This window comes from Ranitomeya imitator, chromosome 5, assembly GCF_032444005.1.
Source record: "Ranitomeya imitator isolate aRanImi1 chromosome 5, aRanImi1.pri, whole genome shotgun sequence".
Lineage (NCBI taxonomy): Eukaryota > Metazoa > Chordata > Amphibia > Anura > Dendrobatidae > Ranitomeya > Ranitomeya imitator.
Genome location: NC_091286.1, coordinates 578473405 through 578710374, shown reverse-complemented (window position 1 = coordinate 578710374; position 236970 = coordinate 578473405). Strand labels below are relative to the sequence as shown.

General features: G+C 44.9%; 3 protein-coding genes across 9 annotated transcripts; 2 read left to right on the top strand and 1 right to left on the bottom strand.

Moving 5' to 3' along the window:
- Nucleotides 1–21914: 21914 nt before the first annotated feature.
- Nucleotides 21915–145420, top strand: LOC138638498 (mitochondrial fission factor-like). Of its 7 annotated transcripts, none has more exons than XM_069727841.1 (8): nt 21915–21933; nt 119120–119337; nt 119859–120031; nt 121078–121166; nt 138461–138619; nt 138781–138843; nt 140433–140517; nt 143113–145420. In XM_069727841.1, the coding sequence occupies exons 2-8, from the start codon at nt 119121–119123 to the stop codon at nt 143242–143244; spliced, it is 918 nt and encodes a 305-aa protein (XP_069583942.1). In that variant the 5' UTR covers nt 21915–21933; nt 119120; the 3' UTR covers nt 143245–145420. The 7 variants fall into 7 exon arrangements, with proteins under 7 accessions (XP_069583942.1, XP_069583947.1, XP_069583943.1 ...); XM_069727846.1 differs by lacking the exon at nt 21915–21933 and adding an exon at nt 83311–83359; XM_069727842.1 differs by lacking the exon at nt 21915–21933 and adding an exon at nt 106746–106927.
- An 8249-nt stretch (nt 145421–153669) lies between these two features.
- LOC138638497 (large ribosomal subunit protein mL44-like) lies at nt 153670–167806 on the top strand. Its single transcript, XM_069727838.1, has 4 exons — nt 153670–154081; nt 158624–159092; nt 159177–159355; nt 167416–167806. The coding sequence occupies exons 1-4, from the start codon at nt 153933–153935 to the stop codon at nt 167585–167587; spliced, it is 969 nt and encodes a 322-aa protein (XP_069583939.1). The 5' UTR covers nt 153670–153932; the 3' UTR covers nt 167588–167806.
- A 6633-nt stretch (nt 167807–174439) lies between these two features.
- On the bottom strand, nt 174440–234815 carry LOC138638496 (transmembrane 4 L6 family member 20-like). Its single transcript, XM_069727837.1, has 4 exons — nt 234606–234815; nt 202369–202434; nt 201830–201981; nt 174440–174891 (listed from the first exon to the last, which is right to left on the bottom strand). The coding sequence occupies exons 1-4, from the start codon at nt 234786–234788 to the stop codon at nt 174567–174569; spliced, it is 726 nt and encodes a 241-aa protein (XP_069583938.1). The 5' UTR covers nt 234789–234815; the 3' UTR covers nt 174440–174566.
- Nucleotides 234816–236970: the final 2155 nt, after the last annotated feature.

Sequence of the window (236970 nt, the reverse complement as noted above, 5' to 3'; positions counted from 1 at the left end):
GGAACAATCTTCAGCCATGGAGGCGGGGTTTTTGGGTGTTTCATTCACCCTTTCCTTACCCGCTGGCTGCATGATGGCTGCAATATTGGATTGAAGTTCATTCTCTGTCCTCCATAGTACATGACTGCGCAAGGCAAGATTGCCTTGAGCAGGCATGTACTACGGAGGACAGAGAATGAACTTCAATCCAATATTGCAGCCAGCATGCAGTCAGCGGGTAAGGAAAGGGTGAATCAAACACCCAAAAACCCCGCCTCCATGGCTGAAGATTGTTTCCTCCAAATTCAGGTGACAGTGTCCCTTTAATATTTCATTGCACAACCTTTTGAGGCAATCACTGCAATCAAACAATTCCTGTAACTGTCAATGAGATTTCTGCAATTCTCGACAGGTATTTTGGCCCACTCTTCAAGAGCAAACTGCTCCAGTTGTCTCGTGTTTAACGATTGCCTTTTCAAGATGGCATGTTTCAGCTCTTTCCAAAGATGCTCAATAGGATTTAGGTCAGGGCTCATAGAAGGCCACTTAAGAATAGTCCAATGTTTTCCTCTTAACCATTCTTGGGTGTTTTTAGCAGTGTGTTTTGGGTCATTATCCTGTTGCAAGACCCATGACCTGCGACTGAGACCAAGCTTTCAGACACTGGGCAGCACATTTCTCTCTAGAATCCCTTGGTAGTCTTGAGATTTCATTGTACCCTGCACAGATTCTAGACACCCTGTGCCAGATGCAGCAAAGCAGCCCCAGCACATAAGAGCCTCCTCCATGTTTCACAGTAGGGACAGTGTTCTTTCCTTGATATGCTTCATTTTTCCGTCTGTGAGGATAGAGCTGATGTGCGTTGCCAAGAATTTCCATTTTTGACTCATCTGTACATAGGACATTCTCCCAGAAGCTTTGTGGCTTGTCAACATGTAGTTTGGCAAATTCCAGTCTGGCTTTTTTGATTTTTTTTTTTTTTTCAACAATGGTGTCCTCCTTGGTCGTCTCCCATGAAGTCCACTTTGGCTCATACAATGACGGATGATGCGATCTGACACTGATGTTCCTTGAGCTTGAAGATCACCTTTAGTCTGTTTAGACGTTTTTCTGGGTTCTTTATTTACTATTCGTATTATCCGTCTCTTTGATTTGTCATCAGTTTTCCTCCAGCCACGTCCAGAGAGATTGGCTGCAGTCCCATGGATCTTAACTTTCTGGATAATATGTGCCCCTGTAGTCACAGGAACATCAAGCTGTTTGGAGATGGTCTTATAATTTATACCTTTTTAACATGTTTGTCTATCATTTTCTTTCTAATCTCCTGAGACAACGCTTTCCTTCGCTTCCTCTGGTCCATGTTGAGTGTGATACTCACTGTGTTTGGTGACATGGTGTGTACCTGTAGCCCTATATACAGGCCCACTCCCTGATTTCAAGATTAGCCAAAAACAGCAAGTATGACCAGGACACATGGTACAAATTAGTCACCTATCATATAGCCTCCCCAAGTGTCTATAGGATTAACAGACCTATCATCAATTATCACATAAAACTAACCAAAGAAAACGATGATCAAAGGGTAAATTTTGTATAAAAAAGTCATATACATTTTATTTTATCACAAACTTTAAAATCCATACAACCAATTAGGGAAGAAGGTGAAAATAGACCAACATGTTAACATAATGTGCTACATATAAAGCGACGCCTACATCTGGGCTAATGGTTTACATTAATCATATACAGTCATGGCCAAAAGTATTGACACCCCTGCATTTCTGTCAGATAATACTCATTTTCTTCCTGAAAATGATTGCAAACACTATTTGGTATTATCTTCATTTAATTTGTCTTAAATGAAAAAACAGAAAAAGAATTGTCCTAAAGCCAAATTGGATATAATTCCACACCAAACATAAAAAAGTTCGAAAAATCATGTGATGCTTCTCTAATTTGTGTAATTAACAGTACCTGTAACTTACCTGTGGCACCTAACAGGTGTTGGCAATAACTAAATCACACTTGCAGCCAGTTGACATGGATTAAAGTTGACTCAACCTCTGTCCTGTGTCCTTGTGTGTACCACATTGAGCATGGAGAACAGAAAGAAGACCAAAGAACTGTCTGAGGACTTGAGAAACCAAATTGTGAGGAGGCATGAACAATCTCAAGGCTACAGGTCCATCTCCAAAGACCTGAATGTTCCTGTGTCTACCATGCGCAGTGTCATCAAGAAGTTTAAAGCCCATGGCACTGTGGCTAACCTCCCTAGATGTGGACGGAAAAGAGAAATTGACAAGAGATTTCAACGCAAGATTGTGCGGATGTTTGATAAAGAACCTCGACTAACATCCAAATAAGTTCAAGCTGCACTGCAGTCCGAGGGTCAACCCGTACTATCCGTCGGCGTCTGAATGAAAAGGGACTGTATGGTAGGAGACCCAGGAAGACCCCACTTCTTACCCCGAGACATAAAAAAGCCAGGTTGGAGTTTGCCAAAACTTACCTGAAAAAGCCTAAAACGTTTTGGAAGAATGTTCTCTGGTCAGATGAGACAAAAGTAGAGCTTTTTGGGCAAAGGCATCAACATAGTTTACAGGAGAAAAAAAGAGGCATTCAAAGAAAAGAACACGGTCCCTACAGTCAAACATGGCGGAGGTTCCCTGATGTTTTGGGGTTGCTTTGCTGCCTCTTGCACTGGACTGCTTGACCGTGTGCATGGCATTATGAAGTCTGAAGACTACCAACAAATTTTGCAGCATAATGTAGGGCCCAGTGTGAGAAAGCTGGGTCTCCCTCAGAGGTCATGGGTCTTCCAGCAGGACAATGACCCAAAACACACTTCAAAAAGCACTAGAAAATGGTTTGAGAGAAAGCACTGGAGACTTCTAAGGTGGCCAGCAATGAGTCCAGACCTGAATCCCATAGAACACCAGTGCAGAGATCTAAAAATGGCAGTTTGGAGAAGGCACCCTTCAAATATCAGGGACCTGGAACAGTTTGCCAAGGAAGAATCGTCTAAAATTCCAGCAGAGCATTGTAAGAAACTCATTGATGGTTACCGGAAGCGGTTGGTCGCAGTTATTTTGGCTAAAGGTTGTGCAACCAAGTATTAGGCTGAGGGTGCCAATACTTTTGTCTGGCCCATTTTTGGAGTTTTGTGTGAAATGATCAATGTTTTGCTTTTTGCTTCATTCTCTTTTGTGTTTTTTCATTTAAGACAAATTAAATGAAGATAATAATACCAAATAATTTGTGTTTGCAATCCTTTTCAGGAAGAAAATGAGTATTATTTGACAGAATTGCAGGGGTGTCAATACTTTTGGTCATGACTGTATATTTGTAACAGTATGTACCAATATGAGCAATGCTCTACCTCTATCCATAGAGAGATATATAATATATATATATATATATATATATATATATATATCCAACAGGAGTGCAACCTATCACTGTAATATATACATGTGTGTATAGACCTGGCCATTTACCACTGATTATAATATCAACAACACTCCCAGCCTATACATGGATAGAGGTCACGACTCTATACACATCACCGGCTAAAAGCTACCGCCACCGTGTCTCCCATAGTGGCGGGGAACCACGCCAATAACTCCTGTTATATTTACCAATAAATGGTTGCCGGGGTTTTGGGGGCAAAACCGATGTCCAGACAAGTGCGTCCGCCCCGATGCGCATTTCGGACCTCTCCTTTCTCAAGGGGCCTGGCCGAACTAGTGCCGGCCCATCTTAAATACTGCCCATTCACTCTAAGTATCAAAATTTCCAGCTTCATTTTGGTGACCGACATCAGTCACAAACAATCACAAATACCTCCATATAACAATCAGATATGAAACAAGAGGACAAATGGAAGCTTATTAAAAAGGTATGAACACGAACTTTATTAACAACAATACCCTATATAAAATACACGCAGCCGTCACCTAATGACACACAATATTGGATTGGGAGGTGCAAGCAAAAAATGTCCCCAATTAAGTGTCCCAGCAGTATAAGTCCTATTAGGAATACACCATAAGTATGGTATATAGATAAACGGGAGACCTAACTCACAATTAGTGCCTCACATCAGACTCTATAGAGGTAAAAGAGTAAAGGGGAACATGAAAAAAGTATACTGTCTGATGATCCAAATTAGTATTTAGCAAAGAAAACGAAAAAACTAATATATCCAAATAACTTTATTTCTACAAATTCGGATTAAAAACTAACACAACACCCAAACCCAATATAGCGGGAGTGGGTAATAAAAACCTGGCCCGAAAGTATCAAGGGCAAAGGGTGGGAGTAAGTGGACTAAAATACAATACTATATGTCCCTAAACTGCTCCCTGCCTGTCTGCGGAGGTTGGCACCCTCTTGAACGCAATATGGCGCCCCCGATCCTCGTCGGCTGACCCTTAAGACCCTATAGGTCCCTATATCTAGGTGGGGATGCTATACCACTACCGATATTACTAATCAGCCCACAGCCTAGGGCCCAAAGAATAATACCTACACCAAACCGATGCCAGGTGGTAATTCACCAAAAACAGAAAACACAACAACCGGTCTGACCGTACAAAGCCCTATACACTTGTACACCACCCTATGGAGTCCCTAACCAGACATCCCTGCCTACCAGCGGAGGTTGGCACCCTCTTGAACGCAAATGGCGCCCCCGCTCCTCGGCGGCTGCCCCTTGCTTACCCTCACACAATCCCTGCAAAAGTTAGGGATGCCGTACCCGGGTGGTGCCTAAGGGGCTACACTAGTGACCTATAGTGACGGTACCCTGTAGCTCGGTCAGACCACGGAAAACTATATAAATGGCTAAAGGGGAACATGCCTCACCTAAGTGCAGGTAGACCTCTGTACACACCCCGACGCGCGTTTCGCCACTATTCGCCTCGCTTTTTCCTAATAGGACTTATACTGCTGGGACACTTAATTGGGGACATTTTTTGCTTGCACCTCCCAATCCAATATTGTGTGTTGCAATTGTGTACGTTATTTATGTGTGGTAGACCCATTTGTCTGGTGTCTTATGCAATTTGTGTTTGTGTATTGCACTGTCAGGTCACGGCTGCATGTATTTTATATAGGGTATTGTTGTTAATAAAGTTCGTGTTTATACCTTTTTAATAAGCTTCCATTTGTCCTCTTGTTTGATGCCCATTCACTCTGCAGTGAACCGCACTTACCGGAAGTTGCGCTCCCGGCCCGGAAGTGACGCGACCCGTTGCCAAGGCACCACAGCAACAACCAGCACCGGCGTCACATGGAAGGGGAAGCCGAACGGGCTCCACCCCCATATAGTGACACCGGCAGCGGCAATGTCAAGGGGACGAGCGCGTGCAGGACAGGGATACCAACTTGCATAAATATACTGTGTATACACCAATGTGAATAACATTAAAAGCAAGAAACATCATAGAGGAACAAGATATCAATAAATCAATGAAGTATACAAAGGTTCATAGAGATCAAAACATATAAATCCCTATATAATAATAATAATAATCTTTATTTGGGGCGAAACTTTATTTTCATTGAGTCCCGATGGATGGACTGTGCCAAGTGTCCATATCCATCTGGACTCCAATTGTGCTAATCTTTTAGTGGTCCCTCCGCCCTGGATATTCACATCTAGCATATCAATGCCCCTAACCCTAAGTAGGCTACCATCACAGCCGTGAAATCTCCTAAAGTGGCGGGGAATGATTTTCAATAACATCTCATCATTAGCAGTTGCTGCTGCCTCAATGCCCAACACGTGCTTGCGCACACATACCTTTAGCTGTCTGGTAGTCATGCCCATGTAAATCATATTACATGGGTAGACAGCGTAATAAATAACATTCATACTCGTACAAGTTATAAGTTTCTTGATCTTAAATTCCTTAGTACCTTCCTGATTTGTAAAGGTATCCCTACGGTCCATATTTGGGCAGGCCCTGCAGTGCCCACACAAAACACTTCCACAACGTCTCTCCACTTGATCTAAAAATGTGGTAATTGGCTCCCCGGTATAGTGACTGCGGACCAACTGGTCCCGCAGATTTCTTGAGCTCCTAGCTGCTATGGTGGCGCTCTCAGGGAGGAATTTCGAAATGATTGGATCTACTCTGATTGGATCCCACTCCATCCCAAACCTCACCACAGTCTTCATCCCAACACTAACCCATCTCTTCAATCACTAACAACTGGTGTTTTCCCCTCAAACTTTAAACATGCCTCCATCACCCCTATCCTCAAAAGGCCTCTCTTGACCCATCCTCTGTATCTAGCTATCACCCTATATCACTTCTCCCTTATGCCTCCAAACTACTGGAACAACACGTCTACCTTGAACTGTCCTCCCATATCTCTTCTTGCTCCCTCTTTGACCGCTTACAATCTGGCTTCCGGTCACACCATTCCACTGAAACTACCCTAAGGTCACCAATGACCTCTTAACCGACAAGAGCAAGCGACACTACTCTGTCGTCCTCCTCCTCCTCCTCTTTGACCTGTCGGCTGCCTTTGACACAGTGGACCATTCCCTATTATTACAGACCCTCTCATCCCTTAGCATCACAGACTTGGCCCTATCCTGGATCTCATCATAGCTAACAGACCGGACATTCAGCGTCTCCCACTCAAACACCACCTCCTCACCTTGCCCCCTATCTGTCAGAGTCCCACAAGGTTCAGTCCTTGGGCCCCTGCTCTTCTCCATTTACACCTTTGGCCTGGGACAGCTCATAGAATCTCATGGCTTTCAGTATCACCTCTATGCTGATGACACACAGATCTACATCTCTGGACCAGATATCACCTCCCTACTAACCAGAATCCCTCAATGTCTGTCCACTATTTCATCCTTCTTCTCCGCTAGATTTCTGAAACGTAACATGGACAAAACAGAATTCATCATCTTCCCCCCATCTCACGCGACCCCCCCAACGAACCTATCCATTACAGTAAATGGCTGCCCACTCTCCCCAGTCCCACAAGCTCGCTGCCTCGGGGTAATCCTTGACGCTGATCTCTCCTTCAAACCACATATCCAAGCCCTTTCCACTTCCTGCCGACTTCAACTCAAAAATATTTAACGAATCCATTCATTCCTCAACCAAGAATCTGCAAAAACCCTAGTCCATGCCCTCATCATCTCTCGCCTTGACTACTGCAACCTCCTGCTCTGTGGCCTCCCCTCTAACACTCTCGCACCCCTCCAATCTATTCTAAACTCTGCTGCCCGACTAATCCACCTGTCCCCCGGCTATTCCCTGGCATCTCCCCTCTGTCAATCCCTTCACTGGCTCCCCATTGCCCAGAGACTCCAGTACAAAACCCTAACCATGACGTACAAAGCCATCCACAACCTGTCTCCTCCATACATCTGTGACCTCGTCTCCCGGTACTTTCCTGCACGCAACCTCCGATCTTCACAAGATCTCCTTCTCTACTCCCCTCTTATATCCTCTTCCCACAATCGTATACAAGATTTCTCTCGCGTATCACCCCTACTCTGGAACCCTCTATCACAACACATCAGACTCTCGCCTACCATCGAAACCTTCAAAAAGAACCTGAAGACCCACCTCTTCCGACAAGCCTACAACCTGCAGTAACCACTGATCGACCAAGCCGCTGCATGACCAGCTCTATCCTCACCTACTGTATTCTCACCCATCCCTTGTAGATTGTGAGCCTTCGCGGGCAGGGTCCTCACTCCTCCTGTACCAGTTATGACTTGTATTGTTTAAGACTATTGTACTTGTTTTTATTATGTATACCCCTCCTCACATGTAAAGCGCCATGGAATAAATGGCGCTATAACAATAAATAATAATAATCTGCTTTAAGTATATGCCACGATTTATGCAGGATCTGTCTCATATGCGAGAACGGTGAATGAAAATTCGTAGCAAATCTTATATTACCCGACTCATTTGCCTGCCGTGTCCCATACAATAATCTATTTCTAGAAGAGTATTTGGCGCGGTTGTATGCCTTTTTAATCATACGGTTGCTAAACCCACGTTCCAGCAGCCGTTCCTTCAGATCCTCTGCCTTTCTGAAAAAGTCTTCATCGGTAGAACAAAGTCTGCACAATCGTAGGAATTGCCCGGTGGGAACAGATTGGATCATGTAACCTGGATGGGAGGAGCAAGCATGTAATAACATGTTGGTAGAGGTCGGCTTGTGAAAAATATCTGTCTGTATGTATATGTTTTGATCTCTATGAACCTTTGTATACTTTATTGATTTATTGATACCTTGTTCCTCTGTTTTTTGCTTTTAATGTTATTCACATTGGTGTATACGCTGTATATTTACGCAAGTTGGTATCCCTGTCCTGCACGCGCTCGTCCCCTCGACATTGCCGCTGCCACTGGCATCACTATATGGGGGTGGAGCCCGTTCGGCTTCCCCTTCCATGTTACGACGGCGCTGGTTGTTGCTGTGGTGCCTTGGCAACGGGGCGCGTCACTTCCATTTATAATCAATGGTAAATGGCCAGGTCTATACACACATATATGTATTACAGTGATAGGTTGCACTCCTGTTTGAATTTTTATATATATCTATGGATAGAGGTAGAGCATTGCTCATATTGGTACATACTGTTACAAATATATATGATTAATGTACAGTACAGACCAACGTTTGGACACACCTTCTCATTTAAAGATTTTTCTGTATTTTCATGACTATGAAAATTGTACATTCATACTAAAGGCATCAAAAATATGAATTAACATTTTAATTATGTAGAATTATATACTTTAAAAAAAGTGTGAAACAACTGAAATTACCGTATGTCTTATATTCAAGGTTCTTCAAAGTAGCCACCTTTTGCATTGATGACTGCTTTGCACACTCTTGGCATTCTCTTGATGAGCTTCAAGAGGTAGTCACCAGGAATGGTCTTCCAACAATCTTGAAGGAGTTCCCAGAGTTGCTTAGCACTTGTTGGCCCTTTTGCCTTCACTCTGCGGTCCAGCTCACCCCAAACCATATTGATTGGGTTCAGGTCTGGTGACTGTGGAGGCCAGATCATCTGGAGTAACACCCCATCACTCTCCTTCTTGGTCAAATAGCACTTAGACAGCCTGCAGGTGTGTTTGGGGTCATTGTCCTGTTGAAAAATAAATGATGGTCCAACTAAACGCAAACCGGATGGAATAGAATGCTGCTGCAAGATGCTGTGGTAGCCATGCTGGTTCAGTATGCTTTCAATTTTAAATAAATCCCCAACAGTGTCACCAGCAAAGCACGCCCACACCATCACACCTCCTCCATGCTTCACGGTAGGAACCAGGCATGTAGAGTCCATCCGTTCACCTTTTCTGCGGCGCACAAAGACACGGTGGTTGGAACCAAAGATCTCAAATTTGGACTCATCAGACCAAAGCACAGATTTCCACTGGTCTAATGTCTATTCCTTGTGTTCTTTATCCCAAGCAAGTCTCTTCTGCTTGATGCCTGTCCTTAGCAGTGGTTTCCTAGCAGCTATTTTACCATGAAGTTCTGCTGCACAAAGTCTCCTCTTAACAGTTGTTGTAGAGATGTGTCTGCTGCTAGAACTCTGTGTGGCATTGACCTGGTCTCTAATCTGAGCTGCTGTTAACCTGCGATTTCTGAGGCTGGTGACTCGGATAAACTTATCCTCAGAAGCAGAGGGGACTCTTGGTCTTCCTTTCCTGGGGCGGTCCTCATGTGAGCCAGTTTCTTTGTAGCGCTTCATAGTTTTTGCCCCTGCACTTGGGGACACTTTCAAAGTTTTCCCAATATTTTGGACTGACGGACCTTCATTTCTTAAAGTAATGATGGCCACTCGTTTTTCTTTACTTAGCTGCTTTTTTCTTGCCATAATACAAATTCTAACAGTCTATTCAGTAGGACTATCAGTTGTGTATCCACCAGACTTCTGCACAACACAACTGATGGTCCCAACCCCATTTATAAGGCAAGAAATCCCACTTATTAAACCTGACAGGGCACACCTGTGAAGTGAAAACCATTCCTGGTGACTACCTCTTGAAGCTCATCAAGAGAATGCCAAGATTGTGCAAACCAGTCATCAAAGCAAAAGGTGGCTACTTTGAAGAACCTAGAATATAAGACATAATTTCAGTTGTTTCACACATTTTTGTTAAGTATATAATTCCACATGTGTTAATTCATAGTTTTGATGCCTTCAGTGTGAATGTACAATTTCATAATCATGAAAATACAGAAAAATCTGTAAATGAGAAGGTGTGTCCAAACTTTTGGTCAGTACTGTAAACTGTTAGCCCAGATGTAGGAGTCGCTTTATATGTAGCACACTATGTGAACATGTTGGTCTATTTTCACCTTCTTCACTAATTGGTTGTATGGATTTTAAAGTTTGTGATAAAATAAACTGTATATGATTTTTTGATTAAAAAAATTGACCCTTTGATCATCGTTTTTTTTTGGTTAGTTTTATCTGATTTCAAGATTGTAGACACCTGTGATGCTAGTTAGTGGACACACCTTGATTTAACATGTCCCTTTTGTCACATTACTTTCAGGGGTACCATCATTTCTGTCCAGGCCTATTTCATGATTTATTTTTTTTTTAAATTCTGTGAAAGCATGGCTGAAACGCAATGTTTGACTTTCATTAGTTCATTTTCTTAGATCTTTTATTATTACTTTTGTCAGATTCAAGTTATTTATGTGACCATTTGGGTTTTTCTGTCATTAAACGAGCGGTACCAACAATTTTGACCACTTGTGTAAGTGCTCAACGTAGAGCGCCAGATAAATGTGATCCCAAACGTAAAATGTTCCTAATAATAGCTTCAACTTAATCCACAAAAAAAATGCAAGCCCCCACTCAGATCTGTCATGTGTTAACGGAAATATAGGGGATTCCACGTTACTGGTAGTAAAAAGGTTCTGGAAAAGCTAAATGGATCCTAACCCACCAAAAGAAATCCACTGCTGCTTGTTTCTGGTAAAAACCAATGCAGTTAAATTACTACATCTGTAGATAAATTCCCAAAGATGTATAATTTCTGTGGCAAATTTTGATGCCATTTTTACCCATTTCCCCTTATATAAATATAAAATCTGGGGTTAAAACAGCATTTTTCTGGTAAAAATGATTTTTTTTTCTTCACTGCCCAATTGTATAAAATTCTGTGACACACCCGTGGTGTCAAAATGATCACTGAACCCTCAGATGCTGTCATTGAGAGGTGTAGTTCATAAAATTGCATCACTTATGGGGTGTTTCTGCTGGTCTGGCACCCCAGGGGTTCTGCCAATGTGACATGGCACCTTCAAACCATTCCAGCAAAATCTGAACATCAATATAGCGCTTCTTCCCTTATGAACTTTGTATTGTAAAAGTATACTGCTCAAAAAAAATAAAGGGAACACTTAAACAACAGAATATAACTCCAAATAAATCAAAGTTCTGTGAAATCAAACTGTCCACCTCGGAAGCAACACTGATTGACAATCAATGTCACATGCTGTTGTGCAAATGGAATAGACAACAGATGGAAATTATTGGCAATTATCAAGACACACTCACTAAAGGAGTGGTTCTGCAGGTGAGGACCACAGACCACAACTCAGTTAGTACCAATGCTTTCTGGCTGATGTTTTGGTCACTTTTGAATGTTGGTTTATTGAGGAGTTATTGCCAATAATTTCCATCTGCTGTCTATTCCATTTGCACAACAGCATGTGAAAATTACAAAATTGCAGCATAAATTGACTTTCTAGGATGTCAAATCCGCAGCGTATTTTAATTTCTATTGCAGATTTTCTCTGAAAAATATATAATGCTGGTACTGTAATACGTAGCATAATTCACAAGAGTGAAGAAATTCACCGGCACTCCCAGTTCACAGTGGTACACAGCAACAGGTATGGAATATAAAATGATTTGATTTAGGGCTCATACTCCTCTGCGAGGAAAATGGACGAGTGCGATCCGATAAAAAAAAAAAAAAATTGGACTGCACTCTGACCAATGTTAAGCTACGAGTCACAGGTCAGCTGCAGTTTTTTCTCAGCTAAACTCAGACTGAGAAAAAAAATTGCAGCATGCTGCAATTGTCCTCATATCTCGGCCAAGACTCGCCAAGTCCCCTCTATAATTTGTAAAGCGCTGCGGAATATGTTGGCGCTATATAAATAAAAATTATTATTATTATTATTATTATTATAATGCAGGTCTATGGGTTCAAGAAAAAAAAAATGCATGACACTCAGACCATGCGAGTGCCGTTCGATTTTTACACACCAATGTCCTTTAAAAAGCTGCCAATTTATCTGCTGCGTACAGTGAAATCGCAGTGTGACCCGACAGAATAAAATAGATATATACACACAGAATAGATAGATATAAAGATGTCAGTGACATATATATTTAGTGCAGTGCTTGTGTAGCTTACTGTACATGGTTTTTTTTACTTCCTAAATTATTTTCTGAAAAAAATTGTGAGATCCCGTGACATTTTATTAACCAGCAGAGGGAAAAATGATAATTACTTACGGGTAATTTGATTTTCCAGATCCATGACAGCACAGGTACATGAGAGATGGTCCCGCCCCCAAGAACAGGAAACCTGCAGAGGAGATAAAAGATGGGGGCGGCACCTCTCTCCTCAGTTTGTTTACAGAGAATGTAAGGTAACCGCTTTGTTAGTCTTAGGCATATATTAATCTCTGAAGACTATTTATTTATTGTTATATAACTTGGTTATTACCCCATCTTACGTATGTATATTATATTTTTTTTTTTGTGAGTCACACAACCATCACCAAGAAAGGGCGGGAATTAGAGCGGTGCTGTCATGGATCTGGAAAATCAAATTACCCGTAAGTAATTATCATTTTTTCCCTTCCCCATGACAGCACCGCTACATGAGAGGAAGAAATAGAAAGAACCTCTAGGGTGGGATAACGGCAGATAGCACTTTTCTCCCGAAGGCGAGATTTGATAGCCCCAGATTTAATCTATAATGGCAGAAGAAAGTAGAGGGTGAAGACCATACTGCTGCATTACATTTATAGACGCATTTGCCCTTTCTGCCCAAGATGTGGAAATAGCCCTAGTGGAGTGGGCCGTAACGCCAGGTGGAGGGACCTGCCCCGAAGAGGAATATGAAAGTGATATAGCCATACGGAGCCACCGTGCAATGGTTGATTTTGTGGCCTTTTTACTCCTGTTTGCCCCCTGGAAGGAGACAAAAAGGGCTGAAGACTGTCGCCATGGATTTGTTACTTCTATATATTGAAGTAGGCAACGTCTGACGTCCAAGCAATGGAAGGTTTCTTCTCCCTGGGATTTTGGGTTAGCACAAAAAGAGGGCAAAACTATCTCCTGGTCCCTGTGGAATTTTGAGTTGACCTTTGGTAAAAAGGCCGGATCAGATTTTATAATTACCCTGTCCTCCAAAATTGTAGTGTAAGGAGGGTCTATAGATATAGCCTGGAGCTCACTAATGCGTCTGGCTGAGGTAAGGGCAATCAGGAGAACAGTTTTTAAAGTTAGCGCTTTTACTGATATGGAGGAAAGAGGCTCGAAGGGAGAGGTGGTTAAAGCATTTAAAACTAAATTTAGATCACAGGGAGCGACCTTTGGACGAGGTTTGAATGGTCTGGCTGTAAAGGAGGCCCGAATGAACCTATACACCCAGGGGTGATCAGCCAATTTTTGGTCAAATAGAGCGCCAAGCGCCGAGACTTGCACTTTTAGGGTGCTGGAAGATAATCCTCTCTCCAGACGCTTTTGGAGAAATTCTAGGATTTCTGATATCAGAACTTTCTGAACGGTATCTGTTATACTTCGGCCTGAAAATTCTAAAAATTTTCCCCATACTTTTTGATATTTATCAGATGTGATCTTCTTTCTGCTGGACATCAGAGTAGTAACTAACGGGTCCGAGAATCCCTTCGCTAGCAGCAGTTCCAAGTTCTCAAGTTCCAAGCAGTGAGGTGTACACTGTGTACTTGAGGATGTGTTACTGGACCCTGGTGTAGCAGGTCTGGAACATCTGGAAGGATCCATGGGTCCGAGATGGACATACGTCTGAGCCAAGTGAACCAAGCTCTCTTTGGCCAGAAGGGTGCGATCAAGATTATGCGTGCTTTCTCTTCTCGGATCTTCTTCAGGACTGTAGGGATTAATGGAATTGGGGGGAAAGCGTAAGCTAGTTGGAACCTCCATTGGTGTAGTAACGCATCTACCCCTTCCGGGTTCTCTTTTGGGTTCAGAGAGTAGAATCTTTCTACCTTTCGGTTTTGCTTTGTGGAAAAAAGATCCACTTGAGGAAGGCCCCAGATGGCACAGATTTCTCCAAAAACTTTTTGATTTAGAGACCACTCGCTATTGTGCAGCACGTGACGACTCAGAAAGTCTGCAACAAGTTTGTCCGACCCCTTTAAGTGTGTACTTGTAAGGGATAAAAGATGGTTTTCGGCCCAACGAAATAGCCTTCTTGCTTCTTCCATTAGGGGACTCGATCTTGTTCCTCCCTGTCGATTTATATACGACACCGCTGTGCTGTTGTCGGACAATACTACCAGATGTCTTCCCTTAATTTCCTCTTCCGTTTGAAGAATCGCTTGCCTTACCACTGTTAATTCCTTCAGGTTTGAGGAGGCTAATTGCATTTGTGGATCCCATAGACCCTGTAGGACCTGCCCTGATAGGTGTGCACCCCAACCTAACGGGCTCTCATCTGTAGTCAGTACTACCGGAGTTTTGATTGACCATGAGACCCCTTTTTTTTTAAATTTCGGAATTTAGCCACCAGTTTAGAGAGTCCAGTACATGTTGTGGCAATACGATTTTTCGATTTAAGTTGTAGGGTGTTTTTGTTTGTTCTGACAGGATCTGCCACTGTAGGTCCCTTGTATGCAGTTGTGCCCATTGGACCGACGGAATTGTTGCTGTCAGCATACCTAAGAGGGACATGGCTTCCCTTACCGAGACAGATTGGGCCGCTTGTATCTGTCTTATCCTCTGTTTTATGGTTTCGATCTTTCTGTCTGGAAGAATACAGTCCTGTCTGACTGAATTTAACTGAATCCCTAGGAACTCCTGTATCTGGACCGGAACCATTATTGACTTTTTTAAGTTTATTATCCACCCCAGCGTGGTCAGCAACTCTCGCACCCTCGTAACTGCCTTCGTACAATCTTCTTGACTGTCCGCTATAAGGAGGAAATCGTCCAAATAGGGCACTAGTAGGATATTTTCTCTCCTCACGAAGGATGCTATTTCTGAAATTAGCTTTGTAAAGATACGAGGAGCCACTGATACCCCGAAGGGGAGACATTGGTATTGTAGATGGGTGAAGACCTGACCCAGCTGCACTACCAACCTTAGATATTGTTGATGCTCGATGCTGATTGGTACATGGTAGTAGGCATCTGTAAGGTCTATGACTGCCATGTAGCATCCTGGATACAGCAGTTTTACCTCCAATTTCAGAGTCTCCATCTTGAATTTTTCTACTCGGATGAACTTGTTTAGCTCTTTTAAGTTGAAAATTGTTCTTAACGACCCATCCGGTTTTGGCGCGAGGAATAGGGTGCTGTAAAACCCCTTCCCTACTTCTTGTGGAGGTACTCTTACCAGGACTTTTTTGTCTAGGAGAAGATGAATTTCTTTTTCTAGTACTATTTGGTTCTTTTTGGCCACACGAGTAACTTTTATTCGGTGAGGAGGCAGGGAGATAAAGTTTAATCGTAGGCCGTCGGATAATAGGTTTATTATCCATTGAGATGGCTGTAAGCTTACCCACTCATGGACAAAAAACCGTAGCCTTCCTCCCACCTGGAATATGGTGTCATTGTTTAGGGTCTGGTTTTGTCTTACTGAATAGGAACCCTCTCGCTCTTCTGTCACCCCAGGTTTTCCCTCTCGTGGCTCTATCTGATGGGCGGCCCCGGCCTGCTTTACCTGATCCCCGAAAGGACCGACGATTGTCATACCAACGGCGTTTAAAGAAGGGAGGTGGAGGGAAATGTTTTTTCTTATCCGCCGCTTTCTCTAGAATTTTATCTAACGCCTTCCGGAATAAATATTGCCCCTCACAAGGTACGGCACAGAGCTTCACTTTTGACTGGAAGTCAGCATTCCAGTTTTTTAACCATAACGCTCTCCTGCCCAAATTAGCGAGGGAACTTGCCCGGGCAGAAAATCGAACTGAATCAATGGCAGCGTCTGCCAAGAACCCTGCTGCATTTTGTAGTGAAGGGATGACCTCTAGAAGTCTGTCTCTTGGACATTTGTCCTTTATTTGGTCGCTTAATTCATCTAGCCATCTAACCATGGCACGGTCAGTGCAAGTAGCCACTAACCCTCGTTTGAACGCCCAAGTTGAAGCTTCCCAGGCTGATTTTAGAAAGGCATCTGCCTTTTTATCTAGGGGGTCTTTTAGGGCACCCATATCTTCGAAAGGAAGCGCTATGCCCCTGGAGGTACTTGCAATAGCTGCGTCCAACTTAGGTGCCTTTTCCCATTTCTCACAAATTTCCTCATCAAAGGGATATTTGCGTTTAAGGGCCTGGGGAACCAAAATCTTTTTGTTTGTTTTTTTCCATTCCTTCTTTATAAATTTTAATATATTATCATGGAACGGAAAAACTTTTCGTTTCTTCCCTTCCAAATTACTAAACATGGAGTCCTGGACCGTTTGTTTTTCGTTTGGTGTCTCCACCCCCAAGGTGGATCTAACCAGCTTCAATAATTTCCCCACATCTTCTGATAACACATATGGCCGACCACACTCTTCATCTGAAGAGTCCAGGTCCGAGTCCTCCTCGGGCGGAAGCTCTCCCGGTTCACCCTCAGATTCTATATCCGATGTTTGGGCAGGCGTAGAAGGCGGATTTACGGAGCTCTGCAACCCATGCTGTCTTAATTGCTCCTTTACAGTGCTTTGCACTTTGTCTCTAACAATAGCCTTTATATTCTGAAGAAATGATGATGACTCTTCAGTTACGGTTTTCTCTATACATGAGCGGCACATTCGCTTCTCATATGTCTTGGGAAGGCTTTTATCACAAAGTGCACACACTTTAATCTTTTGTTTAGAGGTAACTTTCTTTCCCTGCATACATATACAGAAAACACAGTGTTACTGACATGGTTTGCCTTACAAAGGCACTCACCCACTGGAACCTCAGTACCACGACAGGCTGTGGGTTTTCTGCTGGGATCGCTGATTCCACAGGATCTGCCATCTTGCAGGAGGCTTTTACCAGCTTCTGCTTGCCGCCTTGCAGTTTAAAAATCGGTGGGCAGGAAGCGGTGTGTGCGTCCCTGAACTTCCTCCCCCCCGGGGAGTGTCAGCACACCGCTTCTCCGGCGTGTGGCATCACTTCCGGTTCACAAACCGGAAGTTCTCCCATTCACTTGGCGCCAGCGTCATGATGGGAACACCTCTTGCTGCCTTACTTTCGTCTCCTTCCCTGGCCCAGTCTCCGGCCAGGAGCGGACACCGGGGACTCTGCAGCAGGGAAGGACGCCCTCGCAGCTCCAGGTATGCGGGCGACGCGCGCACGCCGCCGCCGCTGCACCCACCGCGGACCTCGGTTCATGACCGGACAGCAAAGGGAGATCCCCTCCCCATGCAGCACCGCAGGTTCCCCGCAAGAACAGGAAACCAAACTGAGGAGAGAGGTGCCGCCCCCATCTTTTATCTCCTCTGCAGGTTTCCTGTTCTTGGGGCAGGACCATCTCTCATGTATCGGTGCTGTCATGGGGAAGGGAAAAGTGGACAGCTGGGGCAGGTGTTTATAGCCTGGGAAGGGGGTAATACCCATGGAGCTTCCCAGGCTATTAATATCATCTTACAGCTGTATACGTAGCCTTTACTGGTTATCAAAATGGGGGACCCCCAAAAAAATGACTTAGGGTCCCCCTATATTTAATAATCAGAAAACACTTGGCACATAAATTGGTCCCTCAGCCTTTGGTGGTTTTAATTACAGCCGGATCGTGCCTTCCCTTAAAAATGTAGGCCATCAGCCCATGAGAGGAGTCCTCACAGGATAGGGCGATTCTCATTGCTGGGACCTATCGTGGCTGCCGTGTACACAAGAATTGACCAATTTGTGCGCTAAGTATTCTCAATTTTTCTTATTTTCTAGAGCACTAGTGCAATTCAAATTTCATGTATTTCATGGTTGCCTGCTATAGCGCTACAGAGAGCTACTTTATTTTATTGGTTACCGAAGGAGATATGTCACAGTGGCACTCGCCATATAACCCAATTCTTTATTATTTTTACAATAGTAGGTAAAAGTCTGAGGACTGGTGATCCCAGGTGGCTAACTAGGTTTCACATGCACTCATGCTCTCTCAGGGCCTCCTGAAATGCTATTTTGTGCTTGTGACACTCTGGTGGCCATGTGAGATCACCAGTTCTCTTGCTTTTTTACTTGAAAATGCTGACTTTATAAAAATGATATAAGTGGCGCTGTGACAGATCTACAGTAATATGCTGCATATTTTGTGACTGGAAAATCTAGTTCACATCTGAGCCATATAAACTTACCTGTAGGGACTCCATGTATAGCCATACACCGTCTGCAGTAATGCTATTTGTCTGACTCTCTAAACCTCATCTAATTTAAAAAAAAAAATTTAACATATTTTTCTTTTTTATTAAATTAGCAAAAATTTCTACATTTCTATTTTTTCAGTCAAGATGGGGTGCAAAGTGTACATTAATGAGAAAACAAAATGAACTTGCTGCAATGAAGCAAAGCGTGAAAAATCTAAAGGGGTCTGAATACTTTCCATACCCACTGTATATGAATAAGTAGGACTCATTATGGCCAGGCGGTATGAAGCATCCCTTTGTATCATCACACAATATGCTTCCTTAAGGGTAACACATTCTCTTATGAAAAAATTATCCAATTTTCAAGATTGCTTAAGCTTTTTTGTATTTTAACAAATACCAGTTTTAGCATTTAGTGAACAAAAAACTAGTGTGGGATTGCACTTTTTCTGCAATTTCACTGCACTTGGAATTTTTTTCCCCATTTTCTAGTAGACGACATGGTAAAACCAATGGTGTCGTTCAAATGTACAACTCATCCCGCAAAAAATACGCCCTCACATGGCAACATTGACTGAAAAATATAAAAGTTATGGCTCTGGGAAGGAGGGGAGCGAAAACCGAAAGCGCAAAACTGAAAAAACAAACTCTGGGGTGAAGGGGTTAAAATTTCAAGGGACCCCAGGCCATTTTTTTCTGTTATTGATTGATTTATTAATGAAATACATGTACAGTAAGTCTCACAAGAACTGTACTAATTATATGTCACTCACATTTTTGTAGCTATCTACCGTATCTATCTGTCAGTCTATCGTTCTATTATCTATCGATCTGTCGTTCTATGTATTGAAGAATATTTACATTGAAAATTATCTTTAAATGATATACAGAACTCCTCTATATGAAAGCTAATGTTAAAATCGCTTTGCATATGGATTATATACGCATGTCATATGGATGCTAGGTGAGAAAAATCACATTGTACTTCCATGACACTTGTCCAACTTTTCATGAACATCGGAGCGATTTTATTCACACTGATGGGTATGAGCCCTTTTGTGTATTAACATAATAGTTGGTAAAAGTAGGACTGGTATTAAACATTCAGAGATATTGAGCCAAGATCTAAATCTGCTCATGCACCGACACCGGCAGCCATTTTCCTGAAGTTGGGAGATCAATTTGCGCAGTGGGATCTCCGCTCCTGCCTCTCACCACCAAAATTTTCTGAAAGCCCACCACCGGGAGATCATTGACTCCTGCCTCACACCACAGGGACACCCCTTCCTCCCAGCGCACGGCCTGCAGCATCTCCTGTCGCTGACGGCTTCCTGCAGCAGCGATCCCGCCTCCTGTAATGACGCTCCACCTCTGTCCCCCTGGTAAGCTACATTCTGACTATAAGACACCCCCCAATTTTTATCCCAAATTTGGTTCACAAGCATTGGAAAATTTCCATTTTGATTACTAGTCTGCTACATTTCTGTGTCCATATGAAATGACAAAAAGTTTAAGAAAGAAGTACCAACATGTGTTTCACAGAAGCTTAGGGCTCCACTTGGGGTTTGTATTAATCCCATTTTTTAAAGGGATTTGGAGAGAACTTTAAAACACACGAGCCCCGATTCATCGGGGTGTTTACGTAAAACACTTTTGAAAATTTCAAACTTTTGGCATATAAACACCGGGCGCAAAATTATGACAAGTCATAATTGCTCTGTGCTTGCCTTCAGGGATACTGTAAGAATGAAAACCATGACACCAATGTGAGCAGAGCTTTGGTTATTGAAAAGTCAGCCATATTATGGCTCCATTTTGTACAGTCATAAAAGTGCTCCAGAAGATATATACTGTATGATGATTGCCTCTGATTCCCAAAGGAGTCATATAAAAATAAAAATGTGGCTTGCTCCACCCAACTTTCTAATACCCTTTACACAGAGCACAATGGACCCTATTTGGCAGTATCAGGAGATCACGTGTAAAATGTCATATAGGCAGCTCTGTGTGCAAACACTTGTGCCACGAGCTTGTTTTAACCTTAGGTGTGTGCAAACACTTGTGCCACAAGCTTGTTTTAACCTTAGGTGTGTGCAAACACTTGTGCCACAAGCTTGTTTTAACCTTAGGTGTGTGCAAACACTTGTGCCACGAGCTTGTTTTAACCTTAGGTGTGTGCAAACACTTGTGCCACGAGCTTGTTTTAACCTTAGGTGTGTGCAAACACTTGTGCCACGAGCTTGTTTTAACCTTAGGTGTGTGCAAACACTTGTGCCACGAGCTTGTTTTAACCTTAGGTGTGTGCAAACACTTGTGCCATGAGCTTGTTTTAACCTTAGGTGTGTGCAAACACTTGTGCCACAAGCTTGTTTTAACCTTAGGTGTGTGCAAACACTTGTGCCATGAGCTTGTTTTAACCTTAGGTGTGTGCAAACACTTGTGCCATGAGCTTGTTTTAACCTTAGGTGTGTGCAAACACTTGTGCCACAAGCTTGTTTTAACCTTGGGTGTGTGTAAACACTTGTGCCACGAGCTTGTTTTAACCTTAGGTGTGTGCAAACACTTGTGCCACAAGCTTGTTTTAACCTTAGGTGTGTGCAAACACTTGTGCCATGAGCTTGTTTTAACCTTAGGTGTGTGCAAACACTTGTGCCACGAGCTTGTTTTAACCTTAGGTGGCATTGCTCTGAGTTTTTAGGCACCCTTACATGACTGTGTTCACGCCATTCTCTGCATTAATTGTAAGCCCTCCCTAATCAGCATGGTGGCTCAGTGGTTAGCACTGAAGTTTGCAGCACTGTGGTCCTGGGTTTAAATCCCACCAAGGACAACATCTGCAAGGAGTTTGTATGTTCTCCCCAGGTTTGTGTGGATTTCCGCTGGGTTCTCAGATTTCCTCCCACACTCCAAAGACATACTGATAGGGAATTTAGACTCTGAGCCCCGATGGGGACAGTGATGGTGATGTATGTAAAGCGCTGTGGAATTAATGGCGCTAACTAAGTGAGAAAGATAAATAAATGTTTCATGAACCAGAATTGTGATGCCTGAAAACTACCAATGAATTAGTAAAGCAGTGATTGCCGCTTTAATTGCAGCATGGGAATAGGGACAGATGGTTACAAATAAGTTTCAGACTCCATTATGTTCTTGTAGACAAAACTGGAAGCCGAACAGATAAAGCAACAACAGAAGAAACATTCAACAAATAAACTGAGCGAAAACCACATCATTAATGGCGCTAATTTCATCAAGAATCCGGAGACGGGCACAATTAACATTTTCTGCTTTAGACTTTCTGTTTTTAACTTTCATCATCCATTAACTGGACTGTTATTGAATGTGATGGATCCAGAACATAATGAAGCCTTCATGAACCACGGTATCTATTCTGTATCGCCATTTCCAAAATATTGATCTTAATGTATTTGTTGGCTGATGACATTATTTTATGACTACAGCGGCTGAATATTCATTATAACAATTTGACACATTTGGAAAGAAGAAAGCAAAGGCTTAAATGTTACAGATGCAATAATAAGGGATTAGCGTTATTTGGCAATAACCATCTGTATTAGTCACTGGGTAAAAAGTTTCCACATACGGCAGAATGATTGAAGACCCTTCATTATAGCAAAATGCATCAGACTCTGTACTGTCAGAGTGGATTCACATGTGGTGTATTTTTATGTGATGGATTTAATGAATTCACAGCAAACTCCGCATGTCCTATGGATCAACCGCTGACTTACTACAGGTTTCACCCTGTGCAATGCAATCCGCATAAAAGTCCACATGCAGATTATTTGACAAGGGATGGCTGCTGCCAAATCCATGGTGAAAAAATGTCATATGTGACTAAACAAACAACCTACAGCAAAAAGAAAGAAAGGAGCCGGAGCATAAGTTGGTATACACGCAATGTGTAAGAACACGTTCACACTGTGGTTATTTCACAGACAAAACCCACGGGGAAAAAAAGCATATAGCCTGTAGTAAGTAAATAAGTATAAGCAGAAAATGGGATTAAAACGTAACATTTAACAAATGATCAAGAATACATATGGAATTGGATACAATGGAACTAGAGAGAGTACAAAGGAGGGCAACAAAATTAATAAAGGGGATGGGAGAACTACAATACCCAGATAGATTAGCGAAATTAGGATTATTTAGTCTAGAAAAAAGACGACTGAGGGGCGATCTAATAACCATGTATAAGTATATAAGGGGACAATACAAATATCTCGCTGAGGATCTGTTTATACCAAGGAAGGTGACGGGCACAAGGGGGCATTCTTTGCGTCTGGAGGAGAGAAGGTTTTTCCACCAACATAGAAGAGGATTCTTTACTGTTAGGGCAGTGAGAATCTGGAATTGCTTGCCTGAGGAGGTGGTGATGGCGAACTCAGTCGAGGGGTTCAAGAGAGGCCTGGATGTCTTCCTGGAGCAGAACAATATTGTATCATACAATTATTAGGTTCTGTAGAAGGACGTAGATCTGGGGATTTATTATGATGGAATATAGGCTGAACTGGATGGACAAATGTCTTTTTTCGGCCTTACTAACTATGTTATTATGTTACTATGTTACATAGACACAACAGAACCAACGCCAAAGATCCTATTGTGTACCTGAATTGGGCGAGATCATTTCAATTTATTTCTTATTGATCTATGACTCACTTATTGCACCCTGTCAGGTCTTTCCATTACAGGTCAGTGGTCAATTACAGACAATTGGTGCTTCATTTGACCTGGTAATTTGCAGGTCTTTTAGAGGTTCTAATTACCGTATATGTTTTGTTGTGTATGTATTTTTAATAATTTATTAAGTGTTACTTTTTAATAACATTGTCTGCTTATACTTACCTTTCACCATTATGGGATCACTAATTTTCTTTTAATTTCTTGTGTAAATCAAATCTGCTATATTGTAAATAAGTAAAAAGTAATAATACTTGTAAATAACATAGGACATTTAATTAAAACTATTTTGATCAAAACAGCATAAAAGCCATTCCCCCTCAACAAGGTGTACAGTTCTATACTGTCTCTAGTATTAAAACCTTATCTTGTGTCAGCCGACCTCAATGTAGATAAAGGCAGCGCAGGAAAGGGGCCCAACTGTTCAGACACCTGCACATGTCAAACTACATTGACGAGCAAAGGGGAAACAATGTTTTGAACTTTTGACTTTCAGGTTCCATATCTCACCATACACTACTGCTTTGAACTCGAGACTACCATAATTTTATAGAATATCACCTTGGCTATATGACTTGCAGCTATTTTGCACATGATTAGTGTAAAGACAAGGGAGGTTGGAGGGCGCCCCAGTCCGCTAGGCGAAACCACATGGATCGGGGATCGTCCCATTGAACGCCCGCTCTCCCTTTAATGTAGGCATAACGCTACTCAGACAACAAAGGGTGAGGGTAAAACAGTGTGGCAATACTTAATTGAACCACAAAAACAGGCAGCTAACATGTGGAACAGTCCCAGCAAAAGTCTTGCTGACTTGCCGGAATACTTGCTGTTACTTCAGAGCTTCCAGGGTCGACAACCCCAGCTGTGACACGCACCGAGAGGAGGTAACAGCAAGTGCAGGAAGATGACAGTCCATTCAGGTACAAGGCCAGTTGACTGGAGGGTCACAACCAGGCATCTTCAAACATATCCATGAATTTGCGATGGTTAATGGAGCAGGTCTGTAGTCTTCCAACCGGGGCCGAGGTCTCCTAGGTTGGCATTCTGTAGAATGATAAGTCCGTGTCCCTTGTGATGGAGCCATGATGTCTTGGCTGCAGTCTCGTAGAGTCCCTGGGTGTTTAAGGTACCTTCACACTAAGCGACGCTGCAGCGGTACCGACCACGATGTCGATCGCTGCAGCGTCGCTGTTTGGTCGCTGGAGAGCTGTCACACAGTCAGTTCTCCAGCGACCAACGATGCCGATAACCAGGGTAAACATCGGGTTATTAAGCGCAGGGCCGCGCTTAGTAACCCGATGTTTACCATGGTTACCATCGTAAAAGTAAAAAAAACAAACACTACATACTTACCTTCCGCTGTCTGTCCCTGGCGCTGTGCTTTCCTGCACTGACTGTGAGCACAGTGGCCGGAAAGCAGAGCGGTGACGAGCTGTGCTTTCCGGCTGGCCGACGCTGACACAGGATGCAGGAGGAGTGCAGAGAAGCAGAGCACCGGGGACAGACAGCAGAAGATAAGTATGTAGTGTTTGTTTTTTTTACTTTTACGATGGTAACCAGGGTAAACATCGGGTTACTAAGCGCGGCCCTGTCACACTGGACGATATCGCTAGCCGGGATGCTGCAACGTCACGGATCGCTAGCGATATCGTTGTGAAGTTGTTTAGTGTGAAGGTACCTTTTAGATGTCTTTGCTGAATCTTTGTCTCTCTATATAAAGGCCTGTAACCTAGTTTTATAATTAACAAGTGTCCTTCATTCAGTATTTACATAAATGGTAAGAATGGAGATGAGATCAAGTAACATTACTTGATTATTTAATCTATTTGCATAGTTTTTCCACCTCTGTTTTCGAAGTCAACAAAAGCATCTGGCCTAGAAAATGCATAATTAGCATATCAAAACACGAAGAAACAAACCGAAAAAAGTCCAATAATGGCGTACATATCACAAAATGTATTAAAATATATGATAATGTGGTAGAGTGGGAACAGATACCCAAGATGGGCACTACACCAGGGACATACAAACTTCAAAAAGCAATGACAGGCATAGGTAACTAGCTAGTAAGTTAAAACAAGAATTCAACATGTGTGCATGACTATGTATACATGCCATATAATCAGTAAATAATCATGACCATGCTACACATACTATACCAAGCAGAGATACCAGAAGGTGTGTGACTGAATAAAGTGCATGTGCATATTTACTGGGGTGGCAGGAGAATGACACTAGACAGTGTTCAAAAACATCTTACAAACAATGATCAAAATAGTGTCACCGTGGTACAATCCATATGCAATGAGATGGAGTCTGGACATAGAGGCAATAGTGGAGAAAAAAAAAAGCCACCTGGTATTTACCTGCTGAGGCTGGTGGGAGTACTGGATGTGCCTTTCGAAGGAAAACACAACATGAAGAGCAGACTCAGCACAAACTTGTCAAACGACAAATGCACTCGCAGGGTGCAGCAGGCCCCCGATAATAAATGCTAAAGCAGCACAGGTGCAAGCTACTGATGAGAGAAACCACACACTCACCCAAACATTAGAGGGGTTGGCTGCCTTTTTTTTATTTTGAGTTTTTCTATGTTAGCTGTTTTGATATTAGAGTAGGACTTGCAAGTTGATGAGGACCCTTGACGTTGGGTTGCAAGCTTATCCATTTTGGCCAAAATTGTAACTAATGCCTCATCTAATGTATTATATACAGTATTTAATTTTTCATCTTTTTTGCCCTTTTTATCATCTTTTTGCAGGGTGCGGCAGGGCCCCTTTATGTTGTTCCCTGTGTGTTGCATGTATATATATAGTGCTGAACGGCCCGCCTGCTAATACTATGGGCGTGATCAATAGGTTGTTCAGACACTGTGCATCACATTTATCTGTGTGAATAGTGTCTTATGCAAGCCTTACCTATGTGCATTTTTGCTACTAGGCAGCCAACCCCTCTAATGTTTGGGCGAGTGGGTGGTTGCTCTCATCAGTAGCTTGCACCTGTGCTGCTTTAGCATTTATTATCGGGGGCCTGCTGCACCCTGCGAGTGCATTTGTCATTTAACCCCTTAGTGACAGAGCCAATTTGGTACTTAATGACCAGGCCAATTTTTGCAATTCTGACCACTGTCACTTTATGAGGTTATAACTCTGGAGCGCTTCAACGGATCCCGCTGATTCTGAGATTGTTTTTTCGTGACATATTGTACTTCATGTTAGTGGTAACATTTCTTCGATATTACTTGCGATTATTTATGAAAAAAACGGAAATATGGCGAAAATTTTTAAAATTTTGCAATTTTCAAACTTTGTATTTTTATGCCCTTAAATCAGAGAGATATGTCACGAAAAATAGTTAATAAATAACATTTCCCACATGTCTACTTTACATCAGCACAATTTTGGAAACAAAATTTTTTTGTGTTAGGGAGTTATAAGGGTTAAAAGTTGACCAGCAATTTCTCATTTTTACAACACCATTTTTTTTTAGGGACCACATCACATTTGAAGTCATTTTGAGGGGTCTATATGATAGAAAATAATGAAGTGTGACACCATTCTAAAAACTACACCCCTCAAGGTTCTCAAAACCACATTCAAGAAGTTTATTAACCCTTTACGTGCTTCACAGGAACTGAAACAATGTGGAAGGAAAAAATGAACATTTAACTTTTTTTGGCAAACATCTTAATTCAGAACCATTTTTTTTTATTTTCACAAGTGTAAAAACAGAAATGTAACCATAAATTTTGTTATGCAATTTCTCCTGAATACGCCAATACCCCATATGTGGGGGTAAACCACTTTTTGGGCGCACCGCAGAACTTAGAAGTGAAGGAGCGCCGTTTGACTTTTTCAATGCAGAATTGGCTGGAATTGAGATCGGACGCCATGTCACGTTTAGAGAGCCCCTGATGTGCCTAAACAGTGGAAACTCCCCACAAGTGACACCATTTTGGAAACTAGACCCCTTAAGGAACTTATCTAGATGTGTGGTGAGCACTTTGAACCCCCAAGTGCTTCACAGAAGTTTATAACGTAGAGCCGTGAAAATAAAAAAAATCGCTTTTGTTTACACAAAAATGATATTTTCGCCCACAAATTCTTATTTTCACAAGGGTAACAGGAGAAATTAGACCACTAAAGTTGTTGTGCAATTTCTCCTGAGTACGTCGATACCCAATATGTGGGGGTAAACCACTGTTTGGGCACACCGCAGAGCTTGGAAGAGAAAGAGTGCCGTTTTACTTTTTCAATGTAGAATTGGCTGGAATTGAGATCGGACGCCATGTCGCGTTTGGAGAGCCCCTGATGTGCCTAAACAGTAGAAATCCCCCACAAGTGACCCCATTTTGGAAACTAGACCCCCCATGGAACTTATCTAGATGTGTGGTGAGAACCTTGAATGCCCAAGTGCTTCACAGAAGTTTATAATGCAGAGCCGTGAAAATAAAAAAATTTTTTTTTTCCACAAAAAAGATATTGTAGCCCCCAAGTTTTTATTTTCACAAGGGTAACAGGAGAAATTGGACTGCAATAGTTGTTGTCCAATTTATCCCGAGTACGCTGATGCACCATATGTGGGGGTAAACCACTGTTTGGGCGCACGGCAGAGCTCGGAAGGGAAGGAGCGCCTTTTTGGAATGCAGACTTTGATAGAATGGTCTGTGGGCATTATGTTGCGATTGCAGAGCCCCTGATATACCTAAACTGTAGTAACCCCCCACAAGTGACCCCATTTTGGAAACTAGACCCCCCAGGGAACTTATCTAGATGTGTGGTGAGAACCTTGAATGCCCAAGTGCTTCACAGAAGTTTATAATGCAGAGCCGTGAAAATAAAAAAAAAATTTTTTTTCACAAAAAAGATATTGTAGCCCCCAAGTTTTTATTTTCACAAGGGTAACAAGAGAAATTGGACCCCAGAAGTTGTTGTCCAATTTATCCCGAGTACGCTGATGCCCCATATGTGGGGGTAACCCACTGTTTGGGCGCACGGCAGAGCTCAGAAGGGAGGGAGCACCATTTGACTTTTTGAGCGCAAAATTGGCTGTCGTGTTTGGAGACCCCCTGATGTACCTAAACAGTGGAAACCCCCCAATTCTAGCTCCAACCCTAACCCCAACACACCCCTAACACTAATCCCAACCTGATCCATAATCCTAATCACTAGCCCTAACCATAATCACAACCCTTACCCCAAAACAACCCTAATGTCAACCCTAACCATAACCCTAATCAAAACCCTAAATCCAACACACCCCTAATCCTAATCTCAACCCTAACCTCAAACCTAACCCTAATCCCAATACACCCCTAATCCCAAACCTAACCCTAATCCCAAGCGTAACCCTAATGCCAACCCTAACCCTAATACCAACCCTAATCCAAACCCTAACCCTAATCCCAGCTCTAACCCTAACTTTAGCCCCAACCCTAGCCCTAAGTTTAGCCCCTACCCCAACCCTAGCCCTAAGGCTACTTTCACACTTGCGTCGTTTGGCATTCCGTCGCAATCCGTCGTTTTGGACAAGAAACGGATCCTGCAAATGTGCCCGCAGGATGCATTTTTTGCCCATAGACTTGTATTGCCGACAGATCGTGACGGATGGCCACACGTCGCGTCCGTCGTGCACTGGATCAGTTGTGTTTTGGCGGAGCGTCAGCACAAAAAAAGTTCAATGAAACGTTTTTTTGTACGTTGCATCCGCCATTTCTGACCGCACATGCGTGGCCGTAACTCCGCCCCCTCCTCCCCAGGACATAGATTGGGCAGCGGATGCGTTGAAAAACTACAGCTGCTGCCCACGTTGTGCACAATTTTCACAACGTGCGTCGGTATGTCGGGCCGACGCATTGCGACGGCCCTGTACCGACGTAAGTGTGAAAGAAGCCTAACCCTAAATTTAGCCCCAACCCTAACCCTAAATTTAGCCCCAACCCTAACCCTAAATTTAGCCCCAACCCTAGCCCTAACCCTAGCCCTAACCCTACCCCTAACCCTACCCCTAACCCTAACCCTAATTTTAGCCCCAACTGCTGTTCTCCTGCCGGCCGACAGATGGAGACAGATGGCGGGCGCACTGGGCATGCGCCCGCCATTTTCTTCTGCCGGCGGCCAGGAGGAGCAGCAAGAGGATCCAGGGACACAGGTGAGTATTGTAGGGTCCCCGAATCCCCCTATTTCTCTGTCCTCTGATGTGCGATCACATCAGAGGACAGAGAATTACACTTTACTTTTTTTTTTTTTTTGCGGTCGCAGGTAAACAGTTAATTACCGGCGATCGCAAAACAGGGGTCGGTAAAACCGACCCCGATCATGCTCTTTGGGGTCTCGGCTACCCCCAGCAGCCGAGACCCCAAAGATTCTCCCGGTGCCGGCCGGCGGGCGCACTGCGCATGCGCCTGCCATTTTGAAGATGGCGGCGCCCACCGGGAGACACGAGGAGCATCGGGGGAGCTAATTACCGGCGATCGCAAATGCGCAGTGGGTTAAAAAAAAACAAATCATGTTCTCTGGGGTCTCGGCTACCCCCGGCAGCCGAGACCCCGGAGAAAATCGGCCTCTGGGGGCGCTATTTACTTTTTCCACAGCGCCGTTAATTAACGGCGCTGTGGTTTAAGTACCCTTAGCGGCCGCCGTTAAAAGGCGTATCGGCGGTCGCTAAGGGGTTAACAAGTTTGTGGCGAGTCTGCTCTTCATGTTGTGTTTTTGTTTTTTTTTTGGCCGAGAGACTGCTATCGATGAGCTGGATGATGCTTTTTTATCTTTTCTCGGGAAATTGTGTTCTTTGCTGCTCCTCGATTTGAACCAATGACCTTTCGCTTTGGAATTGCCCAATAACACATTGAGCTATTAGGGAATGTGAGTACAGGTTGTACTTTGAAGTTTATAAAAACAAAAAGATTTTTCCACCACCAGGAGTAAAACAGTAACAATGCAGTGACATAACAAGAATCTGCATAAGTAATCATATGCTAAATAGTTGCAGGCAAATTTATGTATGAGATAACCAAGATGATTGTCTACAAAATGAAAGTAGTCTTATGTATGAAGCAGTAGCGGATGGTGAGATATGGCTCCTGAAAGTCAAAAGGATGTGCCCCCCATTTACTTATTTGCTTACTATGGGATATATACTCATTTTCTTTTTGCTTTTTTCCTTGTCTTTTGTTTTGACACAAGCAACTTAGTAGTAAAATATGGATACATGAAAACTCTACGACCATGAATATTCTTTCATAGTAAAAATATCTGAAATATGACTTTAGGTATTATGATGAAGATGCATTAAATTGGATCTGTCATCTGATTTTAGAATACAAGCTGTATAAATTATTATATAGCTCTCTTAGGCATGATGAGGATAGTGTACTTACTTTGTAAATCCATGTCGCAATGGCTGTATAATCCTCATATTAGACTGGACTCATAAATTGATCATTTTAACATTCAGTCCAGATCACTTGAGTGTTGTCAGCACCAACCTCTTAGCAAGTTACCAATTTCTCACAACTGTTCACATCTGCCTGCCGCAATCAAGGTAATGCATCTCTTCAAGCAAATTTCCACTTTGCTTATATTCCATTGCATTTACTTCTCTGGTACATCGCTGCTATTGACCATGGGTCTTCTGAAAGATTCCCACACTGCATTTACTTACACCCCTGCTCTTCACCATTGCCCTTCTGGAACAGATCTTCTTTGCTACACTGCTGCCATTAACCATTGTCCTTCTGGAAGATACCATACTGTATTCCTATTTTTCACTGCTTCCCTGCTGGAAGATACCAGTTTTCTATACTGATACAGTTTCTGTGTATATTCACATACCTTGCTCTGTTTATCTGCTTTACCAGGTCTGCTTCGTTGTCTGTTCTGCATAGCCTGGTGCCCTGGTCCTCGCTGATCCACGTGTCGTTTGTCAAGACCTTCTCCGCTGTATTTTCACCTCTGTTTTGTGCTGCTCACCAAAACTTAGGCTACTTTCACACTGGCGTTTTTTGCCAGACGTCGCAATGCATCGTTTATGGCAAAAAACGCATCCTGCAAAGTTGTTTGCAGGATGCATTTTTGCCCCATAGATTAACATTAGTGACGCATTGCGACGCTTTGCCACACATCGCAACCGTCGTGCAACGGTTGCGCCGTGTTGTGGCGGACTGCCGGGAGCAAAAAACGTTAAATGTAACGTTTTTTGCTCCTGACGGACCGCTTTTTCAGACTGCGCATGCGCGGCCGGAACTCCGCCCCCACCTCCCCGCACCTCACAATGGGGCAGCGGATGCGCCGGAGAAATGCATCCACTGCACCCGTTGTGCAGTGCGTCAAACGCTAGCGTCGGAATCTCTGCCCGACGCATTGCGACGGGGAGATTTCGACGCTAGTGTGAAAGTAGCCTTACTGCTTAGAAAATACACCTTACCAGATGAATCCATAAGGGTTCTTTGCACTCCTATTTTTTGTTTGGTTTTCTTTTAAGGGTCTTGCATGGTGTCCCAGAGTATGGGGATGAACTGATATGGGTGGCAGTAAACCGAACAGATCTGATTATAAGGTGGCATACAGAGTCTGGATGGTAGATCTTTACCATTCACAAAGTGTAAGAGGGCAAATTTGCTCGCTGATTATTGTGAGTGTTCTTTTTCCTCAATAATTGTGCAGTGTAAACAGGCTATCAATCACCCGATTAATGAGTAAAGTGCTCATTTATGAGCTAAAATTATTTTTACCTTTAAAAATCATTGTTCTCGACAGCATATTTCCCTATGTAAACAAGACGTGCTGCCAAGAAGACGGACAGCCTAGGCTCACAGCACAGTCTATCACTGAAGTGTGATCTGTCAGCTCAAGTTTAAGCAATCAGCTTCTTTAAATCCACCTTGACAGGATTGAGTTTCATAATACAGTACTTTCCACACACCATTATACGCTTTGAGATTTTTTTTCTTTTTCTTGGTAAGCTCAAGCTTGTAAAAATCCGTTGCTGATGATCAAGAAGATTTGTTGTTATTCAATAAGTTATGCAATTTGTAAAGTTGCACAACTTTTTAAAACAGATTCTATGTATAAACTCTAGTTGTGCTCCATGGTGGACTTGTGATCGTAGAGTTATTGTTTGCTCTTAGTTTCATCTATTGCTTTGTAACTTTAGGTATTTTGCAATGATTTGTGAGATTTTGGCTCATACAGCTGCTATTCTGAGCAGAACATCTGCTTCTGTTTTCTTACACTACCTTTTCTGAGAAGTGTAGAAGCTTGTTTTTTTTTTTTTTTATTAGCTTAAAGGATTTAAACTCAAAGAGGAAACAACAAATGAAGAAGTAAAATCCTCGGCAAAACTGCTCACTAATCATTATTACCAAAAATTCTGTTACCAGCACTAATGAGATTAGCTGCACGCTCCAAGAGGATTGATGCAGCCCACAAAATTCTTGCTACCATCAATTGTGTGAGAGGGGTACGGCAGCGGGATAAAGAATGGAGTCTGAAGGAAAAACAACGTTTTAGCAGTCTGTAATGTGATGTATTACACGACTAACACTTGAGAACCTATAAAATGCATTGGATTAATGTTTATCAATGAATAGACTTGGAACAACTCATGGTAATGCTATGGCTAGGAGAAGTTACAGGAAAGTCCTAATATTGATAAAAGGTCCAATTAAATGTTGGCAAGAAAATCCACAATTGGCATAAATAAGTCTGAATGAACATTAATTCTCGTCTATAGAAGAGGCATGAAGCCTTTAGAGCAGTGGTTCTCAACCTTTCTAATGCCGTGACCCCGCAATACGGTTCCTCATGTTGCGGTGACCCCCAACCCAAAAAATAATTTTGGTGGCTACTTTAAAACTGTAATTTTATTAGTTATGATTCGGAATGTAAATATCTGATATGCATTATGTATTGTATTCTCATTGCTACAAATCAAACATAATAAATAATCACAAAAACAATTACCGTATATACTCGAGGAGGCTGCGGCACCGAAGATCAGCTGTCCGGGGGAAGGAGTGGGACGCCGGGAGCAGGTAAGTATGTCATATTTACCTTCCCTCGTTCCACACGCCGGGCGCCGCTCCATCTTCCCGGCGTCTCTCCGCACTGACTGTGCAGGTCAGAGGGCGCGATGACGCATATAGTGTGCGCGCCGCCCTCTGCCTGATCAGTCAGTGCAGAGAGACGCCGGGAAGATGGCGCCGAGGAGCTGCAAGCAAGAGAGGTGAGTATGTGTTTTTTTATTTTTTTATTGCAGCAGCAGCACAGATTTATGTGGAGCATCTATGGGGCAATGGTGCAGAGCGCTATATGGCAGAGCTATGGGGCAACGGTGCAGAGCACTATATGGCACAGCTGTGGGGCAATGGTGCAGAGCACTATATGGCAGAGCTATGGGGCAACAGTGCAGAGCACTGTATGGCACAGCTATGGGGCAACAGTGCAGAGCACTATATGGCACAGCTATGGGGCAACGGTGCAGAGCACTGTATATATGGCACAGCTTTATGTGGAGTATCTATCTGGGGCAACGGTGCAGAGCATTGTATATGGCACAGCTTATACTCGGGTCGGCTTATACTCGAGTATATACGGTATATGTTGAGAAATATTTATTACGAATTCCAATAAATAACATTTCACCATGGCATACCATGGGTTTAAATATAACAGTCTGATGCACACACATGTCGGCACCACATGTTTAATGCGGCTGTCAGAGATTGACAGTGGCATGGCATTTAACATGCGCCATACACAGGGCTGCCACTAGAAATTTCGGGGCCCCATACTGGCAAAATTTTCGGGGCCCCCTTGAAACTCCGCCCAGGCTCCACCCCAGCCCCGCCTCCAGGCTCCACCCCACGAACTGTCCACAGTCCCACCACTCTCTCTTGGAAAATCTCCACTTCTCACCTATCACACATTGACAGTTCCCATCACCAGATCACACATATAGCCGGCAGCTTTTGTTTTGGCCAAAAGATTTTTTAAGCCGCCACCACAACAAGGTAGACACTTTTGGCCGGGCCCTACTCTACTGTAACCTACTAAATATTTGTTAAAATATGCAATACAATTTAGGTATATTTTTATTTATTTTTCAATTTTTAAAATGACCTATAATACTACATACAAGGAACAAATACCACAACACTATGACCAGATGACATATTACCACCACAGTGATCGAATAATATAAAATACAAGGAACAAATACCGCTACACCATGACCAGACCACAAAACCAGGGATTCAAGCTTCAGGAGGCTAATTTGCATATTCCAGGTGCCTTCTGGGAGAAGCGAAGTCTCCCTAAGCTAGAAGATCGTTGGGTACAGCCGGGACCAGCTGCTTCGAAAGCATCACCAAACCAGGGATTCAAGCTTCAGGAGGCTAATTTGCATATTCCAGGTGCCTTCTGGGAGAAGCGAAGTCTCCCTAAGCTAGAAGATCGTTGGGTACAGCCGGGACCAGCTGCTTCGAAAGCATCACCAAACCAGGGATTCAAGCTTCAGGAGGCTAATTTGCATATTCCAGGTGCCTTCTGGGAGAAGCGAAGTCTCCCTAAGCTAGAAGATCGTTGGGTACAGCCGGGACCAGCTGCTTCGAAAGCATCACCAAACCAGGGATTCAAGCTTCAGGAGGCTAATTTGCATATTCCAGGTGCCTTCTGGGAGAAGCGAAGTCTCCCTAAGCTAGAAGATCGTTGGGTACAGCCGGGACCAGCTGCTTCGAAAGCATCACCAAACCAGGGATTCAAGCTTCAGGAGGCTAATTTGCATATTCCAGGTGCCTTCTGGGAGAAGCGAAGTCTCCCTAAGCTAGAAGATCGTTGGGTACAGCCGGGACCAGCTGCTTCGAAAGCATCACCAAACCAGGGATTCAAGCTTCAGGAGGCTAATTTGCATATTCCAGGTGCCTTCTGGGAGAAGCGAAGTCTCCCTAAGCTAGAAGATCGTTGGGTACAGCCGGGACCAGCTGCTTCGAAAGCATCACCAAACCAGGGATTCAAGCTTCAGGAGGCTAATTTGCATATTCCAGGTGCCTTCTGGGAGAAGCGAAGTCTCCCTAAGCTAGAAGATCGTTGGGTACAGCCGGGACCAGCTGCTTCGAAAGCATCACCAAACCAGGGATTCAAGCTTCAGGAGGCTAATTTGCATATTCCAGGTGCCTTCTGGGAGAAGCGAAGTCTCCCTAAGCTAGAAGATCGTTGGGTACAGCCGGGACCAGCTGCTTCGAAAGCATCACCAAACCAGGGATTCAAGCTTCAGGAGGCTAATTTGCATATTCCAGGTGCCTTCTGGGAGAAGCGAAGTCTCCCTAAGCTAGAAGATCGTTGGGTACAGCCGGGACCAGCTGCTTCGAAAGCATCACCAAACCAGGGATTCAAGCTTCAGGAGGCTAATTTGCATATTCCAGGTGCCTTCTGGGAGAAGCGAAGTCTCCCTAAGCTAGAAGATCGTTGGGTACAGCCGGGACCAGCTGCTTCGAAAGCATCACCAAACCAGGGATTCAAGCTTCAGGAGGCTAATTTGCATATTCCAGGTGCCTTCTGGGAGAAGCGAAGTCTCCCTAAGCTAGAAGATCGTTGGGTACAGCCGGGACCAGCTGCTTCGAAAGCATCACCAAACCAGGGATTCAAGCTTCAGGAGGCTAATTTGCATATTCCAGGTGCCTTCTGGGAGAAGCGAAGTCTCCCTAAGCTAGAAGATCGTTGGGTACAGCCGGGACCAGCTGCTTCGAAAGCATCACCAAACCAGGGATTCAAGCTTCAGGAGGCTAATTTGCATATTCCAGGTGCCTTCTGGGAGAAGCGAAGTCTCCCTAAGCTAGAAGATCGTTGGGTACAGCCGGGACCAGCTGCTTCGAAAGCATCACCAAACCAGGGATTCAAGCTTCAGGAGGCTAATTTGCATATTCCAGGTGCCTTCTGGGAGAAGCGAAGTCTCCCTAAGCTAGAAGATCGTTGGGTACAGCCGGGACCAGCTGCTTCGAAAGCATCACCAAACCAGGGATTCAAGCTTCAGGAGGCTAATTTGCATATTCCAGGTGCCTTCTGGGAGAAGCGAAGTCTCCCTAAGCTAGAAGATCGTTGGGTACAGCCGGGACCAGCTGCTTCGAAAGCATCACCAAACCAGGGATTCAAGCTTCAGGAGGCTAATTTGCATATTCCAGGTGCCTTCTGGGAGAAGCGAAGTCTCCCTAAGCTAGAAGATCGTTGGGTACAGCCGGGACCAGCTGCTTCGAAAGCATCACCAAACCAGGGATTCAAGCTTCAGGAGGCTAATTTGCATATTCCAGGTGCCTTCTGGGAGAAGCGAAGTCTCCCTAAGCTAGAAGATCGTTGGGTACAGCCGGGACCAGCTGCTTCGAAAGCATCACCAAACCAGGGATTCAAGCTTCAGGAGGCTAATTTGCATATTCCAGGTGCCTTCTGGGAGAAGCGAAGTCTCCCTAAGCTAGAAGATCGTTGGGTACAGCCGGGACCAGCTGCTTCGAAAGCATCACCAAACCAGGGATTCAAGCTTCAGGAGGCTAATTTGCATATTCCAGGTGCCTTCTGGGAGAAGCGAAGTCTCCCTAAGCTAGAAGATCGTTGGGTACAGCCGGGACCAGCTGCTTCGAAAGCATCACCAAACCAGGGATTCAAGCTTCAGGAGGCTAATTTGCATATTCCAGGTGCCTTCTGGGAGAAGCGAAGTCTCCCTAAGCTAGAAGATCGTTGGGTACAGCCGGGACCAGCTGCTCCGAAAGCATCACCAAATTTTTGCCTGTAGGACATTATTGCAAGAGAGCTTGGCTGAGTAGATTACACAAGAAGGAAAACACACAGCAAGTCAGCAGGATCTAGGAGCAACATGGCAGATGTGACAACCTACATGGTGAGCTGCAGCATGTGCTACATGTTCACAGATCGACCAGAAGAAGAATCCAATTTCACCTGTCAGAAGTGTAGACTAGTGGCCCTTTTAGAAGAAAAGGTGCGGGGTCTGGAAGAAAGAATAGCAACTTTGAAACTCAAAGAGAATGAAGACTTTCTAGACAGAACAGAAGCATCTCTACTGGTCACAGAAGGTGCAAAAAGTTTCAGAGAACCTCCAAAAGCAGATGAGTGGAAGCATGTGACCAAAAGAAGCAAGAAGACCATGGAGAAATCACCAACCACACAACTGAAGAACCGATATCAAATCTTTGTAGAGGATGAAGATGGCACACCTAAGAATGAAGCAATACCAGCAAGCAAAAAAGAAAAGGGCACACAGCAACAAGTAACAGCAAAAAGTACAGCCAAGAAGCAACGAAGAGTGGTGGTGGTGGGAGACTCACTACTGAGAGGCACCGAAGCAGCCACCTGCAGACCGGACATAACTGCAAGAGAAGTATGCTGCCTTCCAGGTGCGATGATCAAGGATGTGACCGATAGGATACCAAAGCTCTTCAGCTCCAAGGACGTCCACCCATTTCTTCTGATACATGTTGGCACCAATGACACGGCAAGGAAGGACCTACCGACAATCTGCAAGGACTTTGAAGAGTTGGGGAAGAAAGTAAAGGAACTGGATGCACAGGTAGTTTTTTCTTCTATCCTTCCAGTAGACGGGCATGGCACCAGGAGATGGAACAGGATCCTTGATGCAAACAACTGGCTAAGACGATGGTGCAGACAACAAGGATTTGGATTCCTGGACCACGGTGTGAATTACTGGTATGATGGACTCCTCGCCAGAGACGGACTACACCTCAACAAACCTGGGAAACACACATTCGCCAGAAGACTCGCTACACTCATCAGGAGGGCGTTAAACTAGAAGAAGAGGGGACAGGAAGAAAAACATTAGACTCGAACAAAGACGACCCAGGAAAACATACTCAGAAGGGAGGTAAGAACATTTCTAAAACAATCCACAGTGAGGAGATTGGAACAAAACAAAATCCTCTAAACTGCATGCTCGCAAACGCCAGAAGCCTGACAAACAAGATGGAAGAACTAGAAGCAGAAATATCTACAGGTAACTTTGACATAGTGGGAATAACCGAGACATGGTTAGATGAAAGCTATGACTGGGCAGTTAACTTACAGGGTTACAGTCTGTTTAGAAAGGATCGTAAAAATCGGAGAGGAGGAGGGGTTTGTCTCTATGTAAAGTCTTGTCTAAAGTCCACTTTAAGGGAGGATATTAGCGAAGGGAATGAGGATGTCGAGTCCATATGGGTCGAAATTCATGGAGGGAAAAATGGTAACAAAATTCTCATTGGGGTCTGTTACAAACCCCCAAATATAACAGAAACCATGGAAAGTCTACTTCTAAAGCAGATAGATGAAGCTGCAACCCATAATGAGGTCCTGGTTATGGGGGACTTTAACTACCCGGATATTAACTGGGAAACAGAAACCTGTGAAACCCATAAAGGCAACAGGTTTCTGCTAATAACCAAGAAAAATTATCTTTCACAATTGGTGCAGAATCCAACCAGAGGAGCAGCACTTTTAGACCTAATACTATCTAATAGACCTGACAGAATAACAAATCTGCAGGTGGTTGGGCATTTAGGAAATAGCGACCACAATATTGTGCAGTTTCACCTGTCTTTCACTAGGGGGACTTGTCAGGGAGTCACAAAAACATTGAACTTTAGGAAGGCAAAGTTTGAACAGCTTAGAGATGCCCTTAATCTGGTAGACTGGGACAATATCCTCAGAAATGAGAATACAGATAATAAATGGGAAATGTTTAAGAACATCCTAAATAGGCAGTGTAAGCGGTTTATACCTTGTGGGAATAAAAGGACTAGAAATAGGAAAAACCCAATGTGGCTAAACAAAGAAGTAAGACAGGCAATTAACAGTAAAAAGAAAGCATTTGCACTACTAAAGCAGGATGGCACCATTGAAGCTCTAAAAAAACTATAGGGAGAAAAATACTTTATCTAAAAAACTAATTAAAGCTGCCAAAAAGGAAACAGAGAAGCACATTGCTAAGGAGAGTAAAACTAATCCCAAACTGTTCTTCAACTATATCAATAGTAAAAGAATAAAAACTGAAAATGTAGGCCCCTTAAAAAATAGTGAGGAAAGAATGGTTGTAGATGACGAGGAAAAAGCTAACATATTAAACACCTTCTTCTCCACGGTATTCACGGTGGAAAATGAAATGCTAGGTGAAATCCCAAGAAACAATGAAAACCCTATATTAAGGGTCACCAATCTAACCCAAGAAGAGGTGCGAAACCAGCTAAATAAGATTAAAATAGATAAATCTCCGGGTCCGGATGGCATACACCCACGAGTACTAAGAGAACTAAGTAATGTAATAGATAAACCATTATTTCTTATTTTTAGTGACTCTATAGCGACAGGGTCTGTTCCGCAGGACTGGCGCATAGCAAATGTGGTGCCAATATTCAAAAAGGGCTCTAAAAGTGAACCTGGAAATTATAGGCCAGTAAGTCTAACCTCTATTGTTGGTAAAATATTTGAAGGGTTTCTGAGGGATGTTATTCTGGATTATCTCAATGAGAATAACTGTTTAACTCCATATCAGCATGGGTTTATGAGAAATCGCTCCTGTCAAACCAATCTAATCAGTTTTTATGAAGAGGTAAGCTATAGACTGGACCACGGTGAGTCATTGGACGTGGTATATCTCGATTTTTCCAAAGCGTTTGATACCGTGCCGCACAAGAGGTTGGTACACAAAATGAGAATGCTTGGTCTGGGGGAAAATGTGTGTAAATGGGTTAGTAACTGGCTTAGTGATAGAAAGCAGAGGGTGGTTATAAATGGTATAGTCTCTAACTGGGTCGCTGTGACCAGTGGGGTACCGCAGGGGTCAGTATTGGGACCTGTTCTCTTCAACATATTCATTAATGATCTGGTAGAAGGTTTACACAGTAAAATATTGATATTTGCAGATGATACAAAACTATGTAAAGCAGTTAATACAAGAGAAGATAGTATTCTGCTACAGATGGATCTGGATAAGTTGGAAACTTGGGCTGAAAGGTGGCAGATGAGGTTTAACAATGATAAATGTAAGGTTATACACATGGGAAGAGGGAATCAATATCACCATTACACACTGAACGGGAAACCACTGGGTAAATCTGACAGGGAGAAGGACTTGGGGATCCTAGTTAATGATAAACTTACCTGGAGCAGCCAGTGCCAGGCAGCAGCTGCCAAGGCAAACAGGATCATGGGGTGCATTAAAAGAGGTCTGGATACACATGATGAGAGCATTATACTGCCTCTGTACAAATCCCTAGTTAGACCGCACATGGAGTACTGTGTCCAGTTTTGGGCACCGGTGCTCAGGAAGGATATAATGGAACTAGAGAGAGTACAAAGGAGGGCAACAAAATTAATAAAGGGGATGGGAGAACTACAATACCCAGATAGATTAGCGAAATTAGGATTATTTAGTCTAGAAAAAAGACGACTGAGGGGCGATCTAATAACCATGTATAAGTATATAAGGGGACAATACAAATATCTCGCTGAGGATCTGTTTATACCAAGGAAGGTGACGGGCACAAGGGGGCATTCTTTGCGTCTGGAGGAGAGAAGGTTTTTCCACCAACATAGAAGAGGATTCTTTACTGTTAGGGCAGTGAGAATCTGGAATTGCTTGCCTGAGGAGGTGGTGATGGCGAACTCAGTCGAGGGGTTCAAGAGAGGCCTGGATGTCTTCCTGGAGCAGAACAATATTGTATCATACAATTATTAGGTTCTGTAGAAGGACGTAGATCTGGGTATTTATTATGATGGAATATAGGCTGAACTGGATGGACAAATGTCTTTTTTCGGCCTTACTAACTATGTTACTATGTTACTATATTACCTCCACATCATGACCAGACCACATATTACCAACAATGACTGAATACTACAATACTGATCAGTAATACAAAAAAAACCCACAATACTATCACCATCAGTGCCATTATGCACAGGAGATCTGTAATTAGTAAGCAGTGTCTGTGTACAGGTAATACAGTGATCACTGGTGACATTACACACAGGAGCTCTGTATATAATGTATAGATAATACAGTGATCACTGGTGACATTGTACACAGGACCTCTGTATATAGTATACAGTGTATAGTGTAAGTGTATAGGTAACACTGACTCACCAGTGACGTCTCTAGGTGAAGTCCTTCATCTTTCATCCAGCACAGACCACCATCACTTTATCCAGCCAGGACTCGTCTCTGCAGGAAATAAAACAGTTATCTCGAGTTCCGCTTGTAGAACACATTACTTAATTTTCCCAACTTCTACATTACACCACATGAAGAAGGCAACATAGTATCACTCTACACAGTAACAGGACCGCCCCCCCCATTTAAAACAGTATACTCAAAAAATAAAATAAATACATCACTGCAATAATAATATCCCTTAATTAGCCCCTATGGTAATATTCGCCATCCTGGCCACCGTGTGTCTCATTTCAGGCTCCAGCCATATGTTCTCTCATCCTGCCCTCATGAGTATCCATTCTACCCCATATGATCTCCCCATCCTGCCCCATCTGTCTCCATCGTATCCATCCTGCCCCATCTGTTTCCAATCCTGCACCATCTCTGTCCAGCACTCTGCCCCATCTCTGTCCAGCACTCTGCCCCATCTCTGTCCAGCACTCTGCCCCATCTCTGTCCAGCACTCTGCCCAGCACTCTGCCCCATCTCTGTCCAGCACTCTGCCCCATCTCTGTCCAGCACTCTGCCCCATCTCTGTCCAGCGCTCTGCCCCATCTCTGTCCAGCACTCTGCCCCATCTCTGTCCAGCACTCTGCCCCATCTCTGTCCAGCACTCTGCCCCATCTCTGTCCAGCACTCTGCCCCATCTCTGTCCAGCACTCTGCCCCGTGTCCAGCTTTCTGCCCCCCATGTGTCCAGCTTTCTGCCCCCCATGTGTCCAGCTTTCTGCCCCCCATGTGTCCAGCTTTCTGCCCCGCCCCCCCCTGTCCAGCTTTCTGCCCCCCCCGTGTCCAGCTTTCTGCCCCCCCCCCCGTGTCCAGCTTTCTGCCCCCCCCGTGTCCAGCTTTCTGCCCCCCCCGTGTCCAGCTTTCTGCCCCCCCCGTGTCTAGCTTTCTGCCCCCCCCCCGTGTCCAGCTTTACTGCCCCCTCTGTGTCCAGATTTACTGCCCCCTCTGTGTCCAGATTTACTGCCCCCTCTGTGTCCAGATTTACTGCCCCCTCTGTGTCCAGATTTACTGCCCCCTCTGTGTCCAGATTTACTGCCCCCTCTGTGTCCAGATTTACTGCCCCCTCTGTGTCCAGATTTACTGCCCCCTCTGTGTCCAGATTTACTGCCCCCTCTGTGTCCAGATTTACTGCCCCCTCTGTGTCCAGATTTACTGCCCCCTGTGTCCAGCTTTACTGCCCCCTCTGTGTCCAGCCTTCTGCCCCCCCCTGTGTCCAGCTTTACTGCCCCCCTGTGTCCAGCCTTCTGCCCCCCGTGTCCAGCCTTCTGCCCCCCGTGTCCAGCTTTACTGCCCTTCTGTGTCCAGCGGCCTTCTGCCCCCCCCCCCCCGTGTCCAGCTTTACTGCCCCCGTGTCCAGCGGCCTTCTGCCCCCTCTGTGTCCAGCTGCCTTCTGCCCCCTCTGTGTCCAGCTGCCTTCTGCCCCCTCTGTGTCCAGCTGCCTTCTGCCCCCTCTGTGTCCAGCTGCCTTCTGCCCGCTCTGTGTCCAGCTGCCTTCTGCCCGCTCTGTGTCCAGCTGCCTTCTGCCCCCTCTGTGTCCAGCTGCCTTCTGCCCCGTGTCCAGCTGCCTTCTGCCCCCCTGTGTCCAGCTGCCTTCTGCCCCCTCTGTGTCCAGCTGCCTTCTGCCCCATCTGTGTCCAGCTGCCTTCTGCCCCCCTGTGTCCAGCTGCCTTCTGCCCCCTCTGTGTCCAGCTGCCTTCTGCCCCCCTGTGTCCAGCTGCCTTCTGCCCCCTCTGTGTCCAGCTGCCTTCTGCCCCCGTGTCCAGCTTTACTGCCCCCCTGTGTCCAGCTGCCTTCTGCCCCCTCTGTGTCCAGCTGCCTTCTGCCCCCCTGTGTCCAGCTGCCTTCTGCCCCCTCTGTGTCCAGCTGCCTTCTGCCCCCTCTGTGTCCAGCTGCCTTCTGCCCCCTCTGTGTCCAGCTGCCTTCTGCCCCATCTGTGTCCAGCTGCCTTCTGCCCCCTCTGTGTCCAGCTGCCTTCTGCCCCCCTGTGTCCAGCTGCCTTCTGCCCCCTCTGTGTCCAGCTGCCTTCTGCCCCCCTGTGTCCAGCTTTACTGCCCCCCTGTGTCCAGCTGCCTTCTGCCCCCGTGTCCAGCTGCCTTCTGCCCCCGTGTCCAGCTGCCTTCTGCCCCCTCTGTGTCCAGCTGCCTTCTGCCCCCCTGTGTCCAGCTGCCTTCTGCCCCCTCTGTGTCCAGCTTTACTGCCCCCTGTGTCCAGCTGCCTTCTGCCCCCTCTGTGTCCAGCTGCCTTCTGCCCCCGTGTCCAGCTGCCTTCTGCCCCCCTGTGTCCAGCTGCCTTCTGCCCCCTCTGTGTCCAGCTGCCTTCTGCCCCCCTGTGTCCAGCTGCCTTCTGCCCCCTCTGTGTCCAGCTGCCTTCTGCCCCCCTGTGTCCAGCTGCCTTCTGCCCCCTCTGTGTCCAGCTGCCTTCTGCCCCCCTGTGTCCAGCTGCCTTCTGCCCCCTCTGTGTCCAGCTGCCTTCTGCCCCCCTGTGTCCAGCTTTACTGCCCCCCTGTGTCCAGCTGCCTTCTGCCCCCGTGTCCAGCTGCCTTCTGCCCCCCTGTGTCCAGCGGCCTTCTGCCCCCTCTGTGTCCAGCGGCCTTCTGCCCCCCTGTGTCCAGCTGCCTTCTGCCCCCCTGTGTCCAGCGGCCTTCTGCCCCCTCTGTGTCCAGCGGCCTTCTGCCCCCTCTGTGTCCAGCCTTCTGCCCAAACCCCCCCCCCCCCCCGATTGCCGCTCTCCGCTCTTAATAGAAAAAAAAAAAAGTTCTACTTACCTGCCGCGCTCCTCTCTCCACGCAGCTGCACTGTGCACTCGCCGGCGACTGACAATGACGTCAGACGCCGGCGACCTGCACGCTGCGGCTGGCGGCTGTTAACTATTGACGTGCGGGCGCGGGCCGATGCGGGCCCCCTCTGCTCACCGGGCCCCTTACGCCAGTCACGGCTGTAATGCCCTGATGGCGGCCCTGGCCATACATGTAAGGCGGATGTTGTGAAGGGGTCAAATATCTGAGGGCGCCTTCCCCACTGTGTCACCTAATTTTCTGTGTGCCCCTTTCTCCACAGCGTCACCTAATTTCCTGAGTGCCCCCGGGCCCTTCCCCACTGTTTCATCTAATTTCATGAGGGCCCCCTTCCCCAGAGGTGAAATGGTGGGAGAGGTGATCCACAGTAAATTAGGAGACAGTGGGGAAGGGGGAGGGGACCACAGGAAATTAGAAATTTTCTATGGGGGACCCCCACCTTGTTGTGTCACCTTCAGATTGCAGGGGGGCCTCCCATAACTGTCTCAGTGTCTCAAACTATGCTGCAGGCTGCCTGCAGGCATATTTTACTTACACCTTACTGACTGGCTGCGATCATCCAAAAAAATGTGACGTCCCTCAGCTCCAGGCAGCCTCCAATCATAGTATTGCAGACAGTGCGCGCGCCTGTGTGCCTGACCTGTGGTGTGCTGCTTGGGCAGGAGGACAGATGACCAATCACAGCACAGCTCATTGAGGTGTGCTGTGACCTGTGAGGTCACACAAAGAAAACTAATGCTGATTGGCTGCTCCTGCCTGCATCTGTCAGCCAATCAGCATTAGAATACATCCTTAGTCCAGACTCCAGTCAGACCACAGAGTTTTATTGATGAAGAGGCGGAGTCGAGGGCGGGCAAAGTAACAATAAACAGGTCGGTGATGATGAACAGTGCAGACAGTGTGTCGTGCGGGTGCGTGTGTCCCTCCCCGTCTTCTCCTCTCTGACTCTGAGTCACACAGTCAGCTGTTTCCTCGGAGTGTGCTGGCTGAAGTCAGTGAGGTCGGCACTCGCACTACGCTGCACACGGGCCGCTCTTATCAAGAGCCTCTGAGCACAGACTCGGCGTCGCCGTCGCAGGCCAGTGCGAGATGAGTGTGTGTGATCATTTCAGATGTGAAGGAGCGAGCAGCTGCCGCGCGGCTGCTTGCACAGCACTTCACATTCTTCAGTACAGCATGTGCGCCGACCGCCGGCTATAATAATAAACTGTGCACCGCCGCATGCAGGGCAGGGACAAATGAAGGAGGCAGGGGCTGGGGGATTCTCCGGTGTCCCGGTGCCCCAGTCCGAGCCTGCATACGGGGGAAGGTGGATGGAGAGGTGGCGACCCCTGTGTTTTGGTCGTTCGACCCCCCTCGGGGTCGCGACCCCCAGGTTGAGAACCGCTGCTTTAGAGCATGGGTGAGCCTTAAGAATTCATATTGGCCTATTGGTTCGGCTGTTGTGGAGGGCCGAACCAATAGGCCAATATGAATTCTTATCAATATTAATATCAATATATTTTAGTTATTATATTATTGGTAATTACATTAATATTAACTCCTTCACGACATGCGCCGTACTAGTACTGCGCATGTCTCCCCCTTTGATGTGGGCTCCGGCGGTGATCCCACATCAAAGTCGTGACATGTTAGTTGTTTTGTACAGCTGACATGTGCGCGCAATAGCGGTGGGTGAAATCGCGATTCACCCACTGCTGTTAACCTGTTAAATGCTGCTGTCAAACGCTGACAGCGGCATTTAACTACCGCTTCCAGCCGCAAATGAGCGCATCGCCGACCCCCGTCACATGATCGGGGTTCGGCGATGCGTCAGGATGGTAACCATAGAGGTCCTTGAGACCTCTATGGTTACTGATGCCGGGCTGCTGTGAGCGCCCCGTGTGGTCGGCGCTCATAGCACAAATGCATTTCTGCTGCATAGCAGCGATCTGATGATCACTGCTATGTAGCTGAGCCGATCGAGTTGTGCCAGCTTCTAGCCTCCCATGGAAGCTATTGAAGCATGGCAAAAGTTAAAAAAAAGTATGTTTTTAAAAATATGAAAAGAATAAAAAAAAAATATAAAAGTTTAAATCACCCCCCTTTCGCCCCATCCAAAATAAAAAAAAAAAAAAAAGAAAAATCAAACCTACACATATTTGGTATCGCCGTGTTCAGAATCGCCCGATCTATCAATAAAAAAAGCATTAACCTGATGCTAAACAGCGTAGCGAAAAAAAATTAGAAACGCCAGAATTACGTTGTTTTGGTCGCCATGACATTGCATTAAAATGCAGTAACGGGCAATCAAAAGAACGTATCTGCACAAATCATTAAAATATCATCATTATGATACGGTATCATTAAAAACGTCAGCTCGGCACGCAAAAAATAAGCCCTCACCCGACCCCAGATCACAAAAAATGGAGACGCTACGGGTATCGGAAAACGGCGCTTTTTTTTTTTTTTTTTTTTTTTTAGCAAAGTTTTGAATTTTTTTTTCACCACTTAGATAAAAAAATAACCTAGACATGTAATTACCTGGAGAATCATAATATAAGGTCAATCTTACCATTTAGTGAACCTAGCAAAAAAGCCAAACAAAAAACAAGTGTGGGATTGCACTTTTTTTGCAATTTCACCACACTTGGAATTTTTTTCCCATTTTGTGGTACAAGACATGGTAAAACCAATGGTGTCTTTCAAAAGTACAACTCGTCCCGCAAAAAATAAGCCCTCACATGGCCATATTGACGGAAAAATAAAAAAGTTATGGCTCTGGGAAGGAGGGGAGTGAAAAACGAGGCCTGGCGGGCTCGACCAATCAGAGAGGCGGGATTTCCAGGACAGACAGACAGACAGACAGAAAAACCCTTAGACAATTATATATGTAGCATGAGCTCTAAACAGCCTCCCCTGTATGCAGCATGAGCCCCACACAGCGTCCCTATATGCAGCATAACCCCCAGAGCCTCCCCATATACAGCACGAGCCCTAAAAAGCCTCCGTATACACTGCATGAGCCCCACACAGCCTCCCTATATACACTACATGAGCCCCACACAGCCTCAATATATATGTGAGCAGGTTTCGGGATGCAGTGATGGACAGGAGACAGAGCAAGGGTTAACAATTTTAATGCACACTGGGATAATCCATGCAGGGACGTTAGAGGTTAACTCAGGGGGTTGGGTAGGCAGTTCAAAAATATGGATAAGATGCTAAGGTTAAGAAACAGTGCAAAAAGGTATTAACAGTTCTTGGTGTGTTAACTTATCCTGTCAGATGTTTTCAAGACGTGGTCGTCCCGGAATAGGTGATGGCGCCAACAACGGCTGACGCAGCGCTTATCCAATATGGTCCTGGAAGTAATGTTGATCCGTCTTCTGGTGGCAGCGGTTGGTCTCTGGTACCCAGGGACGCTGCTTCCATTAGGCGATTTGAGCCCTTTGGCTCAGGCGGCAGAAGAGAGGGGGTGGCAGATTCCGTAGTAACTGGATTTGCGCTGCTAGGTTTTTTGTTTTTTTTATAAAACTCCGGGGTCAAGTGCCCGCCCCCCCTCCTCCCTCCCTCCTTCCCGCCCCCCTTCCCCCCGCCCCCCCTCCCTGAAGACGTAATACTCACCTTCCTCCAGCGGTGGCTGCACTGTGTCTCAGCGCCGCCAGCGCGACCTGTCTTCAGCGGTCACATGGTACCGCTCATTTAAGGTCGTGAATATGCGCATATTCATGACCTTTTAGCGCTATCATGTGACCGCTGAAGACAGGAAGGAAGACGCTGCAGAAGAGATGCCAGGAAGTTCTGTTCTGTGCCGCGCGGTGAGAGGTGAGTATGACAGGGAAAAAGGATGGGGAGCCATGCACGCAGGGTGGGAGGATAGGGGAGGCATGCACGCAGGGAAGAAGGATGGGGGAGGCATGCATGCAGGGAAGAAGGATAGGGGAGCCAAGCACACAGGGGAGGATGGGGGAGCAATGAACGCAGGGGAGAAGGATGGGGAGCCGCGAACGCAGGGGAGAAGGATGGGGAGCCGCGAACGCAGGGGAGAAGGATGGGGAGCCGCGAACGCAGGCGAGAAGGATGGGGGAGCCGTGAACGCAGGGGAGAAGGATGGGGGAGCCGTGAACGCAGGGGAGAAGGATGGGGGAGCCGTGAACGCAGGGGAGAAGGATGGGGGAGCCGTGAACGCAGGGGAGAAGGATGGGGGACCCATGCACGCAGGGGAGAAGGATGGGGGAGCTGTGAATGCAGGGGAGAAGGATAGGGGAGCCGTGAGCGCAGGGGAGAAGGATGGGGGAGCCGTGAATGCAGGGGAGAAGGATAGGGGAGCCGTGAACGCAGGGGAGAAGGATGGGGGAGCCATGAATGCAGGGTAGAAGGATGGGGGAGCTGTAACGCAGGGGAGAAGGATGGGGGAGCCGTGAACGCAGGGGAGAAGGATGGGGGAGCCGTGAACGCAGGGGAGAAGGATGGGGGAGCCATGAACGCAGGGGAGAAGGATGGGGGAGCCATGCACGCAGGGTGGGAGGATAGAGGAGCCATGCACGCAGGGGAGAAGGATGGGGGAGCCATGCACACAGGGTGGGAGGATGGAGTATAAATATGGAGTATAAATACTAGGCCCTATAGGGGGGACACAGTGTGAGAGGACAGTGTGAAGAGGGGGCCGGTATAGAAAGGAGAGGTCAGTGTGAAGAGCATGTACCAGAAGAGGGACAGTGTGGGGGTCATATTTTGTGCAGACAATATAGTGAGGGGCAATTTTTTATTGCGGAGCATTATAATGACACTTGTATCTTTAAGGGCGTCTTGTAGAGATTTTCTGCAAAAGAGCGGAAAAGATGGAAGTCTGCAGAGACGGCTGTGGCTGAGGAAACTCATCATGGGGCCTGGACAAGATGAAGAAAAGAAGAACGGCTCCAGAGTCAACACCATCTATAAGGTACCTGGATGTAAATGTTATTTGTGATACTAACTAATTCTCATGTTTTTATTTATGTTAGGAGCTTTAAAGGGGTTGTCCAAGTCTGTAATGAGTCTGCAGTCATTCTTTGTGACTGCAGACTTCTGACTTCTCACAGTGCGAACTGCACGCTGTCAGGATTCTCTTGTGCTGGTGATTTACATACACGCGGTCACGTGCTGACTAGACATGTGTAGCCTCTGTCATTGAAAATGAACTAAGCGAGGCCGGGCACGTCTAGTCAGAATGTGGTCAGAAGTATACAAATCACATGCTTGTGCTGACATGACCGTCCACCGGCAAGGGAGAATCCTTGTAGTGTGCAGTGCATGCGTTGTGAGAATTCAGAAGCTGCGATGTCAGGATTCAGCTCTGCAGGTTCCAGTAGTCGTCACATGGACACTTCACTCATATGCGATTTTCATACTTATGGTCCTGTGACAACGAGCTTCTCTTCTGCTTCTCTCAGTTTTTCACTGAACATTGAGAGCATTAGGGAATTAGGGAGAGGAGCTCGTGGGTACATGACTAAGTGTGCAAATCGCATATGTCCTTGCTGGAGGGGGGGCACCAAAATGAATTCTTGTCCCTGGTGCCAGAAACCCTAGATACACCTCTGCCGGTATGCCACTGCGAGCGTCGATTCCCGGGTCCGGTGGAGGGATGTGTGTGCACAGGCAGTGAGGCAGGGACTGTGGGGGGGGGGGGCGGGGCGCCATTTTTCCGTTCGCCTCAGGCAGCAGAGAGGCTAGGTTCACCCCTGCTGGTACCTGTAATGTATAAGAATTAGATCTGTCTCTTTAAGAAAGCATGTAAATGTATAATAATAAAAAAAGCGAGGGCGGGAATTGAGAGGAGTTTCAGTTTCAGTTCTGGCCTGAGGAGGAAATCTTATGCTGCTGTATGTTGTGTGCTGGAGGAAGAAGAGAAGAATAAAATACAGTTAAAGCTTACTCTCTCTTAAATTCCTTACACCGTGTGGACATTACAACTGGCGACGAGGATGGGATTGAATCACCTGCTACTGTGAGTACTGACCCCTGCTTTACTGCTTCACACGCCAGCGCCACTGAGAGACTCCATCATGGCTGAATACTTGCACATGTTCCCACAGTTTGATATGACTGATGTCACTAATCTCTCTCATAACTGGAGAAAATGGTTAAATCGATTTGAGAATTTCCTGGAAGCAATAGATATGAGAGGAGAACAGAAAAAAAGCCGTGCTCCTGCATTGTGCTGGCACAGGAGTCTATGACATATACAGCACATTACCAGCAGCGGAGACAGACACGTACAGCAAATGCTCCAAAGCTCTCACTGACTACTTCAACCCTAAACAAAACATCAGATATGAAAGATACGAGTTCAGGATTGCTAAGCAGCTTCCAGAAGAATCCATAGACACCTATGTCACCTGGCTAAAAGAACTAGCACATGGGTGTGCATTTACTGACGTAGATGATGAAATCCTAACTCAAGTAATTGTCACCTGCTCGTCTAATACCATAAGGCGTAAAGCTCTGCAGCAGGATCTCTCTCTGCATGATTTACTCAAGATGGCCCGTGCTATAGAGATAGCAGATCATCAGGCAACTGCAATGGAGAGTGGGGATAATTTACATGTGCATAATCTCAAACATAACAGTGCACAAGGCAAGCAGGCCCCGCAACAGAAGAAATGTTATAGATGTGGACAAGATTTCCCTCACCACATGAACAAATGTCCAGCTATAGGACAAACTTGCAGTAAATGTGGAAAAGGGAACAATTTTGCAGTTGTCTGCAAATCAGCACCCAACAAGTCTCCTCTGCCAATGACAAAGCCTGCAAATATAAAAATGGTAAATCAGGATATAGGAGAAGTGTCTGTGGCTGAGAACTATGTGTTCACGACGTCTGCCACTGGCTCAGTGCAATCTCCATGTATTACACTCACCATCTGCAACACGGATATCACCTTTACAATAGATACAGGAGCTTCGGTGGATATCATAGACAGCAATACTTATGAACAATTGAAAACAAAGCCAGTCTTACAGCAAGTGCATACTAAAATCTTCCCATATGGATCTAAAACACCTCTAGTTACAATGGGACAATTTGATGCTGAACTTAGCTATAAAGAAAATAGGCAGAAAACCACGTTTCACACATTACAAGGATCCGGAGGCTGTCTTCTCAGCTATCACACTGCCTTGAAGCTAGGACTCATCCAGATTGTTCATACCATAACCGACCCTGCGGACCTGGATGTACAAGCCATGGTGAACAGTTTTCCCTCCCTATTTAGTGGATTAGGAAAATTAAAGGACTCTCAAGTGCATCTTCATGTGGATGACAGTGTCCGTCCAGTAGCCCAGGCTCACAGGCGTATTCCATTTCACCTGAGAAAGAAGGTAGAAAAGGAACTCCAATTACTCATGGATGATGATGTCATTGAAACTGTTTCTGGTCCCACTCCGTGGGTCTCTCCACTTGTGGTAGTTCCAAAACCAAAGACTCCAGAGCAGGTAAGACTGTGTGTTGACATGCGCCTGCCCAACACTGCTATTCAAAGGGAAAGACACATCTCACCCACAATTGATGACATTATCAATTTATTAAATGGAGCAACTGTTTTTTCAAAGCTCGACCTCAATAAGGGCTATCATCAATTAGAATTGAGTCCAGAATCCAGATACTTAACAACATTTTCCACCCATGTGGGTCTCAGAAGATACAAAAGATTGACGTTTGGGGTCTGCTCAGCAGCAGAAATTTTTCAAGATACGATAAGGAGCGTCATTCAACATATTCCAAATGCCTTTAATTACAGTGATGACATACTGGTTTTTGGGAAAACTCAAGCTGAACATAATCGTGCTCTATATGCTATCTTTGAATGTCTGCTCTCTGCTGGACTCACTTTAAACAAAGAAAAATGCGAATTTGATAAAAATTCATTGGAGTTCTATGGTCACATTTTCTCGGCGGAAGGAGTACGACCTGATCCCAAGAAAGTGGAATCCATCAGAGCAGCTTCAATTCCACAGGAAGCCAGTGAAGTGCGCTCTTTTCTTGGAATGGCAAGTTACTGTGCTAGATATATTCCAAATTTTTCGACAATCAGCACTCCATTAAGGGAACTTACGAAACAAAATTGCGTTTTTCAATGGTCCCAAGACTGTCAGGCCTCTTTTGAAACAATCAAAAACGAACTCTGCTCAACAACCACTATGGCCTATTTTGATCCAGCTCTTCGAACCGAACTGATTGTGGATGCTAGTCCCGTGGGACTGGGTGCAATTTTAGCACAATACAAGGATGACAATCAAAGTCCCCACATCATTTCCTATGCAAGTAAAAGCTTAACAAGCACTGAAAGAAAGTATTCACAACCTGAAAAAGAAAGCTTGGCAGTCGTCTGGGGATGTGAACACTTTCACTTATTTCTCTATGGCGCTCCCTTCACTATTGTCACAGATCATCAAGCTCTCCTTACAATTTTTGGAAATCCCCGAGCTAAAATGCCAGCACGGATTGAACGATGGGGTCTACGTCTACAGGACTATAATTACAAAATTGTTCACAAACCTGGAAAATACAGCAATCCGGCTGATTATCTCTCAAGACATCCCACGAATGATGATTTACCTGTGCATTCCTCCATTGAAGAATACATCCACTTTGTTGCAGCTCACGCTGTGCCAAAAGCACTTTCTGTTGATCAGTTTGTGAATACAACAACAAGTGACAAGACACTCTGTGCCTTAATACAAATTATCCAAAATAGAAGGTGGCATGAAATTCAAAAGAAAAAATTTCCTGAAGATGGGATTGATCTGAAAGAGTTAAAATTATTTTCAAATGTACGTGAGGAATTATCAGTCACTGAAGATCAACTCATCCTTCGTGGTACCAAACTGGTTGTACCTAAGGCCTTGCGCAACCTAGACATACAGATAGCACACGAAGGTCATCTAGGAATTGTTGGCACAAAAAAGTTACTCAGAGAAAAAGTGTGGTTCCCAAATATGGATAAATTGGTGGAAGAGAAGATTGGACATTGCTCCACTTGTCAATTAATTACTCCATCATCAACTCTAGAGCCATTACAAATGTCTCCGTTACCCACTGCTGTATGGGAGGAAGTGGCAGTCGACATATATGGACCATTACCAAATGGCCAATACATTCTAGTAACAATTGATGAATATTCTAGATACCCTGTAATTTCATTCATCTCTTCAACGTCTGCTAATAGTGTCATACCAGAACTGGACGACATATTCTCTGCATATGGCATTCCAAGAGTGGTCAAAACAGATAATGGACCTCCATTCAATGGACATGTGTTTGCACAGTTTTCTGAATACTTGGGGTTCAGCCACAGAAAAATCACACCTTGCTGGCCGCAAGCCAATGGAATCGTAGAACGTTTCATGCGCACCATGGGGAAACGAATCAAGGCAGCTAGCCTGGAGCACACCCCACTGAAACAGTCACTATACAAATTCCTGCGCAATTACCGCAACACGCCACATTCCACCACTAATGCTGCGCCATCTCATCTAATGTTCAGCATAACTCTTCGTACACGGATCCCTGATGTGACCAGTCATCCCTTACCAAATGACTCTTCAATGCGATCAACGGATTTCTTTAACAAACAAGCCATGAAACATTATGCAGACAGAAGGCGACGGGCACAGCCATGTGCCATCAAAAGAGGTGATATGGTTGTTGTGCGTCAAAAATCAACCAACAAAACCTCACCTGTATATAGTCCTGCAAAATATAATGTTACTGAGAGAAAAGGCAGTATGGTCACGGCTGAGCGAGACGGACACTCCATCACTCGAAATTCCTCACATTTTAAAATCATACCGCAGAACAATGATAATGAACTCCCACCAGTGGAAGATTTGATACCCGACGGTGGAGAGGACCAACAAGAGGTGACTGATCCGTCAGCACTGGACACCCCCAATGAACCCAGACATTACCCTACACGGGAAAGAAGGGCTCCATCAAGACTTATTGAAGAGATATAGTTTAAAAAAAAAGGGGGAATAAGACAATACAGACATATGGTTTTTCTTGGACATTTTTGTATTGTTACATTGTCAATATTTGTTTTAGGTTAGCATATATATATATAAAAAAAAACAAAACAAAAAAAAAAACGGGATGATGTAATGTATAAGAATTAGATCTGTCTCTTTAAGAAAGCGAGGGCGGGAGTTGAGAGGAGTTTCAGTTTCAGTTCTGGCCTGAGGAGGAAATCTTATGCTGCTGTATGTTGTGTGCTGGAGGAAGAAGAGGAGAATAAAATACAGTTAAAGCTTACTCTCTCTTAAATTCCTTACACAGTGTGGACATTACAGTACCTTCTGCTGAGCCCCTAGTCCATGTACTGATATGGCCGGAGGAGCATGGGCCACGGCACTGTCTGAGGCCGACGGGATCCAGCAGACATACATTGGTGAATTAGGGCAAAGATGACAGTCCTCCACCCGATCTCTCTCTGGCAGCACGCGCGCAGTAATCACTAGCCCGGAACGCCCAATACCGCGCTTTGTGGTCATTAACGGGTACACTGCATGTCCCTCCTCACAGTCTCTGTCAGCAGTGGCGGGGAAGCTCGAACGCGGGCCTGCGCTATACTGATACTCAAGGGCCGGAGCACTCACGTCCCCCTGCTGGACGCTGTCTCTTCCTGCTAAGTTTCCGCGCGCGCTGGGTCTGTACACCCTTAGTCACACACCCTGTTTCTGCCTGCAAAGATTATTCTGGTCTCTTAAACTTTCCCCCGGAAAACAGAGGAGACAGCCCTAACAGTTCCAAAGCCGGTACAAAAAAGGTACTGGTGGCACGGTCCCTCTTCTTACATATACACTGCATGAGCCCCACACAGCCTCCCTATATACACTGCATGATGCATAACCAGCACCATGTGCCGCATGTCACCCCCATATGTAGCACCATGTGCCGCATGTCACCCCCATATACAGGTCCATGTGCAGCATGTCACCCCCATATGCAGCACCATGTGAAGAATGTCACCCCCATATGCAGCACCATGTGCAGCATGTCACCCCCATATGCAGCACCATGTGCAGCATGTCACCCCCATATGCAGCACCATGTGTAGCATGTTACCCCATATAATAATAATAATTTTATTTATATAGCGTCAACATATTCCGCAGCGCTTTACAAATTATAGAGGGGACTTGTACAGACAATAGACATTACAGCATAACAGAAATCACAGTTCAAAACAGATACCAGGAAGAGTGAGGGCCCTGCTCACAAGCGTACAGACTATGAGGAAAAGGGGAGACACGAGAGGTGGATGGTAACAATTGCTTTAATTATTCGGACCAGCCATAGTGTAAAGCTCAGGTGTTCATGTAATGCTGCATGAACCAGTTAACTGCCTAAGTATGTATATACAACAAACAGGAAACTCAGTAGGAATTAACCCCTGAGCCCAAAGAAGAGAACCAAGAGTTATCAAAAATATAACTTATTTTATTGAAAAAATAAAAGAAAAAAGGTACGGTACATAAAATACAAAAAATACCCAGGGGAGACACAGAGTTAATACCCTAATTCACATTGCTTAAGTATACAAGCAAGAAGAAGCTAAGGGCGAAACGCGCGTCGGGGCAAAAGGGGAGCACAAAATCACCCTACACCATCTAATTTATTGCCTACATACCGGCGATTCACTGCTGCCAGGTAATACCTTCTGATATTTTTTCTTTATATGAGGATTGTCCATGATGTACGCCCTGTCAGGGCACTACTAAATGTTTAAATTCTACTGCATATACTGGGCATATACAGCAATGCCTTGATAGCACTTAGTTACATAGTTACATAGTTATTAAGGTTGAAGGAAGACTTTAAGTCCATCTAGTTCAACCCATAGCCTAACCTAACTTGCCCTAACATGTTGATCCAGAGGAAGGCAAAAAAACCCATGTGGCAAAGAGTAAGCTCCACCTTGGGGAAAAAAATTCCTTCCCGACTCCACATACGGCAATCAGACTAGTTCCCTGGATCAACGCCCTTTCAAGGAATCTAGTGTATATACCCTGTAACATTATACTTTTCCAGAAATGTATCCAGTCCCCTCTTAAATTTAAGTAATGAATCACTCATTACAACATCATACGGCAGAGAGTTCCATAGTCTCACTGCTCTTACAGTAAAGAATCCGCGTCTGTTATTATGCTTAAACCTTTTTTCCTCCAAACGTAGAGGATGCCCCCTTGTCCCTGTTTCAGGTCTATGATTAAAAAGATCATCAGAAAGGTCTTTGTACTGTCCCCTCATATATTTATACATTAACATAAGATCACCCCTTAGTCTTCGTTTTTCCAAACTAAATAGCCCCAAGTGTAATAACCTATCTTGGTATTGCAGATCCCCCAGTCCTCTAATAACCTTGGTCGCTCTTCTCTGCACCCGCTCCAGTTCAGCTATGTCTTTCTTATACACCGGAGACCAGAACTGTGCACAGTATTCTAAGTGTGGTCGAACAAGTGACTTGTATAGAGGTAAAATTATGTTCTCCTCATGAGCATCTATGCCTCTTTTAATGCATTCCATTATTTTATTTGCCTTTGTAGCAGCTGCCTGACACTGGCCACTAAATATGAGTTTGTCATCCACCCATACACCCAGGTCTTTTTCATTGACGGTTTTGCCCAGAGTTTTAGAATTAAGCACATAATTATACATCTTATTACTTCTACCCAAGTGCATGACCTTACATTTATCCCCATTTAAGCTCATTTGCCATTTATCAGCCCAAGCTTCTAGTTTACATAAATCATCCTGTAATATAAAATTGTCCTCCTCTGTATTGATTACCCTGCAGAGTTTAGTGTCATCTGCAAATATTGAAATTCTACTCTGAATGCCCCCTACAAGGTCATTAATAAATATGTTAAAAAGAAGAGGGCCCAATACTGACCCCTGTGGTACCCCACTGCTAACCGCTACCCAGTCCGAGTGTGCTCCATTAATAACCACCCTTTGTTTCCTATCCCTGAGCCAGCTCTCAACCCACTTACACATATTTTCCCCTATCCCCATTATTCTCATTTTATGTATCAACCTTTTGTGTGGCACCGTATCAAAAGCTTTTGAAAAGTCCATATACACTACATCTACTGGGTTCCTTTGGTCCAGTCCGGAACTTACCTCTTCATAGAAACTGATCAAATTAGTCTGACATGAACGGTCCCTAGTAAACCCGTGCTGATACTGGGTCATGAGGTTATTCCTCTTCAGATACTCCAGTATATCATCCCTTCGAATGTCCTCAAGGATTTTACCCACAGTAGAGGTTAAGCTTACTGGCCTATAGTTTCCGAGTTCAGTTTTTGTTCCCTTTTTGAATATTGGCACCACATTTGCTATACGCCAGTCCTGTGGTACAGACCCTGTTATTATGGAGTCTTTAAAGATTAAAAATAATGGTCTATCAATGACTGTACTTAATTCCTGCAGTACTCGAGGGTGTATCCCATCCGGGCCCGGAGATTTGTCAATTTTAGTGATTTTTAGCACTTACTGCTGGGTTAAGCAGGTGACATTTAATGGGGAATTTTTATCACTAGTCATTTTGTCTGCCATGGGATTTTCTTGTGTAAATACTGATGAAAAAAAGTAATTTAGCATATTGGCTTTTTCCTCATCCTCATCCACCATTTCACCCAGACTATTTTTAAGGGGGCCAACACTATCATTTTTTAGTTTCTTACTATTTATGTAGTTGAAGAATATTTTGGGATTATTTTTACTCTCTCTGGCAATGAGTCTCTCTGTCTCAATCTTTGCTGCCTTGATTTGCTTTTTACAGAATTTATTTAATTTTTTGTATTTATTTAATGCCTCCTCACTACCTACTTCCTTTAATTCTCTAAATGCTTTATTTTTGTCACTTATTGCGCCCCTTACAGCTCTATTTAGCCATATTGGTTTCCTCCTATTTCTAGTATGTTTATTCCCATACGGTATATACTGTGCACAGGTCCTATCCAGGATGCTAATAAATGTCTCCCATTTTCTTTGTGTATTTTTGTGTCTCAGGATATCGTCCCATTTAATTGCACCAAGATCCTCTCTCATCCGTTGGAAATTTGCCCTCCTGAAGTTTAGTGTCCTTGTAACCCCTCTATTACACATCTTTTTAAAGGATAGATGAAAGCTTATTATTTTGTGATCGCTATTTCCCAAGTAACCCCCAACCCTAATATTTGCTATGCGGTCTGGCCTGTTGGTTAATATTAGGTCTAGCAGTGCCCCCCTTCTTGTTGGGTCCTCAACCAGCTGTGAAAGGTAATTGTCTCTCACAGTTGTCAAAAACCGATTACCTTTGCTGGAACTGCAGGTTTCTGTTCCCCAATCTATTTCAGGGTAGTTGAAGTCCCCCATAATAATGACTTCTCCTTGAGTCGCAGCTTCATCTATTTGCTTTACGAGGATATTTTCCATTGCTTCCATTATTTTTGGAGATTTATAACAAACCCCTATCAGTAATTTATTATTTTTTCCCCCTCCCCTTATCTCCACCCACAGGGATTCTACATGTTCATTAAATTCACCTATATTATCACGCCGGATGGGTTTTAAGGACGATTTTACATATAGACACACCCCTCCCCCTCGCTTATCTGTACGGTCATTTCTGAACAGACTATAGCCCTGCAAGTTAACAGCCCAGTCATGGCTCTCATCCAGCCATGTTTCAGATATCCCCACCATGTCATAATTATGCTCCAACAACATTAGTTCTAATTCGTCCATTTTGTTGGCGAGGCTTCTGGCATTAGTATACATGCACTTGATGTTCCTCTCTGTACCTCTACTCTTTCTTAAATTATTAACTGTTCTAACCCCACCCCCCATGCCACCGCCACCCCCAACTTCCTTATTTGTGCCCAGGTCTCTGTCTGCACTATCTTCCCCTCCTATAAATTGAATACCCTCCCCCCAATCCCTAGTTTAAACAATCCTCCAACCTTCTAGCCATTTTCTCCCCAGCACAGCTGCACCTTCCCCATTGAGGTGCAGTCCATCCCTAGCGTAGAGCCTGTAGCCAACTGAGAAGTCGGCCCAGTTCTGCAGGAACCCAAACCCCTCCTTCCTACACCAATTCTTGAGCCACTTATTAACCTCCCTAATCTCCCGTTGCCTCTCTGGCGTGGCACGTGGTACAGGGAGTATTTCGGAGAATACCACGTTGGAGGACCTTGCTTTCAGCTTGCAGCCTAATTCCCTGAAATCATCTTTAAGGACCTTCCACCTACCTCTAACTTTGTCATTTGTGCCAATGTGCACCATGACCGCTGGGTCCTGACCAGCCCCTCCCAGTAATCTGTCCACCCGATCAGCGATGTGTCGGACTCGAGCGCCAGGTAGGCAGCACACCGTTCGACGATCCCTGTCTTCGTGACAGATTGCCCTATCTGTTCCCCTAATAATTGAGTCCCCCACTACCATCACCTGTCTGGCCTGCCCTGCTCTCCTATTTCCCTCCTTACTGGAGCAGTCACTCCCCCGGCTTTCAGAGGACATGCCTGGCTGCAGCAGTGCTACCCCTGTACTGGCACCCCCCTCATCTGCCAACTTAGCAAACTTATTGGGGTGTTCCAGATCAGGACTAGCCTCCCTGGCACTCTTCCCTCTATCCCGCTTCCTAACTGTCACCCAGCTTGCTACTTCACCATCCTGCAGCTCCATTCTACCATCCCCCACCTCATCTGTCCCATTGAGCATCTGCTCCGTGAGCAGAAGACTCCTCTCCATATTGTCAATGGATCTCAGTGTTACCAGCTGCACATTTAGAGTCAGAATCTGGGTTTCCAAATGCACAACGTGCTCACATCTCGCACAGCAGTATGCACCCTCGATCGGCTGCTCAAGGACTGCATACATGTGGCAAGATGTGCACTGGATGGCATTAACAATAGTGGAGCACATTTCCTAATGGGGATTGCACCAGACAGAAAAGTTAAATAATAAAAAAATAAATAAATAAATACAAAGTATTAATACAAAAAAGACAGCAATTCAGTAATTCCTCCCCTGGAAACTCCCTGAATCCAAAGTCACTGAATCACAAGTCACACTTACCGCCGTCCACACTTACGCTCTGGTCACACTCAGCTCGCTCACACTCGCTATGCTGAAGATTTATAGATTTTTTTTTCTAGTTCTCCTCAACAGCAATCCACCTTGCTGTTCAAATGCACTTCCAAAAAGCATTACGCTCTTATTGTTGCGTTTTTTGGCATATACCTAAGCTGTCAGGTAATACCTCTTGAGCCTGGTGTTGTATATGAGAATAGTCCATGAAGTACGCCCTGTTCAGGGCACCATTTGAATATTTGCATATTTAATCTCAGTATACAATCCGCATACATGGCAGTGTTATGATAGCACAAGTTAATTTTTAATGGACATCATTCTCTTTTCTACGCCGTGTTTTGTGGCATATACATAAGCAATGTGAATTAGGGTATTAACTCTGTGTCTCCCCTGGGTATTTTTTGTATTTTATGTACCGTACCTTTTTTCTTTTACTTTTTCAATAAAATAAGTTTTATTTTTGATAACTCTTGGTTCTCTTCTTTGGGCTCAGGGGTTAATTCCTACTGAGTTTCCTGTTTGTTGTATATATGTTGTGAAGTTCCAAACCAATTTTGTAGGACATTTGTTGAGTAATTGCAGTATGTAGCAGTATAGACACAGACAGCTATTAACTGCATAAAGTGTATGAGAACATGATGCGAGGAACCCAAATATGATTTTTTTTTTAATGGGCCACACAGGGATAGTTAGGTTAATGCATTGAGGCGGTAGGCCAATCTGAACAAATGAGTTTTTAGGGCACGCTTAAAACTGTGGGGATTGGGGATTAATCGTATTAACCTAGGTATTGCATTCCAAAGAATCGGCGCAGCACGTGTAAAGTCTTGGAGACGGGAGTGGGAGGTTCTGATTATTGAGGATGCTAACCTGAGGTCATTAGCGGAGCGGAGGGCACGGGTAGGGTGGGAGACTGAGACCAGAGAGGAGATGTAGGGTGGTGCTGAGCCATGGAGTGCTTTGTGGATGAGGGTAGTAGTTCTGTACTGGATTCTTGAGTGGATGGGTAACCGGTGTAATGACTGGCACAAGGTAGAGGCATCGGTGTAATGGTTGATGAGGAATATGATCCTGGCTGCAGCATTCAGGACAGATTGGAGCAGGGAGAGTTTGGTAAGAGGGAGGCCGATTAGTAGAGAGTTACAATAGTCCAGACGAGAATGAATAAGTGAAACAGTGAGAGTTTTTGCAGAGTCGAAAGTAAGAAAAGGGCGAATTCTACAAATGTTTTTGAGATGCAGATAAGAAGAGCGAGTCAGTGATCGAATGTGGGGGGTGAATGAGAGCGCGGAATCAAGTATGACCCCAAGGCAGTGGGCATGTTGCTTTGGAGTAATGGTGGAACCGCACACGGAGATGGCAATGTCAGGCAAAGGTAGGTTAATAGAGGAAGAAAACACGAGGAGTTCAGTTTTTGACAGGTTCAGTTTCAGATAGAGGGAGGACATGATGTTAGAGACAGTGGTAAGACAATCACTGGTGTTTACTAAAAAGGTTGGCGTGATAACAGGAGAAGTGTATAATTGGGTGTCGTCAGCATACAGATGGTACTGGAAACCAAATCTACTGAAACCAATCTTGCCTTGTGCAGGCATGTACTACGGAGGACATAGAATGAACTTCAATCCAATATTGCGGCCAGCATGCAGCCAGAGGGTAAGGAAAGGGTGAATCAAACACCCGAAAACTCCGCCCATATGACCGAAAACCGGTCCCGCCAAATTCAGGTGACAGGTTCCCTTTAAATGAAAAAACACAAAAAGAATTGTCCTAAAGCCAAATTGAATATAATCCCACACCAAACATAAAAAAGGGGGTGGACAAAAGTATTGGCACTGTTGGAAAAATCATGTGATGCTTCTCTAATTTGTGTAATTATCAGCACCTGTAACTTACCTGTGGCACCTAACAGGTGTTGGCAATAACTAAATCACACTTGCAGCCAGTTGACATGGATTAAAGTTGACTCAACCTCTGTCCTGTGTCCTTGTGTGTACCACATTGAGCATGGAGAAAAGAAAGAAGACCAAAGAACTGTCTGAGGACTTGAGAAACCAAATTGTGAGGAAGCATGAGCAATCTCAAGGCTACAAGTCTATCTCCAAAGACCTGAATATTCCTGTGTTTACTGTGCGCAGTGTCATCAAGAAGTTTAAAGCCCATATCACTGTGGCTAACCTCCCTAGATGTGGACGGAAAAGAAAAATTGACAAGAGATTTCAGCGCAAGATTGTGCGGATGTTGGATAAAGAACCTCGACTAACATCCAAACAAGTTCAAGCTGCCCTGCAGTCCGAGGGTACAACAGTGTCAACCCGTACTATCCGTTGGCGTCTGAATGAAAAGGGACTGTATGGTAGGAGACCCAGGAAGACCCCACTTCTTACCCCGAGAAATAAAAAAGCCAGGCTGGAGTTTGCCAAAACTTACCTAAAAAAGCCTAAAACATTTTGGAAGAATGTTCTCTGGTCAGATGAGACAAAAGTAGAGCTTTTTGGGCAAAGGCATCAACATAGAGTTTACAGGAGAGGCATTCAAAGGAAAGAACACGGTTCCTACAGTCAAACATGGCGGAGGTTCCCTGATGTTTTGGAGTTGCTTTGCTGCCTCTGGCACTGGACTGCTTGACCGTGTGCATGGCATTATGAAGTCTGAAGACTACTAACAAATTTTGCAGCATAATGTAGGGCCCAGTGTGAGAAAGCTGGGTCTCCCTCAGAGGTCATGGGTCTTCCAGCAGGACAATGACCCAAAACACACTTCAAAAAGCACTAGAAAATGGTTTGAGAGAAAGCACTGGAGACTTATAAGGTGGCCAGCAATGAGTCCAGACATGAATCCCATAGAACACCTGTGGAGAGATCTAAAAATGGCAGTTTGGAGAAGGCACCCTTCAAATATCAGGGACCTGGAGCAGTTTGCCAAAGAAGAATGGTCTAAAATTCCAGCAGAGCATTGTAAGAAACTCATTGATGGTTACCGGATGCGGATGGTCGCAGTTATTTTGGCTAAAGGTTGTGCAACCAAGTATTAGGCTGAGGGTGCCAATACTTTTGTCTGGCCCATTTTTGGAGTTTTGTGTGAAATGATCAATATTTTGCTTTTTGCTTCATTCTCTTTTGTGTTTTTTCATTTAAGACAAATTAAATGAAGATAATAATACCAAAGAATTTGTGATTGCAATCATTTTCAGGAAGAAACTGAGTATTATCTGACAGAATTGCAGGGGTGTCAATACTTTTGGCCACAACTGTACTCACCTCGGTTCCTGTTCCCCGGCGCTCTGCTTCTCTCTCTGCCGTACACAGCTGACGCGATGAAATGATGTCATCGCGTCAGCTATTTCACACGCTGATTGGTGGAGGAAGTGGCCAGAGGCCCCTCCTCCACCAGAGAAGTCAGCACAGATGGAGACAGCGATTGGGTGGATGGGCATGGTGCGGCCCATGGACCTCTGGTTTCCAGTCCCATGGCTTGACCAAACAAGCACTTCTGTGTATGGGAGAGCCGGCTAAGTTGGCTGAACAATCATTCAGCTGACAGCCATCTAATGTTTACGACAACCCTTACACCCATTTTTAAGACCTAGTCCTGTGTTACTTCCGCATCCTGTGCTACCATTTCCAGTACTGGGTATAGAATGATTGCATTTACTGACTCTTGCTGTTGATGCTGTACTCACCATGTCTGGTTTGCTAAATATAACTTCAAAGAAATGCAAATCCTAGGCACAATGTGAAAAGAACAAACAGTCCACACAGTCATCTTTACCAATCGACAATATGGCCTTGATTCATCAAAGCAATTTTGCCAGAATTCTGGTATAAATTGCAACTTGGAATTGCACAAAATATTTGTGATTTTTTTGGCTTTTTCATGGCAAAATGGGCAGAACTGGTCCGGGATGGTGATACAGGATGTTACAGCTTATCTAATTCATGACAAACTGGTGCTTTCTGCTCATCAGAAATCTCATTTCAGTCCTTGAATGGAGTAAGATTTCTGCTGTGGTGAATTGAGACTCCTGCCACTAGCCAGAAGCCCCAGATTCATGAAGAGGCGTTTGAGTTCACCATGTCCCCTCATCAAGATCGTCGAGAAAATCAAAGGTTGTGATTAATTGGGCCTCAGCCTTTCAATTAGAGGAGCTAATCCCTGCTTGATATTTATTTTTTTTAACTCAATCTCCCTAAGGGATTGAAGCCTGCGATCACTAGATTCCTATGAAGGCCAGTCACAGGCATTGCAGTTCACTATCGAGATGTTACGGGCTCCTCTGGTGAGGTGGATTCGCTAAGCCATAGGTTAGGGTTAGCAACTCGGAACGAAAGTGGTGGCACAGGAGACAAGACTTACCAGGTAACACATGGATCCCCAAGGTCCAGGTCAGCAGAATATGCAGGATAGCAGGAAGACATGTGGAATAAAAAACACAAGTAGACTCAAAGCCAGGAGTTTATACATACAGAGGAACTGTAGATGTTTAGTCAGTTCCAGAATGCAGCAAATAAATTTGTGAAACATGAAGTTGTATGCAATCAGCAGGAACAAACACAAAAGAGATTAACAGCCAAACTGAACATTTGCTTATAAAGAAGATAAACTCCGTTACAGCAACGTTTGTAGTGTGAACAACACCTGAGAAGAGTTCAATATGTTTACAGCAGACAAACAGCTAATCAGCAGGTCTGAGCAAGGAAGTTCTTACAGATAATAGGAAAACAAACAGGGATTTGCTGGAGAAAAGATCGCCAGCTGGGTGGAATGCATGGTTAGACAAAGTCCAAAACACATGGTAAGTGAATACAAAACTTACTGAATACTCAGACGAACACAACTGTCTGAGTCGGCCTTACAGAGTCTAGGGTGATGATGTTACAGGAATTTGCCAGGCAGCTTTAGAATCCCAGAGTGGACCACAGCAAAAGGTGGCAGCTGTAGGAGAAGGGAGCAGGGTCCGGCACGGACCCGGGACCTAAGAATTAAAAGCTATTAAAAAGTATACATTGACCTTAGGCCTATATGTCGTATAAAACACATTCATGTGACTTGCACAGAATGACAGTGACCTGAACTCCAGTTTCTGAACTATACATTTTTTATAGTGGCTTGGAGTTCATTGTCCTGGCACCATGAAAAGTCTGAGATAATATCATTTAGGACAGTGAGTTCAGAGCACATGACTTTCACACATATTGACTCGATTTCATCAACTGACACATATACATTTTTCTATAAAATTGATGTTCACAAATGTTCCCAATTGTATTTTTCCAAACATTTTTTCTCTAAAGACAACTCCCAGACAGCAGGATTAGATGGAAGTTGTAGTATAAAAGCCAAGAGGAGAGCTACAGGTGGCAGCAGTATGTTCTCTGTATTTTTGCATGGTTCTTGAGCCCTAACATTTAAGCCATGTAGACACAGGACGTCTGGCTGACTCTGATCAGAGACGAACAAGCTTGAAGCCAGGCCAGCTGTTGTGCAATGCTTCATCACAGCCGAAACATTTTTAGATTTTGCACTGATTAATCAAATATGTGACAGTCTGCAACAAGGCAAAATGGTTTATTTTTCACTGCAGTGTTAGAAAGAAAAAAAATCTGCATAGCTAAAATCCCCAAAATACAATGAATTATGTGTGTCTTCCTTTTAGTTATTTTCTGGCATTTCTGTGTATTGTTTTGTGCACATTTATTACAATATAAAGCACGCCTATCGCTTGAAGTGACTTTATGGAATAAGCTGTTATGTGTCTACAAGAGGAATAACACCATTCCTGGCCATTATACGACTTGTATCCTGCATTTTTCATCAGGTTTTTCCTCTGAAAGCTGTCTCTAGCTTTATTTGTCTCTGAAGGATTCCAGCTCTTGTGTCTCCATGTAACACATTTTCAGTAGCAGCATGGACGACATTATACAGCAGTACTGGGCAATGAAGCTGTGAATACAACACTACTGTGAGAAAGACACTAGAAGGAAGCAGCTTATTTGTCTCATCCCTTCTCCTCTACCCTCCATAGACCAGTAGGCAGCTGTCATGTAACTGCAAGGCAGTTGCACACAACCTCCACCAGGGGGCGCAGGTAAGGGGAACAAAGTAGACCTCACTGTGTAGCACCACAGTGCAAAGCACGGAGCACCACTAGGAGGCGGCAGAGTAGTCAAACAGGCGGTTAGCAACAAACAGGAAGACGAGGTACCAGAGGTCACAGCAATGCACGTGGTCAGAGACAAGCCAGAAATCGGAACCAGACGGGAGTGCGGGATCCAAACCGTGAGACAGAAGACGTAGTCAGAGTATGAGCCAGAGAGTCAAAGCCAGACGGGAAACACAGAGACAGAAAGCAAGAGGCAGGGTTCAGAATTCAAGCCGAGTCATACACTGTAGGAAGCCACCAAACACACACTAAGTCAGGGATAGGGAACGGGGCAGGCTCAAGTACAGGTAGTCAGAGGCAGAAGGATCACTAGGGAATAAGAGTCAGCTGCTCAAGCCAGAGACTGGAACTATCACTGACAAATGCTACCAGGAATGGCACCAATAAATAGCCACCCACGAACAAAAGAGAGGCAGGAAGTTAACCCCACCATAACCTGGCCGGGGAAAGAAAAGAAGTAAACCCCGACCTGGATCATAAAAGCAGCTGCATTTTGATTCCTAGGTGAGTTGGCAGTCCTTTTCTTGAGCATAACAGTTTTTCAGAGCGAGTGATGAGTTCAGGAGACAGGAGAAATGGCTCATATGTGGAGAAAAAACATATTGCTTTGATTAGATATATTACAAAGTTTCTTATATTTGCTTGTACTCCTAATTCATGTAATATTTGTTAAAATGACAGTGACCATTCAAGAATTACTCGTCACCTGCATTCTGCATTATATCACAGTGAACAGAGTATGAATGCATTTGTAGTCTGTGACCACAGAGATGCTTACAGTGAACCATACATGGCTGGCATCATACAGTCAGTACCCGATACTTGCTGCCCACAGATTGGTCAGCGTGCATCAGCTTACAGGTTCACTTTAAGACTGTATGAGACCTGTAGACACACAAAAAAACAACATATTGGATTTTTTTAATTGTAATTTTTATTGAAATACATCTTTCAATTTTTGCAGAAAAAGAAAAAAAATTTAGCCATTTAATTTTTTTCATTATCATTTATAGGCTGTCAACCAATCTTATTCTATAATAATACTTTAAAAATCAAAAACAAGTGTAAAAGGGAACCTGTCAGCAGGATTGTGTACAGTAACCTATAGACAGTGTCAGATCGGCACCGTTATACTGATTAAAATGATACCAGGGGATGAAATCCATCTTGTGGTTGTTGTTTAATCTTTTCAGTTTTGAGTTAATGATATGCTCGTGCTTTGCCGTTGCCTGTGTGGGGTCCTCATGTGGTGCTCTGATTAGGTATTCATCAGTATGGCTTCATGATCATGATTAAAACTAAAGGTACCGTCATGTTAACCCCTTCCCGACCCATGACGCCACGTAGGCGTCATGAAAGTCGGTGCCAATCCGACCCATGACGCCTATGTGGCGTCATGGAAAGATCGCGTCCCTGCAGATCGGGTGAAAGGGTTAACTCCAAGTTCACCCGATCTGCAGAGACAGGGGAAGTGGTAGTTTAGCCCAGGGGGGGTGGCTTCACCCGCCCGTGGCTACGATCGCTCTGATTGGCTGTTGAAAGTGAAACTGCCAATCAGAGCGATTTGTAATATTTCACCTATTAAAACTGGTGAAATATTACAATCCAGCCATGGCCGATGCTGCAATATCATCGGCCATGGCTAGAAACACTGGTCTGCACCCCCCCCCCCCCGCCACCGATCTCTCCCCCCCCAGTCCTCTGATCAGTCCTGTACACAGCTCCGCTCCCCTCCGTCCTCCTGTCCGCTCCCCCCGTGCTCTTGTCCGCTCCCCCCGTGCTCCAATCCCACCCCCGTGCTCCAATCCACCCCCCCTGCACTCCGATCCTCCCCCCGGTGCTCCAATCCACCCCCCCGTGCTCCAATCCACCCCCCGTGCTCCGATCCACCCCCGTGCTCCGATCCACCCCCCCGCGCTCCGATCCATTCCCCCATGCTCCGATCCACCCCCCGTGCTCCCTGTTATAACCTGGTGGTCAGGACAATAATGGACCTGGTGGTTAAGAGCACACGGAGTGACCTGATAGTTACTGATAATAAGGACGAGCTCTGGGACGTGGGAACTCTGCTGACCGCAATCCCTAAACCTATCAAACACACTAGAAATAGCCGTGGATTGCGCCTAACGCTCCCTATGCAACTCGGCACAGCCTAAGAAACTAGCTAGCCCTGAAGATAGAAAAATAAAGCCTACCTTGCCTCAGAGAAATTCCCCAAAGGAAAAGGCAGCCCCCCACATATAATGACTGTGAGTAAAGATGAAAATACAAACACAGAGATGAAATAGATTTAGCAAAGTGAGGCCCGACTTACTGAACAGACCGAGGATAGGAAAGGTTACTTTGCGGTCAGCACAAAAACCTACAAAAAGACCACGCAGAGGGCGCAAAAAGACCCTCCGCACCGACTCACGGTGCGGAGGCGCTCCCTCTGCGTCCCAGAGCTTCCAGCATGCAAGTCAACAAATTAAATAGCAAGCTGGACAGAAAAATAGCAAACCAAAGAAATACAAGCTGGAACTTAGCTTCTGATGGAAGACAGGTCACAAGAACGATCCAGGAGTGAACTAGACCAATACTGGAACATTGACAGGTGGCATGGAGCAAAGATCTAAGTGGAGTTAAATAGAGCAGCAGCTAACAAATTAAGCTCGTCACCTGTGAAACTCAGAAACACCCACCAGAGGAAGTCCATGGACAGAACCAGCCGAAGTACCATTCATGACCACAGGAGGGAGCCCGACAACCGAATTCACAACAGTACCCCCCCTTGAGAAGGGGTCACCGAACCCTCACCAGAGCCCCCAGGCCGACCAGGATGAGCCAAATGAAAGGCACGAACCAGATCGGCAGCATGAACATCAGAGGCAAAAACCCAGGAATTATCTTCCTGACCATAACCCTTCCACTTGACCAGGTACTGGAGTTTCCGTCTCGAAACACGAGAATCCAAAATCTTCTCCACCACATACTCCAACTCCCCCTCAACTAATACCGGGGCAGGAGGATCAACGGATGGAACCACAGGCGCCACGTATCTCCGCAATAACGACCTATGGATCACATTATGGATGGCAAAAGAAGCAGGAAGGGCCAAACGAAATGACACAGGATTGATAACCTCATAAATCTTATACGAACCAATGAAATGAGGTTTAAACTTAGGAGAGGAAACCTTCATAGGAACATAACGAGACGACAACCAAACCAAATCCCCAACACGAAGTCGGGGACCCACACAGCGCCGGCGGTTAGCGAAACGTTGAGCCTTCTCCTGGGACAATGTCAAATTGTCCACCACATGAGTCCAAATCTGCTGCAACCTATCCACCACAGTATCTACACCAGGACAGTCTGAAGACTCAACCTGCCCTGAAGAGAAACGAGGATGGAAACCAGAATTGCAGAAAAACGGCGAAACCAAAGTAGCCGAGCTGGCCCGATTATTAAGGGAGAACTCAGCCAACGGCAAAAAGGACACCCAATCATCCTGATCAGCAGAAACAAAGCATCTCAGATATGTTTCCAAAGTTTGATTAGTTCGTTCGGTTTGGCCATTTGTCTGAGGATGGAAAGCCGAGGAAAAAGACAAATCAATGCCCATCCTAGCACAAAAGGATCGCCAAAACCTTGAAACAAACTGGGAACCTCTGTCAGAAACGATGTTCTCCGGGATACCATGTAAACGAACCACATGCTGGAAAAATAATGGCACCAAATCAGAGGAGGAAGGCAATTTAGACAAAGGTACCAAATGGACCATCTTAGAAAAGCGATCACAAACCACCCAAATGACCGACATCTTTTGAGAGACGGGGAGATCCGAAATAAAATCCATAGAAATATGCGTCCAGGGCCTCTTTGGGACCGGCAAGAGCAAAAGCAACCCACTGGCATGAGAACAGCAGGTCTTAGCCCGAGCACAAGTCCCACAGGACTGCACAAAAGAACGCACATCCCGCGACAAAGACGGCCACCAGAAGGATCTAGCCACCAAATCTCTGGTACCAAAGATTCCAGGATGCCCAGCCAACACTGAACAATGAATCTCAGAGATAACTCTACTAGTCCATCTATCAGGGACAAACAGTTTTTCCGCTGGGCAACGGTCAGGTCTATCAGCCTGAAACTTTTGCAGCACCCGCCGCAAATCAGGGGAGATGGCAGACAAAATTACACCCTCTTTGAGAATACCCGCCGGATCAGGAACACCCGGAGAGTCAGGCACAAAACTCCTTGACAGGGCATCAGCCTTCACATTCTTAGAGCCCGGAAGGTACGAGACCACAAAATCAAAACGGGAGAAAAATAACAACCATCGAGCCTGTCTCGGATTCAACCGTTTGGCAGACTCAAGATAAGTCAAATTCTTGTGATCTGTCAAGACCACCACGCGATGCTTGGCTCCTTCCAGCCAATGACGCCACTCCTCGAATGCCCACTTCATGGCCAACAATTCACGATTACCAACATCATAGTTACGCTCAGCAGGCGAAAATTTTCTAGAAAAGAAAGCACATGGCTTCATCACCGAGCCATCAGAACTTCTCTGCGACAAAACAGCCCCTGCTCCAATCTCAGAAGCATCAACCTCAACCAGAAACGGAAGCGAAACATCTGGCTGGCACAACACAGGGACAGAAGAAAAACGACGCTTCAACTCCTGAAAAGCCTCTACAGCCGCAGAAGACCAATTGACCACATCAGCACCCTTCTTGGTCAAATCAGTCAACGGTTTAGCAACAGTAGAAAAATTAGCGATGAAGCGCCGATAAAAATTAGCAAAGCCCAGGAACTTTTGCAGGCTCTTCACAGATGTCGGCTGAGTCCAATCGTAAATGGCCTGGACTTTAACAGGGTCCATCTCGATAGTAGAAGGGGAAAAAATGAACCCCAAAAATGAAACCTTCTGAACTCCAAAGAGACACTTTGACCCCTTCACAAACAAGGAATTCGCACGAAGGACCTGGAACACCATTCTGACCTGCTTCACATGAGACTCCCAATCATCCGAAAAGACCAAAATATCATCCAAATACACAATCAGGAATTTATCCAGGTACTCTCGGAAGATGTCATGCATAAAGGACTGAAATACTGATGGAGCATTGGAAAGCCCGAATGGCATAACCAGGTACTCAAAATGGCCCTCGGGCGTATTAAATGCTGTTTTCCATTCATCGCCTTGTTTAATACGCACAAGATTATACGCCCCTCAAAGATCTATCTTGGTGAACCAACTAGCCCCTTTAATACGAGCAAACAAATCAGACAGCAACGGCAAAGGATACTGAAATTTGACAGTAATTTTATTAAGAAGGCGGTAATCAATACAAGGTCTCAAAGAACCATCCTTCTTGGCCACAAAAAAGAACCCTGCTCCTAACGGTGATGACGACGGGCGAATATGGCCTTTCTCCAAGGATTCCTTTATATAACTCCGCATAGCGGCGTGTTCTGGCACAGATAAATTGAACAATCGGCCCTTAGGAAACTTACTACCAGGAATCAAATTAATTGCACAATCGCAATCCCTATGAGGAGGTAGGGCACTGGCTTTGGGCTCATCAAATACATCCCGATAATCCGACAAAAACTCTGGAACTTCAGAAGGAGTGGAAGACGAAATAGACAAAAATGGAACATCACCATGTACCCCCTGGCAACCCCAGCTGGACACAGACATAGATTTCCAGTCCAATACTGGATTATGAACCTGTAGCCATGGCAACCCCAAAACGACCACATCATGCAGATTATGCAACACCAGAAAGCGGATATCCTCCTGATGTGCAGGAGCCATGCACATAGTCAATTGGGTCCAATACTGAGGCTTATTCTTGGCCAAAAGCGTAGCATCAATTCCTCTCAATGGAATAGGATACTGCAAGGGTTCCAAGAAAAAACCACAGCGCCTAGCATACTCCAAGTCCATCAAATTCAGGGCAGCGCCTGAATCCACAAATGCCATAACAGAATAGGATGACAAAGAGCAAATCAGAGTAACAGACAATAGAAATTTAGACTGTACCGTACCAATGGTGGCAGACCTAGCGAACCGCTTAGTGCGCTTAGGACAATCGGAGATAGCATGAGTGGAATCACCACAGTAAAAACATAGCCCATTCCGACGTCTGTGTTCTTGCCGTTCAGCTCTGGTCAAAGTCCTATCACATTGCATAGGCTCAGGCCCATGCTCAGATAGTACCGCCAAATGGTGCACAGCTTTACGCTCACGCAAGCGTCGATCGATCTGAATGGCCAAGGACATAGACTCATTCAGACCAGCAGGCATGGGAAACCCCACCATGACATCCTTAAGGGCTTCAGAGAGACCCTTTCTGAAGATTGCTGCCAGGGCACATTAATTCCACTGAGTGAGCACAGACCACTTTCTAAACTTCTGACAATATATCTCCGCTTCATCCTGACCCTGACACAGAGCCAGCAAGATTTTCTCTGCCTGATCCACTGAATTAGGTTCGTCATAAAGCAATCCAAGCACCAGGAAAAACGCATCAACATCACGCAATGCCGGATCTCCTGGCGCAAGGGAAAATGCCCAGTCTTGAGGGTCACCACGTAACAAAGAAATAATGATCTTTACTTGTTGAACAGGGTCACCTGAGGAGCTAGGTTTCAAGGCAAGAAACAATTTACAATTATTTTTGAAATTCAAGAACTTAGATCTATCACCAAAAAACAAATCAGGAATTGGAATCCTAGGCTCTGACATCGGATTCTGAACCACAAAATCTTGAATGTTTTGTATCCTTGTAGTGAGATTATCCATCCAAGAGGACAGACCTTGAATGTCCATGTTTACACCAGTGTCCTGAACCACCCAGAGGTAAAGGGGAAAATAGAGACAAAACACACTGCAAAGAAAAAAAAATGGTCTCAGAACTTCTCTTATCCCTCTATTGAGATGCATTAGTACTTTGGGCCACCTGTACTGTTATGAACTGGTGGTCAGGACAATAATGGACCTGGTGGTTAAGGGCACACGGAGTGACCTGATAGTTACTGATAATAAGGACGAGCTCTGGGACGTGGGAACTCTGCTGACCGCAATCCCTAAACCTATCAAACACACTAGAAATAGCCGTGGATTGCGCCTAACGCTCCCTATGCAACTCGGCACAGCCTAAGAAACTAGCTAGCCCTGAAGATAGAAAAATAAAGCCTACCTTGCCTCAGAGAAATTCCCCAAAGGAAAAGGCAGCCCCCCACATATAATGACTGTGAGTAAAGATGAAAATACAAACACAGAGATGAAATAGATTTAGCAAAGTGAGGCCCGACTTACTGAACAGACCGAGGATAGGAAAGGTTACTTTGCGGTCAGCACAAAAACCTACAAAAAGACCACGCAGAGGGCGCAAAAAGACCCTCCGCACTGACTCACAGTGCGGATGCGCTCCCTCTGCGTCCCAGAGCTTCCAGCAAGCAAGACAACAAATTAAATAGCAAGCTGGACAGAAAAATAGCAAACCAAAGAAATACAAGCTGGAACTTAGCTTCTGATGGGAAGACAGGTCACAAGAACGATCCAGGAGTGAACAGACCAATACTGGAACATTGACAGGTGGCATGGAGCAAAGATCTAAGTGGAGTTAAATAGAGCAGCAGCTAACGAATTAACCTCGTCACCTGTGAAACTCAGAAACACCCACCAGAGGAAGTCCATGGACAGAACCAGCCGAAGTACCATTCATGACCACAGGAGGGAGCCCGACAACCGAATTCACAACAGCTCCCCCCCCATCATACTTACCAAGCCTCCCGGGGTCCGTCCGTCTTCTCCATGGGCGCCGCCATCTTCCAAAATGGCGGGCGCATGCGCAGTGCGCCCGCCGAATCTGCCGGCCGGCAGATTCGTTTCAAGTGCATTTTGATCACTGTGATAAAACCTATCACAGTGATCAAAATAAAAAAATACTAAATGACCCCCCCCCCCCTTTGTCACCCCCATAGGTAGGGACAATAATAAAATAAAGACATTTTTTTTTTCTTCCACTAAGGTTGGGGTAAGAACTAGGGTTAGGGTTAGGGTATGTGCACACGTATTCTGGTCCTCTGTGGATTTTTCCGCAGCGGATTTGATAAATCCGCAGTGCTAAACCGCTGCGCATTTATCGCGGATTTACTGCGGTTTTTCTGCGCATTTCGCTGTGGTTTTACAACTGCAGTTTACTATTGGAGCAGTTGTAAAACCGCTGCAGAATCCGCAGAAAGAAGTGACATGCTGCGGAATGTAAACCCCTGCGTTTCCGTGCAGTTTTTCCGCAGCATGTGTACAGCGATTTTTGTTTCCCATAGGTTTACATTGAACTGTAAACTCATGGGAAACTGCTGCGGATCCGCAGCGTTTTCCGCAGTGTGTGCACATACCTTTAGAATTAGGCTATGTGCACACTGTGCGGATTTGGCTGCGGATCCGCAGCGGATTGGCCGCTGCGGATTCGCAGCAGTGTTCCATCAGGTTTACAGTACCAAGTAAACCTATGGAAAACCAAATCCGCTGTGCCCATGGTGCGGAAACGCTGCGTTGTATTTTTCGCAGCATGTCAATTCTTTGTGCGGATTCCGCAGTGTTGTACACCTGTTCCTCAATAGGAATCCGCAGGTGAAATCCACACAAAAAACACTGGAAATCCGCGGTAAATCCGCAGGTAAAATGCAGTGCCTTTTACCCACAGATTTTTAAAAAATGGTGCTGAAAAATCTCACACGAATCCGCAACGTGGGCACATAGCCTTAGGGTTAGGGTTGGAATTAGGGTTGGGGTTAGGGTTGTGGTTAGGGGTGTGTTGGGGTTAGAGTTGTGATTAGGGTTATGGCTACAGTTGGAATTAGAGTTAGGGGTTTGTTGGGGTTAGTGTTGGAGGTAGAATTGAGGGGTTTCCACTGTTTAGGCACATCAGGGGTCTCCAAACGCAACATGGCGCCACCATTGATTCCAGCCAATCTTCTATTCAAAAAGTCAAATGGTGCTCCCTCCCTTCCGAGCCCCGACGTGCGCCCAAACAGTGGTTTACCCCTACATATGGGGTACCAGCATACTCAGGACAAACAGTGCAACAATTATTGGGGTCCAATTTCTCCAGTTACCCTTGTGAAAATAAAAAATTGCTTGCTAAAACATCATTTTTGAGGAATGAAAAATGATTTTTTATTTTCACGGCTCTGCGTTGTAAACGTCTGTGAAGCACTTGGGGGTTCAAAGTGCTCACCACATATCTAGATAAGTTCCTTGGGGGGTCTTGTTTCCAAAATGGGGTCACTTGTGGGGAGTTTCTACTGTTTAGGCACATCAGGGGCTCTGCAAACGCAACGTGATGCCCGCAGAGCATTCCATCAAAGTCTGCATTTCAAAACATCACTACTTCCCTTCCAAACCCCGACGTGTGCCCAAACAGTGGTTTACCCCCACATATGGGGTATCAGCGTACTCAGGAGAAACTGGACAACAACTTTTGGGGTCAAATTTCTCCTGTTACTCTTGGGAAAATAAAAAATTGCGGGCCAAAAAATCATTTTTGAGAAAATAATTTTTTTTTTTTTTCATGGCTCTGCGTTATAAACTTCTGTGAAGCACTTGGGGGTTCAAAGTGCTCATGACATATCTAGATTAGTTCCTTTTGGGGTCTAGTTTCTAAAATGGGGTCAATTGTGGGGGGGTTTCTACTGTTTAGGCACACAGGGGCTCTCCAAACGCAACATGTTGTCCGCTAATGGAGCTAATTTTCCATTTAAAAGGCCAAATGGCGTGCCTTCCCTTCCGAGCCCTGCCGTGCGCCCAAACAGTGGTTTACCCCCACATATCAGCGTACTCAGGACAAACTGGACAACAACATTTGGGGTCCAATTTCTCCTATTACCCTTGGCAAAATAGGAAATTCCTAAAATATAATTTTTTAGGAAAGAAAAATTATTTTTTATTTTCATGGCTCTGCGTTATAAACTTCTGTGAAGCACCTGGGGGTTTAAAGTGCTCAATATGCATCTAGATAAGTTCCTTGGGGGTCTAGTTTCCAAAATGGGGTCACTTGTGGGGAGCTCCAATGTTTAGGCACACAGTGGCTCTCAAAACGCGACATGGTGTCCGCTAACAATGGAGATAATTTTTCATTCAAAAAGTCAAATGGCGCTCCTTCCCTTCCGAGCCTTACCATGTGCCCAAACAGTGGTTTACCCCCACATGTGAGGTATCGGTGTACTCAGGAGAAATTGCCCAACAAATTTTTAGATCCATTTTATCCTGTTGCCCATGAGAAAATGAAAAAATTGAGGCTTTTTCATTTTTACGGATCAATTTGTGAAGCACCTGAGGGTTTAAAGTGCTCACTATGCATCTAGATAAGTTCCTTGGGGCGTCTAGTTTTCAAAATGGGGTCACTTGTGGGGGAGCTCCAATTTTTAGGTGCACGGGGGCTCTCCAAACGCGACATGGTGTCCGCTAAAGAGTGGAGCCAATTTTTCATTCAAAAAGTCAAATGGCGCTCCTTCCCTTCCAAGCCCTGCCATGCGCCCAAACAGTGGTTTACCCCTACATATGAGGTATCAGCCTGCTCAGGACAAACTGGACAGCAACTTTCAAGGTTCAGTTTCTCCTTTTACCATTGGGAAAATAAAAAAATTGTTGCTGAAAGATCATTTTTGTGACTAAAAAGTTAAATGTTCATTTTTTCCTTCCATGTTGCTTCTGCTGCTGTGAAGCACCTGAAGGGTTAATAAACTTCTTGAATGTGGTTTTGTGCACCTTAAGGGGTGCAGTTTTTAGAATGGTGTCACTTTTGGGTATTTTCAGCCATATAGACCCCTCAAACTGACTTCAAATGTGAGGTGGTCCCTAAAAAAAATGGTTTTGTAAATTTCGTTGTAAAAATGAGAAATCGCTGGTCAAATTTTAACCCTTATAACTTCCTAGCAAAAAAAAATTTTGTTTCCAAAATTGTGCTGATGTAAAGTAGACATGTGGGAAATGTTATTTATTAACTATTTTGTGTCACATAACTCTGGTTTAACAGAATAAAAATTCAAAATGTGAAAATTGCGAAATTTTCAAAATTTTCGCCAAATTTCCATTTTTATCACAAATAAACGCAGAATTTATTGACCTAAATTTACCACTAACATGAAGCCCAATATGTCACGAAAAAACAATCTCAGAACCGCTAGGATCCGTTGAAGCGTTCCTGAGTTATTACCTCATAAAGGGACACTGGTCAGAATTGCAAAAAACGGCCAGGTCATTAAGGTCAAAATAGGCTGGGTCATGAAGGGGTTAAGCGACGCTGCAGCGATAAAGGCAACGATGCCGATCGCTGCAGCATCGCTGTTTCGTCGCTGGAGAGCTGTCACACGCTTTACGGCCGGCTGGCCGGCGCTCACAGTCAGTGCGGGAAGCTGACTGCGAGGGGACAGACACCGGAATGTAAGTATGTAGTGTTTGTTTTTTTTTACACTTACAATGGTAACCAGGGTAAATATCGGGTTACTAAGCGCGACCCTGCGCTTAGTAACCCGATGTTTACCCTGGTTACTAGTGAAGACATCGCTGGATTGGTGTCACACACGCCGATTCAGCGATGTCTGCGGGAGATCCAGCGTCAAAATAAAGTTCTGGCCTTTCTGCTCCGACCAACAATGTCACAGCAGGATCCAGATCGCTGCTGCGTGTCAAACACAACGATATCACTATCCAGGATGCTGCAACGTCACGGATCGCTAGCGATATCGTTGTTAAGTTGTTCAGTGTGAAGGTACCTTTAGGCTGAAAAGCGTCGATCTTCCTCACTGGTGTGCCAGTGCCTGACATCATGTTTTTGTACATATATTTTTTAAGGTTGGTGATTTAAATAAAGATATATTTTTTTAGCCACCTCCGCTTCCAGCTGGATATTTTTTTCTCTTCCTTATTTTTATATTGCCCACACTTGTTACTTGCCACAGGTGAGTTTGAACGAACATCACATGCTTGAAACAAAGTTGTTTACCCACAATTTTGGAAAGGTGCCAACAATTATGTCTGGCCCATTTTCCTCATTTTTTGTATTGTTCCAATATACACAAAAGAAATAAACACGTGTATAACAAAATGAGTAATTGCAATAATTTTGGGGGAGAAATACTTTATTTTCTGGAACAATTTCAAGGGTTCCAATACTTTCGACCATGACTGTATTTCTTGGCCCAGTCCTGAATTTTCACGTTCTGTGTTTTGTTCAGTGGTGGTCGGGTTTCAGTTTTCATGTCTCTGAGCACTGAACACTTTGTACTTCTGGCCACACTAGAGCGGTTGCAGATCTGGAATATGGCAGCACTGGAGGATAATGGCTTCCTGATTGCTTCACAATTGATTCTTCTCAAATTTTTGGCAGATAATGTGCGTCTTTTTTTCCTCAACACATTTTTTTGCAACCCCGTTGACTATTTGCAACAATTTTTGACTTTTCAGAATCAGTTATCTTTTTTTTTGTTCCAAATTGCTGGACAAAAACAAGCTGCTTAATAATTCTGCACACCCCCACCTTGATAAAGGGCGTTGTATCCTTAGGCCTCACCCTCCTCATTATACAAATACACATCACCTGATCTGCTATATCCAATATGTAATCAAGTTTATACGGTTTGGAGTTGGAAAATCTACATAAAATACTCACTTACCTAAGTGTGCACACAGCGTGCAATAGCTGCAGCCAGAAGTGAAAAGATATATCAACCTACAAATGACCAGACAAAATATCTTGTGACCCAAATGAGCTGCTTAATATTGAATTGTTATAAATTGCAACAGAGTGTTTTATAATAAGTGATTTTATTCATGCACCTGTCTACAAAAATCATTTCGCTGAGCTCTAATTTAGTGCTAATTATGGTCCTACAGACACATTTTGCCTTGCTGAATATGTAAACCACAATATGACCTAACATGCCCCTGCTTGTAAGCACAAGACCAGGCTTGTCATTACTGCTGCACTATTACTACTCAGCAGTGCAGAAACATCATCCACCATATTGCTTCTTATAAAGAGTTTATAATACATACTCGGAGTGACACATTTCCCAAGTTTTATAACAAGCAGTAAATAAATGTAGTTAACTATGAAATAGAGAAGAAGAATAAAACAAGTTCTGGCAGAAAAACCACAATGAATACAAATGAAGAGAAATGCACATTGTCAAAGCGGTGGCTCTCCAGGAGCTCGGAGCAAGTAGCAATGCAAGTTTTGTTGGCCAATATGATATGTGGAATGACAAATGAAGCAAAAAACATTTCTGTGTTAGGATCCAAACTTGTTCTGAAAAGATAAAAGAGAACATAGAAGTAAATTCAGACATGAGCAGTGAGGATTAGTAACACAGATATAATGTTGGAAATATATTTTTACTCATTTCCCTTACCTTGTGTAAAGATGGAGAAACAATTCTTCAGTTGAAGATAAAGGCAGATCTTAACCCCTTAGTGACAGAGCCGATTTGCAGCTTAATGACCGGGCCGATTTTTCCAATTCTGACACTGTCCCTTTATGAAGTTATAACTCTAGAACGCTTTAACGGATCCCACTGATTCGGACACTGTTTTTTTCGTGACATATTGTACTTCATGTTACTGGTAAAAAAATATTTCGATATGACTTGCATTTATTTATGAAAGAAAAAGGAAATATGATGAAAATTCTTTTAATTTCACACTTTTCAAACTTTTTACCGTATATACTCGAATATAAGCTGAGAATTTCAGCCCATTTTCTTTAGGCTGAAATTGCCCCTCTGGGCTTATACTCGAGTCATTCCCAGGGGTCGGTGGAGGGGGGGGGAGGGGAGCAGCAGCTGTCTAATAATTCTCACCTGCTCCTAGCACGGTCCCTGGTACTCCGGGTGCCGACAGCTTCTTCCTGTATTGAGCGGTCACATGGTACCACTCATTACAGTAATGAATATGTACCCGACTCCACTCCCATAGGGTGGAGCCGCATATTCATTACTGTAATGAGCTGTACCATGTGACCGTTTCAATACAGGAAGAAGCTGTCAGCGCCCGGAGAACCAGGGACCTGCAGGGACCGCACCAGGAGCAGGTGAGTTTAACGGGGGCATATTCACCTGTCCCACCGTCGGCGCCGCTCTGTCTTCCGCGTCCTTTGCAGTGACGCTCAGGTCAGAGGGCGCAATGACGCGATTAGTGTGTTAGGTGTCGAGTTCCCGCCTCTGCAGAGGGGGAATCTCGAACCATCTCTGCTGCAGTCTCCCATTCTTCTCCAGCCGCAGTGGAGTCTGCTCAGTGGAGACGTCATTCCCAGCGTCTTGCTCAGTCTCACTCTGTGCATAGGATTACTGCTGCTTTGCCTGCTTCTGCCATTGAAGCCAGTGCTGGGCAGCGGCGAGCAGACGCTTTTGGGATCTAAGTCCTGCTTTTTCCCTTCTGAGCATGCCCAGGGTGAGATCTCCCATTGGAGATCGAGGGTCACATGCTCAGATGCTGCAGCGGTTCCCATTGGTCCTTTATTGGAAGGTCCTGAACGAGCTGCAGCTTTAAAAGCTGCGCATGACCGCACGGCTATGCGCTAGTGTACATTTGTAAATGTGTGTGTGTTGTGAGTGAAAGTCGTTCATTAAAATCCCCTCCCTATTGGATGACTGTTCGCGGAAGGTGGGTGATTGCTATCTAGTGCCCGACTTAGCTACCAGCACGTTACACACCTTATAGTACAGCGTCTAATTGCTGTGACCGCCAGTGCGGCGCCGTGCGCTTCCACAGCGCTTTCCTGACCCAAGCCTGGGTGGTTAGTGGCGTCCGCCAGTGCGGCACCGCATGCACTCTCGTGCATCTTTTATTATTACTTTGGTTACGCTGACACCCCATTAGCAGTGTCGAGCGCAAGTAGTCTAGTCGGACTCGGATCCCAAGTCTTGGGACTGAGCTTGGTGACTCCTTGCTTGCGCTCTTGTGTGCGGTACCGCGGCCCTGTGACTTAACAGGGTTCGCTTCCTTCACACAGGGTGAAGTTAACCCGTGTGTGTATTCACATTGTACCGCCATATAGTCCGTCATTACTTGGCAGCAGGTTCCATCTCTGCACGGTGGACCCCGGGCTGCGAACGCACCTTAATCTATCTTATTATTTGGTGCGTTCCGCTAGCCCTTACATTGTGTGCGCGCCGCCCTCTGCCTGAACAGTCAGTGTAGAGGACGCAGAAGACACAGTGGCGCTCGGCGGTGGAACGTGGGACAGGTGACTATAGCAAGTGCTGGGGGCCTGAGCGACGAGAGGGGAGCATCTGATTTTTTTTTTTTATCGCAGCAACAGGATAAGGGCACATATCTCTATGGAGCATCTTATGGGGCCATGTGCAGCGTTATATGGAGCAAATATTTCTATGGCGCATCTTATGGGGCCATGTGCAGCATTATATGGAGCAAATATTTCTATGGCGCATCTTATGGGGCCATGTGCAGCGTTATATGGAGCAAATATTTCTATGGAGCATCTTAAGGGGCCATGTGCAGCGTTATATGGGGCAAATATTTCTGTAGAGCATCTTATGGGGCCATGTGAGCATTATATGGGGGCAAATATCTCTATGGAGCATCTTATGGGGCCATAATCAGCATTTGTGCAGCATTGTATATGTGTGTATGGAGCATCTTATGGGGTCATAATCAACATTTGTGCAGCATTATATGGGGCATTTTTTAATATGGAGCATCAGCATGTTGCAGTTTATTATGGGGCCCATCATAAACTGTATTGGGCATTGTATGGGGCGTATTTTGTATGGCGCATTATATGGGGCCAATCATGAACTGTATGGAGCATTATATGGGGCTCCTGATTCAATATAGATATTCAAAAACACTTAACCTACTGATGTCTCAATTAATTTTACTTTTATTGGTATCTATTTTCATTTTTGACATTTACCGGTAGCTGCTGCATTTTTCTCCCTAGGCTTATACTCAAGTCATTAAGTTTTCTCAGTTTTTTGTGGCAAAATTAGGTGTCTCGGCTTATACTCGGGTTGGCTTGTACTCGAGTATATACGGGTAATTTTTATGTCCTTAAAGGGAACCTGTCACCCCCAAAATCGAGGGTGAGCTAAGCCCACCAGCATCAGGGGCTTAGCTTCAACATTCTGTTGAGGGCAGAGCAAAGTACTGCAGTGCGCAAGTGTCGGGAAAGGTCACAGAGGCCCAGCGCCTGCGCACTGCAGGGCAGACAAAGTATGCCTGTGCCGGAGCCGCAGCGTGAAGACCAGAAGAGGACGTCATCCTATGAAGATGGGAGGCCCCCGGACCAGACCGCGACGCCCACCGGATCGGACCGCCCGCCCAGGTGAGTATAATATAACCTCTTTTTCTCAACCCTCATTCCTCTTGGTATCTATTTTTAACTGTGATTTTTGTTATGCTGTAATGTCTATTGTCTGTACAAGTCCCCTCTATAATTTGTAAAGCGCTGCGGAATTTGTTGGCGCTATATAAATAAAATATTATTATTATCTTTCAGGATACGTCGGGGGCTTATCTACAGCATTACAGAATGCTGCAGATAAGCCCCTGATGCCGGTGGGCTTAGCTCACCCTCGATTTTGGGGGTGACAGGTTCCCTTTAAATCAGAGAGTTATGTCGCACAAAATAGTCAATAAATAACAGTTCCCACATGTCTACTTTATATCAGCACAATTTTGGAAACAATATAATTTTTTTTTGCTAGGAAATTCTAATTGTACTTTTATATTTGCAGCCATAACGTCAGCGGACGCAGCTCTCTCTCACATTCAGTCGCTGTCCCCCCAGCCAGGTTCTGTAACGCACGGTGAGTGACTATCGGTTCACTAGAGGGAAGTCAATAGCGTGCATGGCAGAATTATTTTGGCTGCACTGTGAACAGAAAGCAGCATGCAGCTCATTACATGGACCTGACCATTGCTTTACACTTTAAACACTAGGTGGCGCCATATCATGTAAGAAAATGTAACTATGGATCTATTTTTTCATCCAAGAGAATCCGGTGGATTATGCAAATGACACTGATCACTGTGTGATCCGATTCCCCCCGATGTGAAGATGGAGAAAAAATGTCTCCATCTTCTCCATTCTGTTAGTCGGCTGAAGTCACACTTCACTGAGATGACATTTGAGTGCAGTCCGCTGTGCCCACCTTCTTGACCTGCACCGCTGAGTGCGATCCGAATATCAGATCAAATTCGGGCATGCAGCGAAAAAAATCAGCCATGTGCACAGCCCCATAGACTAATACTGGTCCGAGTGCGGTCCAATGTTTTGTCGGATCGTACTCAAAGTGAAAATACGGTGAAGTGCACGAGCCCTAAAGGGAACCTATTCCTAGACTTATGTCGCCAGAACCGCGGGCAGCATAAATCAGAGCCTGCTGATGTAATCACAACCAGGTATGTTTTACCTAGTTTGAAGATCCCACGTGTGTCCAGTTGTGGCCAAAAGTGTAAGACTGACACAAATTTTGGCTTTCACCCAGTTTGTTATTTTACCGCTTTTAGGTCTTACCGATTGCTCTGGGCCCCCTAATGCACAGAGCAGCCGCAGGTCTCCCACCCGATCATGACCGCTCCATGGAAACACAGGAGAGCTGCGGCCAGTCTGTGCAGTAGAGGTCTGTGCTCGGACTGATGGGCACAAACGTCTCAATGAACCTTTACTGCAATGTTTCTATAGTTACTGAGGTACAATTGCAAGGATTTCATACGTTTTTATACTTTTGACAAATACATCAAGTTATACAAAGACTGAATATTTTCCGGGTGGGTCAATACTGAGTCTTTCTATAAACCTGACGTATTATTCTGTAAGACTTCCGCTCTTCGTCCTGGCAGCTGGATATCCGCTTCTGGGCCAGATCCTGGCTGATGGCAGCACATTGTTGTATTATCAGGGTTAGTAGTTGATCACAACTTCTGTGTTCTTGTTTGTCCACCTGCTTTTAAGGATTGACAACAGGTTCTCAATGGGATTGAGATCTGGGGACTTTTTCTTGCAATGAATCCAAAGTTTCACTGTTCACTGAGCCACTTAGGCTGGTTTCACATTTGCGGTTGTGTCCGCAGCGTTTGTGCCGCAATTTTCCGCATGTGTCGTGTATTCCTATCTTTAACATTGGGGACGCATGTGTCTGCGATCGGCTGCGTTTTGCTACGTTTGACGACGCATGCGTTGTTTCGTCGTCTGCGGTTTGGCGTGATAAATGCTACATGTAGTCATTTAGGAGGCGTCAATTTGCCGCCTAGAAACGTATGCGGTTGTTAGCAGCATGAATGTGGAAAAAAAACGCATTGCTGTCTATGTGAACGCATGCGTTCGCAAGCACATACGTTTGCTTGCGTTTGTGAACGCATGCGTTGCACCACAGGAAAACATGTCTAGACACTGATTACCCACCCCCCACTCACACTTGGACATTTGCAGATCACTACCCAGCAGACAGACAAGCAGAGCAGACGCAGGCAAGAACCTTAGAGCAAACAAGACAAGATATGAACAATGTGAGCATATCCTAGCCAATGTCTTTATTTTCTATTTTCTGTCTCTATATGTCCTAATTTCTGCCATTTTTTTCTTTCTGCATGCATCAGAATGTCATCTTCTTCTGAGGAGGAGCAACGTCCTGGGCCTGCACAAGCCGAACATGTCAGTAAAGTGAGTACTCCCCTCCTCAGATTGGTATTTACTGTCACATCTACACATATGACAATTTTGTTTTTTCCTTTTTTTTAGAGCACTTCTTCCACTGCGGCAGAGGCTGAGCAGGAACAGCGGGGTCACAGTGGGTGGCAAGGCGGCAGCATGTATGTATATGTGGCTGACTGTTTATTGTATCCTCACTTTACTATTCTTGAATATTCATTTCTTTACTTTCCTCTTTCTTTACTTTTTTCTTTTTGACTCCTTTCTTTTCTTGAGTTTCAATATTCATGCCAGTTTTCTGTCTCTGTTTTCTTTCTTTTCCTTATGTTAATGTCTCCAACATTAATGTCTTTATTATTTAGGTTCCAGAACAGGATGAGAACCTCATTGACAATGACATCCTTATCTCCCTGGTCTATCAGAGAGTCCCGTTGTACAGTGTGATGCAGCAGTGACCTTGTCCGTGATCACACAACTGTGTGTGATGACAGAAACTCTCAGGAGTGTGATCCCGGCCAAAAGTCCATTGTCTAACCATTTTTTTTTGTTTTTTCAACAGTTCTCAAAGTCAAAACACGTTGCCGTTCGATGAAGGATCGCTTCAACAAGGACCTTCGTCAAGAGAGCCGAGTTCCTAGTGGTTCTGGAGCAAGGATCCGAAAATATAAATACCAAGGCATTCTGGCATTTTTGAGACCGGTCATTGCCCAGAGAACGTAAGTATTTTTTTGGTGTATTAGGTTGTGTTGTATTGCCTTAATCTGTATGTTTCTATTTCACAGGAGTTGGCGCTTAACTTTTGTAAATGTTTGGTATTAATTTTTTTTTCTTCTTTTTTCAAAGCACATAGAGCAGCACTCTTGACCCTGGTTCTGGAGTGGTCCTTCATCAGACAGCCACGGACCCGTCCCAGCCATCCAGCAGCGCTGCAGCAAGGAGGCCTGCCACACAGACTGGAGACCAGGAAGCTGGTCCATCAGGTGTTCCCCTGTCCCAGTCCTCTGCCCTTTTTTTTGGGCTCTTCCCGGCAGCGGGCCTCGGACAGGTCACTCATGCCCGAGTTTTTGCACTTGAGCTCGGTTTTTCATGATGGACTCAAGGCAAAGGGTGACCGACTGGATACTGCCATTAGCCATATGAATACACGTATCCAGGAAGTTACCAAAAGCCTTGACCAAGTAAAAGCTGACCTCCAGAGGCCAGCACATAATTTTTTCAATCAAATTGAACAGGGCATGTCAGAACACCTTACTCCTGATCTCCAGCTTAGTGTCATGCAGGCCTGCAATGCTGCTTACGTGCATGCTATGCAGCAGATTGGGTATTTTCAGCAGATAGTGGCGGCATATCCACCTGTGCCTACACTGTCACGCTTGACGTCAACGCCGAGCTCTGCTGCATACCACTGCACGGCCACCTCCATTCCAAACACTGCCGGACACCACTACAGCACCACCACCATGCCGAGTGCTTGGACCTCCTCCTCTGCCACCAGCATGCAGCAGCAGCAGCAACAGCAGCACCCGGACCCTGGAATGGCTTTCTCTGCCACCACCATGCAGCAGCAGATGGACCCTGGCGTGGCCTTCCACACCACCACCATGCAGCAGCAGCAGCAGCCGGACCCTGACATGGCTTTCCCCACCACCACCATGCAGCAGCAGCCGGGCCCTGGCATGGCCTTTCCCACCACCACAACCATGCAGCAGCAGCGGCACACGGACCCTGACAGTTCAGCCACCATGACCAGGCTGCAAGAAATGAGCACACCGAGGCTCCCCAGACTGCAGTGTCGATCGCAAAAAGGGAAAAAAATAAAAAGCAGCGGACTATCTTGATTCCTCCCACTCACCTCCCAATGTGTCTGTTATGTCAGGCTTGTCTCAACCTTCCAATGTCTCTGTCCTCTCATGCGTCAAGCACCATCCCTGAACTGCCAGACCCCAGTACTTTAATTGCCCCTTCTCCTGCCACCCCTGCGTCATCCACAGTTAGCCAGGCCTCACAGCTTCACCACCAACCACCCCCCCTTCTGGCACTCTACCCCAACCAGGCGCAGTTAAATTTGTTTGTGGTTCAAAAATAAATAATAATGTTTTTTGCCCCCAATAATGTTTGGTTAATTGTGTATTTCGCCGCCGGCAACACACACCGTGCGCCTAATAAAACAATATGCCGCACACTTTTATTTTTTTTGCCAACTCATAACTCCAGTAGTTATTAAGTAGAACACTGCACCTTTGTGTGTTTAGTATAGAGCTATGAGGTGATAAAAAAAAAAATTACTTGTATTTTCTCCATAATCTCTTAAGTATGATTAATCTGTGTCATACACTGAAGAGAAAATGGCGGACATACAAAGCAGAACTATACTGAACAGGTCATGTTTAAAAAAAAAAAAATTATTTATGACACCTGAGTACAGAACTGCTTGTATAACCTCCATTTTCTCTTCTGTGTACGTAATCCATTTCACACAAAGTGAAGGGACGATGGAGGTCATACAAGGCATATCTATAGTCACCTGGACATGTGTCAGAAATAGTGAATTCATGAGGCTGTTATTTGTGCATCGTGAATTCATTATTTTTGACACGTGACTTGATGAGTATAGATCTGTTTTATATTAAACCTCCATCGTCTCTTCAGTCTGCGTCCAATAGATACTGCTGCAGAATCAGGACGCAATGACATCAACTACCTTATCACTAGCAACCTAAGTGGTTTTTAGAGGAAATACATAGGAGACACGGTCAAGCTATCAAAACACATAGTTTATTAACAACAAATATTAGTAACAGTTAAAACATAACTGGTACAGACCCAAACCCAACATGAAATTTTACACAATATTGTCTTGTTATGCCACATGTCCAATATCAGAATAAAAAACGGCAGCAAATTGGTCCCACATGTGGCCAACTTCAACAGTTAACCGCAGCGGGTGATGCTGGTAATCTGGCAATGGGTTTGCAACTGGTTCATCCAGTTCAATGTTGAGTCGCTCCTTAGCCATTATGTAATTGTGGAGAACCCCACAGGCTTTGACCACCTCATCGACTGTGTCCATTTTTAGATTAATGGCTGTTGCAAGAATGCGCCATTTTGAGACTAGAATCTCAAAGGTACACTCTACTGTTCTTCTGTCCCTGGTCAGTCTGTAGTTATAGATCCTTTTAGTGTGGTTCAAGTCCCGATTGGAATATGGCTTCACACATCTGAAAGGCCTCATCCCCAACCATAACAGATGGCATCAGTGGGCCTTGAGTGTTGGGGAGAAGTCGTGGCAGTGGAAAATTAAAATTTTTGCCAGACACACGTTGGCCCATATCAGAGTCCTTGAAAGTCTGGGAGTCGTTGCCACGGCCAAAAGCTCTTCCTAGACTAAAATTCTCTCTCTCTGTGGAGGGGTATTGGACCTGCTGTAATAAAACACCTGTGGCTAGGAGGCGGAGTGCACGATCAGAAGGCTAAAGAATACATTTCAAAAACCTGACCGGCACATCCAAACATAGACTAAGTGTGAACAGGTGCTGAACCTAGAGTCGCCAACTCGTATATAGTTAAGTAAATAAGGCAGCACACTGCAGCGCTAGAACATGCAAACTTGAAATATGAAATTTGAACTGCATTACTGCACTAGAAATATGAGAAATGAGAGCGTTTAGCGCATAAGAATGGCCAATTTTATGTGTACCTGGTAGCCCCTTTACGGCATCTCTCTTATACCATATACCTTATATTCTCAGCGAGGTAAGGCAAGTTTAGGACCTGGTATAAGAGAGATGCCGTAAAGAAGCTACCAGGTACACATAAAATTGGCCATTCTTATGCGCTAAACGCTCTCATTTTTCATATTTCTAGTGCAGTAATGCAGTTCAAATTTTGTATTTCAAGTTTGCATGTTCTAGCGCTGCAGTGTGCTGCCTTATTTACTTAACTATATACGAGTTGGCGACTCTAGGTTCAGCACCTGTTCACACTGAGTCTGTGTTTGGATGTGCCGGTCAGGTTTTTGAAATGTATTCTCTAGCCTTCTGATCGTGCACTCCGCCTCCTAGTCACAGGTGTTTTAATTACAGCAGGTCCATTACCCCTCCACAGAGAGAGAGAATTTTAGTCTAGGAAGAGGTTTCACATGTACCCATTCAGATGGAGACGTTTATTCTCAGCGAGGTAAGGCAAGTGTTGGACCTGGTATAAGAGAGATGCCGTAAAGGGGCTACCAGGTACACATAAAATTTGCCATTTTTATGCGCTAAACACTCTCATTTTTCATATTTCTAGTGCAGCAATGCAGCTCAAATTTCGTATTTCAAGTTTGCATGTTTTAGCGCTGCAGTGTGCTGCCTTATTTACTTAACTATATACGAGTTGGCGACTCTAGGTTCAGCACCTGTTCACACTGAGCCTGTGTTTGGATGTGCCGGTCAGGTTCTTGAAATGTATTCTCTAGCCTTCTGATCGTGCACTCCGCCTCCTAGCCACAGGTGTTTTATTACAGCAGGTCCAATACCCCTCCACAGAGAGAGAGAATTTTAGTCTAGGAAGAGGTTTCAGTGGTTCTACGTCCCACCAAAGACATTGTATGCAAGGAGTCTGAATGGTCTTCCATATTTGCATAGGTTTCCTTCCACACTCCAAAGATATACTGATAATGAACTTAGATTGTGAGCCCCAATGGGGACAGTGATGAGAATGTCTATAAAGTGATGTGCAATATAATAGCGCTTTATAAGCAAGTAAAAATAAATTCACATTCATGGCAGTGTTATTAGGGAAACTTGTGCATGGGCGTACTCCCTTGGATGATCTCAGGATCTTTCAGGGAGCTCCTATTGGCCGATTTGCAACCACATCACCACCTACATCAGAGGAAAGCTGAACCTTAGTGTCAGGGCTGATGTCACCACCCTGTGCACCTGGGCAAGTGCCAGGGCCCTGAGCAAGCAGAGGAGTCCAATCGCCATTGGGGACACCGGCACGCTATGGGGCATGTGAGTCGGGGCAACCTGGTGCAGCGCCTGCAAGAGAGCCCCCCAGCTTGCCAAGAGCCTCGGCACTTGTAATACTTAACTCTCCCTGTTTTTGCACAGCTCCGGTGTGACGTCTCAGGGCAGAGGGCGTGGTGACATCACAAGTGTGCGTCCTCTGCTCTGAACAGTCACAGTGCAGAGACGGAAGATGGTGACGTTAAGGAGGCCAAACCTGTGGCCAGCAAAGAGAGGTGCATATTTAATTTCTTTTTTTTTATGCATGAAGAAATATATAGGCCCCATACTGTACGGTGCCCATTCTGTATGCAGCAATACATGGGGCCCATAATACTGTATGGAGCATTATATGGGGCCCATACTGTACAGAGTTTTATATGGTGCTCATTCTGTATGTAGCAATACACGGGGCCCATTATACTGTATGGAGCATTATATGGGGCCCATACTGTATGGTTTTATATGGGGCCCATACTGTATGGAGCAATACCATGGGGCCCATTATACTGTATGCAGCATTATATGGGGCCTATCATACTGCATGGAGCATTATATGGGGCCCATTATACTGTATGGAGCTATATATGGGGCCCATTATATTGTATGCAGCATTATATGGGGCCCATTATACTGTATGGAGCAATACATGGGGCCCATTATATTGTATGGAGCTATATATGGGGCCCATTATATTGTATGCAGCATTATATGGGGCCGATTATACTGTATGGAGCAATACATGGGGCCTATCATACTGTATGGAGCAATATATGGGGCCCAGTGTACTGTATGGAGGACTACATAGGAGAAAATTGACTTCTGTAAAGGGTACACTGCTGAAGACAGTTTCTACTGGTAGGGAACATTTATCATTATCCCATTTACCTCTCATACTGCAGGTACGGAAACCTTAAAACCTGTGGATTCTCCATCACCTGAATTCTCTTCTGATGTATTGTAGAATTTACAATAGATATCTCTCATGTAATGAAAGAAGTGAAATCTTTGGCATTGTACTATACCTATATTTCTCTGCCATATCTGTGCATCATGAATCGTGGTATGTGTTTAAGGCGCCCACTGAGACTCTTTTGCCCAGGGCCCACGAAAACCTGGAGCCGGCCCTGCTTCATGTGACCATAAATCAACTGAGAGAAGCTCAGTAAAAGAGCTACAAATTCTCCCTCATAGTGAGCTTACTGATGGGTTCTTAGTTTATTCATTCTGCTGCCAGCAATAAACAGCAGCATAGTTGGCAAACGATGCCAATTGCAAACATAATTTTTAGCTCAAAATATATGCATTTAAATAAAAAGAAAACATTGTCCCCAAGGTATCCATATCTTTTAACACTTATCATTGGACTCACAGGTTCTCCAATTTTAAGTCTTAGGGTAAGATGTGGGCTCAGGAGCTGATCATATCAAAGAATGTTAGAGTTGGAAGAGACCTCCAGGGTCATCGTGTCCAACCCCCTGCTCAATGCAGGATTCAGATGTCTGTCCAGCCTCTGTCTAAAGACTTCCATTGAAGAAGAACTCGCCACTTCTTGCGGCAGCCTATTCCACTCATTCATCACCCTCACTGTCAAAAAGTTTTTTCTAATATCTAATCTGTATTTTCTCCCTTTTAGTTTCATTCCATTGCTTCTCGTGTTTCCATGTGCAATGAGAATAAGGATGATTCCTCTACACTGTGACATCCCTTCAGATATTTGTAGAATGCTATTAAGTCTCCTCTTTGCCTTCTTTTTGGCAAGCTAAACATTCCCAAATCCTTTATTCATTCCTCCTAGGACATACTTTGTCGTCCGCTCACCATCCTGGTAGCTCTTCCCTGAACTTGCTTCAGTTTTTAAATGTTTCTTTTTTTTTAAATGTGGTGCCCAGAACTGGAGACAGTATTCCAGAGGAGGCCTGACCATGGAGGAGTAGAGCAGGATACATTTTTCACATGATCTAGACTCTATGCTTCTCTTAATACATCCTAGAACTGTGTTTGCCTTTTTTTTGCTGCTGCCCCACACTGTTGTCTCATGTGCAGTCTGTGATTTATTAGTATACGCAAGCCTTTTTCACATGTGCTGTTGCTTAGTTCTATTCCTCCCATTCTGTAGATGTAATTTTCGTTTTTCTTGCCCAGATGTAGAATCTTGCATTTTTCCCTGTTAAATACCATTCTATTAGTCACTGTCAAATATTCAAGCTTATCTAGATACTTCTGAATCCTTTCTCTAGTCTTAGCTATCCCTCCTAGCATTGCATCGCTTGCAAATTTGACTGGTTTATCTTCAGTGCCCTGGTCTAGATCATTTACAAAAATGTTGAACAACACTGGGGGCAGGGCAGAGCCTTGTGGTACCCCACTTGAAACACTTTTCCAATTGGATGTGTGTTGTGAATTCTGTTGTTAAGCTCCCTCCTGTGGTCATGAATGGTACTTCGGCTGGTTCTGTCCATGGGCTTCCTCTGGTGGTTGTGAGTGGGGCTGTGGCTTCTGAGGTTCCTTCCACAGGTGACGAGGTTAATTCGTTAGCTGGCTGCTCTATTTAACTCCACCTAGATCATTGCTCCATGCCACCTGTCAATGTTCCAGTATTGGTCTAGTTCGCTCCTGGATCGTTCTTGTGACCTGTCTTCCCAGCAGAAGCTAAGTTCCTGCTTGTTTTTCTCTGTTTGCTATTTTTTCTGTCCAGCTTGCTATTTTGATTTTTGTCTTGCTTGCTGGAAGCTCTGGGACGCAGAGGGAGCGCCTCCGCACCGTGAGTCGGTGCGGAGGGTCTTTTTGCGCCCTCTGCGTGGTCTTTTTGTAGTTTTTTGTGCTGACCGCAAAGTTACCTTTCCTATCCTCTGTCTGTTCAGTAAGTCGGGCCTCACTTTGCTAAATCTATTTCATCTCTGTGTTTGTAATTTTCATCTTAACTCACAGTCATTATATGTGGGGAGCTGCCTGTTCCTTTGGGGAATTTCTCTGAGGCAAGGTAGGCTTTATTTTTCTATCTTTAGGGCTAGCTAGTTCCTTAGGCTGTGACGAGTTGCATAGGGAGCGTTAGGAGCAATCCACGGCTATTTCTAGTGTGTGTGATAGCATTAGGGATTGCGGTCAGCAGAGTTCCCACGTCTCAGAGCTTGTCCTGTATTATTAGTAACTATCAGGTCATTCCGTGTGCTCTTAACCACCAGGTCCATTATTGTCCTCACCACCAGGTTATAACAGATGTGCAACCATTTATTATCACACTTTGAGAAGATCACTGAGCCAGTTATGAATCCACCTAAATGTAACCTTGTCAATCCCATACTTGGTCATTTTTTTCAATAAGGATAACATGAGAAACTTTATCAAATGCTTTACTGAAGTTGAGATCTACTGTATGTACCGCCTTTCCCTGATCCACCCAGTCAGTGATTCCATTATAGAAGGAAATTAGATTAGTCTGACATAAGTTGTTTGCTACAAACCCATGCTGGCTCTGGTTAATTACTGCATTCTTAGCCAAATACTTACATACATGCTGTTTAATAATTTGTTCAAATATCAGTAAGGCTCACTTGGTGCCTGTAATTTTCTGGCTCCATCTTCTTTCCTTTTCTTGAAGATAAGGACAACGTTTGCCCTTCTCCAATCTTCTGGGACTTATCCTTTTCTCCAGGATTCTTCAAAGATTCTGGTTAGTGGTTCTGCCATTTTCTCTGCTAACTCTTTCTGTACACTAGCATGTAACTAATCCGGTCCAGGAGATTTAAATTCATTTAAATTAGCTAAGTGTTCCCTCACCATCTCTCTGTTTATAGATAGTGTGTAGTCTTTTTTTCCTTTGATGGGACCGTGAAGATCAGTTGAGGCTTCAATTACTTTCCTAGAGAACACATGCAAAACAGGAATTAAAAAGTTCGGTCTTCTCAACATCATTTTTAACCATTTCACTTATTTCATCCTATAAAAATCCTACAGCATCTTTGACTTTGCTTTTGACATACCCCCAAATCCTTTTTTAATGCTTTTGGTCTCCCTTGCAAGCCTCACTTCATTACTGGCTTTAGCTCTTCTAATGGTTGCTCTGCAATCCTTGCAAACAGCATTTTATTCTTCTTTAGATATGCTACCTTTCTTTATTCCTTTTGTGTTTAAGTTCTGTTTTCATCCATCCTGGTCTCTTTAAATGTTTTTAATTCTTCCTACTTTTCAGAATTTTTACCAAATACATAGTGAGAATTTCATTCACCAAAATCTCCCATCTTTCTTGGACATTTCTGTCCTTTAGAACATTGAGCCATTGGACCTTTACTACCCTCTTTCTGAGTACATTAAAATATGCTTTTCTGAAGTCCAACCTTAAAGTTTGAGTCCTCACTGGTCTTCCTCCTCTTGTATTTCACAATTTGCATAGGGAGCATTAGGAGCAATCCACAGCTATTTCTAGTGTGTGTGATAGGATTAGGGATTGCGGTCAGCAGAGTTCCCACGTCTCAGAGCTTGTCCTGTATTATTAGTAACTATCAGGTCATTCCGTGTGCCCTTAACCACCAGGTCCATTATTGTCCTCACCACCAGGTTATAACAGTACAGGTGGCCAAAAGTATTAAAGCATCTCAATAGAGGGATAAGAGAAGTTCTGAGACCATTTTTTTTCTTTGCAGTGTGTTTTGTCTCTCTTTTCCCCTTTACCTCTGGGTGGTTCAGGATACAGGTGTAGATATGGACATTCAAGATCTGTTCTCTTGTATGGATAATCTCACTGCAAGGGTGCAAAACATTCAAGATTTTGTGGTTCAGAATCCGATGTCAGAGCCTAGGATTCCAATTCCTGATTTGTTTTTTGGGGATAGATCTAAGTTTCTGAATTTTCAAAAATAATTGTAAATTGTTTCTTGCTTTGAAACCTCGCTCCTCAGGTGACCCTGTTCAACAAGTGAAAATCATTATTTCTTTGTTACGTGGCGACCCTCAAGACTGGGCATTTTCCCTTGCGCCAGGAGATCCGGCATTGCTGGCTCTGTGTCAGGGTCAGGAGGTAGAGATATATTGTCAGAAGTTTAGGAAGTGGTCTGTACTCACTCAGTGGAATGAATGTGCGCTGGCAGCAATTTTCAGAAAGGGTCTCTCTGAAGCCCTTAAGGATGTCATGGTGGGATTTCCAATGCCTGCTGGTCTGAATGAGTCTATGTCTTTGGCCATTCAGATCGATCGACGCTTGCGTGAGCGTAAAGTTGTGCACCATTTGGCGGTATTATCTGAGCATAGACCTGAGCCTATGCAATGTGATAGGACTTTGACCAGAGCTGAACAGCAAGAACACAGATGGGCTGTGTTTTTACTGTGGTGATTCCACTCATGCTATCTCCGATTGTCCTAAGCGCACTAAGCGTTTCGCTAGGTCTGCTACCATTGGTACGGTACAGTCGAAATTTCTTTTGTCCGTTACTCTGATTTGCTCTTTGTCATCCTATTATGTTATGGCATTTGTGGATTCAGGCGCTGCCCTGAATTTGATGGACTTGGAGTTTGCTAGGCGCTGTGGTTTTTTTCTTGGAGCCCTTGCAGTATCCTATTCCATTGAGAGGAATTGATGCTACGCCTTTGGCCAAGAATAAGCCCCAGTACTGGACCCAATTGACCATGTGCATGGCTCCTGCACATCAGGAGGATATTCGCTTTTTGGTGTTGCATAATCTGCATGATGTGGTCGTTTTGGGGTTGCCTTGGCTACAGGTCCATAATCCAGTATTGGATTGGAAATCTATGTCTGTGTCCAGCTGGGGTTGTCAGGGGGTACATGGTGATGTTCCATTTTTGTCTATTTCGTCATCCACCCCTTCTGAAGTCCCGGAGTTTTTGTCGGATTACCGGGATGTATTTGATGAGCCCAAATCCAGTGCCCTACCTCCTCATAGGGATTGCGATTGTGCTATCAATTTGATTCCTGGTAAGTTTCCTAAGGGCCGACTGTTCAATTTATCTGTGCCAGAACACGCCGCTATGCGGAGTTATATAAAGGAGTCCTTGGAGAAGGGTCATATTCGCCCGTCGTCGTCACCATTGGGAGCAGGGTTCTTTTTTGTGGCCAAGAAGGATGGTTCTTTGAGACCTTGTATTGATTACCGCCTTCTTAATAAGATCACAGTCAAATTTCAGTACCCTTTGCCGCTGCTGTCTGATTTATTTGCTCGGATTAAGGGGGCTAGTTGGTTCACCAAGATAGATCTTCGTGGTGTGTATAGTCTTGTGCGTATTAAACAGGGCGATGAATGGAAAACAGCATTTAATACGCCCGAGGGCCATTTTGAGTACCTGGTTATGCCATTCGGGCTTTCCAATGCTCCATCAGAATTTCAGTCCTTTATGCATGACATCTTCCGAGAGTACCTGGATAAATTCCTGATTGTATATTTGGATGATATTTTGGTCTTCTCGGATGATTGGGAGTCTCACGTGAAGCAGGTCAGAATGGTGTTCCAGGTCCTTCGTGCTAATTCTTTGTTTGTGAAGGGGTCTAAGTGTCTCTTTGGAGTTCAGAAGGTTTCATTTTTGGGTTTCATTTTTTCCCCTTCTACTATCGAGATGCACCCTGTTAAAGTCCAGGCCATTTATGATTGGACTCAGCCGACATCTGTGAAGAGTCTGCAAAAGTTCCTGGGCTTTGCTAATTTTTATCGTCGCTTCATCAGTAATTTTTCTAGTGTTGCTAAACCGTTGACTGATTTGACCAAGAAGGGTGCTGATGTGGTCAATTGGTCTTCTGCAGCTGTGGAAGCTTTTCAGGAGTTGAAGCGTCGTTTTTCTTCTGCCCCTGTGTCTTCCTCCTCTTGTATTTCACAATTTGACTCTAGCAAGATCATTGCCTCATAAATTCACAGACACCTTTACTTCCTTAACCATTAATTCCCTGTTGGTAAGAATTAGGTCCAAGACTGCAGATCCTCTTGTTCTCTCTTTTACCTTTTGAAAGATAAAGTTGTCAACAAGAGAAGATAAAAATTTTCTGGACCCATTACTTTTGCCTAAGAGAGATTTCCAACGAATATCTGGATAGTTAAAATCTCCCTTGATCACTATGTCATATTTTTTTGAGAACAGAGACATCTGATGTAAAAAGAGTTCATCCATATCTTCAGTCTGTCCAGGTGGCCAATAGTAAACACCTACAATAGTCCTTTCTGTTCTGCTCTACTTGAATTCTTACCCAAACAGTCTCTACAGAGCTACCAGTCTCTGAAGCTTGGATCTCTGTGAACTTATACGTTTTCCTAACATATAATGCAACACCTCCTCCCTTCTTGTTAACCCTGTTTCTAATAAATAAGTTGTAGCCTTCAAGGTTTGGATTTCAATCATGTGTGTATCCTACCTGTCAGATTCTGAGCTCCACTCACTGCTGCTAACCCCAAAATACCGCGGTCAATTTTGGTCTAGGGGTCACACAATTCCAAGCGCCTATTGCCCCCCTGTTATACGGTATCGAGGCTGAGTTCCTATGGAAGCCAGGAGCCTGTTTGACATTATGGTGTTATTGCAAAGACCAATCTGGGGCTGGGCTTTATAGGAGACTGACATTTTTACCAATTTTTACTAATATAGTGCAGTATTGGAGTATTAAGCATAAGTGATCAAGTGACCACAGGTTCAACTCCACTAAGGGAAATAAAAAATAAAGCATGAAAAAAATATTTGAAAAATATTAAAACGACCATAGAATACCAATCAACCCCCTTTTCCCTTGTTAACAATAAATAAAAAATAAACATGCTTTGTATCACTGTGTCTGTAAAAGTCTGATCTATCAAATCTAAACTATTTCAGATGACCAGTAAATGATGTAATGAAAAAAAAATAATCTAAATATCAGAAATTTAATTTTTCGATTGCTGCCAAAAGTGCAAAAACAAGCAAACAAAAAGTCGAAACTACCCTCAAAATGGTATCAATAAAAATGTCAGTTCACCAAAGTAAAAAACAAAGCCCTCACTCAGCTCAATCGACAGAAAAAATACAGCAGTTATGGGTCTCAATAACTGGAAACACAAGCACTTTTTTTGGCAACTTTCTAGTTTGTTTTTCACTTCTTACCGTAAATAAAAAAAACTATATAAGTTTGATATCGCCGTCATCATAATGACTTGGAGACTGATGTCGTGAGGTCATTTGTCTCACACAATGAAAACCAATCTAATAAAAATCAAACCTAGAAAACAGCTCTGGAACTGTTTTTTTTGTATTTCATCAAACATGAATTTTTTTTATGTTTTTTTAGTAAGTTATATGGCAAAATGAATGGTGTCATTCAAAACTGCAACTTGTGCCACAAAATACAAGCCCGCATACGTGTTGTCCATAGTAAAATAAAAAGTTGCAGCTCTGAGAATAAGGAGTGCTCTTAACATGTTAAATCCCGCTATCAATCTCTGGCTTTAACATGTGTCGGCAGGGGGTGCGACGGTCTACAGTCCGTCATGGGCACCAATGGGTTGTCATGACAGCTGGGGGTCTGCTGATGACCCTAGCACCTGTCATTACGATCATCCTGTGAAAGCCATCTCAGGGCTGATGCACGGTTATGTATAGCACAAGCGATCATAAGATCATAGCTTCAATGATAACAAATACAGTAAAAAATGAAAAAAGTTTTTAAAAATATAAAAAAAAAAAGTTCAAATGCACCCTATGCCTCATTAAAAATAAAAAATAATTAAAACAAAATAAAAAATTTGGTATCACTGCATTTGTAAAGGTCCAACCTATCAAAATATAAAGTAAATGAATCCAGTCGGTAAACGGAGTAATGAGAAAAGAAATCAAAAACGCCCAAATTCCTTTTTTGGGTAGCTGCAGCATTGCAATAAAATGCAATAAGTGGAGATCAAAACATCGTATCAACCCCAAAATGGTACAGTAAAAACCATCAGCTCAAGCAGCCAAAAATAATTCCTTGCACAGTCCCATAGCCCGAAAAAAGAAAACATTACGTGTTCTACAAAAATGGCAACAGGAGCGAAATTTTTTTTTTTACGCATTTCCAATTATTTTTCACTATTTAACCCCTTTACCCCCAAGGGTGGTTTGCACGTTAATGACCGGGCCAATTTTTACAATTCTGACTACTGTCCCTTTATGAGGTTATAACTTTGGAACGCTTCAACGGATCCCAGTGATTCTGACATTGTTTTCTCGTGACATATTGTACTTCATGACAATGGTAAAAATTCTTTGATAGTACCTGCGTTTATTTGTGAAAAAAACGGAAATTTGGTGAAAATTATGAAAATTTCGCAATTTTCCAACTTTGAATTTTTATGCAATTAAATCACAGAGATATGTCACACAAAATACTTAATAAGTAACATTTCCCACATGTCTACTTTACATCAGCACAATTTTGGAACCAAAATTTTTTTTTGTTAGGGAGTTATAAGGGTTAAAAGTTGACCAGCAATTTCTCATTTCTACAACACCATTTTTTTTTAGGGACCACATCTCATTTGAAGTCATTTTGAGGGGTCTATATGATAGAAAATACCCAAGTGTGACACCATTCTAAAAACTACACCCCTCAAGGTGCTCAAAACCATATTCAAGAAGTTTATTAACCCTTCTGGTGCTTCACAGGAATTTTTTGAATGTTTAAATAAAAATGAACATTTAACTTTTTTTCACAAAAAATTTAATTCAGCTCCAATTTGTTTTATTTTACCAAGGGTAACAGGAGAAAATGGACCCCAAACATTGTTGTACAATTTGTCCTGAGTACGCCAATACCCCACATGTGGGGGTAAACCACTGTTTGGGCGCATGGCAGAGCTCGGAAGCGAAGGAGCGCCATTTGACTTTTCAATGCAAAATTGACTGGAATTGAGATGGGACGCCATGTTTCGTTTGGAGAGCCCCTGATGTGCCTAAACATTGAAACCCCCACAAGTGACACCATTTTGGAAAGTAGACCCCCTAAGGAACTTATCTAGAGGTGTGGTGAGCACTTTGACCCACCAAGTGCTTCACAGAAGTTTATAATGTAGAACCGTAAAAATAAAAAATCATATTTTTTCACAAAAATTATCTTTTCGCCCCCAATTTTTTATTTTCCCAAGGGTAAGAGAAGAAATTGGACCCTAAAAGTTGTTGTACAATTTGTCCTGAGTACGCTGATAGCTCATATGTGGGGGTAAACCACTGTTTGGGCGGATGGGAGAGCTCGGAAGGGAAGGAGCGCCGTTTGACTTTTCAATGCAAAATTGACAGGAATTGAGATGGGACGCCATGTTGCGTTTGAAGAGCCACTGATGTGCCTAAACATTGAAACCCCCACAAGTGACACCATTTTGGAAAGTAGACCCCCAAAGGAACTTATCTAGATGTGTGGTGAGCACTTTGACCCACCAAGTGATTCACAGAAGTTTATAATGCAGAGCCGTAAAAATAAAACAAAATTTGTTTCCCACAAAAATTATTTTTTTAGCCCCCAGTTTTGTATTTTCCCGAGGGTAACATGAGAAATTGGACCCCACAATTTGTTGTCCAATTTGTCCTGAGTGCGATGATACACCATATGTGGGGGGAACCACTGTTTGGGCACATGGGAGGGCTCGGAAGGGAAGGAGTGCCATTTGAATGCAGACTTAGATGGAATGGTCTGCAGGTGTCACATTGCGTTTGCAGAGCCCCTAATGTACCTAAACAGTAGAAACCCCCCACAAGTGACACCATTTTGGAAAGTAGACCCCCTTAGGAACTTATCTAGATGTGTGCTGAGCGCTTTGACCCACCAAGGGCTTCACAGAAGTTTATAATGGAGAGCCGTAAAAATAAAACAAAAATTTTTCCCCCACAAAAATTATTTTTTAGCCCCCAGTTTTGTATTTTCCCGAGGGTAACATGAGAAATTGGACCCCACAATTTGTTGTCCAATTTGTCCTGAGTGCGCTGATACCCCATATGTGGGGGGGAACCACTGTTTGGGCGCATGGGAGGGCTCGGAAGGGAAGGAGCTCCATTTGGAATGAGGACTTAGATGGAATGGTCTGCAGGTGTCACATTGCATTTGCAGAGCCCCTAATGTACCTAAACAGTAGAAACCTCCCACAAGTGACACCATTTTGGAAACTAGACCCCCTAAGGAACTCATCTAGATATGTTGTGATAGCTTTGAACCCCCAAGTGTTTCACTACAGTTTGTAACGCAGAGCCGTGAAAATTAAAAAAAAAATCTTTCCCCCCAAAATTATTTTTTAGTCCCCAGTTTTGTATTTTCCCGAGGGTAAGAGGAGAAATTCGACCCCAAAAGTTGTTGTCCAATTTGTCCTGAGTACGCTGATACCCCGTATGTTGGGGGGAACCACCGTTTGAGCGCATGGCAGAGCTCGGAAGGGAAGGAGCACCATTTCGAATGCAGACTTAGATGGAATGGTCTGCAGGCGTCACATTGCGTTTGCAGAACCCCTAATGTACCTAAACAGTAGAAACTCCCCACAAGTGACACCATATTGGAAACTAGACCCCCCAGGGAACTAATCTAGATGTGTTGTGAGAACTTTGAACCCCCAAGTGTTTCACTACAGTTTATAACGCAGAGCCGTGAAAATAAAAAATCCTTTTTTTTTCCACAACAATTATTTTTTAGCCCCCAGTTTTGTATTTTCCCAAGGGTAACAGGAGAAATTGGACCCCAAAAGTTGTTGTCCTATTTGTCCTGAGTACGCTGATACCCCATATGTTGGGGTAAACCCGTTAGGGCACACGGGAGAGCTCGGAAGGGAAGAAGCACTGTTTTACTTTTTCAACGCAGAATTGGCTGGAATTGAGATCGGACGCCATGTCGCGTTTGGAGAGCCCCTGATGTGCCTAAACAGTGGAAACCCCACAATTATAACTGAAACCCTAATCCAAACACACCCCTAACCCTAATCCCAACAGTAACCCTAACCACACCTCTAACCCTGACACACCCCTAATCCCAACCCTATTCCCAACTGTAAATGTAATCTAAACCCTAACTGTAACTTTACCCCCAACCCGAACCCTAACTTTAGCCCCAACCCAAACTTTAGCCCTAACCCTAGCCCTAACCCTAGCCCTAACCCTAGCCCTAACCCTAATGGGAAAATGGAAATAAATACATTTTTTTAATTTTTCCCTAACTAAGGGGGTGATGAAGGGGGGTTGATTTACTTTTATAGCGGGTTATTTAGCGGATTTTTATGATTGGCAGCCGTCACACACTGAAAGACGGTTTTTATTGCAAAAAATATTTTTTGCATTACCACATTTTGAGAGCTAGAATTTTTCCATATTTTGGTCCACAGAGTCATGTGAGGTCTTGTTTTTTGCGGGACGAGTTGACGTTTTTATTGGTAACATTTTCGGGCACGTGACATTTTTTGATCGCTTTTTATTCCGATTTTTGTGAGGCAGAATGACCAAAAACCAGCTATTCATGAATTTCTTTTGGGGGAGGCGTTTATACCGTTCCGCGTTTGGTAAAATTGATAAAGCAGTTTTATTCTTCGGGTCAGTACGATTACAGCGACACCTCATTTATATCATTTTTTTATGTTTTGGCGCTTTTATACGATAAAAACTATTTTATAGAAAAGATAATTATTTTTGCATCGCTTTATTCTCAGGACTATAACTTTGTTATTTTTTTGCTGATGATGCTGTATGGCGGCTCGTTTTTTGCGGGACAAGATGATGTTTTCAGCGGTACCATGGTTATTTATATCTGTCTTTTTGATCGCGTGTTATTCCACTTTTTGTTCGGCGGTATGATAAAGCGTTGTTTTTTGCCTCGTTTTTTTTTTTTTTTCTTACGGTGTTTACTGAAGGGGTTAACTAGTGGGCCAGTTTTATAGGTCGGGCCGTTACGGATGCGGCGATACTAAATATGTGTACTTTTATTGTTTTGTTTTTTTTATTTAGATAAAGAAATGTATTTATGGGAATAATTTTTTTTTTTTTTTTCATTCTCTGTCCTCCATAGTACACGCCTGCGCAAGGGAAGATTGCATTGCGCAGGCGTGTACTACGGAGGACATAGAATGAACTTCAATCCAATATTGCAGCCAGCATGCAGCCAGCGGGTAAGGAAAGGGTGAATCAAAAACCCCAAAACCCCGCCTCCATGGCTGAAGATTGTTCCCTCCAAATTCAGGTGACAGTGTCCCTTTAACTCCTTAAAAACATCAGTAACTTATTAAAATCTGTGAAAATGGGCTGTTTGCCCACTTAGATGTCAATTCTGATGCCCAGAACCCATTTGGGCCAGGCTGAAGGGACCTGCGTTTGATGTGAGGCATCACTATCTATGTATTCTTAGTGTGAGATCAGTGGCCCAAAGTCATTTAATCCCTTAAAAACACCATTTACTTATTCAAATGGCAAAATCGATTGCCCAATTTGATGCCAGTTCTGATGCCCAGAAAGCATTTGGGCCAAGCTGGAGAGACCTGGTTTTGATGTGGGGTGCCCTGCTCTAAATGTCTGCACTGTGAAATCAGTGGCTGAAAGTCATTTAACTCTTTGATTAACGCCCTTCGGTGCCCACTTTGAGCCCATTTTTGTGCCAGTTTTATAATCTTTGTAGCTGTTTTTAAGTGTATTTACATCAGGGCACCTCACTGCATTGTATGTTATTATTGTGATGCTTTTGTTTTTCGTTAAATCTATAAAAACAGAAAAGAAAAAATTTCTGAATAAGAAACTGACAAATAAGAAACCAACTTCAGCCTCGTAAAAACAACCATTATTTATCCCGGTAACTGGGGTATAGAAAAGAATAAATGGGGGAAATAATCATACAGTCCTGAAATAATACTAATAAGAACCACAACAATAAACGAGCCCCTCACAGCTCCACCGACAGGAGCAGAAAGAATTATTGGGCTCAAGAACAGATTTCGTGCTCCAGTCTTTTTTTATTCTCTAAAATCAGAGAGTTTAAAGAAATTAGAATTCGGTTTTACTGTCCATAAAAAAGAAAAGAGTCGCTGTGAAGCGGGGTCTCACCCCAATATCTGCACCCCGCACTCCAATATCTGCACCTCTGCACACCAGTATCTGCACCCCTCACCCCAATATCTGCACCCCCCGCAACCTATATCTGCACCCCGCATCTGCACCCCGCACCCTATATCTGCACCTCAATATCGGCATCGCGCACCCTGGATATGCACCCCGCACCCTATATCTGCACCCCGCACCCCAATATCTGCACCTCTGCACACCAGTATCTGCACCCCTCACCCCAATATCTGCACCCCCCGCAACCTATATCTGCACCCCCCGCAACCTATATCTGCACCCCGCATCTGCACCCCAATATCTGCACCCCGCACCCTATATCTGCACCTCAATATCGGCATCGCGCACCCTGGATATGCACCCCGCACCCTATATCTGCACCCCGCACCCCAATATCTGCACCTCTGCACACCAGTATCTGCACCCCTCACCCCAATATCTGCACCCCCCGCAACCTATATCTGCACCCCCCGCAACCTATATCTGCACCCCGCATCTGCACCCCAATATCTGCACCCCGCACCCTATATCTGCACCTCAATATCGGCATCGCGCACCCTGGATATGCACCCCGCACCCTATATCTGCACCCCGCACCCCAATATCTGCACCCCACACCCAATATCTGCACCCTGCACCCCATATCTGCACCCTATATTTGCACTCCCAAACCCCGTATCTGCACCCCCTCTCCGCAATATCTGCACCCCGCACCCTATATCTGCACCCCGCACCCCAATATCTGCACCCCAATATCTGCACCCCACACCCAATATCTGCACCCCGCACCCCATATCTGCACCCTATATTTGCACTCCCAAACCCCGTATCTGCACCCCCTCTCCGCAATATCTGCACCCTGCACCCTATATCTGCACCCCGCACCCCAATATCTGCACCCCGCACCCCAATATCTGCACCCCACACCCAATATCTGCACCCCGCACCCTATATCTGCACCCCGCACCCCAATATCTGCACCCCGCACCCCAATATCTGCACCCCACACCCAATATCTGCACCCCGCACCCCATATCTGCACCCTATATTTGCACTCCCAAACCCCGTATCTGCACCCCCTCTCCGCAATATCTGCACCCCGCACCCTATATCTGCACCCCGCACCCCAATATCTGCACCCCGCACCCTATATCTGCACCTCAATATCGGCATCGCGCACCCTGGATATGCACCCCGCACCCTATATCTGCACCCCGCACCCCAATATCTGCACCTCTGCACACCAGTATCTGCACCCCTCACCCCAATATCTGCACCCCCCGCAACCTATATCTGCACCCCCCGCAACCTATATCTGCACCCCGCATCTGCACCCCAATATCTGCACCCCGCACCCTATATCTGCACCTCAATATCGGCATCGCGCACCCTGGATATGCACCCCGCACCCTATATCTGCACCCCGCACCCCAATATCTGCACCCCACACCCAATATCTGCACCCTGCACCCCATATCTGCACCCTATATTTGCACTCCCAAACCCCGTATCTGCACCCCCTCTCCGCAATATCTGCACCCTGCACCCTATATCTGCACCCCGCACCCCAATATCTGCACCCCGCACCCCAATATCTGCACCCCACACCCAATATCTGCACCCCGCACCCTATATCTGCACCCCGCACCCCAATATCTGCACCCCACACCCAATATCTGCACCCCGCACCCCATATCTGCACCCTATATTTGCACTCCCAAACCCCGTATCTGCACCCCCTCTCCGCAATATCTGCACCCCGCACCCTATATCTGCACCCCGCACCCCAATATCTGCACCCCACACCCAATATCTGCACCCCGCACCCCAATATCTGCACCCCGCACCCTATATTTGCACTCCCAAACCCCGTATCTGCACCCCCGCTCCGCAATATCTGCACCCCGCACCCTATATCTGCACCCCGCACCCCAATATTTGCACCCATATTTGCACCCCAATATCTGCACCCCAATATGTGCACCTCCGCACCCCAATATTTGCACCCCCGCACCCTATATCTGCACCCCAATATCTGCACCCCGCAGACTATATGTGCACCCCAATATCTGCACCCCCGCACCCTATATCTGCACCCCAATATGTGCACCTCCGCACCCCAATATTTGCACCCCCGCACCCTATATCTGCACCCCAATATGTGCACCTCCGCACCCCAATATTTGCACCCCCGCACCCTATATCTGCACCCCAATATCTCCACCCCGCACTCCAGAATATTATAAAGGTTTTCATAAGTCACCGTGACTTCTAGAAATAGAGGCGTCGCGTGCTACCTCTCAGCAACCAATGAGCACTCAGCTTTCGCTTTTTAAATGGCAATATCCAAATAGAAGGTGCGCGGTGATTGGTTACTATGGACTTGAGGTTCTTACCGCACATGAAGCCGCATAAAATGGCCCAAACGGTCCTATATCGCCATCTAGTGGCCACTCACTGCTGTTAGCACTTAGTAATTAGCGGTCTCCATAGCGCGTTTTTTTTTTACCATCTTTTTCTACCATCAATAACTTTATTGACTACGTACAGTACAGAGCAGCGGTGCAGTGAGCTGTCGTTCTGTCATGACATCACTCACTCGTCCTCTCTTTGTTTTCTCTTTCCGCCGCCGTCACATGACTAAGGGCTGCTCATTTCCGGGATACGGCGGCTGAGGAGGGTCATCTCCTGGAGGCAGCGCTGCTGTAGGGCGAGATCCAGTGAGTACGTTGTGTTGTATGTGTGCCCGCCCGCGGGTAGGTGCCGGCTGGGGCTGCTGGGACAGGACATTGTCAGACGCTGACAGGGACATGTCTACAATGATGGGGCAGCCCGGGCCATGGCGGCTGAGGAGGCAGAGTCTGCTCTGTGTGCTCTTCCTGGTCCCACTGAATCCTCCATACAATTGTGTCACCTGTCACTGTCATAAACCTTCCTCCATCCCTACTGATCTGTCACAGCAGGACATGGTGCAGTCCACCGCCTCCTGGGAGTAACTATAGTCTCTGCCCTCGCACAGCACGTCCCTTGCGCCACACATCCCTCGCGCCGCACGCCCCTCAGGCCGCACGCCCCTCACACCGCACGCCCCTCACATCTCACGCCCCTCACATCTCACGCCCCTCACATCTCACGCCCCTCACATCTCACGCCCCTCACACCGCACGCCCCTCACATCTCACGCCCCTCACATCTCACGCCCCTCACATCTCACGCCCCTCACATCTCACGCCCCTCACATCTCACGCCCCTCACATCTCACGCCCCTCACATCTCACGCCCCTCACATCTCACGCCCCTCACATCTCACGCCCCTCACATCTCACGCCCCTCACATCTCACGCCCCTCACATCTCACGCCCCTCACATCTCACGCCCCTCACATCTCACGCCCCGCATCCCCCTCGCGCCGCACGCCCCTCACACCGCACGCCCCTCACACCGCACATCCCTCACATCTCACGCCCCTCACATCTCACGCCCCTCAAATCTCACGCCCCTCAAATCTCACGCCCCTCACATCTCACGCCCCTCACATCTCACGCCCCGCACGCCCCTCACGCCGCACGCCCCTCACGCCGCACGCCCCTCACACCGCACATCCCTCACATCTCACGCCCCTCACATCTCACGCCCCTCACATCTCACGCCCCTCACATCTCACGCCCCTCACATCTCACGCCCCTCACATCTCACGCCCCTCACATCTCACGCCCCTCACATCTCACGCCCCTCACATCTCACGCCCCGCACGCCGCACGCCCCTCACACCGCACATCCCTCACATCTCACGCCCCTCACATCTCACGCTGCACGCCCCTCACATCTCACGCCCCTCACATCTCACGCCCCTCACATCTCACGCCCCTCACATCTCACGCCCCTCACATCTCACGCCCCTCACATCTCACGCCCCTCACATCTCACGCCCCTCACATCTCACGCCCCTCACACCGCACATCCCTCACATCTCACACCGCACGCCCCTCACACCGCACATCCCTCACATCTCAAGCCCCTCACACCGCACATCCCTCACATCTCGCACCGCACGCCCCACACCGCACATCCCTCACATCTCAAGCCCCTCACCCCTCACGCCGCACGCCCCTCACATTGCACGCCCCTCACACCGCACGCCCCTCACATCTCACGCCCCTCACACCGCACGCCCCTCACACCGCACATCCCTCACATCTCAAGCCCCTCACATCTCAAGCCCCTCACACCGCACGCCCCTTACACCGCACGCCCTTACACCGCACATCCCTCACACCGCACATCCCTCACATCTCACACCGCACGCCCCTCACACCGCACATCCCTCACATTTCACGCCCCTCACACCGCACATCCATCAGATCTCACGCCCCTCACACCGCACATCCCTCACATTTCACACCGCACATCCCTCACGCCCCTCACACCGCACGTCCCTCACATCGCACGCGCCGCACCCCAGGTCCCTCGCACGCCCCACACCGCACGTCCCAGCCCGGCCACCTCCAAACCATACATATTTCCAGAATCCACATTTTCCTCAGCCCCAAATCTACAATATTTGTGCACCATCTGCCACCTCGATTACTGCAGAACCCTTATGTCACCTCCTAATGAATGCTCTTACTCTTCTCCATTCAGTCTTGAAAGGGATACTCCGGTCTTCTGATAAGTCTGCAGTCACACACTGCCCACAGATGTGAGCGTTCTCGGGTCTGCTGTCGCTCAGTAGCACGTGTTCAGCAGCAGCATGGAGGACATTACACAGCTGTACAGAGCAGTGTAGCTGTGAATCCATCACTACAGGTAGCAACAAGGCCTTTTTTCCTCCTCTATCCAAAGGTTTAAAGAGCTAAATTCATGTTATGAAATTAGATTGATTCACTGCTCCCCTTGTCACTTCTCTGCCAATCTTTTCGCTTGCCTCCAATGGCCAGCAAATCTAGACTGAATCACTAATGATGACATAGAAGGCCGACTGTAACCTGTCTCCTCTGTACATCTCCAAACTAATCCCCTGATACACACACACCCATACACACAGATAACACACATACTCTTCGGTCCTCACAAGATTTCATCTTCTCCACCCTTTCATGTGTTCTCCTCACACCGTCATCTCCAATACTTCCCCCGAGCATCTCCCATCCTCTGGAGTTCAATGCCTCAACGAGTCCGATTGTCTCCCACGTTTAAATCCTTCAGACGTAACCTGAAAACTCATCTCTATAACAAAGCGTACTGCCTGCAATACCCCCACTGCCACCTCACCAGGGCTAAGGAGTCAGGATCAGTGTCCACTTTGGTGGAGTTGGTATAAAATGTACCCACTCTTAAAATATGTAATAAATTGGGTACAGTGGTACAATACAGGATGTGCTGGACATTTTTTTTCATAAGAATTTGGGAAAGTTTTGAAATGTCCTATAAATGTCTGTTCTGTTCCTAATCTAAGGATCTCTGCTTTTAGCTGAGATGAATCTGTGCTGCACTTTATGTACATGATCAGCAGTGACCAGTGCTGGGGAGTCGGAATCCGGGATATACAGTTAGGGCCAGAAATATTTGGACAGTGACACAAGTTTTGTTATTTTAGCTGTTTACAAAAACATGTTCAGAAATACAATTATATATGTAATATGGGCTGAAAGTGCACACTCCCAGCTGCAATATGATAGTTTCCACATCCAAATCGGAGAAAGGGTTTAGGAATCATAGCTCTGTAATGCATAGCGTCCTCTTTTTCAAGGGACCAAAAGTAATTGGACAATGGACTCTAAGGGCTGCAATTAACTCTGAAGGCGTCTCCCTCGTTAACTTGTAATCAATGAAGTAGTTAAAAGGTCAGGGGTGGATTCCAGGTGTGTGGTTTTGCATTTGGAAGCTGTTGCTGTGAGCAGACAACATGCGGTCAAAGGAACTCTCAATTGAGGTGAAGCAGAACATCCTGAGGCTGAAAAAAAAGAAAAAATCCATCAGAGAGATAGCAGACATGCTTGGAGTAGCAAAATCAACAGTTGGGTACATTCTGAGAAAAAAGGAATTGACTGGTGAGCTTGGGAACTCAAAAAGGTCTGGGCGTCCACGGATGACAACAGTGGTGGATGATCGCCGCATACTTAATTTGGTGAAGAAGAACCCATTCACAACATCAACTGAAGTCCAGAACACTCTCAGTGAAGTAGGTGTATCTGTCTCTAAGTCAACAGTAAAGAGAAGACTCCATGACAGTAAATACAAAGGGTTCACATCTAGATGCAAACCATTCATCAATACCAAAAATAGACAGGCCAGAGTTAAATTTGCAGAAAAACACCTCAAGAAGCCAGCTCAGTTCCGGAAAAGTATTCTATGGACAGATGAGACAAAGATCAACCTGTACCAGAATGATGGGAAGAAAAAAGTTTGGAGAAGAAAGGGAACGGCACATGATCCAAGGCACACCACATCCTCTGTAAAACATGGTGGAGGCAACGTGATGGCATGGGCATGCATGGCTTTCAATGGCACTGGGTCACTTGTGTTTATTGATGACATAAGAGCAGACAAGAGTAGCCGGATGAATTCTGAAGTGTACCGGGATATACTTTCAGCCCAGATTCAGCCAAATGCTGCAAAGTTGATTGGACGGCGCTTCATAGTACAGATGGACAATGACCCCAAGCATACATCCAAAGCTACCCAGGAGTTCATGAGTGCCAAAAAGTGGAACATTCTGCAATGGCCAAGTCAATCTCCAGATCTAAACCCAATTGAGCATGCATTTCACTTGCTCAAATCCAGACTTAAGACGGAAAGACCCACAAACAAGCAAGACCTGAAGGCTGCGGCTGTAAAGGCCTGGCAAAGCATTAAGAAGGAGGAAACCCAGCGTTTGGTGATGTCCATGGGTTCCAGACTTAAGGCAGTGATTGCCTCCAAAGGATTTGCAACAAAATATTGAAAATAAAAATATTTTGTTTGGGTTATGTTTATTTGTCCAATTACTTTTGACCTCCTAAAATGTGGAGTGTTTGTAAAGAAATGTGTACAATTCCTACATTTTCTATCAGATATTTTTTTTCAACCCTTCAAATTAAACGTTACAATCTGCACTTGAATTCTGTTGTAGAGGTTTCATTTCAAATCCAATGTGGTGGCATGCAGAGCCCAACTCGCGAAAATTGTGTCACTGTCCAAATATTTCTGGCCCTAACTGTAGGAGTCGTCGTCAGTTGGAAGTTTGGCTTACTGACTCCACAGTCCTGCGCTTCACTACCAACAGACCTGCCGCAACCCCCCAACCTACTGCCTCATTGCCCTAGTTTACCGGATAACATTTACACTACCATGAGCACGGTGTCACCGGTTACTGATGACTAGTGATGAGCGAATATACTCGTTGCTCGGGTTTTCCAGAGCACGCTCGGGTGGTCTCTGAGTATTTGTGACTGCTCGGGGATTACGTTTTCATCACCTCAGTAGCATGATTTGCGGCTACTAGACAGCTTGAACACATGTGGGGATTCATTAGCAACCAGGCAACCCCCACATGTACTCAGGCTGGCTAGTAGTTGTAAATCATTCAGCTGCCGCGATGAAAACTAAATCTCCGAGCACTAACAAATACTCGGAGGACCCCCGAGCGTGCTCGAGAAATCTCGAGTAACGAGTACACTCGCTCATCACTACTGATGACCCTTACTTTTATGATCTCACTACAGGTACCAAATGTGCCCATTTATTTTTACTTCAGGAGTCTCTAATTTTTGGAAAACGTCTTGTTTTTACATCCCACCAAACACTTTGATCACTCATAGGCTGACTGATACAAGTACCTATTATAATCTATGGTGCTATTCACATGTCTGTGTTTCTTCACAGACTGTGTAACCGTGCAAAACTCAGACACGTAGATTTGTGTTCTGCTATCACTGATGACAACGGCCGATACAAGATTATGGGTCTGTGAAAAACACATACAGCACACAGATGGCTTCAGTGTACATGTGCTGTCCGCATTCACCATTGTAAAGTATAGGAGAAGCTTTGTATTGTATTTATTTATCTATACATGAAAAACACTGATGGTAAAAATGGACACACGGACCAAACACTGATGACTCACTGATCCAAAACACTGATGAGTCTACCACTATTTTTTCAGATATTCGGTTAAGCACGGACCTGTGAAATAGGCCTTAGACTGCGATGTTCAGACTAGTGGCGACTGTAGGGACCCAAACTTATGTATGCCTGTCTGTCCTGAGGCCATGAATGTCAGACATGTGAATCCAGCCTTACTCATCGATTGCCCTTCCTCCTTTATGCACCTACACAGATAACTGTCAGTCACTTAAGGCACTCATCCCACCAGTGGATGTGTATGGGGCCTCCTGACTCTATAACCAACCAGTGATGTCAGGAGGCATCAGGATCGAGCAGCCTGGATACTTTTTCCAGGACGTCCCCCTGACAGCACATTGGAGGACGTCCTCCTCCTCCTTGCAGGGACAGGAAACACAACACGAGAGGTTAAAAGGTCCCACTCCACCCCCTTTTCCTCAGTGTTTTTCCTGTCCCTGCATGGAGGGACACACGAGAGGATACAGCGCTATACAAGCGGGAAGACTCACCAGTCCGGAGGGCTCGGGGGATTGTGCGGCTAACGCCAATATCCTTTCCCCGCATCATTAAGCCCCAGGCAGAAACTTCCCGGTGGGGAGTCCCTCTGCCAAAAGACCAGTCGAGCGGACGAGCTCCTGGGTCGAACCGCTTCCTCCCGGTGGGGGGCTCTCGGTTCGGGCGCCAGGAGAAGAGGCGCCGCAAGAGGTCCGGCGCCAGCGGCAGCAGCGTGCGTTCCACTGAGTGGAACGCGGAAGTAGGTTTGTTAGACCGAGTGCAGTACGTCCGGTGTCAGGCGCAGGTAAGGTGACGTCACATCCGGGGACGGGGCCATCTCGGCGTGCGTTCCACCTGTGGAACGCGGAAGTAGGCAGCTTTAAGGGCGCAAGGCTCAGGGCACTCGCAGATGGTTATCCAGCGCTTCCTCTGGTAGGAGTGCGCCGGAGTGTATCCCTGGAGAATATTTGCTGCAGGACAAACGTGCGAGCAGTCTGCTGCGGACATGCCGGAGACCAAGGGTGAGTGCAGCAGACGCTGCTATATCCCTTTGATACATATGGGAGCATATGAGATCATGTACTGATAGTAGTATTTCTCCACAGAGGATATGGAGAACAGGAATGAGGAGATAGGGGTAAGTGCGCAATGCGCAGAGTACTCAAATATACGCCTGCACACACTGAGCCGTTCTTGTCCTTATGCTTACATTTAGGATAAAGAGGCCAGTCAAGCTCCCCTCCCTCAGACTAAAAGGTCTGGCAAGTCATTGACTAAATCTAAGAGGTGCTCTCTATGTAACGCAAAACTTTCAGAAGCATACAAAAAGGATCTGTGCAGCTCTTGTATTAAGAAAATTGTCAGAGAAGAACAACCATCAATGTTGTCCGAAATGAGGAATATAATCCGGGAGGAGGTCCAGAATTCCTTAGCTTCAATGTCACAACGGGAAGTGTACAGTCCGGGCCCGGCTCGTAAAAGACCAAGGAAAGATCCAGAACAGGAGGTTCAGGATGGTTCATCGGAGGCGGAATCAGAATATAGAGGTTCTGATCAAGAAGAAGGAGAACTGCCAGTAGAAGAACAAGAAGGGAAGAGGTACTACTTTCCAGTTGAAGAAACAGAAGAACTAGTCCAGGCGGTCAGACGTACTATGCAGGTGAAAGAAGATCCACAGCCGAGATCTAGACAAGATCAGATGTTCGGAGGGCTCACATATCAGGAACGGACGGTGTTCCCGGTGAGTGAACACATACGTAAGATGATCTCGCAAGAATGGAAAGATGCGGAACGAAGATTGGTGATGTCCAGAGAGTTTAAAAATCGTCTTCCGTTTGATTCAGAAGAGATCAAGACATGGGAAGAGATTCCGAAGGTAGATGTCCCTTTAGCCAAGGTGGCAAAGAAAACATCAATACCTTTCGAAGATTCATCTAGTCTTAAGGATGCAATGGATCGCAAGGCGGATATCCTTTTACGTCGAGCCTGGGAGACTTCAGCAGCTTTAATAAAAACCAACATCGCAGCTACTTCTGTAGCGAGATCCATGTTCCTGTGGATGGAACAGCTGGAAGAACATTTAATTAATAAGACTTCACGGGCGGATATAATTGCTTCTCTGCCTATCATTAAGTCAGCCACGGCCTTTATGGCAGATACATCAGCTGAATCTGTGAGATTTGCGGCTAGAAATAGCTCCTTGTCCAATGCAACACGAAGGGCTATTTGGCTTAGATCTTGGTCGGGGGATAATGCATCCAAAAATAAATTATGCGCCATTCCATTTTCAGGTTCCAGAATATTTGGTCAGGCTTTAGATGACATCCTAGAGTCAGCAGCTGATAGTAAAAGAGGGTTTCCCGAGGATAAACCCAAGAAGTTTCAGCCCTTTCGGAGGAGGCCTCTCCCCCCTCCCCCTCCCCCCCGCAGATTTCCAGAGTATAGAGAACAATGGAGATCAAGTAGAGGATCCTTTAGGAGTTCCTACGCTCAGAATAGAAGGGGTAGGAATTCCTTGTTCGGTTCTGGCTATAGACCAAGGAAACAATGACGCCATAGGAATAGGCGGGAGATTAAGTTTCTTCCTCAAACAATGGAGTCAGATCTCAGACAACGATTATGTCCTCAAGATAATCTCAGAAGGTTACAGAATAGAGTTAATATCCCGCGTACCTCAGAGGTGGATCTTACCAACAATGTTAGCCAAAGATTCCCCTATGTTTCTAGACCTACAAAAACTGTTCGACTCCGGGGTTATAGTTCGGGTTCCTACTCCAGAAATAGGTACAGGTCACTATTCCTCTCTTTTTTTCTATTCCAAAACCGTCAGGGGAATCCCGTACAATAATAAATTTAAAACCTCTGAACGTTTTCGTCAAATACAAACGGTTCAGAATGGAGTCGATCAGGTCCATCATTCATCTTATAAACAAAGATTCGGTAATGTGCACTCTCGATCTGAAGAGTGCGTATTATCAGGTCCCGATACATCTCTCTTCTCAGGAGCTTCTGAGATTCTCGGTAAGTCTCTCGGACATGACCTGCCACTTCCAATTTCAATGCCTCCCTTTCGGTCTAGCATCCGCCCCAAGAATTTTCACCAAATTGGTAGCAGAGGTGGTGGCTTTCTTAAGAAATCAAGGAATAACAATAATTCCATACTTAGACGATTTTCTGGTTGTGGCACGTTCAAGGGCCATTCTGCTACAACACAGAGATCGGGTCATAGCAGTATTAGAGGAAATAGGATGGGTGGTCAACAGAAAAAAGTCACATTTAAAGCCAGAATCCCAGAAGATATTTCTAGGAGTACTCTTGGATTCTACAACCAGGCAGTCCTTCTTACCAAGGGACAAACGAACCTCATTAAAAAAGATGATCTTAGAATTCCAAAGAAGTCCAGTGACGATAAGAGCAGCTATGAAAGTCTTGGGGAAGATGACAGCATGCATTCCGTGTGTCAGATGGGCTCAGGCTCACTCAAGGCCTTTACAAGAACAGATACTCATGGTATGGGATCGACGTCGTTCCACATTAGACAAGAGGCTAGAGCTATCAATGAAGACAAGAAGATCACTACGATGGTGGATCCAGGACTACAATCTAAAAAAGGGCATCCCTTGGATATCAACCCCTTGTGTGATAATCACCACAGATGCAAGTCAGTGGGGATGGGGAGCGCACCTAGAAGGAAAATTCTTTCAGGACAAGTGGCCCGAGGAGATCAGTCAGATGTCGTCAAATTACAGAGAATTATACGCAGTCTGGGAAGCTCTCAGAAGAAACCGTTCATGCCTAAAGGACAAACATGTAAAAATCCTATCCGACAATGTAACAGCGGTATCCTTTTTGAGGCATCAAGGAGGTTCCAAACACAAAGCGCTTCAAAGTCTAGCGCAGAGAATATTTGCCTGGGCAGAAGACGTTGTCTTATCTATAACAGCAGTGCATCTGGAAGGGTCACAGAACATACTAGCCGACTATCTAAGCAGAAAGAAAGTTTCTCCAACCGAATGGGAACTAAGTCAAGAAATGTTCCAAATTCTTTGCCACCGTTGGGGAACGCCCAGGATAGATTTATTCGCCACAAGGAAAAATTCAAAGGTTCCCAGATTTTATTCCCTCAACCCTCTAGACATGCCGGAAGCAGTCGACGCCTTAAGTCAAGCATGGAGCGAACCTCTGTCTTACGCATTTCCACCAATAGCACTTATTCCAATAGTGCTCAGGAAGATTCAGGAAGACCAGGCAACAGTGCTGACAATTGTACCATTCTGGCCAAAGAGAAGTTGGTTCCCATTGTTGCGGGCCATGGCATCGGGAGACCCTATCATGCTCCCGTTATGGAAGGATATAATTCATCAAGGGCCTGTTTTACACCAAAACCCGGAGAGACTGCATCTATCAGCATGGATCCTGAGAGGGACATCTTGAAATCCAGAGGTCTTTCAGATGAAGTAATTACAACCATCCAGGCTAGTAGGAAGCCTGTCACCTCAGCCATCTACCACAAGATCTGGAAAAAATTTTGTATGGGAAGTGGCGGGTCAGCTGTGATTCCGGGGGTCTTGGATGTTCCTAGAGTCTTAAAATTCTTACAGGCAGGCTTTGACTTGGGGCTCAGGCCAGGTACAATAAAAGTCCAGATCTCGGCCCTTAGTACTTTTCTGGATTATCCATTAGCTTCCCATCCCTGGATAATCAGATTTGTGAGGGCTATCCAAAGATTACGGCCTACCTTGAGACAGCTAGCTCCCACTTGGGACTTAAATTTAGTCCTTAGGGCTCTATGTAAAGATCCCTATTCTCTAGAGGAGGACATGCCTATTTCAGTTCGTACCTGGAAGACGGCCTTCCTAGTAGCGATTACTACAGCTAAACGCGTAGGGGAAATTCAGGCTCTATCAATTAAGGATCCATATCTTCAAGTCAGAGAGGATCATATAATCCTAAAATTAGACCCAGCTTTTATCCCAAAAATAGCTTCAGCAAAAAATCGAGATCAGGAAATAATTTTACCTTCCTTTTGTGAGAACCCTTCTAATGAAAAAGAACAGGCTTTACACTCCCTGGATGTTAGGCAGGCAGTATTAAACTATCTAGAGGCCACTAGCTCCTGGAGGAAGGATTCTAATCTTTTTATCCTATTTGGAGGTAAGAATAAAGGTAAAAAAGCTTCCAAGGCGTCTATAGCTAGATGGATTACTACTATAATTTCAAAAGCCTACGCATCAGAAGGGATAGCGTGCCCAACAGGGATTAAAGCTCACTCTACTAGGGCTGTTTCAGCATCATGGGCTGAGCGAGCAGGAGCGTCACTAGATCAGATTTGCAAGGCAGCAACTTGGGCCAGAGTAAACACGTTCTGTAAGCACTATAAGCTAGACGTAGTAGCAGCTCAGCAGACGTCTTATGGGAGGAAAGTTCTCCAAGCAGTTGTCCCACCCTAAACGTAGTTTTCTTTGGTATTCTCCAATGTGCTGTCAGGGGGACGTCCTGGAAAATGGGTATTATTACCTACCGATAATTCGGTTTCCAGGAGTCCATCCTGACAGCACCGTTATTTCCCCCCCTATGTATGCCAGTTCATATGCTGTAATATGTTTGGTTAATAAAGTTTTCAAAAGTATATCTATCCATGGTGTGGTACTTGTCAAAACACTGAGGAAAAGGGGGTGGAGTGGGACCTTTTAACCTCTCGTGTTGTGTTTCCTGTCCCTGCAAGGAGGAGGAGGACGTCCTCCAATGTGCTGTCAGGATGGACTCCTGGAAACCGAATTATCGGTAGGTAATAATACCCATTTTCTTCTCCTTGGGGATTCCGCTGCTAGAGCTGTCCCCTTACAGAACACGTGCATTCTCCGCTGAGCCAAGTGTGCATGTCTATAGGTTGATCAGGTGAAGAGCAGAGCTGTCAGTCAGGTGTCACTCAGCCAATAGCTGTCCCTATATCTGCACCCCAATATCTGCACCCTGAACCCCGTATCTGCACTCCTGCTCCGCAATATCTGCACCCCCCGCACCCTATATCTGCACCCCCCGCACCCTATATCTGCACCCTATATCTGCATCTCTGCACCCCGCACCCTATAGCTGCACCCCCGCACCCTATAGCTGCACCCCCGCACCCTATAGCTGCACCCCCGCACCCTATAGCTGCACCCCCCGCACCCTATAGCTGCACCCCCGCACCCTATAGCTGCACCCCCGCACCCTATAGCTGCACCCCCGCACCCTATAGCTGCACCCCCGCACCCTATAGCTGCACCCCCGCACCCTATAGCTGCACCCCCCGCACCCTATATCTGCACCCCCCGCACCCTATATCTGCACCCTATATCTGCATCTCTGCACCCCGCACCCTATAGCTGCACCCCCCGCACCCTATAGCTGCACCCCCCGCACCCTATAGCTGCACCCCCCGCACCCTATAGCTGCACCCCCGCACCCTATAGCTGCACCCCCCGCACCCTATAGCTGCATCCCCCCGCACCCCATATCTGCATCCCCCCGCACCCCATATCTGCATCCCCCCCGCACCCCATATCTGCATCCCCCCGCACCCCATATCTGCACCCTATATCTGCATCTCTGCACCCCGCACCCTATAGCTGCACCCCCCGCACCCTATAGCTGCACCCCCCGCACCCTATAGCTGCACCCCCCGCACCCCAATATCTGCACCCCCGCACCCTATATCTATAGGTTGATCAGGTGAAGAGCAGAGCTGTCAGTCAGGTGTCACTCAGCCAATAGCTGTCCCATGTGCTTTTGGCTGTAAAATAAAATTCTACCATCAATCTACTTTTCAGGATGAACGGTGCAGGATTCTCCCCTCCGGCAGCTGAGATGGCGGAGATAAGTCGTATGCAGTATGACATGGAGTATACAGAGGGCATCAGCCAGAGAATGAGGGTCCCGGAGAAGCTCAAAGTCGCTCCAAGCAACTCAGAAGCTGCTCCTAAACCCCCCCTTGACATTCCCATGCCTGGCGCCATTATGCAGGTTCCGGAGAGAATTGTGGTGGCAGGTGAGTGGATTTTCTGCAACATCTCTGCACTTTTTTGGAGTGCCTAAGGGTATGTGCACACGTTGCGGATTCTCTGCGGATCCGCAGCGTTTTTTGCCGTGCAGAAACGCTGCAGATCCGCAATTGATTTACAGTACAATGTAAACCAATGAGAAAAAAAAATGTTGTGCACACTTTGTGGAAAATCCGCTGCGGAAACGCTGCGGTTTAAAAGAAGTAGCATGTCACTTCTTTTTTGTGAATCTGCAGCGTTTTTGTACTCATTCCATTATAGAAAACTGCAGGGGTAAAAACCGCAGCAAATCCGCAAGAAAACCTCAGCAAAAACGCACAAAAAATGCTGCGGAACCGCACAAACGCGACAAATCCGCAGGTGCGTTTTCTGCCAGGAGAGGCAGAATCCGCACCAGAAATTCCTAAGCCTAATCCGCAACGTGTGCACATAGCCTAAAAGTGTTTTGGGATGTTTTTGTTTAGGGTCTTCTTAAATTCTCTTATTTTTTTTCCTTAATATTTGAAAGGTCACAATGAGGAAGCCACTTTCTCAAGGCCTGCAGATCTGGACCTCATTCAGACGACCCCTTTCGAGCCTTTAGCACTGAAGACTCCGCCTCGGGTACTGACGCTCAGTGAGAGGCCACTAGACTTCCTGGATTTGGAAAGGCCCACACCAGTCACTCCCCAGAATGATGAGGCAAGTCCTAACATCATGAGTGGCAGTCAGCTGCTAGGTGTAGGCATGGTCCAAAATTCAGGTCGACAACAGTGGGCATCGCTCAGGAAAAGGAGTGGTGGCGGTGCTGAGGTAGACTCTGTATGGAATTTCTATGTCCCCCCCTGGTTTTTTTTTTCCCTACATATTCTATAATAAACACATCTTGTACTAGGCTTATAAAACGTCAGTTCAAGTGTCATCAAAGACGTGTGTGCTATTCACCAATAGACAGATTAGTCGTTCATCTTCCATATTATTTGCTTACACGTAGAGATGAGCACACGAGTTTGCCGAGAGTGCACGGGTATGCACCTTGTATCACGGGTGGTCGAGTGAGATGTTTGCGTTCACATCTGCTGGACAGGCACAAAACAGACGGAGATTGCCTGACAAACACGGGTAATCCCTGCATGTTTTATGGCTGACAGCTGCGAAACATGCGTCAGGGATGCGAACATCTCACTCGAGCACCCGCGCTACTCTGTGCAGACCCGGGCACCCTAGGCAAACATGAATAACAAGCACTTGCGCTCATCACTACTTACAAGCTCTTTCATAGCGAGCACGATGTTATCTCCTGACCAGCTTCAGTTCCACTGCGCTTCCCATGCTGCGGGGACCAGCTGCCTCACATCACACATTTCGGGCCAACATTGCCATAATGCTGCTGACCTGAACCGTCAATCAACCCTTTGCGTCTGCAATCAGGAATCTAAAAAAAAAAGAAAATGGCACCAACCCCTTAAGTTTAATATAGTGCTGCCTATTTGCAGTTTGGATGTCAAAAATAACTGGGAACCTAAAGAATAAACTGAGAACTAGCACCTGCATCGCACAAGGGTGTCATGTGTATAACTGTATTGTGGGATGATGACAGCTCCTATTGTGTGTACATCTGAGCTGCAGACACGGGAGGGTCTCTGATTACAGGACAGGTCTGTGCCATGTGTTCTATGTAAAATACAAGAACAATGCATGTTTTATCACATCCTTAATCCATGAACACATGTGAATTCTTTGCCTAGGTGCGCAGTATGGGACGACAGAAGAGGGAGCGCTCGGTTAGTGAGACCACACTACGGCACAATGGGCAGCTGGTCAGAAATGACTCCATGTAAGTCCGACTTTACAGTCTGCCTCATTGCAGGAGTGAAAATGATTCCAGGATCAAACAGATGTAAATTATCTTGTTGCTATAAAGAGTTTTCTATCTTTTTTTTTTTCTCCAAAACATTGGTAGTAAATTTCAGCTTTATTGAGTATTTCTTTTTTTCGATGAATAGCGCCACTTTTGTTCATGTCCTGTTCCTGGTATTGCAGCTTAGCCCAGTTACACTTGGATATGATCTGTGCTGTTTCTGGAGGGGAATAAATCAGACCATTATATAGTCGTATATCACATATCGGCGAAGCTTCATGTTCTACTTGGTCGAGTATAAAAACAATTTATAGGCTTTTGTTTTTCTAGACCTGCTGGCAGCCATTGTGGGGACAGATTGATTTGTTGCTTTCCATCTAATACACACACTACATTTTAGATAACGTAAATTCTGTCTCTGGCTTATCATTTAATAACATCTACACAGGGAACATTCTGCAAAGCTTCCTCTCCACAGCGGGAATACAGAACTGGTCACTTGTGGTTAGTTAGTCAAAAATGTGATCTCCAGGAGCCGGGCGAGAGGGTTGGTTCTTCTCAATCATATGGGCATTTATATGGATATGGCACATTCTCATATTAAGTTAATAGTAGACAAGGATGGCATAATTTTTTGATGACCATTAATAATGACATGCTTTCTCTAGAAAACAGAGTTTAATTCTAATTCAAAGCAAAAAAGATTTACATTTCCCATGTCCATTCACGAGCTCATTCAGACGTCCATTTTATCTGTGTTTTTACAGATGGAATTCGCATTTATGATAGTCTACCGGGCTGCTCACATGTTTGATAGATATTTCTGTGTCTTTATATGATTTTTTAAAATATATTTTCTCTGACGCCCATGACGGCACCACGGAGAGAGGGGATCCGCCCACCAAGGACAAGAAACCTACAGATAAAAAGGCGGTACTTCTCTCCCGCATCAGTTGGTTTCCTGTCCTTGATGGGAGACGTACAGAAGTCCTTACCTACAGAGGACGAACGTCGTGGGAGTCCGGGGCCAATCAGTCCGATTCAGGCAGCCGGGGTCCCCCTGCCTCGGCTGGTGTGGTGACCCGGGGCGCCACTGCTGGGGCTAGTGGGCCTCTAGGGTGCGCGAGGAGATAAGGTAAGAAGCAGCAGCATCCATGGGGTTCCCTCTGTGGATGGGGATTCAGCGCATTGCTTTCCCCAAGCGTCAGTCTGCAGGCTGAAAGCCCCGAGGGGATCCGGTGACCAGCGTACATGTGCAGTGATGCGTTATCTGTCTGCACGTGCGCGGGATCAGTACTCGATTTCGCGCTGTGCATGATGGAGATAAGCCACTGCGCATGCACGGGATTAGACGCGCGATCTCGCGAGAGCAGGCAGCGTTTACTGCGCATGCGCGGGCGGGAATCACCGCTATTAAAGGGGAAGCATAACTTAGGTCATCGCTTCTCATGGAGCTTAACCAGTGTTCCCCTGACATGAGCGACCTGGAACAGGCATCACCCCTATCTAGATCATCACCGCCGTCGAAGCGGCAAAAGCGATTGCCGCAGAAAGGACACCAGGATGTTACCGGTAAAGGACGCTCGGGATCACTACATAGCAAGGAGTCCAGTACAGTGTCCGGCACAAGGGATAAGCTGATGACAGACGCAGATCATCCACAACCGGTATTTATGGGTCCATAAGGTGGTAAGTGATCTCCGTGAAAGTCAGTGATAGTAATTATATATATTTGTCTCTTCTTGCTCTAGGGGAAGAAAAGCTTAGGCAAATCTTAGCATAGAGTATGCGCCCTTTGTAGAGGGGATCTTCCTTCTACTTGGGAGAAGAGGCTTTGTAGCGCCTGTATACAACAGACAGTGTCCGAAGGGCTTCCCGGGTTCGCAGCAGAGCTCAAAACCCTGATAAAAAATCAGGTGGAAGATACTTTTAAATCCCTAAAGGGGGAGAAAAAGCGAAGAAAGACCAGGCACAGATCCCCATCTCCTTAGTCCAGTGATATGGATAGCGAAGATGTGGACTCGGATACATCAAATTCTTCCTCCTCCTCATCTTCTTCTTCCTCTGGGGGTTGTAGCTGTTTTCCTCTAGAAGAGACGGACAGCCTCGTTAAAGCAGTTAGGAGCACTATGGGGCTAGCGGACCGTCACCCAAAAAGATCAGGACATTATGTTTGGGGGTTTCGAGCAAAAAAAGAGGAGAGCCTTTCCTCTTAACGAGAGAATATTAGCATTGATTAAAAAGGAGTGGAAAAAGCCTATAAGAAAAGCGTTACTAACGCCAAAAAGAAAATACCCATTTGATGACGAATCTTGCTCCTTCTGGGAAAAAGCCCCTAAACTAGATGTTGCCATCGCTAAGGCATCGAAAAAATATGCCCTTCCATTCGAGGACATGGGGGTCCTGAAAGATCCCATGGACAAAAAGGCAGCTGCTTTCCTCAAAAGTTCATGGGAAGCAGCTGGGGGAGGGCTAAAACCGGCGGTTGCTGCCGCATGTACATCCCGTTCCCTAATGGTCTGGTTAGACCAATTAAAAATCCAGCTTAAAAACAAGTCGTCTCGGGACTCAATATTAAACACCGTACCGGTAATGCGAGGAGCTGCTGCTTTCTTAGCAGATGCCTCCGCTGATTCAATCAGACTAGCTGCTAGCTCAGCAACTTTTTCTAACGCAGCCAGGCGAGCCCTTTGGCTGAAATGTTGGCCAGGGGATCTCCAAACAAAATCTAAATTGTGTAACATCCCCTGTGAAGGAGAATTCTTATTTATACCCACTTTAGACAACATCTTAGAGAAGGCAGGGGATAAACAGAAATCATTCCCCTCCCTTGGTTTTCCTTCCTGCAGGAGGCCCTTTCGGAGCAAGAGGTTCTTACGGAGGAAGCCGGGGAAAAAACAATATACAGTTAAGTCCATATATATTTGGACAGAGACAACATTTTTCTAATTTTGGTTATAGACATTACCACAATGAATTTTAAATAAAACCATTCAGATGGAGTTGAAGTTCAGACTTTCAGCTTTCATTTGAAGGTATCCACATTAAAATTGGATTAAGGGTTTAGGAGTTTCAGCTCCTTAACATGTGCCACCCTGTTTAAAAAGGGACCAAAAGTAGTTGGACAATTGACTTCAAGGCTATTTTATGGACAGGTGTGGACAATCCCTTTATGTCATTCTCAATTAAGCAGATAAAAGGCCTGGAGTTGATTTGAGGTGTGGTACTTGCATTTGGAAGGTTTTGCTGTGAAATAAACATGCGGTCAAAGGAGCTCTCCATGCAGGTGAAACAAGCCATCCTTAAGCTGCGAAAACAGAAAAAACCCATCCGAGAAATTGCTACAATCGGAGGGGCAAAATCTACAGTTTGGTACATCCTGAGAAAGAAAGAAAGCACTGGGGAACTCATCAATGCAAAAAGACCTGGGCGCCCACGGAAGACAACAGTGGTGGATGATCGCAGAATAATCTCCATGGTGAAGAGAAACCCCTTCACAACAGCCAACCAAGTGACCAACACTCTCCAGGAGGTAGGCGTATCAATATCCAAATCTACCATAAAGAGAAGACTGCATGAAAGTAAATACAGAGGGTTCACTGCACGGTGCAAGCCACTCATAAGCATCAAGAATAAAAAGGTTAGACTGGACTTTGCTAAAAAACATCTAGAAAAGCCAGCACAGTTCTGGAAGAACATTCTTTGGACAGATGTAACCAAGATCAACCTCTACCAGAATGATGGAAAGAGAAAAGTATGGCGAAGGCGTGGTACAGCTCATGATCCAAAGCATACCACATCATCTGTAAAACACAGTGGAGGCAGTGTGATGGCTTGGGCATGCATGGCTGCCAGTGGCACTGGGTCACTAGTGTTTATTGATGATGTGACACAGGACAGAAGCAGCCAAATTAATTCTGAGGTATTCAGCGCCATACTGTGTGCTCAGATCCAGCCAAATGCAGCAAACTGATTGGTCGTCGTTTCATACTACAGAGGGACAATGACCCAAAACATAAAGCCAAAGCAACCCAGGAGTTTATTAAAGCAAAGTGGAATATTCTTGAATGGCCAAGTCAGTCACCTGATCTCATCCCAATTGAGCAGCATTTCACTTGTTACAGACTAAATTTCAGACAGAAAGGCCCACAAACAAACAGCAACTGAAAACCACCGCAGCGAAGGCCTGGCAGAGCATCAAAAAGGAGCAAACACAGCGTCTGGTGATGTCCATGAGTTCAAGTCTTCAGGCAGTCATTGCCAACAAAGGCTTTTCAACCAAGTACTAGAAATGAACATTTTATTTAAAATTATTTGATTTGTCCAATTACTTTTAGTCCCTTTAAAAACAGGGTGGCACATGTTAAGGAGCTGAAACTCCTAAACCCTTCATCCAATTTTGATGTGGATACCCTCAATTGAAAGCTGAAAGTCTGAACTTCAACTGGATCTGAATTGTTTTGTTTAAAATTCATTGTGGTAATGTCTATAACCAAAATTAGAAAAATGTTGTCTCTGTCCAAATATATATGGACTTAACTGTAAGTGGGAAGATAAGAGAAACAAGAACAAAGGATTTATGTTCAATAAGAGCCCCACTGACAACAAAAAGCCCACCCAATGAATGTTTGCCCCAGGTGAGGGGAAGACTCCCTTTTTCTCTCGGCCTGGGAGAAAATTACCAGCAGTCCATGGATTTTGAACATAATAAAATCAGGACTAAAGTTAAGATTTCACAAACTTCCTCGGTCTTCGGGGGAAGAGCAACTAGAATTAGAAAAAGAAATTATGGAGCTAGTAGGCAAGGGGGTTCTCCTGGAAGTCCCCCACAAGAAAGAGGGAAAGGATATTACTCCCCTCTGTTCCTGAGGAAAAAGCCGGATGGGTCCTACAGAACAATTACCGTATATACTCGAGTATAAGCCGAGATTTTCAGCCCAAATTTTTGGGCTGAAAGTGCCCCCCTCGGCTTATACTCGAGTCACGGTAGCGGTGGGGTCGGCAGGTGAGGGGCTGAGGGCGCTGGGGTATACTTACCTAGTCCCAGCGGTCCTCGCGCTGTCCCTGCCGTCCCACGGGCTTCGGCGCTGCAGCTTCTTCCTCTCTTCAGCGGTCACGTGGGACCGCTCATTACAGAAATGAATAAGCGGCTCCACCTCCCATAGGGGCGGAGCCGCTTATTCATTTCTCTAATCAGCGGTGCCGGTGACCGCTGATAGAGAAAGAAGCTGCGGCACCGAAGACAGGAGGGGACAGCGCGAGGATCGCCAGGACTAGGTGAGTATAGCATATTCACCTGTCCTCGTTCCAGCCGCCGGGCGCCGATCCATCTTCCCGGCCGGCGCCTCCATCTTCCCGGCGTCTCTGCTCTCTGACTGTTCAGGCAGAGGGCGCGATGACGCATATAGTGTGCGCGGCGCCCTCTGCCTGATCAGTCAGAGCAGAGACGCCGGGAAGATGGAGGCGCCGGAACGAGACGCCGGGAGCTGCAATCAAGGGAGGTGAGTATGTGTTTTTTTTTCTTTATTGCGGCAGCGGCGGCACAAATTTATGTGGAACATCTATGGGGCACAGTGAACGGTGCAGAGCACCGTATATGGCACAGCACAGCTATGGGGCACAGTGAACGGTGCAGAGCACCGTATATGGCACAGCACAGCTATGTATGGGGCACAGTGAACGGTGCAGAGCACCGTATATGGCACAGCACAGCTATGGGGCACAGTGAACGGTGCAGAGCACCGTATATGGCACAGCACAGCTATGGGGCACAGTGAACGGTGCAGAGCACCGTATATGGCACAGCACAGCTATGGGGCACAGTGAACGGTGCAGAGCACCGTATATGGCACAGCACAGCTATGGGGCACAGTGAACGGTGCAGAGCACCGTATATGGCACAGCACAGCTATGGGGCACAGTGAACGGTGCAGAGCACCGTATATGGCACAGCACAGCTATGTATGGGGCACAGTGAACGGTGCAGAGCACCGTATATGGCACAGCTATGGGCCACAGTGAACGGTGCAGAGCACCGTATATGGCACATCTATGGGGCACAATGAACGGTGCAGAGCACCGTATATGGCACAGCTAGGGGGCACAGTGAACGGTGCAGAGCACTATATGGTTCACACCTATGGGGAAATATGAACGGTGCAGAGCACTATATGGCACAGCTATGGGGAAATAATGATCTATTTTTATTTTTGAAATTCACCGGTAAATGCTGCATTTCCACCCTAGGCTTATACTCGAGTCAATAAGTTTTCCCAGTTTTTTGTGGCAAAATTAGGGGGGTCGGCTTATACTCGGGTCGGCTTATACTCGAGTATATACGGTATTTTTATTTTTGAAATTCACCGGTAAATGCTGCATTTCCACCCTAGGCTTATACTCGAGTCAATAAGTTTTCCCAGTTTTTTGTGGCAAAATTAGGGGGGTCGGCTTATACTCGGGTCGGCTTATACTCGAGTATATACGGTATAAACTTGAAAAGCCTAAACAAATACCTGAAAGTTCAGTCGTTCAAAATGGAAACAATAAAAATATCAATAAAAATGCTGTTTCCACTTTGTTTTATGGCAGTCCTGGATCTGAAGGACGCTTATTATCACGTCCCTATCCACAACGACCACCAAAAATTCCTCAGGATAGCAGTCCTCATCAGGAGGGTGACATGTCATTTTCAATTCTCAGCTCTTCCCTTCGGGCTAGCCTTAGCTCTGCGAATCTTCACCAAAATAGTTGCAGAGGTGATGGCCCACCTGAGGGAACAAGATACCTTGGTAGTGCCATACCTCGACGACTTCCTGGTAATCGGCAATTCTCCTCAACATTGCGAAAGTCAGCTAGAAAGAATCATGAGCTCATTAAAAAGCCTGGTCTGGTTAATAAACTTAACAAAATCCAGACTGTTGCCATGCCAAATTCAGGAGTATCTGGGTCTTACTTTGGACTCTGTAAGGCAGGAATGCCGCCTTCCATCAGAAAAAGTGCAAAAGATGGTGGGCCTGGTATCCAGAATAGGGGATTCCCCCTCCATAACTCTCCGCCAAGCTATGTCCCTCTTGGATCCATGATGGCTTGCATCCCTGCAGTCCAATGGGCTCCGCTTCATTCCAGGGACCTTCAATGGCAAATTTTGTCAGAAGAAGTCTCTCTAGAAGGAAATTTAGAAGGTTCAGTTTATCTCCAAACACCATGAAAATTGAAAAAAACGGCGCACAGCCATAAATGTAATATCTAAACAGGGGGTGCAAGCAGCAGAATAATAGACAAGAGAAGGGAAGAAAAAAGACACTGCTACAAAATTGCACACCACCCAATACGTATATATACAAAACGAAAACACTTTATTGGCATAACAATAAAAACAATTAAAATCACTACGCCACTATGGGCCACCTGGATACATGATATAACAACATATACAAACAAATATAACGCCTGTCAATATATCAATAGAATACAAACAAGTATAAGATGATACCATCCTGCCTAATGGCTCATGGGGTATCTAAAGGCATATGTACAGCAAGATGACATATCTAGACCCAAGAAAAGGAGGGTAGGCTAAATGGCCACAAGGTTACCCATATAGTGGTAGCAAGAGAATCCCCATACCTCCATATAGAGCAGACCTGGGCAAGATGTGGCCCGCCTGATAATTTTAAGCGGCCCGCCAGCTAGCTGTCACTTCTGACAGCCGCCCCCGGCACCGCTCGGCCAGCCGCTTCTGAGGAGGATCGCTGGTGGCTGGAGTGAAAGCCAGGTTGATTACCTGTTTATCGGTGGCGGCGGCGGCCATCTTCCCGAGGCCGCGCGTGCGCAGATGGAGTGCTCTGCTTCACGGGGCTTCAGGAAAATGGCCGAGGGAGGCCGCACGTGTGTAGATGGAGATCGCGGCGGCCATTTTCCTGAAGCAGAGTTTGCAGATTTAGATCTCGGCTTCAGGAAAATGGCCGCCGCGATCTCCATCTGCGCACGCGCGGCCTCCCGCGGCCATTTTCCTTAAGCCCCGTGAAGAAGAGCACTCCATCTGCGCACGTGCGGCCTCCGGAAGATGGCCGCCGCCACCGATATTTAACCCGGCTCTGCTGCTCACATTGCATTCCGGGCCGCTGCGTCACCTCACCGGTGGAAGTGACCCTGCGCACGCCATACCGCACCTCTGCCGCCGCCACACCACTGCTGCAACCCCCCCATGGACACCAGGCCGTGGCGTCGCCCGCCTAAGCAGGAAGGGACCCTGCTCAGGTGCACGCCACACCGCATCACCCCACCTCTGCCGACACCATGTTTCCTGTGACCCTGCTCTGCCACCGCCAGCCCTCAGGTAAGAATCTTACCATAAGATACTGTAAATTCAAACAATAAGATGGACCCCCATCTTATAAAAAATGTTTTTTTTTCTGCAATTTTCACCCCAAATTTGGGGTGCGCCTTATGGTCCGGTGCGTCTTATAGTCCGAAAAATACGGTAATTATATTAGTTCGGCCCTCTAAAACAGGGGTGGGCAATTAATTTTTGCCATGGGGCCGCATGAGAAAGTGGGATGGTTTTAGAGGGCCGAACTAATATAATTGGTGGGTTTCCAGGTTCATTAGAGCAGCCGGGAGATCAAGACCTCTTCCCGTACGAAACACCCCTCAGTGGGATTTAAATTTAGTCCTTAAAGTTCTGACTAAACCTCCATTTGAACCCTTGGCGGATGTACCATTAAAAATGTTATCCCTCAAAACATCTCTGCTGGTCGCTCTCACCTCTGTACGTAGAGTTAGTGACATACAAGCTCTATCTGCTACCCCACCTTTCACTCAATTCCTGGATGATAGGGTTGTTCTTAAAACATAGCCAGCCTACCTCCCAAAAGTAGCATCCCGATTCCATAGGACACAAGAGATATCTCTCCCCTCCTTTTGCCCTAACCACAAAAACAAGGAAGAAGAGTCCCTACATACATTGGATGTAAGGAGATGCCTGATGCATTACATAGAAGCCACCAGAGAGAATAGGGAGGATGGGTCTCTTTTTGTGTGCTTTCAGGGTCCCTGAAAGGGGAAGAAAGCCTACAAGGGCACTCTGGCAAGATGGATCACAGACGCCATCAGCTTGTCATACTCATCAAGTGGGGTACCCGTCCTGGGAAATGTCAAAGCACACTCAATGAGGGCGGTAGCAGCCTCCTGGGCGGAGAAGGCCGGAGCTTCAATTGATCAGATATGTAGAGCTGCTACCTGGTCTTCACCGTCTCCATTCTATAAGCACTATAGATTGGACCTTATTTCCTCTTCGGTAAAAGGGTTCTGGAAGCTGTGGTCCCTCCCTAAATGTACAATCTCTGCAATTCTCTCCATGGTGCCGTCATGAGCGTCAGAGAAAAATATAGTTCTTACCGATAACGGTATTTTTCTGAGCCCATGACGGCACCCGTACATTCCCTCCCTTCACATATGGGTGTGCACATTAATAAAATGTCTAGGGTAAATACCTAAATAATAGCAGGCGGTATCTCGATTAAGACTTCAAGTAATGATAAACTTAGATTCTATTCTTTAAGCTCCCATCATGCTCTAGTAAACAACTGATGCGGGAGAGAGGTACCCCCTTTTTATCTGTAGGTTTCCTGTGATTGGTAGGCGGATCCCCTCTCTCTGTGGTGCCGTCATGGGCTCAGAGAAATACCGTTATCGGTAAGAACTATATTTTTTTGTCACAAAATTGTAGAGTTGTCCAATTTTAATCTGATCATTGGATCAATATCACCAATATAAGTATGGGTCAGTGAAAAAAAACACCGCACTTGGATGGCATCTGTGTGGTGTAGGGTTTTTCTCCATCGTCTCATTGGGGGACACAGGACTGTGGGTGTATGCTACTGCCGCCAGGAGGCTGACACTAAGTAGGTATAAAAAAAAAAAAGTTAGCTCCTCCTCCATAGTATACACCTTGCCACTGGCCCTGACAGCTCCAGTTTATGCTTAGTGTCCGTAGGAGGCACATCTCTGGGTTTTCCCAGATGCTTTTTTTCTCTTTCTCTGAAGATAAGACAGGGGCGACGGACCCTTTTGAAGGGGTCCGATCTCCCCAAACCAACAACGGGCGAGCACGTGGAGTGTCGCCTCCACGTATCCTCTCCCGCGACGTGGGATTTTTTTGCCGGACTAAGAACCTGACCACCCTGAGGTAACGGAACCCTAGGTTGTACAGGCATTCATTCCTTGTCCGTGCAGCCTCCACTTCATCACCAATGCACGGCTACGGTGTTTAAAGGAGGCAGACGGTCCCTCTCCTCGCCTTCTGAAGGGTGTAAGGAGTTAGGGTGCCTGCACCGTCTTTTTTTATATATGTATATATATTTATATGTGGATTTTTTTGGTCTAACCTCATCCGCTGTCAGAGGGCTGCACAGGGGGCTCCTGCTTCATCGCGCGTTCTGCTGGTACTGCACAGGTGGCGACTATTATCCGGCGCTGTGCTGGTTTCCAGCGTTATTCCCCACAAGCAAACTTCAGCAGGGGCATGGGCGGAAGTCCCGCCCATTTTTTCGGCGGTTTCCTGTTCTCTAGGCAGCCTGAGGCATTATGGATCTTGTAGTCTGAGCATGGGCGGAAGTCCCGCCCCTTTTTCGGCGGCTTCCGGTTTTCTGTACGGCCTGTGGCATTATGGGTGTTGTAGTCTGGGGGAAGTCCCGCCTCCATCGGCGGCGGTTTACTTCCGGTTTCGAGCACCCAGCTTTCCCGGGAGAGCAGGGGAAGGAGTGAAATCTAGTTCCCTGCTTCGGCCTAAACCGGGTCCATGTGCGGTAACTCCTCCCACTTTTCCAGCATCCGCCCTGTAATTTAGTATATATGTGTGATTTGCACAGGAAACATGGTTCAGTGTTTGAGAGCATACGGGGACACAGGACTGGGGTAAGTGCTACTTCCCTCAGCCTGACAACAGTATTTGTTCTAGACCTAGTAGCTCATAAGGAGATACGGAGCATAGCGGCTTTAGAGCATCATGTCTAGAAACCCTAAGACTCACTCGGTTCTGTATTCCTCATGCATTACCTGTCGGTCTGCTTTTCCGCATGCGCAAAGTAACCATCTCTGTGAGGCTTGTGATTCCGAGCGCATGCAGGAGCCCCCGTCTGCTACCCTGCCTGTTACCCCGCCGGCTATCCTGCCGGGTGTGCCTGTACCTGGGTCGGCAGTGTCTCCCCCTGAGTGGGTCATATCATTAACGCAGTCTATGGCGTTTCTAACAAAGGCGGTTGAGTCCCTTCAAGCCCCTGTCAGGGACATTCATCCGCCTGTTTTGGAAAGATCCTCCGATTTTCAGGATCCTCCGGCCTGCAGGGGCCGTACTCCCTCTAGGCAGACACAGGGGAAACGATCCCACACAGCGTCTCCCGGTCCGTCAGGTGCATCAGCATCTTTGAATCCCGTCTCTCGATCTCCCTCTCCTGCGGAATTGAGTGAACACGGTTCGGACTATGACTCAGAGGGGTCTTTTGATTTAGAAGCTCCTGGTTATCAGGAATCTGACAGTCTCATTGAGGCCATTAACCAGACTTTGGGAGTAGAGGATGTGGCCACCTTACCTTCTGGTCATAAGGTGTCCTTTAAGAAATTCAAGCAACCTCATAGGGTGTTTTCTACTTATCCTGAGTTTGAGGATCTAGTCCAACGTCACATGGAGCGACCAGATAAGCGTTTCTTAGGCCAGAAGGCCCTAGGTGCAAGGTATCCTTTCGCTCCAGAGCTTTGTAAAAAGTGGGCAGAATCCCCTTCAGTGGATCCTCCCGTGTCCCGTTTGGCCTCTAGTACGTTGCTGTCTCTTCCTAATGGGTCGTCTATTAAGGATCCGACTGATCGGCTCCTAGAGAGTCTAGCTCGGTCTCTGTTTGAGGCTTCAGGGTCAGCCCTCGCACCGTCTTTTGCGGCCACATGGGTTGCCAAAGCTATGATAGCTTGGTCAGAGTCCGTAACTAAAGCTCTTCAGGATAAGGGGTTTCCTGTAGAGGTGATAAAGATGTCAAATCAGATATCTTTAGCAGGAAATTATCTGATTAATGCATCCTTGGATGCGGCAAATTGTTCAGCATTGGCTGCGGCAAATGCTATTGCTATCAGAAGGGCCCTATGGCTAAGAAATTGGCGGGCGGACTCTACTTCAAAAAAGTCCCTTACATCCCTCCCTTATCAAGGTGTCCGTCTTTTTGGCGAAAAACTGGATCAGCTTATATCTGATACCACGGGAGGTAAAAGTAATTTCCTTCCTCAACAAAAGGTTAAGCAACCTTTTCGTCGCCAATTTCAAGCAAGATTTAAATCCTTTTGTAACTCCCGGTGGTCTGCGGCACCAAGCGCAGGTCCCCCAAGTCGGCCTGTCCAAGACAGGGAGCACCAGGTCTCCTATAGGGCCAATCCATTGGCAAGAATGCGGTATCAACCATCAAGATCTAGGGGATCTAGATATCCTCGATCTTCGGCTAAATGACTGGAGGCAGCCTCTCGTCGCTTTCAACAGGGTAGGCGGTCGCCTACTACTGTTCCATCAGTCCTGGCTGTCAGTTGTTCAAGACAGATGGGTAAGAGACCTGGTGGTTTCAGGGTACAAAATAGAGTTTTCCTATCTCCCTCCAGGCCGGTTTTTTCCATCCAGTCTTCCCAGTTCAAAAACCCGTCTAAGAGCTTTATTCAGAGCAGTCGAGTCTCTTCAGTCCAACGGGGTCATTGTCCCTGTTCCAAAGGAAGAAAGGTTCAAAGGGTTTTATTCAAATCTGTTTACGGTTCCCAAAAAGAATGGGACCGTGAGACCCATTCTGGACCTAAAGTGTCTAAACAAATTCATCAGCACTCGTCGCTTCCGTATGGAATCTCTCCGCTCGGTCATTGCGGCTATGGAAAGGGGAGAATTCCTGGCTTCCATAGATATTCAAGACGCCTATCTGCACGTTCCTATATTTCCTCCTCATCAAAAATTTCTACGGTTTTCCATAGGCGAGCGACACTTCCAATTCACTGCATTACCTTTCGGGCTCGCCACTGCTCCCAGGGTGTTCACGAAGGTGATGGCAACAGTGGTGTCAATCCTGCACTCTCGAGGCATAGTCATTCTGCCTTACTTAGACGATCTCTTAGTCAAAGGACCAACTTTTCAGGCATGCAGGGACAACGTCAACATCTCTTTGGACACCCTAGCTCGTCTAGGGTGGCTGGTCAATTTAAAGAAGTCATCTCTAGTACCATCTCGGAAGATCTCTTTTTTAGGGATGATCTTCGACACCTCTCGGGGGCTAACTATTTTACCCCAGGACAAGGTGCTTTGTCTCCGGCAGGAGGTAAAAATTCTTCGGCAGCCGAGTTTCCATTCAATCCGGTTCTGCATGAAGGTCTTGGGCAGGATGGTAGCAGCTATAGAAGCGGTTCCATTCGCCCAATTCCATCTTCGTACACTCCAACAGGCACTTCTGTCAGCCTGGGACAGGAGTCCTTTGTCTCGCAACCTCAGGTGTCGTCTGTCTCCTGGGGTCAGGCAATCCCTGATATGGTGGATGAGGAGTTCATCCCTACTTCAGGGGAAAGCCTTTCCTCCAGTTCATTGGCTGGTAGTCACTACGGACGCCAGCCTTCTCGGTTGGGGAGCAGTGTTTCTCCAGCACACGGCTCAGGGTCGTTGGTCCCCAAGGGAATCAACCCTTCCAATCAATCTGTTGGAGATAAGGGCAATTTGGCTGGCCTTGCAGCACTTTCACCATCTTCTGGCGGGTCGCCCGGTGCGGATCCAATCGGACAATGCCACGGCCGTGGCCTACGTAAATCATCAGGGGGGCACTCGCAGCAGATCAGCCATGCGCGAGGTAGGACAAGTCCTCCAATGGGCCGAGGACAATCACTCTGTGATCTCGGCAGTTTACATCCCGGGCAAGGAGAACTGGGCAGCGGACTTTCTGAGCCAACAGGGTCTTGCGCCCGGGGAATGGTCTCTTCACCCCGATGTTTTTCGGCAGATATGTCTATGCTGGGGAATCCCGGACGTGGATCTAATGGCCACCGGGTCGAATACCAAAGTACCCAGGTTCGTTGCACGGTTTCGAGATCCAGGAGCAATTGCCGTAGACGCACTAGTCCTATCTTGGAACCAATTTCGTCTTCCATATCTGTTTCCCCCTCTGGCGCTGCTTCCAAAGGTCGTCAGGAAGATCAAGTTAGAGGGAGTTCCGGCAATTCTAGTCGCCCCAGATTGGCCTCGGAGGTCATGGTACTCAGACCTAGTTCAGCTGATCGTCGGGGTTCCTTGGCAGCTACCAATGCAGCCAGATCTTCTGTCGCAGGGGCCGATATTCCACCAGAACTTAGAGGCCCTGCGTTTGACGGCTTGGCCGTTGAATCTTGGATTCTGACCCAGGCCGTTTTTTCTCAGAAAGTAGCCTCAACTATGGTTAATGCTCGAAAGACAGCTTCAGCACGCATTTACCACCACACCTGGAAAGTCTTTCTCTCATGGTGCAGGAAGAAGGGTCTTCCTCCTCTTCGGTTTTCCATTCCTAATGTCTTAGCTTTTCTCCAATCTGGTCTAGACTCAGGTCTCGCTCCAAGTACCCTTAGGAGGCAAATATCCGCCTTATCGGTTCTTTTCCAGCGCAAGATCGCTACCAATCTGCAAGTAAAAACTTTTTTGCAGGGAGTCTCTCATATAGTCCCTCCTTACAAAGCTCCGATAGAAGCTTGGGACCTTAATTTGGTCTTGAGTGCTCTTCAGGAACCTCCATTTGAACCCCTCCAAGATGTTCCTTTAAGGTACCTTTCTTGGAAGGTTTTGTTTCTGGTAGCTATAACATCCATTAGGCGGGTATCGGAATTAGCGGCCTCGTCCTGTCAGGCGCCGTTTCTACAATTTCATCAGGATAAGGTGGTGCTGAGACCAGCACCGTCCTTTCTGCCAAAAGTAGTCTCCTCATTCCACATTAATGAGGACATTGTCTTGCCTTCTTTTTGTCCTGCGCCTACACACCGGGTGGAAAAAGCTCTCCATACTCTAGATTTGGTGAGAGCTCTGAGAAGATACGTTTCCCGGACCGCTTCTTTTCGAAAGAAGGATGTTGTGTTCGTTCTTCCTGCGGGTCATAAAAAGGGACTCGCAGCCTCTAGATCGACCTTAGCCAGATGGATAAGAACCACTATTCAGGAGGCCTACCGTATCAAGGGTGCAGCCATCCCGGCTGGGATCAGGGCACACTCTACTCGGGCGGTAGGGGCTTCCTGGGCGCTTCGGCACCAAGCTTCAGCAGAGCAGGTTTGCAAAGCGGCCACTTGGTCCAGCCTGCACACTTTCTCTAAACATTATAATATCCACACTCAGGCCTCTGCTGATGCAAGTTTGGGAAGGAAAATTCTTCAGGCTGCGGTATCACACCTATAGGCGGTAAGTGCCTAGGGGTTTTCTTCCAGTGAGTCTTCTTCCCACCCTGGGACTGCTTTGGGACATCCCACAGTCCTGTGTCCCCCAATGAGACGATGGAGAAACAGGGATTTTTGTGTTACTCACCGTAAAATCCTTTTCTCCGAGTCGTTCATTGGGGGACACAGCTCCCTCCCTATTCATTTTATTTGTCTATGGGGTTGTTCAGACTGTAGTATTTTTCTAGACATGTTGTCTTTGCTCTAATGCTGTTTTGTTTTCTCTATCTCCTACTGCTTGTGCACCAAACTGGAGCTGTCAGGGCCAGTGGCAAGGTGTATACTATGGAGGAGGAGCTAACTTTTTTTTTTTTTATACCTACTTAGTGTCAGCCTCCTGGCGGCAGTAGCATACACCCACAGTCCTGTGTCCCCCAATGAACGACTCTGAGAAAAGGATTTTACGGTGAGTAACACAAAAATCCCTGTTTTTTTCTTTTAGTGATGAGTGATGGTGCTCGGATGAGGTGTTATCTGAGCATGATCGGGTGCTAACAGTGTCTTCAGCGTGCTCAAAAAATAAGTTTGAGTCCCCGCGGCCGCAGGTCTCGCACTGTTAGGCAGCCACAACACATGCAGGGATTGCCTAACAAACAGGACATCTCAACATGTGTTGTATCAGTTGAACAGCTGCGAGACAAGCAGCTGTGGGGATTCTAACACTTTTGCTGAAGACACTGGGTTAGCACCTGAGCATGCTCAGATAACACCTCATCCCAGCACGTTCACTCATCATTCGTTTTTTTTCATTGACTGATGGAAGGCTTACGTTTTTGGCCCAAATACTAATCTAAAATTAAGTCCGCATTGAGCTGGAGTAAGGTGAATAAAAGTTTGCTTTGGGCTTGTCTGACTTAAAGGGGTTTTTACTATTAGGACAACCCATTCATAAATACTGCATTTCCCCTATACTCACCTCCCTTACCGGTGCCATTTCAGCGATGTGTGCGCCCCCTGAGGCTCGCAGTGACTGCAGGGTTCATGTGCCCTAACAATGATGGGCTGCTATTGAGGGCCTGTGCTCTCACTGCCTTTGCCGAACCTTGGACATCCGGGGAGGTCCTTTGCGGCCGTTCATTACTTGTCGTGGAGACTCTGCAGCGCTGGAAGGCATCGGTGCGGGAGGGGAGTATGAGGCGCTTTTGCTTTACAAGGGGGAATATAATATTCAAAAAGGGGGTTGTCCAAATAGTGGCCACTCTTTCAAAGTGGTAGTAGTAAGACTGTTCGTTTCAGAATAGATCCACCTTTACAGCCAATGTAATTTTCATTCTAATGTTTTTAAAATAAAGAATTACAAATAAATACAAGTCTCCTATAGTTTTGTGTCTATAGCTCCTAGGGTTGTAGTCTATCATGGAGACACATAGGAGTTTTAGGCTCGAAACCATAATAGATTTTTTTTTAACAAAAAGTGCATAAAGTTTCCATTTTAGATGAAATGGAATGATATAACAAACTGCTTGTGTCCATGGCCTTTCTGTAGTGACTATTGATGCCTGAGGGTGGGCTGTTCACTCTCTGCCCTTGTCTTGTGTTTGCCATCTGTAAGTGTCTATCTGCCCGTCTTCTCATATATCTGATTTATTTTCTCAGACTTTTGTGGCTTTTTGCTGTGTTCCTCATCATTTTCCTTTCTCTCTTCTGAGTAGATCCCTGTGTGGTGTGTAGACCTCCTCCTCATCTCTCGCTTTGCCTCTTCCATTGCTGTGCTCTCCCTAATGTCCATATCAGCAGTCGTATGTATCCGCCTTTCTCTGTCACACGCGCACACGGTCTGACTTCTGTGTTTCTCTTTGCTGCTCTCCTCCGGTCAGCCCGACTCCACCTGCCCCCACAGGCCGCCCGAACCCTGCTCCCTTGTTTCCCGCAGATGGAGCAGATCTTTTCTCTGCCCGTGGCATTCTGTCGCTCATCCAGACCTCCACCCGCAGGGCTTATCAGCAGGTCCTCGATGTGCTGGATGAAAACCGCAGGTGAATGTCTCCCCTGTCCCCTGTCCAACCCCTGCAATGCATCCAGATTATTCTCCTCCGTTGTGCACATTTGTGGCTCCAATCCTTCTAGTTATTGAGTGATTCCTGTCCTTCTTGTCTTCACGTCCCCTTCTGTCCTTGTTTTCTTCCTAATGCTCCAGGCCAGTCTTGCGTGGAGGGTCTTCAGCCTCTGCTCCTGCTCCTCCTCATCATGATAATGCAAGGTAATCAGTACAATTTGCCGGTGCGCCGCATATCCATCACTGTTTATCGCAATGGGAGCTGCAAATTCTGCTTGTTCAGGGCTGGGTCAGTGGCATGTTTGTTTGATTGGAGCAACTTTTATTGGACTTTTTCATGAGCAACATAGATATTGTGACACCATTTGCAAGGGTGTTGGTGCCTGCACTTGTGTGAGCGCAGTATGGGGAATCAGTAAAGGGTCAGCTGATATTGGGTATGATGGCAATGTGCACCGCCATAGTAGGTAGTATTTAAAGTCAACAAAAGGTCATAATCCTCATCAAACTATGGTTCCTGTGGCATATCAAATACATTGCAAAAAATGCATACCGTTGTACTATAGCCATGGTGAATATCCCAAGCAGATAAACTATCCATCTGACCCAGTCCTTAATGTCCAGCGACCCTATAATTCACTGGTATGATCTGATTATTTATTTTAATGCAAAAGCTTTGAATTCGGATAATAATCCTCCATAAACCTGCTGCTTCAATTTGGCTGGAATTAATTTTTTTCCCCTCATTTCTGCATGTGACATCATTCTTTCTGATTACTTCTGTGAATTTTGCTACCAAACATCCCGTCGCACCTTCAATATAGAGTATAAAATTGTGGAAAAACAATCTCTCCAAACATCAGTGTAGTCCATAGATAAAGTTAGGAAGCAAAACCGGTATCATTCAGCTACACAGAGGCCCTTCTCACATGGCGGTTAGTCAGATGGCTGTAACACGGATGATGATCACATCTCAAAGCTCGGACAGGCTGGCGGCTCTCCCAACCTGAGTGTGACAGCTACATAGAAATACATGTGCCGCACTCTGTTCAGGAGAGCTGCCAGCCAGTGCGAGTGTTGACATGTGATCGTCATCCGTGTTATACAGCCGTGTGACTGCACCCTATAAGAACTTGTGACCTACACGTTATAGAGGTGTCTGTCACCCATGGGCGATAATGATGCATAACACGTGTCAGGAGTTCTTCATAAGGAATGCCAATATAGGGGATTGGTGCCACCGTTGGGCATTGGTCACACACAGGTATATCATACATAGGTTAGCTGCACATTATACATTTTTATTTACAGGACTTGAAGGATAAAAAAGTGTAGTCCACTAACACAAAGGTGTTTGGTTTTTTTTTTCCTTTTTTTGGGGTACTTGTAAGACAAAGGTAAAAAGGATGCTCTTTTGGCCTCTTGTCTAGTAGAGCCCTATAACTATGTGCTCAAAATGAAAAGGTGACGTGAACAGCCCCAAATGTGTAGTAATGTCACCCCAAAATAATAAGGTCTTTGCATTCACAGTAGTTTATGCATTGTATTGTAGGAGTATAGGGGGGCATGGTGCCACAGCTTGGTACCCCAGGAGCTGGTGAGTTACAGCTCGCGTTATAAGCCTGAGAATAAAAGCATTCAAGCAGAATGTGGGATTCTGAGATGGAAAGGGACGTGAATAGGCACATGCAGCGATTCACTAGTCATGGCACGAAGCCGCGATCACAGGTGCTGCTTTGGCGCCAGCTTTGCCCCTTTATTCAGTGCCGCTTGTATACATTGCTCTTCTGTAGGTACGCAGTTTCATCGCTGGATGCCACCATGGAGGGGACACCAGACGACCTGTCACTAGTGGATGCAGCGTCACTTAGAAGACAGGTCAGTCATTGTGACGTATGGGTCTGTTTGTTTCATGACTCTTCTCAAGTGGAGAGATTCTACATTAAAATCTGAGTGGCAGACAGGGAGGGGTCTAGGGAAGAAGGAATAGGGAGCAGTTTCATCATTTTGATGTCATTTAGGTTCCCGTTTCACCCATGTAGTAAGACTGGAAGAAGTTACTTTACTAAGACATGTCCTGGTTTTCAGAGCTGGTTTTGATCCTGTTTAGTGAGTTTATTACCAGTCCCTGTGCTCCGTCCTTCTGCGTCTGCTCGTACCTCTGCTCTCGCTGCTTGGATTCAGAGTACGGAATTGGGGCCTATAAAACTATATGGCTATAAAATGTCCTTTTTTTAAAAATAATTAATTAGCCATTATTCCCAACAGAGTAGTTGGCCATCAATGCTGTATATCACAGGGCAGAGCAGGGTGGTTGCAAACTTTACCGGGTGAGGGTAAAGCAATTTTGGTGTATATTTAGACCATTGTAAAGCTCAGGGATAACTTCCATTTATTCCATATATAACAATGCTTTCATGGCTTTAAAGAGACTTTGTCACCAGGTTTTAGCTGCCTTATTTTAGAGCAAATTAAGGCTACTTTCACACTTCCATTTATTTATATGCGACACAATGCGTCGTTTTGGGGAAAAAAACGCATCCTGCAAATTTGCCCGCAGGATACGTTTTTTTCCCATAAACTTGTATTGCCGACGGATCGCGATGTATGGACACACGTTGCGTCCGTCGTGCACTGGATGCGTCGGGTTTTGGCGGTCCGTCGTCTCGGCATCTGTACGTCGCATCCAGTTTTCCACATGCCCGGCAGGAAATGTCTCTCTGACTCTTTCCTGCCCGGCAACGTAGATGGAAATGTGAAAGCAAACACTTCTGTCGGTACGTCGCACCGACGCTTCGTTATGGGCGACTATCGATGGAAGTGTGAAAGAAGCCTAAGAGAGATGTTCTTTTGCAGAAACCTTTTCCCAATTGGCGTTAAAAAAGAACCAAAGTGTTCTTTACTTTACTCTGCCTAGGGCTAGTGCTGTGCCATTCATTGCTGCTTCCCCAGTCTGTTACTTGCCTGCAGCGGTGATTTCATGTCGACAGTGCTGCAGCCGATCACAATCATCTCGTCTATATTGGCAAAGTTGCTCAACTCTGTGATTGGCTGCAGCGCTGTCGAAATGTCGCCACTGCACAAAGCAATAAGACTGTGGCAGAGATCATCGCTGGATCTGGGGAAGGTAAGTAAAGCACTGCATTAAAAAAAACAAACAAAAAAAACAACGAACTATGTGCTAGGGCAAAAGTTTACTGAAAGTATACAAGCTCTTTAAAGGGAACCTGTCACCCCGTTTTTTGAGATTGAGCTATAAATACTGTTAAATAGGGCCTGCGCTGTGTGTTCCTATAGTGTATGTAGTGTACCCCGATTCCCTATGTATGCTGAGAAATAACTTACCAAAGTCGCCGTTTTCGCCTGTCAATCAGGCTGGTCAGGTCGGGAGGGCGTGGTGACATCGCTGGTTCTTCCTCAGCTTTACGTTGGTGGCGTAGTGGTGAAGACACAGCGCGCGATCTGCGCTGTCATCCCTTTCGTCGGTGGGGGCGGCCATCTTCCTGGGGCCGCGCGTGCGCAGATCGAGTGCTCTGCTGCACGGGGCTTCAGGAAAATGGCCGCGGGATGCCGCGCGTGCGCATTAGAGATCGCGGCGGCCATTTTCCCAAAGCCGAGTTTGCATCTCGGCTTTGGGAAAATGGCCGCCGCGATCTCTAATGCGCACGCGCGGCATCCCGCGGCCATTTTCCTGAAGCCCCGTGCAGCAGAGCACTCGATCTGCGCACGCGCGGCCCCAGGAAGATGGCCGCCCCCACCGATGCAAGGGATTACAGCGCAGATCGCGCGCTGCTTGTTCACCACTACGCCACCAATGTAAAGCTGAGGAAGAACCACCGATGTCACCACGCCCTCCCGACCTGACCAGCCTGATTGACAGGCGAAAACGGCGACTTTGGTAAGTTATTTCTCAGCATACATGGGGAATCGGGGTACACTACATACACTATAGGAACACACAGCGCAGGCCCTATTTAACAGTATTTATAGCTCAATCTCAAAAAACGGGGTGACAGGTTCCCTTTAAATAGGGACCGAGAGCCTGATTCCTGTGTCAGTTACAGGGCTTCTTGCTGTCATTTTGATAAATCATTGCTCAACCACTGGAGCCATTTTGGCTCAATGATGAGTTCCTGCTTTGCAGTCTTCCATATTCATGAGCAATGGCTACCCCCAAAACCCACCATTGATGAGCAGCTTTCTGCCTATGCACAGTGTAAGCAGTGATTCAGAGTTTCTACACAGCTTGTGAGAACAAGAAGGAAAAAAGTATCAAAATGAAAGCAAAAGGCTCAGTAATTGTTATACCGCTGGAATCGGGGCCCCTGTTTTATAGTACCCTCAGAATGGGAAGCATAAACCTAGTGTGAAGGATGATGTGCAAGTCCGCCAATTACTGATTGAATGAACTGGGCAATTAATGGGCTACTGTCAAATCAATACGATGTTACCAGGTTATCTCTAAATTCACAGATAATCAAGCTGAACAGACGCCTTCTCCTCCTGGAAGAGGAGAACAAGGAGAGGGTCAAGAGGGAAATGGTCATGTACTCCATCACTGTGGCCTTCTGGCTCCTCAACAGCTGGTTCTGGTTCAGACGTTAAGACCTTGCCACTTTTACTGCAAGAGATTGCACCGAGATCATACAGAGACCCACCGAACCTCACAACTACCCAGACAGCAGTGGGAGAGACCAGCGCACAGTACAAATCATCAGCCCAACATGGGAAGCCTCCATCCCTTCCCTCCAGCTGTGACGCAGAGACTGGGCTCGTGTAAAAAATCTTTTTTTCCCACCATCCGTATTATGCTGGGGTGAAGTCTGTGTCGTCTCTCAAAGCCTTCTTTATACATACAGCATGCAAGAATCATTCCTGACATATACGACTTGTGGACTTCTATAGGGTTCTGTTCTAAGCTGTGGGACAGGGATGAGATGGTTAGGAGATATCACTATAGCACAGAGGGGGTCATGTGAAACCAAAAAAATGAAAAGGCAATCGCAAAGAATCTCCACCATAAAGGAAAATGGCTCATAGCCCAATCGAGCCACAGTCCGGTTTATAGATCTGTCCTAGATGTGACAGAGTTTATCGGTATTTTGGGGTTCCCCAGAAGGGCAGAGTCTCATTATTAATGCCTGTGCCTCATGCCATTTTGTGCATTGTTGTAGTCATTGAAAGGATCGTCTGTGTACATTGGGATATGCCGAGGACATGAAGACAAATGTAGCTAGATCTAGGCCAGATTTACATGAAAAGTGTTTTTTTGTTGTTGTTTTTTTTATTATATGTATCTGTATTTTTTTTTTTTTTTTTCAAAGTGCAGGTGTACAGAAAGCACGTACATTTGTCTTCATTTTTGGTTACATTTAATTTGGTTACCTTAAACTGCCCCTTGCTGGTATAGCTCGTCAGTACAGGATTTGTCGATTATCCATCTCTCCTTTTTGAAAGCGTTGACAGGGACTGTTCAGATCTAAGAAAATATGGAAGTTCACATTGGCAAGATTGAAGATCAAAGTTTGGAAGCTCTTCTGTAAAATGAAAAAGGTCATTATTTAAAAAAAATGCAGGAATAGCTAACATTGTTTTTTTTTCTTCAATCAATGTAAGCTAGTACTGCTGGTGTTGCATGAGACATGATGACTGAGGCAATTGATTGACTGCAGTGGTCACGTGCCAGTATGACACTAAGGTAAAGTCAGGACCTATTCCACTACAAAGGCTTGCCTCTATCACTCCTATTGGATTTTCTTAATATATATCCACTGAAAACCTGTGCATAAACCAATGGCTTTGCCTTCTTTGCATGTGCTAAATAGGAATTCTTAACATTTTCTTAAAAGAAATCCTTCATTGTGGCTATAATGATCTCGCACAATGTCAGGTAGTACTAAATGTATTATTTATTTCTTATACATTTAAGGGGGTTATCTAAGATTTAAAAGATAATATATTCAGAGCATGTAAAAATATAATAAAGAGCAGTCAGACGACCTTATAAATTGGACCAAGATTGGAACGCAGTCCCTGGACTGGCTGGTGGCTTTCCTTGCCCAGGCTGGGCAGCTTCATGTATGTCTCAGTCCAGTTTATTTGACCGTCTGACTGCTCCCTTAAAAATCAAATTTCCTCTCCTGTTAAATCCCCTTTGTTTCCAGCTCTCCTGCTCCAGTCCCTGATTGTTTCCCCGTAGCAGTGGTGTCACGTACACCCCTATGATGGCCACAAGCCACTCCTACTAGCCGCAGTGGTCTCACCGGGTACACCGCCATCACTGCAGTAAAGTAGAGCGATCTCCGGAGCACGGGTGCTCAGATTTAACAGGTGAATAATTTGTACGTTCTTATTACATCACATTCCTTGCTCTTACACATTTCTTTTAAATCCTGATCAAACCCATTCAATCTTCTTGTCATGGATACAGGAGACGGTATGGGGTGGGACATAGGGACACAAAAAGAAAAACTTAAATTAACCAGTTTATATTTTAATATGTATTTCGTAGAACTTGCGTGATCTGATCTTAGTGTATGTAGAATGTGTGTTAAATCCTGACTCAAAAGTTGAAAATTGGATATAAAAGGATCCTCTGTAAATGGGAAGTCAGGGTGGGGGAGCACTGGGGTTTTGAAGGTTTTTGTGTCGGGAATTATTTTATAGCATTTTCTTGTTTTGTGTGGTTTGCTTCTTTTTATTATGTTTTTATGTCCTGCTTGTCACTTCTACAATAACTATGATGTAACTGTACAGAATAAAAATAAAGTTATAACAGAAAGTTTTCTTTGTCATTGCTGAGAGTCAGACAAACATTGCTTTAGTTTTGGGAACATGTATTTATTGACCTCCGCCTCTCTGGAAGCCGAGGAGGCACAATACGATCACTTCTCTGGATTACGGAGGTCATCACCCCATCGTATCTGATTCTTGGCTTTCGTTCAGTGAAGCATCTGAAAAATCGTTCAGATTATCATACAGAAAAAAAAGGAAATAAATGTAGGTGACAATATGGATGAAAGTGAGCCATGTGTCAGAATTGTTTACATCCATATGAAAACTGTATAGCATCCGTTCTTATACATCAGCAATATATAAAATTTACAAATACAGTGCTAATTGCAATATTTTTTACAAAATTATTTTCCTTCACATGGACGTGTGTGTAATAAAAAAAACAAAAAAAAACCTCTGTCATCTGAACAGCCCTACTGAATTAGGCCGGCCTCACACTAGCGAGTTTTTCGGACGTATGACGGTATGAGCGCATAAAATACATCCGTAAAACACGCATTACACATGGCCCAATTATTCTCTATGCCCCTGCTCCTATCTGCCGTATTTTACTGATCCGTATTATACGGCGTTCTACGGCCGTAGAAAATCGCAGCATGCTGCGTTTGTCACCGTATTGCGCCAAAAAATCGCCAGTGAAAGTCTATGGAAGCCAGAAAAATACGGATTACACACGGACCAGCAGTGTGACTTGCGAGAAATACGCAGCGCTATTAGAGAGAAAAGCCGGCAATTCAGCGCGGTGTACAGTAAAATCACACTGACAGGTTAGAATAGAATAGGTAGAATAAATGTGTACACACAGAATAGGTATATATATGTCAGTAGAAAATAAATCAGAAAATAGTCAGTAGAAATATAAATATTTCATACAGCGCTAGATAGCTTAAAAGCCGGTAATTCAATTGCCGGCTTTGCTATCTCCTTCCTAAACCCAACATATGAGACATGGTTTACATACAGTAAACCATGTCATATCCCCATTTTTTTTTGCATATTCCACACTACTAATGTTAGCAGTGTGTATGTGCAAAATTTGGGCGCTCTAGCTATTATATTAAAGGGTTAAATGGCGGAAAACATTGGTGTGGGCTCCTGCGCAATTTTCTCCGCCAGAGTAGTAAAGCCAGTGACTGAGGGCAGATATTAATAGCCTGGAGAGGGTCCATGGTTATTGGCCCCCCCCTGGCTAAAAATATCTGCCCCCAGCCACCCCAGAAAAGGCACATCTGGAAGATGCGCCTATTCTGGCACTTGGCCACTCTCTTCCCATTCCCGTGTAGCGGTGGGATATGGGGTAATGAAGGGTTAATGCCACCTTGCTATTGTAAGGTGACATTAAGCCAGATTAATAATGGAGAGGCGTCAATTATGACACCTATCCATTATTAATCCAATAGTATGAAATGGGTAAAAAAAAACACACTACTAACATTAGTAATGTGGAATGTGCAAAAAAAAATGGGGATATGAGATGGTTTACTGTATGTAAACCATGTCACAAATCATGTCGGGTTTGGGAAGGAGATAGTTTAAAAGCCGGTAATTCAATTGCCGGCTTTACTATCTCGCGCTGGATGAAATATTAATAAATATATATATATATATATATATATATATATATATATATATATATATATATATATATATATATATATATATATATATGTTTTTATTATTTTTTGAGCACATGGATCCCTTGTATATCCGTATGTCGGTTTTGCAAGCCTGCGAGAAAATCTTGCAGTACGGATTACATACGGAGGATGCCATGCGCAAAATACGCTGACACACCCTGCCTACGGAGGAGATATGGATCACTATTTTGGGGACTTTTCAGCGTATTACGGCCGTAAATTACGGACCGTATTTTTATACGCTGAGTGTGACGCCGGCCTTATATTGGTCCATGTATGGTCCGACTCTTACCATGGACCACACACGTACATATAATCTCATCCGAATGAGTCCTTAGAGGGATTGTCCATTTCAATTTCTCCCCTGGCTGCAGTTTTGTTTTTTTAATTATTTATCAAACAGTCTGTATTCGCGTTTCCTGGATCCCCCCAGAAACTCTTCTGTTCCCAGTTTCTGGCTTTATCTGTGGTGCTGATGTCGATTGCCCAGCAGCCAATCCATGAGCTCAGGGACGCTGGACGGTGCGTTCTGTCTACGTGGGACCACCCTAGAAGAGCCGCGGAGGTCACTGGTGGCCGCGTTGCGAGGGGGACAGCAGTGCCGCAGCCAACGGGCCGGGAAAGATTCGGAATGTGATCCGGGAGGGGAGTACCGTGCGGTTTGTCTTTTTTATAGTAAACTGCAGCTAGCGGAGAAATGGAATTGATTTTCGACAACAAGGTTTCGTACACATTAACCCATTACCTACTCGTGTAAATGCACTACTAGCGCCAATGTGATCCCGCTCGCCTCTTTCCATTTCACTTCTCGTACAAAGAAACTGGTCTTGGAAGTTCCCACAACTCAGTGGTGAGTAAGGCCAGAGACAGCTCCTCCATCTAGGAACCAGCGGGTGTCACTGGACCCTGAGCAGCCGGGGTGTGGGGACCTCAGTACTGGTCCACATCATGTAATGGGACCCTGTCAGCACAAGATGACTGCTCAGTCCAAGCACAGGCGCCCGGTGCACCAGGGAGGGGCCAATTCTATATATGCACCTGCTTGTTTCCATGACAGCATCTTTGATTGACAGCTCTGGCTTCATAGCCCTAGTGACAAACTAGTGAGCGGGGAGGTGTATAACTGATCAGCCCCATCACTGGGGGCGGCTGCAGGGCACTGTTGGGATGTCGTCCGTCAGGTCCGGCACAATGTCATAGTTTCCACGAGGCTGAAGTTGGTTTCTTATTCGTTCAGTTTCTTATTCGGAGCTGAAGTTGGTTTCTTATTCGGCATTTTTTTCTTTTCTGTTTTTTGTAGGTTTAATAACTTAAAATAAGTATCACAATAATAAAAGACAATGCAGCGAGGAGCCCTGATGTGAATACACTTAAAAACGGCTACAAAAACAATAAAACTGGCACAAAAATGGGCATCAAAGTGGGCACCAAAGAGTGCTGAAGAAAGGGTTAACTGCCTTTAGGCCACTGATCTCACACTAGACAGAAAAATACCAAATTGAAATATTTAATAGATTTCTCTACCATGCTCACAACCCTAGTGGGGGAGCCTCACAGAGAGAGCCACAATTATAGACTGGACACTCCACAATACAGAAATAACCATGAAGAATCGGAGTTAATGTCCATAAATATTTATCAAATTTTTATTAGTTATCAACCACAAAATACTAATATTGGTACATCAAGTTTAAACACTACATATAAACATAAAACAACAGTAAGAGGGATGGTGGTAGCAAAAAGATGGAAAGACACTGCGTGGATATCCCCAATGCCAAAAAATCCTTTCCTAAAGTGCTTAGTGCAAATCAAACCTGGGCTAGGATCAAGGCACTATAAGGTGTCCGAAATAAATCATAACGATTGTTTTTTCAAATACGCTGAGCCATGCACAAAGGCTCAGGGGGCCTCTAGTAAGAATATATTCATACATACAAATGCGCCCAGATAAACCTTACCCAGATGCTGGCAGTTAGGATGCTCCACACAGTGGCCCCAACGCGCGTTTCGCGTCAGCTTCGTCAGGGGGCAGACTGACGCGAAACGCGCGTTGGGGCCACTGCGTGGAGCATCCTAACTGCCAGCATCTGGGTAAGGTTTATCTGGGCGCATTTGTATGTATGAATATATTCTTACTAGAGGCCCCCTGAGCCTTTGCGCATGGCTCAGCGTATTTGAAAAAACAATCGTTATGATTTATTTCGGACACCTTATAGTGCCTTGATCCTAGCCCAGGTTTGATTTGCACTAAGCACTTTAGGAAAGGATTTTTTGGCATTGGGTATATCCACGCAGTGTCTTTCCATCTTTTTGCTACCACCATCCCTCTTACTGTTGTTTTATGTTTATATGTAGTGTTTAAACTTGATGTACCAATATTAGTATTTTGTGGTTGATAACTAATAAAAATTTGATAAATATTTATGGACATTAACTCTGATTCTTCATGGTTATTTCACTGATCTCACACTGCAGACATATAGAACAGGGCGCCCCACATCCAAACCAGTTATTTCCAGCCTGGCCCAAATGGGTTCTGGGCATCAGAACTGGCATCAAAGTGGGCAGACAGTCAATTTTTGCCATTTGAATAAGTAACTGATGTTTTTAAGGGGTTAAATGCCTTTGGGCCACTGATCTGACACTTAAAATACACAGATAGTGATGCCATGCATCACACCAAGGTCCCTCCAGCCTGGCCCAAATGGGTTCTGGGCACCATAACTGGCATTAAAGTGGGCAAACAGCCCATTTTCACACATTTGAATAAGTAACTGATGTTTTTAAGGGGTTAAATGCCTTTGGGCCACTGATCTGACACTTAAAATACACAGATAGTGATGCCCTGCAAGCAACCCAGGTCCCTCCAGCCTGGCCCAAATGGGTTCTGGGCACCAGAACTGGCATTAAAGAAGGCAAACAGCCCATTTTCACACATTTGAATAAGTAATTGATGTTTTTAAGGGGTTAAATGCCTTTGGGCCACTGATACCACAGTGCAAACATATAAAACAGGGAACCCCACATCAAAAACAGGTCTCTTCAGCCTGACCCAAATGGGTTCTGGGCATCAGAACTAGCATCAAAGTGGGCAAACGGCCCTTTTTCACAGATTTGAATAACTAACTGATGTTTTGAAGGGGTTAAATGCCTTTGAGCCACTGATACCACAGTGCATATGTCAGGAAATAGGAAGAAGTCCTGATTACTTCAATTACACATACAGCGCTCTGAGCTGCAATTTCCTCTGCTTGCCAGCACAAGGCTGGAATTCTAAGCCACTCTTTCTCCCTCCTCCCACTATACAGCCATCATGTAAGATGAGCCTGCCAGCTTCATTGAAGAATTTATATGGCCCTGTGCTGCTGTCATGATAATGCCAAAAAATGTCATACTGTGAATGTAGTTTCAGAAGGACATGGCGAACTACACACACACAATCACAATTCAGCTGCGACCCCTTGCTCTCCTGCCCCCTCAGCTTCACTCCTACCCGAAACAAAGCCTATGATAGAGACTGGGCAACCTGATACTAATTGTGGGCAGGGTGTGGCTTTAAACTGCAGGTGACCAATCCGGCAAAGCCACCCGTTGTCCCTCCCCTCTCACTCAGGAATGCCTTTGTCTGAGACCTTGGAATAATATAACGAACTATCCGATCAGTGCATATCATTAACCAGCCCTTTAGTGATGTCACGAGCTCAGAAGTATAAATCACTATAGTCTTAGACCAGCCTTCAGTCTTGGTCGGGAAGCGATCTAACACAGCTTGGCAAAGCTGTTCCATGCATCTGGATGTATTTATCCTCTTAAGCCACAGGCCAGCCAAGATGATACCATGACATAACCTGTAAGTTTTCTTTTCAACGTTAATCCTATTTTATTTTGTAATCTGTAATGTACCGTATTTTCCGGCGTATAAGACGACTTTTTAACCCCTGCAAATCATCTCAAAAGTCGGGAGTCATCTTATACGCCAGGTACGGCATGTGCAGGGAGCGGTCCTGTATGGTTCCCAGGATCTAAAGGAGAGGAGACTCTCTTTCAGGCCCTGGGATCCATATTCATGTAAAAAAAAAAAAGGGATATACTTACCCTCCGACGACCCGCGGCTCTCAGCCGTGCAAGCGGCGGCGTCCGATCCTAAGGATGCATTGAACTAAGGACCTTTGATGACGTTGCGGTCGTGTGACCGTGACGTCACAGAAGGTCCTTCGCTCAATGCATCCTTAGGATCGGAGGCCGGCCCTTGCTCCGATGAGAGCCGCGGGCCGTCAAAGGGTAAGTATATCCCATTTTTTTTTATTCTTTTTTTTACATGAATATGGATCCCAGGGCCTGAAAGAGAGTCTCCTCTCCTTTAGATCCTGGGAACCATACAGGACCGCTCCCTGCACATGCCGTACCCGGCGTATAAGACGACTACCGACTTTTGAGATGATTGGCAGGGGTTAAAAAGTCGTCTTATACGCCGGAAAATACGGTACATTACAGATTACAAAATAAAATAGGATTAACGTTGAAAAGAGAATTTACAGGTTATGTCATGGTATCATCTTGGCTGGCCTGTGGTTTAGGAGGATAAATACATCCAGATGCATGGAACAGCTTTGCCAAGCTGTGTTAGATCGCTTCCCGGCCAAGACTGAAGGCTGGTCTAAGACTATAGTGATTTATACTTCTGAGCTCGTGACATCACTAAAGGGCTGGTTAATGATATGCACTGATCGGATAGTTCGTTATATTATTCCAAGGTCTCAGACAAAGGCATTCCTGAGTGAGAGGGGAGGGACAACGGGTGGCTTTGCAGGATTGGTCACCTGCAGTTTAAAGCCACACCCTGCCCACCATTAGTATCAGGTTGCCCAGTCTCTATCATAGGCTTTGTTTCGGGTAGGAGTGAAGCTGAGGGGGGGCAGGAGAGCAAGGGGTCGCAGCTGAATTGTGAGTGTGTGTCGTTCGCCATGTCCTTCTGAAACTACATTCACAATATGACATTTTTTGGCATTATCGTGACAGCAGCACAGGGCCATATAAATTCTTCAATGAAGCTGGCAGGCTCATCTTACATGATGGCTGTATAGTGGGAGGAGGGAGAAAGAGTGGCTTAGAATTCCAGCCTTGTGCTGGCAGGCAGAGGAAATTGCAGCTCAGAGCGCTGTATGTGTAATTGAAGTAATCAGGACTACTTCTTATTTCCTGACATATGCATTGTGGTATCAGTGGCTCAAAGGCATTTAACCCCTTCAAAACATCAGTTAGTTATTCAAATCTGTGAAAAAGGGCCGTTTGCCCACTTTGATGCTAGTTCTGGTGCCCAGAACCCATGTGGGCCAGGCTGAAGGGACTTGTTTTTGATATGAGGCTCCATGTTCTGTATGTATGCACTGTGGTATCTGTGGACCAAAGGCATTTAACCCCTTAAAAACATCAGTTACTTAATCAAATCTGTGAAAATGGGCTGTTTGCCCACATTGATGCCAGTGCTGATGCCCAGAACCCATTTGGACCAGGCTGAAGAGAACTGTTGTTAATGTGGGGCTCCCTGTTCTATATGTATGCACTGTGGTATCTGTGGACCAAAGGCATTTAACCCCTTAAAAACATCAGTTACTTAATCAAATCTGTGAAAATGGGCTGTTTGCCCACTTTGATGCCAGTTCTGGTGCCCAGAACCCATGTGGGCCAGGCTGGAGGGACCTGGGTTTGATGCAGGGCATCACTTTCTGTGTATTTTAATTGTCAGATCAGTGGCCCAAAGGCATTTAACCCTTTAAAAACATCAGTTACTTATTCAAATCTGTGAAAATGGGCTGTTTGCCCACTTTCATGCCAGTTCTGATGCCCAGAACCCATTTGGGCCAGGCTGAAGGGACCTGGGTTTGATGCAGGGCATCACTGTCTGTGAATTTTAAGTGTCAGATCAGTGGCCCAAAGGCATTTAACCCCTTAAAAACATCAGTTACTTATTCAAATCTGTGAAAATGGGCTGTTTGCCCACTTTAATGCCAGTTCTGGTGCCCAGAACCCATTTGGGCCAGGCTGGAGGGACCTGGGTTTGATGCAGGGCATCACTTTTTGTGTATTTTAAGTGTCAGATCAGTGGCCTAAATGGATTTAACCCCTCAAAATCATCAGTTACTTATTCAAATCTGTGAAAATGGGCTATTTGCCCACCTTGATGCCAGTTCTGGTGCCCAGAACCCATTTGGGCCAGGCTGGAAATAACTGGTTTGGATGTGGGGCGCCCTGTTCTATATGTATGCACTGTGAGATCAGTGGCCCAAAGGCATTTAACTTTATTCAGCGCTTTTTCGTGCCCACTTTGATGCCCATTTTTGTGCCAGTTTTATTATTTTTGTAGCCGTTTTTAAGTGTATTCACATTAGGACACCTCACTGCATTGTATGTTATTATTGTGATGATTATTTTTTGTTGTTAAACCTATAAAAAACAGAAAAGAAAAAAATGCCGAATAAGAAACCGACGAATAAGAAACCAACTTCAGCCTCGTATAGTTTCCATGGTTCCCCTGGGTTTTCTTTAGTTGCACGCTCCGTAATTCCTATATCTGCAATCTTTCTTCACATAATACGTACACCCTGCCAGACATGGAGTGGTGCTGGATTACATGTAACACTCCGTGAGATGACCGGAGGCTGCACACCGTATACCTCCGTGGGGCAATAATCAGTGTGACGTGTCTCCCACCAGTGACAGCGACAAAGAACTGCGCGGAACTGTAGTACTCGGCACCATGTTCACAGGGGAAGTGTGTAACCGTTGCACCGCTCACCCTTCCTGAACATCACAAGGTCCCGTGTGCAGGAGCGCGGCCAGTAGGAACCGGCCTGCATCATGTCCTTGTTACTGCTGGGCCTCCGCTCTGTGGCGGCGACCGGGCTCCGTTGTCCGCCGGTGCGGGGGAAAAAGCGCTGGTTGTGGCCGTATCTCAAATATCTAAAGAAGAAGGCGGAGCTGGAGGGTCCTCCACCGCCGGTGCCAAGGTGAGCAACCCCCGCACTGCATCCCTGCAAATCCCCCCCCCCGCACTGCAGCTCCATCCCTGCAACCCCCGCACTGCATCCCTGCAAATCCCCCCCCCCCGCACTGCAGCTCCATCCCTGCAACCCCCGCACTGCATCCCTGCAAATCCCCCCCCCGCACTGCAGCTCCATCCCTGCAACCCCCGCACTGCAACCCCATCACTGTACCTGTCTTGTGATCTGCTGTCAGTCGCTGAGCTGTGCCTGTCTTGTGATCTGCTGTCAGTCGCTGAGCTGTGCCTGTCTTGTGATCTGCTGTCAGTCGCTGAGATGTGCCTGTCTTGTGATCTGCTGTCAGTCGCTGAGCTGTGCCTGTCTTGTGATCTGCTGTCAGTCGCTGAGATGTGCCTGTCTTGTGATCTGCTGTCAGTCGCTGAGCTGTGCCTGTCTTGTGATCTGCTGTCAGTCGCTGAGCTGTGCCTGTCTTGTGATCTGCTGTCAGTCGCTGAGATGTGCCTGTCTTGTGATCTGCTGTCAGTCGCTGAGATGTGCCTGTCTTGTGATCTGCTGTCAGTCGCTGAGCTGTGCCTGTCTTGTGATCTGCTGTCAGTCGCTGAGCTGTGCCTGTCTTGTGATCTGCTGTCAGTCGCTGAGCTGTGCCTGTCTTGTGATCTGCTGTCAGTCGCTGAGCTGTACCTGTCCTGTGATCTGCTGTCAGTCGCTGAGCTGTGCCTGTCTTGTGATCTGCTGTCAGTCGCTGAGCTGTACCTGTCCTGTGATCTGCTGTCAGTCACTGAGCTGTGCCTGTCTTGTGATCTGCTGTCAGTCGCTGAGCTGTGCCTGTCTTGTGATCTGCTGTCAGTCGCTGAGCTGTGCCTGTCTTGTGATCTGCTGTCAGTCGCTGAGCTGTGCCTGTCCTGTGACCGCCTGTCAGTTTGTTGAGTAATTCTTGCATGTGTTGCAGAGACATGCAGCTGCTGGGACTTGAACATATGATTCAAGCACGCTAAAGACACTGGGTTAGCACACAAGCATTCTCAGTTAACACCTCATCCAAGCGTATTCACTCATCACTAACAGACATCCATCATCAGAAGATATTTTATTGTTTACGTTTTCTACGTATATTAACCCCTTAAGCCCGAGGGTGGTTTGCATGTTAATGACCGGGCCATTTTTTACAATTCTGACCACTGTCCCTGTATGAGGTTATAACTCTGGAACGCTTCAACGGATCCCAGTGATTCCGACAATAAATAAATAAAAATGAACATTTAACTTTTTTTCACAAAAAAATTACTTCAGCTCCAATTTCTTTTATTTTACCAAGGGTAACAGGAGAAAATGGACCCCAAAAGTTGTTTTGCAATTCGTCCTGAGTACACAGATACCCCATATGTGGGGGTAAACCGCTGTTTGGGCGCATGGGAGAGCTCGGAAGGGAAGGAGCGCCGTTTGACTTTTCAATGCAAAATTGACAGGAATTGAGATGGGACGCCATGTTGCGTTTGGAGAGCCACTGATGTGCCTAAACATTGAAACCCCCCACAAGTGGCACCATTTTGGAAAGTAGACCCCCTAAGGAACTTATCTAGATGTGTGGTGAGCACTTTGACCCACCAAGTGCTTCACAGAAGTTTATAATGCAGAACCGTAAAAATAAAAATTCATATTTTTTCACAAAAATTATCTTTTCGCCCCCAATTTTTTATTTTCCCAAGGGTAAGAGAAGAAATTGGACCCCAAAATTTGTTGTCCAATTTGTCCTCAGTACGCTGATACCATATGTCGGGGGGAACCACCGTTTGGGCGCATGGGAGGGCTCGGAAGGGAAGGAGCGCCATTTGGAATGCAGACTTACATGGAATGGTCTGCAGGCGTCACATTGCGTTTGCAGAGCCCCTAATGTACCTAAACAGTAGAAACCCCCCACAAGTGACCCCATATTGGAAACTAGACCCCCCCAAGGAACTTATCTAGATGTGTTGTGAGAACTTTGAGCCCCCAAGTGTTTCACAACAGTTTATAACGCAGAGCCGTGAAAATAAAAAAAAAAATTTTTCCCCCACAAAAATTATTTTTTAGCCCACAGTTTGGTATTTTCCCAAGGGTAACAGGAGAAATTGGGCCCCAAAAGTTGTTGTCCTATTTGTCCTGAGTACGCTGACACACGGGAGAGCTCGGAATGGAAGGAGCACTGTTTTACTTTTTCAACGCAGAATTGGTTGAAATTGAGATCGGACGCCATGTTGCGTTTGGAGAGCCCCTGATGTGCCTAAACAGTGGAAACCCCCAATTCTAACTGAAACCCTAATCCAAACACACCCCTAAGCTATTCATGAATTTCTTTTGGGGGAGGCGTTTATACCGTTCCGCGTTTGGTAAAATGGATAAAGCAGTTTTATTCTTCGGGTCAATACGATTACAGCGACACCTCATTTATATCATTTTTTTATGTTTTGGCGCTTTTATACAATAAAAACTATTTTATAGAAAAAATAATTATTTTTGCATCGCTTTATTTTCAGGACTATAACTTTTTTATTTTTTTGCTGATGATGCTGTATGGCGGCTCGTTTTTTGCAGGACAAGATGACGTTTTCAGCGGTACCATGGTTATTTATATCTGTCTTTTTGATCGCGTGTTATTCCACTTTTTGTTCGGCGGTATGATAAGCGTTGTTTTTTGCCTCGTTTTTTATTTTTTATCTTACGGTGTTTACCGAAGGGGTTAACTAATGGGCCATTTTTATAGGTCGGGCCGTTACGGACGCGGCGATACTAAATATGTGTACTTTTATTGTTTTTTGGGAATAATATATATATTTTTTTTTTTTCATTATTTAGGAAATATTTTTTTTTTTTTTACACATTTGGAAAATTTTTTTTTTACTTTTATACTTTGTCCCGGGAGGGACATCACAGATCGTTGATCTGACAGATTGCACAGCACTCTGTCAGATCAGCGATCTGAGTTAGAACACTGCAGGCTTACCAAGCGCCTGCTCTGAGCAGGCACTTGGTAAGCCACCTCCCTCCCTGCAGGACCCGGATGCCGCGGCCATCTTGGATCCAGGCCTGCTACAGGGAGATCACATCGCGTTGCTGCGGGGGTCTCAGGGAAGCCCGCAGGGAGCCCCCTCCCTGCGCGATGCTTCCCTGTACCGCCGGCACACCGCGATCATGTTTGATCGCGGTGTGCCGGGGGTTAATGTGCCGGGGGCGGTCCGTGACCGCTCCCGGCACATAGTGCTGGATGTCAGCTGCGATAGGCAGCTGACACCTGTCCGCGATCGGCCGCGCTCCCCCCGTGAGCGCGGCCGATCGCGTATGACGTACTATCCCGTCGGTGGTCATATGGGCCCACCCCACCTCGACGGGATAGTACGTCTAATGTCAGAAAGGGGTTAATACATCTGGTGCTGTTCCTCTTTTGGCTGTAAATGCCTGGACAGTATGGCTTATATCAGTTTGTCAGCCATTTTAAGCAATTGATTATAGTATATATATTAGCTGTGGATATATGAGTATACATGAGTGTATATATAATTATATAGGAGTATATATGCAAGTGAGATCTATATGAAATATATGATAGAAATATATATCACAATCAGAGGAAAAGTATAATAGAAACACGTCACCATTTCTTGTATTTATCACCCACTCCTGGTTTTGGCTTATCTGTTATTGTAATCCTGTATGTGAAAATATTGTGAAGAACAGGAAATGTGAACCAAGTATAGAGCTGAGTGACCAGTGTGAATTTCTCAACCTACAGACTCTAATGTACTTGTCTTGTTGCTCAGTTGTGCAGCGGGGCCTCTCACTTCTCTTTCTGCTCTGGATAGAGCCCCTGTTTGTGCTCTCCTCTAAAGGCAGTAGTACACACCGTTGTACGAAATCTTCAGTTTATTGGCAATTTCTCACATGGAATAGCCTTCATTTCAAAGAACAAGAATAGACTGTCGAGTTTCACATGAAAGTTATTTTTTTCTGGCCATTTTGAGAGTTTAATGAAACCAACAAATGTAATGCTCCAGATTCTCAACTAGCTCAAAGGAAGGTCAGGTTTATAGGTTCTCTAATCAGCCAAACTGTTTTCAGCTGTGCTAACATACTTGCACAAGGGTTTTCAAAGGTATTCTAACCATCCTTTAGCCTTCTTACACAGTTAGCAAACACAAAGTACCATAAGAACACTGGAGTGATGGTTGTTGGAAATGGGCCTCTTTACACCTATGAAGATATTGCATTACAAACCAGACGTTTGCAGCTAAAATAGTCATTTACCACATTAACAATGTATAGAGTGTATTTCTGAATCATTTAATGTTAGCGTCATTGGAATAAACTGTGCTTTTCTTTCAAAAGCAAGGACATTTCTAAGTGACCCTAAACTTTGGAACGGTAGTGTATGTTTTATTTAAATGTGGTTTTTCCTGTTATCTTCTGATCACACATTGCATTTAAGCTGTACTTTTGCAGGAGAAGGTGACTGGACAGAGATGAATGTCTCCACCACAATGATGTTCTCTGACATTATTTTGTTTACCTCCGCAGGTCGCAGCAACCAAACTTTGATTACCACGCAGAGATTGTAGCGTTCTCCAAGCGTCTGCATGAGAACTTCTCCATTCAGCTCCTAAAGACGGCATTTGTGAGTCCTTCCTACCTGGTGCAGGAGGAGGGCCGGCGGAGGGAGCTGGGTTTGGACAGTGAAACTGCCGCTTTAAATCTACAAGACAACCAGACTCTGGCAGCAGTGGGCTCAGACTTCACTGTGTCCTATCTCACCAGTGCTTTCCAGCAGGCCTTTCCCAGCCTGCCCAGAGCTGGCCTGGAGGCCTTAGTGGACTACCTCACCAGCCAGGAGGTTATGTGTCATGTGGCCCAAAATCTTTGTGTAGAAGACCTGGCGTTGAGCTCTGAGTGCCCCTTGTCCCCTGAAACCTTAGAGAAAACCTTCTCAGCAGTGATCGGAGCTCTGCTGGAAAGTTCTGGCCCTGACACCACAGGCCGCTTTCTCCAGGTAAATCTATGGTCCTTGCGATATTCAGTCCGGTCCGGAATTCTGAATTCATTATAACAAAGTTTTTTTTCCTCCATCTTCTAGGATTTCTTAATTACTCAGATGATCGGGAAGGATTTATTTGATATGTGGCCTGTAATGGACCCAATGTCGTTACTTGTTGAGCAATTATCCCAACGAAATATTCCTCTCCCTGAGCCCAGGATCACAAGACAGTCTGGGGCCACTACCGTGCTACCTGTGTACTTTGTGGGACTTTACTGGTAAGCACTATGGGCCGATTCATCAGAGCTTTTACTCCAGAATTGGGCCGTACAAAGCTTTAATAAGTCACAAAATTTGCTGTGATATTTTGTGACTTTTGGCCATTTTTGCACAGCTGTGACGAAGTGAGCATAGCTGGACCAGGATGGGGCATGGTAAGCCCCGCTCGTCTGATTCATGACTATGACTTTATGCTGCAAATCCTACTCCAGACACTGACTGGAGTAAGATTAATGGCGAGGCGCCTGCCTCTTGTCAGACACGCCTGATTCATCAATAGGAAGCTGCCTCTAAGGCTATGTGCACACGTTCAGGATTTCTTGCAGAAATTTCCTGTGCAAAACCGGACATTTTCTGCAAGAAATCCGCATGCGTCTTTACCGCGTTTTGGTGCGTTTTTTTTGCAGATTTTTCCTGAGCTTCCCAATGCATTAAATAGCGGGAAAAACGCAAAAAATCCACAAAATGAATGAACATGCTGCGTTTTTTACCGTGATGCGTTTTTTCCGCGGGAAAAAATGCATCATGTGCACAAAAATTGCGGAATGCATTCTAAATGATGGAATGCATAATGTATGCGTTTTTATAGCGAAAAATCCGCAACGTGTGCACACAGCCCCTCTTCAACCCCAGCATTGTTCTCCTCGGTCTTGATGAGGTACGGTTAGTTTGTTCTTTGTTCTGCTTAAAATCATTTTACTCCTTCATAAAGCGAAGCTAAATCTTATATCTTTGCCATCACTTTATAATTGTGGGGTCCAACCTCTGGGATCCCCACTAATCAGGATACAATACTCGTGGAACCCTTTCTAGTTTTTCCCCCGATGGCATGGAGACCGGGAAGCTCCGTGCAGAGGAATATGGAGAGCTCCTGATCATAAAGTGATGGATTCTCTTCTCGATATGCCACTACTTTTTTAGATGAATAATTAAATAAAATATACAAGCCATATTGTTTGGAATTCCGTGCCTAATTTGGACATTTGTGTAAAAAATAAATAAATCATCAAATGAGAAACGTTGGCTCCAACCTCCATTATATAAAAAAAAAAAAAAAAGTTTTGCTGTTATTGAGAAGGGTATTTTATATTAGAGTTCAGATTACATCATGGTGAAGGTGACAGACTTAGTGAAGACCCCCAAGGGGAAACTTGTGTGATCTTCTCAAATTAATTTTGTGTTCCTTCTTCCTAAGATCCTAAAATACTTGTGTACAACTTAGGAGGAAATATAATCAAAATTGGTTTTGAAGGTTATTATATTGTTTATTATCCCCTAAAAGGCACTGGAAAAAACTAACTGTGCGAATAGTCCTCATTAGCAGTTTTTCACTATTTTGTGTCTATAACTTATATCAAGACATACAGTAGGGAAAACAAGCATTTGATAAACTGCCGATTTTGCTAGTTTTTCAACCTACAAAGAATGGAGAGGTCGGTAATTTTTATAGTAAATATAGTTCAACTGTGAGAGACAGAATCTAAAACTAAAAACAGAAAATCACACTGTATGATTTTTACATAATTAAATTGCATTTTATTGCATGAAATAAGTATCTGATCACCTATCAACCAACAAGAATTCTAGCGCTCACAAACCCATTAGTTTTTCTTTAAGAAGTCCTCCTACTCTGCACTCATTACTTGTATTAATTGCACCTGTTTGATCTCGTTACCTGTATAAAAGACACCTGTCCACACACTCAATCAATAACACTTCATCCTCTCCACCATGGCCAAGACGAAAGAGCTGTCTAAGGACACCAGGGACAAGATTGTAGACAAGCACAAGACTGGGATGGGCTACAGTACAATAGGCAAGCAACTTGGTGAGAAGACAACTGTTAGGCTAGGGTCACATTGCGTTAGTGCAATCCGTTTAGCGCTAGCGGATTGCGCTAACGCAATGTTTTATATGGGGCTGCGGTCGGGGTCGCGGTAACGTCCCCGCTCTCGCAGATCGCCGATCTGCGAGAGCGGGGAACGGACCGCGGGCGCGCCTCGGACGCTGCAAGCAGCGTCCGCGGCGCGCCAGGAATCTCCGGCGCGTCGCTAGCGCGTGCCGATCATGGCACGCGCTAGTGTAGCGCGTTAGCGTGAATGGGCGCGTTAACGGACGCGTTGCACGGCGTTAATTTCGCCGTGCAACGCTGTCCGTTTAACGCGGTCCCATAACGCAATGGGAACCCAGCCTAAGTGCAGTTATTAGAAAATGTAAAAAACACAAGATGACTGTCAATCTTTCTTGGTCTGGGGCTCCATGCAAGATCTCATCTCGTGGGATAAGAATGATTCTGAGATAGGTCAGGAATCGGCTCAGAGCTACATGAAGGATCTGGTCAGGAAACAGAGAAGCACATTGCTAAGGAGAGTAAAACTAATCCCAAACTGTTCTTCAACTATATCAATAGTAAAAGAATAAAAACTGAAAATGTAGGCCCCTTAAAAAATAGTGAGGAAAGAATGGTTGTAGATGACGAGGAAAAAGCTAACATATTAAACACCTTCTTCTCCACGGTATTCACGGTGGAAAATGAAATGCTAGGTGAAATCCCAAGAAACAATGAAAACCCTATATTAAGGGTCACCAATCTAACCCAAGAAGAGGTGCGAAACCGGCTAAATAAGATTAAAATAGATAAATCTCTGGGTCCGGATGGCATACACCCACGAGTACTAAGAGAACTAAGTAAAGTAATAGATAAACCATTATTTCTTATTTTTAGTGACTCTATAGCGACAGGGTCTGTTCCGCAGGACTGGCGCATAGCAAATGTGGTGCCAATATTCAAAAAGGGCTCTAAAAGTGAACCTGGAAATTATAGGCCAGTAAGTAACATAGTAACATAGTAACATAGTTAGGCCGAAAAAAGACATTTGTCCATCCAGTTCAGCCTATATTCCATCATAATAAATCCCCAGATCTACGTCCTTCTACAGATCCTAATAATTGTATGATACAATATTGTTCTGCTCCAGGAAGACATCCAGGCCTCTCTTGAACCCCTCGACTGAGTTCGCCATCACCACCTCCTCAGGCAAGCAATTCCAGATTCTCACTGCCCTAACAGTAAAGAATCCTCTTCTATGTTGGTGGAAAAACCTTCTCTCCTCCAGACGCAAAGAATGCCCCCTTGTGCCCGTCACCTTCCTTGGTATAAACAGATCCTCAGCGAGATATTTGTATTGTCCCCTTATATACTTATACATGGTTATTAGATCGCCCCTCAGTCGTCTTTTTTCTAGACTAAATAATCCTAATTTCGCTAATCTATCTGGGTATTGTAGTTCTCCCATCCCCTTTATTAATTTTGTTGCCCTCCTTTGTACTCTCTCTAGTTCCATTATATCCTTCCTGAGCACCGGTGCCCAAAACTGGACACAGTACTCCATGTGCGGTCTAACTAGGGATTTGTACAGAGGCAGTATAATGCTCTCATCATGTGTATCCAGACCTCTTTTAATGCACCCCATGATCCTGTTTGCCTTGGCAGCTGCTGCCTGGCACTGGCTGCTCCAGGTAAGTTTATCATTAACTAGGATCCCCAAGTCCTTCTCCCTGTCAGATTTACCCAGTGGTTTCCCATTCAGTGTGTAATGGTGACATTGATTCCTTCTTCCCATGTGTATAACCTTACATTTATCATTGTTAAACCTCATCTGCCACCTTTCAGCCCAAGTTTCCAACTTATCCAGATCCATCTGTAGCAGAATACTATCTTCTCTTGTATTAACTGCTTTACATAGTTTTGTATCATCTGCAAATATCGATATTTTACTGTGTAAACCTTCTACCAGATCATTAATGAATATGTTGAAGAGAACAGGTCCCAATACTGACCCCTGCGGTACCCCACTGGTCACAGCGACCCAGTTAGAGACTATACCATTTATAACCACCCTCTGCTTTCTATCAATAAGCCAGTTACTAACCCATTTACACACATTTTCCCCCAGACCAAGCATTCTCATTTTGTGTACCAACCTCTTGTGCGGCACGGTATCAAACGCTTTGGAAAAATCGAGATATACCACGTCCAATGACTCACCGTGGTCCAGTCTATAGCTTACCTCTTCATAAAAACTGATTAGATTGGTTTGACAGGAGCGATTTCTCATAAACCCATGCTGATATGGAGTTAAACAGTTATTCTCATTGAGATAATCCAGAATAACATCCCTCAGAAACCCTTCAAATATTTTACCAACAATAGAGGTTAGACTTACTGGCCTATAATTTCCAGGTTCACTTTTAGAGCCCTTTTTGAATATTGGCACCACATTTGCTATGCGCCAGTCCTGCGGAACAGACCCTGTCGCTATAGAGTCACTAAAAATAAGAAATAATGGTTTATCTATTACATTACTTAGTTCTCTTAGTACTCGTGGGTGTATGCCATCCGGACCCGGAGATTTATCTATTTTAATCTTATTTAGCCGGTTTCGCACCTCTTCTTGGGTTAGATTGGTGACCCTTAATATAGGGTTTTCATTGTTTCTTGGGATTTCACCTAGCATTTCATTTTCCACCGTGAATACCGTGGAGAAGAAGGTGTTTAATATGTTAGCTTTTTCCTCGTCATCTACAACCATTCTTTCCTCACTATTTTTTAAGGGGCCTACATTTTCAGTTTTTATTCTTTTACTATTGATATAGTTGAAGAACAGTTTGGGATTAGTTTTACTCTCCTTAGCAATGTGCTTCTCTGTTTCCTTTTTGGCAGCTTTAATTAGTTTTTTAGATAAAGTATTTTTCTCCCTATAGTTTTTTAGAGCTTCAATGGTGCCATCCTGCTTTAGTAGTGCAAATGCTTTCTTTTTACTGTTAATTGCCTGTCTTACTTCTTTGTTTAGCCACATTGGGTTTTTCCTATTTCTAGTCCTTTTATTCCCACAAGGTATAAACCGCTTACACTGCCTATTTAGGATGTTCTTAAACATTTCCCATTTATTATCTGTATTCTCATTTCTGAGGATATTGTCCCAGTCTACCAGATTAAGGGCATCTCTAAGCTGTTCAAACTTTGCCTTCCTAAAGTTCAATGTTTTTGTGACTCCCTGACAAGTCCCCCTAGTGAAAGACAGGTGAAACTGCACAATATTGTGGTCGCTATTTCCTAAATGCCCAACCACCTGCAGATTTGTTATTCTGTCAGGTCTATTAGATGGTATTAGGTCTAAAAGTGCTGCTCCTCTGGTTGGATTCTGCACCAATTGTGAAAGATAATTTTTCTTGGTTATTAGCAGAAACCTGTTGCCTTTATGGGTTTCACAGGTTTCTGTTTCCCAGTTAATATCCGGGTAGTTAAAGTCCCCCATAACCAGGACCTCATTATGGGTTGCAGCTTCATCTATCTGCTTTAGAAGTAGACTTTCCATGCTTTCTGTTATATTTGGGGGTTTGTAACAGACCCCAATGAGAATTTTGTTACCATTTTTCCCTCCATGAATTTCAACCCATATTCTAACCTCTATTGTTGGTAAAATATTTGAAGGGTTTCTGAGGGATGTTATTCTGGATTATCTCAATGAGAATAACTGTTTAACTCCATATCAGCATGGGTTTATGAGAAATCGCTCCTGTCAAACCAATCTAATCAGTTTTTATGAAGAGGTAAGCTATAGACTGGACCACGGTGAGTCATTGGACGTGGTATATCTCGATTTTTCCAAAGCGTTTGATACCGTGCCGCACAAGAGGTTGGTACACAAAATGAGAATGCTTGGTCTGGGGGAAAATGTGTGTAAATGGGTTAGTAACTGGCTTAGTGATAGAAAGCAGAGGGTGGTTATAAATGGTATAGTCTCTAACTGGGTCGCTGTGACCAGTGGGGTACCGCAGGGGTCAGTATTGGGACCTGTTCTCTTCAACATATTCATTAATGATCTGGTAGAAGGTTTACACAGTAAAATATCGATATTTGCAGATGATACAAAACTATGTAAAGCAGTTAATACAAGAGAAGATAGTATTCTGCTACAGATGGATCTGGATAAGTTGGAAACTTGGGCTGAAAGGTGGCAGATGAGGTTTAACAATGATAAATGTAAGATTATACACATGGGAAGAGGGAATCAATATCACCATTACACACTGAACGGGAAACCACTGGGTAAATCTGACAGGGAGAAGGACTTGGGGATCCTAGTTAATGATAAACTTACCTGGAGCAGCCAGTGCCAGGCAGCAGCTGCCAAGGCAAACAGGATCATGGGGTGCATTAAAAGAGGTCTGGATACACATGATGAGAGCATTATACTGCCTCTGTACAAATCCCTAGTTAGACCGCACATGGAGTACTGTGTCCAGTTTTGGGCACCGGTGCTCAGGAAGGATATAATGGAACTAGAGAGAGTACAAAGGAGGGCAACAAAATTAATAAAGGGGATGGGAGAACTACAATACCCAGATAGATTAGCGAAATTAGGATTATTTAGTCTAGAAAAAAGACGACTGAGGGGCGATCTAATAACCATGTATAAGTATATAAGGGGACAATACAAATATCTCGCTGAGGATCTGTTTATACCAAGGAAGGTGACGGGCACAAGGGGGCATTCTTTGCGTCTGGAGGAGAGAAGGTTTTTCCACCAACATAGAAGAGGATTCTTTACTGTTAGGGCAGTGAGAATCTGGAATTGCTTGCCTGAGGAGGTGGTGATGGCGAACTCAGTCGAGGGGTTCAAGAGAGGCCTGGATGTCTTCCTGGAGCAGAACAATATTGTATCATACAATTATTAGGTTCTGTAGAAGGACGTAGATCTGGGTATTTATTATGATGGAATATAGGCTGAACTGGATGGACAAATGTCTTTTTTCGGCCTTACTAACTATGTTACTATGTTACTATGTCAATGACCTGAAGAGAATTGGAAACAGTCTCAGACATTACTGTTAGTAACAAAGTATGCGTCATGGATTAAACGTCTGCAGGGCACACAAGGTCCCCTTGCTCATTACCAGATGTTCAAGCCCGTCTGAAGTTTGCCAATGACCATCTGGATGATCCAGAAGGAGGCATGGGAGATGGTCATGTGGTCAGATGAGACCAAAATAGAACTTTCTGGTATCAACTCCTCTCGCCGTGTGTGGAGGAAGAAGGATGAGTACAACCCCAAGGACACCGTCCCAACCGTGAAGCATGGTGGGAGAAACATCATACTTTACGGGTACTTTTCTGCAAAGGGGACTGGATGACTGCACTGTATTGAAGGGAAGATGGATGGGGTCATGTATTGTGTCAAATTTTGGCCAACAACCAACTTCCCTTAGTAAGAGCATTGAAGATGGGTCGTGGTTGGGTCTTCCAGCATGACAATGACCAGAAACACAGCCAGGGCAACTAAGGGATGGGTTTGTACGAAGGATTTCAAGGTGCTGGAGTAGCCTAGCTGTCTCCAGACCTGAACCCAGTAGAAAATCTTTGGAGGGAGCTGAATCTCAATGTTGCCCAGCGACAGCTCCGAAACCTGAAAGATCTGGAGAAGATCTGTATGGAGGAGTGGGCCAAAATCCCTGCTGCAGTGTGTGAAAACTTGGTCAAGAACTACAGGAAACATCTGACCTCTGTAATTGCAAACAAAATTTTTAAACCAGATACTAAGTTCTGTTGTATATTGTATCAAATACTTAATTGATTTGCATTTTATTGCATGAAATATGTAAAAATCATACAATGTGATTTTCTGGTTTTCATTTTTAGATTGTCTCTCACAGTTGAAGTGTACTTTGTATGTGGGAAAACTTGCAAAATTGGCAGTATATTGAATACTCATTTTCCCCACTGTACCTCTCTTCATGGTTCCAGGCTACAAAAACTCCATAATCTGATCCTGCCGTCATACTATTCTGCCGGTCCCTGGGTTGTTGCTAAAATAATTTTAGTAGTTTTTTTTTTTTTTTTTTATTTATCCCCGTTTACATTGTTATTTCCGCAAACTTTGAAAAACTGTTTTCAGACACAAAATGTGATTGCAAATATTAGTAATCACAAAACACAGCGTGCCCTAATACATCTCATATGTAAGACACTAAAACTGTATTTTCTTGTTTCCAACAGTGATAAGAAGCTGATTGCCGAAGGTCCGGGTGAGACGGTCATTGCTGCAGAGGAGGAGGTGGCCCGCGTGGCCCTGAGAAAGATGTTTGGATTTGCAGAAAACCGGCGTCCTTGGGATTATTCCTCACACAGACAGGACATCAGTGATAAGAAGGCTGTACATGCATCATGACTCTTCAGTGTATACACGCACTATGTGAACGGACTTTACACATGATTGTTATATTGGAGATAGAAGGAGCAGATGTTTTCCACAAATATGTTGTCCTCCCCCCCAAATATGCAGACAGTGGGACACCATGGTGACTACACTGACATCTCCTGCAGGATGTTTGCTGAGTTTTTGTATTCATAATGTCAGAAAAAATGAATAAAGCATTAATTATATCTGCATCTTGTTTGACTATAACATACATTGAACTTTCATTTTAATTCTATGATCAGACAATCTGCCTTAAGGTTTTGTTATGTGGAATCCTTTCTGTCTTCTCTAGTGTCATCTATCCCTCCTAGCTTTGCATTGTCTGCAAATTTGATCAGTTTACCTTCAGTTCACTTATCTATATCATTTATAAAAATGTTGAACAACAAGACAGAGCCTTGTGGTACCCCTCTTGAAACACTCTTCCAATTTGATGTGCAACCATTTATTACCACTTTTTGAGTACGATCACTAAGCCAGTTATGAATCCACCTAACCATAGGCTTGTCAGTCCCATAATTCTTTTCAATGAGGACAGTATGAGGTGCTTCATCAAATTCTTTGCTGAAGTCGAGATCTACTGTATCTACCGCCTTTCTCTGATCCACCCAGTCAGTTATATCATCCTAGAAGGAAATTAGATTTGTCTGACATGACTTGTTTGCTACAAACCCATGCTGGCTCTGGTTAATTACTGTATTCTTATCCAAGTACTTGCATACATGTTGTTTAAGAATTTGTTCATAGATCTTTCCTGGTATACAAGTAAGGCTCACTGACCTGTAGATAAAAAGTACCTCTCCCTGGCATCGGATGGTTTCCTGTCCCTGACTGGGAACTTTCAGTTCGGCGTACCTGAAGATGGAAGATCAGGATGAAGATAGTACAGGCCCGGCCAGTCCGGTTCAGGCAGTGGGGAGGCCACACTGCGGCTAGTACGGTGTCCTGAAGCCGCCTCTGCTGGGACCGATGGGTATTGCAGGATGAGCAGGGGGGACACAGCGAAGCGCCCCCTGATGATGCGACCGGGGAGGTCATATGACGAGTAGGAACTTCCGGGGTGAAACCTGGAGTAGGTTTGAGGATGCCATGTGGGCATTTTAAAAGGGGAAGAGTGTGATGAGACGTTCCCTGCAACCAGCATCCCGGCAGAATGGAGGACAGCGAACTGCAGCAGCCACCACCACAGCAGCCGTGCCATAGGCAGCAGAAGCAGCAGCCTAAAAGACATGATTATGCAAGCAAAAGAAGCAGACGTTCAAGCAGCCGTTAGCCGCTACTGTGTCTGATTGGTGAGGGATCTTCGTGAAAGTTCATCTTGTAATTGGGGTCCCCTTTTTTTTCTCTTTCATTATTGAGGGAAGAAAAAGGGTGGAGAAAACCAAACACAGAAGTTGCCCCATGTGTAACAAAGAGTTACCCTGTCACCTGGGATAAGACACTCTGCCATTCATGCATAGAGCAAGTGTTGTGTCTACCAGTCTCTGAAGCTTGGATCTCAGTGGAGATATACATTTTCCTAACATACAATGCAACACCTCCTCCCCTCTTGTTAATCTTGTTTCTAATAAATAAGTTGTAGCCTTCAAGTTTTGTATTCCAATTATGTGTATCATCCCACCAAGTTTCAGTGATGCATATGACATTATATCTATCTTCTTGAGTTAGCAGCTCCAATTCTGTCTGTTTCCCATGCTCTGTACATTTATATAGAAACATTTTAGTTTATAGTCGGTTTCTCTTGTTCCTCTATTTTCTCAGTTTCTCTATTTTCATTCAAAATTTGTTGTTTTTTTCTACTTCCACTTCTAATAGCAGGATTCTCAAAAGAATTAATTAGCTGTGTATTTTTTCCTGGACTTATATTTCCCTTTCCATATTGCTCTAGTGTAAAGCTCTCCTGATGAGTGTAGCATGGCGCGTACCAAATATGTGTTTCCTGTTTTCTTAAGATGCAACCCATCTCTAGCAGATAGTCCATCATACAGATAATTGTCACAAGTGTGTCACACTAACCTTGGAGATCTGGAGCTAGAAGATCACTGCATATTGTGAATCACAGATCTTCCATTTAGCCTGGGTGTTTGGATTCTATATTAAATTATGTTGGTTTCCTTTGGTGTTGAAGAGGTTAACGACCCTTTCTATGCTCGTCAGAAACATGCAATTCCATTTCAGCTGCTTCTGATCTGGTCGTTAACTCATCTTATGAAACCTGGCCAGACCCTCTCTGTCTTGCCAGTGAAAGTTCGGATTCCTTGCTCTTAGGAGACGCGGTGCTGAATAGGAATTTGTTGTTACTATTGGAGATTCGTCTTGCTGTTCGATGTGCTTAAGCAAAGTGTTTTGGAGAGAAGTTGTTTTAGAGGTGTTCTTTTATACGTATGTGTTTATCTCCTGGTCCCTGTTTCCCGTTTAGTTTATTCCTCCCTGTCCCCATCCTCCTACCTATTGTTGGTTGATGCATTTTTATGATAGAGGGTTTCTGTTATCACTGTTTTGTCTTGTTCATATTACATTTCAATCCCATACTCTGTGTGGTGCGGGAGGGCACAGACCATGGTTTATCAGGAGCACAGTGAGGTCTGAGACTCGGGCCTATGTACCATAAGGAGTACCCCAGGACAGGGATAGTTAGGGTCCCAGTTCCTCGGACAGTTTAAGGCCCTTTTACTGAACATAAGACCATCACAGCGTGACAGTAATTCACTCCATGGTCAAGAAACCCAAAACGTTGCTCACTGCAGCATCGACATAGCCAGTTGTTTACTTGTAGAATCCTGTTCAATCTTTTTGGTCCATATCCACCCACTGGGAGGATGGATGAGAAGACAACCTGCTCTCCCAGTTCCTTGACTTTCCGGCCTAGGCCTTTAAAGTCTCTGCATATAGTTTCCAGGACCTTTTTTTGCTGTGTCATTTTGTTCCTACATGTACTAGTAGACATGATTAATTGTCTGTAGCACTGAAAAATCTTCATACCCTAGCAAACACATCTTTGATTTGGACACCTCGAAGACCCCACACTTCTCATGAGGTAATGTCTGGTTGGCAGATAGCTTCTGTTCCTCTGATCAGGGAATCCCCTATGACCACCACTCTACTTTTCTTATTCACCACAGCGCTTTTTCTCCTTTCAAGAGGCTTCTGACTTCTTACTGGGGTGTTCTTTGTGGGCAAAGCACTTTTTTGATGTACATCTTCATTCTTGTCCTGTGTAGCGGTTCTTCACTATGGGTGCAGACTGCCTTCTCATCTTGCTTCTTTGGGTCACATGCTTCCATTTCTCTTCTGCAGGTACATTGAAAGGAGCTTCTCTTCGAACATTCTGAATAGTTATTACTCGGTCATTAGCTTTTGCAGGAACACTGAAAAGTTCTTCTCTTGCAACATTCTGAAAAGATTCTTCTGCTCTGTCAAGGAAATCCTCATCTTCCATGATGAGCTTCAGTGTATAGCTGTTCTCTCCTGAAGACCTTGCACCTTTTCCTCTATGCTATGTGCACACGTATCATGGTCCACTGCGGATTTTTCCGCAGCGGATTTGATAAATCTACAGGGCAAAAACGCTCCGTTTTTGCTGCAGATTTATCGCGGATTTAAGCTGCCATCACACTAGCAGTATTTGGTCAGTATTTTACGTCAGTATTTATAAGCCAAAACCAGGAGTGGGTGATAAATACAGAAGTGGTGCATATGTTTCTATTATACTTTTCCTTTAATTGTTCCACTCCTGGTTTTGGCTTACAAATACTGTTGTAAAATACTGACCAAATACTACTAGTGTGACAGCAGCCTTACCGTGGTTTTTCTGCGGATTTCACTGCGGTTTTACAACTGCGGTTTTCTATAGGAGCAGCTGTAAAACCGCAGCGGAATCCGCAGAAAGAAGTGACATGCTGCGGAATGTAAACCGCTGCGTTTCCGCCCGGTTATTTCCGCAGCATGTGCACAGCGATTTTTGTTTCCCATAAGTTTACATTGTAATGTAAACTCATGGGAAACTGCTGCGGACCCGCAGCGTTTTCCACATCGTGTGCACATACCCTAACAGAGACAGAAGCTTGGATTTCTAGCACTTAACGTTTGTCTTTTCCTCTGGCATGTCTGTAAACATATACTGTTGCACACATTGCAGCACACCATATGTGTAATCTTCATGTTGAACAAAACGAATTTCTGTGAAATCGCTGCAAAGATTTGACAATTTGACGATTTCCTTCAAGCAGCTCGATCCAGCTACACCCAAAGATCCTCAGACTCGTTGTTAGGAGTCAAGTTCCCGTCGCTGCACAGGGGGAATCTCAAGCCATGTCTGCTGCTGTCTCCTATTCTGCTTCAGCCGCGGTGGAGCCTGCTCAGCGGAGACGTCGGTCCCAGCGTCTCACTCAGCCTGATACTGTGCAAAGGGTTACTGCTGCCTTTCCAGGTTCTGCTTTTGTAGCCAGCACTGGTCAGCGGCATGCAGGCTTTTCTGGGACTGTCCTGCTTTGAACACACTAAGCATGCCCACGGGAGGACCTGTCATTGGAGGTCTGGGGTCACACGCTCAGGCCCTGTAGCAGCTCATATTGGACCACTTGGAAGGTCCTTGTCTGCTACAGCTATAAAAGGTTCGCATGGCCTCAAGGCCATGCGCTAGTATCAAATCAAAGTCTATGAGCTCAGCGCCAGTGTGGTCATGTCTGGATGTGGTTAGGGTTTGGCTGAAATAAGCGCCTAGAATACCGGCACCTCCGATGAGGAGTTGGTATGCGTGTATTCAGGGCCTTGGCTGAAATAAGCCACTAGAATACCGGCACCTCCAGTGAGGAGTTGTTTGCCTGTTTCTCTGACTGCATGACCACAGTTTTGCTCTGTTTGGTAGCTGTGTACCTCTGTGAGGTTAACATGGCACAGCATCTTGTTTCTAGCAAATCTTGGGGGGTTAACAGAGTTCGCTTATACCGCCATATAGCGCCGCCATTTGCCAGCAGCAGGTTCCTCTCCTGCACGGTGGACCCCGGGTTGCGAACGCACCTATCAATACATCTAATATATAATTGCCTAGAATACTACTTCCTGCAATTTGTGCCAACTTCCTGTCCGGAGCTAATGTCCGGAGCTAATGTCCGGAGATAAGTGACGTCAACAGTGTCCAGTGTCTGATTGGTTGCCGCCTGCTGCGAGCGACCAATCAGAAACGTGCCGTACTGTGACACACTCCGCCCGCCATTTTGGTGTGATTTTTGAATTTTTACCTCACAGCAAGTTTCTACTGCGTGGAGGCGGGCCCAGTGACGTTGCTCTCCAAGCTCCTGCCGAATTTCGTCAAAAAAATGATAATACCATTTACCAAAACTATATATATTTAGTTGTGAAGTGGTTCAGTGACATTTTCACACCAATTTTGAACTTTTGTTTGGTGTTTTTTCCATATACTGCCTATTATTTTTGTTCTTTCTTACTATTATTTATTAATTGTATTATTCTTACATTTGAATAAATAAAGTATATATGGATTCTAGACTCCCGATTCTTTAGAATCGGGCTGCCATCTAGTATATTTATAATCAGTGCGTTCCGCCAACCCTAACACTCGTGAGAACTCTTCATTATTCCCAGAATGCACCAGGAATATGCAAATTATTTCCCTCAAGCTTCAATTCCTATTTACTAAGGGATGACACAATATATAGCAAGAAAGTACACTATGTACTAAGGGACTGCTTTATACATAAGAAAGTACACAATTTACTATGGGATGACAATATACATAACAAGAAAGCACACTGTATTAAAGAATGATGCTAGATGTAACCGTAGTGGTACTTCTTCAATAATGATGCTAATATACTGAATCAAGAGAAAGGAGATTTTAAAAAAATCTATTCTGGTAGGTTCTAAAATGAAATACACAGGCTGGACTTAATCTGTAAATTGTTAATATCAGAAGGTACCAGCACTAAACACTGTGCCATAGGACCACAAGTGAAACTATATTGTAAAAAAATAGCAGTGTAATAAAAATCAGTAAGTATAAAAAGGAAATGAATACTAAAACAAAAGATGGTGGCTGAGATATGAGGGTAAATGATAGGTATTTTTTTTTTAATCAGTGTAAACTTGTCTGCGGTGAATGGTAAAACAGAAGTCAGAACCATGTTCAAAGGCAAAGTGTCTCGGCACATGATGGGCCTGATTCATCATTGATTTTTCACCAGATTTTATATTGCGAATACTTGTCAAAGAGTGATTATTTTTTGTGATTTGCGACAAATTCATCAAACTCTGCACCTTTTATCAGTTTGGATTTTAGTTACCAAAAGTTGCAAAAATTGCCTCATTTCTACTCCAACCCCCCACCCTCCTCGCCCCAGAATGCTTTAATAGATTTCTGATATTTTAGTGCATTTCTAGTAGCATTCAACTTTTCCTCCTAAAACATCCCAAAATCAATTTAAGATTAAAAAAAAAATTGGGGGCTTTGTGCAAAATTCATGAATCTTTGATGAATTTTGCACAAAATATACCAGTAAAAAACACAAGTTACAGAAGAAAAATTACTTAAAAAATGTTAACAAGAAGTTGAGCCTCAAGATCTACCTATGGTATCACATTGTATTTAATAAGTGCAGTGCAACCACTTATTCTTGTCAAACATTAGGCACAATATAGGCAATAACTTTATTGAACTTTTTTACTATTGTTTATACGAAAAAAAACGGTTGTGGATCGTCTATCAGAACAAAGACTAACTGCTGAGTATTGAATAACCATAGGATTGGCCCAAGGTCAAGACATGAAATAATGAGACATACTGATACTTGTGTCACTCATGGCTGCTGTTTTAAAATTTTATTTTTTGCCACTTTTCATGTTTTATACATTTACCTTTTAATTTTCAGACATTTTTCCCTTTTACAAATGTAATTACATGAATGGAAAAACAACATTTTTGAGCATTTTTTCAGCTATAATTGTAGCCATGATTGACACTGCCCTTCTCACTGCTTTTGTTCTTTTTGGGTTTGGAGGTTCCACAAATGAAACCGAATAGACCTGCCACAATCTGACTAAGGGCCACTAAGATCTCTAGCAGCCCCACAATGGCCAGACCCACAAACACTGTGATGTGGATAATCTTCTGAATGTCCTCATCAATTTTAAAATTCAGGTCAAAATCGGGCAACCATTCCCGTGCGAAGCCCGTGACATTGTCATCCACTGGCGGAGAGTAAATGCAGGAACCGTTCAGAAACCAGGCCAGGTCAAACTTCAATGTCTGGAGGGTACTAGTAAAAAAAAAAAAAGGCAATAAGATAGGTGTGCAAATAAAAAACAAGAGGTATACAAAACCAGTGTATATAATATATACTAATATATTAACCCCTTAAGGACCAGGGATATTTCCGTTTTTGCGTTTCCATTTTTTGCTTCCCTTCTTCCCACCGCCATAACTTTTTTATTTTTCCATCAATATGGCCATGTGAGGGCTTGTTTTTTTGTGTTGTACTTTTGAATGGCACAATTGATTTTACCATATCGTGTACAGGAAAATAAGAAAAAATTCCAAATGCGTTTGAAATTGCAAAAAAAAAGTGTAATTCCACAATTTTGGGGGGATTTCTTTTTACCATGTTAAGTAAATGCTAAAACTTACCTGCCATTATGAGTCTCCAGGTCATTATGTGTTCACAGACGACAAACATGTCTGTTATGATAAGGTAATTCAGTACCACAATGGACATAGAGGTCAGAGCACACAAAGTGACCTGACAATAACCCAAAAACATAGAACGAGCTCTGAGACGTGGGAACTCTGCTGACCGCAATCCCTAATCCTCTCCAACCACACTAGAGGCAGCCGTGGATTGCGCCTAACGCTCCCTATGCAACTCGGCACAGCCTGAGAAACTTGCTAGCCTGAAGATAGAAAATAAGCCTACCTTGCCTCAGAGAAATACCCCAAAGGAAAAGGCAGCCCCCACATATAATGACTGTGAGTAAGATGAAAAGACAAACGTAGAGATGAAATAGATTTAGCAAAGTGAGGCCCGACTTTCTGAACAGAGCGAGGATAGGAAAGGTAACTTTGCGGTCAACACAAAACCCTACAAAAACCACGCAAAGGGGGCAAAAAGACCCTCCGTACCGAACTAACGGCACGGAGGTACACCCTCTGCGTCCCAGAGCTTCCAGCAAGCAAGAAAAAACAAATAGACAAGCTGGACAGAAAAAAACAGCAAACAGAATAGCAAAGCAGAACTTAGCTATGCAGAGCAGCAGGCCACAGGAACGATCCAGGAGGAAACAGGTCCAATACTAGAACATTGACTGGAGGCCAGGATCAAAGCACTAGGTGGAGTTAAATAGAGCAGCACCTAACGACTTCACCACATCACCTGAGGAAGGAAACTCAGAAGCCGCAGTACCACTTTCCTCCACCAACGGAAGCTCACAGAGAGAATCAGCCGAAGTACCACTTGTGACCACAGGAGGGAGCTCTGCCACAGAATTCACAACAGTACCCCCCCCTTGAGGAGGGGTCACCGAACCCTCACCAGATCCCCCAGGATGACCAGGATGAGCCATATGAAAGGCACGAACAAGATCGGGAGCATGGACATCAGAGGCAAAGACCCAGGAATTATCTTCCTGAGCATAACCCTTCCACTTAACCAGATACTGGAGTTTCCGTCTTGAAACACGAGAATCCAAAATCTTCTCCACAATATACTCCAACTCCCCCTCCACCAAAACCGGGGCAGGAGGATCAACAGATGGAACCATAGGTGCCACGTATCTCCGCAACAATGACCTATGGAATACGTTATGTATGGAAAAAGAATCTGGAAGGGTCAGACGAAAAGACACAGGATTAAGAACCTCAGAAATCCTATACGGACCAATGAAACGAGGTTTAAACTTAGGAGAGGAAACCTTCATAGGAATATAACGAGAAGATAACCAAACCAAATCCCCAACACGAAGTCGGGGACCCACACAGCGTCTGCGATTAGCGAAACGTTGAGCCTTCTCCTGGGACAAGGTCAAATTGTCTACTACATGAGTCCAAATCTGCTGCAACCTGTCCACCACAGTATCCACACCAGGACAGTCCGAAGACTCAACCTGCCCTGAAGAGAAACGAGGATGGAACCCATAGTTGCAGAAAAACGGCGAAACCAAGGTAGCCGAGCTGGCCCGATTATTAAGGGCGAACTCAGCCAAAGGCAAAAAGGACACCCAGTCATCCTGATCAGCAGAAACAAAGCATCTCAGATATGTTTCCAAGGTCTGATTGGTTCGTTCGGTCTGGCCATTAGTCTGAGGATGGAAAGCCGAGGAAAAAGACAAGTCAATGCCCATCCTAGCACAAAAGGCTCGCCAAAACCTCGAAACAAACTGGGAACCTCTGTCAGAAACGATATTCTCTGGAATGCCATGTAAACGAACCACATGCTGGAAGAACAATGGCACCAAATCAGAGGAGGAAGGTAATTTAGACAAGGGTACCAAATGGACCATCTTACAGAAGCGATCACAGACCACCCAAATGACTGACATCTTTTGAGAGACGGGAAGATCTGAAATAAAATCCATAGAGATATGTGTCCAAGGCCTCTTCGGGACCGGCAAGGGCAAAAGCAACCCACTAGCACGAGAACAGCAGGGCTTAGCCCGAGCACAAATCCCACAGGACTGCACAAAAGAACGCACATCCCGCGACAGAGATGGCCACCAAAAGGATCTAGCCACTAACTCTCTGGTACCAAAGATTCCAGGATGACCAGCCAACACCGAACAATGAACCTCAGAGATAACTTTATTCGTCCACCTATCAGGGACAAACAGTTTCTCCGCTGGGCAACGATCAGGTTTATTAGCCTGAAATTTTTGCAGCACCCGCCGCAAATCAGGGGAGATGGCAGACACAATTACTCCCTCTTTGAGGATACCCGCCGGCTCAGATAAACCCGGAGAGTCGGGCACAAAACTCCTAGACAGAGCATCCGCCTTCACATTTTTAGAGCCCGGAAGGTACGAAATCACAAAGTCAAAACGGGCAAAAAACAGCGACCAACGAGCCTGTCTAGGATTCAACCGCTTGGCAGACTCGAGATAAGTCAAGTTCTTATGATCAGTCAAGACCACCACGCGATGCTTAGCTCCTTCAAGCCAATGACGCCACTCCTCGAATGCCCACTTCATGGCCAGCAACTCTCGATTGCCCACATCATAATTTCGCTCAGCAGGCGAAAACTTCCTGGAAAAGAAGGCGCATGGTTTCATCACCGAGCAATCAGAACTTCTCTGCGACAAAACAGCCCCTGCTCCAATCTCAGAAGCATCAACCTCGACCTGGAATGGAAGCGAAACATCTGGTTGACACAACACAGGGGCAGAAGAAAAACGACGCTTCAACTCTTGAAAAGCTTCCACAGCAGCAGAAGACCAATTTACCACATCAGCACCCTTCTTGGTCAAATCGGTCAATGGTTTAGCAATACTAGAAAAATTGCAGATGAAGCGACGATAAAAATTAGCAAAGCCCAGGAACTTTTGCAGACTTTTCAGAGATGTCAGCTGAGTCCAATCATGGATGGCTTGGACCTTAACAGGGTCCATCTCGATAGTAGAAGGGGAAAAGATGAACCCCAAAAATGAAACCTTCGGAACACCAAAGAGACACTTTGATCCCTTCACAAACAAAGAATTAGCACGCAGGACCTGAAACACCGTTCTGACCTGCTTCACATGAGACTCCCAATCATCCGAGAAGATCAAAATGTCATCCAAGTACACAATCAGGAATTTATCCAGGTACTCTCGGAAGATGTCATGCATAAAGGACTGAAACACTGATGGAGCATTGGCAAGTCCGAATGGCATTACTAGACACTCAAAATGGCCCTCGGGCGTATTAAATGCAGTTTTCCATTCATCGCCTCGCTTAATACGCACAAGATTATACGCACCACGAAGATCTATCTTGGTGAACCAACTAGCCCCCTTAATCCGAGCAAACAAATCAGATAACAACGGCAAGGGGTACTGAAATTTAACCGTGATCTTATTTAGAAGGCGGTAATCTATACAAGGTCTCAGCGAACCATCCTTCTTGGCTACAAAAAAGAACCCTGCTCCTAATGGCGACGATGACGGGCGAATATGCCCCTTCTCCAAGGACTCCTTCACATAACTCCGCATAGCGGCGTGCTCAGGCACAGATAAATTAAACAGTCGACCTTTAGGGAATTTACTACCAGGAATCAAATCGATAGCACAATCACAATCCCTATGCGGAGGTAGGGTATCGGACTTGGGCTCATCAAATACATCCTGGTAATCAGACAAGAACTCTGGAACCTCAGAAGGGGTGGATGACGAAATTGACAGAAATGGGACATCACCATGTACCCCCTGACAACCCCAGCTGGACACAGACATGGATTTCCAATCTAATACTGGATTATGGACTTGTAGCCATGGCAACCCCAACACGACCACATCATGCAGATTATGCAACACCAGAAAGCGAATAACCTCCTGATGTGCAGGAGCCATGCACATGGTCAGCTGGGTCCAGTATTGAGGCTTATTCTTGGCCAAAGGCGTAGCATCAATTCCTCTCAATGGAATAGGACACTGCAAGGGCTCCAAGAAAAACCCACAACGCCTAGCATACTCCAAGTCCATCAAATTCAGGGCAGCGCCTGAATCCACAAATGCCATGACAGAATACGATGACAAAGAGCAGATCAAGGTAACGTTCAGAAGAAATTTTGACTGTACCGTACCAATGGTGGCAGACCTAGCGAACCGCTTAGTGCGCTTAGGACAAACAGAGATAGTGGAATCACCACAGTAGAAACACAGCCCATTCAGACGTCTGTGTTCTTGCCGTTCAACTCTGGTCAAAGTCCTATCACACTGCATAGGCTCAGGTTTAAGCTCAGGTAATACCGCCAAATGGTGCACAGATTTACGCTCACGCAAGCGTCGACCGATCTGAATGGCCAAAGACATAGACTCATTCAGACCAGCAGGCATAGGAAATCCCACCATGACATCCTTAAGGGCTTCAGAGAGACCCTTTCTGAAAATAGCTGCGAGCGCACCTTCATTCCATTGAGTGAGTACGGACCACTTTCTAAATTTCTGACAATATACCTCTATCTCATCCTGACCCTGACACAGAGCCAGCAAATTTTTCTCTGCCTGATCCACTGAATTAGGCTCATCGTACAGCAATCCGAGCGCCAGGAAAAACGCATCGATATTACTTAATGCAGGATCTCCTGACGCAAGAGAAAATGCCCAGTCCTGAGGGTCGCCACGTAAAAAAGAAATAATGATCCTAACTTGTTGAACTGGGTCACCAGAGGAGCGAGGTTTCAAAGCCAGAAATAGTTTACAATTATTTTTGAAACTCAGAAATTTAGTTCTATCTCCAAAAAAACAAATCAGGAATAGGAATTCTCGGTTCTAACATAGAATTCTGAACCACAAAGTCTTAAATATTTTGTACTCTTGCCGTGAGCTGATCCACACATGAAGACAGACCTTTAATGTCCATCGCTACACCTGTGTCCTGAACCACCCAAATGTCTAGGGGAAAAAAAGGCAAAACACAGTGCAGAGAAAAAAAAATGGTCTCAGAACTTCTTTTTTCCCTCTGTTGAGAATCATTAGTACTTTTGGCCTCCAGTACTGTTATGATAAGGTAATTCAGTACCACAATGGACATAGAGGTCAGAGCACATACAGTGACCTGACAATAACCCAAAAACATAGAACGAGCTCTGAGACGTGGGAACTCTGCTGACCGCAATCCCTAATCCTCTCCAACCACACTAGAGGCAGCCGTGGATTGCGCCTAACGCTCCCTATGCAACTCGGCACAGCCTGAGAAACTTGCTAGCCTGAAGATAGAAAATAAGCCTACCTTGCCTCAGAGAAATACCCCAAAGGAAAAGGCAGCCCCCACATATAATGACTGTGAGTAAGATGAAAAGACAAACGTAGAGATGAAATAGATTTAGCAAAGTGAGGCCCGACTTTCTGAACAGAGCGAGGATAGGAAAGGTAACTTTGCGGTCAACACAAAACCCTACAAAAACCACGCAAAGGGGGCAAAAAGACCCTCCGTACCGAACTAACGGCACGGAGGTACACCCTCTGCGTCCCAGAGCTTCCAGCAAGCAAGAAAAAACAAATAGACAAGCTGGACAGAAAAAAACAGCAAACAAAATAGCAAAGCAGAACTTAGCTATGCAGAGCAGCAGGCCACAGGAACGATCCAGGAGGAAACAGGTCCAATACTAGAATATTGACTGGAGGCCAAGATCAAAGCACTAGGTGGAGTTAAATAGAGCAGCACCTAACGACTTCACCACATCACCTGAGGAAGGAAACTCAGAAGCCGCAGTACCACTTTCCTCCACCAACGGAAGCTCACAGAGAGAATCAGCTGAAGTACCACTTGTGACCACAGGAGGGAGCTCTGCCACAGAATTCACAACACATGTCTAGGTTCTTTTTATGTAAGTGGTGAAAAAAAAAATCCAAAGTTTGTAAAAATAAAAAACGTTGCCATTTTCCGAGAACCGTAGTGTCTCCATTTTTTGAGATCCAGGCCGGGTGATGGCTTTTTTTTTTCTGCGCCGAGCTGACGTTTTTACTGATACCATTTTGGTGTGTATGCGATCTTTTGATCGCCCGTTATTGCATTTTATTGCAATGTTGCAGCGACCAAAAGACCGTAATTCTGGCGTTTTGATTTTTTTTCTCACTACGCTGTTTAACAATTGGATTAATTCTTTTCATATATTGATAGATCGGGCGATTCTGAACGCAGTGATACCAAATATGTGTATATTTGATTTTTTATTGTTATATTTTGAATGGAGCTAAAGGAAGGTGATTTGAACTTTTATATATTTTTAATATTTTTAAAAACATTCTTTTCTACTTTTTACTGCTTCAGTAGTTTCCATGGGAGACTAGTAGCTGCAATCATCCGATCGCTTGTGCTACATAGCAGAAATGCTCACTTGCTATGAGTAACGACCGCTCCTGCAGACCCCGGGTTGTCATGCCAACCCATTAGCGACCCGCGGTCATGTGACACGGGTGCCGATGGGTGGGGTTAATGATGCGCTTCCATGTTAAATGCCGCTGTCAGAGTTTGACAGTGGCATTTAACATGTTAACAGCCGCAGGTGGATCACGATTCCACTCACGGCTGTTAGAGGCACATGACAGTTGATCAGATCAGCTGTCATGTGCCGGAAAAGGTGCAGGCTCATTGCCGGAGCCAGCACCAAATAGGGAGGCGTCCAATGTCATCATTGCATGTTAAGGTGTTAAACTTGGTTCTTTTTTGCAGCCCTTAAAGGGAATTTCTCATCAGGTTTTTGCAGACACCCTGATTCCAGTGATGTATCACTTACTGGGCTGCTATGTTTTACCTGCTGCAGATCTAGCAGTTCTCTGACTGGTGAGCTCTGTATAACTCCGCCCACACCGCTGATTGGCTCGTTTCTGTATGCATTGTGCTTAGGCAGAAAGCTGGCAATTTGTGTTAGGTGTGCGGTTACATAGACCTCATGAATATGGAGGACTATAAGACAGCACGTTTGCTAGACCTCCAGTAATAACCTCCTGCTAATGAAACAGTGATTTTATAAAAACTACATCAACCAGCTTAGTAAGTGACACATTGATGGAATTAGGGTATCTGTCCCTACACTTGCTGCTCTTATATTAGGTGGCAAAAACCTGGTGACAGATTCCCCTTTAAAGTGGAACCAAAGCCAACAATACAAGTGAAGGCTAGAAATGTCTTATAAGAAAACCTCAGCTTCCTTCTCCTACTTGGCTAATTGTTCACGATAACCTCATGGGTAAAATGTGACTTCAGGGAATACAGATTTTCTTATTACAGAGGAATTAGAGGCCAACAGAGACATTCTGCTGCATGTTCTCCAGAAGTAATTGCGCTATTACTATATATGTATTTTTTATTTATTAGAAAAAAACACATACAGCAGGTGAAATAAGTATTGAACATGTTACAAATTTTCTAAGTAAATATATTTCTATAGGTTCTATTGACATGAAATTCTCACCAGATGTTGGTAATAACCCATTCAATCCACACGGGCAAAGAAATTAAACCATAGATGTCCATAAATTAAGTTAGGTGTAATAATGAGAAATTACACAGGGAAAAAGTATTGAACATACGAAGAAAGAGGTTCAAAAAGCCATGAAAAGTCATGACACCTGCTAAAATCTATCTACCGTATATACTCGAGTATATTATATGGACCCGACTCCACTCCCATAGGGGTGGAGCCACATATTCATTAGTGTAATGAGCAGTACCATGTGACCGCTCACTACAGGAAGAAGCTGCTGGCGCCGAGGAACAGATGTGCAGGAACCGCACCAGGAGCAGGTGAGTATGACGGGGGCAGTGAGCGATATTTACCTGCTCCCCGTTCCACCGTCAGCGCCGCTGCGTCTTCCACGTCCTCTGCAGTGACGCTCTGGTCAGAGGGCGCGATGATGCAATTAGTGCGCAACCGCCCTCTGCCTGAACGTCGGTGCAGAGTACGGGGAAGACAAAGCGGCGGTCGGCGGTGGAACGCGGAGCAGGTGAATATAGAAAGTGCTGGGGGCCTGAGAGGTGAGTATGTCATTATTTTTATTTTTTTAATCACAGCAACAGCATATGGGGCAAATATCTGTGTAGAGCATCTTATGGGGCCATGTGCAGCTTTATATGGGGCAATTATCTGTATGGAGCATCTTATGGGGCCAAGTGCAGCACTGTGTGGGGCAAAAATCTATGGAGCATCTTATGGGGCCATGTGCAGCATTATATGGGACAAATATCTATGGAGCATCTTATGGGGCCATGTGCAGCATTATATGGGGCAAATATCTATGGAGCATCTTATGGGGCCATGTGCAGCATTATATGGAGCAAATATCTATGGAGCATCTTATGGGGCCATGTGCAGCATTATATGGGGCAAATATCTATGGAGCATCTTATGGGGCCATGTGCAGCATTATATGGGGCAAATATCTGTATGGGGCCATGTGCAGCATTATATGGGGCAAATATCTGTATGGAGCATCTTATGGGGCTATGTGCAGCATTATATGGGGCAAATATCTGTATGGGGCCATGTGCAGCATTATATGTGGCAAATATCTCTATGGAGCATCTTATGGGGCCGTAATCAGCATTTGTGCAGCATTGTATGGGGCAAATGTCTGTATTGAGCATCTTATGGTGTCATAATCAACATTTGTGCAGCATTATGTGAGGCATATTTTAATATATTGCATCTTATGGCGCCCATCATACACTGTATGGAGCATTATATGGGGCTCCTGATTCAATATGGATATTCAAAAACACTTAACCTACTGATGTCTCAATTAATTTTACTTTTATTGGTATCTATTTTTATTTTTGAAATTTACCGGTAGATGCTGCATTTCCCACCTTAGGCTTATACTCGAGTCATTAAGTTTTCCCAGTTTTTTGTGGCAAAATTAGGGGGTCGGCTTATACTCGAGTATAAACAGTAATTAGAAAGCAATCCTGCCACTCAGTGAAAAATATCAGCTGGTTCATCTGATGACCTATAAAAAGGTTTCTCATCACCAAGGAGCTACACAAGAAACCGCCCATGATGGGTAAAACCAGTGAGTTGTATCAAGACTTTTGCAACCTTATTGTTGCCAAACAAACTGATAACATTGTTTACAGAATAATTTCTAAACTACTGAAGCTTCCCATGAGCACTGTTGGGGCCATAATCCAGAAGTGGAAAGAACATCATTTCACCTTCAACCTGCATGACCAGATGGTACCGCAAGATTTCAGTCAGAGGAGTGAAAATAATTATCAGAAGAGTTGTTTAATAGCCAAGGAGAGCTACAGAAAGACCTGGAATCAGGAGGTACCATTGTTTCAAAGAAAACTATAAGTAATGCAATTAACCCCCATGGCGGGTATGCACGCTCACCAAGCAAGACTCCATTGCTGAACAAAAAGCAAGTTCAAGAGTGTTTATAGCTTGCTTAACAACATTTAGACAAGCCTGTGAAACACCGGGGGAATATAGCCTGGTCAGATGAGACCAAAATTGAACTTTTGACCATAATACATGCCATGTTTCAGCATATGGCACTGGTAAACTTCATGTAATTAAAGGAAGGATGAATGGCTACTCCATTTCCTCGCCACTGACATCCCCACTATAATCATGGGCGACTTCAACATCCCCATTGACACTTCCCTCTCAGCTGCCACTAAACTACTATCCCTCACTTCCTCCTTTGGCCTTGCTCAATGGTCTTCTACAGCCACCCACAAAGATGGTCACACACTGGACCTCATCTTCACCCGCCTCTGCTCCCTATCTAACCTCTCGAACTCACCTCTTCCTCTTTCTGACCACAACCTACTCACATTCTCTTCCCTCTCCACTCCTTGTCTACAATCCCCACCCCACAAACTTTTACACCCTCGCAGAAATCTTAAACACCTTGATCTACACTCACTCTCTGAATCCTTCCTCCCTCTCACAGACATAAGCTCCCTATACAATGCGGATGACGCTGCCGCTCTATATAACACCACAATAGCTGTAGCTTTGGAATCTCTTGCCCGTCTCACACATACCAAAGCTCGCAAAATCAACAGACAGCCCTGGCACACCCGCCTGACCAAAGAACTGAGGCGAGCTTCCAGGGCTGCTGAGCACAGATGGAAAAGATCCCACTCCAGCGAGCACTTCATCACATACAAACAGTCCCTCACTACTTTCAAGACCACACTCGCCACAGCTTAACAAACCTACTTCTCATCTCTAATATCCTCCGTGTCTCACAAACCCAAACAGTTATTCAACACCTTCAATTCTCTCCTCCGCGCCCCAGCACCTTTTCCCTCCCCACTTATCTCAGCTGAAGACTTTGCCTCATTTTTCAAGCAGAAGATTGAGAACATCAGAGACAGTTTTAGTCGACAACCCTCAGAACCCTTCCTCCCAACTACCCAGCCCTCCACCTCCAAAACCAACTTCTCCACCATTACAGAAGACGGACTCTCCACTCTACTCTCAAGATCGCATCTCACCACCTGTGCACTTGATCCGATCCCATCCCACTTCATCTCAAACCTCGCCACAGTCTTCATCCCAACCCTAACCCATCTCCTCAACCTATCACTAACAATTGGTGTTTTCCCCTCAAGCTTTAAACATGCCTCAATCACACCTATCCTCAAAAAGCCCTCTCTTGACCCATCCTCTGTATCTAGCTATCGCCCTATATCACTTCTCCCCTTTGCCTCAAAACTACTGGAACAACATGCGCATCTTGAACTGTCCTCCCATCTATCTTCCTGCTCCCTCTTCGACCACTTTCAATCAGGCTTCCGGTCACACCACTCCACTGAAACTGCCCTAACTAAGGTCACCAATGATCTATTAACCACCAAGAGCAAGCGACACTACTCTATCCTCCTCCTCCTGGACCTGTCCTCTGCCTTTGACACAGTTGACCATTCCCTGCTGCTGCAGACCCTCTCATCCCTTGGCATCACAGACTTGGCCCTATCCTGGATCTCGTCATACCTAACTGACCGAACATTCAGCGTCTCCCACTCACACACCACCTCCTCACCTCGCCCCCTATCTGTCGGAGTCCCGCAAGGTTCAGTTCTAAGGCCCCTGCTCTTCTCCATTTACACCTTTGGCCTGGAACAGCTCATAGAATCTCACGGCTTTCAGTATCATCTCTATGCTTTTGACACACAGATCTACATCTCTGGACCAGATATCACCACCCTACTAACCAGAATCCCTCAATGTCTATCCGCTATTTCATCCTTCTCCGATAGATTTCTAAAACTTAACATGGACAAAACAGAATTAATCGTCTTTCCCCCATCTCACACGACCTCCCCAACGAACATATCCATTACAGCAAACGGCTGCCCACTCTCCTCAGTCCCACAAGCCCGCTGTCTTGGGGTAATCCTTGACACTGATCTCTCCTTCAAACCACATATCCAAACCCTTTCCACTTCCTGCCGCCTCCAACTCAAAAATATTTCACGGATCCGTACATTCCTAAACCAAGAATCTGCAAAAACCCTAGTTCATGCCCTCATCATCTCCCGCCTCGACTACAGTAACCTCCTGCTCTGTGGCCTCCCCTCTAACACTCTTGCACCCCTCCAATCTATTCTAAACTCTGCTGCCCGACTAATCCACCTGCCCCCCCCCCCCCCCCGCTATTCCCCAGCCTCTCCCCTCTGTCAATCCCTGCACTGGCTCCCCATCACCCAGAGACTCCAGAACAAAAGCCTTACCATGACGTACAAAGCCATCCACAACCTGTCTCCTCCATACATCTGTGACCTCGTCTCCCGGTACTTTCCTGCACGCAACCTCCGATCCTCACAAGATCTCCTTCTCTACTCCCCTCTTATCTCCTCTTCCCACAATCGCATACAAGATTTCTCTCGCGCATCACCCCTACTCTGGAACTCTCTACCACAACATATCAGACTCTCGCCTACCATCGAAACCTTCAAAAATAACCTGAAGACCCACCTCTTCCGACAAGCCTACAACCTGCAGTAACCACCGATTGACCAAACTGCTGCACGACCAGCTCTACCCTCACCTACTGTATCCTCACCCATCCCTTGTAGATTGTGAGCCCTCGCGGGCAGGGTCCTCTCTCCTCCTGTACCAGTTGTGACTTGTATTGTTCAAGATTATTGTTCTTGTTTTATTATGTACACCCCTCCTCACATGTAAAGCGCCATGGAAAAAATGGCGCTATAATAATAAATCTACTATATAAAGCTGAATGTGTGTATGTGTGTATGTGTGTGTGTGTGTGTATGTCCGGGATTGGCATCTGCACCGTCGCAGCTACAGCCACAAAATTTTGCACAGTCACACGTCTGGACCCCGAGAGCGTCATAGGCTATGTTGTGAGGCGAAATTTTAACCCCGCGCGTTCCAATTCACCAAACAATTTTGCCCCTATCTACATAATGGGGAAAAAGTGAAATGAAAAGTGTTGGAGGCGTCGCAGCTACAGCCACAAAATTTTGCACAGTCACACGTCTGGACCCTGAGAGCGTCATAGGCTATGTTGTGAGGTGAAATTTTAACTCCGCGCTTTCCAATTCACCAAACTATTTTTCCCCTATCTACATAATAGGGAAAAGTGAAAGGAAAAGTGTTGGAGGCAAATTGACAGCTGCCAGATGTGAACAAGGGGGACTTAAAGAGTGAGAGCGATGGCGCCAAAGAGTATATACTGTACAGTTGCTAAGGTGGGACCCCGACATGGGATACTCACCACACACGGGGATATGAACACACACACAAAATGCGCCACACACTACCATGTGCTTGAACACATATACCACCCTCAGCACATATTTCACCACACATACACCAACCTCACCACATAAAAGTCGAAACACAAAAGTCGCCGCTCAAAACTCACCACGCGCAAAACTCGCCACATGCAAAAAATAGGCTCACGCAAAACTCGCCACAAGTGCAAAACTCACCTCATGGAAAACTCGCCACACGCAAAACTTGCACATGCGGAAAAATTGCCACATGCACAAAATTTGCAACACATGCAAAAGTTGCCTCGCACAAAACTTGCACATACTCAAAAGGCACCAGACATAAAACTCACCACGTGCAAAACTCGCCATGCCCAAAACTTGCTGCACACAACTTGCTACACTAACCTGTCACATGCAACTCGACACACAAAAAGTTGCTACACGCATGTTGCCACACAAAACTCATCTCACAAAAGTCGCTACATGCATGTCGCCACACACAACTCAACACACACAACTTGACAAACGAAACTCGCCCTAAAACACACACAAGTCTGGTATTAGCCTTCAAAAATAAAAATCTGATTAATAAGCAGACAAACTACAAGAGCAACAAATGTACCATATAGGAAATACGGCAGCTGTCAGTCACATGACCTGTCTATTATGTGTATGTGTGAGCTAATATATACTGCCAGGGGGAGGGCTTCCTGTTGGCTGGGGATTTATCAGGCTGCCAATTTAGCTTACAAATACTGAGGTAAAAATACTGAGCAAATAACGTGTTAACGAGGTCTAATACAGGAGATCACACAGGTATATACTATATACAGGGGAGATGACACACAGATATATACTATATACAGGAGAGATGACACACAGGTATATACTATATAAAGGAGGAGATGACATACAGGTACATACTATATACAGGAGGAGATGACATACAGGTATATACTATATACAGGAGGAGATGACACACAGGTATATACTATATACAGGAGCAGATTACCTACAGGTATATACTATATACAGGAGGAGATGACATACAGGTATATGCTATATATAGAAGATGACATACAGGTATATACTATATACAGGAGGAGATGACACACAGATATATACTATATACAGGGGAGATGACACACCGGTATATACTATATACAGGAGGAGATGACATACAGGTATATACTATATATAGAAGGAGATGACATACAGGTATATACTATATATAGGAGGAGATGACATACAGGTATATACTATATATAGGAGGAGATGACATACAGGTATATGCTATATATAGGAGGAGATGACATACAGGTATATACTATATACAGGGGAGATGACACACAGCAGGTATATACTATATACAGGGGAGATGACATACAGGTATATACTATATACAGGAGATGACATACAGGTGTATACTATATATAAGGGAGATGACAAACATGTATATACTGAACTGGATGGACAAATGTCTTTTTTCGGCCTTACTAACTATGAGGTGAAAATGAGAGGTGTGAGGTGAAAATGAAAAGGTGTGAGTGCAAAATGAGAGGAGTGAGGGAAAATAGTGTAGTGATCGGAAAATGACAGATGTGAGGTCGAAAAGACAAGTGTTAGGGGGGAATGAGAGGAGTGAGGGAGAAAATGAGAGGTGTGAGGGAGAAAATGAGAGATGTGAGGGGGAAAATTAAAGATGTGATTGGGAAAATGAGAGGCGTGATGGGAAAATAAGAGAAGTGACGTGCTATAACTAACCACAGATATTTACTATGCCCAGGCAACGCCGGGCTCTTCAGCTAGTAATAATAATAAAATGGATAAATGTATCAAGACATTCTTGATAAAGATCTGCTGCCATCTACCAGAACAATGAAAATAAAATGAAGGTGGACATTTCAGCAAGACAGTGATCCCAAACACCCAGCCAAGGAAACTCTCAATTGGTTTCAGAGAGTGAAAATAAAGTTGCTAGAATGGCCCAGCCAATCACCTGAATCCAATGGAAAATTTATGGAAGGAATTAAAGCTCAGAGTCCATAGAAGGAGCCCATAGGATCTTCAGGATTTGAAGAGTGTGTGGAAGAATGGGCCAAAATCATAGATGAGCAATGCATGCGGCTAGTTTCTCCATACAGGAGGCATCTTGAAGCTGTCATCACAAACAAAGGCTTCAGTACAAAGTATTAATTAAATTTCAGTAAGCGTGTTCAACAAATTTTCCGGTATCATTTCTCATTATTATACATAATTTCTGGGCATTTATGGTGTGGTTTCTTTGCCTGTGTGGATTGGATGAGCTGTTACCGACATCTGGTGAGAATTTCATGTCAATAGCACCTTTAGAACTATAGTTACTTAGAAAATTAGTGACGTGTTCAATACTTATTTCACGGGCTGTATATATATTTTATTAATTTTGTTTTGAGGACAGGGGAGTTACCGCTGCAGTCAATCACTGAGCTTAGTGATTCTCTCCATGTAGGCAGCATAAGCTGCTGAGCTCTGTGATTGTTAGCAGCAGTGATGTGCGCTGTAGTCACAATGTCACCACTTCAGCCAGTACATGGAAACTGCATCAGCTGCAAAGAAGCATTACTGGACCTGGGGAAGGTGAGTACCTGCTGGGTTAATTATGTGTAGAGAAGAATTTTAAACCATAGTTTTTGGAAGTAGAAAACCCCTTTAATTATTTTGTTAAATGTTTTAAATAAAGTCTCATCTTTTTGCCCCTTTAGGAGACTACAATCTGTGACCCTTTCATCACTTACATAATTTGAAATACATATTCCAAAGCGATACTGTTTGGGAGATATCCCTGATAGACATGGTGGGCTTTGGATGGCAGCCTGTAGGAGGGATCCCTTGTGGAAGCACTTGTTATTTATCATTATTATTATTTATTTCCAGGTGCTTTATTATTAGCACCTTTATTTCCAGGGCGCAGCACTTGTGAAGAGGGCTTACATACAACATACATATACAGTGCTCATCATAAATGAGTACACCCCCTTTGTAAAGTAAAATTGTAATCAATATCTCACTAAACATAAGAACAATTTCCAAACCTTAGACCAGACTGAGTTTCATAGAACATTTTTTTAAACCCATAACATGAAGGTAAAGTTAATAATATAACTTTCATTACAAAATCTTCTGTTTTAAGCAAATTAGTTGCTTCAAAAATGAATAAACCCTACATCAAAAACTACTACATCCAGTATTTTAAATGACCTCAATGTTTTTAAGGACTGCACCAAGTCTTCTAAGCATGGAATGAAAAAGTTGGTGACATATTGTAACATCTATCTTTTTTCATTCTTCAAGAGCGATTTCTTATTTAGGGTATGTGCACACGTTGCGGATTCTCTGCGGATCCGCAGTGTTTTTTGCAGTGCAGAAACGCTGCAGATCCGCAATTGATTTACAGTACAATGTAAATCAATGAGAAAAAAAAATGCTGTGCACACTTTGCGGAAAATCCGCTGCGGAAACGCTGCGGTTTAAAATAAGTAGCATGTCACTTCTTTTTTGTGAATCTGCAGTGTTTTTGTACCCATTCCATTATAGAAAACCGCAGGGGTAAAAACCGCAGCAAATCCGAAAGAAAACCGCAGCAAAAACGCACAAAAAACGCTGCGGAACTGCACAAAAAACACGACAAATCCGCAGGTGCGTTTTCTGCCAGGAGAGGCAGAATCCGCACCATAAATTCGTAAGCCTAATCCGCAACGTGTGCACATAACCTTAGAGCCTGGACACTGGAGGGAGAGTGATGACAACTTGTCTCCTCAAAATTCATTGGTGTTTTGGTTGGGTTCGAATCAGGAGACACTTTGCCACTGAGTCACTTTCACCGTGATCTTCAGAAATATAACAGTGGCCTTAGATGTGTGTTTAGGATCATTCTCTTGTTTGTATCTTGTGCAGTTATTGCAGCTTGCACCTGTCCACACTAGCTGGGAGGTAACATAGTAACATAGTAACATAGTAAGGCCGAAAAAAGACATTTGTCCATCCAGTTCAGCCTATATTCCATCATAATAAATACCCAGATCTACGTCCTTCTACAGAACCTAATAATTGTATGATACAATATTGTTCTGCTCCAGGAAGACATCCAGGCCTCTCTTGAACCCCTCGACTGAGTTCGCCATCACCACCTCCTCAGGCAAGCAATTCCAGATTCTCACTGCCCTAACAGTAAAGAATCCTCTTCTATGTTGGTGGAAAAACCTTCTCTCCTCCAGACGCAAAGAATGCCCCCTTGTGCCCGTCACCTTCCTTGGTATAAACAGATCCTCAGCGAGATATTTGTATTGTCCCCTTATATACTTATACATGGTTATTAGATCGCCCCTCAGTCGTCTTTTTTCTAGACTAAATAATCCTAATTTCGCTAATCTATCTGGGTATTGTAGTTCTCCCATCCCCTTTATTAATTTTGTTGCCCTCCTTTGTACTCTCTCTAGTTCCATTATATCCTTCCTGAGCACCGGTGCCCAAAACTGGACACAGTACTCCATGTGCGGTCTAACTAGGGATTTGTACAGAGGCAGTATAATGCTCTCATCATGTGTATCCAGACCTCTTTTAATGCACCCCATGATCCTGTTTGCCTTGGCAGCTGCTGCCTGGCACTGGCTGCTCCAGGTAAGTTTATCATTAACTAGGATCCCCAAGTCCTTCTCCCTGTCAGATTTACCCAGTGGTTTCCCGTTCAGTGTGTAATGGTGATATTGATTCCCTCTTCCCATGTGTATAACCTTACATTTATCATTGTTAAACCTCATCTGCCACCTTTCAGCCCAAGTTTCCAACTTATCCAGATCCATCTGTAGCAGAATACTATCTTCTCTTGTATTAACTGCTTTACATAGTTTTGTATCATCTGCAAATATCGATATTTTACTGTGTAAACCTTCTACCAGATCATTAATGAATATGTTGAAGAGAACAGGTCCCAATACCGACCCCTGCGGTACCCCACTGGTCACAGCGACCCAGTTAGAGACTATACCATTTATAACCACCCTCTGCTTTCTATCAGTGGTGGTCTTTTTTTTTGTTTGTTTGTTTTTTTTCAGTTTACTATTGGAGGTTGTGATTGCCTCCTTTCTGAGGCTATGTGCACACGTTGCGGATTAGCCTTAGGAATTTCTGGTGCGGATTCTGCCTCTCCTGGCAGAAAACGCACCTGTGGATTTGTCGCTTTTTTGTGCGGTTCGGCAGCGTTTTTTGTGCGTTTTTTTTTTTTTTTGCGGATTTGCTGCGTTTTTTACCCCTGCGATTTTCTATAATGGAATGGGTACAAAAACGCTGCAGATTCGCATTAATGTTTGCCATTTGCGAGGTACCGCAGGCGTCCATGGGGTTCTCCCCATTTGAGCTATTGTATGGCAAGCACCTGAGGGGAATGCTGGATGTAGCTAAAGAGACGTAGGAACAGGAGCCCACTCCACATAAGAGTGTCATCGAGTATGTGGCAAGTATGCAGGATTGGATTGTGGTTCTGTGGCCCATAGCAAAGGAGCATCTGTTGGATGGCCAGGCCGCTCAGAGCAGCATGTATAATAAAAGGGCCACAGTCAGGATCTTTAATGTAGGAAACCGTGTGTTGGTTCTAGTACCCACCCCAGAGAGTAAACTCATGGCCAAGTATCAAGGGCCTTATGAAAAATGGGGGAAAGTGGGGGAAGTGAATTATAAAGCGTACCAACCCAGGAAAAGGAAATCCAAGAAACTGTACCATGTAAACCTGCTAAAGGCCTGGAAGGACAGAGAATGCTTGGTCACAGAGGCGACTCCAGTCGTACAAATGGTGGGTCCCTCTGGCACTGGCCAAGGACACAGCCGGGTGTGAGGTAAAGGTAAATGACGCCCTCACAAAACCGCAGCGACGGGAGGCTCGAGCTTTGGGGTAGCAGAATACGGATGTATTCTCAGAGCTGCCGGGGCGAACCTCAGTGATTCAGCATGACATTGTCAGGAGCCCCAGGTAAGGGTAGAGATGAAACCATACCGAGTGCCAGAAGCCCGAAGGCAAGCAATAGCGGCGGAAGTGAAGCAAATGCTTCAATTGCGAGTCAATGAAGAGTCCTAGAGTGAGTGGACTAGCCCCATTATGTTAATACCTATACCGAATGGGTCGTTACGCTTCTGTAATAACTTCATGAAGTTAAATGAGATGTCAAAATTTGACCTCTATCCAATGCCTTGGGTGGACGAGCTAATTGAAAGACTTGGTAAAGCTCAGTACTTTACCACACTCGATCTCACCAAAAGATACTGGCAGGTCCCCCTGACAGAATCGGCTAAAGAGAAGGCCGCATTTATCATGCCAGAGGGTCTGTTTCACTATGTCATCTTGCCCTTTGGGTTATATGGGGCTCCGGCCACATTCCAGAGGCTGATGGACAAAGTGTTAGAACCGCATCAGAAATACGCATCGGCCTATTTAGACGACATAGTCATCTTTAGTACCAACTGGGAGGCCCACCTGTCCCAGGTACAAGCTGTACTAGAGTCACTCAGAGTCGCAGGGTTAACAGCAAACCCAAAGAGTCGCAGGGTTAACAGCAAACCCAAAGAAATGCGCAATAGGGCTCACGGAAGCTCGGTACTTAGGTTACGTGATCGGCCGTCGGGTGATCAAACCCCAAGTAAACAAGATCGAGGTCATCCAAAACTGGCCCAAGCCCTTAAGTTCCAAACAGGTGAGGGCATTGTGACGGGGTGTACGGCAGAGCAAGAAGGGACAACAGGCCAAGGGATGATTCCACAGATTTATTATCAAGAACGCTGGAACAACACATGCAGGTAGATCTACAGAGTCCACAATTAGTCCAACGGAACAGGTTCGGGGGCACCTCCCGATAATCCTTGTGCCAGGTAACAAAGCAATAGTCCACAATTAGTCCAATGGATCCCAAAACAATCTCACAAACGACGAGATATGTCCTCAGCTCAAGTCTCGCCCCGTTCGCTTCCGCAGTCCCAGATGGGCGTGGGGTCCTGCCTCAGCTAAGAATCCCCACTCCTTCTCCTTCAAGGATCAACTCACATCTGATCTCAAAATAAGAATGGATTGTCTGAGCTCCTGGGATCCGCCCATGAAGGGGGGTAGGGGTCACACCTTCTATTCAATGGTTGGGTCCACCAGAAGATTCTAGACTGGTGGGCTCCGCTTAATCTATGTAGTATGTACATTTGACTAGCCACCTGCTGTGAGGAAGAATGGCTATTCCTCCACTAGTGATGTTCACAAAGCTTAATTACATTAGAGCTTAGGGCTGCAAGTATTGGGGGAAGGAGACATTGTTACAGCCAAGAAAATACATAAATTACAGCTAATAGAAACCAGAGAACAGTTACATACATCAAATGGCATATTATTCAAATACAGGACAGGGCAAAAGTACATATCATGACAATCCCTTCCCCTCCCAATTTGTGTACGTACCAGGGACCTCTACAGGTCGCTGGTTAAGTACACACAGGCAGAGCATAACTTACATGTGGCTTCATGCAGCCACAAATTGGCATCGTAGCTCTCCCACATCATTGCCCAGGAGAACATCTGCAGGCAGACCACCCATCACCCCAACCACACATCGCCTGACCCCAAAACCAAAGTTCAGATCCACAGTGGCTGTGGGAATAGTCCTCCATTGTCCACCAGCCAGTTCAATGACAATCCCAGGTCCTCTATGGATTGCCTCAGGCCGAACCACTCGGGGATCAGCCAGTGTGAGGAAAGCCCCTGAGTCACAAAATCCAATAAGTCTCTGTCCATCCAGCATGACCTCCTGCAAGTGCTTACCTCGATGAGCAGAAGTCATCATAGCTGCAGGTCGCACACCATAAACTCCTAGTGGTGCAACATGGGTGGGTGAGGCACAAGGCCAGTCCTCACGTAGTGGTGACACATTGTCCTCCATGGCACTTGGCTGTACATAATTAATAATATGACTGGGTACAGGATTAATCCTCATTTGAACAGCTGGGCAGGATGCTTGCAGATGCCCCGGCTGTCCACATCGATAGCATCTGTGCTGGGTTTCACTCCATCCAAGGCGTCCTCTTGGGCGAGGGGTAAGGGAACCTGGAGGCCGGCCCCCACCTGAAGGTGCTGTAGGGTTTTGAGGATGACTCCTCCATGGGCTGGCTGGGCATGAGGCCTGCAGATGCCCCGGATGCCCACAACCATAACACCTACGCTCTGCTACTTCCTCTCCTCGTCGTATTCCAGAAAACGCAGTAGAAGCAACTGGAGGCACATTTACACGGGTATCAGCATGAGGTGGTGGCTTAGAGGAACGGGGAACAATGGGGACAGAAGAACAGGGGGCCACCGGTGTTGTGGAGCTGGTAGGCCTCTCTCCATCCTCCAACAGAATCCTCCACTGAGGCTTGATGGTGAGAGCCTCATCAGCTAGAGCTGCAGCTTCCTCCACAGTGGCTGGTCTCCTTTCACGCACCCATTCCCGGATCTCAGCAGGGCACTTGAAGTAAAACTGCTCTTTTAGGATAACCTGGAGGAAGGTCTCCCAGGTTAAGGCCTCCTCTGCCTCCAGCCAGCGATGACATATTTGCTTCAGTCTGTGGGCATACATCTTGAAAGACACTTCCTCATCACAGGCTAAAGTACGGAACTGAGTCCTGTAAGTGTCTGGGGTAACAGCATAATGTTCTAGAATAGTCCGTTTAATCTCCGCATACTCACAGTTCCCCTGAGGGTCCATAGCTCTGTAGGCTGCGGCAGCTCCACCCTCTAAGAGCCCCACCAGGTGTCGGACTCGCTCCCTTTCCGGGACTTCCATTAATCGGCACTGATGCTCAAAGTCCTAGAAGAAGCCCTCAATGTCGCCTGCAGCCTCATTAAAGGGCTTGAAGTCTTTGCGGGACACTCTGGGGAGTTCCCTCATGGTGGGTGCTGGGGTTACAGTCTGTCTGGAGCTTCTAGCTGCTTCCAAAGCGATCTGCCTCTCCAGCAATGCCATCTCCTGAGCTCTGTGAATGGCCTCCCTCTTATCGTATATGGTGGCCTCTTCTCCCAGCAATGCCAACTCCTCCTCGTACCACACAACCCACTGACTTTTTTGGGTATTTACCTCCGGCTGCAGTCTTTCCTCCATTTGCTGTGAGGGTCCTTCCTCAGCGTCATCTTGCAGGCGAACTCCTTCCAAAGCCTCAATAAGCTGCTCCTTGGAGAGTCCCTTAAAACGGACTCCTACTTCACGGGCCTTTGATTGTAGGCTCCCCAAAGTCCAGTTCTTGTACTCTGCAGTGTTGGTTCCCGATGTTGGGCCATTGTCCTCCATTCCTTCTGCTCTGATCCCACTGCTTGCCACCAGTTTGTGACGGGGTGTACGGCAGAGCAAGAAGGGACAACAGGCCAAGGGATGATTCCACAGATTTATTATCAAGAACGCTGGAACAACACATGCAGGTAGATCTACAGAGTCCACAATTAGTCCAACGGAACAGGTTCGGGGGCACCTCCCGATAATCCTTGTGCCAGGTAACAAAGTAATAGTCCACAATTAGTCCAATGGATCCCAAAACAATCTCACGAACGACGAGATATGTCCTCAGCTCAAGTCTCGCCCCGTTCGCTTCCGCAGTCCCAGATGGGCGTGGGGTCCTGCCTCAGCTAAGAATCCCCACTCCTTCTCCTTCAAGGATCAACTCACATCTGATCTCAAAATAAGAATGGATTGTCTGAGCTCCTGGGATCCGCCCATGAAGGGGGGTAGGGGTCACACCTTCTATTCAATGGTTGGGTCCACCAGAAGATTCTATTTCAAAAACAAGCGTAGGACCTCGTATAAGAGAGATGCCGTAAAGTGGCTACGAGGTACACATAAATATGGCCATTTTTATGCGCTAAAAGCTCTCATTTTTCATTTTTCATATTTCTAGTGCAGTAATGCAGTTCAAATTTCGTGTTTTCAAGTTTGCATGTTTTGGCGCTGCAGTGTGCTGCCCTTTTTACTTAACTATATACGAGTTGGCGACTCTGGGTTCAGCACCTGTTCACACTCAGTCTATGTTTGGATGTGCAGGTCAGGTTTTTGAAATGTATTCTTTAGCCTTCTGATCGTGCACTCCCCGCCTCCTAGCCACAGGTGTTTTAATTATAGTAGGTCCAATACCCCTCCACAGAAAGAGAGAATTTGAGTCCAAGAAGAGGTTTCACATGTACCCATTCAGATGGAGACGTTTATTCTCGGTGAGGTAGGTCAAGCGTAGGACCTCGTATAAGAGAGATGCCGTAAAGTGGCTACGAGGTACACATAAATATGGCCATTTTTATGCGCTAAAAGCTCTCATTTTTCATATTTCTAGTGCAGTAATGCAGTTAAATTTTCGTGTTTTCAAGTTTGCATGTTTTGGCGCTGCAGTGTGCTGCCCTTTTTACTTAACTATATACGAGTTGGCGACTCTGGGTTCAGCACCTGTTCACACTCAGTCTATGTTTGGATGTGCAGGTCAGGTTTTTGAAATGTATTCTTTAGCCTTCTGATCGTGCACTCCCCGCCTCCTGGCCACAGGTGTTTTAATTATAGTAGGTCCAATACCCCTCCACAGAAAGAGAGAATTTGAGTCCAAGAAGAGGTTTCACATGTACCCATTCAGATGGAGACGTTTATTCTCGGTGAGGTAGGTCAAGCGTAGGACCTCGTATAAGAGAGATGCCGTAAAGTGGCTACGAGGTACACATAAATATGGCCATTTTTATGCGCTAAAAGCTCTCATTTTTCATATTTCTAGTGCAGTAATGCAGTTCAAATTTCGTGTTTTCAAGTTTGCATGTTTTGGCGCTGCAGTGTGCTGCCCTTTTTACTTAACTATATACGAGTTGGCGACTCTGGGTTCAGCACCTGTTCACACTCAGTCTATGTTTGGATGTGCAGGTCAGGTTTTTGAAATGTATTCTTTAGCCTTCTGATCGTGCACTCCCCGCCTCCTAGCCACAGGTGTTTTAATTATAGTAGGTCCAATACCCCTCCACAGAAAGAGAGAATTTGAGTCCAAGAAGAGGTTTCACATGTACCCATTCAGATGGAGACGTTTATTCTCGGTGAGGTAGGTCAAGCGTAGGACCTCGTATAAGAGAGATGCCGTAAAGTGGCTACGAGGTACACATAAATATGGCCATTTTTATGCGCTAAAAGCTCTCATTTTTCATATTTCTAGTGCAGTAATGCAGTTCAAATTTCGTGTTTTCAAGTTTGCATGTTTTGGCGCTGCAGTGTGCTGCCCTTTTTACTTAACTTCACCAGAAGATTCTAGACTGGTGGGCTCCGCTTAATCTATGTAGTATGTACATTTGACTAGCCACCTGCTGTGAGGAAGAATGGCTATTCCTCCACTAGTGATGTTGACAAAGCTTAATTACATTAGAGCTTAGGGCTGCAAGTATTGGGGGAAGGAAACATTGTTACAGGTGAACTCCCAGCCAAGAAAATACATAAATTACAGCTAATAGAAACCAGAGAACAGTTACATACATCAAATGGCATATTATTCAAATACAGGACAGGGCAAAAGTACATATCATGACAGGCATTCCTTGGCATCATTGGTTACTACCGACGGTTTATACCCAATTTTGTGGGAAAATCAGCACCCCTAATGGACCTGTTAAAAGGTAAGAAGACAGTGATGGTCCATTGGAATCCTCAGGCAGAGGAAGCATTCCAGTCCCTGAAGTCGGCGTTGTGTGGACAGGCGGTCCTCATCAGCCCCGACTTCAAGAAGACCTTTATTTTACAAACCGAAGCCTCGAAGTTAGGCCTAGGAGCGGTGCTGTCGCAAGAGGTGAACAGGGATGAGCATCCAGTCACCTACTTGAGCAGGAAACTGACCCTGGCAGAGAAAAATTATAGCGTAGTGGAGAAGGAGTGCTTGGCGATTAAATGGGCCTTGGAGTCCCTACGCTACTATTTGCTCGGGCGTCAGTTTCATTTGGTAACGGACCATTCACCCCTTGTCTGAATGAGAAAGGCAAAAGAGAGGAATACCCGAGTCACCAGATAATTCCTGTCCCTACAAAACTTTAGTTCTTCAGTGGAACATCAGGCGGGGAAGTCACAGGGAAATGCGGATGCCCTGTCACTGGCCCCCTGTATGGTGACAAATGTTCAACCCCACAATTTTGAAGAGGGGGGGTATGTGAGGCAGTGACCGGTGTCATATGTGAGGGTCCCCCAGGATGTGCTCAGAAGCATATTAAGGTACCGTCACACTCAGCAACTTTGCAAAGAGAACAACAACAATCCGTGACGTTGCAGCGTCCTGGATAGCGATCTCGTTGTGTTTGACACGCAGCAACGATCTGGATCTGTGCCATCGCTGGTCGGAGCTAGAAGTCCAGAACTTTATTTCGTCGCCAGGTCGGCGTGTATCGTCATGTTTGACATCAAAAGCAACGAGCATAGGGCCCCTAGATGTGTGTCGGATCGGTACACTCCGGCTGTTTGACATGGAGCTAACAACCAGCGAGAACGATAAGTGAGTCGCCGTTACGTCACTGGATGCTCCTGCATCGTTCTGGAGCTGCTGTGTTTGATGTCTCTACAGCGACCTAAACAGCGACGCTCCAGCGATCTAGTTTAGGTCGGCTCGTTGTCTATATCGCTGCAGCGTTGCTGAGTGTGACGGTACCTTTAGATCCGCTGAAGTGCCTTGTGTTCACAGCAGGGTGCCTGTGAGTCACAAGGCAGAATAAAAGTAAGTTTGAACGTGGTCGTTATTTTTGACCAAGGAGCTTGTTCAGGAAAACCCGGTATGGGCTTTTTATTTTTGAAACAGAGTGCAGGAAGGTAGTGGGGTCCGGTCCGTTTCCTCCAGCCCAGATCTTATAAGTGGCTCATGGCCACAGAGTGGAGGAAAGGAAAATACACCCTGCAGGAATAGTTGGGGTGTGCCAGTTTTGGTCTTGCAAGCAGACAGAGCAGTTGGTCTGCAGAGCACTCCCTGTGTGAGGCAACACAGGGTCAAGAGGAGCCAAAGGGTCTGGCACCCCTGCATACACGGCAGTGTGGACGCTCATGGCAACGGGACCCGGAATGTCTTTTATTTTACCAGCTGCGATCCGGAGGATACAGCGTGCTGTGCACTGTGTAAGTTTTTGGACATTAAACGCTTTTTGTTTTGAACTTGCTTGAGTCACTGCCTCATCACTGCACAGTGTGGACACTACTGCACTACATAGCCCATTAATTATGTAGGCTTATAGCCCAGGAGACACATGTTTGATAAGTATTATGTTAGATTCCCAACAGATAAAAGTCACCTTGCTGTGGTTGATGGGCATACATTAATTGGCCAATTTAGGCCCTAGGAACCTTCATTTTTGTAAGTACATTCTATATTGCAGTAATTGAGTTTAAATCTCATATTTAGTATTTGCATACATATTGGGGATTACAGAGTGCTGCGGTGTTTTGAATCATTGTTATGTTGGTAAAGTACATGTCTACCAAGGGCACGGAGTGATGGCCGCATCTTCTTTTTCAATATAGAGCAGTACATCTGTGAATTCATGATACCATCAATGAAATGTAGCTCCTGACTCCAGCAGCACTTATGCAGCCCCACATAAGGACACTGTCACCACCATGTTTCAATGTAGGCATCATGTATTTTTCTTTGTACTCTTCAGCTTGGCAAACACATACTGTTTTGAAGCCATCAGTTCCAAAAACAATTATCTCTACATTATGCGCTCTCACATTACATAGGGAAAACTGGTGTCAGCTTCCCAATAAAACCTTATTTAAAATCAATTATGAGATTACCTGAGATTTCCCAATGTGTAGTCACAAAAATCCAAAGTATTTTTTCCTTTCTCACAGATCAGAGGCCCTTTACTGATTGCATAGATGGATATCAAAACGCAGTAAGCAGATCCTAAAATGCTCAAAACACTCCACAGCGAGGAGCACAGCATCTGCAGAGTGAAGAGATCTTGATTAGTTCTCCATCAGAGATAATACCAAAGTCGTTGGCACTTGAAGGTAGTAAATACTTAGTGAAAAATTAGAAGACAATCTCTTATTTATGTTTTTCTTTTTGTGCTGCTTTTCTTAGACTACAGATTAGGGGACTTAAACACGCCGGCCACATGCCGAGCCTCAGGCTCTTGAGTTTTAGACCCCTGCTATAGACAGTAACACCAGGCTTATGCAGATAGTTCGACTCTTGGAAAAATCTGCTGAGGGGTGCAATACTTACCATCCAGATATTACTTGTTTCAAACCAAAACCCTATTCTTTTCTCAGTCACCCCAAATACAATTATTAATTCATTTATCTTAGATATTAAAATATATACTTACCCCTGCCCTGTTATTACAGCTGCCTTTCTTCCTTGCTGCCAACGTCATTGATACGGCTGGTAAAACCTACAGGAGAGATTGGCAAAAGAGAGACAATAAGCCATATTCTTCAGCAGAAGCAAAAATATCAAGTTTGTGGAGTCAGAACACAAATGGGTTAAAGCAACCATCCACCTTAGGACTGAAGAGTGACCATACCGTTCTCACCTATAGTCACCCCACCTGGTGATCCACGACTTCCTCTCGTTGACATTTCTCCTCTGATCTGCATTCATGTCCTCCCGCTTCCAATAAGGCTATCATAGTAGTAGTGTAGTAAGTCTAAGCCATGATGGCCTTCCCTGCCATATGTACGCCACTGCACATGAAGGGCAGGGAAGCCGTGGTTTAGGGTATGTTCACACATTGCATTTTTGCTAAGTTTTCCCCCTTGTATTTTTCCAGTACCAGCAAAGTAAATGAGATTTCTGAAACCTCATGCACATGCTTCTCATCTTTTCCTTGCAGATCTGAAGTACTGTCAAATCTTCAACATGTCATTTCTTTCAGCGTTTTTCATCAAAGGGGGAAAATAGACATTAAAATGCGGCAAAAACTCATGTACTTTAGCTAGCATTTTTACTGCCAACACTCCAGTATTTGCAGCAAATTGCCACTCCTCATGCTACTGCACAGCCCATCTTGGAAGCAGGGTGACAAGACAATGATCTGAGCAGAGCAGGCAGCGGGAGGCCAATGGCAGGTACATGACAAATCTGTAGCTGCTTTTCAGTTCCAGGGTGGAGGGTCAATTTAGACACTAATATAAAAAAATATATAAGACACTTTTCTATCAGGGCTACAATGAAGGATTTTAAAGGGACTCTGTCACCTGAATTTGGCGGGACTGGTTTTGGGTCATATGGGCGGAGTTTTCGGGTGTTTGATTCACCCTTTGCTTACCCGCTGGCTGCATGCTGGCCGCAATATTGGATTGAAGTTCATTCTCTGTCCTCCATAGTACACACCTGTGCTGTGCAATCTTGCCTTGTGCAGGCGTGTACTATGGAGGACAGAGAATGAACTTCAATCCAATATTGCAGCCAGCATGCAGCCAGCGGGTAAGGAAAGGGTGAATCAAACACCCGAAAACTCCGCCCATATGACCCAAAACCAGTCCCGCCAAATTCAGGTGACAGGTTCCCTTTAAGGGCTGCAGGTATACCCTAAACACTAGTCCAATTTTATTTTTACAGACAAAACAACAAAACACTTAGCCCCATCATGGAGATTGTATAAAAAAGAAATAGATACCTCGTACATCTAATTTCTATATGCATTGATTAAATTGTGCAGAACGGGCACAAAGCTAATAATATTTGTTGTTTGCTCATTTAGAAACCTGATGTCTGTATTCACATAAGTCAATAGAAAACATACACACCTTCGCAATTAATATGCTAGATACAAAGAAGTCACAAAATTAAACGGAATTTAAAAAAAAGAATGGTACGTACAATGCATTATCGCACTCCTGTTATCAAGCAGAAACAGTACAAGTAACATGATATCAAAACTTTTGCAAGTCAGAGGTACAAATAAATGATGATTTTCATCATAGTGTTCTTCGGGAACTTAGTTCATTAATTAAAAAAACCTCTGTTTTTACGAATTTAAAATTCTCTGCATATATGGAATATACTTCTTGGACTGGAAATAAGTTAATGTTACTCCAATGTTTAAAAAAGCTTTAAAGACATACGATACACGTCTAGATAGATCCAAATATGCCAAGTGGGTCCTTTAGTTTAGAAAGTTTAATTGTTACAGGGAGGAGCAATCACATAAACCCTATCTACACTAATTGTATAAGATGCTTTGAAGGGGCCTCCAGTATTCTAGTGCATCCAACAACCATGGTGGCTCAGTAGTTAGCACTGTTGCTTTGCAGCGGTCCTGAATTCAAATCCACCAAGGACAACATCTGAAAAAAGTTTGTATGTTCTCACTGTGTTTGTGTGGGTTTCCTCCGGGTTCTCCGGTTTCGTCCCACACTCCAGAGTCATACTGATAGGAAATGTAATTTGTGAGCCCCAATGGGTACAGTGCCGATAATCTCTGTAAAGCTCTTCAGCATATGATGGTGCTATGTAAGAAACACATAATAAATAACATCTCTCATTGCTTTTCATAGTGTATCTTTTAGATGACCTAAAGTAAAGGTACCGTCACACATAACGATTTCTTTAACGATATAGTTCCTTTTTGTGACGTAGCAACGATATCGTTAACAAAATCGTTATGTGTAACAGCGACCAACGATCAGGCCCCTGCTGGGAGATCGTTGGTCGCTGGGAGTGATCAGGACCTTTTTTTTGGTCGCTGATCACCCGCTGTCATCGCTGAATCGGCGTGTGTGACGCCGATCCAGCGATGTGTTCACTGGTAACCAGGGTAAACATCGGGTTACTAAGCGCAGGGCCGCGCTTAGTAACCCGATGTTTACCCTGGTTACCATTGTAAATGTAAAAAAAAAAAAAACAGTACATACTCACATTCCGGTGTCTGTCACGTCCCTCGCCGCCAGCTTCCCGCACTGACTGTCAGCGCCGGCCGGCCGTAAAGCAGAGCACAGCGGTGACGTCACACCTCTCCAGCGACCACACAACGACTTACCAACGATCACGGCCAGGTCGTATCGCTGGTCGTGATCGTTGGTAAATCGTTTAGTGTAACGGTACCTTAAATGAGACTATTTGGTGACAGATGATCCTTAAAACAACTGTTGTTACCCTTACAGACTCTTAATTCTCTTCGTCTTTTTTTTTTTAACTTGACTTTTGTTAATTGCTGCTTTGTTACTGTCAGCACGCTCGGACTGTCCCACAGGGTAACAGGGGAATCCCCCGGTGGGCCCCTGTGTAGATCTGGGCCCCCAACCCCACTGTATGGGCAGTACCTGGCATAATTCACTTGATTCAATCTATACAGAAAAAAGCAGCATCTCATCATTCATTAACCACGCTACCCAGTTTATTATATAGAGATATAGGTAAATTTGTGAATGAAGGTAGTATAAAATTTGCGTGCAGGAGAAAAGTGGGCCCCCCAAAGTCAATGTTATTGGTGGGCCCTTATCACCCCAGTCCGTCACTGACTGTTAGGGTCCATGGGCTGGTATGGGGTGGTAAGCTTGGAAATTGTCTAGGACCTGATTCTGAAATGTCCTTTATTGACACCAGAACAGAGCCGCCTGTCTGACTAGTCTCCCATATGGTTCGGGCCCAAGTGACTATTAAAGTATGTTCTTCACACACACCTGGCTGAAAACATACATCTCTGTCTGATGCACGCAGGACTCCAGTGTAAAAATGCAGGACTCCAGTGTAATCTATATGGTAAAATACCAAATGATCCTTTTTAATAAACTCTGTGATATTTTAGGTGAAAAATGTGAAAATCTCATAGCACTCACACTGACATATTAATGCCTCAATGTCTGCTTCCTATGCTTTCTTAAAAATATCTTATGACAGTATTTTATGACGTGACAATAATTCCTTATATCCTGTTTTCCCAAAATATGCACTAATTTTTCATCCTCCCTCTCTTAATTGTATTTTTTATTTAAAACCTTAAGAATCCACTGTAATTTAAAATATGAAAAGTGCTCTGTACTCTCAAGCTTGGATTCTTTTTACATTTTTGAGAACAATTGATTCCTATTCCTTTCATACAGAGTGACCATTAGGCCCTCACTATTGTATGGGGCACAGTGAGCAGAAGTAAAGAGGGGGGGCGGAACCAGTACAGACCCCCTCTTGTGCTTTTGCTCACCGGTCCCCAGGGTATAATAAAGCATTATGTAGTACACATCTCGGTGCAGGCAAGCTTCCTGGAGCTCCACTGAACAACCATGCAGCTCCAAGGGAGTCCCTCTGCCACTTCTGTGACGTGCTGGTAATGGCATGTATGCAATAAAGTCATTGCGTATGTGCCGACATGTACACGTGCCACTCGCAAGGACACCAAAAGTGGAGCTGCGTCTGCAGGGGATCGTAAGAGGCAAGTATGAAAAACTGTGTTTTTTAAAATAAAATTAAATAAATGGGCTTGGGGGGAGCAAATAATGATGAATTGGGGGTGTGGGATGGGGGACAGTGAATGATGATCTATTGAGGTGGGGAAGCACAAATAATGATGATTTGGGGGTGATGGACAAGTTACCATGGAAGATAATGTATTGAGGTAGGGGGAGCACAAATGATGACTTGGGGTGGGGGATGGGGACAGTAAATGATGAATTGAGAGTAGGGGACAGCAAATGATAACTCAAAGGTGGGGGATAGGGAGAGGAAATAATGATGAATTGTGGTTGGGGTACTGTGAATGATAATGAATTGAGAGAGGGGGGAGTAAATGATGATGACATGAGGGTGGGGTACAGAAAATAATAATGAATTGAAGGTGGGGAGAAAATGATGATGTAATGAGACTGGGGTATGGGGGACAGTAAATTATGATGAATTAAGTGAAGGGGAGACTAAATGATGAATTGAGTGTCCCAAGATAGCAAATGACGTTTAATTAAGGGTGGAGGTGGGAGAGAGAGAGGACATGACATAATGAATTGGGTCAGAGGGCCACATGTAAATATAATGAATCAGGGGAGTGGAGGGTGCAGAGTGAGGGGTAATGAGGATGCAGGAGTGTGACTGGTAATGAATTGAGGGAAAGAGTACAGTTGTTAATTAATTTATACATTTTTTGGTGTGAAAAGTGGCTATTTATAGTTAGTGGGGCGCAGTAGCGGATTACAATTTATATTTGGAATGGTGGGTTGCATAATAACTACCGTATATACTCATATATAAGCTGAGATTTTCAGCACATTTTTGGTGTTGAAAATGCCCCCCTCGGCTTATACACGAGTCACTGTCTCAGAAAGTCAGCGGGGGGAGGGGGAGCAGCGACAGGAGCCAGCTGTGTCAACATACTCACCCTCCTCAAGTGGTCCTGCACGTCCCTGCATCTCCGTTGTCCAGCGCCAGCAGCTCTCCTCTCCTCTGCTCAGCAGTCACGTGGTACTGCTCATTAAGGTAATGACTATGTTTGCATCTCCACTCCCAAAGCCGTGGAGCGCATATTCATTACTTTAATAAGTGGTACCACGTGACTGAGCAGAGGAGAGGATAGTTGCCGGCGCCGGGACAACAGAGATGCAGGGATGTGTAGGACCGCGCGAAGAGGGTGAGTGTGCTGGGGAGAACTGGGGAGGATGCCAGCCATACGTAGAAGGGGGAGGATGCTGAGCCATGCATAGAAGGAGGAGGACGGGGGAGGACGCTGAGCCATGCATAGAAGGAGGAGGACGGGGGAGGACGCTGAGCCATGCATAGAAGGAGGAGGATGGGGAGGATGCTGAGCAATGCATAGAAGGGGGAGGATGGGGATCACGCCAGCCATGCATTGAAGGGGAGGATGGGGAGGATGCCAGCCATACATAGAAGGGGGAGGATGCTGAGCCATGCATAGAAGGAGGAGGACGGGGGAGGACGCTGAGCCATGCATAGAAGGAGGAGGATGGGGAGGATGCTGAGCAATGCATAGAAGGGGCGGATGGGGAAGACACCAGCCATGCATTGAAGGGGAGGATGGGGAGGACGCTGAGCCATGCATAGAAGGAGGAGGACGGGGGAGGACGCTGAGCCATGCATAGAAGGGGGAGGATGCTGAGCCATGCATAGAAGGAGGAGGACGCTGAGCCATGCATAGAAGGAGGAGGATGGGGGAGGACGGGGAGGATTCCAGCCATGCATAGAAGGGGGAGGACGCCAGCCATGCATAGAAAGGGGAGGATGCTGAGCCATGCATAGAAGGAGGAGGATGGGGGAGGATGCTGCGCCATGCATAGGAGGAGGAGGACGGGGGAGGACCCTGACCCATGCATAGAAGGCATAGAAGGGGGAAGACGGGGAGGACGTCAGCCATGCATAGAAGGGGAGGACGCTGAACCATGCATAGAAGGAGGAGGATGGGGGGAGGACGCCCAGCCATGCATACAACTAGGAGACCGAGGGAGCCACACATTGCAGGACAGGGATGAGGGAACAATGCATACCCAGCTTATACTCAAGTCAATAAGCTTACCCAGTTTTCCATGGCAAAATTATGTGCCTCGGCTTATACTCGGGTCGGCTTATACTCGAGAATATACGCATAGCTCCCAACCGTCCCTCATACTGCGGGACTGTCCCGATTTTGAGGCTGTGCCCCGCAGTCCCACACAGGACACTACCTCTCCCACACAGCTAGCAGGAGAAGCAGCCAACATGCCCCATTGCATTAGGCCATGCCCCTCCACATCTTCTTCTGGGATGGTGGTTCAGAGAGGGAGAGAGGACATTCTGAGGTACGTGTGTGTGTGTCAGTGTGTGTGTGTGTATGTGTGTGTGTGTGTGTTGAACACATACATGCAGCTGTACAAAGCATTATAACCAGGAGTAGTGGCAGCAGTTACAGCAATCCAGTGCAGGCTGTTAGTCATAGGCACAGTATATATATATATATATATATATATATATATATATATATATATATATATATATATATATATATATATATATATATATATATACATCCATTATATACTACAGCAGTTATGGATTGGAGCCAGTAGATAGAGGTGTTGTCTGAGTGCATGCAGAGTTTGCAGAGCTGGACTACATTGCAAAGTGCAGTATCTGTGAGGCAGCAGTGTGGACAGTGACAGGTGGTGAAATGTTTGCCTGCATTGTAAACAGAGCTGCTGGGACACATCTACAGCCCCGACTGTACACTGGCATTGTCATGTGGGGCCATTATACAGTATTGACCATCATGTGTGGCCATTATACAGTATTGAGCATCATATGTGGCCATTCTACAGTATGGAGCACTATGTTTGGCCATTATACAGTATGAAGCATCATGTGTGGCCATTATACAGTATAGAGCATCATGTGTGGCCATTATACAGTATAGAGCATCATGTGTGGCCATTATACAGTATGCAGCACTGTGTGGCCATTATACAGTATTGAGCATCATGTGGGGCCATTATACAGTATGGAGCACTGTGTGGCCATATTTTTCTCTGTTTATAATTACTGTTTATGAAACCGTGTGATCAACAGTGCTAAATGGGTGTGGTAGGGGCATGGATATGGGTGTGACTAGTTGTGAAAAGGGTGTGGTCAGGGCATTGCCTAAAATGTGCCTTTGTCCCTCTTTGCCTTCTTCATAAGTTGGGAGGTATGTATACGGTAATTATATATTAATGGTGGGTGCACATCTGTATTCAGCTGCGTAGTGTATAAGTCGGGGAAAAAGTGGGGAATGTGCTATTTTCTGCAGAGATAAGTCCTGGCTAGAAGATGTGATGGTGGTCTGTCTGGATGAAGAAGAAAAGCGAAGCTGAAGGACTCCAACTAGAAACGTCACCGGTGAGTAAGTGTATTACCTGTACACTTACATTATACACTGTATACTACATACAGAATTCCTGTGTATAAGGTCACTGGTGATCACTGTATTACCTGTATACTGAAACTATATACAGAGCTCACATGTATAATGTGACTGTTGATCCCTGTATTACCTGTACACTATATACTCCTGTGTATAATGTAACTGGTGATCATTGTATTATCTGTGCACTTACACTGTACACTGTACACTGTACAGAGCTCCTTTGAATAATGGTACTTATGGTAATTTTAGTATTGTAGTTTTTTTTATTAATGTTCAGTATTGTAGTATTCTGTGACTGTGGTGGCAATCTGGTCATGGTGTGGTGGTATTTGTTCCTTGTATGTGGTATTATTCAGTCACTACAGTATGTGGTGGCAATATGTGGTCTGGTCATGGTGTGGCGGTATTTCTCCCCGGACACGGAATTATTCAGTCATTATGTGGTGGTAATATATGGTCCCGCCATGGTGTGACAATATTTTTTCCTTGTATATGTAATTATTCATTCACTATGTGGTGGTGATATGTGGTCTGGTCATGGTGTGGTGGTATTTGTTCCTTGTATGTGGCATTATTCGGTCACTATGTGGTGGTAATATGTGGTCTGATCACGGAGTGACAGTATTTATCCCTTGTATTTGGTATTATTTGGTTACTATGAGGTAGTAATATGTGGTCCAGCTATGGTGTGACAGTATTTGTCCCTTGTATGTGATATAAATGGTCATTTAAAAAAATGTATGTGACATATTCCCTTAAAGAAAAATAAAGAAAAATATACCTAAAAAGAATATTGGATATTTTACCAAATGTTTAATAGGTCAGAGTAGAGTAGGGTTTGACAAAAAGAGCCTACCTTATCATGGTGGCAGGCTGAAAAAATCTTTTGGCCAAAACAAAAGCTGCTGGCTATGTATGTGATATGGTGAAGGAATTTGTTAAAAGGAACCTGTCACCCCTCCCCCCCCAGGTGTTTTTAACTAAAAGAACCACCTTGCGCAACATTAATGCGTTTGTGTCAGGGGGGAAAAGACATGCCCCCTGAGAAACTACAGGTAGGAAAGGCAAATTCGAAAAACGAAGAGTTCAGCGTTGGCAGGGACCCCAACTAAAGGAGCCACCTTGACAAAATGCAGCATTAGTGCTGCACAAAGTGGCTCTTTTAGTTAAAAACGCCTGGGGGGGGTGACAGGTTCCCGTTAATGTGTGATTGGTGAAGGCTGGTGCAGAAGTGGAGTGTTTCCAAAAGTGGGCAGTGGGACTGTGGAAGGTTCAAAGGGTGGAGGTGGAGCTGGGGTGGAGCCTGGGCAGGGTCTCAAGGAGGCCCAAAAATTTTGACAGTATGCGACCCTGAAATTGCTGGTGGCAGCCCTGTTTTCATATGACTGCTTTAAGAACTTTTTTCCTTCGTTATCCAAGTTTTACACCTTATTTTATTTTTGATATACTTAAATCATCCAAAATAGGGATATTTTTCAATATATAATTTGCCACCAATCACGTTTTTGCCTTTATCCCCTTTCCAACCTTAGAAGTATCTATACGTCCATGTCGCCTGGTACTTACTAACCTTGGAAGTATGAATACTAAATGTCCCCAAACCGTAGTTTGCCCAAACAGCACTCTCATGGAGTAACAACAAAAATATCCATACTGGTACAATTGCCCATGGATAATAAGTGATATAGGCAGAAAGAATGTAATAAAAATGTATTTTATTAGGATAACATTACAAGAGACCTAAACAATAAACATGGCTAAAAAAAAACCTCCGTAGGGAAGGACAACAGGTACAGACACAGCATAATAAATACACGTGTGTGAAAACTGGCGGCCAAAAAGATGCTCTTGCTATATGTGTATAAATATATCTATTTTTCTGGATACCAGAGTAGCGTGTAACAATAATAAATAATGAAAAGAACCGGGAAATATAAAATCAATATGCCTATATAAATATAATAAAGTTTTATCTGCCAAGTTCTATAAGGAGCCCATATCCTATCTCCATATATGGATATAAAAATGCGATTTGGCAATAAAAGGTCAGCACAGTCAAATATTAAAGTGCAAATGCAGCAATGTACTAGATGCTAGTGTTGATTATGAAGATATACTACAACCCAAGGGCATACTATCAGAGGGTGCTGATAGCCAATACTATAGATGTATAGATATGCGGTTTTAACAGTGAAAGGTCATAATAATCCTTTACAGTAAGAATCAAAAGTGCAAATAAAGCAATGATGCTAGTGCCGATGATAACAATGTGGTACAGTTCAAGGGCATGCCGCCAACCGTTATAATAGCAAGTGCTAGTGCCAATGCAATAAACCTATTATAATCAAAGAGCTTACCGCCAGATAAGATGATATAATAACTGTGCCTGGTGTCCTTCCCTCCCGCCCAACGGGCGCCGTTTCGCTGCTCGCTTCTTCCGGGGGCGTCTTTTCATTATTTATTATTGTTACACAGTACTCTGGTATCCAGAAAAATAGATATATTTATATACATATAGCAAGAGCATTTTTTTGGCCGCCAGTTTTCACACACATTTGCATTTATTATGCTGTGTCTGTACCTTTTGTCCTTCCCTATGGAGGTTTTTTTTAGCCCTGTTTATTGTTTAGGTCTCTTTTAATATTATCCTAATAAAATACATTTTTATTACACTCTTTCTGCCTATATCACTTATTATCCATGGGCAATTGTTACAGTATGGATATTTTTGTTTTTAACCTTGGAAGTATCCATATGTCCAGGCGATTTTGGGGCGCACATACGCTGTGCGCACGCAATTGCTGATTCTGACAGCTGACACCCAGCACTTTAAACCCCTAAATGCTGCGATCGAACTTGATCGCAGTATTTCGGGAGCAAGCAGAGGAAAAAAAATCCCCTCTGCCCTTGGATTGGAGACCCCGCGAGGTCATCGCGGAATCCCGATCGTTGCCATGGTGACCCGATGTCATCTTGACAGTGTGGGGGTTATCACAGAATGTTGCAGCCATCAAACAGTTTGGGGGCTACTAAGGGGTCAGTATAATGTGTGGGAGTACTATACAGTGAGGGGCATTATGTATAAGAGAGCATCATACTATGTATAAGAGAGCATTATACTGTGTATAGGGGAGCTGTACAAGGGGGAGACTCAGGACGTTATTAAATGTTAAGCGGGCACTTATTGTTATAGGGGAATTCAGGTTATTGTGACAGTCAAAGGGGCACACAGGGCAATATTACTTTCTAGGGGGCAAAATGTGGGCACTGTTTTCTAGGGCACTTGCACCCGGCATTACTATATTCTAGAAGGCTGTTTTACCATTTAGAAGGCACAGAGAACCACACAGCAGGTGCAGTAATAGGGACACATATGGCAGCAGTGGCTCAGTATTGGGGTATCAGCAGGATGAGGAGTTTGTGCAGGTTGGGAATAGATGGGGACAGTGCTGGGAATATGAGAAGTCAGGTGTGTCTTTCTTGTATTTTCTGCAGCCGAGTCCTGTCTGGAAGAAGTTGCCATGTCAGTCTGGGCCAGATGGAAAAGACGGGAAAAGTGAACGACTCCACTAGAAAGAACATCACCTATAAGTCACCATCAATAACTGTACTGTAATCTATTACATGTTCTGTAGGACTGGTATCTGCCACTATATAATCACTATAAGGGCTCCTTTTCACTTGCGAGAAATACGTACGAGTCTCGCATGTTAAATCCAAGCACTCTAGAGCAGAGCGTGCAGCTCCATGTATTGCTATGCAGCTGCACGCTCTGCTCTGGAGCGCCGGAGCTTGGTTTTAGCTTAGGCGTTTGTGACTTTCATCTTTACTCACAGTCAATATATGTGGGGGGCTGCCTTTTCCTTTGGGGAATTTCTCTGAGGCAAGGTAGGCTATATTTTCTATCTCTAGGGCTAGCTAGCTCTTAGGCTGTGAAGAGGCGTCTAGGGAGTGTCAGGAACGCTCCACGGCTATTTCTAGTTGTGATAGGATTAGGGCTTGCAGTCAGCAGAGCTCCCACATCCCAGAGCTTGTCCTGTGTGAGTTTAACTATCAGGTCGTGCCGGGTGCTCCTAACCACCAGGCCCATAACACCCGGCCCCCACAGTTGCCACAGTGCCTCCTGGGTATAAGGTCGGGCAACTAATATGGAACTAGCTGTCCTGCCGGTCTCTGGAGCCAGGTTTGGAGACGATGACTCCCTAGGTGTTCCGGCTACCGGCTTCTGCGCCTCAGAAAGGAGGCAGCCTTTTACAGGGCAGAACTCCTTCTGGTTTCCTCTTCTTTTGCTATGACTTCGTTTCTCACTCTCAGCAATGCAATTCCCTTCAATGTCTCTTTCCTTGGATGCTGCCGCATTGGTAAGCAGGCGCAGCTCCGTGTCCTTCTGTCTAGGCCTCTGACAGGATCCCACCCCTGTCAGGGACCCACTATCTGAGTGGAGCTCAGATAGCGGTTTACTGAGTGTAGCCCAGCCAGCATCCGCCAGACTGGTGCTGCCTGGGTGAAACCCTGCTCGCTTCTGCCTAACTTCCTGTCCAAACCCCCAGTTTTACCTAATTGTGAGGAGTGCCCTAATAAATAGAAGCATGGCTCCCCCTGGCAGCCTGGAGTGTGAAGTGTGTTGTGTGGTTTGTGATACCTGGTAAAGAGATCTCCTTTATTGCCCTCAGACGTAACATCACTCCCCCTGGTGGAAGAATGACATTACTGCAATGACCAGGACCCTGGGGCGCTGCTGGAGCGTGCGGCTTCATGTATTGCTGTGCAGCCGCACGCTCCGCTCTGGAGTGCCGGTGCCAGAGCTTGGTTTTAACCTGCGAGACTCGGCCGTATCTCGCTGTGTGTGATCCCGGCCTTAGGCAGTAATATCAGTGTTGGTCTTTATATAGAGATTATCTTCAGTAATAGCACAGTCATCTGCTGAGGTTCTCCTCCACTATTAGGCTGCGCCACCATAGTTGTAAGCAGGGTTACCTGGTTAGGGGCCCACTCAGAAGTTTCGCCCCCCCCCCAAAAATCAAAACCCTAGCTACACCTCTGATGGTAATCCAACCTCTCTCGTCTTCATTACAGGTACACTAACAGCTTGCGGTTACAGTGATTTGGTGGAACCAGTGGTACGGCCATTTTGTTTCTTTTTTGGAGCTATTTTTCAACAACACTGGATGGACCACCACTATTGCCACTCCACACTCTAATGTGATATCTGGCAGTGTTTGACTGACAATGCTGGCATAGACTCTATTAAACTAGTGTGAAATGAGGCTAAATAAAAAATAACAAGTACTAGAAGTGTCAAATAGTGCAATAACCCACCATCTACTGCTTATCAATACAAGCTTATCTCAACCAGGTGAGCGCATAGTAATTACTTGCTTTATAATATGTTATAAAAACATGTTTCCGTACAGAAAGTAATAAGAACTCACACAATACTGTGGACTCTGTACCAAAAAAGTTCTGGCCATAAAACAGGAAAGAAAAATTGCTGAGCTATTGTGTCTCCTTATCTCTTTCAGTATTCTGAAGGAATTAAGGTACCGTAACTAAGAGAAAAAAAGAAACGTAGAGGGCAAAAGCAACAAGTTCAATAGATTCTTACAGAATGAAAAGTGGACACAGAACCCTGTGGGTGTGAGCCCCTTTTGTCACCACTCCAGCAACATAGAACTTACAACTCCCTGGCATTGTGGGCGGTCACATGACTGCATGACTGCATGTATGCGATTTGTTTATTAGTGATCATGTTCTGAAGCGCTCTTGGGTTATGCAGCAGGACAATGATCCAAAAGACACCAGCCAACCACCTCTGAATAGCTTCAGATAAGCAAAATTAAGACTTTGGAGTGGCCTAGTCAAAGTCCTGACCTTAATTCAATTGAGATGCCGTGGCATGACCTTAAAAAGGCAGTACATGCTCGGAAACCCTCCAATGTGGCTGAGTTACAGCAATTCTGCAAAGATGAGTGGCCAAAATCCCTCCAGAGCATTGTGAAAGGCTCATTGCCAGTTATCGCAAACACTTGACTGCAGTTGTTGCTGCTAAAGGAGGCCCAACCAGGGCCCTGTAGGTTTGGATTTCTTTTTCCTGTAGTAATAAAGACCTCAATTTAAAAACTGCATTTTGTGTTTACTTTTGTAATCTTTGTCTAATATTTTAATTAAAAAAAAAAAACAATTGTGGAATTGCATTTTTTTTTGCAATTTCACCACACTAGGATTTTTTTCCACTTTCCAGTATACTATGTGGTAAAATAAATGGTGTGATTGAAAAGTACTACTTGACCCCCCAAAAAACAAACCTTTGTACAGCTATATTAATGGGAAAATAAAAAAGTTATGGCTCTTGGAAGAATGGTGTCATGGGTTTACTATGACAGAGAGGGTCCAGAAGACCCACACTCCTGAACTGATTAGAAGCACTTTTCCTTCATATTGAATAGTGTAGGTTTCTACTAGCAGTGCAGATGTTAAACTGTTCAGATTAGAGTTGCTGAAGCTTTCCTGCTTGGATGATCTCAGCTGTTCAGTGTTGGCCACTCCCCTCTGATATATATACTTGCCTCTGGCAATCTGAATTGCCAGTGTTAGTCTTGTACTGCATGGTGTAGAGTGGAAGTGTCAGTCGTTGGTACAGGTGTTTGGAGTGTTGATCTGTGACTGTTGCTTGATTCAGCTGTGTGCAAATCATCTTCCTCTCTATTTGTTTTTTACTACTTTTCTCCCAGGTGTTCCTTTCTGTTGTCCGTGAGTCCATATTTGTATATTTGGTATTTCATTTATCTTGCATGTCTTCCCTTGTTAGTCTGGTTTGTGTATATACATACACTATTACTCCCCACTTCCATGGGTGGGGGAGGAGGACAGATATAGGGCTAATTCAGGAATTCAGCAAGGGACGTGGCCCCGGCTTCATCACCATCAGAAGTAATCTGGAGAGCAGGGCAAGCTTAGGGACAGGGAAAGAGCTCCTGGTATCCCGACAACAAAGTTATAACAAACGGAAGGAATAAATGAAAACAAACAAATGGGCCAGAGGTGAAGGAGTAAAAAAAAAACCCTGAATGAAACAGCCCCTTTAAGCTCTGTCCCCTTTGGCAAAGCCCCACATTTCATCTGTTCACCAGTTGTAAGTGGAAATGATCAACAAGAGATTATCTACTGTGTGTGCAGCGCCCCAGAGTCCTGGTTCATTGCAGCAATATTATTCTTCCACCAGGGGGAGTGATGTTACGTCTGAAGGCAATGAAGGAGATCTTCTGTCCAGGTATCACAGCTACACACACTTCACACTCCAGTCCACCAGGAGGAGCAAAGGTTCTATCCATTAGGCCACTCCTCACACAGGGTAAAACTGGTGGGTTGGTTAGGAAGTTAGAGAGAGTTCCTGGCTGGAGGCCGACGAGGAAAGGTCTCCAGGCTGAGCTGGCTGGAGTGATCTCCAGTCAGATCCAGACTGCGGTCTGAGGAGGACGAGGGTACACGGAGCTGCGCCTGCATCCCATGCGGCAGCATCCCAGGAAAGGACACGAAGAGAATTGTGCTGTAGTGCGTGAGAAAAGAAGTCATAGCAACAGTAGTGCAACATCAGAGGCGGACCAGCTAGAAGCAGTCTGCCTCCATCTGAATCGCAGATCCGGTAGCCAGAATACCGAGGGAGTAAAGAGCTCTATGTCGTTACTTCAGAGACTGGCAGGACAGTTAATTCTATGTTGGCTTTCTGACCCATCATACACAGGAGGTTCGGTCGCAACTTGTGGGGGCCGGGGCATCTCTAGGGTCCCTATAAAAAGCATCAGGCCAATGGTCATACGTGTTTTGTTCTATCCGACCACGAGGAACAGTGAGAGGAGTAACAACAGTGAGGACCTTACTGGAGCTTATGCAAGTAGGGACCTACTGTATTACTGTGCGCTAAGGGAAGGATACTGATTTCCACCTGGACAAGGGGACTCTGGATTTGCCTTCAGACCGGCCGGACTCTGCATACCCTGTGGTCCCTATCCTGGACTGTGGATGCTGAACCTTCAGTAAAAGGTAAAGAGACTGCAACCCTGTGTCCTCGTTATTCTCTGCGCCTCACACCATACACCATCTACATTCTGGGAAGCCCTGGGGACATACTTCACCTGTGGGAAGGTATACCATCTAGCTGCCATAACACCACCCCAGCGGACCCCTAAGCAGCGTCAGTCACCTTGACCGAATACAACAGGTGGCGTCACGAACATTATCCCTTTAAAGACCTTTCCCCCACCATTTCATCAACCGACCTCCCGAGGTCCACGGACCGGGTCCCCCACCGTGACATCCCCACTGAGAACAGAAGAAGGGGCCCGGATCCGAGTAACCCCCCTAGACCCTGGGGGCGCTCCATGTTCTTTGCTGAATTTTTTCAAGACCATTTGGTTCAAGAACAATCAGAAGATGCTGTAGACTTATAAACAGAGGGGGATAAATTAGCTGAAGTAAAAGACTTTGGTGCCCTCTCGGTCAACCCTAGTTCCCAGCCCCCTCTACATATGTCCACAAATGTCACCTGTTTCTCAGACTTTGATTTTCACTCTGCTTTACTATTTCATTCTACGAGTGTTTAGGCAAATGTGTTACCTTCCCCTGTAAGCTACAGCAACAAGGAACAGAGTATTTCACAATCTCCCCCCCCCATAAAGCCTTTCAGTGACCCAAAGTACTCTCAGACAGGAACTTCTCTTCATTCATCATCCCCTTATTAATATGATCTCTCTGCTATTTATTTGTCATATACAGGACCAATCAAATACAGTATTTGGACACACCTTTATGTGCAATGGTTTTCCTTATTCTTATTCGAATGTGCACATTGTGGTCTGGATTCATAGTGAAGGCAGCAAAACCATGAAGAACCACATATCGAACCAAGGTTTAAAGAAATGTGTGTCACTAAGGCCGGGGTCACACTAGGGAGGAATACAGACGTATGAGAGGCGCAAAAAAAAACGCATTGCATATTGACCAATGTTTCTCTATGGGGCAGCTCCTATCTGACGTATATTTCTCGGCCTTTTTTTACAGGCTGAGAAAATCGCAGCATACTGCGTTAGTCAGCGCATTGTGCAAAAAATCCACCAATGAAAGTCTATGGGGGAAGAAAAATATGGATTACACAAGGACCATGCGTGTGACTTGCAAGAAATACGCACCGGTGTTCTATAGAAAAGTCGGTATTTCAGTGTGCTGTACAGTAAAATCACACTGACAGGTTAGAATAGAATAGATAAAATGTCTACACATAGTATAGGTGTATATATATATATATATATACAGTATATATATATATATATATATATATATATATATATATATATATATATATATATATATATATATATATCTATAATATAAGGCTGGGAGCGTCACTCTGTCCAAAGCCTTTATAGACTGCGCAAGCGCCGGCGCAGTCTGGACCCCACAGAGTGACGCTCCCAGGAGATCGCGGTATGCGTAAGCACTGAACGCACACCGTGATCTCCAATGGATAGCAGGGACGTGCCAGGAGGGTGAGTATGCTATATTCACCTGGCCCTGATCCAGCGCCACGTGCCGCTCCGTGTTCCGGGTCCTCTGCCTGTGACGTTCACATTTCAGAGGGCGCGATGACGCGCTTAATGCGCACCGCCCTCTGACTGAACAGTCACAGCCAGAGGACCCGGAACACAGAGCGGCATGCGGCGCTGGATCAGGGCCAGGTGAATATAGCAAGTGTCGGGGGCCTGAGCTAGCTGCGACTCCGGCACCTGATCCCCACAGCGCGCCGGTGTCCTCGCCTGCTCAGGCCCCCCAGCACTCGGCGCCCAGCGACGATAGGTGAGTATGTTATTTTTTTTTTATATATCGCAGCAGCATACGGGGCATATACTATGGGGCATCTTATGGGGGCCATAAACCTTTATGGAGCAGTGTACGGGGCATATGGATGGGAGCAGCAAATTACAGAACAGTGGCGCAGGATTGGAGCAGCACATGACAGAACGGGGGCGCAGGATGGGAGCAGCACATGACAGAATAGGGCAGCACATGACAGAACGGGGGTGCAGGATGGCAGCAGTACATGACAGAACGGGGGCGCAGGATGGGAGCAGCACATGACAGGATGGGGGCGCAGGATGGGAGCAGCAAATGACAGAACGGGGGTGCAGGATGGAAGCAGCACATGACAGAACGGGGGCGCAGGATGGGTGCCGCACATGACAGAATGGGGGCGCAGGATGGGAGCAGCTCATGACAGGATGGGGACGCAGGATGGAGCAGCACATGACAGGATGGGGATGCAGGATGGAGCAGCACATACGAGGATGGAGACCATATACCAATATAAATGCTCGCCACCTGGGCGTAGAACGGGTTCAATAGCTAATATATATATATATATATATATATATATATATATATATATATATATATATCCTAGATGGTGGCCCGATTCTAACGCATCGGGTATTCTAGAATATGCATGTCCACGTAGTATATTGCCCAGCCACGTAGTATATTGCCCAGCCACGTAGTATATTGCCCAGCCACGTAGTATATTGCCCAGCGACGTAGTATATTGCCCAGTGACCTAGTATATTGCACAGCCACGTAGTATGTTGGCCAGCCACATAGTATATTGCCCAGCCACGTAGTATATTGCCCAGTGACGTAGTATATTGCGCAGCCACGTAGTATATTGGCCAGTTACATAGTATATTGCCCAGTTACGTAGTATATTGGCCAGTTACGTAGTATATTGCCCAGCTACGTAGTATATTGGCCAGTTACGTAGTATATTGCCCAGTCACGTAGTATATTGCCCAGTCACGTAGTATATTGCCCAGTCACGTAGTATACAGCACAGAGCCACATAGTATATTGCACAGCGAAGTAGTATACAGCACAGAGCCACGTAGTATATTGGGCAGTCACGTAGTATATTGCCCAGCTACGTAGTATATTGCCCAGCCAGGTTTGTCACAGGTGAAAAATAAACATATACTCACCTTTCCGAAGGCCCCTTGTAGTCCACAGCAGCTTCCGGTCCCAGCGTTGGTATGGGCGCAGGACCTGTGATGACGTCGCGGTCACATGACCGTGACGTCATGGCAGGTCCTTCTGCCATACCATCTTTGCCACCGGAAACTGCAGCGGAAGATGGCGGCCGGCGGGAGCGGCTCAGCGGACTACGGAGGGTGAGTATAGCAGGTTTATTTTTTTTAAATTATTTTTAACATTAAATTTTTTACTATTGATGCCGCATAGGCAGCGTCAATAGTAAAAAGTTGGGGACACACAGGGTTAATAGCAGCGGTAACGGAGTGCGTTACCCGTGGCATAACGCGGTCCGTTACCGCCGGCATTAACCCTGTGTTAGCGGTGACCGGAGGGGACTATGCGGGCGACAGGCACTGACTGCGGGGAGTAAGGAGCGACCATTTTCTTCCGGACTGTGCCCGTCGCTGATTGGTCCCGGCAGCCATGACAGGCAGCTGCCGAGACCAATCAGCGAATGAATAACCGTGACAGACAGAAAGACAGACAGACGGAAGTGACCCTTAGACAATTATATAGTAGATATATATATATAATTGAGACACATATACGTATGTATATATATTGCAGAGCTAGACAACTTAAAAGCCGGTAATTCAATTGCCGGCTTTTGCTATCTCCTTATCAAACCCGACAGGATATGAGACATGGTTTACATACAGTAAACCATTTCATATCCCTTATTTTTTAAATATTCCTCACTAATAATGTTACAAGTGTCTGTGAAAAATTTGGGAGCTGTAGGTGAAATATTCTGAAAAATTCCCACGCTCGAGTTCATATGAGGTTATGCCAGCAGGGGTCGCAGCACCACAAGTCTAGGTAGCTACATTCCCCTGCATTCCATTCATTCCCCAGTTTTTAGAGCCAGGGGCGGCTGCATTAGCAGGCTCCTGGTTGTAAAAATATTTAACCCCTTCAGAAGGATTTACATCGTGGGACATGACTGTACGGCAGACAGGTATGGGATATTGTTGTTTTTTTTTTACCCTTTTTACAGAAGACAAGGGTCGTCATTTGGATTGAGAGTATAATAAAGATATTACAACACCAAGTTTATTTATTTCATTAAAATACTTTATTCCTAATGTGTGTGTGTGTGTATTTTTAACCCTTTATTACTATTGGATTTACTATTGGATGTGATAGGTGACTTATTGACATCTCTCCATTATTAACCTGGCTTAATGTCACCTTACATTAGCAAGCTGACATTAACCCCTTATTACCCCATATCCCACCGCTACTCGGGAGTGGGAAGAGAGAGGCTAAGTGCCAGAATAGAAAAACAGCTAGAAGAGCAAAAACCCAATAGGATAAAACGTAACCTTTACTTATAATATTAAAAGAGTGGACAAAACAGTACAACATATACACAAAGTGCTCACGCCGAAAACCGTGCTCATATAAAAACTGGTTTGATCTCACCAATAATGGACGATAGGAACCCAAACCGATGCAGGAGGGTCCCAGGGAGAGTCCAGTAGTTGTGGGGTAATGAAGGAACGGGGGGATTTCTGTCCTATATATCCCCTGTCGTGCCCCAGCAATGACTCCTGTCCTAACAAGGACAGGCCCAAATAGGCCCCACTATGGACATCCCTCCACCGTGTAAGATGTCATGTAGCGCCTCCCTACGCTTTTCCTCTCCAGTCTTGAAGATTCATCAGGGGAGTTTCAACGGCCACCAAACAAAAATATATAGCTTACAAGTCCATATCGTTAATAGTCCATGAATCGGAGTTATATGCAGTGGCAATATAGCCTCCAAATATCGGCAGTCCTGTGTGGTGTCTGCCACAAGAAGTGAGTCAGCGAAGTGTGACGCCAGCTTCCCCCCTTTTAAGACAAGGTGCCACTCCCCCAGACTAATGATGTCATAAGCGTACACCCCTACCAACCTGTAGCCAAGCCATATGTAAGGTCCAGTCAGCGTTACAGTCCCGGAACGCATGCTGTGATCCCCCTATGCCACCATGCTGTCAGCGTCTCGGCTCCGCAAACCGGAAGTGCCGGCGCCATTTTGGATGCACCACTTCTGGTGCGCCACTAGTGCGGTGCGTTTCAGAGGTGGAACGCATACCTCAGGCGCCGATTGATGATGAGTTACCCCAGAACCGGAAGTGCCGGCGCCATATTAGAAGCGCCGTTTAGACAACCACGGTAATATAAATGACAGAGTGCCGCTACACATGTGTTGCCATGACGACATATACAAGACACGGTACCCCATACCTAGAGGCAGATGATGCAAAATAAAGTCTCAAAATGCGAGTCTATAGCACTCCCAAAAATAGGACGCATAATCTGGGCACAGTATAATACCAAAGTGCCGTTTCATCAGTGTAGCCATGGCAACACCCGTAATATAATACCCCATATCCATGGATATACGTTGGCAGATGCAGTCCCATAAAGTCTATAACCACACGTAAACATTGAGATATGCCCATGCTTAGTGGACCGATATTCTACCTATACGCCACAAAGGATATCATATAGTATGTATGAGAGGCTGTACTAGTCAGATGGCGCATCCAAAATGGCGCCGGCACTTCCGGTTTGCAGAGCCGAGACGCTGACAGCATGGTGGCATAGGGGGATCACAGCATGCGTTCCGGGACTGTAACGCTGACTGGACCTTACATATGGCTTGGCTACAGGTTGGTAGGGGTGTACGCTTATGACATCATTAGTCTGGGGGAGTGGCACCTTGTCTTAAAAGGGGGGAAGCTGGCGTCACACTTCGCTGACTCACTTCTTGTGGCAGACACCACACAGGACTGCCGATATTTGGAGGCTATATTGCCACTGCATATAACTCCGATTCATGGACTATTAACGATATGGACTTGTAAGCTATATATTTTTGTTTATAAGGAAAGGTTACGTTTTATCCTATTGGGTTTTTGATCTTCTAGCTGTTTTTCTGTCATTTACCCTAAGAGTAGTGCAACGGTTGGGTATTTCTAGCCGCAGCTGCTTCATTATAAGTGCCAGAATAGGCGCATCTTACAGATGTGCCTTTTCTGGGGTAGCTGGGGGCAGATGTTTTTAGCCGGGGGGGGGGGGGGCAATATCCCCTCTAGGCTATCAAAATCTGCCCTCAGTCACTGGCTTTCCCATTCTGGCGGAGAAAATTGCACAGGAGACCACGCCATTTTTTTCCGTGATTTAACCCTTTATTTTAACACCTACAACTCCCACATTTTGCGCACAGACACTTGTAACATTATTAGGGAGGAATATGTAAATAAGGGATATGAAATGGCTTACTGTATGTAAACCATGTCTCATATCCTGTCGGGTTTGATAAGGAGATAGCAAAAACTGACAATTGAATTACCATCTTTTATGCTATCTAGCTCTGTATGAAATATAAATATACATATATATGTGTCTCACTGACATATATATACAGTTAGGGCCAGAAATATTTGGACAGTGACACAATTTTCGCGAGTTGGGCTCTGCATGCCACCACATTGGATTTGAAATGAAACCTCTACAACAGAATTCAAGTGCAGATTGTAACGTTTAATTTGAAGAGTTGAACAAAAATATCTGATAGAAAATGTAGGAATTGTACACATTTCTTTACAAACACTCCACATTTTAGGAGGTCAAAAGTAATTGGACAAATAAACATAACCCAAACAAAATATTTTTATTTTCAATATTTTGTTGCAAATCCTTTGGAGGCAATCACTGCCTTAAGTCTGGAACCCATGGACATCACCAAACGCTGGGTTTCCTCCTTCTTAATGCTTTGCCAGGCCTTTACAGCCGCAGCCTTCAGGTAACATAGTAACATAGTTAGTAAGGCCGAAAAAAGACATTTGTCCATCCAGTTCAGCCTATATTCCATCATAATAAATCCCCAGATCTACGTCCTTCTACAGAACCTAATTGTATGATACAATATTGTTCTGCTCCAGGAAGACATCCAGGCCTCTCTTGAACCCCTCGACTGAGTTCGCCATCACCACCTCCTCAGGCAAGCAATTCCAGATTCTCACTGCCCTAACAGTAAAGAATCCTCTTCTATGTTGGTGGAAAAACCTTCTCTCCTCCAGACGCAAAGAATGCCCCCTTGTGCCCGTCACCTTCCTTGGTATAAACAGATCCTCAGCGAGATATTTGTATTGTCCCCTTATATACTTATACATGGTTATTAGATCGCCCCTCAGTCGTCTTTTTTCTAGACTAAATAATCCTAATTTCGCTAATCTATCTGGGTATTGTAGTTCTCCCATCCCCTTTATTAATTTTGTTGCCCTCCTTTGTACTCTCTCTAGTTCCATTATATCCTTCCTGAGCACCGGTGCCCAAAACTGGACACAGTACTCCATGTGCGGTCTAACTAGGGATTTGTACAGAGGCAGTATAATGCTCTCATCATGTGTATCCAGACCTCTTTTAATGCACCCCATGATCCTGTTTGCCTTGGCAGCTGCTGCCTGGCACTGGCTGCTCCAGGTAAGTTTATCATTAACTAGGATCCCCAAGTCCTTCTCCCTGTCAGATTTACCCAGTGGTTTCCCATTCAGTGTGTAATGGTGACATTGATTCCTTCTTCCCATGTGTATAACCTTACATTTATCATTGTTAAACCTCATCTGCCACCTTTCAGCCCAAGTTTCCAACTTATCCAGATCCATCTGTAGCAGAATACTATCTTCTCTTGTATTAACTGCTTTACATAGTTTTGTATCATCTGCAAATATCGATATTTTACTGTGTAAACCTTCTACCAGATCATTAATGAATATGTTGAAGAGAACAGGTCCCAATACTGACCCCTGCGGTACCCCACTGGTCACAGCGACCCAGTTAGAGACTATACCATTTATAACCACCCTCTGCTTTCTATCACTAAGCCAGTTACTAACCCATTTACACACAATTTCCCCCAGACCAAGCATTCTCATTTTGTGTACCAACCTCTTGTGCGGCACGGTATCAAACGCTTTGGAAAAATCGAGATATACCACGTCCAATGACTCACCGTGGTCCAGCCTATAGCTTACCTCTTCATAAAAACTGATTAGATTGGTTTGACAGGAGCGACAAGGTCTTGCTTGTTTGTGGGTCTTTCCGTCTTAAGTCTGGATTTGAGCAAGTGAAATGCATGCTCAATTGGGTTTAGATCTGGAGATTGACTTGGCCATTGCAGAATGTTCCACTTTTTGGCACTCATGAACTCCTGGGTAGCTTTGGCTGTATGCTTGGGGTCATTGTCCATCTGTACTATGAAGCGCCGTCCAATCAACTTTGCAGCATTTGGCTGAATCTGGGCTGAAAGTATATCCCGGTACACTTCAGAATTCATCCGGCTACTCTTGTCTGCTCTTATGTCATCAATAAACACAAGTGACCCAGTGCCATTGAAAGCCATGCATGCCCATGCCATCACGTTGCCTCCACCATGTTTTACAGAGGATGTGGTGTGCCTTGGATCATGTGCCGTTCCCTTTCTTCTCCAAACTTTTTTCTTCCCATCATTCTGGTACAGGTTGATCTTTGTCTCATCTGTCCATAGAATACTTTTCCAGAACTGAGCTGGCTTCTTGAGGTGTTTTTCTGCAAATTTAACTCTGGCCTGTCTATTTTTGGTATTGATGAATGGTTTGCATCTAGATGTGAACCCTTTGTATTTACTGTCATGGAGTCTTCTCTTTACTGTTGACTTAGAGACAGATACACCTACTTCACTGAGAGTGTTCTGGACTTCAGTTGATGTTGTGAACGGGTTCTTCTTCACCAAATTAAGTATGCGGCGATCATCCACCACTGTTGTCATCCGTGGACGCCCAGGCCTTTTTGAGTTCCCAAGCTCACCAGTCAATTCCTTTTTTCTCAGAATGTACCCAACTGTTGATTTTGCTACTCCAAGCATGTCTGCTATCTCTCTGATGGATTTTTTTCTTTTTTTTCAGTCTCAGGATGTTCTGCTTCACCTCAATTGAGAGTTCCTTTGACCGCATGTTGTCTGCTCACAGCAACAGCTTCCAAATGCAAAACCACACACCTGGAATCCACCCCTGACCTTTTAACTACTTCATTGATTACAGGTTAACGAGGGAGACGCCTTCAGAGTTAATTGCAGCCCTTAGAGTCCATTGTCCAATTACTTTTGGTCCCTTGAAAAAGAGGACGCTATGCATTACAGAGCTATAATTCCTAAACCCTTTCTCCGATTTCGATGTGGAAACTATCATATTGCAGCTGGGAGTGTGCACTTTCAGCCCATATTATATATATAATTGTATTTCTGAACATGTTTTTGTAAACAGCTAAAATAACAAAACTTGTGTCACTGTCCAAATATTTCTGGCCCTAACTGTATATCTATATATATATATATGTAGGTATATGTATATATATATATATATATACTATATAATTGTCTAAGGGTCACTTCCGTCTGTCTGTCTGTCACGGATATTCATTGGTCGCGGCCTCTGTCTGTCATGGAAATCCAAGTCGCTGATTGGTCGTGGCAAAACGCCCACGACCATTACCACGACCAATCAGCGATGGGCGCAGTCTGGCGGCAACATGGCTGCTCCTTCCTCCCCGCAGTCAGTGCCCGCTTCATACTCCCCTCCAGTCAGCGCTCACAAAGGGTTAATGGCAGTGTTAATGGACCGCGTTATGCCGCGGTGTAACACACTCCATTAACGCTGCTATTAACCCTGTGTGACCAACTTTTTTACTATTGATGCTGCCTATGCAGCATCAATAGTAAAAAGATCTAATGTTAAAAATAATAAAAAAAATAAAAAATCATCATACACTCACTGTATATAAGCTTTCACGAATATTTGAGCCTATGGATCCATTCTGCATGCATGCTGCATGTCATATGTCGTCTCATGTTGCATGCTGTTGCATGTCGCAAGCTGCCGCATGTTGTCGTATGTTGTATGCCGCATGTTGTTGCATGTTACATGACGCATGATGTTGCATGTCGCATGGCACATGTTGCTGCATGTCAAAGCAAACAGGTGACCGACAGCACTCAATTATACGGGCGCTCGATCCATATCCAGGGACCCTCCTGGGTAACACGTCAATATCCTCACAAAGGAACAGCGCTCCACCGGGTGTAATAATCCAAAAGAAAACTTTATTCAGCCATATAACATCAGCAACGTTTCGACCATATGCTGGTCTTTTTCAACCGGTGGAGCGCTGTTCCTTTGTGAGGATAATGTTGCTGCATGTCGTCACATGGTGCATGTTGTCGCATGTCGCTGCATGTGGTCACATGTTGTTGCATGTCGCATGTTGTTGCATGTCGCATGTTGTCGCATGGTGCATGTTGTTGCATGTCGCATCTTGTATGTCGTCACATGTTGTTGCATGTCGCATGCTGTTGCATGTTGCATGTCGTCGCATGTCGCATGCTGTTGCATGTCGCATCTTGTTGCATGTCATCGTATGTTGCATGTCATCGCATGTCGCATGCTGTTGCATGTCGTCACATGTCACATGTTGTTGTATGTCACATGTCGCATGTTGTTGCATGTCGCATGTTGCTGCATGTCGTTGCATGGTGCATGTTGTCGCATGTCGTTGCATGTTGCGTGTCGCATGTTGTCGCATGCTGTCACATGTCGCATATTCTTGCATGTCGCATGTCACATGTTGTTGCATGTCGCATGACGCATATTGTCGCATGTAGTTGCATGTCGTCACATGACGCATATTGTCGCATGTAGTTGCATGTTGTCGCATTTTGCATGTCGTCGCATGTTGCGTGTCACATGTTGCATGTCGCATGTTGCTGCATGTCACATGTTGTCGCATGTTGCATGTCGCATGTTGTTTTTTGTGGTTGCATGTCGCATGTTGTATGTCGCACGCCGCATGTTGTATGTTGCATATCACATGGCACATGTTGTATGTCACATGGTGCATGTCGCATGTAGTATGTTGCATGTCACATGTGGTATGTTGCAAGTCGTATATCGCTGGGTGTATATCACAGTGTGTATGTCGCAGGGTGTATGTTGTATGTTGTAGGGTGTATGTTGTATGTAATCTGCTGTTAGATAGATGAGATAGATAAATAGATAGAAAGAAGGAATAAGAAAGTTAGAAGGAATACCATAGATAGAATGAGATAGATAGCTGTAAAGAAATAGATAGATACGATAGATAGATAGATAGATAGATAGATAGATAGATAGATAGATAGATAGATAGATAGATAGATAGATAAGCAATTTTGTTACAAAACTTCCGCTAGCAGTTCTGGATGGGAAAAGTTTACCGGCGTCCAGGACAACACTATTTGCATATCCAGACTTCCAGGGGACACAGGTTACAGTGGAAAACCGCGCATGCGCAATGATGTATTGTATACTTTGCCAACAGTTGGACAATACATACTGCGCATGCACTAGAGCTGAATGCACTGCGCAACTGCAAAAAAAGAGCGCGATCTGTGCTATTCACAGATCGAGTTACGTCAGGCACGCCGAGGAGCGGGAGGAGAAACAGCAATTTCACAACGCCCATTTGACCGGACCAGCGTGATTGACAGCCGAAAACGGCAGGTTTACTAAGGTATTTTGGTAGCACAGATGGGGAATCAGGGGACAATAAAGGCACTATTGTAAAGCACAGCTCAGGCCCTATTGAACGCTATTTTTATCTCATATTGAAAAAACGGGGTGACAGGTTCCCTTTAATGTGTTTTTTTGTGGCACCAGGAAAAATGGCATGATTCTCGTAAAAAATTATTTACAGCTGTGAACTAGGAGTGAGGAATGCGTCCAGCGGCGATCTCCATGATGTCCCCGTGTCATTTGAACAGTGTTTTCATCATTTTCAGATGTTTTTACATTGGGCTCGTTGCTCTGGTCGAGTACCGGAGTATTCAATTTACTCGATCCGAGCAACGAGCACCCGAGCAGTTTAGTGTTCGCTCATCACTAGTGTTAAATCTTAAAATCTTTAAAATACCACCCTTTTCCTTTCAAAAGTGGGTACTTTAAGGAATCTAAGGTTTAACATATATTTAGGTTTGTTTCACACATATTTCTTTACTCCTTGTTTCCATCTTTGTTACTTTGTGGCTTTGCTGCCTTCAGTCTGAATCGTCAATGTGCACATTCCAATAAGAACAAAGAAAACCACTGAATTAATAGGTGTGTCCAAACTTGATCAGTACTGTATTTTTTTTTTAATTTCCAAAGGGATGATAAGTTTCATTGCCCTCTGTTGCCTAAAATGGATATTTGTTAACTAAATTTTTGCTGGCATTTGAAGAGCTAAGATTTTTCATCTCTTCAGTTTTTGTAGACACCTTTGTATACTGATGTAGGTAAAAGTGAAACGCACATATTGACCTGTTGAGCCACAACCCTTTTTGGGCATTATTTGCAAAATGTACATTATAGTAAAGTGCTATATGACTATGTGACTATGTGAATGTGCTAGTTGCCTGTTTTGAGGAAAATTCTCATTATGTGGGCATGCTATCACTTTTGTGTATGTCGAATATGGAACACATATCTTAGCAGTGATAAATTTACCCCGTTCACGTTCACTACTCAATGGATGTGCATTCCACATGTATAAAGTAAGTGTCACGGCCACTCCTTCCGCTCATTCTTACCCGCTGCGGCGCGCTCCTCCTGCAGGCGAGCGTCCTCTCCTTCAATCTCTGCTCTCTGGTTCTCGTCGGGTGCGCGTGCGCACCACCCACTCCAGCACTTCCTCTTTCTGATTTGCAGGTGCTCTGTATCTCCTCTCTGTGATCCTGGAGGACTGTGACCTGGAAGTCCTCCAGCACTCCATGTATATAAGGTGATTCCTTCCTCTGCTCCTTGCCTGTCTGTCATTTGTGCTTCTGTGACTCAGGTCCACCATTGTCTTTGCACTGCCTGTTCTGAGTCTCCGCTCTGTCCAGCTAGTTCAGCTTCTCTGCCTTCCCAGGCTTCCTTGTCTCCTCATCCTGTCCAGTCCTCCCAGTGTCCTCTCCGTACTATGTAGTCTGGAGTCTCTGTCCTGTCCCGCTTCCTTTGTGTCTTCCCCTTCGCAGTTCTCCTTTGGTCTCACCGGTTCCCAGCTCTTACCTAACTGTACTTCCTACTACCTGTCTCCGGGTTCCAGCTTCTGCTGCAATAGTCTCCCTTGGGTCTGCCCCTAACGCTCCTTGTATAGGGGGTGGTCTACCTGGTCAGCTCACCCTTGGGAGGTTCGTTGTCGTGGATCTGCGGGTCCACCCCAGGTATTCCAATAGGACTGCATTCGGATGACATCTGAGTGCAGTCTGATTCTCACAGTAAGTACAAGAGCAGGTGCTGGCTGTGTTATACAGCAGAGACTTAAAGGGGTATTCCCATCTCCAGTTTCCTATCCTAATATAAAGCAGGTGTAATAATAATTCTAGTTGGCCTGTGCTAAATTTTCGCACATTGGTTGTGGGGGGCACAGGCAATTTCAGAAAAATCAGGCTGGTCAAATGTTAATGTATTTAATGAGATGATAAACACAGAGAGGTATTTATATATGTGGATTGGTAATACAATAAATTGGTTTGATAAGTAGAGGCTAAAAAAAGTCTAGAGGTTGTGGTGCCACCTGCAGGTTATTGTTTTTTTTCTGCAGATTTCTGAAAATGAATGTTTAAGCTGAATTTATTGATCAAATTGTGAATGTGTGGTTTGTTTGTGTCTTTTCTTGCTGAAGGGGGCAAGTTTTCCTTTCAAGTGGTGTATTATTTGTGTGTGTGGGGCGAAGTAATGACCGAAAAAGCAGTGCATGTTTACAAATTTGTTTCCATATGTGACTCACCATTTGTGTGTGTGTAGGGTGAAGTAATCACTGAAAAAGCAGTGCATGTTTACAAATTTGTTTCCATATGTGACTCACCATTTGTGTGTGTGTAGGGTGAAGTAATCACTGAAAAAGCAGTGCATGTTTACAAATGTGTTTGCATATCTGACTCACATGCAGTGAAGTGTGCAATCCTCGAATTTGCCTGAAATAGGCTGGGCAAGCACTTCGGCAAGCTGGAAAGACCCCAAGGCAAATGCCACTTGCAGGTAATTTGACCTTTGAAATGGTGTATCATTTGTGTGTGTCGGTGGAGTATAAACGGAGCAAGTGTGCAATTGAATAGGTAGTGCATGTTTACAAATGTGCAAGAGCAGAAAAGATGCAGCAATGTGGATCTGTGGACAAAGTTCATGGGACAGGCAGGTACAGGAGGAATGCTGGGAAGGACATGTTTACAAATGTGTTTGCACATGTGACTCACCTGCAGTGAAGTGTGCAGCCCTCAATATGCCTGAAATAGGCTGGGCAAGGAGTTCGGCAAGCTGGAAAGCCCCCAAGGCAAATGTTAGGATTTGTTTGTGATGTCTGTAAGCAGCTTTGGGGTAGTGTGCTTTGGGGTAGTGTGGTGCCACCTGCAGGTCATTTTTCCTTACTGCAGGTTTATGAATATTAATGTTTAAACTGTATTTTGTGATCACACCGTGGATCTGTGGTTTGTTTGGCTATTTTCTTGCTGAAGGGGGCAAGTTTACCTTTCAAATGGTGTATCATTTGTGTGTGTGGGTGCAGTATGAACGGAGATAAAAAAGTAATCACCGAAAAAGAGTGTTTAGAAATAATATAGAAGGATTAGCAAATAGCTTCAATTCAAAATGTAGTATAGTTCTTCTGACTCTCTATGTCGCTCACCCCATGTGCAGGGCATTACAGTAGCTTAGGTATCCATGGTTATGAACTGTCACTATATGAGTGGTCATAACCATGGATACCTACTGAAATGTCAATGTAATTTAAAGGGAACCTGTCACCTGAATTTGGCGGGACTGGTTTTGGGTCATATGGGCGGAGTTTTCAGGTGTTTGATACACCCTTTCCTTACCCGCTGGCTGCATGCTGGCTGCAATATTGGATTGAAGTTCATTCTCTGTCCTCCATAGTACACTCCTGCACAAGGCAAGATTGCTTTGCGCAGGCATGTACTACGGAGGACATAGAATGAACTTCAATCCAATATTGCAGCCAGCATGCAGCCAGCGGGTAAGGAAAGGGTGAATCAAACACCCGAAAACTCCGCCCATATGACCCAAAACCAGTCCCGCCAAATTCAGGTGACAGAGTCCCTTTAAACTATTTAAAACAAGTTCAAGTACCCTAAGGAGACTAATTAAAATTTGGTTAAAATATACATTTTTTTTAAATATAGAAACTTCCCCCCAGAATACAAAGTTGAAATCACCCCTTTTTCCTGAAGTGTAAATGACAAAATGTTAAAAAAAGTGACATATTTGGTACAATTATTCAAAGTAATAAAATAATAATAATATAACAGTACACACTATCGACGGCTAAACAGAAAAAGATTATACAGCAGAATCGCTCTTTTTGTTCTATTCACCTTTAAAAAGTGAAATAAAAAGTGACCTTGGTAGCCAAAGTGATTATGTGATTTGGATCTGATTAGGATTTATCAGATATTATATCAGTATCATATTAGAACAGTGATCAATAGGACCTGCTAGGGTCAGTCCACATTGAGCGGGGGCGCCACTTGCCTTTATCAATAGGGTGCCAACCTCTGCAGCCAGGTACTCATATTCCCTAGGAATATACAGGGAGAGACAGAAATACCCTATACACCCAATTATGTTTTTTGGGGGCATTGTCTGACAATCTATTTCTGTGGTGAATTAACTAACTCTCTATTGAGGTTATTCTTTTTTTAAGTATATATTTTTTAACGAAACTATTAAAAGTTACATTTTAGAAATTATTCTTTCTGTAAGTCATTAATTAAATAATTACCCTATATTTTTGTAAGTCAAAAAAAGTCGTATTTACCCTTGAAGTGGTAACAATAAAAACTATAGGATAAATATATAAAAATAAAAACTCTACGCTAGCATCGAACTCTAACAATTGAAAACTAAAATGTGATAGCTCTCAGAATATTTCAACACAAATTTTATGCATGTTTTTTATTATTTTTTTTGTATAGTAAAAATTTTGACTTATAGAACAAATTTACTGTGCCATTTTTACCACAAGGTGAACATTGTTGAAACAAAACCAAAAAGATGTGAAATTGCTGTTTTTTTTTTTGTTTGAAATCACCAGTTGGAATGTTTTCACGTTTTTCAGTACATTCGTTTTTATGGCTACATCATAAAAAGTTAATGAAAAACTTGTATCTGTTACTGTTATTAAGTATGTGTAACGGATCCCAGATAAAAGAAAAAAGGATTTTTTTGACTAGTCTCCTCAAGAGAGAATTAAGTAGTTTACTAAACTGTTTCATAACCTTTTTTTCTTGTGGTACACTAATATACACCAGCCAGATGGAACGCCAAAAAGACAATTGTTTGGCCTCTGTCTAATGAACCCCTCTGGACACAACTAGCTCGTACGTCAGGAACTTTCCTGGCATAAACACTTAGGAAAACAACGTGTCATGTGAACAGACCCCAAACTAAGTAATCGGTTTGAGCTAAACCCAGGCTCATATGTTTATCAAAAATTTTATGCCAATACCTTGTGGCAAAAATTTCGAAGCAATGTGTTTTTACGACAACACCTAGAAGATAGCTGACGACTGAACGATTGTCTGATCTCTATCTAGATAGCTTTACTGACAATGATACTTTCTGTCAACTGATACTCACAAGTAAGCCTCCGCCAATCAGTCCTGGAAGCCACCATTCATAACATGAAATTGGACTATAGAAGAGTCTGCCATCTTCTACGTAATCGGCAACCATTGGAGTCAAATTAAGTGCGATAGCCAACAAAGCCAACGCCAACAGAAAGAATCCATTGCAGGACGACCATTTTTCTGTGCAAGTCATGTTGTTAGAGAGCGAACTAGCTATAAGTGAAGACTTAAAAGTATCAGTGCTTCATAAAGAGTAAAGTTAAAGTTTACCAGGGGAAATAAAAACATTAATAAAAATGATTAACAGGCTAAAGTCCACACAAAGGAGGAAGCAAATTACAAATAATTACAAAATGCCTTTGTGCCATTAAGTCATAAAAAGGTACCTTGTTTTCTTATTGTTATAGAATATTAACCCGCTTTATTTATTATGATTTGCTTATATAGCACCGGCACTTTACAGACATCATCATCACTGTCCCCATTGGAGCTCATAATCTACATTCCCTATCAGTATGTGTTTGGGTGTTGGGAAGACTCAGAGGAAGCTCCCGCAATCACGGGGAGAACATACAAAACTCCCTGCAGATGTTGTATTTGGTGCGATTCAAACCCTGGACCCCCAAGGCTGCAAAGCCGCAATGCTAACCCCTGACACACCTTGCTGCTTTATTATAATAATATAATAATAATAATTTTTATTTATATAGCGCCAACATATTCCGCAGCGCTTTACAAATTATAGACGGGAATTGTACAGACAATAGACATTACAGCATAACAGAAATATAGTTCAATACAGATACCAGGAGGAATGAGAGCCCTGCTCGCAAGCTTACAGACTATGAGGAAAAGGGGAGACACAGGAGGTGGATGGTAACAATTGCTTAACCCCTTCAAGACCCAGCCTATTTTGACCTTAAAGACCTTGCCGTTTTTTGCAATTCTGACCAGTGTCCCTTTATGAGGTAATAACTCAGGAACGCTTCAACGGATCCTAGCGGTTCTGAGATTGTTTTTTGTGACATATTGGGCTTCATGTTAGTGGTAAATTTAGGTCAATAAATTCTGCATTTATTTGTGATAAACACGGAAATTTGGCGAAAATTTTGAAAATTTCGCAATTTTCACATTTTGAATTTTTATTCTGTTAAACCAGAGAGATATGTGACACAAAATAGTTAATAAATAACATTTCCCACATGTTTACTTTACATCAGCACAATTTTGGAAACAAAATTTTTTTTTGTTAGGAAGTTATAAGGGTTAAAATTTGACCAGCGATTTGTCATTTTTACAACGAAATTTACAAAACCATTTTTTTTAGGGACCACCTCACATTTGAAGTCAGTTTGAGGGGTCTATATGGCTGAAAATACCCAAAAGTGACACCATTCTAAAAACTGCACCCCTCAAGGTACTCAAAACCACATTCAAGAAGTTTATTAACCCTTCAGGTGCTTCACAGCAGCAGAAGCAACATGGAAGGAAAAAATGAACATTTAACTTTTTAGTCACAAAAATTATCTTTTAGCAACAATTTTTTTATTTTCCCAATGGTAAAAGGAGAAACTGAACCATGAAAGTTGTTGTCCAATTTGTCCTGAGTACGCTGATACCTCATATGTGGGGGTAAACCACTGTTTGGGCGCACGGCAGGGCTTGGAAGGGAAGGAGCGCCATTTGACTTTTTGAATCAAAAATTGGCTCCACTCTTTAGCGGACACCATGTCACGTTTGGAGAGCCCCCGTGTGCCTAAAAATTGGAGCTCCCCCACAAGTGACCCCATTTTGGAAACTAGACGCCCCAAGGAACTTATCTAGATGCATAGTGAGCACTTTGAACCCCCAGGTGCTTCACAAATTGATCCGTAAAAATGAAAAAGTACTTTTTTTTCACAAAAAAATTCTTTTAGCCTCAATTTTTTCATTTTCACATGGGCAACAGGATAAAATGGATCCTAAAATGTGTTGGGCAATTTCTCCTGAGTACACCAATACCTCACATGTGGGGGTAAACCACTGTTTGGGTACATGGTAAGGCTCGGAAGGGAAGGAGCGCCATTTGACTTTTTGAATGAAAAATTATTTCCATCGTTAGCGGACACCATGTCGCGTTTGGATAGCTCCTGTGTGCCTAAACATTGGCGCTCCCCCACAAGTGACCCCATTTTGGAAACTAGACCCCCCAAGGAACTTATTTAGATGCCTAGTGAGCACTTTAAACCCTCAGGTGCTTCACAAATTGATCTGTAAAAATGAAAAAGTACTTTTTTTTCACAAAAAAATTATTTTCGCCTCAATTTTTTCATTTTCACATGGGCAGTAGGATAAAATGGATCATAAAATTTGTTGGGCAATTTCTCCCGAGTACG

Bases quoted from the DNA above. Each gene is read 5' to 3' on its own strand.
- LOC138638498 (XM_069727841.1), top strand. From the start codon at position 119,121: ATGAACGGTGCAGGATTCTCCCCTCCGGCAGCTGAGATGGCGGAGATA. The intron at 120,032-121,077 runs GCAAGTCCTAAC...TTCTTTGCCTAG, and splicing joins TCACTCCCCAGAATGATGAG to GTGCGCAGTATGGGACGACA. The intron at 138,620-138,780 runs GTGAATGTCTCC...CTAATGCTCCAG, and splicing joins GTGCTGGATGAAAACCGCAG to GCCAGTCTTGCGTGGAGGGT.
- LOC138638497 (XM_069727838.1), top strand. From the start codon at position 153,933: ATGTCCTTGTTACTGCTGGGCCTCCGCTCTGTGGCGGCGACCGGGCTC. The intron at 154,082-158,623 runs GTGAGCAACCCC...TTACCTCCGCAG, and splicing joins CCTCCACCGCCGGTGCCAAG to GTCGCAGCAACCAAACTTTG. The intron at 159,093-159,176 runs GTAAATCTATGG...TCCATCTTCTAG, and splicing joins CCACAGGCCGCTTTCTCCAG to GATTTCTTAATTACTCAGAT.
- LOC138638496 (XM_069727837.1), bottom strand. From the start codon at position 234,788: ATGACTTGCACAGAAAAATGGTCGTCCTGCAATGGATTCTTTCTGTTG. The intron at 202,435-234,605 runs GTGAGTATCAGT...TCTCTCCTGTAG, and splicing joins TGATTGGCGGAGGCTTACTT to GTTTTACCAGCCGTATCAAT. The intron at 201,982-202,368 runs GTAAGTATATAT...TTCACTCTGCAG, and splicing joins GCTGTAATAACAGGGCAGGG to ATGCTGTGCTCCTCGCTGTG.